At 44.3% G+C, this 288,358-nt stretch overlaps 4 protein-coding genes and 1 long non-coding RNA gene across 21 annotated transcripts in view; 3 read left to right on the plus strand and 2 right to left on the minus strand.

Annotated features, from left to right (window-relative positions):
- Positions 1-15,095, plus strand: part of LOC119176070 (dual specificity calcium/calmodulin-dependent 3',5'-cyclic nucleotide phosphodiesterase 1A) — a 637,362-nt gene extending 622,267 nt beyond the window's left edge. For 5 of the 6 annotated variants that reach the window (XM_075876718.1, XM_075876721.1, XM_075876720.1 and 2 more), the window contains 3 exons: positions 3,231-3,359; positions 6,782-7,150; positions 14,527-15,095. In XM_075876718.1, the coding sequence (XP_075732833.1) occupies positions 3,231-3,359; positions 6,782-7,150; positions 14,527-14,726 (698 nt within the window). In that variant the 3' untranslated portion in view covers positions 14,727-15,095. Of the gene's footprint in view, positions 1-3,230; positions 3,360-6,781; positions 7,151-7,930; positions 8,119-14,526 lie in introns of those variants that run through there. The other variant, XM_075876719.1, reaches the window with a different exon arrangement.
- Positions 15,096-47,109: 32,014 nt separating this feature from the next.
- LOC119176071 (constitutive coactivator of peroxisome proliferator-activated receptor gamma) lies at positions 47,110-132,330 on the minus strand. Of its 8 annotated transcripts, none has more exons than XM_075876759.1 (14): positions 131,996-132,330; positions 127,910-127,964; positions 124,777-124,829; positions 122,197-122,270; positions 95,304-95,359; positions 89,773-89,872; positions 83,448-83,677; positions 80,384-80,620; positions 80,013-80,304; positions 76,593-76,911; positions 69,811-69,974; positions 67,395-67,657; positions 60,658-60,867; positions 47,110-48,847 (listed from the first exon to the last, which is right to left on the minus strand). In XM_075876759.1, the coding sequence occupies exons 7-14, from the start codon at positions 83,667-83,669 to the stop codon at positions 48,794-48,796; spliced, it is 1,761 nt and encodes a 586-aa protein (XP_075732874.1). In that variant the 5' UTR covers positions 83,670-83,677; positions 89,773-89,872; positions 95,304-95,359; positions 122,197-122,270; positions 124,777-124,829; positions 127,910-127,964; positions 131,996-132,330; the 3' UTR covers positions 47,110-48,793. The 8 variants fall into 8 exon arrangements, with proteins under 8 accessions (XP_075732874.1, XP_075732876.1, XP_075732878.1 ...); XM_075876761.1 differs by lacking the exon at positions 131,996-132,330 and adding an exon at positions 131,928-131,946; XM_075876763.1 differs by lacking the exon at positions 131,996-132,330 and adding an exon at positions 130,642-130,727 and having other exon boundaries at positions 95,304-95,356.
- A 1,181-nt stretch (positions 132,331-133,511) lies between these two features.
- Positions 133,512-187,040, plus strand: LOC119185602 (uncharacterized). Of its 5 annotated transcripts, XM_075876767.1 has the most exons (7): positions 133,512-133,586; positions 140,632-140,686; positions 143,762-143,814; positions 145,047-145,120; positions 165,569-165,672; positions 170,658-170,720; positions 170,831-187,040. In XM_075876767.1, exon 7 carries the CDS (start codon positions 170,960-170,962, stop codon positions 174,332-174,334), a length of 3,375 nt encoding a protein of 1,124 aa, XP_075732882.1. In that variant the 5' UTR covers positions 133,512-133,586; positions 140,632-140,686; positions 143,762-143,814; positions 145,047-145,120; positions 165,569-165,672; positions 170,658-170,720; positions 170,831-170,959; the 3' UTR covers positions 174,335-187,040. The 5 variants fall into 5 exon arrangements, with proteins under 5 accessions (XP_075732882.1, XP_037290467.1, XP_075732883.1 ...); XM_037434570.2 differs by lacking the exon at positions 170,658-170,720; XM_075876768.1 differs by lacking the exon at positions 165,569-165,672.
- Elp4 (Elongator complex protein 4) lies at positions 133,519-137,218 on the plus strand. The gene has a single exon (XM_037434571.2). It carries the CDS (start codon positions 133,792-133,794, stop codon positions 134,881-134,883), a length of 1,092 nt encoding a protein of 363 aa, XP_037290468.1. The 5' UTR covers positions 133,519-133,791; the 3' UTR covers positions 134,884-137,218.
- On the minus strand, positions 146,592-191,207 carry LOC142775399 (uncharacterized). The gene is made up of 2 exons (XR_012886768.1): positions 190,899-191,207; positions 146,592-148,359 (listed from the first exon to the last, which is right to left on the minus strand). It is a non-coding gene; the product is annotated as an uncharacterized LOC142775399 (long non-coding RNA).
- Positions 191,208-288,358: the final 97,151 nt, after the last annotated feature.

Consider the following 288,358-nt stretch of genomic DNA (forward strand, 5'->3'; position numbering starts at 1 on the left):
GTTTAGAGCAAATGCTAGTGAGCGAGATGGGACGATAGCTGCTAGGCTGGGATAGAGGGCCCTTTTTAGGGACTGGAACAATCTTACCCACCTTCCAGTCTTCCGGCACCACTCCTGAAGACAGTGATTGTTGAAAAATATGGCATAATATCACACTGACAATGGGTTGTGTGTTTTTTAACATTTTAGCGTTGATGCCATCGGCGCCACAAGAAGATGTAAGCTTTAATGAGTCGATTAATTTAGCAATGCCCTGTTGAGAAAACGTGATGTCCGGCATCATGTCGTAATCACGAGGATGGAATGAAGGTAAGTTGCCGTTAGGTTCGATAGTGAACATGGAAGAGAAAAAATGATTAAGTTGTTCGGCGGCTTCATCGTCGGGGATCGGAAGGTTATGATTATCAAACAGTGCCAGTGGTTGGGAATTTTGAGGGTTGATAACGCTCCAAAATTTCTTCGGGTTATTGGTCAGCATGGCCGGCAAAGTCTGTGAGTAAAAAGAACGTTTTTCTTTCATAGCATGCGTGCTGAATGCTTTTTCCGCAGCGTAGTAGTTGTTCCATGCAGAAATGTTATTAGATCGTTTTGCTGATCTAAAAAGTCTTTTATTTTTATTATTGAGTCGTTTTAGTATGGCTGTGAACTATGGGGACGTCTTTTTTTCGGTGAAGGTAATGGTGGGCATGTATTTTATGAACAGGTCATGGATTTTATTTTTGAAGAGCAACCAATTAGTCTCGACAGAGCGCTGCGAAAAATCGGCTAGCAGGCAAGTAGCGAATTCTGCAAATTCATTGTTTAGGGCGGAATAGTTTCCTTTGTTATACAATGTTATCGTTTTTGTTATTTTAGACGAGCGTGTTAGTTGGCAGAGATTGGTACCATGAATCACTGAACGGTCACTTAAGCCAGGCAAGAAGGTCACCTTGGAAACCTTGTCAGGCTCGGAAGTGAGGATAAGATCTAGAGTGTTGGAGGAGGTAGAATTTTGATGTGTGGGTTCAGTGACGAGTTGCGTTAGTCCAAATGTTAGGCATGAGTTGACGAAATCGCTTTCAGGACCGTGTTTGGCGGCTGTGCTTGCCAGATTATTCTACGAAATTGCTGGAAAATTAAAATCACCGAAGAGAAGTATCAGATAATGACGGAAAGTTTTAGTTACAGAGTGAATAGCCACGTGGAAATTCGGTACAAAAAGGGGGTCAAGACCGGGAGGGCGGTAACAAACTCCAATTATCGTGGGGGGATAAGAAGCATTGCAGAGAATGAATGTGATTTCTAAGCATGAGGACACACGAATTTCTGTACATTGAAGGCTTTTATGACTGCCTATCAGCACTCCACCTCCACGTTTGTTAGTGCGGTCACGTCGAAAAATGCTGAAGTCCGGGAAATATTGTAGCAGCTCTGAGTCTGCTATTGAAGGGTTAAGCCAAGTGTCGGTTATTACAAACAAATCTGACTCTGAAGAGCTAATTAGATTTTGTAAGCCATCAACTTTCGGAATAATGCTTCTAATGTTAGTATAAAGAAAGGAGAATGATTTCCTGGTTGGAATAGTACGGCTGGGGCCTATGTGTTTAACGGGCGCAGAACGACTTTGTTAGTCTTATGATCGTAAATGAAAGTTTTGTTGCCAATGATAAGCTTATCATGACAGAGTTTGTAAGGTTCCTGCTGTGCCCTTCCAAACTCACCGAGAAGTTTTCTGGCTTTAAGTGTGTTAGGTGGATAGTCCTCCGATATGCGATAGTTCGAACCTTTTAGCTTGAGCCCACTCGACAGTACGTTCTCCCTAACCTTAAAGTGTAAAGTGTGCAAATTTAATGATGACTGGTCGGTTTTTGTTAGTATTATATTTACCTAAGCGATGAGCCCTTTCTATATCCATTGCGTCAAGACTGATTTCTAATTCTTTGCTACAAAATTGGAGCACAGAGGCTTCCGATTCGGCCCAAGTTTCACGCTCGTGATCTTTCAAACCAAAAACAAGGTTCGATCGACGTGCTCGGTCTTCAAAGTCATCCAGTTTGGTCATGATTGCAGTGACATCTTGTGCATTTTGGTCTGAAAGCTTACTGATATTGTCCAGTTGCGTTTTTATGCCCAATACTGATTCACAGTCTTTTTCTATTTTAGTTAGTCTATTGTTCATCTCCCTGATCAAATCATCTTTTGAGACAGTTTCTGCTGGATTGCCTTAAATACTTGTAGCATGGAAGCTTGACCAGATTGGATGTTTTTAAGTGCTGTCATTACGTCACTCGACTGTAGCGATTCGCTAGAGTCGAGTACGTTAGAGCGAGTGGTAGGACCAGGGTTTAATTCAATGTCGCTTGACAAAGCTAGTAATTGCTTAATGACATGCGCGCAATCAAGCACGACATTGAAACAACACTGTGGGCTTGGCAACACCAGGAGGGCCGCGTAACGAGTACAACGTGCATACAGAGAGTATCGATTATTTACCTGCAGGACAAAAAGGCGCTGCAGGTAAGAAGCCGTGGCCATAGCTGTGGTGTTGCCAAGCCCATTGAAGGCTGCGTTGGGCGAGTTCGAGTTTATGTAGTCCGGGGGCAAGGAGGATGTTATCCGAAGATTAGCAATTCCTGTAATCACTTGGTCCAGTAGCGGCGGTCGATGCATTGGTACGCACTTCCCGTGCGGGGGCGCAGATGGCGATTGTGGCAGTCATAGTTGCACAGGCCGAAGGGGTGGGTCCAAATAGCGGTCAACGTTCAGCCATTCCGGGGACCATGACGCCTCCGGGAAGACACCAAAGGCACCAAAGCGCGCGCCGTCAGACCGCGGGCTGCAGAGCGACACGAAAGCCTGCAGGACAAAAAGGCGTTGCAGGTAAGAAGAGGCCGTGGCCATAGCTGTGGTGTATAGTTAACTCATCCCCTGACAAAGGGAGGACCCCTCCCGAAACTGTTGGGAAATAAATATATTTATCCTTGTTGACAACGTTCCCGTTGTGCCATATCCCATATATATATATACATATATTCACAAACTTATTCACAAACCCTGACGAAGACCGGTCAAAACTGTGAAAATAAAACTAAGACAACCGCTAAGTTGTGTCTCTTCTCTTCTCAAGTACGTTTGGTCTATTCGAAAAATTTTTTCATATATATATATATATATATATATATATATATATATATTTGAGCAGTGCTTTATACAGTTGTATCTTAGAACACTCTTACTTCTTTCTATTTCAGGCTTTATTGACTTCATTCTCAATCCAACCATGGATGTGTGTGGAGACCTTTTGGAAAAAATACTCCAGGTTGCACAAAGAACTACTGAAGACAGCATTTCAGAAGAAGGTAGCGAGAACAAAGGAACAGGTGAAAATATTTTCAGTCTGCCTTTTTATTTGTTTTATAATAAATGCCAGAAATCACAGGACAAACAATGCTTGCTTTAAAATGTGTTCATTAACAGCTTAATAGCACACTAGTTTTGCAGAAGTGCATCTTGAAAGGTGAGTTGGTACATGATGCCCCGCCGCAGTGGTCTAGTGGCTAACGTACTCGGCTGCTGACTCATAGGTCGCGGGATCGAATCCCGGCTGCAGCGGCTGCATTTCTGATGGAGGCGGAAATGCCGTAGACCTGTATCCTCAGATTTGGGTGCACGTTAAAGAACCCCAGGTGGTCAAAATTTCCGGAGCCCTTCACTATGGCGTCTCTCATAATCATAGCGTGGTTTTGGGACGTTAAACCCCACATATCAAGTTGGTATGTGATACTAATAGGGTGCAATAAACTTGCATGCAGTTGTTTGACAGCGCTTGTGTTGTGTGGTCGTTCTTTCTTTGTCTTGTTTTTTGCTGTTTCCCCCCTCAAAAGACCCTTTTCAAAATTGTAAAGTTTGCTTTCCTACTATGCAGCTTGAACAACTAATAGTGGCTAGTCACTGCGAATAGCCTGTTCAAGCATGGTTTACTTACGCAATGATGTGAAAAATGTACAGCCAACTCTCTTGATATAAACACTCATGGCATGCTCAACACGTTCAACTAGGACTGCGCCTTCACTTGATGCAAGGCACGTGCCGCCTACTTGGGGAAATATGCAGTGCAGAAAAGCACTCTTGTGAATTATGAAATGGGTCCATACTCGTTCTCTTTTTGTTAGTCATGCTGTCATGATGTCAGGCTGAACAAGCCATAAATATAAGGTTCCAGGTTGCTTGATTCTGAAGCTGCCATTAAATATGTGAACCTTTTCAATTAACTTTCAATTTACAGCCATCTCTTAAATGTTCACAGGACTTGCTATCACAGCCTGGGGTCTACATAATGACATTTTTTACTGTCATATCTCTGTCATATTTCTTATAAATAGACACCCAAAGATGGAATTAGCTTTCCAACAAAATGATGCAAGGCATGTTAAAATATCACTCTGATTAGCTTAAAGCCATTTTGGGTGATAATAATCGAATATTAATTTGTCGACAATTAATGGACAGATCAAAGTAACTTAATTTTCTATTCAGAATGTTAGTGGACTGGGCTCTCGTCTAGGTGTCGGTTACAAAGTCTTGCCTACTAAAAGCTTCCTAGGCCTGCTGGATTGACCAAAGCTGATCGATCGATGATTAATGAGTAAATAATTAATATGTAATTTGTTTTGTGTGGGCTGCACGAAAGAGTACGAGGTATAAAGTATAGCTACAGTATGCTCTGCAGATATTTGTACTAATGCTGCACTGCAGAATTTTTTACAATTGCTAAAGATAAATATTTTAAAAAGAAAATATTAGTATTGCAGCAATGTCCCTCTTTCTTCAGTGCTAGAAAGTGGTCAGATGTTTATGTGATTTTCGAAATTCTTTGATGTTCAGCATTGTTATTCATACAAAATAAAAACAAGTGCATAGCGTATTCTGTAAAAGAAAGCTCTTGGAAGTTTGGTACCGAAAAGAATCTATTTGTGCAGTGCCTACAAACATTACAGTACATACAGTGCTTTGTATGTTCATATACATTCATGTACATTCATCTGAAAGAAATTTGCGATTTTCAAAGCGAGACAAAGAGCATGATTTTGTGGTGCTGAACTCATAACAACATAACAAAGCTACAACTGATATTCATAAGCTTTGTTATGTATCAACCATTCAGCTACAGTAGATTGCATCAAGAGACTCAGTCATTGTGATAGTATTTTTAAAAAATGATTATCTAAGTAGTCGCAACCTGTGGCAAAAGGTATTCTTGCTCCAATTTCCTGGAAAAGCCTTTCTAGCACTGAAACACAAAATTAAGTGATGTAACATACATATGATTCAATACATAGATTGTGGACAAATGCCATATTGTATAAGGCATACACTTATGAATTTTCACTGGGTGCTGCCCTCAAGGCAGATAACCCTATAGCTACTCATGCCCATAAAGAAGCTCAGACACCGTACAATAACTATGAAACCATTCGTGGGTAAATTATCAGAACCTGACAATGCCGCTAAAATGTCCTAATTGTTCTAAAAATCTAATTTGGTCGTTTTAAAGACTAACGCCAATTTTACGTTAGACCAGGGCACTGACCACATTTTAAACACTGTTCATCAACATAGGCAAGTTTAGCTTTTACCCGTGAACTTCCGTTGAATGGATCCATCCCGTTTTTATATTTCAGATTACGTCATACAAGAGATCTAGTCTGCTAGTAGTACAACCAATGCACACAAAAGGATTTATTGCCTTATAAAATGGCCCACTCCAAGTTAGTAAAACTAAGTATTGTGGAACAATGCCTGGAGTCAGCTCTGGGGAAGTGAAGGCCAGCTTTGAAATGAAATTAGAGAGGCTACAAGCATCCGGCTGCCCGTGCACAGTTCTTGGTGCAATCTCCTTAAAAAATTTGAAGAAGACGAGAGGCATAAAGTTGCAAAGCACCAGTGATGCATGATTGAGGCAGGCACCTGAAGTGGTACCATACATTCACAGGTTGTCCCACAACCTTAAGGAGGCTGCCAACAAACATGTTGTATCAGTCGTGCTCTCCGCCACTTGAAAGTTGGGTGGCCTTGTTGCATGAATATGCCAAGAAAAAGAAAAGTATAGATGCTAAAAGAAACATGTCAGCCCATACGTAATGTGTGCAATCACTGTCGCGTATGCCATACCACTATCATTTGGGAAGACCTACCCAGGTCAAACTGGGAGATTTATTAATGACCGTGTGAGGAAACATGAGTTGTCCTTTAAAAATAAAGGTAATACGCAATTACTGCTTCAATGCACAGCTTGCAAATGTGCACCGCAGCTACACGAGATTAAGATCTTGGGGTAGAAGTGTTGATACCTTGGGATAAGAGTTGCTGGAAGCGTATCATATTAAGAACAAGGGCACGGATTGTATTTGTGAGATTTATATATATTTGTTCATTAGAGAATGCAGCTTTCTTTATTTGATGCTTGATTAGCGACGTGAAAGTGGCATGCATGTGCTTAGGTGGTCTAGTTTCTGTGGTTGTTTTCCAAAATAAAGTGGACTGATGTTTAGTGCTCACTTGGTGCATTGTGTTCTTCTTCTCTCCCCGGTATTTCTTTCCTTTTAAATTTGGCGCTAAAAAAATGTTGCGTGTAATTGCCCAACAGGAAGTTTTAATAATGGTTGCTTTATTTAAACTGTACTGTTCTACAGAAATATTCCTCTTTGAAACCCCTAGTGGAGAACAATTACTTCATTGTTTGCCAGCAGCTTACAACACTTGTACACATCAACAATTGCAACTACATCTTTTTATCATGCAGAGGCACTGAGTGAAGATGATGCCAAGGCCCAGGATGACAAAACCAAAGATGACTCTAAGCAGCAAAATTACAATAAAGGGGAGGATGCCAAACCACACGAAGAAGGGAAGAAACAGAATGAGGAAAAAATGCAGCAACGCTCACTCTCCATGGTACGGCCAATACGCACTACAAGCACCACAAGCATCACAAGTCTCTCAAGTCTAACAGCAACCAGCACTGATGAGGGCATAAAATGTGGTAAAATGGGAAGCGCACCTTCTTCACCGAGGTCACCGAAAGGACAAGTCGCCCCCAAAGAGCTCAAGAGGCCTTGGCTCAAATACCTGGAAGAGAATCGCAGCATGTGGCAAGAAAGGGCAGCACAAGGTAACTTTATGTGTGCACTTCTCACAACATGCAGACACACATGCACAGATACACCAAGCAGGATGTCTTTCTGCAACCAAAAATCAGCATAAATAACCTGATAACCATATTTCCTCACTTGTTAAAACTGAGAAAACAAGTTTAATGCTGGAGTGAGAAATATGTTCTCAGAAGCCCTCTAAAATAGTGCTTTATTAGGAACACCTTTTATTTCATTTGTTTCTATTGTTATATACAGAATAAAAGCAGAAGCTAAAAATCCTAAGGCCTGATGATGGCATCTGCTTCTAGATCAATTCAATACACAGGGCCTCATGCAGCACATAAATCACACAGGTGCTCATATCAAATTGAGTGTCACGATGCAAAGCTTAATTTTACATTAAAAAGATTTATACGAATGTCTGACAAGTATAGTCAGACACATAAAGTACTTTATGTATCAAAGTATAACTTTAAATAAAGCAAACATGAGGAAAAATTTATTGTGTGCTTCATTTGAATTCAATCTTGTCAGGTATCACATTTAAGTTATTTAATTACAACATTAAAATGATTTGCTCAACTGTGCAGAATTTTCTCAATGTAATCATGTAGATAGTTTACTAATAAAGATGTCTAATAACGGGCTTGCTTTTTTTTTCATCACTCCTACTTTTAAGTGTCGTTTACGCCTGCAACTAGCATCAATCACATGACCAACTTAGTTGCAAAGCAAATGGTCACAAATGGTCACAAATGACTGCTTTGGTCATAAAACGCCACCTCTAAATCAATCAGATGTGCAGGAACGGGACGTCAGCTTATCTTACAAGCAATGGCAATGTGAGCTGTATGCGAGCAGGCATGATTGCTGCATGGCAAAGGGCATAAGTCACATGCAGGTATGAACATCAGTCGCCTTGAGTCACTTTTTGGTCGCAGTCAGAAATGGTCACACGACCAGTGTTAATAACAGCTGTGAATAAGCCTTGAGTGTTTATGTACAGATTTATTGGAAGTTAGAATGTGGATAAAAGCTTATAACCTGGACATACTGTAATCTGCTGTGTTTCTCGTGCTACATACAGCCACTTGTAATAACCAACTTGGTTTTCCTTTAATGTGAGATACTTCAAAAAATTTTACTTGGTTCTAAAATCTTGAATGTGTCCATAATATACCTCAAATTCATACAAGACTTTTTTTGTTATGTTACAAGTCTATGAAAGTTTGTATGCAATGTAGTGTCCTGATCAGATATGTGTACAACAGGTTAAACTAGGAGAGAAAAGTGCTTAGCATAATGAAATTCTCTACCATGGTGCAAAAAAGTAATGCAATCCACTAGCAGGAAACAATTATGCTCAGTTCTATCTAAATGTTGTCAATGTGCTAAATCTTGCAACCAGACCGCACCAAATGTCCAACTTTTTCACCACTCTCGCATCATACATTGAAATAAAGTGCTACTAGTTGAACTGAAATGTCTTTGTTTATATTCTAGGAGCGAATATCATAAATTTTGCTCTGGTGAAATTTTTTTGTAGCTTGATTTTATTACGCTGCAATCAGCAGAAAAGTTGCATCAAATAATTCTTAAATTTCAATTGAAGCTCTGCTGTGTTAGTATTTCGCTGCATGTAACATATTTAAGAAGACCTAGAAATCTTGTTCAGGTATATTAATATAAGTTATAATGCAGCTAGAAGTATTTATTATTGAATTTTTTCATATTAACTATAAGAAACAGTATTTTATGTCATAAAAGTTCGAGTACGACACCTCGTATATCATACTGTTCCAGCAAACAGAGAATCAAATGTTTTTCTTCTATCTACAAATGCCACCGCATATTTATTTTATTTTATTATACAAGCTGCTTTAGAAAGTTCATTATCTGTGTTTAGCATTTTAACCATATCACATCTCACAGGTCATATTACAAACACTGGCTGATTATTGGACATTAAACATTGGATTATCACCTTCTTGGTAAATTGGGTATATTGTGGCTATTTCTGAATGATCTGGAAAGATACCACTTTCAAACATTCTGTTTAAGATGAAAACTGTGTTCTGTGCAATCACCCTATTCTTCATGAAAGTAATATCTAAAACCCATGTGTGAAAGTTTTCGCAGTATGATTGCTAGAACAAAACCTGTAGGTTGAGAAATGCAAGCCAAACTACAAATGCCAAAAGCAGTAGTACCAGCTGAACTGCCAGTATTTTAGAAAAGCTTGTTGCTGGAAGAGTCAGTGTGTATTCACCCAAAGGGAATAAATGCGCTACACATGTATATAAGCCTGACACACACACAGGCACAGACTTACAACTAACCTTATTTCACACAGTACATCTATAAGTACGTTTCATAGAAACGATCACCACGCATGTGCTTTTCAGTAAGGTATCATCACAAAAATCGTAACAACCATAAGACGTCACTTTAACAATGCTCATAGATAAATCTCATCTTTGTGTTATGCAAGAACATAACTATTTCCACATGACAAAGAAATTTTTGATAGGCCATGGATGCCACCATTGCACTGCGTATGTGAATTCGCATGCCTTTTTCTTCATCCTTGTGCCCTGTTTTGGCAGTCCCATATGCACGCACACAGCCCTGCAAGCTTTGCAGGAGCCGAAAACATGACTTCAACACCATGTTGCTTTCCAACCTTCTTTAGGTGGTGTGACGTTTCGTGCAGATAGGGTGCAACTACAGATCTCTTATATACCTTCTTTTGAGAAGGAACGTTTGAGTTTTTTGCCTTGACTTTCTTCAACATCGCCTCCACTACTGCAGTTAGCATATACTGCGAGAAACTAGCCTCTTTCAATCTAACCATGTGTGCTGCAAAGCTATGCTGCACGGAGTGTACGCAAGACTTATTCAATGCTGACATGACACAGTGAGACGCTACGGCCTGCTTCGCTGTTTTTGAATGACTGGAATTATAGGGCAACAACCTCTTTTGGGACGTCGAATTATATTTTCAGCAAACATGGTCGTCAAAGAAGGTTACAGCTAAAAATTGAATTTGGTCATCTGTTGTTAGCTCATGAGTTCATGATAACCCTTTGCCATGGTGCTGAAAAAAGGTGGAGTACATCCGCAATGGCATCATCATGATTGAATGTGTTGCACTTTTTTAAAAAGACAAGAAAATCGTCAACATATCGATACATACACAAAACGTGGTCATGGTCAAGCCCTCTGTTGACCACTCTGTCAAAACCTGATAAAAAAATATTGCATAACAAAAGAAAAATGCAGGACCTAGTGCAGATGCCCTGCTTCTATACATAGTAACTGTCTTCATACTATATAAAAGTCAAGTTAAAAGAAAACTCCAACACTAAAAACTTGTCTATTCACACCAGCTGTGTTCTGGAATGCTACCTTGCTATTGGATTCGATACAGCTATGAACAGCCTGAATAGAATAAAACAAATCTTCTATGTCAATTGAAAAGGTGCTGCCAATATATACGTTACTCGACTGCAACACCCTAATAGCATCTAGAAAATCTTTCACCTCAAACAGGTTGGAACCAAACATTTCTGCAAAATTCTACTTGCTTCGTTTTGCCATGTTCCTTGTTAACTCATGCAAGTGTAAACTCAAACTGGAAGATGTTAAGATATTGTACCGCTACCTCGACAATAGAACAAGGGAAATTTGCAAAGCGTACTAGTACATTAGGAAAAAGGAAAGTGAATGTGTAATTGAGTCATTAGTGTGTTTGCATAACACAGAGATGAGATGAGATGAGTGTGTTTGCATAACACAGAGATATGACTGCGAAATAAAGATTAGCTGCAAGTCTGCACCTGTGTGTGTGCCTGGTTTATAAGTGTGTAGCACAGTTATCTTCTTTGTGTTAATCTGACTGTATCTGCTGAAAATATTGTTCCTGTATAGCAGCCATTATTACATAACTTACCATATTTACTTGCATAATTTGTGCACTTTTTTTCGCGATTTTTGGGCCCTGAGAAGGGGGTGCGCAAATTACGCAGAGATTTCGCGAGTGCATATGAAATATTGTGTCACAGTCTTAATGCACGCAGTATATACATTTAAAAAAAGATGCAATAGTTTGGCCCACAAACGAGGTGTACTTGTTAATTTTGAAAGAATTGGCATGTACTTTAACCAGTCAGATCCGGTCACGCGTGGGCTAGTGGGAATCACTGATCGTCAAGTCCGATTGAGAATGAATTGGTCGTTCGTGCCGTGACGCGAGCGTGCGTTCTCGCCATTGTCACGGTGATAGAGATTTGGAGGTAGGGGGAGGCAAAAGCTCGAGCAGTGCCGGCGGCCCTTCAGCATGCAGATTTGTGTACGGGTGCGGTATTGTAGGAACTCTAGTTTGGGCGAAGTCCTCGGAGAAAAAGAGTTTGCACTCACAGCCTGTTTGACATGCACCCACAGTGCATAGTGCTTCATCGAGGGGTGCACCCTTCCGAAGCATCGAAAGGTACAAAGGTGCGCGCGCCGGCGAGCTGGCTCGGGCGGGTCGGGGAGCGCGAAATGTGCGAGTAAATACTTTTTTCTCGAAAAGCTGGCAAAATAATAGGCATGCACAAATTATGCGAGGGTGCAAATTATGCACGTAAACATTGTATTTCAATATTTATTGGGGTGAAAAAAAAGTGAAGGAAGTGGTCTGCCTTTTTTTTTTTTTTCAGGCATACCTCTTTCAAGCAAATTATCTATAAATTTGTACCCATAGCTATTCCACATCACCTGCAATAGTGACAATCAAGCATACAAGTTCATAGACTATAGTTGAAAAAATACAGCAAATCAAGGAATAGCAAGACATTGACAGTGAAGCAAATGCTTCCTACATTTATGTATAAAAATTTCCTTTGTGGAATAAATAAATATCATATTTTACTGCAAATGCACATGTTAAAGAAAGTGATCGAAAACTACAATTTTCTGGCATTAACAAAACGCAGTAAAAACAACGAGCTGACATGGTGCAACCAGTGCCAAGATGTGAATTTGTGGATTGCCATTATCATAATTAGAACAGATCAAATGAGCACCACATGTCTTAGCAGTTAAAAATTAAGGTGTTTAGTACTTGCAATTGTACCGCGGCTCCTGCTGATGTTAGTACTACGGTCTTGATTGAGAAGCCACATAAAGGTAATTCCATGATCGACATGGGTTCGAAAGTTGATATTTTAGATTTGATTGTTTATTTTACATTTTGTGCACATACCTCCCCGTAGCCCGAAAGTGAACTTCATTTATTTATTGATTGCATAATTGAGAAGGAAAAAATATCAAACCTATTTCATGCAGAAATACCAATTTCATCCCTTCTCATTCTTGAAAGTTAACAACGATGTAAAAACACAAATACTAACCTGACGAAGACAGTCTTTTTTCTAATAAATGTACATGCAATAAAGAATGAAGCAGCATTGTTTGAAGCTTGTGGGATGAAGCAAACTGTTTTTGAAAAATGTCTGAACAGGTGACATTTTTTAAAAGTTGCTATATTTAAGATTTTTTTCCTCCTAAGCTAAATCAACTAGTGTTTCATAACTTGGTGACCTATTATAACATAGTGTTTATAATATCTGTCTGTACAATTGCTGTACTTCAAACTCATATTTTTATAAATGGTCTCAAGCTTTCAATTTCATCGACAGTAAAGCCTATTGAAAAATTAATATTTAAAAAAAATTTATCTTCGATGTGTCTTAATATCTCACAAAATAACCCTTACAGATCATGGAAGAAGAAAAAAATGTTGCATTATTTTGTTCACAGCGACAATATTACACGTAGAAGTTCCAGGTTTTCGAGGATGTGCTCAGGCAATTAACACAGGAGAAATCTGGCTTAAAGAAGTGGGCCTAAGCTTCTGAGTCGTTTGAACGGGATCATACTTACAGAAGAAAAGCATATTTAGCACTTTGAAAAATAAATTTCTGTAAAAGTGCATTTCTGGTGCGCTTTGCTAAGCATTAAAGGGCCTGTAAACTGGGGCACTTACACAGAGGCCTTTTTCATTGAACAAATAAAAATCACTGTGCAAGCGCCCCTTCACTATGATTATTACCAAGCGAATTCCAGTTTATTGCTTTAAGGCAATGACATTGATTAACTGCATGGATTGATAATGTATGCTGTTGGCCTTATATGGTGTTAGTGTGCACATGTGTCAAGTATATATTCAAGCCTTCGAGCTATGAATAAATCAGTTAAAAGTGAGCGCTGTGCATGTTTTATGCCTGGGTGTGTGTGTGTGTGAGTGATTGTGTCATGTGTTCGCGCTCAAATTAACTTTTAGAATTGCAGTAGCTACCCAATGAGTATTTTGAAAAGGCTCTGAAAGGCCGCTCTTCTAGCTTTCGCTGTAGCTGGGCTGCGCCTTTCGTGCAGGCCTGGCATTTTTTTTCAGAAGGGCGTGCTTAAAACGGTCATTCCCGTTTACCAAATCTGCTTTTCCTCTGTAAGTATGGTTCCGTTCAAATTACTCGGAAGCTCAGGCCCACTTTTTTTCGCCCTATTTGCTATGTGTTTATCACTTAAGTGCATTCTTTAAGACCTGGAACTTCTACCCATAATATTGCTGATGCAAATAAAGTAATGCAGCTTGCTCCTAATATTCACTTTCAGGCTACTAGATGGTATATGCACAAAATATGAAATAAATAATCAAATAAAAAATATCAACTTTTGAATCCATGTTGATCTCTCGTGGAATCAGCCAGGTATGTGTTCAGGGATATGAAGATTGCCGCACAATACTCATTGACTGCAATGTTGTCATCTTTACAATAAAGAAGTTCACAACACATATAAAATATGACTGTTAGAATAGGATATATAGAGTTTTTTCCTTATATAGGTCACATTCTAGTTGGGACATGTGGTTGTACTTGTCTATTGATTCAATAAAGCTTCAAAAAAGAGATTTCCAATCGGTTTCTACAAAAAACTAGGATATACCTCTTCCTAATCAAATGTAAAAAACAATTGCTCATGTATAAATATGAGACATATTGGTGACACAATATTGAAGCATCACTTATATGAATAACTGTGTGCTTGCATGAGAATAGCATTGGCAGAGAATAAAAATCGGGCATGGACATTGCTCGAAACTTACATCCACATGGGATGAGTGTAACTGTACAGACATAAAGAGATAAGCTCAGTGCAAGAAATTCATGCAATATTAAAGTTTGGCATGCTTCCAAACTTCACCTTATGAGCACATCCTGCAGTTCGCTAAACTGAGCTGTAGGATAGAGTAACAAAACAACATGAGAATTATGTCTGATTCCTGATGTCCCTTGAAATACCAATGCTACCTTTGGCATTTACAGAAGTTTCTTTTCCCTTTAAACTCTAGACGCAGAGGCGAGAAGAAAACGAGCAAGCCAAGCAAATGAAGCACTGGAGTCTCATAGGGTCGAGACCCTGCCGGTGGAGTCAGGCTTGCTGAAGCCGCAGCTGTCCGCACCTTCAGAATCCAAAGCCTCTCAAGTCAAAGATTCTACTGAGCCGCAACCTACAAGCTCTAGAGCACTTGAGTTTACGCCACTAGACTAGAGTCTCAGCTAACACACAAATTAATGCTAAGGCATTAAATTGTGTGATGGTATTTGAATGCTTTTTACAAGCAGGGCCAATTCTAATGTTCACTCTGATGTTTGTGCACCTGTCAACATTTGCACAGCAAGATGCCCTTGCAGCTACTCTACATTGTGAACAAGTACTATATACGCCATCATGATCTACATATATAAACATTACCTTAGTGTAACTACTCCACCAAGGAAAAATCATTTATTCTTCTTGTTTTTTATTTTCTCAAACTAAATATATTGCTCCTAGTTTTGTCAGTGCAATTAAGTTGAAAGTGTGGCTAGCTTTCTCGAGGCATCTTGTCTTGTGCAGATGCACACACATGCAGGTACACACACATACCTCCACACAACACACCCAGGCACTTGAAGTCATTCCTTCAGTCTGCCCTCATTCTAGCTCACATTGTTCTGTTCGCACTAGCATTATACAGTAGCTAGTATTCAACATGGGCACAAAACTTGGTGAGGCTTTTCAACTAAAGTCAAACTAAATATGCATGCTCCAGGAAAGGATGACAATATAAGCTTACTGTTGGCTACTTTTGTTTTTGCATCTAAGATGCACATTTTGCTATCTATACCTAATCATGTTCATCCTGTATGCTGTGATCATTTAAAACAGTTTTTTAGCTATGACCTATACAGGTTATATGTATACATATTGTGAATGTAAGTTACAAGAATCTTTCGAGACACCCTTGCTCTTTTTTTCTTTTTTTTTAATGCTGTGATTTGTCCTTGCTTGACTTTCATTCCAGTTTTTCGATTGCATCAGGTGTGGTGAAAGTATGCGAGGAAATGTACATGTAAGGTTTCATCCTGCTAACGAAATCTAAGCTTCTCTTCCCTTGGGGTCTTCTGCAGTCTTTGACACATAATTGTGTACTGCTTTTCACTAAACAGTTTTTAAAACAGAACTTTTATTCAGATCAATATAAAGTGAAGGCAAATTTACAACCCATTCTGTATTTAAGGCTTGACTTTTTCAAACAAGCTGTTGTTTATTTGTGTGATGTGAATGAATTGCTAAGACAAAACATTTCTGCACTGAAGTTCTACAGCAAGCAATTCATATATACATTTTAGCAGCATCAATGCATTATTCTACACGGGTGAAGATACAGTTGCAATGATCTTGTTACAGTGGCTTGTTGCATATAGCGATAGTTGTGCAAGTTATTTACAGCAAGGTGTTGCTGTAGCATCATGTGATAAAGATGTTCATTGGGTAATATGCTTGACAGAGAAGACAGATAAGACAGTATAATGTAAAGAACCTCATTGTCAACGTTTTCCTCTATTTTAAGTGCAATACGGTTTCACTCCTTGCCTAAAAAAAGCTTGCTGTAGCATGTATATAACACTGTGAGGTAAAATGTTTCTTTGACACCCTAAAATAAAGCATGACCTTACAGTTTATGCTTGCCCTTAGCATGCTAATAAATGCAGAAACATATTATTTGCTATGACTCAATGTAGTTCTTCACTGCACGCAGCTAACCCCAAGACAGCAGCGCCTTCAGATAGGGATGTAGTTTTGTATAAAAGATGCAGCCATATACTAACTATTTTATCCTGCAGAACTATATGCAGAGCATGAAACAGGTATTTTTGCAAAAAAAAAATAAATAAGGAATAACAATGTCAAAACCAAGATATTAAATTATGATGCCCATGTAATGCAGAACTTGTATTATCTACTTCAAGTAGTGATATCATTATCAATGCAGTAATTTTACTGTCTTATTGTTTTGCAGTAATTCTAAGATTTTTGTGAAGCCTCAATTACTTTCTGTTGCAGCTATGTCAATGCCATGTAACAACGAAAATGTCTAGTGTATTAACGATTTATATAAGTTATGTTACATTCATAGATGGTAAGGATTTATATATACACATATGAAAGCATATATTATATACACCAAAAAAGCTATATTTACATTTCATGTTGACACCGTTATTCCAAAGCAACAAAAAGTGCACTATCCTTACTTAAGGTGGTCTAATATCCAGTGCCACATTGCACATTGATACCCGTCTTACTGCAAAAAGATATTTTCGTAGGCTGGGGATGTCCATAGCAACGAACCATCAGTGTTTTTTGAGAATGCCATCATTTCTCATTTTATTTTTCTCCACGTTCTTCCCAATTAACACCTCCAACAAATGCTTGAGCATAGGCTTGCTTTGCTTGAGGCTGACTATCATATCAATAATAACTTCAGTGCTGTAATTGCCATCTCTGCTTAAAACAGCGGCTACACCTTGACATTTTTGCTTGCCATGTGATGCTGCCTTTTAGCTGAAAGTGGCAAATATCTAGCTCTTCCCCACACTATAAGATTGTAGCAATGGAACCAAAGATAGAGAAGCACTGCAGTGAGTATCTAAAATATATTTTGCTGCTGAAGAAACATTCTTGCAGATGACCAGGTTTCAAAAGTACTGGCTCACTGAAACTTTGAACAGCCTCGAGCAACTTACAATGTACTGCTTTAAAATGTAAATCCCTTGAGATGTATATATGCACAGCACATTTTACCAGTATGTATGGACATCCTGAATGCATGAGATGCACTTGATATTCATGTAATGGTTGTGTACAAGGCTGCAATGCTGCTCGGTGTACAAGTTTTCTTGAGTGACAGTGCCCCTATTGTTCGAAAACTTTGCAAGCTGCCAGCGTGCCAAGCTGTATGTTTGCATGTTTCTCATGGTGTGTGTGTACAGAAACTAGAGACAGCCTCCAGGGGCAAGGGACTATGTGTTACTGGGTGACTTGCACCTGTTTTCGATTTATGAAGTTGCATTTAATGTCAGAGAGCAGTGCCCTGCTGCACTTACACCCTCAAACACCCCATTCTCCGCATTAACCTGACAACAATTTTTTTTCCCTTCAAAACTGCTCCACAATACCTGCAATGTTGCACTCAAAAACTGAGTGCATCAGTGACCACTGTTTCTGATATACAGTCAAACCCCTTTATAAGAGACAGTGATATAAGAGACAGATGGGTGTTAGAGACACCAGTGTGCCTACAATAGAATACGACTTAACAAAAAATGCATATGTGGTACCCTGCTTATAAGAGACATCTCCTATAAGAGACAAGAATTGCTGCTCGAAGCAGGCCTGTTATAAAGGGGTTCAACTGTATCACTGTGTAAAGTATAACCTGTGAATTTTAAGGATCTGGCATGACTAAATTAGGCATCCCAGCTTAAGCTCATGTGATAACATGTAGTAATGTTCTAATGGTAAAACAAATCTGACACACTGTTATTTATTTGATATACGCTTTAGAGATTCTTACTTAAGATGCCTAAATATGAGGAACAAAACAGAAGTGATGTGAAAAAAACAAACAGAAGCATACATGTTAAGGCTTTCACTTGATGACAAGTGTTTGAAGTCATGCCATCAAATTGTGACAGTGGAGCTTGCAAACATAGCTGGTATTCTGTTACTTTTCCATAAACTGCTATTGTGAACTAGTTCTCTACACGACTAAAGTGTATAAAACCAATCTTACACTAAGCTATGGTCTAGTCACCCTTATAGTATTACAGAACAAACATTATTTATACTTTTTTTGTCTTTCACATATATCTGTCCATTAACTGCAAGCATAAAAGTGCTTGTATTTTCTGGCCAACAGTGTAACAACCTATGGACCAGGCACAATGTCTATTCCTTCGCACAAAGCTTCACGCTCAGCACATACTGGACCAGAGGAAACAAAAACTGAAATATTCTAACATGTTTCCTGCATGATAATCCAGCTGCTGTTGTACTGCTAAAAAGCTTTCTGGTGTCTGTAGTGGCTCAGTATCATATGTGCTATACCCCCATTGCCATATAGTACAAAAACCCCCTTTGTGCTAATCTACACTGGAAGTGCATGGTACGTACGTACATATCATGTTAAAAGTGGTAATCTGAACCAGATGGTAGATAGAATTCAAAACGAAACAAAAATGTGAAAGAACACACAAGGGCCAAACAGCATACATGTGAAGTCTTTCACTCCTATCCTCTTGCATTAAGCCAGTATCAACCACTACACTTCTTTTCTTTTTTCTTAACAGGAAAGTTATAAAAGGAAGAACACAGACAGCCTAGAATACTTCAATATAAAAATTTGTCGGCAATGCCATATTAATGCTGAAATTGTTTGCAAGTACCGCTTTGCTAAACCCTAAAGAAAAAGAAAGAGAAAAAAAACACAGGCCATGCGCATTTGATTTCAAAAATGCTCTCGAAATAATTGTTTTAGCATCACTGTTGTGTAGAGTATCAAGTCATTGAAATCAAATTTATTTATAAATAATAATTAACAAAAATATTATTTGTGGGGTTTAACATCTCAAAACCATGACATGATTATAAAGAACTCCATAGTGGAGGGCTCCAAAAATTTTGACCACCTGGAGGTCTTCAATGTGCACTTAAACCTAAGTGCTACACAGGCCTCAAGCATTTGTGCCTCCATGGGAAATGTGGCCGAGGCTGCGACCTGCGGGTCAGCCGTCTAGCACTATAACCACTAGAAAATCATGGCAGATGAATGAAACAAAGGCTCAAAGAAGTGTCATATGTGGAACGATGTGGAAATCAGTTGTTTGAAGATAAGCTTTTCATGATAAAAGCCATACCAACGTTTAAGATGAGTCACATCATCTTAACAAAAATACTACTGTAACACAATGTTCACAATGTCGAATAAATGCAATATATTGGCAGAACTATGAAAAAGGTGGCTATTTTTTCTCAGCTGCACTTTAATAAAGAAAACAAGTCTACAGACATTATTGATGGCCTGTTGTAATCTTGAAAAATTGTTTCTCTAGTCGACGAAATGTACTGAAAATATAAAGTCTATTTCAGTTGAGGAAAAAAAAAACATCAGCACTTTTATATGAAGGGGAAATGTCATCCATCTCATAGCAGCATGCGACTACAAAGAATTTTAGATAAATGAGTTAGATTCACAAAATACTGCCACATCGCGTTGCTATTAGGCCCTTAGCGATAACTTCAATAGAAAACGATTAATCTGTGATGTTATCAACCACTACTAGCCAAGTAATTTCACATCAGAAAAATCATTAACCTATTTACTTATTGACAACAATGGTCTAGTTAAATATAACACTAGGATTTTCATCAGGCCAAATTAATTTGATCAATACACCTGTGACACTTGACTAGAGCTAAAGATTAGACAAAGCCAGAAGCATATGCTTAAGAACACAGCAAGGATTCAATCGAATGATACTTCTTTTCACTATGTGCAAGTTCTCTCGCATGCAAAATATAAAAATATGCAATCGATTAATCAGTTTTTGTTATTATGACATGGATGTTACAGAGCATAAAATATACATAGGAGGGTCCCAAAGTACTGTAACAGGACCCTCGGTGATATTACAAATAAATAAAACAAGAATTAGCAGCTGTTTAACTGTAAAAGGCAAACAAGCAATACACAAAGCAGAATGAAAAACAAACAGGCATGGAACCAAAAATTAATAATAATAAGTACACTATAAAGCAACACAAATCTGGTAAAAATAACAAATACACATCAAATATTTAAACAAATGTTCTTTCAATGAGTTTTTGAATGAAATTAAAGAAACTTTACTTTGTAGTGATGAGAGCAAATTTTTCCATAAGGAGATGGCATAGAAGTGTGAAGATTATTCATCATCTTTCCATTTACCAGCAAGCAAAAGCAAGTAGCAGCAATAACTCAAAACAAGGTTTCTGCTAGATTTAACAAAGTAATCTGAATGCTGCTCTTCACTCATCAGCCCAAGCTACAAAAATAAGTTAATACTTGGGTTTTAATTATGCTATCAATAGTGACCACTTTGTATTGTGGTGTCATAGTTAGCCAGTAAATTCCTTTATGTACTAATTAACATACCGAGCATTATTGGGTTCCATAAAAGTTAATTGCCACTTCATTATAATTTGAATATAAATTGCCACATAAAAATACATGTCTGTATATTAAAACTAAAAAAGCCAGAGAGCTTTATGAGGAAAAGTACATGCAGTTAATACTGGCCCTAATAAAGTTACTGTAGCAGCTTATGTGCGTACTGTCGCACGTTAAAGAACCCCAGGTGGTCGAAATTCCCGGAGCCCTCCACTACAGCGTCTCTCATAATCATATGGTGGTTTTGGGACGTTAAACCCCACATATCAATCAATATGTACGTACTGACTAATATGTACCCAATGCACATTCTCATCAGACTGACAAAAGAAACTAAAAAGCAAGAGTACAAAGCCTAGAATATATGAAATATAGTATTTTGTGACTTACCAAAAGTTTGTATTGTGTTAGGACTGGGTAAAAATTATCCCTTTCATTAAAAATTCTCCCACCTTCCAGATTTCTGCCGAAATTGGCCATTTTTTGCATGCTACTATACTTATATCTACCACTGCAAGAAACACTGCTTTTCCACAAATATGGCATAAATTAGTGTATCTTGAATGAAACTACTACTGTATAAGTTTATACTGCTCGTACCTTGACTACCATGAAGAAAATAAACTGCCAAACGTTTAACGCTAGGCCTTGGTGGCCCCCAATAAACCATTTGTGCAGCCAATTACATTGTAGCCATGTCCAACTGATCAGGAGCACCACAATGTCGAACTTTCAAAGTTCCGTTCAGTAACATTATTTCACATAGACCACCCAGTGTAGTGGAAATGTGCCAATTTTTGTCCACTACATGTACTGTAAAATTAATGCAACATTAAAGTAAAAAAAAAACTAACATTAGCTGAATTTATCATACTTCCTTTTTTTATGGAAGAGTTCACCTCTCCACAGCCCTCAATAGACTTTTACATACCACGTGAAGCTATTCTTGAACGACCCATGAACATAGACCTAAACAATGCTTGAGGATGAGAACTGCAGGGCAAGACAACTGTCAACAGAGCTTCTTTGTAGTTGTACAACAGTTTTGGTTGCATTTATCAGCCATCACACAACATGTGAGAACCTTGCAAAGTACTGGTGCTCCAGTTTAAGTCTTTGAAACCTTTACACAGCCGGAGACAGATGGTACATATTTGCACTCCTGACACATCTGGTCAGCACCTTCCCCTATAATACTGGATGGCTAGAAACATTAGTTTCATTTTTTTTCCCTTGTTGAACCTGTGCAGTGGTTGAGGGTGTCAGCTGCAAAATGATTCTTTATGGCATCACTTTTCTTGATTTCCCTTTTTGTTCTTCATAAGCAGCATAAACACATCAAGAGCTCCTCTAAGAGCTGCATTTGTTAATATATATAGTGATGCAACTCTGGCTCACGAACAAAGAAGCAAAACAAACTACTGCACTCCACAAGGTTTCACTAAAGTGTTTCCTCTAATCACTGACCCAATGTTTGTGATGTTCCAGAGTCTGACCATGTATTGACCACACTCGACATCCGCGTGCCAGCTTCCCAACAACTCACCGATGTTGGCTTCTCTCCAAAACTATAATGTTTAATTGGTGGTTCTGTGATCAACATTCAGTGTAGATGTGTACATTGCACATCGAAAAGTTTAATAGCCCACATGCATTCTTAAAGACAACTATTGTGCAAAGTATCTTACAATAAAAGCCTTGAAAATGCAAACCCTTATTCCATTTTTACCTCTGTGCTTCAAGAGTTGGTCATCTGCATTGTTTTTGAGTGTGTAACCTTCTGTAATGGATTGTCCACAACTTTAAGGACAAACTGCCTCGTTATGTGCAGTCAAGAAATCTTGTCATAATAAATATGTAACATCTGACTATGTAAATATAATGTTTTTGGGCAACTGCCCATGACACTGTTGTCCAGTATGTAAATTTGTCAGTGACCTACTTTCTGTTACCCTTGTACATTCAAATTAGTAGCGACGACAACACTGAATTGGTACTGCTTTTGGTACTAGACCACTGTCCTGTGTCAGTATAGATGTGAAAAAAGGGAGGTTTAATTGGTGACACAAAGCATGCTGTTCATTATGCCACATTTAAGCAGAAAAGGGAGATATTGCTTGTTGACAAGTGTAACCTAATTTAATGTAATAAAGGATGACTTGTCAGTTACTGCCTGGTTTTTCAATGTCATATGCTAGAGTGAAAAGCTTGCAGTACTAGGAATATTCACCATCAAGGATGACAAGGTAGCATGAATTCAAGTTTTGCTTATCTCTGCACAAATAACATTCACAGTTACCCTAAACTTTATTACACATTTACTACACTAGGAATGTACACAGGAGGGTTTACCATATCATGCAATCTCAGCGCTACCATTTAATCAGAGCATACACACCGAAATTTGTAAAAAAAAATCATGAATTGCACATGCAATAGCATATACATTCATTGTTTTTTTTTATGTGTAAAAAGAGGAGGCTGCAGTGTACTATATAAACAATCATAAACATAGCCAAAAATTATATATGTGTTGTGTTACTATATTGCTAACTAGGCAGACTAAGTATTTCATGAAAATAAAATCTCAGACAAGCATGCACAAGAAGTTGATAAGTTTCCAAGATTTTAAACAGTCTGCTAATATAAAAAGGCATTTTTATGTTCATGCATATAATTATATGCACATATAATACATGCATATATAATATAATCATAACGAATGTCTAATGTAGAGACTGAACTTGCATGCTTGCCAGCAAATTTATTCGTTGCAGTATATAGCTCTTTAAAATTGAAGCTAAATTAAACTTTTCTGAAGAATATTGTGATATTTCATAACCCAGAACCTTCACATATTCGAAGGTGTTGATTTTGGTGTTCACTAGCGACAAGCTGTTTTTTTTTGTCCACTTCATTTCACTTCCATTTATGTTGTAACTACTATACTACAATAAAGTAACCACAAATATTTTCTATGTCTTCTTTGACATTGTAATCTGCTTGCTTCAGCAGATTGCGTCTAACCAAGAAACAAACTCCTCGATCAATTCACCTTCTTCAGAATAGGGTAGATGTGATAAAGTAACTTTCTTCAACCATCAGACTCTTGAAGTTAGAAATTATTTTGACAATGCTTTGTAATGTCTGGTTGCTCCAGTGAGCCATCTCAAAGTGTATACCACTACTTAATCTCAAGAAATTCACTCAAAAATTCATGTTAAAGTCGTTTTTACACTTTGAACACATCTTAACCATTTGAATGCAATACAAACAAGCTAAATTTATCAAGCCCATACTATACCTGCAAAAAAATATGCATGACAAGACCAGCTCATCCAGCACTTTACTTTCATACTATTTGAGCTCCTATGATGTCCAGCACCTTAACCACACAGTCTGCCTTTGTTTTTCGAAAGGATATATTGCATGTTGCGGCAGTCTGCAGTGAATGAATACTGCCACCTCAAAGCAAGCATTGCACCTTTTAAGCACATGTCTTTAATGTGATGAGTGTCCAAAGTTTACATATACAATATTCCACTGCATCTCTAGTGACCAAACACATGGTGAAGAGGGCACAACTACTAATCTCTGATTAGTAGCACATGTCAGTCATCTATTTGGCCGAATTTTCAATGATCACAGTTAGCTGTGACGTCCCCATATGCTCATGCATGCAAACAAGTGAAGCGGGCATAGTAGTGTTTTCAGAATTTACAGTACAGATAATGTACAGCAACCTGCAGTAGAACACCACACGGATTAATTCCATCGTCAGATGCAATAATGGAGCACAAGACTAACTCTTTCATAAGGCCCAATAAAGTGATTACTTAATAAAGTACTTAAAATACTACTTATCAGTACCATAGGATACAGCTTCAGCGAAAATGTGAATAACTTGCCTGTGCAGCTACAATAGGAACAATTTCAGTGAATAATAATGCCTACTCAAAGATTATAATATTTGGCTTTGCACAAAAATTCATTCAGCAATGTCCATTATTTCTCCTCGAACCAACCCACAAAAAATTTGTGTAAGCATTACCAAACCATGATATTTTGCGCTGCTGCTGAAGCAAGAGTCAAGTCTCTTGGCTAATTCAGGGACTGTGACTCCCTAGCTCCCACAAAACCAACCTTCTGATCATTTAAAGCGGCTGCATCAGCAGAGATAACTTTCTTTGTTTCACAATGTCTCAAACACTTTTGCACACCTCCACACTGTCAATACTAATACTCCCTTGTACTCGAAAACTTTTTCTAAGTGACTCTGCAACATTTGACCATGGTCAGAAAATTCTGTCGATTAGTAGTCGATCGAGGCTCTTGTGAATATGTGAGCCAAACAGAATAGCACACGACTGGGAATGGACACTTATATTTTAAAGTCCATTTAGAAATAACTCTCTTCTCTCAACAACTGACACCATAAAGTTAAATGACCATGCCATAAGTACAAATATCACAGCCATTAGCTAATTTCAGCATTGTGAGATGCACAGCCACCGCGGCCGCCATGGGATGCTGCGGTGCGCCCGCACTGCACACTATAGAGCTAGAATTACAGTATAAAATTACATTGGCACGTGTACTGAAAGTAAGCCATGCATTCAAAAATTAAGTGCTCAAGGTCATGACGCTCACTGACAAACAAATGTAGCTTCTTGCCCACTTGACATTCCCTTGTGTAGTTTTCAGCACACTCGCTGATATGAAAGGAGAGAGAAATTGCTTGGAATTAGTGATCAATCTCTTTAACTCTGCTCACACTAGAAGAATTCTAAAAATATTTGCTGCAGTTGACTCGTGAGGCAATAAATTTGATACTGAAGTCCTTTGATGATTACATAGGAATGTCATGCAGAGACCCTCTATTATGCTTATACATTTCACCCTTAGTGGACCCTCTCATTCAAAAGCTGAAAAAAGCGCAAATTCAGGTGGAATGAGAAACAATTTTGCACCATCTATATGTGTTACCTTAGTAAAAAGACTGTTACTCATTAGCATCCACTTTAATATGTATCTGGCATAAACAAAAAGTAAGGACTAATGCTTATTTGTGGCACTGTCACTCTCTAAAAAAGAGCACTGTTAGTAATACTAGAGGACTTTTCCATCTATATCATTTGTAGCTAATCAATCATTTTTGCATTAATTAATTCAGTCACTCAATTCATTAATAGAGTACTGTGAACAATGCAGGAAAGGCGAGGTGTATGGATTGCACAGGGCTGCCATGGAGAGGCTACCTCACAAACTTGCTATAGTTTCTGGCACTAGCCAAGAGATGGAGTGATTCGAGCCAGCCTTATATGTAGATTGTGAAAATAGGAAAATAAAAAAATTTCATCCCTTCATATATGATTTTGAAACAACAAGCTTGGTTTAAGGCATCACAATAAGCAAAATATGTTTATATCACTATAGTATTAAAGGGTAGAGGTTTTGCTAGAAGTTGACACTGTTTTACATATAAGAAATTACACACACATGAATATTCAAGCACTTGGAATATTCAAACTCACTTTGACAAGAATTTAGACTAATCAAAATGTCAAAGTATTCTAAATGAACGTATAGGCCTACGTTAAAACCACGACCTCCTCTATACATTTACGACCTGCTCATGCTGCCTCCCTCATGTCGCTAGCTTTGCTTTCGCTTGTTTAGTTGTTTTTTTCAGTTCCCCAAAATGCCACAGCATGCCATTGCACCACAACTTGTGTTAATGGGTTGCTACAGCTGTCAAACTGCTTTTTTTGCAGGTTCGTGCATACATTTGCCCGTTTTTGTGACATTGAAGGTTAGCACTTGTCACTAGTAGACACCAGTGTCAATGAGTATTACACCCCTGCATTGATAATATTTGCAAGTTCTTAAATATCTGAAAGATTTTGTCCGATTCTAGAGCAGTGTTTTGCTTTGAGTAGGGCTGAGTTTCAGTTTCGCCGGTAGTTGCTGCAAATTGGATGGTGATGGATATTTGGTGAAGTGTGTTGTACTAGGTAGTTTGCGCATCTATATATTCTTTCACTTTCTTGGTTGTACTGCTCACATTTTTTTACTAGAGGTATTGCGGATTACACTATTAATGCTTTTGTGCATTAAATTGCCTCTCGCAAGTAACATTTTCGATGCAGATTAGATTTTGTTGCATCAGCATCTCATACTTGGAAAGCAATCTTTAGAGTGGATTAATATTGTCACGTGCAATATCTATATCTGCTACTGAGCATACCGTTGATTATTGGAATAAAACATAAATACATACGAGCTTATTTATTAGTTTCTTGCCATTGTAAAATGTGAATACAACCACCTAAAAATGTTTTTGCACATCTAACTTGTATGGAAACTCCAATTTTTGTTGCTGAGCCAGCAATTTATGCAAATTTGTAGTGGTCATAAGGAACTTGTCCATCTGAGGGTGAATTGTAGCATCAGAATGAAGAAGGCATGCCACCATGTGGTGGTGTAGACAGTGTGTGGCACACCGAGCCCGTGCCTTCCTCACCAACCGAAATTTTTTTTTCACCATGGCATACAGAATGCAATATCACCATTCGCCCACGTGGCCCCCACTTCAAATCAAAAAGTTGCCCCCCCCCCCCCATCCCTCCCAGGAAAAACACTTCTGCCTATGCCCCAGCATGCCCGAGAAGCTTTCGGTGTGCATCGATCAGTACATCACACAATGCATAACATGTATGATGTGAATGAAATCACTGGCAGCTGAAACCATGGGCAACATCAGGAATAGTGCATTATTTATGAGAAGTATTATGTGGCTTAATGCTACAGGCTCCTTGAATTGAACTGGCACCATCCAAATGCATTAAAATGCATGCTTTACAAATGGCACTTGAGTTTCTAGAAAACATTATTCCCATTAGAAAAATTGAGCGCGCAAGAGCTGCTGTTTCGTATGGTTTATATGTCGCTGCTCCAGTAATAAAACCCTGGTCGCATCGCTAGTGTGAGACACACTACAGTGCCAGCGACGCTCGAACAGTGGTCATAACTGCAGTACACTCTAATATTTGTAGGTTCAAGAAATCGCTATTACAACGTAGCAGTATTCTGCAGGTTTTGTTGCGGGCTTCCATCAGCCATCTGATAGACCCAAAAGTGCCTAGATGATTGCAGGACTGCTCCCTTCTATCGTTTTCCATGGACAGTATGACAAAGAAGGACATACTTGAAGGGCCATGGGTGGGTCATAAAAAATTGCCTGGGCCATCGCATGCCTCATCCATACAGTCTTTATTGGTGTCCTAGAAACTCCGTTTCAGAATTCAACTTGTTACAAGATTGCACTGTCTTGCCCACAAGCGAATTATTACTGCAGCTTCTAAACAGTGGTGAGGTGGGGCACCGCTGACCAAAATGAAGCGAGTAAATAAGACCTATGTTCTCTGGCTTATCTGTCACATATTGCTTTTGTTTGCCTGCACTTAGAGTGGGGTGCAAAAGGGCTCGCACAGAGAACGGCACAGAACATCCCTGAACCAACGAACATGGCGCTTCTCACAGGTAGAATGTCGTTTCAAGATGTTTAATCTATGAATCGCTCAATAGACGTGTTAGAATCTAGAAAAACGATGAGAGCAATTCGCACACACGAGTTCACCACGACGGTTGTGCGTCGTCTGCTATGGGGTAAGTTGTGGCGGCACTTGGCAGTATCTCCAACTTCTCAGCACCAATCTTTAGCTCCATACACCTCTGTAGGGGAAACGCCAGTGAGAAGATTGTACGTTTATAGAGGAGGTCGTGATTAAAATTCATGTAAGGGCCCGGATAAGGTGGTTTCACTGCTGTAAAAAGTGCTATGCCAAGAAAACGCATATAAAAATCTGCATTGCCACAAAACACCACCTTAAGATTAAATGAACATATTACCCTCACATCGATTAATAATTATGTACATCACTATGTAATCGATTCATTATGTATTATCATGTATTTAAAAGCTTGTTTGTTATATGCTCCAAGTATAGTCAACTTTAAAATGCACATATTTACCCATTACCACTTGCACTCCGATGAAGTTCAAATCTGCTACTATCCAAGTTGTTTTCGCTTCAAACCCAGACTAACATTTACACTTGTCCAGTTCCAGTTTTAAAAAATATTGTGCAGGTTAGTTGCATCATGAAAAATATGCTCATTTTTCTTTGCAATATACAAAATATACTATTCAAATTTTCCTTTTCACCTAAAGTATACCATTTGCACATTCTGACAAAAAACTCTAGCCATCTTACATAAAGATGCACGTTTCCCACTACAGAAGAGGTTAGACTTTTCAATCAATGAATCGCAATTGTGAAGGACATTTCAGACAAGAAAGTGTGCTTGAGGACGGACGGCACCGCACATTGGCACATAAAGCTTGCGTGCAAGGCTATATTGGCAGATTATATCACAGTCAAATCAAACTTTTCTAGCAACAGGGAAAAATAGCACAATTTTGGCAGAACATAAGCTGAACAAGGGATGCCAACAGTGATGACTGACTTACAACTTTTTATTTTTTAAGAAGTGGGTACACACACATACCACCATGAGAGTAAAGAAATAGAAAACAACAGCCTAAAATTATTGGTGCCTATACCTCGCTTCGTCTTGCCTTCTATTGATTTCATGCTATTTTTTCCTGTTACAAGCATAAGCCAACAAGCCCATGTCTCAACCCTAGCAAACTTTCATGAGATCTTCAGAACTCTGAAGAATACTCAGCAACTTGATTTCTGGTACCTTTGAAAAAAAGCACAGCCACTTTTCACGTCTTGCTTTCAAGTAACAAAGGCAACATTCAACTCACATTGTCAACTGTAATCCTGGTAACTTTGAACAGCAGTGATTTAAAGGGGCCCTGCAACACTTTTTCAAGTACCTAAGAAATGGATTGACTAAAGCAGCTTACTGACCCACGAACATCCCGCACCAAAACTTTTAAAATCCGTTCAGTACGAGCAAAGTTGCAAAGATTTGTCACATGCTGCAATTGCATGCTCTCTTCTCTCATCCAGACGAAAGCACTGGGAAATAAGCAGGAAGGAATGACATGGAGAAGGAAAATTTGTCACGCGTGCCTCGTGAGTTTGACAACTTTTTTTCTTTTTCTTTCTTTCTTTTCAGTGCGATCATGCACGCACGCGTGAACAGGTCATGGCCTCCCGTGGCAGCCCCAGTAATGATCAAGCTTGCCATGCTCAAATCAGCCAATGACTGATACAGTGGCTGTGACGAGTGAGTTTCGAGCTTCTATAGTAATTTGTCTATAAAAGAGAAAGCAATTTTTACCTGGCTTTGAGAATTTATTGTGAACTCTAAGCCACATGCTGCGCTATAATATTTGGCCTACGTGTTCTCGGGAGCCTCAACTACCGATCGGCCGCATTTTCTGACCATGCTCAAAAGTTGTTGCGGGGTCCTATTAAAGGCTGGAATGTATGTAAAATACAAGGTCACTCTGATTCACCAGCTATACAATTGTCTCTGCTGCTCAGGCTTACTCTACAACATTCCTGCTTAATTTCTTCCCTTGTCATTAATAACTGAATTCATCCATTCGTATTCAGTAATGTGAAATGCCTCACTTTTTTTATTTATAAGCAAAGTTAGTGAAAAGGTTTCCATGGGAAGTTGCAATGCCTTGACACTTAAGCACTTAAACATTCTTTGGCGAGTGCTCCAGCAAAATCCATCTGTCCTACAACACCTTAGAAAACTGGGTGCGATTCCATTTCGGCTAAGACATCAGATGGATCAAGATGGATCCCTTTAATGCCATGAGAGGCACATGCTTGCTTTTAGAAGCATGGATGTGCTTGCATTCAGAAGCGAGCACATCCCAGACATGACAAACTTGAAATATGTAAAAATGAATTGTTACAGCTGACAAATGCTAAAGTTCCACAAAATGTATGAAAGAACTTCACAAATTCGCGAACATTACTGCTTCTTAAAAGAAATATTCGCTGACCTCGATCGGTAGGGTCACTACAAACCTGCTGAATATACCTGATTATGAAGTTTATCCGCACAAATGTGCACTGGTAAGTAATAAATATTCCTACTACTGTAACACATTAGTTCTCCATAATGGTGTTGCTGCTTTTCGTTGATTCGAGTAATCAATGATGGAACATCATGGAAGTAACTTGCCAGTTTTTGAAGCAGATTTTGACAGAAAAAGTACCATTAGGAGCAGCTATAAGTGCTTTCAAAGCATAAGAAATGCTAATTATGGGCATCTATTGGGGGTTTCGGAACAGATGGCGAAATATTCAATACAACTTTTAGAGTTCAAGACATCCCTGGTGGGTTGATTGATTTGTGGGGTTTAACGTCCCAAAACCACCATCTGATTATGAGAGACGCCGTAGTGAAGGGCTCCGGAAATTTTGACCACCTGGGGTTCTTTAACGTGCACCCAAATCTGAGTATATATATATATATATATATATATATATGTATATACTGAAGAGGTTTTTCTAATGGGCCAAACGTAATTTTGGGAAGAGAAGAGATAGAACCTAGCAGTTGCCTGAATTTTATTTCCAACGGTTTCGATCGGTCCAGCGGTCGAAATAAAACTAAGGCAACCGCTAAGTTGTGTCTCTCGTATATATATATATATATATATATATATATATATATATATATATATATATATATTATGCTTTAACTCAAACAACATAGCTTGCGATATGCTCGAGCTTACCTATCATTTCCGATTTGAAATTAGAAAACTTCGCCACACAACATTTTCTTTTAGGCTGCACTGCCCTGAGCTGTTTTCTCTAGAGATCAGGCATTGAGGCTCATGCTCTTCTTTATTTTAATTTTATGCAAAAGCATGATTTTTATTATAATTAAAATTGAATTATAAAACAAAATGGCTGAGAATCCGAGATGTGTGTCTGACTTTCTGGCTTCAGACCATTGATATAAGGATTAGGATACAAAGACTTTAACCGGCCACCGGGCTCGAGCATGTAAATAAGATTTTTCTTTTTCTCTTTTTACTTGTATCACACAAACGCACACACACACACTCCTCTTTCGTTCTAACAACGGCTGCTTGGAAACCAACCTCTCACATGTTACTGATCGGTGTAACGTCTGCAGTGCGCACTTGATGCTGCACTTGAAGTTGGCATGGGTGTAGCCAAGGTTTGTGAGGAAGATGACGAAGCTGTTGCTGCTTGGCTAAGTAGCTCTGTCTGCTGTTATCGTTTATTTTTGTCTATATTACGGCTCAGCACTGCTCAAGACGTCGGACGACTCGAAAAGGTACCTGCCGTATCGGCGACCGACGGGTGCTGCGCAGCCCGCCGCGTCGAAAGGTGCTAGAAGAAACGAGACAAGCATCAGGGAGAGCGCCGCCATGACCTCCCAAGGTGTGACACAAGGTCAGAAGCACCAGCTGGTCTGCGCAAGCATACCTGACTGCAAGCGACAACACAGCGCTGAATCAGAGGACGAATCAACTGTCGTCGGGGACCACAACGGGGCGAACCTCACAGATCAAGACATGGACGAGGGTGGTTTCCGCCTTGTACGACATCGCAAAGACAGGACGGTGGGCATTCCTGTCTTAATCGCTCCAACATCCGAAGGAGCTAACTTGAGGCAAGTGAATCCTATTCACCTATACTCGGAAATTGAAACGATTCTCGGTGGAGCCCCAGTTAAGAGCCGTTTCACAGCACAGGGAGCCCTGCTTTTGGATATAGAGACAGAATATCAAGCTAATATGCTTCTAGAGACCAACACTATCTGCGGCCTTGCCATATCTGCCCGTGTACCACACAGCTACATGAAAAATACCTGCATTATAAAAGGGGTCCCAAGATGGTACTCGGACGAAGAGCTGTTAACCTACCTAAGACCTCAGGGAGTATACCACGCAAGAAGGATCATACGACGAGTCCAAACCTCATCCACCGAATGGGAATCAAGGCGCACTGACTCTGTAGTTCTCACATTCGCTCCCAATTCGGAACGTCCAGAGAAAATCAACCTTGGCTTCACCAGACACGAGCTGGTAGACTACGTGGAGACGCCACCACGCTGTTTTAAATGTCAGCGTTTTGGACATGTTGCCAAGCACTGTCGTGGGGAACAAAGGTGTAAGCGCTGTGGGGGGCCTCATGACTTTAAGACGTGTACAAGTAAAGAAAAACTTGTGTGTGCAAACTGTGGCGGCGACCACCCAGCTAGCTACGGCCGATGTCCAGCACGAACAGCTGCGCAGCGAAAAAATAAGACGTTTGTCCTCGGCCCGAAGACTGTGAACGAACCATCGCTCACAAAGAAGACTTCCGGCGCGCCACAACTTGGCGTTTCGGATAACGAGTGCGCAGGAAATTTTCCACGCCTAAATCCGACAAGAGCTGGTACTGAGTCAACGCAAGTGCTCAACGCTGGTGAGAAATGTATCACGAAAGAGTCCGCCAAGCACACCTACACTGATGCACTGAGCCCATCTCAAGTACCATCTGGAAGCCAACAGCAAGAAAACCTCGAGCACGTTATTCGCGCTCTGTTCACAGCACTGCGTTCACACGTCGCTAAGATGCCTGCGAGTTCAACGAAGGATATGTTGGGAGCAGTCCTGGCTTTAGAGTCAGTGTTACTTTGCTCTGCTTCCACAAACACACAGTAGAATAATGGCGCTGTCTCGCCCACCTGGTCTATTTCGTCCTTCAAAAGTGCCCTTAATAATGCAATGGAACTGCGCCGGTCTTCTAAAACGCCTGTGCGAACTCAACCTTTTCCTGCGCGACATTCCAATACCGATTCTAGCCCTCTCCGAAGCCGGTCTACCGAATGCAAGGACGCTCCCAGGGTACATCCGACACGGCAACCCGAGCATAACGTCGTTTGCAAATGGAAGCGCAATGATATACATAAGGCGGGAAATACCTCACGTCACCCTACCAGTGCAAAACCTCTGTTCCAACTCACTGGAAGTCGCTGCTGTGCAAGTGTGTCTGGGAAACCGAAAACTGAGTGTGGTATCGGTGTACATAAGCCCACGAAAAAAGGTCTCTATGGAGACTTTCCTAAAGGACCTCTGCACTCGATGTCCCGCTCCTCGAATAATCTGTGGTGATTTTAACGCGCACCATCCACTCTGGGGAGATAAGAGTGTAGATTTTCGAGGCAGGGAACTTCTAGCAGCTGCAGATGCTGCCGACTTATGTGTGGCGAACGATGGTAAACCTACATTTTTCAGGCCACCTGATTCATGGAGTGCAATAGACCTTGTACTTCACTCCACGGACCTTCTGGTATCATCGACCACGGCCCCAGACAAGATGGGCAGCGACCATTTCCCCATCTTCACCAATATCCTGGGATTTCGAACTGCTGGTCGGCAATTCTGCAATGTAACACGTTGGGACACCTACAGAGAAGTGTTGGACAAATCCACTGGTGAGCTGTTCGCAGATATGTTGTAAAGCAAGCGATCAGCAACTTCATTGCTGAAACTGCCTGACCATTTTCCTGCTCCAGACTTGAAATTGAAGAACCTCTGCGCAGCACGTAGACGAGCGGAGCGGAAAATAATGAGAACAAAAGGAAATCCGTCTGCGAAAACCGAATATAACAGGATAAACGCTGCAATTCGTCGCCATACAAAAAAATTAAGACGAAATCAATGGGCCGCTTTCTGTGAGAGTTTATCAACGTTTACGCCCTTGACAAAGATATGGGCAGTAATAAATAGTCTTTCTGGGAAGATCCGAACAAACAGGCCATTCGAAGCACTCGCTTTGAAACAAGGGATAGATTTGCAAACCCTTGCAGAGGATTTCGCAGACGTGTACATACCTGGTAGACCAGCAGGAGCGGCGATTCCTCTGTCACCCCAGTTTTTCCACACGATGGATACGCCATTCACCTTCCGAGAGCTGGATATGGCACTTAGCAAATTAAGAAGACGCTGTGCCGTGGGTCCCGATTTGATCAGCAATCAAATGCTGACAAATCTACCATATGAGCGAAAAAGGGCTCTTTTGGACATATTTAATCATGTCTGGAGCACGGGAGAGATCCCACTTGTTTGGAAGACAGCATGGGTGGTGCCAGTCCTAAAGTCCGGAAAGGATCCTGCGAGCCTCGCGTCATATCGACCGGTATCTCTAACATCATGCGTATCTAAGTTGATGGAAAGATTAATATGCACAAGATTAACTTGGTACCTTGAACAAGGAAGACGATGGCCACCGTGTATGACCGGATTTCGCACACGACTGAGTGCCCAGGACAGTGTTTTGGACCTATTAAGCCACATCGAACACCACCGCGTCAGCGGACTCTCGACACTCGCCGTCTTCATGGACGTTGCCAAGGCATATGATTGTGTGCTTCAGGCAGGCATCGTGAACGGGCTCCAAGCCATGGGTGTGTCGGGAAATGCTCTTCGGTTCGTACATGAATTTCTCAGAGACCGCTGTGTCCGTGTTAAGCTTGGAAATGTAACGAGCGAAGAGAGACGCGTTTCCCTCGGCGTCCCACAAGGAAGTGTTCTATCTCCCTTGCTTTTTAACGCTGCCATGGCCAGGCTTCCCGACACTCTGCACTCAGCTCTGAAAGCAGTTAAAATATCCATCTACGCCGATGACATCTGCATTTGGATCTCAGGGTACCAGCACAAACGTTTGGCCCGGATAGCACAGAGCGCTATTTCAATCATTGAGCGTCACTTGTTGACACTTGGCCTATCTTTATCAGCGGAAAAGTCGGCCTTCATGCTCTTCCCGGGAGTGCGACGGAAGTCAACACGTCTGTCGCTGAATATTCGAGGCCACTCAATTCGTTGTGCAACAAGTGTTCGCTTCCTGGGCATTACCATCGACAACAAGCTATTATGGCGACGTGCGGTTGATGGTATAGTAACTGCATCAGTGCAAAGGATCAACGCTCTTCGTCGCATGGCAGGGGTCCGTTGGGGCAACAATCCTATGTCCATGCTTAAATTGAATGATGCGCTTATAACAAGCCGCATTCTTTATCAGCTGCCCCTGATATCACCATCACCAAGCCAGTTCGAACGCCTAGAGGCAGTGCACAGAAAGGGTCTTCGCTTGGCGATGGGAGTCGCTCAGGCGGCTTCAAACACGAAGGTCACCAATGAAGCCGAGTCTCTTCCGCTCCGCCTTTTGGCGTCTCAGGCCTTATTGACGCAGCTGTCAAGACTGGGCGAGTCCTTCGCAGGCACGGCGCTTCTCCGGCGGCTAAGAGCAAGAACCGGCTCACATTTCAACGCGGCACTAAACACATTTCAATATTTAGGCTTGAAACTGCCTAAACGGCGCCCTATGGACCCGCCATGGTCTTTTGCGGATGTTGCGTGCAACTTCAGCGTACCCAATCTACCAGCGAAGCGCACCATTCCAGCCGCGGAAGCGAAATTTCTTGCGCTGGACCACTTGAGCACCATGTACCGTTGCCACCTACAAGTGTACACCGACGGATCAGTGTGCACACAGACTGATAGCTGCGCAGCGGCTTTCTGCATACCCAGCCTGGGCGTGTCATGGTCGGGCCGCCTGGATCGCGTGGTTTCGTCCACAACGGTAGAAAGCGCTGCAATTACGGCGGCTTTGCGAAAACTGCGATCCTTTTCTGCACGAGATGTTGTAGTGCTGACGGACTCCAAATCGGCGCTACAAAGACTGCATCGTGGCCTACCTCAAGAAAAGTTCACCAGGCAATCTCTGGCACTAATCAAACACCTAAATGGCAAGAGTTTTAATATAAAGTTCCAGTGGATCCCATCCCACGTTGGCATTGAGGGCAATGAAAAGGCTGATGCCCTTGCATGCGAAGCACGTACATCGTTGCCAAAAGTAAGAACTCCCAAGACGTACCAGAACAACAAAGATGTGATACGCAATCATTTCAAGGCGATCTACAGGTTTCCACACCAAGCATGTGTAATTCATGGACTTTCTCGTGAAGAAGTGACGCTGTTGTACCGCATTAGAACCGGCTCCGCATGCACCCCGGCCTGGTCATTCAAGACTGGGAGATACGCTTCCCCGTTCTGTGCCTTCTGTGGTGACATCGGGGATATTGAACATTTCATTTGGCTTTGCCCACAGTTTGATGCGCAAAGAGCAGCGATGATCCGCACCTTGCGAAAAGGCTGTCATAGGCACCGGACAGTTGATGACATCATCTTTCCTGAAGGACCCGCGGCAACTAGGAAAAACGTGCAACGAACTTTGTTGGTCTTCCTGCGAGACACTGGGCTGTCTGACACGTGGTGACATTTTCCAAATTAAGGAGATGCTCAGGCAGAACAATTGCCGGCCATGCAGGCCAGGCTAACCCCGCCTGCTGCAACACCACCACCACCACCACCACCACCAAGGTGTTGGTTGGGAGGTTCAGTGCCCTCTCTACACGAAATATCTCAATTGCTTATAATGCACACAAATACATGCACACATACAAATGCACGCATGACCCCCTTCCTCTCCCCGAAAAATATTTCTGTCTATGCACCTGAAAGTCTACTAGTATTAATGAACCAAGCATGGGAAGGTGCTTTTCAAATTAGTATGTCTTCTGACCTTCTGTATCGCTTAAAATGACGCATATTTGAGAGCTTAGACTCTACAATGAAAACATATGGAAATCTGTGGACTACTCACCAAGCTTTCTCATTTGCTGTTGGGGTATGTGGGTGCTCAAAGCCGGAAGCCGTTCAGTGCACAATGAGGGAAGTGGGAAATCATAAAGAAAGCCGCTAAATAATGTAGAGTATCTGAGTGTATCAGTTGTGCAAGATTCAAACTCAAGATCACAGCTGCCCCAGCATCGTTGTCCGACACCTCTTGATAGCAACTTGGGCAGAAAAACACCGCACTTTTCCATGGTTAAAGCTATCGTGAAGCCCTCGAGGTGGACTGCACGCGAGGGCATCGACTAGCATACTGTGCACGTTCCATGGAACAGCGTAGTAAACTGCAAACTGCCTACTGTCGCAAAGATCATTCTGCCGTTCACGTCATAGAGGCAGATGCTTGTTGATGCCACCATCAAGGGACATGCAAAAGTGATATTTCTGGCTGAAGTGGCTCAGTTATTTTAGACTTTTTTTGTTTCTTTTTTTTGACTACGCAGGTACATAATGCATGGTTTGACGAATAAACTTTAGTTGTAAGTCAGCACTGTTGTATGTGTCCTTCTTTGCCTGGTCTTTCACGCTGTTTCCCTCCAGTAATAATTGTATATGCACCGATGCAATGCCCTTTTACATTTACAGCAACATCAAAAGTTAGTTAGAAGCCTGTTTGTGGAGAAATTCCATATTGTGGGTTTATTGCAACAGAGCAGTCAAGCTTCATTATCATATATAAATGGACCATAGACACAGGCAGGACTTGGTCTGGGGAGGTGCAAACCTGCGTTGCAAGGTGGCTGGTGGAGAGGGAGTGCGCAGATGCAGCTTGGGTGTGGGCAAGTGCCGATGTTTCTCGAGGGGGGTAAGTGCCCCTTTTGCAGCCCCTTCCCAACGCCCATGGAATGTAAACACACTCTACGTCCTCTTCACCTTCTGCTTCACTCCCAGAACACGTGCAGCAATTTGTGAACACGTACACCAATACCTGAGGAGCGCGAGAGGACGAGTAGAACGAGAAAAATATAATCTGTAGCACCTGGAGCTCCCCTCCAGTGGCCATTTGCCCCGGCTGTCCACAAGCATGTTGCACAACTAGCCAACCTCCACCATCACTGCTACTGCAGTCTATCCACAGTGGACTTTTAGTGGACACTGGTGCAACCCCCATCTGTTTAATGGACCTTACAGTGAGGACCACGTAGTTGAGGACAGGTAGGATTGGCTCGACCATCGTACTACAGAAGAACGAGTTCTACTATCTTCTGGGATGATCCGTTCAAGCTCTGCCATGTCTCTGCTATCTCAAAGGCATACATCTGGTTTCAACACGAGATTGAATTAACATACAGGAGTAACTTCAAGCGACAGCTTTGGCAAATTTCGATACCCTGGCAGATCATTCAGCCTTCACAAAAAAGCACTGAATGCATGCAAGCAACAACTTGGCCAATTTTATAGATGTCTTGGCTCTTAGTCAATTTACAAACATGCCATGACGAAATCAGACGAAGTTCGCAACCTACTAAAAGGCATTGGGATCAAGCCTACGTGTTAGCCAAAAAGAACCAGGCTACCGTCACTGATGCTATAACTCCAGTACCTTGAAGAATTGTAAGCTGTACAGTTGTAGCAGACACCATGCCATAACTCCAGTACCTTGAAGAACTGTAAACTGTACAGTTGTAGCAGACACCACAGAAAACACCACAGATTATCTGCACAAGTATCCAAGATGAGCTGCCCGTCTTTTGGTTTTTCAGCTGCTTAAGTTAATCCCTATGGCTGTGCACCATTTTGCATGATATTGTCAAAGAAGGGGTTGTCATCCATGGCTGGTAATATTTTTATGGACACTCTAGCCCCCCCCCCCCCCCCCCTAAATTATGTGCAAATAGCCATATTTTCGCCTGCCTTTGTTCAATGAATGCTTCCAAAACTGACACAGACTCACATGGCTTTCACGTTTCCCAGCCTGCCTAGCCAACCCTTCTATCTGCGATGGTGTCCACCTCATCTGCTCAGCAACCAAAGTGAATGTCGTCGCCACATTACGAATACTTATTTCTATCTCAAGCATCAGCAAAACGAGCGTTGTGAATGCAACACATATGAACAGGACAGCTTTTCTGCTGAAGCAACTCTTCAATGCCATCCTCATGACTCGCCTCCTGGCTGTTCTGCATCACGAACTGTAATATCCAAGAGAGCTCCTAGCTACTGATCTGTTCAATGTCACTCACCATCACCCCTTCATTGCACTACATGGCTAATTCAAAGTGCCTCTCAGTTTCTTGACCATTGTACAGAAAAACTAAATCATGCAGCTTCTGGAGGAAAACCTGCGTTCATGACAGGAAAGAAATCTCTCCAACATGTTCGCACAATATGGCACCTGTTCTAGTAAAAGGTGTGCACGGGGAGGCATTTATACACACTGGCACTAGTTTGTCTTATTCTGTATTCATCTTTGTTTCTCCAGAAAGCCACCACTACACATGATATACCTACACTACTCGCTGCTAAATCCACTACATACAAGTTGCAGTTCCAAAGTTTGCATGCCCAGCTTCTTATATTAGGAGCAGATATTTATTTTTATGTCATCCCATTCTATGCGCTTCTTATCACTTGCTTTAAGCATGCTGAAACAGAGTATCCTCTCCATGCAGATAACACTCCACTTCATTTGCTTGCTGCAGAAATTATTGAGCTACCCTATGGTCATCAGTGAATAGCTACAATCATTTCCAACCCTCTTCTGCACACTTTTAAAGAAGAGTAAGCCTTTGCATCAGAGCTCAGTAGCTGTATACTCAAGTTAAACAGAGCTAAAAAGCATGGCCATGAAATGCAAACACACGTGACCATTTGCTTTTCGTGGTCACGCTTTTTTGTGCCATTTAGCTTGAGTCATCATCATCAGCCTGACTACGTCCACTGCAGGACAAAGTCCTCTCCCATGTTCCGCCAGTCAACTCGGTACTGTGCTTGCTGCTGCCATTTTACACCCGCAAACTTCGTACTCTCATCTGCCAACCTAACCTTCCATCTCCGCCTAACCCACTTGCCTTCGCTGGAAATCCAGTCAGTTACCCTTAATGACTAGCGGTTATCCTGTCAACACGCTATATGCCCGATTTATTTATTTATTCATTCAGGTTACCCTACAGGCCCCAGAGGAGCATTGAGTAGGGGGGGTTACAGAAAAATCACAATACATAAAGCATAAAAAGAAATATATCGAAGAAAACAAAGAAAATTGTACAATGGAAGGGAGAAGAACAAACACTATAAGCAAATGCAGCAAAATACAAAATGAAAAAAATAAAGCATCTTTATACAAAATCAAGAGAACATATAAATTTGCAGTAGCTCACGAAATATGGCCGGATCTCTCAAAGAAACAATTTCATCCGGAAGGCTATTCCAAACTGCGATGGTGCGTGGCAATGCAGAATTATTGAATGACTGCGTGTTGCCGAAGATGCGTCTGAAACTGAGATGACTATGAAGTTGACTAGATGTACGCGAAGGAATGTCAAGCGATAGACGACTGGTCCACGAGTTGTAGTAGTACTTATGGAGGAGGCATAGACGGGTGACAGAGCGGCGGGAATCCAAGTTAGTAAGGGCAATATCGCGTTTGATTTGGGTGATGCTGGAGTGGCGGTTATACATTGAAGTGATGAAGTGGGCTGCACGATTTTAGATGGATTCCAGTTTATCTATTAGGTATTGTTGATGCGGAGACCAGATCGATGAAGCGTATTCCAGCTGAGGACGTACAAACGCTTGGTAGGCCTGCTGCCGAATGGTAGATGGGAAATGATGCATATTCCGGCGCAAGAATCCCAGAGTTCTGTTTGCTTTCGCGCATATCTTGTCGATGTGAGTACACCAGGCAAGATTAGTACAAAGATGGACACAAAGGTATTTATATGTAGATGAACGGAGAATTACAGCTGAACAGATAGAGTAAGAAAAGTTAAAAACCGATTTCCTACGGGTGAAAGAAAGTACGCAGCACTTAGATGTGTTAAGCGTCATTCGCCGACGGTCACACCACTGATTTATTAAGTCGAGGTCCTTTTGTAAATGTACGTGGTCTTCTTCAGAGTTAATAGTTCTGTACACTACGCAGTCATCCGCGAAAAGACGAATTGAGGAAGAAATGTTACAAGGCAAGTCATTAATATAAGTCAGAAAAAGAAGAGGGCCTAATACACTGCCCTGGGGCACACCTGATGAAACAAATGAAGTAGACGAGCTGAAGTTATTGACAAATGTAAACTGCTGTCGATTGGACAAAAAATTTCTAAGCCAAGATAATGTTGATGAGTCGAGTTTAAGTGCAGACAGCTTAGCTATTAGGCGACAATAGGCAACTCTGTCAAATGCTTTCGCATAGTCTAAAAAGATGCAGTCAACAATTTTATTTACTATTCATGCCGTTATGTAAATCAGACGTAAATTTTAATAGCTGAGTATCACAAGATAACGCTTTCCGAAAACCATGCTGATTTAGAAAGAAGAAGTTATTTGACTCAAGATGGCTGTATATATGAGAGGTGATGATGTGTTCAAGCAGCTTGCAACAGATGCATGTTAGCGAAATGGGGCGGTAGTTAACGGGTGTGTGTTTGTTACCAACCTTGAATATCGGAATAACCTTTGCTACCTTCCAGTCAGTAGGAAGTTGACCAGAAGGTAAAGATTGTTGAAAAATGTGGCATAAAATTTGACTGGAGGAAGCGGATGTGTTTTTAAGTACCTTGGAATTAATATTGTCAACACCACACGATGTAGACAGCTTTAGACCGTGTATAAGTTTAGATATGCCTTCAACAGTAACAGTAATAGGAGACATGAAGCAGTACTCACGATCGGGGACACAGGGAACCGAAGAAAAGTCTTCATTAGTAAAAACCGAGCAAAAAACGAATTGAAGGTTGAAGCACACTCAGATGCAGAGACAGGAACATTATTGGCGTTATGTAATGTACAAATGTCACTGCCACGGTCAGGCGAAATGGCACGCCAAAACTTTTTAGGGTTAATCAAAAAAATATTTCTTTTTCGCTTCGCTAATCGCAAGACAGTAAGATTTTAAACAGTCTTTATACATAGACCATGACTTAAAAGATGATGACCTTTTAGCTGAAGCATATAACCTTTTCTTTTTATTTCTGAGCAATCTAAGCGATTTATTAAACCATGGGTTGAATTTGTCGTTAGAGATTGTTATTAGTGGAACATATTTATCTATGAGGAGCGCTATAATGTTTCTAAAGGTATTCCAGTTATCCCGAACAGACCTGTTGGTGAATGTGGGAAGAAATGTATTGTGTAGAAAGACATCAAGTTCAGAGTTCATTAGATCGTAATTTGCCTTGCTATAATCCCTGATTACCTTGCACTGAACACCCTAAAATTTTAGTGGAATATTAATTGAAAACTGTAGAAGGTTGTGATTGCTAAAACCATCTAATTGCACAATTGTACCTATGGTATGTGGCTCTGTTGTCAGAATAAGATCTAAAATAATAGTATCGCGAGTGGGCTCTGAGACAAGCTGGGTGAAATTAAAGTCAAGACATAGTTCGATGAATTCACTTGACGTACTGTTCGAAGAAGACGTGCGAGACCAATTAATATCAGAAAAATTAAAATCACCGAATGAGTAAATTTTTCTGGTGGGAAACAGGTCAAGAGCCCTGGAAATACTTCTGTGAAGCTAAGACACGAAAAGGCGGTCAGAGGACGGAGGGCGATAGCATACGCCCATCAATAATTTTCAAGCTAAGGTAGGACAGGCGACCCAGACTATATCAAGGGGAGTGTCAGTATCGACAAGGAAAGAAGATATAGTTCGTTTGATGGCTAACAGCACGCCGCCACCCCTTTTATGTGCCCGGTCATGGCGATAAACGGAGTACCGATTTGAAGCATGATATAGCTCAGTGTCGCATATGTCAGCGTGAAGCCAAGTCTCGGTTAGCAATAGAATATCTGATTTACTGTCCTCGAGATATGAATCAAGCAAGACACGTTTCGGTAACAAACTGCGAATATTAGTAAATGATGCTGAAAGTGAAGGAGAACATGAAGTAGACGGTTGCTGAACATTAGCACTGCGTACATCGGCAACTAGCAATCTAGCGGTTACTACGGTGTCAGAACAAATGTCATAGATATATGTAGTATTATCGATACGAAGTTTGTCGACATTCAGTTTGAAAGGACAATTCCGTTCCCTAACAAACTGAAGCAGTTTCCTGCGCGCTTGCCGTGTTGCTTGCGAAAAATTTTCTCTAATAGAGAAGCCAGTATTTTTCAGCCGATGTGCACCAGCGAGGATTGCTTGTTTGTCTTTAAAAAACGTAAACTTGGCAATTATCGGCCTACATTTGTTTGAAGCAAATTTACCCAGCCGGTGCACACGTTCATATTGAGAACTGGTAGTGGTGATCGCTAACTTATCTGAGCATACCGCGATAATTTTATTTTCAGAAGTTTCCCAGCTTTCTTTGTCCTCATCGGGAATTCCAAAAAACAACAAGTTGCACCGTCGCATTCTATTTTGCGCTTCATCACACCTTGATACTACTGCTTGAAGCTTATCAGAAATAGAACCAATAGCACCATCAGCAAAGTTGGATGACGGAGGGGCATTAGAAACCAGCTTTGCTTCCAGAATGACCACTCTCATGGTCAAGCTTTTGATTTCTTTATCAGTAGCATCCTGTTTTTCTTTTAGCCCCTTAATTTCACCAATTATTGTATTCTGACCCGCTTCCAGCCTACGCACTGTGTCAAGAACAATTGCGAGTGTTTCCTCGACGCCAGGGCCGGGATTAGATTCAATGTCATCTGAAAGCAACAACAACAACGATGCAAACTTCCGGCGCAGACATAAAAGAAACAGCAATGTACGGAACATATTATCACGCAGGTCAGGAGGGCACGACACTGCAACAAGGCAGTAATTGCTACTTTTTAAATAGGAAGCATCTTTGAAGTAACCAACCTGGAAATACAGCAGCGGTAAGCGTCCCATCCCTTCAAGGGTGTTGTGCCCGACCTATGTCCATTTCCTCTTCTTGATTTCAACAAACAATATCCTTAACCCCAGTTTGTTCCCTGGTACACTCTGCTCTTTTCTTGTCTCTTAAGGTTACACCTACCATTTTTTCCCATTGCTCGCTGCATCGTCCTCTATTTAAGCTGAACCCTCTTTGCAAGTCTCCAGGTTTCTGCTCCATAGCTAAGTACCGCCAACTACGATATCCTTAACCCCAGTTTGTTCCCTGATCCACTCTGCTCTCTTCTTGTCTCTTAAGGTTACACCTACCATTTTCCTTTCCACTGCTCATTGTGTCGTCCTCAATTCAAGCTGAACCCTCTCTGCAAGTCTCCAGGTTTCTGCTTCGTAGCCAAGTACCAGCAAGATGCAGCTGTTATACACCTTCCTCTTGAGGGATAGTGGCAATCTACCTGTCATGATTTGCATGAGTATGAATAACGAACTAGCCCACTAAGCTACTTTATTCAGTAGCACAGTCGAAACTTTTTTCAAGGGGAGGTGGGGGGGTGGGGCGGATTTAGGGGCTCAACCATACTTACGTATGTTTGTACATGCATATTTATATACATGTGTATACACATATGTGTACATGCATATGTGTACATCTGTATACCTGTATATATACACATGCAAATTTGAAAAATTTGGGGGGGCAGAAGCCCCTCCACAAGGCTATACCAGTGTCAAGGCTTGTTTGGTATGATAACAGATCCACACAGTGCTACAAAACTGACACCCAAAAAACCTCTTCATCACTGAAAGCATAGCATAGTACTCACATTAAAATGTGAAAATTCAGCATTATGTAATACTTTCATTTCCAGCAACAGCTTTTCAGCACACTCAGTAGAACAACACTTTCTCCTCATTTGACATATTGCACAAATGTTAAAATTAGTGAAATATCTTTTACTCAGCTATCTGGTAACATGCCAGACATGTAGCGAGTGTTTAATTTCAGGAGTGGTGCAACACTCCAATGTATGCCTGTAGCCAGGTTGGGGAGGCTAGGGGCCCCTTCCGGAACTGAGAGGGGGGGGGGGGGTACCATAATAAATAGGAGTTTTTAAAAACCTTCGTGCCCCCCTCCCAAAAAAGTTTCTTGGCTATGGGCCTGTCCTAACATGTATGTGCATTTGTGTAGATATACATATGCATGCATAAAGCGCAAGATGCAAGAATGCCACCACCCAAATTTCGTTTCACGGAATAATTTCTTAAAAATACCAAGCCTGTTATCATAAGTAAGGTTATTATGGGCCTGTCCTAACATGTATGTGCATTTGTGTAGATATACATATGCATGCATAAAGCGCAAGATGCAAGAATGCCACCACCCAAATTTCGTTTCACGGAATAATTTCTTAAAAATACCAAGCCTGTTATCATAAGTAAGGTTATTGCAAACACTATTGCAAATGTGTCATTCACTACTATAGCTCATACAAATGTTCCTCTTATAGGTGCACTTTCAAACTTCCCACACCAACACCTTACAACATCACACAGCATGAAAAAATTTCGAAGTGTTGGTAAATCAGAGATTTACAAGAACTAAACCTAAATATTTGTTAAGTTTTTCAGTGCAAAGGTCACCAAAATGAAAAAGCACCATGCGATTTCTGATGTTACACTAATATAAAAGTGCGACAACAAGGGTGAGAAATTTGTGAACAAGAAGCCTGGCCTTAGACTTATTCTCTAGCCATGAATGTTTACATTATACAGTTGAAAAATGTTTTGAAAGAATATTCAGCTCCCTTAACTGATTTAGCATTTTTAAGAAGAATTTCTTTAAGGCTGTCGCAGTAACTATTGGATTGTGCAAGAGGAATTATACATGAACTAGTCTAAAGTTCCATTGCTGCTATGATCTCCCAACGGGTAAGAACAATGTGACTAGACTACTGTCCAACATGACTAACACCGACTTCCCTTTTCCTCTTGTGGTAATCCATGCAACATTGGGGACAGAATGAAGCGATTATGAGTTAAGTATTTACTAGGGGAGTACAAACATCAAACCGAGGAAAAAATTCCATGTATTCAACAATTTTAATAAAATGTGGCACTGCTTACAAATAGAATAAAACTGTCGTGCAACGCATGCTCAGAAGTTTAATCCTACTTGATTCCCAAGCATGTAGCTAACTGTCTGTTGCTTACAGGTATCTGGGAATCAAAGTGTGACATGATTGACTCTTACTATTGTGAACAACAAATTACTATTTACAGTAGTAAAACACGTTCTGGCCGTGTGTTCGACATTCTCGAAATTAAAAAATTGTGCAAAAAAATGGACACGTTCACAAACGAGGGTACACGAAGAAACACGATTTCTTGCGCTTGTCCCTGTACCCTCACTTATAAACGTGTCTTTTTTGTGCGTTTTATTTTATACTATTTACCTACATGCAATTTACTTGCATGCAAGGCCCTGTTTTTGACACCCTTCTTGGTTACTCTGTAAAATAATTTTGCAAGCATGTCAGACGCACGCAGTGCAACCACATATTCCACATAAGCAAGACACATTATAAATAAAACGTGGGCACAAAAAGTAGAAATATTAAACTTACATTTTCCACATGAGAGGTCGTATTTAAAAGAACCAAGCTATTTGCAAACGCCATGACCAAGAAAACAACAATTCTTTCTACAGATTTACATAATTTTATTTTCCTTTTGAGAGCAAACGATTGTATTACAAAGTCAGTTTCATAGAACATACTCCCTGTAAGGCACTGCACCCAATCCAGTGTTCTAAGAATAGGTGTAGCAGAGCTCCTTGAAATTGTATGCTTGGGATTAAGTATGAAGTGACGCGCAGCATTGGACGCATGAATATCAGCTCGTACTCCAGCAAACTTTATGGAAGAGCGGTGCACATTTTTGCCAAGCAAGTGCAGCAAAACTTCTCCAAGCAGCAAAATCAACACCAGGAAACTGTTTACGATAGATTTTTCAGATTTATAAGAAAACACACGCACACAGCACTGTTTCCTTTTCAAGTGTTTCATCTTTTTGCACTGGTAAATCTGTTAAGCATGAACCAGCTTACCCAAGCAGCAGTTTTACTGAGAAACTGGGCAGAATTTTTCAAAACACACTGGGATTATTACCAATCGCATCATTTACCTGGCATCAACATTGACGTCATTCAATGGCCATTGAGCATCTGCATTTCAGTGTGCACAACCACACAATGTTCACAACATTGAGGGCAACACTGCAGAAGCTACGCAAATAGTGAAATTATAAAAGTGTCACATCACACATTTTTATGCAATATCCAAATTTTGGTACTCCTGTTACTTCCTATGGGGTGACTAGTTCTTATGGATGTAATGTTGCATATATCGCATGTAATTTTGAGCAACACGTTTGACAGCCAATCAAAATGCAGCATTGTGGCCAGCTGGTCAAAAAAACATGCCACACTGCTCATTTGACCGAAACTTCAGATCTGCAACACCTTCCATGCAAAAGTACTGTGTGTTGCATTTGGTGGCATAAAACTTACGCTGAATGGAATGACGCATAGCAACATTTTTCTTTCATACCTGTTTCACTTTCAATTGTCAATGTGAGCTATGGGAGAAGTCTCTAGCTTCTGAGGGATAACAGCAAAGGAAGCATTAGCTTAATCCGCCAGCCAATATATTGGCTCCACTTCCTCCTATGTTAATGAGCAATGAGCAGTGATAAATTAAAGTCCGTTTTGACATTCCAGTGCACCTATCACCTTCAAAACACATTTCATATCCTTTAAGTTGTATATGAAGTTTCCTTATGCCTCAAACTGGGAACATGCCAACTCAACTAACATACAAGTGTTTAAAAAGCTTTTGAAGCACTTTATGGAAGATAAGATAGCAAATAATAAAAACTTTTGACACTTGGCAGTTTCAATAAAATTTAGATAGGATTAGCCTAATACTACTAATGATGATAATGTGTGGTGTTTTATGGCCAATAAAGAGAGTCATTGCATGAGACAACAGATGTGGACAATGATTATGGTATGTGGTTGTTAAGAGCTTTAAAATTCCAGGCACTAAATCAGGTAAATCATGAGTGTGACGTGAAATGTGTGTTGTGAGAATGAATGTCGAATGGTCATGATAATGATTATATGTTGGAAATGATCAGAAACTAATATCACCACCAGTTTCTGCACCATGATTTGTCTGAGTGTCAAACATACAAATGAAGTTACAAAATAATTTATGAAAACATGCAGAAAACATTTGCTTTGGTTCAAAATCACAGTTCAGATGTCGTCAACATTCTTGTTTCAGGCTTGCTCAGAAACGAAGTGGATAATGTAGCGGTCATCTAGAAGTAACAATATTCCACAGCTGGCTATACAAATGCAGCCGGTCACCCTGCGTAGAACACCATGTATGTCAGTTTCATATGTAAACATATAATGGATCACAAAGACATTATATTTAAAAGAAACTTATACAACAGGAGTTACAAAACAAGAGTGCATTGAGTACAATCGGATAAAGCTTCCACCAAACATAGTCAGTTAAATGGGCTTTGCAGCCCTTTTCCCGAATGATTATTAAATGATCTCACTTTAAACATTTATATTGCCTTATCATTATCTTCAGCATAACTTTTTCAAATTTTTTCAAGTACATACTATGAGCTAAGTTTCATGGTAGCAAGCAGTGCAAAAAACAAGATGGGCACAAAGGAAGAATAGACAAGAACAAGCATAGACTTTCAACCATCTTTGACTTCTAATTAAAATATTAGTTGAAATTCAGAACTTGTTTTTGTCTTTTCTTCCAGCGTAACCCCCCCTCCCCCTTTTCTTTTCCATGCTGCTTGCTACCGTAGATCCACACATATAGGCCCAGCTATCTGTACTTAAACATAAGCTAAGCTGTCGCAAACTCTGAGAGATTTTTTTTTTTTTTTTCCTTCACAAGAATGACCTTGCTGCAGGCTAATACGGAGGTGTGATGGTGGTACCCCATGGCAGTTGCAGCAACTACATATGCAGCCCAAGAAGGGCTATTGTTGTGCGAAACTGTGGTTAAGCTCCACAAATAACTCATGTGCACACCAGTGCTGTTGTCCTGCATCACGTTGACCATCAGATAGTGGAGAAACCCATCTAGCAGATCTTGAAGCGAATTCAATAAGAAATGGTCTGAACACTTGGTACAGATAGCACGTTTCATTAGGAGGATTATGACACCAGTGACTGTCTATAGCAGAGATTGTTGCCAGCGTCCTATCCCAGGAAAACTAGGAGAAAGAAGTGACCCTTGTAGAGGATACAATAAAAATTTCAGATGAAGAAGCACTGATATGGTACTTAAAAAAAGTGAGGCCATTTGCTACTTAGTACCAGAGAAGCTTAGTGAGAGCTTGGACAACCGTGACTGAATGTATTGACCGCTGCAGTCCTAAGTTCAGAAGTGCATCAAAAGATTACTACATTTTTTTACCGCGAGCACCGTGAATTTTGGTATTTCTATATCTACCTCGAGGATTCGGCGCAAATTCGGTTTGAGAACCACGAGGCTGCCCTGACAAGCTGGCCGGTGTTTTGCACTCACCTGCAGAACACGAATGGTGGCACCGACTGGAAAGCACAAGCAAAATGTCTCCTCAATTCTCGCAATCAAAGACCAAATGAAAGTGTGGCCATGTTCGTTGCCATTCTGTTCCGTCGAGCTGATTCCCCGATGACTTAAGAAGGTACGCTTTCTGATGCAGGGTGTCAAGGAGCAGTTGTTTGCAGGACTTGTGGGAAACCCACCAGCTACCGTGGTGCAATTTCTTTGTGAAGCGATAACGATTGAGCGAATGCTAAGACCGGTTTTTGCAATATGAGCGGCCGAACAACCTTGCATGTCTGTAAGCACCCTTGGCAAGACACGACGTCACAAATGTGAGAGACCTTGCTAAGCTAGTCCCTGGCATTATACGCAACGAGCTGCAAAAGCTCTGCGCAGTGCCTTCACAGCCTCAAGTGGTTGCTCTGACAGACGCCATCCGTGAAGAGGTACGGCAGCTGGTACGACCATTAGTGGCACCTCCTGCCGAAGCTCCTCTGCTAACGTATGCAGAAGCTGTGCGCACTTCTGCACCAGCAGTTAGCTATTTATCGACCAGCCTACCGTCACCGTAATACTTCTCTGGCCCACCGCACTATGAAAACCCACGACCGACCAGCCTGCAGATACCGCAGAACTTCTCGGGCCCGCCACACTATGAGAATCCGCGACCTAATGTGCGGAAATCTAGTGTGTGGCGCCACTTCCGACAATTGGCCACTTTGCTGCCACTGTGGTCAGATAGGTCACTTGTATCGAGAGTGCTCGTACAGATAGATGGGCTTGCCTGGATTTCGGCCAGACGCTCGTCGGCCCTGAGAGAGTGAATGACCACGAGCTATTGCACAGTACTTTGGCAAGCCTATCGTCTTCGACTCTTCGGCGACACCAATCATGCTTCCGTCTCTTCAACGCTCTACATCCCCGTGTCAGTACTCCACTTTCGCTGATGTTGCGAGACGATCGGCTAGGTCCCCAAGCCCATGCCGGGGAAACTGGGAACAGTGGCCTCCAGGAGTGGGACCGCTGTTAAGCTATCGTTAAAACATCCTCCCCGAACCATAAATCAGCCGACGACAACTCCTTTCAGCTGACGCCCCTAATCGCCGACCAACCCGTTTCTGCTGACACTGCCGTTTTTATCGACAAACATGCGGCAACTGCTCTGGTCGACACTGGCGCTGACTCCTCAGTTATCAGCACTGAACTTGTGGCTGAACTCGGAAGGCTATGACTTCTTGGGGGCATGGACCAAACCTTCGGACAGCAGGAGTTCACTTCTTGACTGCTATCGGGAGATGCACCGCAAGGCTGCAAATCTGTGAGTCGACGTTCATTACTTCTTTCATCGCGCTTGTCAAATGCTCCCGTAACGCTATCCTTGGCATGGATTTTTTTTGACGAGAACAGTGCTGTTATTGATCTTCGAGACTGCTTCATAACGTTTGCCAATGACCATGCCCTGAAACCTAGATATACCAATCCGAAGAGGACTGGGCTTCATGTTGTCGACAACATCTTCACACTTCCGCCACGAACCAGCATGTTAGTTACTATACAGAGCAATATAGATCATGGGAGTAGTGGTATGGCTGAAGCAAACCTTTCGGTGCTCTTAGCTCGGCAAATCTGCGTTGCCCACAGCATAATCCAATTTAAACGTTGGATGACTGAGTTGTTGGTCACCAACTTTAGCGGAGCATACCAACATTTGGCCAAGCGAACTGTGGCTCATTTTAAACCCAGTGACGATGAAGCGTGTACGACATTTGCCCCATTTCCGCAGCCATAACAAGTGACACAGCAGTAGCCGATACAGTCAATGTCAATCCAAAACTGTCATGTGCGCAGAAAGAGCTGTATTCTTTACATGTTTAGCGACAGTTTCGTGTCTACATCCAAAATAAAGGAAACATCGACCGTAAAGCACCACATTGTAATAGACCATGCTGAACGAACCATATGCCAGGATGCCTACCGAGTGTCACAAAAGGAACAAGGTGCCATACGTTCGCAAGTGAAGCAGATGCTTGAAGACAGCGTAATCTAACCCTCGAACAGTCCATCGTCGTCCCCCTTGTACTAGTAAAAAAGGACGGCACTCTTCGATTTTGCATTGATTACCGCGATCTCGAAAAAGTGACAATGAAAGACGGTTACCCTCCTCCGCACATGGACGACTCACTAGAACGCCTCTGACGCGCTCGATACTTCTCCTCCATGAATTTACGCAGTGGCTACTGGCAGATCGAAGCTGATTAATGCAACCGAGAAAAAGCAGCACTCATAACTCCTGATGGTCAGTACGAATTTAAGGTGCTACCATTCGGTCTGTGCTCTGCTCCTGTGAAATTTCAGAGGATGATGGATACAGTGCTGTTCAGTCTCAAGTGGGAAGCATGCCTTGTTTACTTAGACGACGTCATTGTCTTTTCACAAACATTTAATCCGCACTTGAAGTGGCTTCGGTCTGTCTTTGTTGCAATTCACACGGCAGGCCTATCACTAGAACCAGAAAAATGTCATTTTGGTTACAACGAACTAAAGTTCCTCGACCACCTTGTTAGCCACGATGGTATTCAAGCGGACCCAGATAAAACATTACCTGTCGCTGATTTTCCACTACCTGCCAACAAACATGATGTGCGTCGGTTTTTAGGCCTCTGTGCATACTGTCGAACACAATTATATCTAACCCGTAGATATATCGAATTTGCGGGTATATGGAACTCGTAAACTATCCCCTTGAAATTCATTTGTAAAAGTATATAAATTCACACGTTTATATCGAAAGGTACTTTTACCCGCCTTTGGATATATGAAACGCTCTACGAGCTAGAAGGTGCGCTGCAGCACTCACCGCGCCCGCTATCTTCACGGCAGCACCGTTCCGCACGAGAGTTAGAAGGCGCGTTTTGGCACTCGCAGCACCCAGCGACCTCCGAACGGCACCACGCCTTCGCCAAAACCCGAAACGCTCGAAAAAAGGTAAGGGCGAGAGGGCTCGGACTGCACAATCTTTAACTTGCGGAATGGCTTTTTTTTTTTGTTTCTCTTTCTCTCTCTCTCATGTTTTCTTCGCGTACCCGTCTGGCTGGGAGAGCAGGAATGAAGGAGCCGAGATCCTCCAACTTTCGCCTTTTATTTTTTGTTGCTGTTTTGTGAGTTTTGATCAGCCAATCACAGCTCGCACCTTTCGCTGTTGCCCTCGCAGGTGGCCATCGCCTCGCGAGCACTTTGTCGCTTCCATTGTCGCGTCGCCACCGCACGCGCAAGCTGCAGCATTTATATTTTGCGTGCGTGGTGTGCAAAGCCGCTGCGAACTTTTTGAATTGTCGACTTCTCGTGTAGCTATGGCTAGCATGAAGAAGCACAAGACCTTGACTTTGCGATGAAGTTGAAGGCTATTCAGCGTGTTGAGGCGGGCGAGAAATGTTCGACTGCCGTGGACGACTTCGGGCTACCATGAAGTAGCAAACGTCTGGACCCTGTTATGTGCACGCTTCTGCCCATGAGAACGTAGAAAAGGCACTCTATGCCTGGTTTTTAAAAGTGTGTGTGAAGAACATTCCGATGGATGGCCCGATGCTGTTTGCTAAGGGCAAACGGTTTGCCGCTGCACTCAGTGAAACAAGTTTCCCGACAATACCGGGTGGCTTCACCAATTTAAGCGGCGCTACAACATCGTTGGAAAAACCTATTCTGGTGAAAGTGAAGCTGTCTGCAGCCAGTACTTCCAGCAGTGGATGACGAAGGAGTGGACAGAAATCTCCGCAAAGTTTTCTCCCGCGGTGATCTTCAATGCCAGATGAGACGTGAAGCTGGACACAGTGGTCAACTTCTTTCGCAACGTAGGCTTCGAGATGGTGGAACAAGCGGGAAGTCGTGAAGACGACGACGAGCACATAGACAACGCATTTTACAAGTAGTCGTCCCGCTTTTCGGCAGCTGTTCCACACAAAGCGTCTGCGGATGACTTTGTGCAATGTGGACTGCAATGTCCAGGCCGTTGTGAGCCTTGCTGATGAGGACAGAGTAGCTGCGGTCGCAGGGACCCCAAGATGCCCAGGCTGACAGCTCATGTGGCGTGGAAGATTGTCCGGACGATGCTATGGCTACATGTGCGTACTCCGCCACTGAAGTGGCGGCAGCGTTTGGCATAATTTGCCGTTATATCGGCCACATAAGGAGACCGAGCTGTCACAACTGGACAGCCTTGATAAGATCGAGACTAGCATCTTCAACATTTCAAAAACGAAGAAGAAGGCCAAGATAAGCTATTTTTTTCATGCAAAAAAATCATTCTCTTGCGATGTGTGTGTGAAATCAGTTGTCATTATTGAATGCGCCTATTATAAGTGATGATCTGCTACAGGTAAGATCTCCCGGTCTCTATTTTTTTTATATCAAATTTTTTATATATCAAAATAATTCGCAATCCCTTTCGACTTCGATAAATCCATACTACAGACGTTTTGTGTGAAATTGCGCAAACATAGCTGAACCTCTCACTCATCTGACAAAAGATGTTCCCTTCGTGTGGGGCCCTCAGCAAAGAGCTTTCTCAGAGCTTCAGCAATGTCTTCAGACTAAGCCCTTACTCGGATACTACAACGAAGATGGCAACACTGAACTACACACAGACGCCAGCAACATCGGCATTGGTGCAGTCCTCATCCAGTCGCAAGGCGTCGTCGTACGTCCCATTGCTTATGCTAGCCGGATTTCATCATCTGCGGAGGCGAATCACACAACCACTGAGAAGGACTGCCTAGCTGTTCAGACCACAAATTCTAGTCTAAATTCAGATCGTACCTGTATGTTTGCCCGTTCAGAGTAGTTACCGATCATTATGCACTTTGCTGGTTGGCGAACCTCGGAAATCCTTCCAGACGTCTGGCCAGGTGGAGCTTACACCTTCAGGAGCTCAATTTTACAGTCGTGTACAAGTCTGGCCTGAGGCATACTGACGCGGACTACCTTTTCCAAGCTCTTCTTACAATGGCATCACGTGATCACGAGCTTGACAGTCGTTTTCTCTGTGCCGTTAGTGTATCCGACTTGGCTGAACAGCAGAAGAATGATTCCGAGTTTCGACAATTTATCGAATATCTTGAAGGCCGTAGTCCGCGTCCGCCACCAGCATTTGCACCCTCGCAATCATCATTCTGCATTCGCAGCAATATATTCTATAAAAGAAACTTCGACGCTTACGCGACTGAGCCCCTGCTCATCGTCCCGCCAGCGTTACGAGCCGATGTCTTGTCTGTCTTTCACGATGAGCGTTCCTCTGACCACTTGGGATTCACACGTACCTTGGCCTGGATTCACCAACACTACTACTGGCCTAAACTCAATAGGGACGTGAAGCATTACGTGAAAACGTGTCACGAGTGCCAGCAAGGTAAATCACCATATCAGTGCTCAGTCAGCTTTTTGAAGCCCGTCGCCCCTCCGACACAAACATTTCAACAAATTGGCATGGACCTGCTCGGACCTTTTCCCAAGTCTCACGACGGCAACTGCTGGATTGTAGTCGTTACTGATTACATGATGCGCTGCTGCAAAATAAAGGCATTCCAACGTGGCACCACGATTGAGACTGCTCACTTTTTTATGAAGAACATCGTCCTTCGTCATGGAGCACCAGCAGTTGTCCTAACTGACCGTGGCGCAGCTTTTACCACCCGGATGACACAAGACTAAGCTTGTGCGAATATTCGAATGCTTCGAATATTCGAACAAATAGTTGAGTATTCAAATTCGCTTCGATTCGAACTTAAATTATCAAATATTTTCAAAGTATTCGCAATGAACGAATAGGTGTATATTAAGGGTGGACGCGACTTTGGGATCGCAAAAAATGGCAAAAAAATCGATTTATTGAAAATCAAGTTTTCAGTTTCTGGAACCCTTTTTCTATGCGACTCCAAAATATCTACACTGAAAACAGCGCAAAAGTGTTTCAGAAAATAGTTTCAGCTACCTAGGTAGCGAAACTTTTTTTGGAAACCGCGAGAAAACAGCGATTTTTAAAAAATTGTAGCTTCGCAATGGCGGGGCCGGGAGCCGGCTTCTTGGGCTAATCGGAAAGAGCATTTCTCCCCGTTTAACTTTCCTGCCTCAGCTGGCTCCTCCCTTTAAGAAAAAGCGCACAAAATGCTAATGTTTGAAGGTCGGTTCGAGGCCCTTGATTCGCTGTGGCCGCCATGTTGTCTCAGCTCGCCTCGCCATTGGCCCGATGCTCCCTCCGGGAGATCATCGTCTGCTGCTTGTGCGTCGCGAGGACATGGCTCTTGAAAATCGCTACTTTGTTACGTGTTCACGGTTCGATGATCACTTAGGATATAATTACACTTTAGTTAGGAACCGTGGGAGGATGCGCGATCAGGTTTCTACAAGCGGGCACGCAGTCTACGAGCGGGCACGCAGTCTACGAGCGAGGTGCGTCATCGGAGTCGTCTTTAGCCCTAACTCCACCGACAGCGAGACTGCGGGCAGGAACGACGCGCTAGCGCACTCGTGGCGACGTGCTTCTTCGCAAGCAATGAAGCTGTAAGCGGTGGCACGATCAGATTACTCCGAGCAGGCGCGCGGTCTATGAGCGCGGCACGTCATCGGAGTTTTCTTTAGCCCTAACTCCACTGACAGTGAGACTGCGGGCAGGAACGACGCGCTAGCCCACTCTTGGCGACGTGCTTCTTTGCAAGAAATGAAGCACATCACTCGCTAGCTCCTCTGAACCACGTACAGGCATTTTACGCATCGGCAGCGAACCACACAATGAAGCTTGTCACCCCCTCCCCCCCCCCCCCCCCGCTTACTGCCAAGAATTGCTCAAAACAGCGGATAGCAGTTTTCCGCGCTGTCACTCGAAAATGTAATGCCAAGCGCAGTGCGCGCCGTTTTTTTTTTTTTTTTTTTTTTTTTTTTTTGTCATCGTAGTTACACATTTCACGCATCGTCACCGAACGCCGCCGGCAAGTGCATTACGTGCCGGCTGCACTGTCCACACGGCCGCGCACTCCACGGTCATATAGAGTGCTGTCAATAACCTTTTGAGATGCGACTAAACGTGCTTAGAGCCGTGCTTGGTATCGCCACGAATGTCTATAAGTGTTCTGAGGCAATGAAAGCCTCGTAGATAAGCGTTTCCGCGACTGGCCATATGATGATGCGTTTCACGGCTAGAGTGGCAAAAGAGCATGTATGAATCAGGGGCATGAATTTTTATATGCCCATTTTGCATAATTAAATATACTGCTAAAAATTCCTGTGCCATCATTCTTCTGCCCATAACTTTGTTATTTGGAAGGAAAGCGTAGGCCGTCATGGTGTGATCCATTTTTCTGATGCAATAAACCTCTCTCCAAATAAAGAAATATTCAGTGATTATTTGTAATCAAATAATTATGCTAATTGCAACTTAAGCACAAGAAATATGTATAATAACTTTGGTATATAGTCTTATTCAATAACAATCTTTTCTGTCATGCCTATCAAACCACTCCTTCATACCTTGGTTTGAAATCCATACTTGTTCTTTGTAAATCATGAAAAGGTGGTTATGGGGAAAAACAAAAGGAAACCAAGGCACACTGGTTAGAGACCAATCGCCTGAGAAGTTCAAATATCATGAGACAAACCTGAGCCAAACTTTTAGGTGTTTTAGAGACGTAAAGAAAAGTTGAAACTTTAAACACAGTATTCTCAATTCTGTTATTTTTGTTTGCATTATGCTCAGCTCGTGGAGCAGATATCTGGGCAACCACTGCACAGATTTTGATTACGTTTATTTTGTAACGCTCCTTGAACTGTGCTTCAGGGGGCTGTAATCTTAGTTTTTCATTTTTCTCCTTAAAAAATTTTTTATAGGGTTTCTTGTTTGTGGTGCAAGTGTGTTCATTGCAGTGTCGCAAATAATTTTGTGAATGTAGCCGCCTTCAACATACATTTTGCTGTGCATACAGTAATAACCAACTATTTTTGTCATTTTATAAATCCTCCAGCCCCTCCAAGAGGTTTAATAAAAAAAAATTGTTTCTCATTAAGTATTTGTGCTATCGCCTTGAAATTTTTATGGATGCACGGTGAGGCCATTCTTAGTGTGTGCCAATTAGCATCATCATCCGACCAGAAACAAGAAATTTCATTGTCAAAAGCACGTCTCCCCTTCATTTGCATGTCATTGCCTGTAAAGGTAGTTTCACTACAATGTAGAAATGCGAAGCCGTGAAAGAACCTATCAAAGGAAAATTCGCTTTGCCGCGAAGCCCCCCTTAACAATACTTGCTGTACGTGGTCGGAAAACACTGCCGATCAATAGTCGAGGCCACCGAGAACACGCGAGGCAAATATTACAGCGCAGCACGCGGCCTGTAATTCACAATGAATTTTCTAAATTGCTTTCTTCCCTCGGCAAATGACACTACAAGCTCAAAAATCACTTGTGCACAGCCAAAAAGGGATACACGGCTCTGGTCACAGCCACTGGCTGATTTGAGCATGGTGCTCTCGTCGTTACCAGGGCTGCCACTTGTCCACGAGTATATGCGTGATCGCACTGAAAATCCACGTAATTGAAGGACAAAAAAAAAAAGAGGTGCTCAAGGTCACGAGGTGTATGTGTCGTACTTTCTTTCGCCATGCCATTCCTCCCAGCTTAACTTCTAACTATTTCGTCGGGACAAGAAGAGAGAATGCAATTGCAGCGTGCGATAAATTTTTGGAACTCCGCTCGAACTGCACTGATTCTAGAAACTTTGCGGCGGTAAATTTGTGAGGCAATAAGCATGTTTACTGGCTCCATGGCTACTTAAAGTGTGACAGGGCCCCTTTAAAAGAACATGCTACCCTCAAATCAATTTTTTATTTTGTTAAGCTTGTTATGACAGCTTATATGCTCCAAGTATAATAAATTTGAAGACATTAAGTATCTTAGAGGTTATCACTCGCATCCTACCAAAACTACTACTCCAGGTTGTTTCGACTTCCTTTGAACAAAAAAAAATTGCACTTGCATAGAGCCCCTATTTCAATTCAAAAGAAATAATGTGCAGGTTAGTTAGGTCATGATAAATATTCCCTTTATTTTATATGTCATACATACCACTCGAGTTCGATTCGAAATTATTCGGTCAAAATCACTATTCATTTCGAACCTAAAATTCACTATTCGCACAAGCCTACACAAGACGCCATGCAGCTTAGTCGAAAAACTACTGCATACCACCCACAGAGCAACAGTGTTACAGAGAGACTAAACAAGACTATCACCGATATGCTATGTATGTACGTTGACTAAGACCACAAAAACTGAGATGACATCCTCCCTTGCGTCACATCTGATTACAACAGTGCTGTGCAAGAAACAACCGGGTTCACATCACTTCAGTTATTTCCCGGCAGGGAGGTCCCTACAATGCTGAATGCCATGCTCCTACTAGATAAGTCCCAGATTAGTGTCAAGACAAATGAATTTATCAGACTCATGGACGCGACTCGCAACCTTGCAGTCAAACGAATCAGTAAGGAACAACACATCGACTCGCTGCACTACAACACTCTCGTCGTCGCAATGTCTGTTACTAACCCGAAGAACGAGTATGGTTGTGGACACCCATTCGACAATGGGGCCAGTCGGAAAAGTTGTTGCAGCGCTATTTTGGTCCCTATAAAGTTCATCATCTCAGCAAAATGAACTACGAGGTTCTTGACAAGGACAAGGCTCGTCAATCCCGCCGTTCACAACAGCCACATGTCATCCATGTTTCGAGAATGAAACCGTTTTACCAACGCTGACTGTTCGTCAAACTCCCTTGTATAGACTTGTTGGGATTGTGAACATCCCCTAGTTAACTGGTTATTGTACGTGTTTTTTTTTCATCTCGTAATTAGCCCTGCCCCGGTGGTCTAGTGGCTAAGGTACTCGGCTGCTGACCCGCAGGTCGCGGGTTTGAATCCCGGCTGCGGCGGCTGCATTTCCAATGGAGGCGAAAATGTTGTAGGCCCGTGTGCTCAGATTTGGGTGCACGTTAAAGAACCCCAGGTGGTCGAAGTTTCCGAAGCCCTCCACTACGGCGTCTCTCATAATCATATGGTGGTTTTCGGACGTTAAACCTGACGACTCAATCAATTCATCTCGTAATTATGTTGTGACATCGGGACAATGTTCTTTGGGAAAGGGGGTAATGCCGATAGTATAAGTTCTGCAAGCATTGGTTTTATAGATGCTGGCAGGCTTGTACGTGCCGCTGTTAAAAGGAGAACGAAGACGAGCTTGCAGAAAAGACGATAAAGTCGTATTGTCAGTGGTCTATGCAGCCTGATGTCCTTGTGTACTCTACAGTTGTAGTTACAGTATAACGTGACAATATGTATTAAAGCTACAAATAATGGTTTAGCAAAATATTTAGTTGGGTGAGTTGGCACAACATATATGAACAAATGGAAGCCTGACAAGAGGACTTAATAATTTGCTTCCTCTGCCTTCTTTCTCAAGTCCCTTTGTTCTTATGCTGAGCTAACATCCATTCCTTACACAAAGTAGCATGAGATAGCTGTACACAATTTCACCTCTCGCATCCAACATAAAATATGGAAATATACGCACTTACATCATGATGTAATAATGAGGGAACTGATGTTTGCAACTCCCTGAGATCCCGATGAATTAGGTGAAACAGCTTTCCATCGAAGCATAGCCAAGGCGCAGCACTTGACACGGGCGACGGTTTTCCACAGACACAGAGGGCCATGGTCACACACTGAATCCCAATCATTACACATGTTGAGACGGAAACCAGGTCAGCATTGATCTCACTGTTCTGCTTGAAAAGAAATAACAATGCCATAATTAGAAGTATGTTTGGAAAGCTCAGGGTAATACACAAAAGTCAAGCTAAAGGGCCTACACATGACCTCTGCAATGAGTGCAATATGTCGACACTTTACCATGAGAAAGAAATTAAATGCATGCTTAGCAATTTTACAAAGTGTTAAAACTTGGAACAAAACCAAGGGCACAGCGGAGCAGGAGAGGGGACTTGTGTATTTTCTTCACTGTCCGTTTCCAAAAAATTTTTTATGCTGTCGTCGACCTTAGACTAAAATTCCCCATGCATGAAATCATCTAGAATTCTGACTAAAATTCCTTCTCACATTTGAGAAGATACTTCAGCGTCAGTATTGTGAACTTATAGGCTGGTTGATATGATGCCCAGACATAACTAGAGATATCTTTCCTTTTTTTTGTGATCAGTAGGTTCTCGATAATTCAAACGCAAGAGAACCCCAAGATATTGTTTGAATTATCAGAAGTTCTCATACAATTACTTTTGGCAACATACCAACTTTTGTTGAACCATTCACCCATAAAAACCTAGAAATTTCGAAATTTGGAGATTGGAAAAGAAGGGAGACAACACATGACAGAACAAAACTATCATGCATTATTATTGATTTTTCATGAAACTGAGTATGCTCCTGAAAGGATTTCAGAAAATATCGGCATTTCATTCCTCATCAAACTCCTCTCACAGCCCAGCTACATCATATACAACTCAGAAAGATAACCAGAATAGTCTTCAGATGTCATCAATCATAATGGTACTGTATATTATGGTAAGTGTGCATGCATGTGTAATAAAGGGACATAATGTGATGTGCCCCACGACAGCTAATAGCCCTTTAAATATCTTGGTATGCTTTTTTTTTTAAGACAGCATCAATGTACACCCGTCTGCAAAATAAGTCAGGACGTGCAAGCAACGACCGCAATCTGATAAAACTGAATCGCCGAACTTTCTGGCGTGATGAGTGCGCATGCGCGTCCTTTCGCTTTCAGAACCATATCTTTTTACTCACTTGCAGCGTACCAAGTGATTACATGTAGCGTTTTGCACTATGCATCACTTTCTTTCTTCGATCCGTGACATGCTAAATTAAACGGGGGCACAGTGGCAGTGAATTGTATGGGACTCGCTCACGCCCTGATTGTCTCAGTAGTGAACCGGTGCCCCACACATCATTACTTCTCATCTTTGCTTGCGCCGTGAGGAAAAGAATGCGTGTGCACATAACATTAAACATCTTGTCACGCAGAATACGTTGGTTCGATCTCCAGGAGAACCGATATTCTTTATTTATTCACATTTACCCTGTGTTCTCACTCGTGGACAATGCTGATTTTTTGTGTTGTACCACCACCGCATATGTAGTAACCGACACCAGAGTTTTCGCGACACTGGAAAAGGAGATATTACCACTAGCGCGTTAAATGCAGCTCTGTGTTGCCCCTGCAGCAAGACACGAACATTTTACCGTCACCGTGCCCCCGCCGAATTGAGTGCATCACTGATCGAAGAAAGAAAGCAATGCCTGGCGCGAAATGCTACATCTAATCATTGATCCGTTGCAAGCGAGTAAAAAGATATGAATGCGAAAGTGAAAGGCATGCACACTGACCACGTCAGATGGCATGGCGATGCAGTTTCATCAGATTGCAGTCATCGCTCGCGCGCCCAGACTTATTTTTCAGACAGGTGTACAACTACATAAATGATTTGAGCATTCTTTTTCTTTATTCCTCCATCAATGCACGATTGTTCACACACATGCTTTGGTGGCTGGTTTGAACACTTGGCAAACAGGTAATCTGCTTGAATGACTCAACAGCTAGAAGTGAAAAAGCTGTCAGATATTTTTTGCCACAAGCAATAAAGAATTTTGATTACTCGAACTTATGAAATACAGCTGTCGGAATGAAGCGGCTTTAAAGTACATTGAGAGCACAGTGACCCAGCCAAAATTTTTTAAATTGACCTACTTTCAAATATTAGAGCTTAAACTGTCATGAGTGTAGTTCATTTTCACATACATTTGGTGTGCATGCATATATTACTATATAAGCTATCTAGCTTATGCAGCCAGCTACCATGATCGTATCAATGCTTAAAGGGGTCATGAACCACGTCTAAGATGTGTTTTCTCACCCATGCCTGGGTGAGAACACACATCCTGCAGATAGCAAACACTGTAATGAGCATCTCCGCCAAATCTTGCAGTCGTGCGAGCCAAAGCGAGCTAACAAGCGGAGCATGAAGTTGCTATTTTCTCAGGCGCCCTCTTTCTATACCAAGGTCCACCCTCGCTCACTTGAAAGCTACAGGCTGCTACTATTTAACGTCAGAGAGCGAGTAGCATGCCATTGGCCAATAGCTAATATAAATAACGTGAGACATTTGAATCAAATGCACTTTTTGCCACAAGGTGCCGCCATGTGCCAGTGTCGTGCTCCATAGTCTGACAACATCACATAGCTACCACACTCAAGTGCAAAAATACTAACAGGAGAGAGCGAGTGTGTTTCATCTAGCATGCTCAAGATCATGATGTTGCACAGTAACCTTTTTTCCTTATATCCTCCCTGCTTAGGTTCCAGCGTGCCGAGAAGAGAGACAGCGCTTGAAGTGTACAACAATCACCACTGACTGAACTCATTCCTGGTGAATTCGAGGAATTTATTGCCATAGAAAATATATGGACACTCCCAGTTAATTTTTACAGTCACCGTCATGCTCCAAATATGTATGTGTGTATATACAAAAAAGGCACAAAGAAAAATAGATTGGAAGAGAAAAATTTCATAGCACCCAAGCGAGGATTCAAACCAGGAACCCCTTGGCTTGCATCACGCCGCATTAGACCACTCAGCCACATGACATGCATGCGCCAGGTTACCAATGCCCAGGTATTTATAGACACCAATTGCCGCTTGCGGTACACAGATCATGCAAGAGTGTTTTCTGTCACGTAATGGCATGCTTTTTTTTTCTGCCATGCACCACTCCTACATTTTCTTACAATTATGAATTGCCCTTGAGATGCGCATGAAAAATGGGCCCCTTTCTGTACCTACTTGCGAAGTGGAACGAAAGAGAAAAAGTACGCCACAAACACCGTATTCAGATGCCACCGTGTGGCAGAAGACACGGAGGGGTCATTCTGCACACCACACTTTCAAAGAAAAATATTTTAGTGTCGGGTCCTGTGTTGTTGACACTTGCAGCATGTTGCTCAAACACAAAGGTATAACAACTGCAACAGTTTGTTAATTCACGCTTGTCCTGCAGGTACCTGCGTGTGAAGCATCCTTTTTTGTGCTTCAGTAGGAAGCTGCAAGTATCGAGCTCCTCGTCAATCTTCGTATAACAATCTTATTTCTTGATATTGCACTCATTGCTTCAACCTTGTGACAGAACTGTAACTTTTTTTTGTGGCAATCAATTTATGATGTTATGAACTCTAATAATAAGTTTTTGACAAGCTTATTGTAGACGACAAGGACTTTATGTGAGACAAAATCAAAGAAAAGATAGTTCTTGCTCAAAAGAAGTGACACCCTACTTGGAAGACTGTCTCATTTTCTCGCAACAGCTGTCGTAAATTGTAGAGGCCTTGTGAATAAAATAGATGAGTTCACTGGCTTAATTGAATCTACGAAGGCGGATATAGTGTTTTGGACAGGATCGTGGCTGATAACATTAATAAGTGATCGTGAGGTGTTTCCTGGCCACTTTAGCATTTACCACAATGATAGGGCAAGAACAGGCGGAGGGGTGTTTCTGTTTGTTCACACTTCTTTACGTTTATCTGAACTTTATCTTGTGCATGATGACGTAGAATCTGTCTGGTGCACGGTGACCCTTACCGACAACATGAAATTTATTGCCAGAACATTTTATCAACCGCCAAATTCTAACCCAGCCGTGTTACAGCAATCGTACGGCATAATTTCGAAGACATCGAATCAGTTTATTCTTGCTGGTTATTTTAATCTACCAAACTTGACATGGTCTAATAGAACACTTATCGCCTTGACTGGTTGTCGCAAAAACATTAACATGAATAAGATCATTGACACATTCGGTCTTACTCAATATGTTAGTGTGGCCACAAAAAACAATAACATTTTGGATTTGCTTTTTTGCAATTCGTGAAATATAGTAGACTCTGTTACATGTATTCCAGGTATTAGCGATCATCTTGCTATTGTAGCAACAATCAAGCATGCGATCAAAAGACCAAAGCCTCGCCGATTCATAAAGGTTTATTTTTATGACAAGGGCGATTACTCTGCTATTTTACAAGAATTATTTGCTCATTTGCCTATTTTCGATTGTCATTGCGAGAATGTCAATGTTTTACAGTTGTGGTTTCTCTTTAAAGAGAAAATCATGGAACTAATGAAGAAGTAAGTGCCAAGTACAAATGCGGAAAAATTCAAAAAATGTAAGAAGCCATGGGTGTCACTAGCAATTTTTAGAATAATAAGAAGACAATGAGTATACAAGGCATATAAAAGAACACAAAGTAAATATCGGCACGATAGGTTAGTGGAGGTAACTCATGAATATAAATCTGAAGTATGTAGTGTAAAGCATCAATACTTCAGTCGATTGAATGAAAGCATGAAAACTAGCCCCAAGCTTTTTTGTAGATAACTAAGCAACTGCAATGCTGATTCAACTGGAGTGGACAAAATTGTTCATGACAGTAAGATCTTGTCCAGTGACATCAATAAGGCAACGTGTCTCAATGATTTCTTTCATTCTGTATTTTCACCTGCGAAGGATACTGTGAAATTATTCACACTGCTTGAGCCCCTTTTAGCAACTAAATCAGTAATGCCACTGGTTGAACTCCGTGTCAATTATATCGAATCCTTGTTAAAAAATATAGATGAAACTAAGGCACCAGGCCCAGATGGCATTTCCCCCCACATATTGAAGTGCTGTGCCTGGTCAATTACATGTTATCTTTATCTAATATAGAAAAAAAACTCTTATTACTGGAAATCAGCCTGAAGACTGGAAAATGGCCTATGTGGTTTCTATTCATAAAGGTAGTTCCAAGAAAGAGGCCAACAATTACAGGCCCATTCCTTTACTATCAATTCTCTGCAAAATATTGGAGCACATACTGTATAAAGGCACAATGAAACACCTACTTCAACACAAATCATTAGTCGATGTTCAGCATGGTTTCCCGCAAGGGCCTGTCTTGCACAATGAAACCGATTGAATTCTACCACGATTTAGTGACTGAGGTGGACGATAATGAAAAAACAGGCTGCATTTCTTTTTTTTAGATTTCAGAAAAGCCTTTGATACCGTGTCCCACCCTTCGTTTCTTCACAAAACTGAAATGGCAAATATTGAAACAAGGTGCTAAAATAGATTTCCAGTTATCCGTCATAGCGTTGACAATGTGTTGTTCTGAATGGTGTCACTTCGTCTAAGATAGAAGTAACATCGGATGTCTCTCAGGGATCCATTTTAGGGCCACTGTTGTTTTTAGTTTACATTAACGACATTCTTGATGGAATATCCGCTGAAGTACATCTATTTGCTGACGACTCTGTCGTATACACAAAAATAAAAAATGAAAAGGACCACATTGCATTGCAGGCTGACCTTACCAAAACTACAATATGATGTGAGAAGTGGAAAATGCAACTTAACGTTAAAAAATGTGTTCATGTGTCTTTTACTAAAAAAAAGAAAATGAATGAAACACATTTTCTGAATGATGATGTCATTCAACGGCAACCAAAGTATAAATACCTGGGTGTAAACTTTGTGAGCGACTGTTCTTGAAATGCGTATGTGCATGCTGTGGTTGCAAAAGTCCCCAAAACACTAAATTTCACTCAGCGTAATCTGAGATCGTCATCTGCTGCTTGAAAAATTACTGCTTATATTTCGTATGCCCGCCGGATTTTGGAATATGCGTGTTGTGTGTGGGATCCACAACAAAAGCCTTTGATTGATCTCATTGAGAGAATGCAGAACAGAGCAGCAAAGTGGTATAAGCGACGCGACAGCGGTACCGAAATGAAAAACGTGCTGGGATGAGAAGCGCTGTATTTTCGCAGGAGAAAATGGCGCTTAAAATGTTATTTCAGATATACAACAAAAAGACTAGCATTAACAAAGACAAGTACTTTAAGCCGCCGTATCATCTGTCCAAAAAATGCAATCATCCCTTAAAATTAAAGAATACCGGACTAGAATGAACTTATCAGCATATTCTTTTTTGTTCACACTGTAGTACAGTGGAATCATTTGTCTTGCGACCAAGTGTGCTGCAATAACGAAGACTTATTTTTTCAAGCTGTAACCCCCTGCTTACATGCTTTTTGGCAAAGCAGGATATTCCTGAATAAATAAATAAATGAGATCGTTCCAACGATTACCAGGAAAAGTGGTTCATGACCCCTTTAACTGCGCTTGCACAATTATGTACATACAAATAATAATTAATTTAACTATTTGCATGCATCTGAACTCACGGGGATTCGCCTTTTTAAAAGCTCAAGTTTTGTCCCAGATGGCAGGATGCATTGCAGGATCAAAGCACAAAGCTCTGGTTCCTCGATGATTCTGGCTCGAAACAGATGATGCAGCACACAACAAAACACCACATAGGTGGGAGGGAGCACGCTGATCTCCTGAATCTGGTCCTCCATTTCCAAGCAACCACAGAAGAGTCGCCAGCGCACAAGATGCAAGGATGGGTCTGGAGACCAGAGGTGACTGAGCTGTGGTACTCCGCCTGAGGGAGGGGAGTGGTGACAAAAAAAGAAAACACTTTACAATGACGGTACTAAAATACTGGACTTCACTAATGACATGGTAAACATCTTTTCGTGGCACAGTTCTATGACAAGTTCATTCAGACTCCTTCACTAGGCTTGATTCTTTGTGTGGTGTCCTTGATGATTGCTCTTGAGTTCTAAGTCAATAATGTAGTCTAATTAAAAAGTGCACTAAATAATAGAGTACTAAAAATTATTGGTCCTTCATCCTTTACACCACGCTCAGGGCCTTTAAGAATATCGTACACAAAGAAAAACTGGAGGTGACCCTAGTCCTTTAGCTCAGCAACACAGTCCCACAGTACTTGTGATTTCATATTGGGATTGTTGAAGCAAGGCCACAATCTTACAAGGCAGAAAGTGAATCTGGAGATAATATATGGCGCTTTTATGACAGAAGGGCCAGTACTGACCAAAGTGCCAGGTCATGACACAGGATGTGATTAATGACAATGTTTAGTGACTGTATAAGGGCCTAAAATTTTTAGCACTAATAATAATAATAATAATAATAATAATAATAATAATAATAATAATAATAATAATAATATCTGTTGTTTAACATCTCAAAACTATGAAATGATTATGAGAGATGCCACAGTGAAGTGCTCCAAAAATTTAGACCATCTAGTGTTCTTCAATATGCACTGACATTGCACAGTACATGGACCTCTACCATTTTGTATCGGAAAAAATACAACCGCCGCAGCCAGTGTCAAACCCGCGAGCTTCGATTCAATACCTGAGCAATGTACCTAAGCACTGATCTACCAAGGCCGATTTACAGCTACAATGTTCTTTTATGATAAGGACAGATACGAAGGAGTAGGTATCTGCCATTTGTAATTCAATGACTTTAAATTGTCAAAGGCTAAAATCTGTGTGTTCGTTCATCCATGTCAGACTTCTCTCTTCTGATCTCCTGCTGGATGCACAGACTTTTGTCGTCATACAGGTATGCTGAGACCAGTGTGTTGTGAGGGCACAAAATGCCTTTAGGGCGTGGTGCGTGTAATGGGTTACAGTGACTCACCCAGAAAAATGCAATGCATGCCATTTACCGTATTTACTTGTGTAATGAACCCACTCACATAATGAACCCACCCCCATCTTGGTCCTTGAAAAAAAGAAAAAAATTGTAATGTATCTGTTCATTTTATTTTGGTGTAATAGCCAGTGTCGTTGATGATTGAAACAACGTTAAATCAAGCCGTTTTATCACAAAATAACGACGCACTAAAAGTCAGAACAAAGTTAGGCAACCACGCGAAACAATTGCAAGAAGCGCGAGCCCGAACGACGTCAATCAAAATTGAAAAGTCGCGCCTTTCGTGGTAGAACACCATCTGTCGAATGCCGAAGAAACTTTTTGCTTGCTGGAGCATCGGAACCAAGCGGCTGGACGACACTTCGGCGTCGATCTGTGTGCATTCGTTACAACAAAAAACAGGAAGAGCCTTGGGCTATAAAAAATATTTGTCGGTCATTTTGCGGGCCAAAACAATCATGCAAAATTTTTGCTGTTATAACTTCTGTGACCTTTTTTTTTCCCACCTATTCAACCCTCCCCTCAAATTGGCATCAACATTACTGAAGGAAGGGTGGGTTTATTACAGGAGTAAATACGGTGTGCCAGTCAGTAATCGTCATAACTGAGTGAGTGGAGGGAAGATCTTTTGAAGGTAGCATGAATAATGGCAACAGTCTTCAGCTACATAATTTATTATATATAGAAAATTCTATAAGGAAGCAATGAAAGAAAATAAAATAACTGTGTGCATGAGGGAACCACTAATGAAATGCCATTCGTTATATTATTATATCTTGCTGCACCTTTTTGTTGTTTTTTTTAGCTAGGTTAGCCAGAGTTGGCTGGAAAACACAGCAAGTGCATGTAAATACTAATTATCGTAGACATAGCATGCAGTTCTTCTGAAGTGAAGTTCTAACCTTGAGGAGTAGAGTGCAGCAATTTTTAGACTATTAGGATGAGCTAGGACAAGTAGAATCAACAATCTTTGCAAGTGGTCAATTATTGCGAGAATTCAGGACAAGTAGGATGCTAATCATTACTGTAAGTATCAAACTAGCCAAGATATAAGAGACCTACCTTGAATATGCATAGAAGCAGTTGGCACAGCCTCATCTACAATTCCAATGTATCCAGGGTATGTAACATGCTCCCTTATAATCACTGAATTGTCGCCTCGGAAAAGGATCCAGTATATTCTTTGCCTGACCGACCGAAAGCAGATATGTGCTGGTATATTTAGACTGAAAAAAGAAAGGTAGAAAAAAAATTAACATGTAAAATGTCGACACATCATATGTGTAGCTTTACGTTACCAGGAAATATAATGGGTGATTTCAGATAAAAACAAACAGGAGTCCTCGTCACCATAACAGATTTTGATGTTTTCAACTATGAACAATCAATCTGAAGTTATTTTTGTGAAAAAATAACTTTTTTTGCAAGTGTATGCAGATAAAAAATACATATACAATTTTCAGCTGTCAAGAACTTTTTTTCACCACATTCGCAATTTGTGCAGTCAGAGTGGACTTAGCACACTTGTTGACTACAATATTTTTTCTCATCAGAGAACACGTGAAAGTGCAACCTTATATGTATTTTTTTTTTTGTGTGGACAAGATTTGGAGAAAAAGTCCCGAACACAGTGAACGGCTAAAAGTGTTCATATATTAGGAGCACTTTTGCACAGGTATACATGACCAGGTATACATGCACAGGTATACATGACCGAAGCAGGACATTATCAATATGATTCCAATCATGTTAGTTGAACCGCCTAAAATTATCACTAGTAATCAATCTAGCTGCACTAAATAAAGAACCTTCCGTGCGTCAAGAGATGCAATAAAATGCTGCTAATTCGTTTCTGTTTGATTCTTGAAAAAAAGATCTGCCGGACGTTACTATGGGGAATGATGCCCGTGGTTCAAAATTTAATTTTCATGTTGTTAAACTTAGAGTAACTGTATATGGTCCCTACAGGACCAGAGTAGCGCATAGGTCTGCCAACTTGCCTGGCTAGCAACCACAGCTATGCGGTAAAGTCGTTTTCTGTTTTTGCAGGTGATACGCCTGCAGTGTTGTATATCGACATACTTGGCTTGCATCATTCACGCAATGTTACAAGTACTTGAAAGCCACTTTTTTGCCCGATTGCGACGAAGTGCAACGTAAGAGCCAACTAAATAACATGGTAAAAAAACGTGACATTCTTGCTCAGAGAGTGGCGAAAAGTGCAGAGCGAAGATTATCAACTTCTTTTGTCTTGCGGCATTCTCATTTTGTGCATTTTCAGAATTTTTGACCAGACAACAAGCAAGAATATTCAGTATTCACATCACGCTGATGAAAAGCGACATCAATTGATTTTGTCATTACATGAAATTACCTGAGTAGTGAATATAAGCAATGAAGAATTATGCCCGATGCTCTTGAAGTGCGTAAGAGTATAGCGACGCACTCTTCGCACAATTCGCATTGTGTGATGCATGATTGTTACTTCACTGTTCAAAAATGCTTTATTACACATGTTAACACAAATCCTTACTCAATATGCAGCCTACATAAAGTCAGTTTAAAGTGCAGTTTGAAATTTCGGCTTAGCTTTGCAGTAGAGTACTGTAATGCCACGCAAAAGATTCGAGTTCGATTCCCAAGTAAGAAAATGTTTTTTTACGTAGGTTTTTTTTTGGTGCAATAGTGGTTACAAACATTGCCGGCTGTGGTGCGCACATAGAGCTGATCCACAGTCACTTGCACACATCCATGAACCAGGTTCAGAAAAGGCGCGAACACTAGACAAATTCGCTTCAAATTTGACTGTTGATGATTTGCGCCAATGCAGCGGCGGTGTTGGAAAACACAAAAGTGGCCTGAGCGTCAGCTTCTCCGCAAAGCATGGTTGCTGGCGGCATTAGAAAACAGTAGCGCTTCTCTGGTGCCGTAGGGACCATATACAGTTACTCTGGTTAAACTGGACAAGTGGTGAACCAAAATGTCTGCCATCCCAGAGCTCAATGCTGCATTTTTCCAATGAAAAATAAAACCAGCTTCCTTCAGAGTTCCATTTTCTTAGCTTTTTAGCTTCCTTTTCTTAGAGCTCTATTTTCACAGCTTTCATTTTTTTCGCAGTTGCCGCCAGTCATCCCTATACCTTTCCACAACAATTAAAATACAGTAGACTCGCAATAATTCACTCTGATAATTCATATGTTCGGTTAATTCAAACAAAATTCAATTTTTTGGTTGGCCCTCCTTTCTTTCAATGTATTTAAAAGCCTCTTAATTCAAACTTCATTACTCAGTTAATTTACACTTTTTGCAGTTCCATGCCACAAAATATCTGCTGCTATCCCATTACTATTTAAAAATTTTCATGCTTACCTATATAATCCTAGCAGTCTAAACATGAAAAATAAGCACCTCAGGCCTTCAAGAAAAAAGGCATTGCTAGTAAACAAATGTTTGAAACAAAGCACACGCATGATAATCCGTGGTGCTTTTCAACTAGTATAGAGAGTTTTGTGCTGAAAGCACATACCTAAAGCAAAGGAGCAGTTGGCAATTCATGATTTCTTCAAAAGGTCTCATCAGCAGTCAAAGGCCAATAAACTTGTGGCCCTTACTCCTCTGCTTTCTGTTCAATGCGTGCAGTTAGGGTTTAAAAACACTTTAAAAAATTTTAAATGTGATGAAATCAATGCCTGATCATAATGTGTGGTGTCACCTCACCCAAATTCAGAGGTTCCTTTCAGTATGAATTAACGAGAGTCAACTGTATAATCATTTCAGAGGCATTGATGAGTGCCATAAAGCTGTTCATATCTGTCTGCATGTCATGCCGACTTTTATAAGTGACTTTTTGTAAATGTTGTTAGATAATAAGATAATATATGGAGCACATTAAAAAAATGTTGTATGCTTACTTAAATATAAAATAAACCAATAGCTTTACGGCACAGAATTGACTCTTGTGAACATGCTTATGCAAAAATCTTGAAATTAGGTCCCATCTGTTAATTTTAGGATGACAATGAGTCTATTAATTGCTGTAACTCATAAGCCGTAACAGAGAGCTAAAAAACCAATTTCAGTTATATCAGCACAACAAATCACATCTACGTGCCAAATTTCATTACTTCATCTTTAAAAAATGACAAAGATAGTTTACATTGTCACATCCCCCCTTAAGAAAGGGTTAGAAGAATACGGGGGTTAAGAATAATATAGTTCAAATGAAGAATTGCACATGGGCCAGACACGTAACAGGTAGGCAGAATAATTGTTGGTCATTAAGGGTAACTGACAGGATGCCCAGAGAAGGCATTTTTATTTATTTTATTTATTTAGGTACCCTAAGGGCCCAAATGGGCATTACATAGGGGAGGAATGGGTTGAAAGCCGACACAACGTACAATATTGTAAAAAGAAAGAATCAACACAACAAAAGTGACATTACAATAACATAAAGGCAGCAAAAGTACACAATTGCAAAGTACAGCGTGAAACATATAAAAAAAGTGTAAAAGTGACAGAAAATCTGGTATTTGGAAGGCAGGAACACAAATTTACAGCCTAAAAAAGATGAGCATGATGAAGACAAGTTACAGTGTATTTTGAATAGCTAGAAAAGCGAGGAGTGCGGTTTGAAAAGAGGAGGTGTCTGTTTGGTCCACTAGGCTACTAGGTAAAGAATTCCATTCATTGATTGCCAGAACAAGGCGTGAGTTCTGATATTTGTTTGTTCGGGCAAAAATTGGGCCAACTTTGTGAGCGTGGTCAGCGCGTGCGGACGTATAGGGTGCCGCGAGTATAAATTTGCGAGCGAATGGTGTTGGATGATGGTACAGGGTGTGAAAAAAAGTTAATCTTGACAACTGCCTGCGTTGGGTGAGAGGGGGGAGATTAAGTTCGTCCTTCAAGGCAGATACACTCTGGTATCTTGAGTACGATGACAGAATGAAGCGTGCGGCCTTGTTCTGTACGGATTCAAGCATGTTAGTCAGACACATCTGATGTGGATGCCAGATGTTTGCGCGTATTCTAGTGAAGAGCGGATAAGAGCATTATACGCGTGAAGTCGTGTCTGTGAATTAGCTAAATAAAGGTGACGCTTGAGCAGGCCGAGCTTTTTACACGCCTTCGATGTGATTTTTTCTATATGGGGGGTCCAGCTTAAATCGGAGGTGAATGTAACTCCCAGATATTTGAAAGATGAAACTGTTTCTATTTTGGCATTATCTATTAAGTAATTATAAGTTTCGGATCTTGTCGTAGAAGAAAATTGCACATGCTTAGTTTTTTCTACGTTTACTTTCATCAGCCATTTTTCGCACCATTCAGTTAGAGTAAATAAATCATGCTGGAGTGTAGAAACATCGTCGGAAGTTACTATTTCTCTATATATCACACAGTCGTCGGCAAAGAGACGAATTGACGAGGAAATGTTACATGCGAGGTCGTTTATATAAATCAGAAATAGTAAAGGGCCAAGTACTGACCCCTGGGGGACTCCTGATGAGACACCCACTGGGTCAGAAACGTGGTCATTTAATTTTACAGATTGCAAACGGTCTGTTAAAAAACTACGAATCCAGTGGGTTGTTTTGTCATCCAGATTAAGGTTACAAATTTTAGCCATTAGACGTTGATGTCGAACCCGATCAAACGCCTTCGACAAATCGACAAAAATGGCATCGGTACAAAGCAACCTGTGCTGCGAAACGTGGAGGTCAGTGACCAGCTCAAAAAGTTGTGTCTGACATGAGAAATGTTTCCTAAATCTGTGTTGATTGCTAATGAAGAAGTTATTCTGATTAAGGTGGGTTACAACATTCCAGCAACTTGCAGCTGATTGAAGTAAGTGAAATAGGCCTATAGCTGAGGGGATCAGACCAGTCGCCAGATTTGAAAAATGGTAGGGTATGGGCAAATTTCCAATCGTCCGGCAAGCAACCTGAATCTAGGGATTGCTGAAATTACATACTCTTCTTTAACTCTTCTTTAACTGCGATCGTTACGCCGCCCCCGCGAGAGCCGCACCTGTCCTTGCGAAAAATTTCGAAGTTTGAAGGAAGGGTAAGATGTTTATTTGATATTCCATCGGAAAGCCATGTTTCTGTGCCGATAATGATATCGGCTGAACATGTGTGCATAATAGCTTTAAGGGTGTCAAGCTTTGGAAATATACTGCGGAAGTTTGCTAGGAGTAAGGAAACTGGGGCTATTGTTTGGAAGCTACGTGAGCGACTAACAGTGTGTCACCTAGAGGAGGGTTGATTTTTTGCAGAAACCTGGACTACTTGGTTTATGGATGAATCATAGCGGTAAATGCCGCGTTCCGTGTGAAGCTTGTTAAAGCGCACATAGTATTTTCCTCCGTCAGTTCTATTTGCCTTTCCGAATTCACGCGCCTCTATTTTTGATTTAAAGTTCAGAAATTTTACAATGAGTGGCCTATGAAAGTTAGGTCGACTGCGACCAACGCGGTGAGCCCGTTCAATGTCGCCAACGTCATGCCGGAGATGCTTAGAAAAAAATTCCCTTACAATACGTTCCGATTCCACGTAGTCCTCATGTTCGACTTCATCAAGACCCTTAATTATAAGATTGTTTCTGCGCATGCGGTTATTCATGTCATCTACGAGCTCTTCATTGGCCTTGTTAATGTGAACTTTCACTTCTTTAACGGAATCAGCGGCGGCATCGATGAGAGGGAGACAAAAATTTAGGTGGGCAGATGATATGAAAAAGTTTGCAGGTATAACGTGGCAGGAGAGAACACAGCACCAGGTTGATTGGCAGAACATGGAACCCCAAGACCGCATATCCTGTATGCCCAAAAACAATGACTTTCCACAAGTCATTTTTCCTTCAGACAGCGCAAGACGGGAACGACCTTCCCACTTACATCACCATTTCATCTCAGTTTGTCCAATTCAAAACTACCATAAAAAGCCATATTTTATCTTTTTAATTACGATATACTGCCGTTTTTCTATTTTCTTATTACTGTTAGCACTCCTTGTTTTGCTTTTTTTTTCTTCATCTATCATGGTTTTTTTTTTTTTGCCCAGCTCTCATGTAATGTCCCTTGAGACCCTTGAGGTACTAATAAACGAACAAATAAAAAGAGGCTTTTCCTTTCCAGTAGGCTTATTTAGGCTGATGTTGATTATGAGAACCAAAGATTCCAAGAAATTTTTAAAGCCTCATAAATCCCTCTTATACACTCTAAATCAGTCTAAATTATAACTTATGCATTCAGGAGTTCTAATTTTATTTTCTGTTTATCTCAAAGTAAATGACCGACAATGACGAATGAATGCAAAAGTAAAATTTGAATTTTGTTCTTCAATTTTCCTTTCCCCATAACCCCACCATGGTCAAAATGTGTTCCAGCCCTTTCACTCGGGTCACTGAGACTTACAAAAAGTTCTAACACTTTGACAAGGTGACTTTAGAAAATTATGTAGCACATCTCTAACGAAATATACCGACCTATGCCCTAGCCTAAGCCACCATAATCTGCAATGTCAGCATGAGCAGATGTGGGTAATCCACGATGACAAAATCATAAATGTCCAGTTTGGAATTTTATGAAAACACAACACAGTATACAGTTATTTCACCATAACATTCTTGTATCAAATATGTCCAATATACATAATGCACCCTTGAGCCAATAGGTGTTCAAGCACATTTCTTTAACTACAACCCATCTTTCCCACACTCTAAGGAGATATACAGCTTTCACTGCACATACCAGTCTCCTCTACATAAACCTTCACGTCTACAGCTTTTTGCAGCAATGTGCCCAGACTACAAGACAGTTTCCATTGCAAAGCAGGGGATCTTACATTGGCTGCTCCATGGTTTCTCCCAGGTAAATTTCTCGGCCATAAAGGACTTGCAAAACAAATGGAGGCATTTGTGCCTCTTTGTACATTTTGAAGGCCAGATGCCAAGTGGCTGGCTCAATTCCAAATGGCACCGCTAATTCAGGGCATTCTTCCTTTGCACTGTACATTCGAACACCCTTGAGCAACAGGTCCAAGTCGACGCCAATACACCTGGCTACAGCAATATCAGGAATGGCCCTCCAGCCCTTCTGACGGATCAGAGCAGCGATCTTCTCAAACAGGTACGCATGACGATTATAGCTGTAAGCAGCAGAACCTGAAAAAACAAACACCACAATCCCCACAAGTTCAAGTGAAAAAGCAAAATGTTATTACTGCAGGCGGAAAGCTGAATCTTTAGGCAAATGCTCCGAGAAAATAAGTGTATGCGTTTCACACGGTATGAACAGCAGTGACGGAATTCCCAAGCATGAATCTTTCATTGACAGGAAATTCACACATCAGAAAAGAAGTGCAGAAAGGGGCAGCTGCTATTTCTTAGAAAAACAAGCATGCTAATGAAAACAATAGTCTCGGCAAGTTTTTCAGGTGGGCTGCCAGTATGATGATAAGAAAAAATACAAGAGAAATGCCATTCATTAAAAAAAAAAGAGTGTGCAGAATGATTGTTGGCTGGTTTGTTTATTGGGTTTAATGTCCCAAAGCGACTCATGCTACGAGAGATGCCGTATTGGAGGGCTGCTTATTTACTTCTTGTAAATCCTTCTAAAGTCTAAATACCAGTAGCTTATAGTTGTCATGAGTTATGCACGTATCATTTCAATTTTTTTGAAAGATTACGAAGCTATAACTTCCATGCTTTAGTTTTTATATTTTTTAAACTTGAACGAAGGAGCACGTGGCTTTCAGCACTACGAACGTAGCCCAGTGGCACCTCAGAAGCACTGCTGGCATGTTTGACGAGAGTAGGCTTTCTGATATGTGGGGTTTAACGTCCCAAAACCAACTTATTATTATGAGAGACGCCGTAGTGTAGGGCTCCGGAAATTTCGACTACCTGGGGTTCTTTAACGTGTACCCGAATCTGAGCACACGGGCCTACATTTCCGCATCCATCGGAAAGCAGCCGCCGGAGCCGGGATTTGATTCCGCGACTTGCGGGTCAGCAGCCGAGTACCTTAGCCACTAGACCACCGCGGCGGAGCCAGAGAGTAGGCTTTCTCTGCACACAATGTGATCAAACTGCTTTGCATGTCCTCCGCAAAGCGTTTGCAGAGTCTCTCTTACCCCTCTGGCCATGTGACCGGCATAATGCCTACTAATACAGTAGACTCTCAGTAAACGAAAATCTGTTAAACAGAACTGCTGCTTAAAGGGCTACTCACCAGGTTTGACAATTTTGAGCTGATAAACGCAATGTGTACATAGGGTATCACGATCACGTCTGATAAAATTTGCAATGCTACGCCATGTGAATCGGTCAAATTTCAAGATGAACGCTGCTCTCCCTTCTTTTCCCGGGCGCGGGCCAAGAGAATGAGGGCATGACATACACGTAGGCATTGACCTCCGTACACGGCAGTGCTGTGACGTCGGTCATCTACGTAGACGACTGTGCTCCGACATTGCCAACAGTAGCACAAGAGATGGCAAAAATGATTTCACATGACATGCGTAGTTTATGTAATTTGTTGCTTGAATAGATGAATAAAACTTGGCATTAATAATGATATGCAAGAAGAAAATGTGCATGTCTTTTCCACTTTTCCGATTAATTGCAACGAGATGCGAGGCTAATGTGCCTGCATTTCGCATGCGTTCGTGTCCCAGCGGTTAGTGCATAAAGCAGACGCCTGTCCTGCAAAATAAATCAATGATCCTGCGCCTTCGAGCACTTAATAAGCTCATCTATTCTACCCTGTACACGCTGACCGCGTCAGAGCCAGCGTTTCCAAGCCATCCCGCAGAAACAGGGAGTAGACCACAAAATAACGCTGGTCAACAAAACAGCGCTGATCGTGTGCTCAAGGATTGGGCTTTTCCAGACACGTCGTGCGCACATGACCTCAAGGTCGGATGCCAAAGAGGGTAGGGAAGAGATTTGGCTTGCAAAGGCTACGCGGAGTGAGCGGCAAGAGCTTCCAGCTCACCTTCTAGCATTTCCCTTTCGCGCTGTTTCAAAAAAAAAAAAAAACTGTTTTTTCAGCTTGTAATGAACCGAATGAAAAAATTTTTGTGGCATAATGCTCTTCATCGGACACACAACAACTTTCATGATCTAACTAAAATTTGTTATGGAGCCTGGCGAGTGGCCCTTTAAATTGAACAACTGCCTTTGATATGAATGGTTTCGTCCGTGTATACTGCACCCTTGTTCATCTCTCTTGTAAACGGAACTACTGTTAAGCCAAACATATTTTCCCCAGTCGTGTCAGGTTCTGTTTTAATGAGAGTGAACTGTACTACTATGACAATAACAGCACAGGGAGTCTCCATAGAGACTCCCGACAACACGCGAGTCAAATACTATAGCGCAGCACGCGGCCTGGAATTCACAATAAATTATCAAAGTCATCTAAAAATTGCTTTTTCTTCTCTCCACAAATAACAAAAGACGCTCAAAAACCCCTCCTACAAAGCCAATCTAACAGCCATTGGCTGATTTGAACATGGCACGGTAGGTTGTTACAGAGATTGCCACAGGAGGCCGCTACTTGTCCACGCGTGCCGGCGCGATTGCACTGAAAAAGCTGCACATTTAAAGAGGGAAAAAAGAACAAAAAGTGCTCAAGGTCACAAGGCACGCCTGACATATTTTCTTTGCACCAGCCATCCCTCCCTGCTGAGCTTCCAGTGCTTTCGTCGACACGAGAGAAGAGAGAATGCAATTGCAGCATGCGACAAAGCTTTGTAACACCTCTCGCACTGAACCGATTCTAAACATTTTTACGGCGTTTAATTCGTGAGGCATTAACCTCTTCCAGTGAATTCATTCCATGGTTACTTGAAAAAAAGAGTTTCAGGGCCTCTTTAAGGTGATGGGGAAATAGCGATGTAGGGTAGGCACGAACATCACACAGGGTGACCTACACTGAAAGGTTCCATTCTGGACTTTGCTCGCAATGTTTAAAATTATTTTCAAAAAAAGAACACATAACTTGCAGTTATATCGTTAGACAGATATCACCAGAGTACTAAAGTGACTGTAAATTGAGAAATTTATCGAGATTGGAGGACATCTAAAAATTGTTAGAGTACCCCTGTGAGCCTGAACTCTAATTATGAGCCGCCTGTATCCACAAGTTTGGAACACCAGATGTTAGACACATTATTTAAACCATGGTGAACAAAGGTTACACATTAAAAATAAATGTAATAAAATAGTCAAATGTCACACTAAGCAGACGAGGTACATACCAAGTGTATGATGGAACGATCTCAGTTGCTCTTTGCTGACAGTGTCGTTGCCAGCAAGGCATGCGAAAAGGGGGAGGAGCTCACGATGAAGACCTAGGTGTCGAGCAAGAGCCTCAGAACTGTAGGCACGAGTCTTAAGTCTGTCAATGTCTAGGTGCAAGCACGAGAGATACAGAACTCTCAAGTTAAATATGGCGAAGTCACTATCCTGACCCAATATGGCAAAGCATTCTGGGTGACACTCGGCATAACGACACACCTCAGTGTCGCATTCTTGGACTGTATAATACACCTGCAAAAGAGTTTGAGTGACCATTGGTAAACAAGCAGTGCTACTTACAAATGTTAATTAAAATATCTGACTAACATACTTTGCATGATGTTAGGTGCCTGACGATGAAGCACAATGTGTGCGCGGTTCCATTGGGACATGTAAAGTTGCCACCACCTGTCCAGCAACCAGCTCGAAGTTGCTCAAATGTCCTCATAATTTCTTTAGTCTGTTGCTCTCGTCGAGTCCTCCATGCTCCCACTTTTGCATGACAAACCCATCCATCGAAAAAAAATACCAAGTCAATGCCTCCCTTTTGAAACGATCTCACGAGTCTCTGTCGGAAGAAAAGATCATATTCGATATTACAGCTTTACAAATCTTTGCAACTTACATTTAGGGGGGATGAATAGCAAACAGAAGTGTGCAACTACTACTGCCCATGGCTCGGATATTTTTAAAGCAGACTTCATAAAATTTTGCTAGTAGCTTGATAGGACATCTTACTTGATATCTTGTGAGTTTGGCAACAAAATACAAAGCCATTTTAAATATAATAAAAAATATATCCCCTTACTATTTTTATTTTGGAAAGAACATTTGTGAAAAAAACTCTTCATGTAAAATAATGAAATCTCTTCTGGTTATTACATGTGCCCAAGGTATCTTTCTGAAACAAAGTAATAATTGTAGGCATGATCATTCTTTTGTTAAAAATTTAGATGCTTGATGACTAGAACTTTAGGGCTTTCTTCTTCGAGAAAAACTTTTGTAAAAACACAATTTTGGTGGCAACACTAATATTTTTTTTTTTCAGAATGAGTGCATGCTATTCAAAAAGAAGTCACAAAAGTTTGTACTTGATAGCTGCAATAGTTGCAGAGAAAATGTTCTTTTTCTGATGAAAAGTAGTGTTTGGCGAAAATGCCACTTAAAGTTCAAGTTGCCGTGGTGCAGAAACAGGATCAAGAGTGTTTAAGGCCGTTTTTAAATGTTTTCCACTGCGCACGAAAACATGTTACTTAGTGGAAGCCCTTCTCAGTAATGCTGGAATACTGTGCTATGAAAACTAAAAAAATTGTGATTTTGCCCTCCCTCCCCCTTAATAGGACACAATAAATGTGACGACAAAAATTAAATGTTACTGAACACCTACTTGTAACAAGTGTCAACCAAGACAACAATGAACTGACATCAATGCCTCTCAAACAAAAGCATGCAACTAGCCCACTTTCATAATGAATCCGACAAAGGCCAATGATGCTACTTTATTAAAGTGGGGTGGCTAAAACTAACAATAACATCATTACGGTATGCCTTCCATTAAACATTTCACAAATATCCTGGTTAATAGAGTGCATGTCGATTTTAAAGGAGATTATGTCATTTATGTCATTTCTGCACATAGAAAAATGCATATGAGAAAACTGTTAAGCACTTCACATCTTCGTTTCTAAGACAAGGGCACAAACTTTTTGCATAGTTGGGCCACAAGCGTCGTAATACATTGACTTTGGCCAATGAAACCCTCAGCGATTGGCTTGACATGTGAAAATTTGTTAACGCTGTGCAGTCCCCCGTGCAGCACCTCTTGTTCAGTAACTTGCATGGTTCTGGAGCATAGTTTAAATGCCACTGGGAATTTCGGCCCCAATATTTTTGGGACCAGAGCACTCATAATGATGAATCAGAACATCATTTTTGATTTCAGATAAGCCGTAGTATGTGACAAAGAAAAAAAAAACGCTAGCTACCAAAAGACCGGGCTTCAGGACACAAATGAAGTTTTGTGAATGAATGAAAACCCCTCTCTCTTAGCGATTAAAGGGCCCGTAAACTACCTCTAATATTTTTGCAAGCATTTCAAGTAAACGCGTGCATCGTGCGCAGAATTCCGTCGTGATCAACGATTCTACACGTGGCAACGCTACGAGCCACCAGGGCACCACAAATTCTAAGAAACAATCCCTCCTTCTTTTTGGGCCTTTCGGGCTTGCGCGTGATGCGCCGTGCCACATCTCTCACACGCTGAGCCAAATATGCCAAATATGCTGCGATTCGTCAAGCAAGAGCCTATGACTTTCGGTCAGTCTCTTTGTTGTTCTTCGTGTTGCTCGCGTGCGTGCAAACGTGTGGGGCATAGCGTGTCCCCGTACGAGTCTATCGCGTTGGCGATCCTTTGCTGCAACACAGGGTTTATACTGACACGATTACGGCAGCCACTATTCGCATACAAACAGGCAGCTACAACGCAACTGACGGAGTCGACGGCCCGAGCCACGACAACCGGATGTAGACGGCGTTTCAAGCACCATGTCAGTGATCATGTATGCCACGCAAGATTGGGAGGGGCACTCGGCAAGAGGGCAATGTGGCGTGGAAGAAGATACCAGCGGGGGGGAGTACAAGAGAGAGTGAAAGGTGGGGTCATCACAGTTCCGATAATCAAACGGGTCTAACTCCGCTATTACTGCACCGTTTCGAAAAATTCTCATGGCTCCGTGTTCGTCATACACTCGTGCAGCATTTCCCCACCACAACTGAATTTCAACCTCTGGGTGGTTTGCGGGCCCTTTAAGAGGTTAGAAGCACCACCGTTGACCAACATGTATGGGCGCACATAAAAGCTGTGAAATAAGAAAACACTCCCGAACAAGTGCATAGTAAAGCGGTCACCATGCTGTAGAGTTCCCGATTTTCCTGTGTCTTGCAATGGCAGTCCTTAATTTTCCATAAAATCTTTCAATTTTCTATTTCACATTCGATATTTTTTTACACTATTTGCCACAATTCAATTTGAATTCGATTCATGATGAAGTTTCACTGTTTGTACACAACTAATATTGAAAGCATTACACATAGATACTCAATGCCATAAGCTAACACGCCATTATCGCATGTATATGGAGTTTGAAGGAGCATGGCAATCTGGGCTTGCTGGTGCCCAGTGAAAAAAAAAAAGAAGAGGGGGAGCGGACGGGAGTCCTCTAAATGACAAGCAAAAAAGAAAATCAAGGCAATTTCCCTTTCACTAAATTGCTTTGTACTTTGCTTCTTAAAATGTGCCACCAAGATTCCATTCTATAAAATGTCTATACATAATCTTACAACATCATATTGGCAGAAGCAATATTCACAATGACTCAAGTTTTTTAATTGCTCACCATGATTTCATGAACGAGGTAATCCCATGGGCCACCAAAAATAAATTCATTTGTTTTGCTGTAAATCCACCTGATTAGACACAGGCCATCTACTACTATTGTGGGCTTGGTACCCGGAGGGCAGCAAGCTGCATGCTTCTTTGCCTCATTCACAATGTCGATGGATCTGCATCCACCTTGTACAAGTGTTTCAAGGTATGTCTGCAGGCCCCGTACACCCATCGCTGACCCTGTGCAAGATACCAACATTTTGAAAAATACAATAGCACACTTTCAAAACAAGTGCATCACAGACATAATGACATTGGGGTATATAAAACAGCACAGGCATCACTCAATAATACTGAAATTTCATAAATTATACTTTAAAAAAATGTTCACTTCACTTACTGGGCAGAAATAGAAATAAAGATTGCCAGAGATTCTGAGCAACTTAACATTTGCAGATAACCTAGTGCTGTTCAGCAGTGATCACAAAGACTGACAGTGCTACGTGTACCACCTCCTCGGAGCTGTCCGAAAATGACAGCTGCGATTCAGACACACAATGTGATGTACTGTCACATACTCCACCATATGTCACTAGTGCTATGACTTGTACTGAAAGACCTTGAAGGCACCCTTGGAGCAACCACTTTATTTGGGCAGAACTGGGGCCCTAAATGGCCAGCCGGCAGTAACATCCGACAGGCACAGTTGCCGTATCATCGTGTCTCACGAAAGAACACTCGCGACTCTGTGGAACACGGTGTTTTTACCTGGCAGTGTGCTGGCTTGCACCCGCTATCAATACGAGAACAGAATTGGACGCGATACCATAAATATCACATGATCATACTAGGGGCCTACTTTGGCCCATGTAAAGACGATTGGCACAAATGATAATCACACACTTCCGTAGTATCAAACCAAAGCACATGTGGCGATATGGAGGCTAACAAAAGTCGCCACTCCTCTTAAATGACAGCTGCGATTCAGACACACAATGTCATGTACTGTCACATACTCCACCATATGTCACCACAAGTAGGACACACCTGCTTAATTTTCTGCTGCCTGATTGCCCATTTCACAGTCAGATGGCACCACCTGTCCGGCAGCTGAAGTTTTTAGGACTGCAATCAGGTAAAGTGCTAACACTGAGAAGTTGAGGACTAAATAAACTTCTTAATATTGCTATAAGAAGAGCACACAAGTTTGGCAATGCCAGCATTTAAAATGCCCAGAACAAGAAATGAGATGAATCCACTGATTGTGAAAGATTGTCAGTCACATTAATTCAAACCAACCGTTTTTTTTTTTTTTTGCAAGAGGTGGATTTATACCTTTATTTCTTCATCGAAAGTCATGAAAAATGACCTGCGACGCTTTGCTTTGGAAGCAAAGACATGAATGATCCGATGCACCTGACCGCACGACCGTTGCTGTAGGCGATCGATGATTTTTTTTAATTAGCACTAAAATATTGTTCGTTTCTTGATATAAAAAAATTACTCCATAAAAATGTACATAAAGACCTGCGTTAGTAGTATGCAGCAAAGTGGTACTGCCCTTGCGTGAAGTAATGATCCTACGCTCATCAGCATGTCTTGAGCAACTTTTCAGCGCACTCGACCCATGACACATGACACAGGCAACCTAGAATGCAGGCGCACACCATAGAGTTTCACCACATTTTAACTAGAGGGAACTTTGGTGCTGTGGTCATTCAACCACCTTGGGAATGATGGGCCACCGCTGCTGTGACCTGGTGAGAATAACCGCAATGCTATTTTCACCCGGTCAGAATAACGAAAACGCTATTTTCTCCCAACTTGTTTGAAACTTTCCTGTTTGACCAATGCACTGAATAAGCAATCTCAGTTATGTGTTTGAACTAGTCTTATTGAAAGACCTTTAAACCATAGCCAAGTTATGCACCACAAAACTTTGTTGACTGTGCAGTAGGCATCGATTACAGCATACCTTGGTTCTGTGGACAGAGTTATGTGGGTCAAAAAGACGGATGCCAAAATACATGGTTGTAGGAACATTGTCAAAAAGCAAAAATCATAGATAGAGATGGCTCTTTGGCTTCTGATTGTTGTTTGAGAATGTGGTTGCCAGCCTCTCAGAAAACACAAGCTCTTACAGCTAGCTCACCTTTATGATAGCATCAGGATTATCATTGAGGCTGCATGAACAGCTAAAGGAAGCTGGTGACATTAAACCTTCGATATTCCTATCTGATAAAGAACTGGCTTACCTGTATTCATCATCCTGAGCTATTTTGCCTTAGTTCTTTTTTTTTTTTTTACAGTTTATTTCAGTGCACTTTTTTCCTACCATGAGCATGTTAATATTTTGGGTGTGGGCTATATATTGTCATGATTATTAGCCATAAGCACAACAGAGGAGGAAGAAGCAGTGGCAGTTTCTGGCTTAAGCATAGTCCGGCCGATCGTATCGCTTGAAATACCATGTGTAGTCTCTTCAAGTGCTCGTGAAATGTCACTGAAAATACAATGACATCGTCCAAATATACCAGGCACGTTTGCCACTTCAGACCTAATAGGACTGTGTCCATGAGCCGCTGAAATGTTGCCGGAGCTGAGCACAAGACGAACAGGAGAACTTTAAACTCATAAAGACCATTGGGAGTCACTAATGATATTTTTTCTTGATCTATTTCGTCAAATTCTATTTGCCAATATCCGCTCCATAAATCCATCGACAAAAAATAACGTGCATGGCGTAGTCGATTGATGGAATCGTCTATACGAGGTAGCGAGTAAACATCCTTTTTCGTAACCCGATTGAACTTGCGGTAATCAACGCAGAAACGCAAGGTGCCATCTTTTTTCTTCACCAATACTACCGGCGATGCCCAAGGACTTTACGGCGGCTGAATAACGTCATCCTGAAGCATCTTTCGCACCTGACTTTCTATGGCCTCACGTTCCCGTGGAGCTACTCGGTAAGGGTTCTGTCGTATGGGTCTGGCCTTTTGATTCGTAATGATGCAATGTTTCATCAATGGCGTTTGACGAACTCTGGACGTCGAAGAAAAACAGTCCTGAAACTCATTAATAAGCTCCAGAAGGCTTTGCTTCTGCGGGGGCAGTAAACTTGGGTCCACGTCGACGAATAGAGGGGCTGACCCGGTCACATCGGCTTCCTCCATAGTCCAGCAGCCTGCAACCTCAGTGAGCTCCTTCACGTTTGCGACTGCCATACCTCTCGCGAGATGTCGTCGCTCAGTACTGAAGTTCGTAACTAGAATGTGTGTGTGTCCACAATTGAAGCTTACGGCAGCTCTTGCAATAGATAAGTCATGGCTGAATAGCAATGCTGGAATTCGTTAGGCGATGTGGTCGAAGTTGCCTGCGTGGTCGCATGTTACAGCTATGAGAGCACTTGACCGGGGTTGAATTATCATGAGATCTTCGAAGACGCGCAGATGTTTACGTCGCTAGTCGTTACATCTCAAATCTGAAACTTGATCTGGGGCCATTGAAAATGTAACTAATTTGTCTGGAATGTCTATGACGGCGCCGTATTCACACAGGAACGCCATCCCCAAGATCAGGCCTTTGCAGCACTCGAACCAAATCCCGAATTTGGCTACGAAAGCTGAATCACTGATACTAATTTTGGCCGTGCACTTTCCAGTCGGCGTCATCAGTTGGCCCCCCGCGGTTCTTATGTTAGGCCCCATCCATGAAGTTTTAACTTTTTAAAGCTTTCTGCTCATGATAAAAAAATCTCCGCAAGTATCTACTAGCCCTGTCACAGAACGTCCATTTATGTAAACAGCTAGGTCGGCGCTTACGTTTTCCTGTGGGGTCGGCGGCGTTGCATCGTTCGTGGAATCGTACTGGTACTGGAAGTATAGCAGCATCTCGACGGGTGGCAACCTTCCCTCCAAAGGTCACAGCTGTTAGTTTCCCAATGAGAGTTTGGGGACCTGCCCCGGACAGCATCGGCGTACGGTTCGGCAAAGAGCTCGGCGAAGGTGACAGAGAGCGGGATCAACAATAGAGCGGATGGATGGCTGTGCTTGCGGGTGCACGCTATTACGTCGGGTGTCGAAATGAGGTCATGAAAAAGGCTCTGCCTAAGCCGGATATCTTTGTTCATAATATGGGCAGATGCGGTAAACATGCCCAGCTTCTCTGCAACAGAAACTCAATAGATGGCGGTTAACGGTGCACCACAGATCCGTCTCGCGAACCAATGGTCTACTGGTGGGCACCCTCGGCGACCAAGTTGCAGGTGTCAGCGGAGGGTAGAATGGAGTTTCAGTATGTGCGTTACATTGCGGAGTCGTCGTCGTTGGTGGCGAAGGCAGCGGCGGGTTGTAGGCTGGTACCGCCAGCGGGTTGTAAGAATGAGCCAGTGCCGAAGAGTTGTGCGACACTGCCGACAGGCGACGGGCGGCTGATAAATAGTTAATAGATCACTAGGCTGGCAATGAATCGGGCAGCGAAAATTCTTGCCTTTCTTGTCGCACAACTTCTTCAACTGAAGCCATAGCAGGTTCTTGCGGAGTCACGGGGAAGTTGCGGATCTCCTCACGAACAACCTCGCGAATAAGCTCACGCATAAAACCGTCAATGCCGGCTGTCAGCAGAGACGCTGATTGAGGCGCCGTTTGGTCAGTCGTAATAGGGACACCGTTGCTGCAGTGCTCGCTCGATTGCTGTAGCCTCTTTGATGAATTCCGCAACGGTAGTCAGTGGATTGCGAAGAAAGCCAGCCAACAGATGTTCTTCGACGCCTCGCATCAAATGAAGGAGTTTCTTGGCTTCAGGCACGTCACAGTCAGCCCGTTGAAATAGGCGGGTCATGTCCTCCGCAAACATGGCGACACTCTCATTCGGTTTCTGGACACGAGACTTGAGTTGCTGAGCAAAATCACGGCGGTCGTTGTTTGCAAAGGTGCTGAGAATCTGCTGCCGAAATTCATCCCAAGAAGAGAGCGTTGCCTCGTGTTTCTCATACCACATACAAGCGCTGTCCGCAAAAGCATAGTAGGCGCGTGAAAGCGTTAGCTCCGTGCTCCAGCGGTTTGCCTTGGCGACTCGCACATACTGGGCTGACCAATCCTCAACATCTTCATATGCCTCACCATGGAATGTCTCCGGAATCTGAGGCTGCTCAAAAGTCAGCTGGGAAGCACCTGCAGTTGCCATTTCTCCAGGTGGAGTGCGTCGATGGGGAACTTCCAGGGGAATCGCCTCGGGACTAAGGCCTTGCTGTCAGCGACTGTAATGGTGGACAGGGGTATCCACTGAAGAAACGGGTAGCGGTGTCGAACTTCAAGTGCCGAGCTGTGGAGGAGTCCCGAGCATCAGTTGTAGAAGTCCAGCACCTCCACCAGTGTCCCAACGTGCAAAAAACAGGACACAAGGCTTCGTTTCAACGAGAACAGCAAGGCTCTATTGGCACACAAGCCCAAAAACGCAAGAGCAGACGCGCAACATTGTCGTCTTCGAAACGCCAGAAACTACCACTGCTTCTTCCTCCTCTGTTGTGCTTACGGCTTATAATCGTGACAATATTGTATATTGTATAACATTTCAGTAGGAAGCCTGTGCTTGTCCTCGTGTGACCAGTGTTGATTTATCTGCTGTTGTGCTGACTATTTTCAAATCTCTGCGCAGATGAATTGTTTGCATGTTGAAATCGACACAGTGAAAAAATGACACAACAAGAACGAATACACACCACCGCGCAATCTCGCAACTAACCTTATAAGAAAGCACGCCATTAGAAGGACACCAAACGTATCAAACTCCCCTCATCTGGTGGACCACAACTACAAAGTTTGGTCCCGCAAAGGCTAGCATGGTGCAGAAATTTGAAGTGGCAGAGGGGGTGAAGAACGTCATGTAATTTAAAAGGCCTTCTTACCGCATCTTATGGGACATTTCTGAGAGAAATTTTTTGTCAAAATTCGAGAGAGATAACAATACAGACATTCAGAATGGCTAAAATATGGATGCCGATTACAAAATATAAAACATTTACACCGTTGTTATGTTCTGGATGCACAAGAAACTTGTGGCACAAAAGCTTGAGACGAATTACATCTGTGTTATTTACCTGAACACGTTATCAAGAGCAAGAGGCAAGAAATAAGTACGAGTGCCATTTAGCTAAGTGACCAAACTTTCTTCTTTGTAAAATACAAAACAACTGCTGAAGTTCTGAACATGCTCGCTTGATGCCTTGCAAACTTTAGCAGCAACAAAAGAACAAATGTCCGTATTAATTCTTCTGCAGAGACGATCCTCAAGATTATCACAGGGCCTCGTCAGTCAGCCTCAACTAGAGAACTCACCTTTTAATTAGGGTAATGTTATCGGCTTCGGCGTGTTCTGTACAGGCTCAGTTGCTCAAGAAAGGTCGGTGGGACACGTGCTTGAAGCCTCTGATTTAATCTGCAACCAGTGCCAAGTGTTGTCATGTGATAACAATGTGACAAAAAATTGAAGCAGATTTGCAATGGTGGTGCCAAACCTCAAAGTGATACTGAACAACCTTCTTTGTTTTTGTGTTATTAGGTTTTTCTTTCTCTTTTTCTTTTTATCTGTTATTTGTCTTTTTTCTTTACAATTTATTTTTTCTCTATTTTAGATTCTAATTTATTTTTTTTTCTTTCTCACCTTTCTCCCTCACTTTCTGATTCTGTTTTTTCATTCTTTCTATGCAACACCTTGCTCTCTCCCCACCTCTTTTTCCTGTTCCTCACTCTCACTTATCTTTCAACCCCCTTTCACATTATACTATGAAAAGCTATGCCAAATTTTGCTAGCATGCCTGAATAGCAGAGTGGTTGTTTTCAGATTGTCAGCACATAGATTTGAATGCCGTCTCGTTTAGATTTTTATTTTTTTTTGCCAACATTTCGTTCCCTTTGCCCTCATTCTCTAGTCCATGAGTCTTAATGCATCCCATGCTGAACGTATCGGCGCATTTGTTCTGGGAGCGAAGCACAGCAAGACAAAGATGAACAAGAGGCTAAAGAGAGCATGTGCCCATTCATGATGACAGTTATTTCTGTTCTCCCATCGCAAACCAATGCTCTGCTTAAACAACTCTACTCTTAAAATATGAAAAAGGTTGTCACATGCACAATCTTTTACTATGTTCCCTATGATCCTCCAATTCGGTCTTGATAAGTGTGTGTGTGCACCACCCGAGTATGAAAGCATTTTTCAGCGAAATAAAGGTATTTTGACCGTTTCGATCAATCCATTTATATAGCTGCCTACGTCTGGGTGCTCACGTCAATCGCCTCCTTTACTAGTACGTACCAAAACTGGCATATAAGAGTATGAGTGTATGACAAACATGACTGGCACGTCATGACTTGAATGACATGAAATACCTGCCATGTAAATTCCCATACACATCTGGTGCAAACCCATAAACAATGAAATGTGGGCATGTCCCGCAGGTTATAAGCCCACACTAAGGCTTTGCCTTCTCAAGTATAGCTAAAAGAGGCGTTGGAAATTTTACCAAGATAACTTTAAAAAGGTTGAGTAAAAAAAAAACACTGCCTGTTTCAGTGACAATGCCGGTGAGTAATATATTTGTAGACCATAAAGAATAAAAATCATAATTGAAGCCAAAAGTGAACCCAGGCATTCTGTGAAGCAGCCAATTTTTCTACCCCAGAGCCACAGGACTGCTTAAAGTTGCAGCCACCACGGGGGATCAGGGGCTAAGGTGCTCACCTGCCAATCCAAAGTTCGGCAGTTTGATCTCGGCCACGGCAATCACATCTCTACAACTTGTTACAATGCAGCGAGCGAGTACGCCTACGAACAGTTATTATTATTGACGAAGCGTTAGCCACAACGAGCTGGTTCAGGCAGTAACCCGACAAGCATGAGCCACACGAACGTTGTCTTCTTTCACGCTGGCACATAGCTGGCACCGCTTTGCTCTGGGTACATACTATTTGCTTTGCAAGAGGGTGCTTAATATATGAAATCAGTGCCTTACAATGTCTCAGTTCTGAAAACATGATTAGCACATGTATTCAACTTTAAAGGAAAAATGTGCCTTATTTTTATCGTGCTTCACCTTGCTGCAGGGAGCAGGACAAGGTGCATTGTCATTTATACTATGGTGTACACGGTAATCTATCACAGATAAACTTATTGTCCTCTTCTCCATGGAGTGGTCTCCAATGCACCTAAAAAACACTCATACATTTAAAGCCTCACATGTTGGGTGCCTTGTCTAGAACTGCATTCTTGCTATGGCAAAGGGGCTAAGACAGCATGTGTTCCTGGAAAACCATAAAGTGGCTTGTAACCAGCCTGTAATCAGTGTGTCTTATTTCATATGATTACAATGTTGCACAAATGACTGGCTCTTGCCTTTTTGCTGAACGAGCTTGTAACAACGAAGAATTTCGTAATTTGTTCACAGTATGTACTAAAAAAGTTAATTTCCTCGATCTCTTACCTGTCAGCATTAAAGTAGAATTACATTCTTGTGTGCCTTAAAATAAACTGATATTTATAGTTCTGTTTTCTGTGTGGTTTTGTTGGTGCCACACACATATGCACAGTCCATGTACAGTTCTAGTCATGTTTTATGCAATGCAGCAAATAAAAACAAACTTATGCTATACAGTAAATGCACGATGAAGCAAGCTCTGTGCGAATTACAACTTGGGTGACAAACTGCTAGTGGAGCTTTTTCCATGTTATACAGAATTATGTGGTTGCATCAACAAAGAAACAGATAAAGACCAGTTCCAAGGTAACACACAATACTCGAGTAACGCCCTGCTGAGTATAATTATTTTCTATTGGGATGACTAATTTCTGCAGTCATTTTTATTACTTTTTTATTATTATTATTTGTTAGGCTGAGCATCTTCTGATACACAATGGGGGAAAACATCCTGCGTCTTCAGCTTGAATCAACCCTTTTTTTTTTTTTTTTTCACAACCCTGCCTGCTCTACAAAAACTAAGTACAGTAGCCTGCTTCAAGATGGAACTCTGCTGCATTTGGTAAGACCGAATTATGCCATGCAGTTTTTTTTATGAGAGAGAAATCAAACAGCACCATAATTAAAAGATAAGGTAAAAATGGCAGACCCATGTTGTGTCTATTGCCTTCTCTCTAATTTATCTACAGTGCTGCGCGATTCTCCCCTAAAATACATGTATTCTGTAGGACACCCTCAGTGTGTGCTACCAGAGTCCTTCAATGCTTTTCTGGTCACGAAACTCCGCCCGAAGGTTGATATAGGGACAAAATCTGTCGCTAGAGGCGCCACCCGTCGTATGGGGGCCACAAGCCGCCGCCACTGCTGGGCTTGTATGCGCACTGCGGCCGACGTTTCGACGCGATTATGTGCGAGCTGTTCTTCCTGTTACCTTTTTTTAAACGTCTCTGAACGCATCAATGCCACCAGATAAATAAGTTGAAACGGGATCCAGTGTCGACGACGAATGAGAGCTGTTTACTTTGGAACGCACGCGTAGTTTACTTGGAAGTGCGGGCCCACCTTATAAACAGCAGCGCATTAAAAGTGTTCTCACACCGCGCGATAACGCATTGTGTCAATAATTGTCTCATAGCCCAATTATATGCATACTTACGATGCCTCGAAGCGGTACTTGCGAGCTATAGCTCGCAAGTGTTGAAAGACGATGCTTATGCTCCATGCTCTTGATGCGAGCAGCTACTGCTTGATCTGCTCGACAACATGTTTGTATTTGCGCCCGGCCAAAGGGCGATTATGTTTATGCGGTAGGTGACCTTTATATTCTGGTAGGGCCGCTAATAGGGGGAGGAAGGTGAACGAAATGAAACACGACTGGGTAGTACAGGAACAATCACATTGGTTTATATCCGGCTCGCCTCTCGCGCACTACTACCTGAGTATTGAAATGAACTGAATGGTTGAGCCAGAAGTTTTATTCCAGACCTTTCAATTGAGTTTATACCCAAGTGCGCAGTTGTTTTGGACACACGTTTGTGAGTGCCGATCGCTTTTTTGACGCGGGGACTTTCGATGTCGAGGGCTTTCGCGACCGCTCTAAACGTGCCCAACATTTGATTGATGACTTCTTTCCACGCAGTTTACACGGGACACCCGCCGCTTGACGTTTCCTTGTGTTTACTGTTTAGGGCACTATTATTTACCGGCCGACAACCCATGATTTCTCCGGGAACGGAAGTACAGCAGTCTAATCTGGAAGTTCCTTTTGATGCCAGTGCTAGCCGCTTGGCCGCCTCTGCCACTACCGAGGTACCGCATCACACATTTGTTTTTATTTTTTGGGTGGGAGGGGGGGGGAAGGGCGGTTATGATTTAAGGCATGCAATAAATCTTAAATTTGGTGCTAATGATACGCCGCCTAGTAGTCAGGTGTGTACTTATGAATGGGAGATTCACATATGGTGCATGTAATGGGGAGAAAGTTGGAAAACATTTATTTACACAAAATACACTGAGAACACCACTTTGGAGAAGAAAAGCACTAGAAACTATAGCAGCTGTTCTGAGCAATGTTACACAATCTGTGACTCTACTGTATAATGTGTATTTCGTTTCATTAACAGCTGCACTCTGCCTTAGCTCACTGCCTAAAATAAACTGTATTTGAATATACACTATTTACACTATATGCATATAAATATTCATAGTACGAAAATATTACAGTGTAATGTATACAAGATGTACAACACTATATACAAATGGGAAGGCGTGCTCACATACACAGCCATTATGCTTAACACTGTGGCTTCTGCCCACCACTTGCAGGGCATGAACTGCGCACAGTTGCCCGCGAGGCTTTATTTTTTTCTCGAGTGAAGAAATGTAATCTACATCTAAAAAAAAGTGTACAACCTCAGCTGTTGTCCCTAAAAAGTGCATCAGACAACCTACACTTGCTGACGCTGTGCGGCTGTCGAGCAAAATGCCCTCAACAATTCTCACGTACACGTCACCGCATGCGTGAACGCGGTTTCTGCTTTGTCAGGTACGCCGGGAGTCCGTCAAAAATTCTTGGAACGGCGTTCGTGCGAAGCCTCGGTCTCTCTCGCTGAAGCGACACGACCACCCCGTTCACAATGTGCTCGTCGGTTCTCACAACGTCGCTAGCATCAAAATGCTTTTCGCACAACCGAACGTTCTTACTTTCGAAGCTGAAACCGCCAGCTTCCAACCGCGGTATAGCTCGCTTCCATTTCTCTCGGGGTTCGGCGCTACTTGGGAAACAGAAGAGCGATGCCTTTTCTTTGCTGCTTCGGTATCCGGAGCTGCAACCCGTCACACAGCATGTCTGAGGCATTGTTCATTCGAATTTTCATGCCGTCCACCTTGAGCACGGTGCACTGGCACATGAAGTTCGCGTTTCGCTGATGCAGAAACCACGAGCTGCCACCACACAACGCCTTCGGGATGCCGCCGCGGCCAGTGCGTTCTGCCGGGCGCAGCGGGGCGATGGCCCCCCTAGGACGGCTTGCGCCGCGTAGCGGCCGCTCTTGGCACCATATCAAGCTCTCCCATAGAGTGACGGAGAAGTTTCGTGACCAGAACGGTATTAAGGGACTGTGGTGCTACTAAGCACATTGCAAAAAAGTGCTCCACACAATAAATGAGGGAGTTATTCATTTCAGAGTTTAGTATAAGAGCAGGAGCTTCACTTTGGTATGCAGGGTTCTGTAACAAAAAAAAACATAAAATGAGTATACCACTCTTGCAGGAAGTTAAAAACATGCTAGCAATTCTAAAGCTGAAGACGAAAGGACAAAGGATTATGAAAACCTAGCACTCATATGTAATAGAATATCACAATTTTGTGTATTTAAAATCAAACAATATTCATACCCTGGTTTCCTCTATGGCTTCGTTGATGCTAGGGGGTATGCATTGCCCCTGTACTGCTGCAGCCATGTATGAAACACAACAAAGAAAAACACTACGGTATAAGTACATTCCAGGAACGAGTATGGATTTGGTGACTGATTGCTAATTGAGTTATGTTGAACAAAGAACAGAGTATATATGGTTGTTTCAACAGGGAAAGAGAGAAAACCAGAGACCAAGGTTACAAGGAATGTTGCACCTATGCTGTCCTCAATGGAGTTATTAATATAGTTATTTCCTTTTGTTATAATTTATATACCAGTCATTCTTTAGCATGTGTCTATGCCAAGCAATCTTGACTTATAACAGAGCCAAAATATGCTGTATCAATTAAGTTATGGCAATGTTTGCTGGGTCACTTTAATCAAGTATCTCAATTATTAGGTTGCATTTGCATAGACTTGATTTAGGCATGCATTTATTGATTGATATGTGGGGTTTAACGTCCCAAAACCACCATATGATTATGAGAAACGCCGTAGTAGAGGACTTCGGAAATTTCTACCACCTGGGGTTCTTTAACGTGCACCCAAATCTGAGCACACGGGCCTACAACATTTCCACCTCCATCGGAAATGTAGCCATCGCAGCCGGGATTTGATTCCGCAACCTGCGGGTCAGCAGCCGAGTACCTTAGAAACTAGACCACCGCTGCGGAGCAGGCATGCATTTATGAGGACGACATTGATCAGCACTAAAAGGCGAGGTCAATATTACATGTGCGTTCATTGCTTTCATCGACAGCGCTGTTATTCCCTCCTAAAAAAATTAGTATTCCTTACTGCACCTGCATGCACTGTGCATGTGCTACCAAGCACATTCCAAACAAGTGCTTCACAAAAACTATGGAAGACATTCCTTTCAGAGCCAATTATATATGGTATGTAATAATTAAGTATGACAGTTTTGCCAAAAAGTTATAAAAGCATATGCCAGCAATTCTAAAGGTGGACAGAAAGGAGATGTCTTTCAAATTCTAGGTATTTAATTGTTAAAAACTTTGAATATACCTTTCTGAAAGAATAAGACTTGCAGGGAATTAGTACTGTTTAGTTGGTACTACAGATGACTTCAAGTATGGTCACATATATCACTTATCATGTACAGTGCACATATATGTGTATCGTCACTACACAGCAAAGTTCATTGCAGTTGATGAATCAAGGAACCAAGTTTTTTGTATTGCAGCTACATAAACTGCTTAGTGCATCTTGGGTTCTCTGGAGAGAACTATGCACTTAAAATTTGCACCCGGACATATACATTGTTGCAAGACGTACATGTACTGCAAATGAAAAAGTTGTGCAAGGAATACGTACAGATGATAATTAACAGCATGATATTGTGAAACCAATGCGACTATCACAACTGTATTAGTTGTAACAGCCAAGTTTATTGTATGACTTATTGTTATGGTTGATTTTTCCAGCAGGTATAGAAAAGTTGTGAGTGAGTCATTTACTGAAAAAACTTCTGGTGTTCGCGCATTTGAGGCTTGACAAATCATGCGAGACAACGAGTAAGACTTGATAATGAATCGACAGAAAGACTGCTGTCCAGAATTGCCGATGGGAACGTGTCGGATACCGGCCTTTCTGACGAGGAGGAAGAGGAAGGGCATCCAAATCAACCGGTAAGTACCGGAAAGACTGCGAATGTGATTCTGCCGTAGTCATAGAATATAAGTTGTTTCGCTGGCGGCTGTCACAGACACAAATGGTGATGCTGGTCCGTCCGGAGCAGCGCAGAGTTTTCCATCTCCACTGGACCATGGTGACCAGCATGAAGTCGTCGGCCAACAAAAGAGGAGACCAATTTTGTGGATCACTTCAAAATTTGAGCCACTTGACACTACATTTCGTCCCACAGCTCGTGATGTCAGTGCTACTACGGAACTTTGTGAGTACTTCAAGTATTTCACAGATGAACTATTTGAAGAAATTGCTCGTTGCACAAACATCTACACGCTTCAGACCTCGGGACACATCCTCAGAACAACACGAAAAGAAATCAAAACATTCTTCGGAATGCTAATGAAAATGGGAACTTTGAAATTTCCACGCATCAAAATGTATTGGAGTTCTGCAACTCAAATTTCAAGTGTTTCGGAAGCAATGGGTGTTAATCGCTTTTTCAGGCTCAGGTCTGCACTACATGTCACAGAGCCAGACCCAGGTCACACTGGAACAAACAAGTTCTGGAAGGTACAGCCTCTACTTGATGCTGTCCGAAAGAGATTCCTGCAACTGCCAGTTGCTGAAAAAAAAAAACAGCATTGATGAACAGATCATTCCCTTTACCAGAAGAGTGGTGGCTAAGCAGTTGGTTCGTAACAAACCCAACCCCGAAGAGGTGAAAGTACTTCTTCGATGCAGCTCTACTGGTGTAGAGCATGATTTTGAAATTTATTAAGGAAAAGGGACCGGGTCATCAGTGAAGCACAAGCATCTAGGGCTTGGTGGTTCAATTGTTATGAGGCTGACTGAGAACCTCCCAAAACTAAGCAACTTCAAATGTTATTTTGATAATTATTTCACGTCAATACCTCTACTTCAACAGCTGAAGCAAATTGGCATTTGGGACGTTGGGACCATTCGCAGCAACAGACTGCAAGGATGTCCACTCAAGTCGGATAAGATGCTCAAAAAAGAAGGACAGGGCAGTATGGACGCCAAGGGCACCAAAGGGGGTCATAACACAGTTGTCAGGTGGCAGGACAGTGGAATTGTGAATGTTGCATCGACAATCATGGGTGTTGGGCAGCCAAAAAATGTGAAACGGTGGAGCAAGTCATCAAAGCAGCACCCCCCCCCCCCCCCTGTAAAGTCTGCGCCGTGTGGCACACGTGTCTCGCCCCAAGGCTTTATTTCGGTGGTGACCACCGCCGGGCGATAGATGGCGTTGTGTTCGCTTTGAGTACCACTGTTGGTAGAGTGGTAGGGCCAGCGGTGGCCCCTGGCGGAAGGCAGGCCTTGGTGGTGGGCGAGGGTTGAGCGAGTCTCTTCTGCACGTGGCGGCTGCCGCGAACGGTTGTCTGTTGCGTGGGTCCCCGGTGCTCGGCGCGGCGGGCTTCGCGCCGGGGTCCCACGTGAAAAGTCAGGCGTTGGCGACGCCGCCTTGGGTATGTGTTAGTGTGTTGGGTGTATTAATGTGTGTTTATCATGTTATTGTGTGTTTAGTGTGTCACTGCGTTATGTTGTTTGTATGGTAGTGTGTTAATTGAAATTGGTGTATCATTCGGCGGACGATATTGTCGTCTAAATTAGTTAATAAATGTATGTTGTGTGCTTTGTATCGACCGCGTCTGCTGTGTCCGTTCACTCCAAGAGCGTGGCGTGGCGATGCACACGTTCGCCTCGCCGAGACCCCACAAGTTAAAAGAGAAGCAATGAAAATTAAACGATGTATCACGATGTACAAATTGAAGACTTGTTGCACTGCTCGTTTCTTCAAATAAATTTAAGAATAAGAGATGAAGAAACACCAATGTGAAAGTTTGTTGCACTAGTTAAGGAAGAATTCCCATAACTAGCGACGTGCACAAGTCCGTCTGGCACCACTGGGCTTTTATTTACCGTATTTGTTTTTCGCTGCTCTCGACTGCTCTCGACACGTTATGGGCGACCGTATGGAAGAAAAAGCGAGGATCGCAAGCCTCACGGCCTGCCTTCTCGCTCTGGAAAGTGAGGCAGACGCTGCAAAAGCCGCCAAGGAGAGGATCAAGCAGCAACTGCTGTTAAGCAATTCCTTGCTGTGCGCACTGAAGCTGTCGGAGAAGGCCTGCGATCGATCGATCTGGGCCTTCAGACATAACGAGAGGTGGTTCGAGGGAACTGTACCTCACCTCGGTGAGCAGAACTTCAAGCAATCTTTTCGAGTGTACCCGTCCACCTTTCGTTTTATTGTGGAGAGCTTGCGCAGTGAGCTCGAAAGACAGTGCACCAGCATGCGTGAAACCATCACTCCTGAGAAGCGAGTCGGCATTGCCCTATACAAGCTTGACCACTTGAATGACGGGCAAACACACGACTGCCATGCTTTCCTCGCTTGTGCTAAATGGCACCGTGCGAGACCGAGCGTCACCACGTGATATTGCCGACGCGTTGTAGCTGCTTACGAGAGTAGAAAAGGAAATAACCATTAAAAGAGTTCATTACACCTTCTGCAGGATATAAAATTTATTTATACAAAGGGCTTTGGTGACAGAAAAATAAGCATTCGCTCTTTTTTTCCCACCACTCGAAAATTGCTGGTGCCCACTGGTTTCGAGGCTACTCATTCGGAGCCGTAAAAAAGATCGACGAACTCCGTTTACGAAAAAGACCGCTTCTGAAAAGGAGTTCGCTCTGTGCCGTGTGTCTGCTGTCAGGAACTCCTTTTCGGAAAAAGACCGCTTATGCCCCTGACACACGGGCACCCTGAAGTCCTTTAGACAAGGGGACATCTTTCGGAAAGGCGTTCGGGCGCAGTGACACACGACAAAAGAGTAACTCCTTTCCGGCAAATATCCTTTTCGCAAAAGCAGATCCCGCATCTACTTTTCTGGCAGGAAGGGAGTACTCTCGCATACAGTGTGCATAATTTATCAATAGAAGAAAACGTGTCGCAACACTGCGGTGCCCTGTCAGTATTTTTTTGCGCTGAGAAAATGTTTTCATTTTCAGCAGCAGTGCGATTTGTTGAAAAGTGAAGGCCTATAGTCTGTCCATACTCTCAAACCCCTGCATTACGTCACTAGTGCGATCATGTTAGGGTTGGCAGCGGCAGTTGCTGTGTCGGCGACGTAGTGTCTTGTAACAATGGAGTCGGCTCAGTCGGTGAAGAAAAAACCGCGCGTCCAGTGGACTGAAAAGGAGACCTTAAAGTGGCCGTCGCCTAATAACGACAATGTGTCTTCGAACCAGCGTTCGTTGCGCACATAGGCCCACTTTTCGCGGTTGGTGGCTCGGGGGGACAGTGCGGAAGCAGTCAAAATGAAGCTGTTCATGGCGAGTCTTTGTTTGAGGCTCATCACTCTTGCCTTCGCAGCGTTTAGCTCATCTTCGATGGAGCCGAGGGCGACAAGAGTCAGGCCCACCTCAGCTGTTGCTTTATCTCTGTTTCTGCGCTGAGACATCGCAGGACCACGATGAAACGCGGCACGCCGTCACTGACCCAGCTGGACGCAGCCATGTAAAAAGCACGACAAAAAACAAAAACAGCAAAACACCGACTGTTCATAGTTGCCAGGCGAACTTAAGTTGCTGCTAAAAACGCAAAAAAGCGAAAGAAAATTACAGGTATGCGCATTATAAGCCACCATACAATAAAAAAAAAACGGTTTTATGCTCCGGCGTCGCTGAATGTGATGTACATGCGCAGATTCTTTTTAATATTTCCAATCTTGCTGCTTCCACAAACAGCGTCATTTTTTCTGCAGCGTTCTTCTGAGGCACCGCCTAAAGCAGTAGTCTGGTGCCGTGTGTCATCAGCGCCACTCCTTTCTGCAAATGGTCCCCTTAGGCGACCAAAGGGGTTTACTTCAAAGTACTTTACTTTTGCCCGTGTGTCACGGGTATTACTTAAAAGACTTTTAAGTGCCCGTGACAGGGGTATCAGTCTAGTTAGGTAATTTCTTACAGGTTATTAAGGCACTTTTTCTCGATATTCTTTGGTTCAGTTTAAGATGCAGATGCAGCTGTAGCCAAAGATCTGCCACGTGGAGCTATGCTATTACTATTGATGCTGATATCTATCATCATATGAAAATTTTCGATTGTATTAATGCTCTATCAAAAAAAAATGCGTTGGTCACGCTAGCCAATGGGAACCTCAGTGCGGCGCACTCAAAATGCGTGCTGAGTGACAGCCAATCAGCATCCCGGGAATCACCTTCAGAAAAACTGCGACAGCGGCCATTCTGATTGGACGACGTCATTCTGAGATGGCGCGAATTACGCACAAAGGAAATAGCTTCAACTCCAGCTCCAGATAGCGACGCTCGGCCTGCTGCAACACTCATGTCGTGCGTGTGAAGTTCGAACAAATTGTGTTCTTTTGAGGGCATTTTACGCTGCCAGGGTGCCGCCCATTTTATTGCATTTCTCGACCGAATTCAGAGTTAGTAATTTGAGAGTAGGTGCTCAGAAGTACAAACACCCTGAAAATAAGTTGAGCAAAAAATCCATTTCATTGTTATTTTTGATTGTTCCAAGACATACTTTTTCTAGAAGGCGTTGACCGAACTCGGCATGCTGTGCTACCATGGTGGGAAATCGTGACACACAGTAAGCGAGCGTTTTTTTCTTTTTTTTGGGGGGGGGGGGGGGGGGGTTACAATAGGAAGCTTTAGAATAACGTTTGCCCCTCCTATGGACTTCAGCTGCCCCACAAACTCAAATGCACGGAAGCTACACATAGCCTCGACACCAGCACTTCGCGGGCCGCGATCGCAACACGCTATTTCGGATTTTCTGCGGGCGGGCCGCGAACGCGCACGACGCATGCGCAGTGGCTGCGACCGCACCGCAAAGACTCGCGGTGCTGTCATTTGCCGCTGCGCATACGTCGTGCGCGAACCACCGTTCGCGGCCCGCCTGCAGAAAATTCAAAATAGCGTGCGGCAATCGCGGCCCGCAAACGCTGGTTTCGGGGCTACAGTGTCGCTGCGATCATGAGTTGCGGTTTGCAGCAGGGCAAACGCTATTCTAATACTTGTATCGCGCCCGCAGCACTTGCATTACGTTAAATACAGCTATGGTTGATAAGTAATGTGCGACTCTGAGACAAAGCGCCGTCGGCGCCGCGTTTCCTTCCTATCTGACAATGGCATGTCTTTTTTTTTTTTTTTGCGAGTGGAAAACATTTGACAAATGCTCGCCGCAACTGACACATGTGAGCACCAGTTGGGCAGACGCCGCCGCCGTCCAACCGTGTCTAGGGCTCTCAAATTTTAGCAACATGATTGGCATTTCTGTTCCTATGCGCGCGTCTAGATACGCAAGCAGTTTTTCGACAAAGCAAAGTAGGCCTAAGCCGGTTGGGCAAGATGACTTGCAGTGTCGCATGTTTACTCGCGAAATGTCTATCTCGCTTGTAGCGTGTAAGCCGGCGCTGTTTTTAATGAGTGACACAGTAGAGCACCAGTTCATTGGAATAGGAATTAGTTTGCGTAATGAAACAATTGTACCCAAGCGATAGCACTGCCATGACCGGTAAATAAAACCAGCATCCTCGACGCGGACGTCGAATCCTGTGAAAAATCCCACCACATGTCGCTCACTTTATGCACTCAAGCATGAGGTGCTTCCTTCAATAAATACTGAATGCCATGAAAAATTATCCTTACCCCGAGCAGCGGCAACCGTCACCTGCGATGAAGGCTCCGTGCTAGGCCTATCCGTGCATTCAAGTGATTTGAGCACCACAATCACAGCGCGTTAATTGTGGTTTTTTGTCGCGCCCTCTATAGTCACTGAAAGTTGCGAATCTCGCACGGCCATCTGATAATTGTGGTTTTTTGTCGCGCCCCCTATAGTCACTGAAAGTTGCGAATCTCGCACGGCCATCTGATGATACAGTGCCTAGAAAGTATATTTTATGCACTATAACGCGGTGGCGACAGCAAGGATTTCGAAACTACTGCAGAGTCCGGGATACGCAGCCCACGAAACGAATATACGCGGCCGTCTGCTATAGATGTGTACCGAGATCTGCTACTTAGCGAAAACGGACCCAGATTTTTTGAGACGCGGTATGGTCGCAGGAGAGCCGATTGCCTATTGGCTAGTTGCATGCAGCACTTCGCCTACTTGGCGTACACACCGTGCCAGCCGCTTGCGCCCACTACGCTTAAGACCGCGCACAGATGCGGCGAAAATGATGCTCTAGTGGTTGTGGCAGCATGCTTGCTACCTCGGTTGCCGCGATCCACAACACTCCATTTCGCATCAGCGAGCTGCTTTCGTTGATGTAAAGCGGTGCACGCTGAACACGGTTCCCTACAACGATCGAGGCTGCAGCGATCGGCGCCCCTGTGCGCTCACGTAGTCACTGGCTAAATGCAGCTGTACAGTAGCAGCAGTACAAGTGTTAGTGACCATCTCGTAATTTCGCTCAGGACTCCACCACCACCTTGTGGCGCAGCAACGGCGCGAATTGGACACACACACAAAAAAAAAAAACCTTTCGAAGCAGCATTGCCCAGTAATTTCAGATTGGCGCAATTGAAGCACGTTTCCCTCCAGAAGAAAGGTCGCTACCACTGGGTGCTTCGGTAGCTTCGGACAGGTTGGCTATTTCTCCCTCAATCGTGACCTGCCGCCTCGAAAACTGAAGTATGCACGTCCCCGTCCCCCCCCCCCCTGAGCCCGTCTAAAAGGGTGCCGCTTAATGTTTGATATGTGGAATTTGACGTCGCAAAACCACCATATGATTATGAGAGACCCCGTAGTGGAGAGCTCTGGAAATTTCGACCACCTGGGGTTCTTTAACGTGCACCCAAATCTGCACCACTTAATGATTGGGACCAATGTAAAGGTACTAAGAATTGCTCTTGTATCCAATTTTTTACTGTATTGCTTTTAATGTTTCCATGTCTGCCGATGGGCAAGGAGTGTGTCAATTTTTGAAAGCTTCATTTTCCTCCTCATCCTAACAGCAGACATTGAGATATCTGTTAGTTTGCCTATATTCAGCAAAACCTAGTGCTCGGTAAGAGGGCTTTTGCACTGAATTTAACAGAAAAGACTGACTAAAAGCCTCTGTTTAAACCTTCAGTTTTCTGCAGTTTACTTGTTGGTATGCACATTAGTGCAAAGTATGTTTTTGTTTCTCTGTTTGTTTTGTGTTATATGCTCAAGCTGAGTTGAACAGGGAGGAAGGCTGACTAAAAGTCTCTGTATGAACCTTCTGTAATTTGCAGTATACATGTTGCATGAGTATCAGTGCAGAGTAAGTTTTTATTTCTCTGTTTGTTTTGACTTATATGTGCAAGTTTGATTTTGAGTTTTACTTCAGTAGTGAGAAGCATTTATGATTAATCACTTCCTTTTGTTTTTGTGTTGCCCGTAGCACCCACGTGCGTTAAAAGCTCTGAATCTCTCTAGGAAATTATACTAAATGTTAGGTTGTTAGGGGATTCGCTTCGCCCGTAGCAGGTCTGCGTTCGTTATGGCTTTATTAGCTGGTCTGTGATTTTCGTGAGTGAAAGCACCAATTTTAAATTTGAGGGAGTTTTGATCAGAAAATGTAGCCTGGCATTTCTCGAGGTTGGTTGAGTGCTCTCTGTTTGTTGTGCCTCGGGCCTTGCATGGTTCGTTTCTGGCATTTGCTAGCCATGGCTCAGGTCCAGATATTGGTGCAGCCTGCATCAACGTTTACAAGGGAGCAGATATACGGTCTCTGCGGAGTGTTTTGGTGCTGCAACCCCTTCGAGACAACCTGTGGTGGACGGGCTGTTATGATCGGCCTCCCTGGCTTGGCTCCGCTTTGACGTGTGAGACATTGCGGCTGAGCCTACCCTGATTTCTTTTGGGTCAGCATTCACAGAGCGGCGACAACACGAAAAATGTTTTTCGAATTATTCAGGGATGTCGGCTCCCCTCATAAAACCCTCAGGACACGCCTGACCGACTGACGGATTAGGAAAAGCTGTTGGCCATCCAGACGGCTTGCTTTGTTGTGAAAGTGCCCCAGGCAAAAGGCCCAGCGTTCGAGAACTGTTGGCGGGCGCATTATCACATTCCCCATGGTGCATTCATGCTGCGGCTGCTGTTTTCACAAACCGTGGTCTGCCCGGCGCGCAAACTGATAACTGCAATGGACTACAGAGTTGATTTCCATGTAGGACTCTACGTCTCCGTGCTGTGTCACGCGTGGTGTGCAGTTTTTTCTCCCTCACCCTGGGACAAACTCGGAGTGCCTCTTTCCTAGCTCGGAAAGGAACCAGTGTTTCACCTTCCTTGTGAGAGAGAGAGAGATCCCTGGTGAGCCCTTCCCTCTGGTTTGCCCGATGCACCGCGTGGTGATGACACAAAAGTCACTTATCAAAGCACAGTTCCAACACTTTACGCACATAGTGAGAACGTTACGTGCGTGTCATTTGGGATGATGTGTTTCTCGTAGTACTTACTAAAAGGATCATCTTGCATCATGCCCTATAAGATATTGTAGCCGCCGTTACAGTTAATTGATCTTGTGTAATGTCCATTTCAGCGCTGCAGTTACTTATTAATAGAGTCAACCTTTCTTTGGTAGGAAGTCGCACTTACATAATACGACACAGTCTTTCGTTTTAGAGGCAGCTTCATTGAGAGGTATGCAGGCACATTCGGAAATATCATCGGAATCGCATCCGTCTGTCAGTATAAGGCAATCACTGAGGACTTCTACTGACTGACCATTGATGAGATGCTTGTAAACGTACGGACGATCAATCTGTCATCTAAATGAACATCGCACATAACGCAGTTGTTCTCCAGTAACTTGCCAGCAAGAAAAATCGCCCTCTTCCAGGCCCTGAGCCATTCATCGTTGAGGGAACAGTGAAGAGGCACGCCTTATTCGCTTGTTTGCTGGCCAAAGGTGGAAAGCAGGGTTCTTGCTATTTTGAAATCAATGTGGAATGACCACGTCAGTATGTACTGATCCCAAACAAGTTTAAACTAGCACACCATTGCAGACATTGTTACGTCTTGTGCCCCTACCTGTTTGTAAGCGATGAAATGCGCAGCGTCGACGATCGGCGCATGCTCAGGGGTGCTTTCAACAGATCTCGGTGACAATGGGAGCACCGCCCCGCAGAGGCATAAAATACCAGCATGCCCCCGAACACAGCGGGGCTGAGGCAATGCTGATACCTCTCCTTCTAGCCATCATAGTAGAGTGTACTGGAATTGTTGAGTTGCAAGACCGTGCCTCGCCGCACGATGCCTCGTGCGTCGCCATCAGCGGCTGCACTGCAGTCGATTAGTACTGAGGGCACAGCGCTTTGCGCGCAAGAACTGTTACGCACTTTGGCTCCCCCGGCGCACTTTTTTGATACAGCTTTCTTTGTGCCTGCCCATCATTGATGTCTAGCACATGCTGTAATAACTCTTGAGGAGGACACGCCAAAGTACTGAATTTCAGCTCAATAAGCTCTTGTGAAAGATCAAAAATTATTTATTTTATTGAGGTTAAGCCGTAAAAATTGTTACTATAGGTATAAAAACTATGACAAAAAAATACCTGATTGGTGCAGCGAGGCTTTATAGTCTCGGCATTATTACACACGTTACCTGAAGATAGATGTGCTTCAAAGTACTTTAATACTGTGAACATCGGCAGAAGTGCGTGGTCTATACAGCTGGTCACATGTTGATTTAAGAGAACTTGGCTTTGAAAAAAACATCCTATGCACCGAATGTTTACCATTGGCAAAGCTGAGTATAGCATGCCTTTTTACAAATTCACTATGTAAATTTGACTTTTTCAATAGTATGAGGTCTCAAAAGTATTACAAGCCTGACCTAGTTGAACGACACGTGCACAGCATACATGACCGTGCATAAATAGCAGCCCTTCTAAGGGGTTATTTCACGAATATAGTTGATAGGCGGGACAGGGATGTGTCACACTTACCTGCATGTACTTGTTCATACATATATCTGCCTAGACTTTTGACACTTGATAAAACTACATTTATAATACACAACATTATCAAAAACAAGCATTTGCTGGCTTGCTATGGCATTGTGCCAATAGAAGATTTGGAAATCAGCACAATATATACTGTTGATAGTAAATAGTATAACGGCTTAAAGTACTCCTTTAAAACTGTACAAACATTGACTGAGCAGCTAGGTGGATCCTTACACATTCTAATTGTATGTTGTTTTTCTTTTATGGGTTGGCAGGCTCCTGAAACAGGAAATTTCTTGACACAATTTTGGCATGCCTCCACGTTCACTTGGACGCCATGTTGCTTTGCAGGTGTGCATACACCGATAAAGGCTCAGCAGTGCATTAAATGTGCTAAAAGCAAACAATTACATGCTTTCGCAGGCTACGACGTGCGCGCTCCAAATCTAGACGTCCTTGCCATCTTCAGTACAAAGTGACTACAGCGCCGCCGCTGCTGTCACCCGCCGGAGAATAAGCTGAGAAGCAGCACGGCCGCCTCGTCCATTCCACTGACCCCTTCTGGTACACAGTAGCGCATGTGTCACATGACATGCCTCAGGGTTGCTTGACAAAGTTGATATGTCACTGGGCTGAGAGATTTCATGCACTTCACGTTCACGGAAATTATCGACGTAGTGGCAGGCGCGGCAAAATAAGAAAAACAAAATCTACGAACTTCAGGCGTGGCAGCGTTGCATGAATTTTGTGAAATGGTCCGGCGGCCCAGTTTTCTTTCCACTCCCAATCAAGGTTTGAAGTATCAGTAATCTGACCCAAAATTACTTCCTAGATAAAGCAAAAAATATACATGGGACATATAAGAAAATGTTCAGTGCGGCGGCAAACTTCGACTTAGCCGATTTTTCGACATGTGTGAGTTCGAGTTAACGAGATACTACTGTACTTTTATTTTTCAAGGGCAACACATGTTCCCGCGCTGGCTGCACATGTGTAACCATGGTGCTCATGCACGGTCTGCACATGTGGCACACAAATTCATACGGTTAAGATTCTGGGTAGAGGAGCTGATTCCTTGGGGAGAGATTTACTGGAAGCCTATGATATCAAGAGTAAAAGCAGGGACTGTATTAGCGACACTTCTGTATGTTTTTTCAAGAGTGAGTATACTAGATTCTTTGATTTGATGCTTGATTAGCGAAGCAGCAGTGGCTTGCATGATCAGGGGTGCACTTTCCGTAGTATATTTTTTCTGAAATGAAGTCAGTTGATGTTTAGTGCTCGCTCTGTGCACTGTGTTGTTTTGTTCTCTTCTCAGTAATTATTTCTTTTCTCTTTTGCTCTAAAAATGTCGTCTGTGATACAACACCAGCTTGCCCAACAATAACTTTCATTGAAGCTCATGTTTCCCTATGATGAACCCAAAGAATGACACACTTGCAAAAATTCTGTTCTAATGCATTGGAATGCCAATGATGCAGCACTCTGTAAATGAAATGCGTAATGATAAACACACAGCATCAACATACAGAAAGCTGTTGAGATTTTGCAAAAGCCTGCTTTTTTTAAAAACACAGTGTATCCACATTAAAAAAACGCTAAAAAAGTCGTATTGAAATGGTCGTGATCATGTTCATGAATAAATTCCAACATAACTGCTGTATAATAGGGTTTTCATCTTTGCTTGTTGTAGATAGACAGTGAAGACCCATTATCACAAAACACTTGCCAGAAATATGTAGACATGCGACTTTCCATTTCTTTTGGCAGGCTTCACAGTGTAAACTAGCTTTCTGCATCTTTAGCACATATTGAACTCTATTTTCCCACCCAACATGCCGTAATAAAAAAAAAATGAAAGCAAACACTCTAGCCATCTTGGAGAGCTTCCTCATCGCAGTCAGTCAGCCCTTTTAGCTCTGGCCAGCTTAGTGAAACCACCTTGCATCATCTGCCATCTCATATATAGCGACAGGCTTTGTGTTCAGCTAGTGTACTTGAGATACAGCTAGCTAATGTAAAGGTGACTTGCTGGCATTAACCTGCTGTGTGCAAGCAGATGACAAAAGCACAACCTGCACTCCCTTCACAAGGTAGATCTGCTGTATCACTTCAATGGACCGTCAAGTGACTATACGTGAATTGACCAGCATGGCAGTTTTGTTGTGTTATGATAGGTAGCATAGTCACTGTGTCTGCTGCCATGCCGTAGCCTAAAGACTCCAATGACCAAATAAACTGTCTTGGTCATTGTCAGCCCCTTGCTGATCAATAAACAAATCCATCAAAGGGTCGACAAAGGCACCTTCAGTGATACTTCTGCACAAGATGAGCTGGCAAGTCTCGCACATTTCATCATCATCATCAGCCTGACTACGTCCACTGCAGGACAAAGGCCTCTCCCATGTTCCACCAGTTAACCGGGCCCTGTGCTTGCTGCTGCTAATTTATACCCGCAAACTTCCTAATCTCATCTGCCCACCTAATCTTCTGTCTCCCCCTAACCCACTTGCCTTCTCTCGCAATCCAGTTAGTTGCCCTTTATGACCAGCAGTTATCCTGTCTACACGCTACATGTTCGGCCCATGTCCATTTCCTCTTCTTGATTTCAACTATGATATCCTTAACCCCCGTTTTATCCCTAATCCACTCTGCTCTCTTCTTGTCTCTTAAGGTTACACCTACCATTTTTCTTTCCATTGCTCGCTGCATCGTCCCCAATTTAACCAGAAGCCTCTTTGTAAGTCTCCAAGTTTCTGCTCCGTAGCCAAGTGCCGGCAAGATGCAGCTGTTATATGCCTTCCTCTTGAGGAATAGCGGCAATCTACCTGTCATAATTTGAGAGTGCTTGCCAAATGTGCTCCACTCCATTCTTATTCGTCTATTCACTTCAATCTCGTGGTTCGGCTCCGCGGTTATTACCTGCCGTAAGTAGACATAGTCTTTTACAAATTGAAGTGCACTATTACCTATCTCGAAGCGCTGCTCTTTTCCGAGGTTGTTGTACATTAGTTTCGTTTTCTGCAGATTAATTTGAAGACCCACCTTTCTGCTGTCTTTGTCTAACTCTATAATCATGAGCTGCAATTCGTACCCTGAGTTACTCAGCAATGCAATGTCATCGGCGAAGCGCAGGTTGCTAAGGTGCTCTCCATTAACTCTTATCTCTAACTGTTCCCATTCTAAGCTTCTGAAAACCTCCTGTAAGCACGTGGTAAATAGCATTGGGGAGATTGTGTCTCCCTGCCTTACACCCTTCTTGATTGGTATTCTGTTGCTTTTTTATGAAGCACTATAATAACAGTTGATCCCCTGTAGATTTCTTCAAGGATGTTTATATATACTTCATGGACACTCTGATTCCGCAGTGTCTGCATGACGGCTGATATTTCTACTGAATGAAACACCTTCTCGTAATCTATGAAGGCTATGTATAGTGGTTGGTTATATTCCGAGCATTTATCTATTACCTGATTGATAGTATGAATCTGGTCGATTGTTGAGTAGCCTGTTCGAAATCCTGCTTTTTCCTTTGGTTGATTGAATTCTAATGTTTTCTTTACTCTGTTAGCAATTATCTTTGTAAATAGCTTGTAGTAAATAGCTTGTATACTACAGAGAGCAAGCTGATCGGCCTGTAAATCTTCAAGTCCTTGTCTTCTCCTTTCTTATGTATTAAGGTGATGTTAGAATTCTTCCAAGACTCTGGTACTCTTCCCGTCAGAAGACACCTTGTAAACAGGGTGGCTAGTTTTTCTAACACAATCTGTCCTCCATCTTTCAGCAGATCAGATGTTACCTGATCCTCACCAGCAGCTTTGCCTCTTTGCATGCTCTCCAAAGCTTTTCTGACTTCTTCTATCATTACTGGTGGGGTGTCATCTGGTTTCCTGCTAGTTCTTACACTACTAAGGTCGTGGTTCTCCCGGCTACTGTAAAGATCTCTATGAAACTCCTCCGCTATTTTAACTATCCCATCCATATTGGTAGTTATTTTGCCTTCTTTGTCCCTTAGTGCATACATCCGATTTTTGCCTATCCCAAGTTTCCTCTTCACTGCTGTACCGCTTGCTCCGTTTTTCAGAGCGTGTTCAATTCTACCAATGTTATACCTTCTTACATCGCATACCTTACGCCTATTAATCAACTTTGAAAGCTATGCCAGTTCTATTTTGTCTGTTGTACTTGAGACTTTCATGCTTTGATGCTTCTTAATGAGATTCTTCGTTTCCTGGGAAAGCTTGCCAGTGTCCTGTCTAACTACCCTGCCTCCAACTTCCACTGCACACTCCGTAATGATACTTGTCAAATTGTCATTCATTGTATCTATGCTAAGGTTGGTTTCCTCACTAAGAGCCGAGTACCTGTTCTGAAGCGAGACTCTGAATTCCTGTACTTTCCCTCTCAGTGCTAGCTCATTGATTGGCTTCTTGCGTATCAGTTTCTGTCGTTCCTTCTTCAAGTCTAGGCGAATTCGAGCCCATACCATTCTATGGTCACTGCATTGTACCTTGCCAACCACTTCCACATCCTGCACGATGCCTGGGTGTGCACTCATTATAAATTCTATTTCGTTCTTATTTTCGCCATTAGGGCTCCTCCATGTCCACTTGCGGTTTCCTCGTTTTCGGTAGAAGGTATTCGAAATCCGTGAATTATTGCGTTCTGCGAATTCTACTACTGGCGTTTCTAGTACCGATGCCATAATCTCCTACTGCCTGGTCTCCAGCCTGCTTCTTCCCTACCTTTGAATTAAAGTCTCCCATCAGTATAGTATACTATGTTTTTACCTTACTCATTGCCGATTCCACGTCTTCATAGAAGCTTTCAACTGAAGCGTCATCATGGCTGGATGTAGGCGCGTAAGCCTGTACCACGTTCATCTTGTATCTTTTATTCAGTTGAATTATGATACCTACCACCCTTTCATTAAGGCTTTAGTATTCCTCTATGTTCCCAGCTATGTTTCTGTGAGTTAGAAACCCCACTCCCAGTTCTCTTCTGTCAGCCAAGCCCCGATAGCAAAGGACGTGCCCATTCTGTAGCACCGTATAGGCCTCATCTGTCCTCATAACCTCATTGAGCCCTATTACATCCTACTTACCACCCTCTAGCTCCTCGAATAGTACAGCTAGACTTCCCTCACTAGATAAAGTTCTAGCATTAAACATTGCCAAGTTCAGGTTCCAATGGCAGCCTGTCCGGATCCAAGGATTCTTAGCACCCTCTGCTGCGTTGCAGATCTGACCGCCGCCGTGGTCAGTTGCTTCGCAGCTGCTGGGGGCTGAGGGCCGTGAATTATCTGACGTATGCTGTGGGAGGTAGTGGCCAGATACTGCACCAGGGTGGCTAATCCTTCTCTGGTGAGGGAGTACGTTCCCGGCTGTGGTTACCGGTGAGGCCGCACCCCAGGCCTCTTAATGCAATTTCATCACCACGCGGATTCATTTTTTTTTAATCCGGTTGGGAACTGGGCGGCACCGGGATTTGAACCATGGATCTTTTGCATGCGAGGCAGATGCTCTAACCACTACACTATCGCTGCAACCATACATTCATCATTTGGCAAATATTTATCATGAATATGAGCAGCAATTCCAGAGCTTCAGTGCCAGATGAGGGAAGTGTTGAAAAGAGAACAAGGACGACCCCTACAAGCTGCGCATGAGAGCACATGAGAAAAGAAAACAAATAAAAAGGGAACCAATCACTGGAAACCACAAAGCTCAGATGTGAACCATACTGATGATGATGATATTTGGTGTTTTGTGGCGCAAGAGCCATTTCATGGCCAAAGAGTACCAGTTCATGGGACTAGAGATGTGGACAATGATTGTGATAAGCAGCTGTATAAAGGCCTTAAAATTCATTGCCCTAAAGCGAATAAAAACATAAAAGTAATAAAATCATGACCATGTCGTGAAATATGTGTAGTGTTGATGGGCAATGACAGTCTGTGATAATAAAAACCAAGGTGGACATGTATGGCATTAGCACAAGTGCCTTGATCGTTCACACCCTTGTGCCCAAGGGCCATGAAGCAAGTGCTTTGTGCAGTGTAGCCACCGCAGCAAAAACCTCTCTGGAGAAACCTCTCTGCTACGAAATGCCCGGGTATGGTCAAGTCTCATTATTTCAAACTTTCTGTTCATCCGAACTCGCACTGTGATCCCGTGAAAGCTATGTGTATTCCTATGGGCGAAAACGCTCTAATTCGAATGCGCAAGCACTTGCCACGGTTAATTTGAACATACCACGCTCCGAAAATGCTCTCAGTACCACGTCCAATACCGTGAGAACACCTCCGACACCTCTACGCTGCGCGCGAAAGGGAAAAGAAGAAAAGGAAAGGCTGTGGAGAAATGTTTGCTTTCCCTCGAATGCCGATATGCGACACGCCTGTGTCATGCTTCTTCCTTTTCTGTCCCAGCCAAGTAGAGACCCTTTTCCTTTCAAAGCCGCGCGCGAGAGAGAGAGAAAAAAAAAAAAGAAAGCTGTCGCGGAGCGGAGTGTTGGCTCTCTCGCTAATGACGATCTGCGATGCTCCGGTGTCACGCTTCCCCTTTCCCGTCCCGGCCACGTAACGTAGAGACCCTTGTCCTTTCAGTGCCGCGCACGAAAAGAAAAAAAAAAAGCTCCCGCAAAGTCTTGGTTTTCTCTCAAATGCCGATCTGCTGCTCCCCTTGCATGGAAACACTCCTCCTTTCTTGTCACGTGCTGGCCACGCTCGGGCTGCGGAGCAGAGGGTAGCGGCAGCGAAGACGCAGTCGTTAACGTCGTCTTTAGAGAGTGTTGTCACTGGACATAGGCGTGCGCTACTTCTCCTGTCAGGAGAATGCTGAAGCCAAAGTTAAAATGCTGTGCAAGCTGTGTGCGAAATTGATTGATTTGCTGCAAGGCAAATGTGTGCAGACACGCATCACTGATTACTTCAAATATTGACGGATGTCATGTGATTTGTAAATAAATGTAAGTCTTTTGAAGCTTCCCTCTCGTGTGTTAGCTCAACGCACATGCGCCACTGTATGGTGACCCCTCCGTTCATTTAGCGTTCATTTTTCGAACTTCTTTTAACTCGAACAAATTTTTGGGCCCCTTCAAGTTTGAATTATCGTGATTCGACTGTATATAACGTGAAAGATACGGACGTCTCGCAAAAAAGCCAACAACAATTTCTGTGAAAAGTGGTTCCCTATTGACAAACATTGCACGATGAAGTGGTATCTGTCCTCGGTAGGGTAATAGAAAGTATTGTCTTCTCAGCGTGTCTAATTACTTTACATTGGATTAAAATGTGAAGTACGGTGAGTGCTTCTCCACATCTGTCACAAAAAGGTGGATCGCCACCAGACAAACGAAATGAACGTGTTCTGTGTGTATGTGCTGTTCTTAGCCTGGTAAGTATTAATTCTGTGTGGTGGGATTTTGATACTGGCGGCCAATGGACCAAATTGCAGCTTGATAACATAATACCTCTGATAACATAGTTAACTCTGATAACATAATACCTTTGATAACATAATATGTGTGTCCCATGTGCTCTGCAAATAACCCCAAAGCTTTCGTTTTAGAAAAGGTTTCAGGTCGAGCGGAGGAATCGGTATTGATGGATTGGTAGTAGTTTTGTTGGTGGATCCAGCTAGCTGGTCCATCAGAATGTTTACTTGTATTTCGCGGTGTCCTGGCACCCAGCAGACTACAACATGCTGTTTGGATGAGTAGACTTTAAATAAAAGTGAGTAAAGTGAGACAAGAACGGGGTTTTTGTGCTTTTTAAGAGCTTTCAGAGCTTTTACTACACTTGGGGAATCTTTGTATGATATGGCTTTCTGTAGTTTTATTTGTTTAATGTGTATAACGTTTGCAAGTATCGCATAAGCTTCGCCAGTAAAAATGCTTAAATCAGAGTGCAGTACGCCGGCTTCCGAAAAGGATGGGCCGACGGCTGCATACGACACGGAAAAGTTAGACTTGGAGGCATCTGTATACAGCTCGGGACATGTGTATTTATGTTGTAGTTCCAGGAAGTATGTCTGAATATGTGCAATAGGCGCTTTCTTTGTAACCTCCAAGACTTGTCGCAGTCGATCGCTTGCCACTGCCACGGTGGCAGGCATGCTGCAAGAGCTATCAAACGTTTTTCAAGTGGCACACCGGTTTCCTTCGCTAGGCCGCTCACACGGAGTGAATAGGGCTGTCTCATAGAAGGCTGGTTTTCTAACGCAGCAGAACTTGAAATGCCATTAATTGTAGAATGTGAAGGGTGTTCTTTGTCTGAGTTCCCTTGAAGATAATATTTAAAAACCATGTATGATGTAACATTTCTGTAGATGGAGTGACCATTCGTTCAATTCCATGTACAGGCTTTCCACAGGGCTAGTGCGAAAAGCACCCGTAGAGAGGCGAATGTCTAGATGATGAACAGGACCAAGCATTTTAAGGGCAGTAGGTGTCGCAGACTAATATGTTATTGCCCCATAGTCTAGGCAAGTACGTAAGAGGCTTTTATACAAGTTCATCAGACACTTCTTGTCACTTCCCCATGTAGTGTGTAACAACACTTTTAGAACATTCATGGATTTTATGCATTTGTTTTTTAAATACTTGATGTGTGGTATGAAGGTTAGCTTAGTGTCCTGTACTTGCCTAAGAATTTATGTTCAGTATTAACAGCAAGACATTGCCCATGCAGTTGAATATCAGGTTCGGAATGAATACCTCTCTTCCTGGAGAACAAAACACACGTGCTTTTTTATGCATTCAGCCAGAACCCGTTTTCTTCTGCCCAACTGGAGACTTTGTTCAAACTAAGCTGGATGTTATCGACATATGTGCAGCAAAACATACTATGAGGAATGGACAAGTGCAAAGAATTCATTTTATTAATAAAGAGTGTGCAATTAAGTACACTACCTTGTGGCACGTTTGTTTATAAGACAAATCTTTGGGAAAAAACGCTGCCCACTCGAACACGAAATGTCTGATCTGACAAGTAAATTTCGATTATGGTAAACATTCTGCCATGCACGCCAAGATGGCACAGGTCTCTTAATATTCCCCAGCGCCGTGTTGTATCATATACCTTTTCCGTATTGAGAAACACAGAAAGCAAGTGTTGCTTGTGGATGAAAGCATCTTTGATCTGTGCCTCGATACGAACAAGGTGGTCTGTGGTGGATCTACCCTCTCAAAACCCGCACTAGAATTGGTCAAGCAAATTGTTTGTTTCAAAGAAATATGCAAGTCGGCAGTTTATCGTTTTCTCGAAAAGTTTGCACAGGCAGCTTAGAAGTGCAATAGGCCTACAACTTGAAACTGAAGAAAGGTCCCTGCCCTGTTTCAAAATGGGAATAACAATAGCCTCTTGCCTCTTTCCAGGAAATAAGGATAGCACCAGACAACCAGATAGCATGGTACAATCAAAGTAAGGTTTTTTGTGTTTCGATTGGTAGGTTTTTTTAACATTTCATACACCACACGGTCAGATCCTGGGGCAGAATTACTGCAGAAGTTTAGTGATGTTTGGAGCTCAGCTAAGCTGAAAGCTTGGTTGTATGCCTCATATCTGGTACGTTTGTATTCAAGTTCCTGCTTTTCGATTCTTGCTCTGCATTTTTGGAAAGCATCAGTATAGTGTGACGAGCTGGACACCCGTTTGAAGTGTGTGCCGAGGAAGTTTGCCTGATCTTCCGAGGTGTCACCCTGTGTTTTTACGAGTGGGAATGTGTATGCTTGTCTTCCTGCTACCCTACCAACCATGTTCCAGACTTTAGCCTCCTGTGTATATGAATTGATCCCTGATAGAAGCTTTTGCCAGCTTTCTCTTCTGGCCTGCCAACGCGTTCTCCTGCCTTGATACTTTATTTTCTTAAAGCTGTCAAAATTTTCGGCTGTCGGTAAGTTCCGAAGCAATCTACATGTGCTGTTATGCTGTTTATGCGCGTTTCGGCATTCAGAGTTCCACTATGGCACACGTCGTTTTCCAGGGTGCCCATTTGTTTGTGGGATGCATTTTGTTACAGCATCAATCAAAAACGCTGCGAAGTAGTTGAAAGGAGCATCAATACTTAAAGTACATATGTCGCGCCAATTTAAACGAGTGATGGTATAAAACTGTTCTCAGTCGGCTTTGCTTATGAGCCATTTGGAAACCTGTGGCGGGCATTCAGTTGACGTAGGTGTGCTCAAAACTACGGGAAAATGGTCACTTCCATGGGGATTAGTGATGACTTCCCAGTGATGGAGAGGCACAAGCAATGGAGATACTATGCTTAGGTCTATGGAGTAATAGGTATTACTAGCGAGGTTATAATAGGTTGGTTCTTTTCAATTCAGGAGACACACGCTGGAAGAGAGAAGAAACTGTTCGATCAGTCGACCGCGGGCGTCACAACGAGAGTCACCCCATAGCCTGCTATGCGCATTCAAGTCTCCAAGGAGAACATAAGGCTCCGGAAGTTCATCTATTAAGGACTGGAAGGCATGTTTTTGTAGGTGATTTTGTAGGTTTTTGTAGGTTTAGTTTTTGTAGGTACGTAAAGAGTACAAATTGTGATCAGTTTGTCGAAAAGCACAGCTCGAACAGCCACTGCCTCAAGGGATGTTTGGAGTAGAAACTTGATTCACTATTATGGCAAAACCTCCGGATGATGTCACGGTATCATCCAGTCCTTTCGGAAAATAGCGTATTTACATAGAAAGTTGGTGTGTTTTGATTTAAGTGTGTTCTTGTGCACACAGCACTTTTCGTGAGTGTTCGTGTAAAAGTTCTTGGACATTGTCAAGGCTTCTGTGAAGGCCCCTGACGTTCCATTGTATATTTGTCAATATGGTTGATTGGGCGAGTTGGTGATACATGACTGTTTCGAAATGAGAGTGCCCTACTTAGACACGGACTTGTCCCTGTTTTTCTGTCAGTGTCTAAGTAGTGCACTCTCATTTCGAAACAGTCCATTGTATAATTTGAGTGTTCATGGTGAATGTAGAGTAGTGCAGTGTGTACGAAAAACGAGTGGCTGTTTATGCGCGGAGTTTGAATTTAAGCAACAGAGCCGTCACCAGGTCCTGTTATCTGCTTTTTTTTGTTTTCTTGGTGCACTCCAAGGAGCCACGCCACTTTTTCGGCACCAAGGGTACCGACGTATTCATTGCCTCCTCGGAGGCACTGGATGCCCGCAGGTGCAAGCTGGTAGTTCGAATTCTGGGCCCCGCCTGGTGAGGCGAGGCCTTGAGACCTGAGGACCCTGGAGTCGCCGGTCTCTGTTCACGAGTAGACGGAATAGTCTGGACTACAGCCACCGTGGGGGCAGGTGCCACAACCACCGGCTCGGTATGCGCGGGCCGAAGGAGTGACGAGGGCTGGTTTGGCGCTACCCCCTGACGCGCCGCATCAGCATATGATGGGCTGTAGAATGGTGAGACTCTTTTTCTAGCTTATTTAAAAGAAATGTTTTCTTTCACCTTCTGCGTTATTATATCCTTTTCTTCCTTCCAGTATGAACAAGAACGCGAATACGTGGCATGGTTTCCATCACAGCTTACACAGTGCAGCTGCTCTTTGCAGTTCTCAGACACGTGGCCCAGGACTCCACATTGTGCACAAGTCTGGCGACCACACCAGCTTTTAGAGCCATAGCCATACCTCTGACATTGGAAGCAACGACAGGGTTTTGGTATGTATGGCCCGAGAGAGGTCTTCGTGTGCCCTGTTTGAATGGTTTCTGGCAGTTTACTGGAATGAAACATGAGTACTATTAAGTGTTTTGTTGGTGTTTTTTTTGTTGTCTTTTTTTGATGATGACTCTCTTTACATTGGTCACATTATGGCTCTTCCACCCCTCCAAAAGTTCAGTCTTGGTCAGGTCAAGTAAGTCTGTGTCAGATACCACACTGCGAGTTGTGTTCATTGATCTGTGTGGTGTTGCGGTGATCGGTATGCCACAGAAAGTTGAGAGACCGTCTAGCTTTTCAAATTGTTCTTTGTCCCGAACTTCGAGGAGGAGGCCTCCGCTAGCCATTTTGGTTACCTTGTATCCAGCCCCGAGAGTTTCAGTAAGACACCTGGCAACTACAAAGGGAGATACAGTCCTGGCTTGCTTTCCAGTTTTCTTAGAATGAATGACATGAAAGTGAGAAAATGTTTCTATTGGCTGGTGGAAAAAATTTATGTCATCGGTGCGTACCCGCTTCAAGCCTGTACAATCGGTAAGTAAGGGAGATGCTCTATGCATGCCAGTCTTATTTTTATTCAGCAGCGTTGGCGACCACCCACCATGCAGCCCAACGAGGGGGCGCTACAAGTTTGTGAATACTAAAAATCAGCAGACACCAGTCCTATAACACCACCATAACCCAATGTGCCTAGACCAAGGTAGGTTATTTATTCAGGGTTAACCCTCTCCACAAGAAAAATTGGAAGTAAAAGGAAGAAACAAGATGACAGAAAAGATAAAAAGTGATGACGAAGATGTAGAGAGAGAGAGGGATTGAAAAAGGCCACAGCCGATTTCGCCTGGGTGGGTCAGTCCAGGGAGTGCCGTCTACGTGAAGCCGGGGCCAGAAGGGTGTGTTGCCTCTGCCAAAGGACTTTAACTCTTTCCTTACCACTAGGCATTGTTCACCGGTGACTGATGAGTTTGCACTACCACTTTTGAACAACTATCGCGCTTTGGGACCCCTAGCGCCATCTAGGCTATTATACACACAACAGAATTGTTTTTTTTTTTTTTTTTGCAGGGTTTGCTTTTTTACCGCGGGGCGGCGAGTTATAAAGGCCGCCCGAGTTCAAAGATTCAAGTGCAAGGGAGCCGCACGACGGCGTCAACGTCCGGAAACAATGCGCGCTCAGAAAACGGCTATTTCGCTCGATGCCAAAACTTGGACGAACAATCTTTTGGACTTCTCGAGCAGTGAAGACTTAGCCAATGATTTGGCGGCATCGGAGTTCAGCTCCGACGAAGAAATTTCACCAGATGGCTGTTAGTTGAGAGTAAGTTCCCCAGTTTCGGCCACCCGCAAGTGTACAGCACAAGCCCGAAAGAAAGGACATACAGCACAATTGTAAAAGTGCTACCAAGTAAACAAAATTCAACACAAGACGAACGTTTTCTGTCGCACATGACAATCCATGAGTGCTTCACAGTGAGAAATGGTTTTGGTGCTTGGCACACTGATCTGCCTGAATGAACAACTCGTAGCTCAAAAAGTTCTTGAGCTAAAGCTTTCGTTTTTTTTTTTTTTCCACTGCTATTCCATTCCGCTGTTTGGATATTTTGCACCCCTCATATTTTCCCATAATTTTTTTGCTCAGAAGATATGTCTATCATTATTACCTTTATTGTGAACTTACTTATTTATTTGTGTTTGTCAATTTTTGTTACACTTAGAGCTGCCATTTTTTTTGTACCTTTCAAACCGCCCATTTATTACTTGCATTTTCGTATCCAGTATTTCGCTGTAAGTTTAAAAAAAAATCTTGGGTACGACCAATCTAGAACTTCACTATTTCGCTATGCATGATGCAATTTTTTGAAACTTGAGGACAAACCTATTGAATTTTTCACAATTCCTCTAAGTAATGTTGCCCAGTGACTATTGAACATTTTGAATATTTCAGAATTTCCCCAAAAGAATGTTTGTTGAAAATGTCGCTTCGTTCTCAAAAAAAGATTTGTAAAATTTTCTTTTTTTATATACGAATTTTCTAGAGGCAACTAAGTTTTTCGATTGTTATGAAATAAAGAGCATTGGAAAGTACATTCATTCGCCTTTATTTCGGTGTATTGCATAACACCGTAAACTCGGCAGAAATCGCACAGAAAATTCCTAGCTAGAGCATGCGAAAATCAGCCACTTTCCTTGTGGTAAGGAAAGAGTTAAAGGTCCAATCACCTGGCGTCAACTCAACCCCCAGAATTCCCTTTTTCCCGGACACGGCAAATCCACTTACGGCTAGGAGTGAGAAGGAGTCGCACCCCCCCCCCCCCCCGTTAGCTCGGGTTGTAGTGTCACTACACACCAAATGCCTACGCCTGCGGATGCCCCTGCCTGGGCTGATGGGCTGAACCATACTGGGGGAAGCCCTGATGATAAAAGGCCACCAGACTAGTACTAAAGATTTGCTGTCCACTTTCAGACCTAAAGCAAGGACTTGTTAGTGCCTTCCTACAAATGAAAGCTTTGGTGCTTTACTTTCACCAAAAAGCCTGTGGTCCCCTAAAAAGTGGCATGTGAGCATAAGTAGGCCATCGAGCTGCAGCTCTGGGTTTGCAGGAGCCTCTACTGGTCAACCTGTCCTTTTGGAACTCCATCTTCAATTTTTACAATGCTGAACCTGCTTGTATGTGCCTAACTTGAAATAACTATACTACAGCTGCCGCCACTTCATGCTCACACCAACTGCCATCATTTTGTTATAATTCATAAGCTCACCTGTTCAACCATGCAGCAGTGACCAAACCATGTTCGACATTGCCCTTGTTGTACACTGTTGCATACATATTGTCTCCCATGAACATACATACAAATGCTTTTCTGCAGACTGTTTTTCATTAAATGGCAACTACTTGCTCCCCACCTTCTCCCTTCCTGTGTGTACTAAATACTGTGTTCTCACTCTCGTGCTATGACGTAAGGCCTCAATGACACATCCCAAACAAAGAACCTGCATTAGACACACAGTTGTTTAACACTCTAGGCCATGACCTTGCAACACTTTTTTCACCCATAGCATTTTTATTCTTTATTCAAGAAATACCCTCAGCACGCGAGGGCGTATAGCACGCGGGGGAGGGGGGGGGGGTTATATCAATCAATGATGTACATAATTGTACGCACACAAAATACATCAATAACTGAAATAACTGAAAAGTGTATTCACTTTTCTTTTCTGTAATAAAAGCCAAATAAGAAAACTTTTGCATTTCTCTTTTTCCAATTTGTATGAATAGCTACTGCATTCAAATAAACTATATAACAAACCCTAATATAATGAAGTAAATGAAGAGTACTTTAGACAATGCTAGGAACATACCTTATAACGAACCTTTGAATATAGCAAACTAATTTTCGTGTAAGACAAAACACTGTTATCATGAAGTTTGAGTGACAGCATGAAGTGCTTCAATTACAATTCTTGCATGTTGAAACCACGGGACTGTTCTTTTCCTCCTTTTTCTTTCTTTTTGTTTTTCTTCTTTCGTTGTAACTTTCACTCAGTTGGCAAAAGATGAAAGAAAAAAATGAAAAAACAAACCTGATGGCACGTCATGGTAGACTCGTCGGCAGCATCCATTGGCAAGGCAGATTATGCTGAATGTCGTATAAGGTCTGAAAAAGAAAGCAGAAAAACCAAATTGTGGCACAAGCTAAGGCAGCTGTAAACTCTTCGGATAATAACCAAATTTAAATCTGAGCACTTTTTCAACAGGTTATAACCTGAATTATTCTCTAAATTATTTCTTTCCCTTTTTTCGCACCAAAATAAAACACACAAAAAACATTGCAAAAGACAAGAGAAGGAGGGGGTCCTAGTCGCAAACATCGGCGTTGCAGTTTCCCAATGAAAGAGTCACACACGAAGCAGCAAGGGTAAGGGTAAGGCCTCGGAGTTTGACTGGAAGACCAGTGGTCATGCCATACGTGCACGCCCTGTCGCGCATCTCAAGAAGGTGGCAAATCAGCATAAAATGCCTTTGGTTTTTCCTGCCCTTATAAGCTGCAAAAACTTAGCCCTCGAGTCTGCGTTGAAAGCAAATGGAGATGCGGCACCAAACATGCAATTCCTTCTGTGGAATGCTCTGTTGGAGTCGTTTACTTCATTTTCATGTTCTGTGGGGAAATGTACATCAGCCAGTCTGATAGATGCGTAAATGACTGAATTAGGGAGCACGCACTAAGTGCGAAAAAAGAAAAAGGACAAGTATGAGCATATGGTGATACACATTTATGCATGTGGGTACAAACCGATTTTTGGAAACACTGGGATATAGAACAAAAGCAAAGACATTTCACTCTGCTTGCTTTAGAAGCGTTTTCAATCGGAAAGAATGTTGCTTCATGTATAAGTGAGGCTTCGATACCTTTGCATGCTTCTGTATTTGATTAGTATCTGCAGGGCTCGTTTTGACATGTGCAGTTGTGATTTACGCCTTGTTATTCTGCATGTGTGATAGCATATTTATTTTCTGCATTATATTTTATTTTTGGCTGCTTCCAATACGATATTAGCCATGCACAGGCCACATGAATATATCTATTTAAACCTAGTAGTTGTGACGAAAATACAATTGTTAGCCCCTGTCCAGTGTCATACTTTTTTTATTTAGTGCTCTTCAGTATTAGTGCTTCGGTCCGAGTTCATGAGTAGGGTGTGTTGGTATAAGATTTCAAAATAATGCAGCAAAATCAAGGGCGAAGCAAGATAAGGATCAGCCCCCATCCTTGTCATCCTGTTTCATCCTTGTGTGTTTATTTTCCTGCAGTATTTTGGTATACTTTCGATTTTCATTGCTATGGCTTGATAGCAGTTGCCGCTTGAGATAATAACACCAAGAAATAATTTGGGGACTATTTCTTTAGCTCTTCATGGGCCTTTATTGGGAATGCCTTATCCGAGCACCAGCCGCATTAAAGCAGCGCTCTTAGCAGAGGTAGAACACATAAACATTGTGATATTAGAAATTATGATCTCGTGCTCATATGTTATGAAACAGTCCCTACTTCCAGCAGTACATAAGTCAGTGGGTTTTATCGTTGTTAGTAGTGTCCTCAGGAAAAATGCAGAAGGACTACTAATTAAAAATTAGCAGTGCACGAAGAGCTGCACATGTGGCACTTAGAATATGAGGCAAGTTCATTTTATTTATAGTATTCGTCCAATATAAAACTAATCACTGCATTTCATTAATTACTCAATTACTTTTGTAAAACAGTAGATAACTTTATTCAATTATACCTCTAATGATGTATTAGTAATTGGGACTGTTTACTTTCTTTCTATAACATATACAGTCATAAGCGAGCTTAAGACACGTGACCTGGACTACTCTGATGCCAGCCGCAAAGTGCTGGGTGCTGTGGCCAAAATATAATTTTGGTATGCTTGGATAATATGCATAAGTAAAGTATCAGCAACAGAAACCAAAGTTTTGCAACGCTAGCAAGAAACCAAAGTTTTGCAACGCTAGCATCAATCAAACTATCTCGGGACACGCTGCAGAGCATTCGTGTCAAGCTTGCTGACGGCTGTACAAATCTGTCAGCATGTCACAGTAATCTCCATGATAACATTGTGGTTAATCATTCCTACTCTGCAGTCACTTAGACATGGTCAACAGGAACATGCCATTAAATGTGAAGCATTTCTTTGCACAATGCAGGCACTTTTAGCGTCTGTCTACGTATCTATCTATCTATATCCATCTAGCTGCTTACATCTGGGTGCTTTCATGATTACCCCGCTAACTTGGGGTGAACCAAAATTAGTATGATATGGAAAGGTAAGATGGTTTGATGAATAGGACTCCCTGCTCATGACATGATGACTGTGACAATTCCATCCAACATCGTCAAACTCTTTCCGCCAGACACGTGTGCCACAAACCCGTATGCCACAGGCGGATACACACACAATTGTGTGGGTATGTGCCACAGGTGATTGACAGTTTGTCTACCCAAGAGAGGTGCCAACAGACAATCGTAATTTTAACGCTAGTATGTTAGGAGAAGAAGCTAATGACCCTAGTTGCAGAGCTTGCATTTACAGTGCAAAAAGACACCACAATACTAGACAATTTTTCATAGTTTTAGGTGGTGGTAAGTTAGAGATACTCACAAGTCATTGGACGCAGTACTGTAGGCCGATCAACATCGATGGATGTGAGCAATCTGCAAATAAAAAGAGATGTGCTGCCTGTAGAAACCACAGAATACATTAATCAAATGTTAGATTTGTGATGCGTCGTATATCCCATGTATACACAACAGAATCCTTTAAATATTGGAAAGTAGCTCCTCTGCAACCTTGACAGTTTCATGGATGGGTCTTGTTGAATCGTTTCAGATTGCCCTATACAATCGCTTCACGTTACACCACTACACAAATTCATTTCAACACTACAACAGCAAGCCAGAATGTGAATCAACACGCAAACACTAAGCTGAGAAAATGGATTCTAATACAGATACAATGTTTGAAAATCAAGAAACAAATCGAGAATAATTGTAGATTTCAACCTGTTGTGTGGCTGTTTACCTAACATAGTTATGATAGGCAGGGCACGGACTTGCCGAAACATCATCTTTCTGGCCCTTGAGTGACCTTGCACTTTTGTATACTATTAACCTTAAATATAGCATGTCTTGCTTACTTTACACCCACTTTTCAGGCCATTACTAAAAGTAATAAATGTTTCAAATTTGGAATGACAGAAATTCTTACACATGAAGAATGCTCCTCTCGTAACATCTAGATTATCGTTCACTGCGGTGGTGTAGTAATGATGCTCAGATGCTGACCTGAAGGTCATGGGTTCGATCGCGGCTGCCACAGCTGCATTTTGATGGAGGCGAAATGCTAAAGGCCTGTGTACTGTGTGATGTCAGTCATATCGTGGTTTTGGCCCTTAAAATTCCATATATCATTATTATTAACATTTATATTACCACCTTACTTGGTAATTCAGATTGCCAAATGGGCTGGTATTACCAACCACACGGTTACAGACCACATGGTGAGGTGCTGCAAGTTATTTACATGTTATGATTTGGGAGCCGTAGCACAAAAGTTTCGCAACGTATTTATATTACATAAGAGCAATCCAGGTGCTTCTGGTAAAATTCACAAATTTTTAGTTCCAGATAGGCACTCAAAGTGCTTTTGGTAGTCTTCATCTTAGAGGAAAACTGAAGCCAAACAATGAAATGGTTAAAATAATTAATTGCATTTTGAAAACTCTAGTGTCATCATTTAATTATTATAAGATCATTCATAGAGAATAAAATCAAGGTCAAAGTTTCATGTTTAAAATTTTCCACCAAGATCTTTGCTAATGATGTCACCGGCTCAAAAGTGTGTTCATATTTTGGAGGCACTGGCTCCACAAAATAAATCAAAACTTTGTATGCAGAATCTATGGCCCCTTCAGAGTCCACCGCAGTGGCGTAGCCGTAATGATGCTCGGCTCACTTGAAGGTTGTGACTTCAATCCTGGCTGCAGCGGTCGTATTTCAAGCGAGTCGAAATGACATAGGCTCATCTTCTGTCTGATGTCAGTGCACGTAAAAGAATGCCACATGGTCAAAATATCCCCAGTCCTTCACTACGTTCTGCGTCATAATCATGCAATAGTTTTAGCATGTAGAACTCTAGTTATTATTATTATATGCTCCCCTCAAAGGACAGTACTTCATTTTTATTGATAAAAAACTACATGTGACCTAATTGATGCCGTCAATATCGACGATGCCATGGCGTTAGCGTGGAAATTTTAAGATGGCATTTCCACACACCCATTTTCTTTTGTTGTGGTGATACATAAATTGCAAGAGTAATTAATCGGCAAAAAAATATCATTTTCCTTTTTGTGTCCATTTCGTATACCTCTGAGCTGGCTCTCTAGCATAAATAAACTCTTAACACCTTTATTGAAAGCTTGCTGCTGAGATTTAGACATTAGGCAGAAACTGGTGAATGTACACTGCAAAAAGAAAAACTGCCAAGCCTGTACACAACGCCGATTTCAAAAATTTAAAGACCACCATATAGCAAGCACTCAAGCAGAGCAGACTAAGATCTTTTGAAGAGAAAGAAAATGCACCACTACTTTTTTGCCAACCCATGGATTATACCTAGACTTCAGGTATGCAAGTGCTTACTTTCAAAATCCTGCGCATTTTGGTATTGAAGAAAATGTAAAAGCAGTGATTATTGGGAGCACGGCAATAAAAAAAAATTGTGTGTGTGTGTGGGGGGGGGGGGGGAGTCTAGCAGGCACTGTAGAGATATAAGGAATGAATAGAAGGTGCCTCATACTGCATTTTGGTTGGAGGGCCTGTCTATGTCAAAGTGGAAATGCCTGGAGATACCACGTTACTAAGTTGCAAATAAAATTTCCTTATAAGTCATTGTTCACATTACAAGGTGATAGATGCAACCCATATAGCTATCAAAGCATAATTTGAATGTATTAAAATAATTCAACTGATAAATACAACGCTCCACTCTTACATATATTGTCAACCTGCGTGTTTATCCATAATCTTTCAATTAGCCCAGGCCAAGCTTTAGCAATGAACTTGGTATTGCAAACTGTTCTCTTGACCAGCGTTATGCACTTTTAAAATGAGTTCAGACAGTTAACAATTAAGAAACTTCTAAACTATTTTTTTAAATGTAAAATCTTCAATGTAGTAAATGTACAGCCTATTAAAATTAGTGTTCAAGTAATTTCTATTTGTGATTAATAACTGCTATTTCAATTTTTCTGGGCTTCCAAGAAAGTGTGCAATTTGAAAAGGTACCATATGTCTAAAGTGTGCGGCACCACCAGTGCTCTCAAACATATCACTCATGAACAGCCACACCTGCATGCAGATGGAAGTTATAAAGAGAAAACGAATTGAATTAATGAACGGTAGCCCGACCCTTTGTTTCTGATACATTACCATGTGCCCATTTAGGTTCTTGGCCCTCTATGCTGTCCAATAATGCTAACAGAAATTCTAGAATAAAATTGCATAAATCATTGCATACCTCCACGGCCAAGTTCAGTTCGCAGCATTAACAGACAATGACTTTGTAATCAAACCATGTGCTGCACAAAGTGATAAGAAAGTGGCATCCTCTATCTCCTTTATTTGTATTGTCCTGACCAACAGATGAGCACGCCAATAACCTAACATTAGAGAAAAAGGAAAGGAACATTATGGGTTCCAAAACACGCACTTCTTAGAATTTGTGGCCTCACCTGATTAGAAATGCTGCACTTCTTCGTTTATTCTAACTGGGTTGTTGAGACTTTCCTAAAGAGAAAAGAAAGACAGTATTCATCAAATTAAAATGTGACCCAAAGCTGCAGCAAATAAGTTACTTCAAGCAAGCATGTGTCCATTACCCTACTAAACCTTGTAGCACTTATTCAAAAGAAAATTGCACAAGAGAAGGCCAATATTTTCTACTGCACATAGCCATTGAAAAAGAAAAATACTATGAGAAAGTGTGATGCAACAATTTCAAAGCCTAGTCATGAAAACCTAATAAAATTTTCCATGCGAGAAAGGTTCTCCTCATGTAATAGACAGGTAACTTATAGCCCTCATGCATGGGGAAAGTAGACAAGAATGCGCTTGGCAAGGGCAAATTGTAATAAAAGATTTGTTAAAACCAGTAACTAACAAAGCTCTTTGTTTCCATGAAGGACATGCTTACCATGAGCCAAGGCCCGACAGACCCTGAAGTAATGGAAGCAGTTGGCTTAAGGCTATATGCCAAATGCCATGCTTAAACTTGAAAATAAATTTGCAGAGACTGCAGTGAGGTTTGAATGCACGAGGTTGTAAAATAAAGCTATCACTCTGTGGATAAGCTACATTATGGAAAATTAAGGACGGGCTTATCTAAACGTACGCATGTAAACCTATTAGCGAAAATATGCAGATCACGGAAATGCATGCCGAACTGCCATCTGCATCGTCTAGCAGTGAGCAGTCTGCTGTTGAGAGCATTGTATGTTCAGGGCATTGCGCTGGCATATGCAGCGTGAAAAACACTCGTAATAGCAGCCAGCTCACCACTGGACGGTGCCGATGGCAATTTGAGCACATACTCCCACGGTTTGTATAGCCTTGCTTACAAGTGCATATGAAAACATATCTATTACCATATTAAATGATTGTTCTATGAATATTACAATGAAGTAATATCCAGCTCATTCATCTGGATTCAACGATTGATTAGATCAGGGGTCTCAAACTCAACTCAGTCAGCAGGTCGCAGTCACAGAATTTAACGCCGCAAGGGCCACACCATGAAGAAATTTGGAGCGGGGGAGGGGGAAGGATGAGCTTGTGCAAACTGTCACCACACGTTGCCATTTGTGGGCCTCATATATAGGTAATTTCTCAACATTTGACACCAAAATACTAGCATGTCAAAACCAATCTTTAATATGACTAAAACCTGGAGGCCGATTCTAAAAAAAAATTGCTATTTCATGATTATGTTTCTTATGTATTATCAATACAGAAGAAAAGAGATGACAAGGACTAAAAGAATTACAGGCCAACCAGCTTGCTCTCCGTCGTATACAAGCTATTTACAAAAGTAATTGCTAACAGAATTAAGACATTAGAATTCAATCAACCAAAGGAACAAGCAGGATTTCAAATAGGCTACACAAGAATCGACCACATTCATACTATCAATCAGGTAAAGGAGAAATGCTCAGAATACAGCCAACCAGTATACATAGCCTCCATAGATTAAAAGAAAGCATTTAATTTAGTAGAAATATCAGCAGTCATGCAGGCACTGCAAAATCAGGGCGTCAGCAAAGCATATATAAACATCCTGGAAGAAATCTATAGAGGATCATGCAACCGCCACCATAGTGCTCCATAAAGAAAGGGACAGGATACCAATCAAAAAGTGTGTAAGACAAGGAGGTACAACTTCCCCAATGCTATTTACCCCGTGCGCACAGGAGGTTTTCAGAGCTGAATTCAGGAACAGCGCAACCTACAAGTAGTTACTTCGTAACTACGGAAGCGAAAAAACAAGGACAGAAAAGAGCGCTGACTTTCAACGAAGATTTAATATCGGAGTGATGTACATATATAGGCGAAAATTGAGAAAAATGGGCATGCGTAGAAGGGTACAGGAACAACAACTGCGATACACTGTCAGCAAAACTCTCGTCTCTTGTTGAAAGGGCTGAGAAAACAGACGCATACGTAACTTAAAAAAGATCGAGATACGCAATCTCCTTTTTCAACAATGCAACCGATGGGTAGCTTACACATTTACCGTCAAACTTGTTTATTTGATAAGCTTCAATTATCTCACGCGTGGCCTGCGAGTTGTACTTGCTTAATACCTCGCAACGCTCCATTCTATGCCTCTGTTTTCAGAGGCATAGAATGGGGAGGGTTAGGAATAAGAGTTAATGGAGATTAGCCAGAGTACCTCAGTAACCTGCGCTTTGCAGATGACATTAAATTGCTGAGTAACTCAGGAGACGAATTGCAACTCATGATCACTGAATTAGACAAGGAGAGCAGGAAGCTAGGTCTTAGAATTAGTCTGCAGAAAACGAAAGTAATGTACAACAACCTCGGAAGAGAACAGTGCTTTGAGATAGGTAATAATGCACTAGAAGTTGTAAAAGACTGTCTACTTAGGACAGGTAATAACCGCAGAGCTGTTATGCGGCGACAACTTTGTACCCGCAATACCACGATGAGCAGGTCTCGTACTCTTTTGGAAGCTGCTGCTCATTTCCGCCGCTACTAAGAACGCCGAAACATCAACAAACCTCTCCGATCCGGCTAGGCTGCCGCGATTCTTTGCGCATGAGAACAGCACGGCGAATTTATCATCGGACGCAAAACTACTCGCAAGCGGTAACAATCACTGCGATATGCCAAAATAGACACTGCAATTTGAATTTATCCCACAAGATCCTTTGAGTTGGTTACTTACAGCAACACGCAGTCTTCTCAAGAAACACCTACAGCGCCACCTAACGTTGGATATGCATTCCGACTGGTTCGCCACACCTTGTTATCGAAAAAAAAAAAGTACCTGTATTGTTAAAATTTTTTAGTGTTAATTTTTAAAAAAATATTGTTTTCAAACTTAAGGCTAAATTTGCTGCTCAATAAGCTTATGCCAGTACATTGTTATACGAAGACCGCGCCTATGTGCAGCCTGTGCAGCCATGGCTGCTCTGAAGGCGCGCTCGCTCATAGAGTTTCCCCACTTCCTCCGTGGAGTTTCCCAAAATTAACTAGAGGGAACTCTGGCGTGCGATCGCCGATCGTTCAGCAACCATGGGAATGTTTGGGTAGTAGCCACGGAGGAAGGAAAAGGTAAGGAGAGGCCCTGACGTCACTCGTTGTGAAGCCGCAATGAAGCCGGAAGTCGGCCATATTGAGTAGGCAAATTCTCCTTTCTTGTTTACGTATGAATGCGAAGCAGAAGGCGCGACTCCCTCTCCGGCTCGGAAAGCACGTGGGCTGCGCAGCGCGTGTGTCGTGACGATCCGAAACTAATGGAACTGGGCTCATCACTCAGATTGATTGATTGATATGTGGGGTTTAACGTCCCAAAACCACTATATGATTATGAGAGACGCCGTAGTGGAGGGCTCCGGAAATTTAGACCACCTGGGGTTCTTTAACGTGCACCCAAATCTGAGCACACGGGCCTACAACATTTCCGCCTCCATCGGAAATGCAGCCGGGGTTCGAACCCGCGCCCTGCGGGTCAGCAGCCGAGTACCTTAGCCACTAGACCACCGCGGCGGGGCGCTCATCACTCAGAGCCAGCGGGACACCTTCAGCGAAATCGCTTCGTCCGAGTAATAACAAAGAGTAACAGCTCGATGACAACGAAGCAACTACGAGAGAACGCGCGCTAGATGCACTGACAACGGCGAGTGCTTTCACGTCATTAATTCAGCAACTGTACAGACAACACGATCGGTCGTGCGCCTTCTACGGTTGCATTCCGCCACGCGACTGACGCAGCGTCCTGCCACTGTGTCCGTGTTCCGCGTGAAACTCGCCTGCGTCAGCATTCTGCGACCGTGGTGACTTTGAGCACGGTGCTAGTGACAGTTGAACGTGGTTGCTGTTACGTTGAGATTGCATGCAATGCTGGTGGAGAGTGTACCAAGCGGAACAGAAAAGGTGTTATAATACGCACATGCAAGTTGTTACTGTACACACACAACACGAAACTACGTATGTGCACATGGTCCTCACGGCGTCTTGCTGAGCTCAACAGCGTCGTTCGTTGTCACAAGCAGGGGCACTGCTCAACCGTCACTGACCTGCAAGGCGTTCGTCGTCATTCAGCTTCGTCATGGTGCCCAACGCCATTTCGCTGAACACTAACTGCTTCATCCGCCGCACGACACATGGATATGCACTTGTTCTACGCACTGTTGAAACCCCGTGATGGACAAAGAGATTTGTAAACGTTGCTAAGAGTAATGTAACAGCCAGACGAACACTGCGTAACCAATAACGTGGCGCAGAGCACAGATATTGTCCGCCACGGCTCAGCACGAGACCTGGGGAGGCACATATTCCGCCGCCAGCCGCGGCCGCTCACTGCTAGACCAGCTTCACTGCGCAACACGTAACCATAACAACGCCGCCATTGTACCTACTGAATATGGCCGCCATAATGTCATTTCCGCCACATTTTTTACGCCCTGCGCCGGCTGGGCATGCCCTCTCCTTACCTTTTTCCTTCCTCCGTGGGTAGTAGCAGAGTCCTTCAATGACTGTGGTAGTAGTACTGTACACGCATTTGCCTGGTCTTCGTACTTGCGGGCGGCGAATCGTACTTACGGCTTTGTTTATTGCTGGTTACGGTTTTGTTTTGAAAGAAAGAACAAACCCTTTTGAACTTAGGGACTTGATTCAAAATAGTAAGCTTGAAAAAATTAGGTTTTGAAGCGCAAACGGTGAACATTTGCTAATTTATGCTTTCGTCAAAAAACAGCTTCAAGCCACACGTACATACACTGAGCCAGAAGCAGGCCAGAAGTACGAAAATTATACAAATGTGTGTACTACCCATAATTCCCATGCTCGCTGAAGCGCCGTGTGTTGAAACCAAGGAGGATTAAAAAAAATTGCTGGAGTGGAAATGGTTGCGCAGAAGTGAAGCCGTTCCTCTGGCAAGATGGCGGCCATCTTACTAGGGGCATGATAAAGCATCACCGTTCAGCGATTACAAACGGGGCGTTACCCTTGCACGCCCAACGAGTTTACTGTGGGAACTTCTTCGGGTCACATAGTGCTCCAGGTGCGTCTTACAGTTACTAGTTTTTCTTAGTGAGCCTATAATTGGAGGCAAAGTTCTTCGAAGATTCAGTCATCCATACTCGTTTCTCTATGTTATTTCGTCGGGAACAACTGTCTTTTAATATAGAACTAACGCAGCATTTACATAACATATCAAAGCCACTTGATCTTCAAGTGGGCACTATCAGAAAAGAGCATGTTTCCGCCATCTTGGCAGTGGCAAAAGCTGGCTTCACTTCTGCTGGCAAGGCATTGCGGGAGCTTCCACTCCAGCAATTTTTCTTTAATCCTCCTTGGTTGCAACTCCCTTAGACACTAGCGCCAGAGTTCCCTCTAGTTAGTATTGTGGGAAACTCTATGGCTGCACAGCCTACAGGCTGCACATAGGCGCGGTCTTCGTATTACAATGTACTGGCAAAAGCTTATTGAGCAGCAAACCTAAGCTTAAGTTTGAAAACAATATTTTTTTTTGAAAAGTAACACTAACAAATTTTAAAAATACAGGTACTTTTTTTTCTTTGATAACAAGGCGTGGCGAACCAGTCGGAATGCATATCCAACGTTAGATGGCGCTGTAGATGTTCTTTGAGAAGACTGCGTGTTGCTGTAAGTAACCAACTCAAAGGATCTTGTGGTATAAATTCAAATTGCAGTGTCTATTTTGGCCATATCGCAGTGATTGTTACCGCTTGCGAGTAGTTTTGCGTCCGATGATAAATTCGCCGTGCTGTTCTCATGCGCAAAGAATCGCGGCAGCCTAGCCGGATCGGAGAGGTTTGTTGATGTTTCGGCGTTCTTAGTAGCGGCGGAAATGAGCAGCAGCTTCCAAAAGAGTACGAGACCTGCTCATCGTGGTATTGCGGGTACAAAGTTGTCGCCGCATACTGCAGAGACAGTGTTGTCGTGTGGTGTTTCTTCCTTAGATTACATTCTCGGTGGCGGCTTGCCTCTTGGAGGTATACTGCTGGTGGAGGAGGACGCTTTCGGTACCTACTGCGGGCAGTTGCTCAAGTACTACGTAGCAGAAGGAATTGAGCAGCAGCACCACATTTACCTTGCTAGCGGAGTCTTTGAGCCGACAAAGTTTCTTCGCGAACTGCCGAGAACATTGCAGGTGGCTGCTGGCAGCACGACGCAGCATGTGCCAGCGTCTGTCGCTAGTGATGGCGACTTGAAGATAGCGTTCCGCTACGAACGCATGGCGAAACAAGACTCTCTTCTAGATTACGAGGAATTGAACCATGTTTTTGACTTCTCTGATCGCATTGAAAGTACAAAGCTCGCCAGTGCTTGTGTAGTGACGTTCGACCCATACGTACGATGGGGAGAAGCGACGAATGGGCACGTAGGTGCTCCTTTAGAACCAAATTACGAGTCTGTGCTTGCCGATGTGAACAGACTCGTTGACGAAGCAAAAGCAGATGAGAACCAGTCGCATTTTGCTGTTAGAATAGCCCTGCAAGGGCTCTGTTCTCCGACATGGGGTTCGGTGGCGGGGTTTTCCACCTTCCTTCACGCGTTAAAAGCGGTAATCAGAGGCGAGCCAGTCAGTGTGTTTGTAACAGTCCCAGCAGTAATCACGAGGGCGCACCCCAGCGTTCTCCGGCGTTGCCGCCGTTTGGCAGACATCGTACTTAAGATCCAGGCGTTTGACGACCATGAGCGAGGCGCCAACCCGTTGTACAAAAGTTATCACGGACTCCTGAAAATCGTCAAGCTGTGTCGCCTGTCGTCACTAGGCACCCGCATGCCTGAATGTGACTTTCTGTTTCACCAGAGAAGCAAGAAGTTTGTGGTTGAAAGACTGCATTTGCCTCCAGAACTTGGCCCTGATGAGAATGCACTCACAGAATCTAAGATACCAGGCTTGGCATGTGCCAGCAATCAAAACTTCAGTTTCTGAATGTACTTGATAAGCAGCGACTCAGTGACTCTCCAAGCTGATAATGTGCCAAAATTTCCACTAATTACCTTGTGTTTCTCTTGGTTTAAAAATATGTAGCTTAAAATTGCCAGGTGTTGAGGTTGCATCCTCATAAATTTAAGTTTTAGTTTATTCCTGTTCACATGTATTGTAGTTATTAATACCTTTGCTTGGTTGGTTTATTTAAAATGTTCATTTGGCACTTTTTAATTACTGTTGCTTGTTCTATTGATATAGATGTAGAAGTTTTATATTATGGCAGCAATATTTTCTTATTGTGGAGCTTTTTAACGTTGAAGCACCATTCTTAATTGAATAATGATAGTTTACGAGGTTCTGAATTTATAACATGTACTAGAGAGTAACGGTTACTATAGTACTCAATGGATGTGTAAGCATGAAGCCAACCAGAAAAGTGTCTTTTAAACTTGCACAGACAACTATGAGCCTTATTTTTTTGCCCACTTGTGATGCGAGAATACTTCCGTATGTATAAAAGGCCTGAAGTATATTCATGTGTATATGTTCTGGCCTATTTAAGTGTTTGTTGCATGACTTTTGTTTTCTGTGAAGTTCTTACGGCAAAGTGCAGATCATTCTGTAAAGTTAAGCTGCCAAACAAAATCATGTCTTTGGTTCTCTTTTCACTAATGCTGTCTATCTACCCTTGCTGTTTACATATTCAATTAAAGTGTCTCTAAAGCTGCTAGATAGTTTAGACTAAGGTGTGTGATGTTATCGCTAATGTCACTTAACATGGCCTAGCACTACAAAAAGTGCTAGGCCATTAACTGTAGTGCTAGGCCATTAACATAGCCTAGCACTACAGAAACATGTTATTCATGCTTTATATGAAGCTTGTTTGTGATTACTTTAGCATTCTGCCAAAATTTACAAATGCGATACTGCGTGCTTATGTGGAGTTGAACATTACACGTTTCTAGTGGGCTTTATTTCCATAGAGTCTTGGAGGCAGTGTGTGATGTGGTTGTCATTTTATACATCAGCCATGTATCATATTGATGAAGTCTTGTCTTGTCAGTAACGTTAAAGGGACTGTCAACCGTCCTCCACTCCTTGTCTGTTTTGTGTCACAATGAAAAGCATACCATCTGAAGCGTCCGACCGTGCAGCAGTTTCTGTGGAAAGCGTGTAGAAATTTTGAAAACAAAATTTTTCAATATGCATTTGGTCTCCTTCCATCAGTGGGATGAATGCCCTCCACACTGGCAGGTGGAGGCTATTACAATTATACTGCTGGTGAAAGTGGGAAAATGAAAACCGCATGCAGTTTTGTAGGTTACATCACGTTTTGATTATTAATAAAACAAATACCTTACTGATTGTTTAAGGCATGCACCCACTTTTTTGTTGCTTTTATGAGCGGTGGTGGACGCTGTGCTCTTGTTTCTGCGCCGTTTGCAGGCAGGCAAGACACCGTCGGCAGGGCCGGCGGGTGCCTATTTGCCAAATATTTGAACACTTGAGAAAAAAAGAAACACAAATTAGTCTCTGGCACAATGTGAAGCTGTCTCTAAGTACATAAAATACAATTTCAAGTTATAAGTGTTTGTTTTTAAGCAATACAAATCTACCTGTAAGGATTTCTTGTCTTACCAGTAGATTGGCCGTATCACTGTTGGGTGAGGCTAGCGATCATTTTTTGTCAACTTTCAACATCTAGTTAAATTATAATTCATTTTTTATGGGACAAAAGCATGCTCGTTACCGCTGATGTGATGAATGATCTTCTCATTTGTGCCACGATCAGAAAAAATTTTCCAAGCGGTAGACAGTCCCTTTAAATGCTTAAGTAAGCAATTTAAAGAACGGCACACCTTTTTTGTTTGCTTTTGTACAGGTTAGTCGAGGCATTGAAGTAAGAAATGCAAGTGTCCTGGTGGGTTAGTCTCATCAGGCTGAGCATTACGATGAGTTCATTGCCACCTCTCTCTTTCTAATGCATAGAACTGTCCAGTGTGTTGGTCATATTTACTTTATTTTCCTGTGCTTATTTCTTGCTTACTTCTGTAGTATGTGTTCATGCACTTTGTTAAACTGTTAAGGGAATTGTGCCCTCAATTGTTTATCTCTTTTTGTTTTGTAGTTTACACCAAACATGAAATTTGCACAATTTTCATTACACTTATGTGCGGGGCTCGCACTTTCCTAGCAACAGTCATGAGCACATTCACCATTTAATGTCGGAGTGTGGAACTGTACGAAGAGTCATCTGTGTAGGTCATTAGTATGACATACAAAGTAATGCGTGTTCTTTTATTGTGTTTGCCTGAATAAACATCTTTATGCATCATGTGGTATCTGTTAATTGTGACCACAAAAGCAGTGCTTCCTGTGGGGAAAGCCACTGTGCAATTCCTGCTTGCGTGAGCTACTACATAAGTGGTGTTGTTTGTTACTATTATTTCTGTCGATTTTGTTTGCAAGGTACTTTGTTTAAATGATCTTACGCTTTGTCACTGCACATTGGAACAAATTAACCATCTAAACCGGGGGTCTCAAACATGCAGCCTGCGAGCCGCATGTGGCCCACAGCCCGCATATGACTCCTTTCGTTCCACTTAGTCTCTTTTATTTTAAGTATGTTTGTGAGCTACACAAGCAGAACAGATGTAAGGAGTTGTTTTCGTGAGGCACCCTCTGCAGTCACCATGTGTTGAAACATAATCATCATCAGCCTGATTACGTCCACTGCTGGACAAAGGCCTCTCCCATGTGCCGCCAGGCAACTCGGTGCTGTGCTTGCTGCTGCCATTTCATACCCACAAACTTCTTAATCTCATCTGCCCATCTACCCCCTTACCGGCTTGGCTTCACTGGGAATCCAATTAGTTACCCTTAAAGAAGCCCTGAAACACTTTTTTGAGTAACCATGGAATTAATTTACTGGAAAAGCATATTACCTCACATATTGAGCGCCGCAAAAATTTTAAGAATCCGTCCAGTATGAGCGGAGTTACAAAGATTTGTCACACGCTGCAATTAAATTCTCTCTTCTCCCGTCCCGACGAAAGCACTGGAAGCTGAGTAGAGAGAGATGGGAGGGGCAAAAAAAAGTCACTTGTGACCTTGAGCATTTTTTTTCTTCGAATACACATATTTTTTGTGCGATTATGCGTGGACAAGTGACAGCCTCTGTGACAACCGAGCACGCCATGTTCATGTCAGCCAATGGCTGATAGATGGGCTTACTAGGCTTAATTCCATGATTTGTCAAGAGAAGAGAAAGCTATTTTTAAAGTACTTTAATAATTTATTTTGAATTGCAGGCCGCACGCTGCGCTATAATATTTGGCTCGCGTGTTGTCAGGGGCCTCTACTACCGATTGGAAGAGTTTTCTGACCATGCTAAAAAGCTGTTGCAGGGCCCCTTTTATTACCAGCGGTTATCCTGCCTACGTACTACATGCCCAGGCCATGTCTCTTTCATTTCATCTTGATTTCAACTATTATATCCTTCCACCATTTTCCACACCTACCATCCTTCCACACCTACCATTTTCCTTTCCATTGCTCGCTGCGTCGCCCTCAATTTAAGCTGAACCCTCTTTGTAAGTCTCTAGGTCTCTGCTCCGTAGCTAAGTACCGGTAAGGTGCAGCTGTTATTTACCTTTCTCTTGAGAGATAGTGGCAATCTACCTGTCAAGATTTCAGAGCGCTTGTCAAATGTGCTCCACCTTATTCTTATAGTTACTTCAATCTCGGGGGTTTCACTTAGTGGTTATTACCTGTCCTAAGTAGACAGTCTTTTACAACTTCTAGTGCATTATTACCTATCTCGAAGCACTGTTCTCTTCCGAGGTTGTTGTACATTACTTTCGTTTTCTGCAGATTAATTCTAAGACCTAGCTTCCTGCTCTCCTTGTCTAATTCAGTAATCATGAGTTGCAATTCGTCTCCTGAGTTACTCAGCAATTCAATGTCATCTGCAAAGCGCAGGTTACTGAGGTACTCTGGCTAATCTCCATTAACTCTTATTCCTAACCCTTCCCATTCTATGCCTCTGAAAACCTCCTGTGCGCACGGGGTAAATAGCATTGGGGAAGTTGTATCCCCTTGTCTTACACACTTTTTGATTGGTATCCTGTCCCTTTCTTTATGGAGCACTATGGTGGCGGTTGCATGATCCTCTATAGATTTCTTCCAGGATGTTTATATATGCTTTGCTGACGCCCTGATTTTGCAGTGCCTGCATGACTGCTGATATTTCTACTAAATCAAATGCTTTCTTTTAATCTATGGAGGCTATGTATACTGGTTGGCTGTATTCTGAGCATTTCTCCTTTACCTGATTGATAGTATGAATGTGGTCGATTCTTGAGTAGCCTATTTGAAATCCTGCTTGTTCCTTTGGTTGATTGAATTCTAATGTCTTAATTCTGTTAGCAATTACTTTTGTAAATAGCTTGTATCAACGGAGAGCAAGCTGGTTGGCCTGTAATTCTTCTAGTCCTTGTCATCTCTTTTCTTCTGTATTGATAATACATAAGAAACATAATCATGAAATAGCAATTTTTTTTTAAGAATCGGCCTCCAGGTTTTAGTCATATTAGAGATTGGTTTCGACATGCTAGTATTTTGGTGTCAAATGTTCAGACATGACCTATATATGAGGCCCACAAATGGCAACGTGTGGTGACAGTTTGCACAAGCTCATCCTCCCTCCCTCCCCCGCTCCAAATTTCTTCATGGTGTGGCCCTTGCGGCATTAAATTGTGTGACTGCGACCTGCTGACTGAGTTGAGTTTGAGACCCTTGATCTAATCAATCGTTCAATCCAGATGAATGAGCTGGATATTACTTCATTGTAATATTCATGAAGAATCATTTAATATGGTAATAGATATTTTTTCATATACACTTGTGAGCAAGGCTATACAAACCGTGGGAGTATGCGCTCAAATTGCCATCGGCACCGTCCAGTGGTGAGCTGGCTGCTATTACGAGTGTTGTTCACGCTGCATATGCCAGCGCAATGCCCTGAACATACCAAGCTCTCAACAGCGGACTGCTCACTGCTAGACGATGCAGATGGCAGTTCGGCATGCATTTCCGTGATCTGCATACTTTTGCTAATAGGTGTACATGCGTACGTTTAGAGAAGCCCGTCCTCCATTTTCCATAATGTAGCTTATCTACAGAGTGATAGCTTTATTTTACAACCTCGTGCATTCAAACCTCACTGCAGTCTCTGCAAATTTATTTTCTAGTTTAAGCATGGCATTTGGCATTTAGCCTTAAGCCAACTGCTTCCATTCCTTCAGGGTCTGTCGGGCCTTGGCTCATGGTAAGCATGTCCTTTATGGTTGTTAGACATCTAAACAAAGAGCTTTGTTAGTTACAGGTTTTAACAAATCTTTTATTACAATTTGCCCTTGCCAAGCACATTCCGGTCTACTTTCCCCATGCTTGAGGGCTATAACTTACCTGTCTATTACATGAGGAGAACCTTTTTCGCATGGAAATTTTTATTAGGTTTTCATGACTAGGCTTTGAAATTGTTGCATCACACTTTCTCATAGTATTTTTCTTTTTCAATGGCTATGTGCAGTAGAAAATATTGGCCTTTTCTTGTGCAATTTTCTTTTGAATAAGTGCTACAAGGTTTAGTAGGGTAATGGACACAAGCTTGCTTGAAGTAACTTATTTGCTGCAGCTTTGGGTCACACTTTCATTTGATGAATACTGTCTTTCTTTTCTCTTTAGGAAAGTCTCAACAACGCAGTTAGAATAAACGAAGAAGTGCAGCATTTCTAATCAGGTGAGGCCACAAATTCTAAGAAGTGCGTGTTTTGGAACCCATAATGTTCCTTTCCTTTTTCTCTAATGTTAGGTTATTGGCGTGCTCATCTGTTGGTCAGGACAATACAAATAAAGGAGATAGAGGGTGCCACTTTCTTATCACTTTGTGCAGCACATGGTTTGATTACAAAGTCATTGTCTGTTAATGCTGTGAACTGAACTTGGCCGTGGAGGTATGCAATGATTTATGCAATTTTATTTTAGAATTTGTTAGCATTATTGGACAGCATAGAGGGCCAAGAACTTTAATGGGCACATGGTAATGTATCAGAAACAAAGGGTCGGACTACCGTTCATTAATTCAATTTGTTTTCTCTTCATAACTTCCATCTGCGTGCAGGTGTGGCTGTTCATTGGCGATATGTTTGAGAGCACTGGTGATGCCGCACACTTAGACATATGGTACCTTTTCAAATTGCACACTTTCTTGAAAGCCCAGAAAAATTGAAACAGCAGTTATTAATCACAAATAGAAATTACTTGAACACTAATTTTAATAGGCCATACACTTACTACATTGAAGATTTTATATTTAAAAAAATAGTTTAGAAGTTTGTTAATTGTTAACTGTCTGAACTCATTTTAAAAGTGCATTACGCTGCTCAAGAAAACAGTTTGCAATACCAAGTTCATTGCTAAAGCTTGGCCTGGGCTAATTGAAAGACCATGGATAAACACGCAGGATGACAATATATGTAAGAGCATTGTATTCATCAGTTTAATTATTCTAAAGCATTCAAATTATGCAGTGATAGCCATATTGGTTGCATCTATCACCTTATCCTGTGAACAATGACTTCTAAGGAAATTTTATTTGCAACTTTGTAACGTGGTATCTCCAGACATTTCCACTTTGACATAGACAGGCCCTCCAACCAAAATGCAGTATGAGGCACCTTCTGTTCATTCCTTATATCTGCACTTCTTTCTCTACAGTGCCTGCTAGACTCCCCCCCCCCCCCCCAATATTTTTTTTTATTGCCGCGCTCCCAATAATCACTGCTTTTACATTTTCTTCAATACCAAAATGCACAGGATTTTGAAAATAAGCACTTCCATACCTGAAGTCTAGGTATAATTCATGGGTTGGCAAAAAAGTAGTGGTGCCTTTTCTTTCTCTTCAAAAGATCTTAGTCTGCTCTGCTTGAGTGCTTGCAATATGGCGGTCTTTAAATTTTTGAAATCGGCGTTGTGTACAGGCTTGGCAGTTTTTCTTTTTGCAGTGTACATTCACCAGTTTCTGCCTAATGTCTAAACTTCAGCAGCAAGCATTCAATAAAGGTGTTAAGAGTTTATTTATGCTAGAGAGCCAGCTCAGAGGTATACGAAATGGACACTAAAAAGGAAAATGGTTTTTTTTGCCGATTAATTACTCTTGCAATTTATGTATCACCACAACAAAAGAAAATGGGTGTGTGTAAATGCCAGCTTAAAATTTCCACGCTAACGCCATGGCATCGTCGATATTGACGGCGTCAATTAGGTCACATGTAGTTTTTTATCAATAAAAATGAAGTACTGTCCTTTGAGGGGAGCATATAATAATAATAACTGGAGTTCTACAGGCTAAAACTATGGCATGATTATGACACAGAACGTAGTGAAGGACTGTGGATATTTTGACCATGTGGCATTCTTTTACGTGCACTGACATCGGACAGAAGATGAGCCTACGTCATTTCGACTCGCTTGAAATACGACCGCTGCAGCCAGGATTGAAGTCACAACCTTCAAGTGAGCCGAGCATCATTACGGCTACGCCACTGCGGTGGACTCTGAAGGGGCCATAGATTCTGCATACAAAGTTTTGATTTATTTTGTGGAGCCAGTGCCTCCAAAATATGAACACACTTTTGAGCCGGTGACATCATGTGCAAAGTTCTTGGTGGAAAATTTTAAATATGAAACTTTGACCTTGTTTTTATTCTCTATGATTGATCCTATAATAATTAAATGATGACACTAGAGTTTTCAAAATGCAATTAATTATTTTAACCATTTCATTGTTTGGCTTCAGTTTTCTTCTAAGATAAAGACTACCAAAAGCACTTCGAGTGCCTATCTGGAACTAAAAATTTGTGAATTTTACCAGAAGCACCTGGATTGCTCTTATGTAATATAAATACGTTGTGAAACTTTTGTGCTACGGCTCCCAAATCATAACATGTAAATAACTTGCAGCACCTCACCCTGTAGTCTGTAACCGTGTGGTTAGTAATACCAGCCCACTTGGCAATCTGGATTACCAAGTAAGCTGGTAATATAAATGTTAATAATAATGATATATGGGATTTTACGGGCCAAAACCACGATATGACTGACATCGCACAATACACAGGCCTTTAGCATGTCGCCTCCATCAAAATGCAGCTGCGACAGCCGGGATCGAACCCATAAGCTTCAGGTCAGCATCTGAGCATCATTACTACACCACCGCAGTGAACGATAATCTAGATGTTAGGAGAGGAGCATTCTTCATGTGTAAGAATTTCTGTCATTCCAAATTTGAAACATTTATTACCTTTAGTAATGGCCTGAAAAGTGGGTGTAAAGTAAGCAAGACATGCTATATTTAAGGTTAATAGTATACAATAGTGCAAGGTCACTCAAGGGCCAGAAAGATGATGTTTCGGCAAGTCCGTGCCCTGCCTATCATAACTATGTTAGGTAAACAGCCACACAACAGGTTGAAATCTACAATTATTCTCGATTTGTTTCTTGATTTTCAAACGTTGTATCTGTATTAGAATCCATTTTCTCAGCTTAGTGTTTGCGTGTTGATTCACATTCTGGCTTGCTGTTGTTGTGTTGAAATGAATTTGTGTAGTGGTGTAACGTGAAGCGATTCTATAGGGCAATCTGAAACGATTCAACAAGACCCATCCATGAAACTGTCAAGGTTGCAGAGGGGCTACTTTCCAATATTTAAAGGATTCTGTTGTGTATACATGGGATATACGACGCATCACAAATCTAACATTTGATTAATGTATTCTGTGGTTTCTACAGGCAGCACATCTCTTTTTATTTGCAGATTGCTCACATCCATCGATGTTGATCGGCCTACAGTACTGCGTCCAATGACTTGTGAGTATCTCTAACTTACCACCACCTAAAACTATGAAAAATTGTCTAGTATTGTGGTGTCTTTTTGCACTGTAAATGTAAGCTCTGCAACTAGGGTCATTAGCTTCTTCTGGTAACATACTAGCGTTAAAATTACGATTGTCTGTTGGCACCTCTCTTGGGTAGACAAACTGTCAATCACCTGTGGCACACACCCACACAATTGTGTGCGTACCCACACAAGTGTGTGCGTATCCTACTCATGAACTCGGACCGAAGCATTAATACTGAAGAGCACTAAAAAAAAGTATGACACTGGACAGGGGCTAACAATTGTATTTTCGTCACAACTACTAGGTTTAAATAGATATATTCATGTGGCCTGTGCATGGCTAATATCGTATCGGAAGCAGCAAAAAATGAAATATAATGCAGAAAATAAGTATGCTATAACACATGCAGAATAACAAGGCGCAAACCACAACTGCGCATGTCAAAACGAGCCCTGCAGATACTATTCAAATACAGAAGCATGCAAAGGTATCGAAGCCTCACCTATACATAAAGCAACATTCTTTCCGATTAAAAACGCTCTAAAGCAAGCAGAGTGAAATGTGTTTGCTTTTGTTCTATATCCTAGTGCTTCCAAAAATCGGTTTGTACCCACATGCATAAACGTGCGTCACCATATGCTCATACTTGTCCTTTTTCTTTTTTTACGCTTGGTGCGTGCTCCCTAAGTCAGTCATTTATGCATCTATCAGACTGGCTGATGTACATTTTCCCACAGAGCTTGAAAATGAAGTAAACAACTCCAACAGAGCATTCCAGAGAAGGGTTTGCATGTCTGGTGCTGCATCTTCATTTGCTTTCAACGCAGACTCGAGGGCTAAGTTTTTGCAGCTTATAAGGGCAGGAAAAACCAAAGGCATTTTATGCTCATTTGCCACCTTCTTGAGATGCGCGACAGGGTGTGCCCGTATGGCATGACCACTGGTCTTCCAGTCAAACTTCGAGCCCTTACCCTTACCCTTTCTGCTTCGTGTTTGACTCTTTCATTAGTAAACGGCAACGCCGATGTTTGCGACTGGGACCCTCTCCTTCTTTTGTATTTTGCAATGTTTTTTGTGTGTTTAATTTTGATGTGAAAAAAGGGGAAGAAATAATTTAGAGAACAAATTTGGTTATTATCCAAAGAGTTTGCACCTGCCTTAGCTTGTGCCACAATTTGGTTTTTCTGCTTACTTTTTCAGACCTTATACGCCATTCAGCATAATCTGCCTTGCCAATGGATGCTGCTGACGAGTCTAACATGACGTGCCATCAGGTTTGTTTTTTCATTTTTTTCTTTCATCTTTTGCCAACTAAGTGAAAGTTACAACGAAAGAAGAAAAACAAAAAAAGGAGGAAAAAGCAGTCCCGTGGTTTCAACATGCAACAATTGTAATTGAAGCACTTCATGCTGTCACTCAAACTTCATGATAACAGTGTTTTGTGTTACATGAAAATTAGTTCGTTATATCCAAAGGTTCGTTATAAGGTATATTCCTAGCACTGTCTAGAGTACTCTTCATTTACTTCGTTATATTTTGGTTTGTTATATAGTTTATTTGAATGCAGTAGCTATTCCTACAAATTGGAAAAAGAGAAATGTATAAGTTTTCTTATTTGGCTTTTATTAAAGAAAAGAAAAGTGAATACAACTTTTACTTATTTCAGTTATTGATGTATTTTGTGTGCGTACAATTATGTACATCATTGATTGATATAACCCCCCCCCCCCCCCCAACACGCCTCGAGTGCTAAGAGTATTTCTTGAATAAAGAATAAAAATGCTATGGGTGAAAAAATGTGTTGCAAGGTCATGGCCTAGAGCATTAAACAACTGTGTGTCTAATGCAGGTTCTTTGTTTGGAATGTGTCATTGAGGCCTTACGTCATAGTACCAGAGTGAGAACACAGCATTTAGTACACACAGGAAGGGAGAAGGTGGGGAGCAAGTAGTTGCCATTTAATGAAAAACAGTCTGCAGAAAAGCATTTGTATGTATGTTCATGGGAGACAATATGTATGCAACAGTATACAACAAGGGCAATGTGGAACATGGTTTAGTCACTGCTGCATGGTTGAACAGGTGAGCTTATGAGTAAAACAAAACGATGGCAGTTGGTGTGAGCATGAAGTGGCGGCAGCTGTAGTATAGTTATTTCAAGTTAGGCACATACAAGCAGGTTCAGCATTGTAAGAATTAAAGATGGAGTTCTAGAAGGACAGGTTGACCAGTAGAGACTCCTGCAAACGCAGAGCTGCAGCTCGATGGCCAACTTATGCTCACATGCCACTTTTTAGGGGACCACAGGCTTTTTGGTGAAAGTAAAGCACCAAAGCTTTCATTTGTAGGAAGGCACTAACAAGTCCTTGCTTTAGGTCTGAAAGTGGACAGCAAATATTTAGTACTAGTCTGGTGGCCTTTTATCATCAGGCCTTCCCCTAGTATGGTTCAGCCCAGGCAGGGGCATCCGCAGACGTAGGCATTTGGTGTGTAGCGACACCACAACCCGAGCTAACGGGGGGGGGGGGGGGTGCGACTCCTTCTCACTCCTAGCCGTAAGTGGATTTGCCGTGTCCGGGAAAAAGGGAATTCTGGGGGTTGAGTTGACGCCGGGTGATTGGACCTTTAACTCTTTCCTTACCACACGGAAAGTGGCTGATTTTCGCATGTTTTAGCTAGGAATTTTCTGTACCATTTCTGCCGAGCTTACGGTGTTATGCAATACACTGAAATAAAGGCGAATGAATGTACTTTCCAATGCTCTTTATTTCATAGCAATCAAAAAACTTACTTGCCTCAAGAAAATTCCTATATAAAAATACAAAATTTTACAAAACTTTTTTTGAGGACGAAGCAACACTTCTAACAAACATTTTTTTAGGGAAATTCTGAAATATTCAAAATGTTCAATAGTCACTGGGCAGCATTACTTAGAGGAATTGTTAAATTCAATAGAGTTGTCCTCAAGTTTCAAAAAATTGCATCATGCATAGCGAAATAGTGAAGTTCTAGGTTGGTCGTACCCAAGATTTTTTTTTGAAAAAAAAAAAACACTTACAGCAAAATACTGGATACCAAAATGCAAATATTAAATGGGCGGTTTGAAAGGTACATTAAAAAAAATGGCAGTTCTAAATATGTAACAAAAATTGACAAACACAAATAATTAACTAAGTTCACAACAAAGGTAATATTGATAGACATATCTTCTGAGTAAAAAAATTGTGGGAAAGTATCAGGGGTGCAAAATATGCCAAACAGTGGAATGGAATAACAGTGAAAAAAAAAACGAAAGCTTAAGCTAAAGAACTTTTTGAGCTACGAATTGTTCATTCAGACAGATCAGTGTGCCAAGCACCAAAACCATTTCTCACTGTGAAGCACTCATGGATGTTGCATGTGCGAAAGAAAACGTTCGTCTTGTGTTGAATTTTGTTCTCTTGGTAGCACTTTTACAATTGCGCTGTATGTCCAATCTTTCGGGCTTGTGCTGTACACTTGCGGGTGGCCGAAACTGGGGAACTTACTCTCAACTAACAGCCATCTCGTGAAATTTCTTCGTCGGAGCTGAACTTCGATGCCGCCACATCATTGCCCAAGTCTTCACTGCTCAAGAAGTCCAAAAGATTGTTCGTCCAAGTGTTGGCATCGAGCGAAATAGCCGCTACCAGCTCGCACCTCCGGGCATCCAGTGCCTCCGAGGAGGCAATGAATACGTCGGTACCTTTGGTGCCGAAAAAGTGGCGTGGCTCCTTGGAGCGCACCAAGAAAACAAAAAGTAGATAACAGGGCCAGGTGACGGCTCTGTTGCTCAAACTCATACTCCCCGCATAAACAGCGACTCGCTTTTCGTACACACTGCACTACTTTACATTCACCATGAACACTCAAATTACACAATGAACTGTTTCGAAATGAGAGCGCACTACTTAGACACGGACAGAAAGACAGGGACAAGTGCGTGTCTAAGTAGTGCGCTCTCATTTCCAAACAATCATGCATCACCAACTCGCCCAATCAACCACACTGACAAATATACAATGAAACGTCAGGGGCCTTCACAGAAGCCTTGACAATGTCCAAGAACTTTTACACGAACACTCACCAAAAGTGCTGTGTGTACAAGAACACACTTAAATCCAAAACACACAACTTTCTATGTAAGTACGCTATTTTCCGAAAGGACTGGATGATACCGTGACATCATCCGGAGGTTTTGCCATAATAGTGAATCAAGTTTCAACTCCAAACATCCTTTGAGGCAGTGGCTGTTCGAGCTGTGCTTTTTGACAAACTGATCACAATTTGTACTCTTTACCTACAAAAACTACACCTACAAAAACCTACAAAATCGCCTACAAAAACATGCCTTCCAGTCCTTAATGGATGAACTTCCGGAGCCTTATGTTCTCCTTGGAGACTTGAATGCGCATAGCAGGCTACGGGATGACTCTCGTTGTGACGCCCGCGGTCGACTGATCGAACAGTTTCTTCTCTCTTCCAGCGTGTGTCTCCTGAATCGAAAAGAACCAACCTATTATAACCTCGCTAGTAATACCTATTTCTCCATAGACCTAAGCATAGTATCTCCATTGCTTGTGCCTCTCCATCACTGGGAAGTCATCACTAATCGCCATGGAAGTGACCATTTTCCCGTAGTTTTGAGCACATCTACATCAACTGAATGCCCGCCACAGGCTTCCAAATGGCTCATAAGCAAAGCCGACTGAGAACAGTTTTATACCATCACTCGTTTAAGTTGGCGCGACATATGTACTTTAAGTATTGATGCTCCTTTCAACTACTTCGCAGCGTTTTTGATTGATGCTGTAACAAAATGCATCCCACAAACAAATGGGCACCCTGGAAAACGACGTGTGCTATAGTGGAACTCTGAATGCCGAAACGCGCGTAAACAGCATAACAGCACATGGAGATTGCTTCGGAACTCACCGACAGCCGAAAATTTTGACAGCTTTAAGAAAATAAAGTCTCAAGGCAGGAGAACGCGTCGGCAGGCCAGAAGAGAAAGCTGGCCAAAGCTTCTATCAGGGATCAATTCATATACACAGGAGGCTAAAGTCTGAAACATGGTTGGTAGGGTAGCAGTAAGACAAGTAAACACATTCCCACTCGTGAAAACACAGGGTGACACCTCGGAAGATCAGGCAAACTTCCTCGGCACACACTTCCAGCTCGTCACACTATACTGATGCTTTCCAAAAATACAGAGCAAGAATCGAAAAGCAGAAACTTGAATACAAATGTACCGTATATGAGGGATACAACCAAGCTTTCAGCTTAGCTGAGCTCCAAAGATCATTAAACTTCTGCAGTAATTCTGCCCTAGGATCTGACCGTGTGGTGTATGAAATGTTGAAAAAACCTACCAATCGAAACGCAAAAAACCTTACTTTGATTGTACCATGCTATCTGGTTGTCTGGTGCTATCCTTATTTCCTGGAAAGAGGCAATAGGCTATTGTTATTCCCATTTTGAAACAGGGCAGGGACCTTTCTTGAGTTTCAAGTTGTAGGCCTATTGCCATTACAAGCTGCCTGTGCAAACTTTTCGAGAAAACGATAAACTGCCGACTTGCATATTTCTTTGAAACAAACAATTTGCTTGACCAATTCTAGTGCGGGTTTTGAGAGGGTAGATCCACCACAGACCACCTTGTTCGTATCGAGGCACAGATCAAAGATGCTTTCATCCACAAGCAACACTTGCTTTCTGTGTTTCTCAATACGGAAAAGGTATATGATACAACACGGCGCTGGGGAATATTAAGAGACCTGTGCCATCTTGGCGTGCATGGCAGAATGTTTACCATAATCGAAATTTACTTGTCAGATCGGACATTTCGTGTTCAAGCGGGCAGCGTTTTTTCCCAAACATTTGTCTTATAAACAAACATGCCGCAAGGTAGTGTACTTAATTGCACACTCTTTATTACTAAAGTGAATTCTTTGCACTTGTCCATTCCTCATAGTATGTTTTGCTGCACATATGTCGATGACATCCAGCTTAGTTTGAACAAAGTCTCCAGTTGGGCAGAAGAAAACGTGTTCTGGCTGAATGCATAAAAAAGCACGTGTGTTTTGTTCTCCAGGAAGAGAGGTATTTATTCCGAACCTGATATTCAACTGCATGGGCAACGTCTTGCTGTTAATACTGAACATAAATTCTTAGGCGAGTACAGGACACTAAGCTAACCTTCACACCACGCATCAAGTATTTAAAAAAGAAGTGCATAAAATCCATGAATGTTCTAAAAGTGTTGTTACGCACTACATGGGGAAGTGACAAGAAGTGTCTGATGAACTTGTATAAAAGCCTCATACGTACTTGCCTAGACTATGGGGCAATAACATATCAGTCTGCGACACCTACTGCCCTTAAAATGCTTGGTCCTGTTTATCATCTAGACATTCGCCTCTCTACAAGTGCTTTTCGCACTAGCCCTGTGGAAAGCCTGTACGTGGAATCGAACGAATGGTCACTCCATCTACAGAAATGTTACATCATACATGTTTTTTAAATATTATCTTAAAGTGAACTCAGACAAAGAACACCCTTCACATTCTACAATTAATGGCATTTCAAGTTCAGCTGCGTTTGAAAACCAGCCTTCTATGAGACAGCCCTATTCACTCCGTGTGAGCGGCCTAGCGAAGGAAACCGGTGTGCCACTTGAAAAATGTTTGATGGCTCTTGCAGTATGCCTGCCACCGTGGCAGTGGCAAGCGATCGACTGCGACAAGTCTTGGAGGTTACAAAGAAAGCGCCTATTGCACATATTCAGACACACTTCCTGGAACTACAACATAAATACACATGTCCCGAGCCCTATACCTCCATACCTAGATGCCTCCAAGTCTAACTTTTCCGTGTCGTATGGAGCAGTCGGCCCATCCTTTTCGGAAGCCGACGTACTGCACTCTGATTTAAGCACTTTTACTGGCGAAGCTTATGCGATACTTGCAAACGTTAAACACATTAAACAAATAAAACTACAGAAAGCCATATCATACAAAGATTCCCCAAGTGTAGTAAAAGCTCTGAAAGCTCTTAAAAAGCACAAAAACCCTGTTCTTGTCTCACTTTACTCACTTTTATTTAAAATCTACTCATCCAAACAGCATGTTGTAGTCTGCTGGGTGCCAGGACACCGCGAAATACAAGTAAACATTCTGATGGACCAGCTAGCTGGATCCACCAACAAAACTACTACCAATCTATCAATACCGATTCCTCCGCTCGTACTGAAACCTTTTCTAAAACGAAAGCTCTGGGGTTATTGGCAGAGCACATGGGACACACACGCAGGTAATGTGTTATCAAAGGTATTATGTTATCAGAGTTAGCTATGTTATCAGAGGTATTATGTTATCAAGCTGCAATTTGGTCCATTGGCCGCCAGTATCAAAATCCCGCCACACAGAATTAGGGGTAATACTTACCAGGTTAAGAACAGGACATACACACAGAACACATTCATTTCGTTTGTCTGGTGGCAATCCACCTTTTTGTGACAGATGTGGAGAAGCACTCACCGTACTTCACATTTTAATCCAATGTAAATTAATTAGACACGCTGAGAAGACAATACTTTCTATTACCCTACCGACGACAAGTACACTTCATCGTGCAATGTTAGTCGATAGGGAACCACTTTTCACATAAATTGTTGTTGGCTTTTTTGGGAGACGTCCGTACCTTTCACATTATATACAGTCGTGTCACGATAATTCAAACTCGAAGGGGCCCCAAAATTTGTTCGAGTTAAAAGAACTTGGAAAAATGAACGCTAAATGAACGGAGGGGTCACCATGCAGTGGCGCATGTGCGTTGAGCTAACACACGAGAGGGAAGCTTCAGAAGACTTACATTTATTTACAAATCACATGACATCCGTCATTATTTGAAGTAATCGGTGATGCGTGTCTGCACACATTTGCCTTGCAGCGAATCAATCAATTTCGCACACAGCTTGCAAAGCATTTTAACTTTGGCTTCAGCATTCTGCTGACAGGAGAAGTAGCGCACGCCTACGTCCAGTGACAACACTCTCTAAAGACGACGTTAACGACTGCGTCTTCGCTGTCGCTACCCTCTGCTCCACAGCCCGAGCATGGCCAGCACGTGACAAGAAAGGAGGAGTGTTTCCACGCAAGGGGAGGAGCAGATCGGCATTTGAGAGAAAACCAACACTTCACGGGAGCTTTTTTTTTTTTTCTTTTCGTGCGCGGCACTGAAAGGACAAGGGTCTTTACGTTACGTGGCAGGGACGGGAAAGGGGAAGCGTGGCACCAGAGCATCGCAGATCGTCATTAGCGAGAGAGCCAACACTCCGCTCCGCGACAGCTTTCTTTTTTTTTTTTCTCCTCTCTCTCTTTGCGCGCGGCTTTGAAAGGAGAAGGGTCTCTACTTGGCTGGGACAGAAAAGGAAGAAGCATGACACAGGCATGTCGCATATCGGCATTTGAGGGAAAGCAAACATTTCGCTACAGCCTTTCCTTTTCTTCTTTTCGCTTTCGTGCGCAGTGTAGAGGTGTCAAAGGTGTTGTCACGATATTGGACGTGGCACTGAGAGCATTTTCGGAGCGTGGTATGTTCGAATTAACCGTGGCAAGTGCTTGTGCGTTCGAATTAGAGCGTTTTCGCCCATTGGAATACACATAGCTTTCACGGGATCACAGTGCGAGTTCGGATTTACAGGAAGTTTGAATTAATGAGATTTGACCATACCCAGGCATTTCGTAGCAGAGAGGTTTCTGCTGCGGTGGCTACACTGCACAAAGCACTTGCTTCATGGCCCTTGGGCACAAGGGTGTGAACGATCAAGGCACTTGTGCTAATGCCATACATGTCCACCACGGTTTTTATTATCACAAACTGTCATCGCCCATCAACACTACACATATTTCACGACATGGTCATGATTTTATTACTTTTATGTTTTTATACGCTTTAGGGCGATGAATTTTAAGGCCCTTATACAGCTGCTTATCACAATCATTGTCCACATCTCTAGTCCCATGAACTGGCACTCTTTGGCCATGAAATGGCCCTTGCGCCACAAAACACCAAATATCATCATCATCAGTATGGTTCACTCTGAGCTGTGTGGTTTCCAGTGATTGGTTCCCTTTTTATTTGTTTTCTTTTCTCATGTGCTCTCATGCCCAGCTTGTAGGGGTCGTTCTTGTCCTCTTTTCAACACTTCCCTCATCTGGCACTGAAGCTCTGGAATTGCTGCTCATATTCATGATAAATATTTGCCGAATGTGAAATGTATGGTTGCGGCGATGGTGTAGTGGTTAAAGCATCCGCCTCGCATGCAAAAGATCCGTGGTTCAAATCCCGGTGGCGCGCAGTTTCCAACCGGATTAAAAAAAAAAATAGATCCGCGAGGTGATGAAACTGCATTAAGAGGCCTGGGGTGCAGCCTCTCCGGTAACCACCGCCGAAAAAGCACTCTCTCACCAGAGAAGGATTGGCCACCCTGGTGCAGTATCTGGCCACTAACTCCCACGTGCATACGTCAAATAACTCACGGCCCTCAGCACCCAGCAGCTGCGAAGCAACTGACCACGGCGGCGGTCAGATCTGCATCGCAGCAGAGGGTCGTAAGAATCTCTGGATCCGGACAGGCCGCCATTGGAACCTGAACTTGGCAACGTTTAGCGCTAGAACTTTACCTAGTGAGGGAAGTCTAGCTGTACTATTCAAGGAGCTAGAGGGTGTTAAATGGGATGTAATTGGGCTCAGTGAGGTTAGGAGGACAGATGAGGCCTATACGGTGCTACAGAATGGGCACGTCCTTTGCTATCGGGGCTTGGCTGACAGAAGAGAACTGGGAGAGGGGTTTCTAATTCACAGAAACATAGCTGGCAACATAGAGAAATACTAGAGCATTAATGAAAGGGTGGTAGGTACCGTAATTCAACTGAATAAAAGATACAAGATGAAGGTGGTACAGGCTTACGCGCTTACATCCAGCCATGATGACGCTTCAGTTGAAAGCTTCTATAAAGACGTGGAATCGGCAATGAGTAAGGTAAAAACACAGTATACTATACTGATGGGAGACTTTAATGCAAAGGTAGGGAAGAAGCAGGCTGGAGACCAGGCAGTAGGAGATTATGGCATCGGTACAAGAAACACCAGAGGAGAGCTACTAGTAGAATTCGCACAACGCAGTAATTCACGGATTTAGACTACCTTCTACCGAAAACGAGAAAACCGCAAGTGGACATGGAGGAGCTCTAATGGCGAAAATAAGAACGAAATAGACTTTATAATGAGTGCACACCCAGGCATCGTGCAGGATGTGGAAGTGGTTGGCAAGGTACGATGCAGTGACTATAGAATGGTACGGTCTCGAATTTGCCTAGACTTGAAGAAGGAACGACAGAAACTGATACGCAAGAAGCCAATCAATGAGCTAGCACTGAGAGGGAAAGTACAGGAATTCAGAGTCTCGCTTCAGAACAGGTACTCGGCTCTTAGTGAGGAAACCAACCTTAGTGTAGATACAGTGAATAATAATCTGACGAGTATCATTACGGAGTGTGCAGTAAAAGTTGTAGGCAGGGTAGTTAGACAGGACACTGGCAAGCTTTCCCAGGAAACGAAGAATCTCATTAAGAAGCGTCAAATCATGAAAGTCTCAAGTACAACAGACAAAATAGAGCTGGCAGAGCTTTCGAAGTTGATTAATAGGCATAAGGTATCCGACGTAAGAAGGTATAACATGAAGAGAATTGAACACGCTCTGAAAAACAGAGCAAGTGGTACAGCAGTGAAGAGGAAACTTGGCTTAGGCAAAAATCGGATGTATGCACTCAGGGACAAAGAGGGCAAAGTAACTACCAATATGGATAGGATAGTTAAAATAGCGGAGGAGTTTTACAGAGATCTGTACAGTAGCTGGGACAACCACGACTTTAATACTATAAGAACTAGCAGTAGCCCAGATGACACCCCACCAGTAATGATAGAAGAAGTCAGAAAAGCTTTGGAGAGCATGCAAAGAGGAAAGCTGCTGGTGAGGATCAAGTAACATCAGATCTGCTGAAAGATGGAGGACAGATTGTGTTAGAAAAACTAGCCACCCTGTTTACGAGGTGTCTGCTGACAGGAGGAGTACCAGAGTCTTGGAAGAACGCTAACATCATCTTAATACATAAGAAAGGAGATGACAAGGACTTGAAGAATTACAGGCCGATTAGCTTGCTCTCTGTAGTTTACAATCTATTTACAAAGGTAATTGTTAACAGAGTAAAGAAAACATTAGAATTCAATCAACCAAAGGAAAAAGCAGGATTTCGAACAGGCTGCTCAACAATTGACCACATTCATACTATCAATCAGGTAATAGAGAAATGCTCAGAATATAATTAACCACTATACATAGCCTTCATAGATAACGAGGCTATGTATAGCCTCGTTATGTGTTTGATTCAGTAGAAATATCAGCCGTCATGCAGACACTGCGGAATTAGGGCGTCGATGAAGTATACATAAACATCCTTGAAGAAATCTACAGGGGATCAACTGCTACCATATTGCTTCATAAAGAAAGCAACAGAATACCAATCAAGAAGGGTGTAAGGCAGGGGGACACAATCTCCCCAATGCTATTTACCGCGTGCTTACAGGAGGTTTTCAGAAGCCTAGAATGGGAACAGTTAGGGATAAGAGTTAATGGGGAGTACCTTAGTAACCTGCGCATCGCCGATGACATTGCATTGCTGAGTAACTCAGGAGACGAATTGGAACTCATGATTACGGAGTTAGACAAAGAGAGCAGAAAGGTGGGTCTTAAGATTAATCTGCAGAAAATTGAAGTAATGTACAACAACCTCGGAAAAGAGCAGCGCTTCAAGATAGGTAATCGTGCACTTCAAGTTGTAAAAGACTATGTCTACTTAGGGCAGGTAATAACCGCGGAGCCGAACCATGAGATTGAAGTGACTAGAAGAATAAGAATGGGGTGGAGCACATTTGGCAAGCACTCTCAAATTATGACAGGTAGATTGCCACTATTCCTCAAGAGGAAGGTATATAACAGCTGTATCTTGCTGGCACTTGGCTACGGAGCAGAAACTTGGAGACTTACAAAGAGGGTTCAGCTTAAATTGAGGACGACGCAGCGAGCAATAGAAACAAAAATGGTAGGTGTAACCTTAAGAGACAAGAAGAGAGCAGAGTGGATTATGGAACAAACGGGAGTTAAGGATATCATAGTTGAAATCAAGAAGAGGAAATGGACATGGGCTGGGCATGTAGCGCGTAGACAGGATAACCGCTGGTCATTAAGGGTAACTAACTGGATTGCCAGAGAAGGCAAGCGGGTTAGGGAAAGACAGAAGATTAGGTGGGCAGATGAGATTAGGAAGTTTGCGGGTATAAATTGGCAGCAGCAAGCACAGGACCGGGTTAAGTGGCGGAACATGAGAGAGAGCAAGAGAGAGATAAAGATACAAGGAAAGGCAGGGAGGTTAACCAGACGCACATCCGGTTTGCTACCCTGCACTGGGGAAGGGATAAAGGGGGAAAAGAGGTTGCAGAAAAATGAGAAGGTACACACAATCACGAGCACACTCGGGGAGCACACACAGTTTACAGGCGGTCGCGTCTCTTCATCTCCGCAGTAGTCGCATGTAGGAGTGTCTGCCATACCAATGCGAAAGGAGTACACCTTTGTGAATGCAACACCCAACCAAAGGCGGCATAACAGTGTCGCATCGGAGCGGGAAAGTTGTGATGGTAGCTTTAGCTTGAGCGAAGGATCCAGTTCATAAAATTGACACCTTTGGAAGCTGGTAGACGACCAGAACGTGCGTGTGAGATCTCGAGCCAGCAGGTAAAGTTGTCTTGCTGCATCATTCCTTGATAGAGGAATCGGGACTACACGGGTTTCTTCATGGGCTGAGCGGGCTGCATCATCGGCTAATTGATTTCCGGTAATATCGATATGTCCAGGCAGCCATTGATATATAATATCATGCCCTCGTGCTAGAGCATGGGAGAGGCCTTTGTCCTGCAGTGGACGTAGTCAGGCTGATGATGATGATGAAATGTATGAGACATGCAAGCTCATCTTGTGCAGAAGTATCACTGAAGGTGCTTTTGTTGACCCTTTGATGGATTTGTTTATTGATCAGCAAGGGGCTGACAATGACCGAGACAATTTATTTGGACATTGGAGTCTTTAGGCTACGGCATTGCAGCAGACACAGTGACAATGCTACCTATCATAACACGACAAAACTGCCATGCTGGTCAATTCACGTATAGTCACTTTACGGTCCATTGAAGTGATACAGCAGATCTACCCTGTGAAGGAAGTGCAGGTTGTGCTTTTGTCATCTGCTTGCACACAGCACGCTAATGCCAGCAAGTCACCTTTACACTAGCTAGCCGTATCTCAAGTACACTAGCTGAACACAAAGCCTGTCGGTATATATGAGATGGCAGATGATGCAAGGTGGTCTCATTAAGCTGGCCAGAGCTCTACTAAAAAGAGGCTGACTGACTGCGATCAGAAAGCTCTCCAGGATGGCTAGAGTGTTTGCTTTCATTTTTTTATTACGGCATGTTGGGTGGGAGAATCTATTTCAATATGGGCTAAAGCTGCAGAAAGCAAGTTTACACTGTGAAGCCTGCCAGAAGAAATGGAAAGTCGCATGTCTACATATTTCTGGCAAGTGTTTTGTGATAATGGGTCTGCACTGTCTATCTACAACAAGCATACATGAAAACCCTATAATACAGCAGTTATATTGGAATTTATTCATTAACATGATGACAACCATGTCTATACGACCTTTTTAGCATTTTTTTTTTAATGTGGATACACCGTGTTTTTGAAAAAAGCTAGCTTTTGCAAAATTTAAACAGCTTTCTGTATGTTGATGCTGTGTGTTTCTCATTACGCATTTCATTTACACAGTGTTGCATTATTGGCATTCCAATGCATTAGAACAGATTTCTTGCAAGTCTGTCATTCTTTGGGTTCATCATAGGGAAACATGAGCTTCAATGAAAGTTATTGTTGGGCAAGCTGGTGTTGTATCACAGACGACATTTTTAGAGCAAAAGAGAAAAGAAATAATTACTGAGAAGAGAACAAAACAACACAGTGCACAGAGCGAGCACTAAACATCAACTGACTTCATTTCAGAAAAAATATACTACGGAAAGTGCACCCCTGATCATGCAAGCCACTGCTGCTTCGCTAATCAAGCATCAAATCAAAGAATCTAGTATACTCACTCTTGAAAAAACATACAGAAGTGTCGCTAATACAGTCCATGCTTTTACTCTTGATATCATAGGCTTCTAGTAAATCTCTCCCCAAGGAATCAGCTCCTCTACCCAGAATCTTAACCGTATGAATTTGTGTGCCACATGTGCAGACCGTGCATGAGCACCATGGTTACACATGTGCAGCCAGCGCGGGAACATGTGTTGCCCTTGAAAAATAAAAGTATAGTAATATCTCGTTAACTCGAACTCACACATCTCGAAAAATCGGCTAAATCGAAATTCGCCGCCACACTAAACATATTCTTATATGTCCCATGTATATTTTTCGCTTTATCTCGAAGTATTTTTGAGTCGGATTACCGATACTCGAAACCTTGATTGGGAGTGGAAAGAAAACTGTGCCGCCGGACCATTTCACAAAATTCATGCAACGCTGCCACGCCTCAAGTTTGTAGATTTTTTTTTCTTATTTTGCCGCTCCTGCCACTACGTCAATGGTTTCCGTGAACGTGAAGTGCATGAAGTCTCAGCCCAGTGACATATCAACTTTGTCAAGCAACCCTGAGGCATGTCATGTGACACATGCGCTACAGTGTACCAGAAGGGGGCAGTGGAATGAACGAGGCGACCGTGCTGCTTCTTGGCTCATTCTCCTGCGGGTGACAGCAGGGACGGCGCTGTAGTCACTTTGTACTGAAGGTTCAAGGACGTCTGGATTTGGAGCGAGCACGTCGTAGCCTGCGAAAGCATGTAATTGTTTGTTTTTAGCACATTTAATGCACTGCTGAGCCTTTATCGGTGTATGCACACCTGCAAAGCACCATGGTGTCCAAGTGAACGTGGAGACATGCCAAAATTGTGTCAAGAAATTTCCTGTTTCAGGAGCCTGCCAACCCGTAAAAGAAAAACAACATACAATTTGAATGTGCAAGGATCCACCTAGCTGCTCACTCAATGTTTGTGCAGTTTTAAAGCAGCACTTTTTAAGCCGTTATACTATTTACTATCAACAGTGTATATTGTGCTGATTTCCGAATCTTCTATTGGCACAATGCCATAGCAAGCCAGCAAATGCTTGTTTTTGATAATGTTGTGTATTATAAACGTAGTTTTATCAAGTGTCAAAAGTCTAGGCAGATGTATGTATGAATAAGTACACGCAGGTAAGTGTGACACATCCCTGTCCCACCTATCAACTATATTCGTGAAATGCCCCCTTAGAACGGCTGCCATTTATGCACGGTCATGTATGCCGTGCATGTGTCGTCCGACTAGGTTAGGCTTGTAATACTTTTGACACCTCATACTATCAAAAAAGTCAAATTTACATAGTGCATTTATAAAAAGCACGCTACACTCAGCTTTGCCAATGGTAAACATTCAGTGCATAGAATGTTTTTGGGAGCGGGGGGGGGGGGGGGGGGAATGAAGAAAAGCTTTTGACAAGCATGAGAAGTGTCAGGGTGAAGGGGGTTTAGATTCCTTCCTTCTCCCTCCTGTACTTACAGCCTCCGGGTTCGGTGCGCTTTTGACAGGGTATTTTAGCTCCCAAATATTATGATTGTTAAAATCTTCGAAGCCAAGTTCTCTTAAATTAACGTGTGACCAGCTGTATAGACAACGCGCTTCTGCCGATGTTCACAGTATTAAAGTACTTTGAAGCACATCTATCTTCAGGTAACGTGTGTAATAATGCCGAGACTATAGAGCCTTGCTGCACCAATCAGGTATTTTTTTGTCATAGTTTTCATACCTATAGTAACAATTTTTACGGCTTAACCTCAATAAAATAAATAATTTTTGATCTTTCACAAGAGCTTATTCAGCTGAAATTCAGTACTTTGGCGTGTCCTCCTCAACAGTTATTACAGCATGTGCTAGACATCAATGATGGACAGGCACAAAGAAAGCTGTATCAAAAAAGTGCGCCGAGGGAGCCGAAGTGCGTAACAGTTCTTGCGCGCAGAGCGCTGTGCCCTCAGTACTAATCGACCGCACTGCCGCCGCTGGTGGCGACGCACAAGGCATCATGCGGCGAGGCACGGTCTTGCCACTCAACAATTCCAGTACACTCTACTATGATGGCTAGAAGGAGAGGTATCAGAATCGCCTCAGCCCCGCTGTGTTCGGGGGCGTGCTGGTATTTTATGCCTCTGCGGGGCGGTGCTCCCGTTGCCACCGAGATCTGTCGAAAGCAACCCCGAGCATGCGCCGATCGCCGACGCCGCGCATTTCGTCGCTTATAAACAGGTAGGGGCACAAGACGTAACAATGTCTGCAATGGTGTGCTAGTTTAAACTTGTTTGGGATCAGTACATACTGACGTGGTCATTCCACATTGATTTCAAAATAGCAAGAACCCTGCTTTTCACCTTTGGCCAGCAAACAAGCGAATAAGGTGTGCCTCTTCGCTGTTCCCTCGACGATGAATGGCTCAGGGCCTGGAAGAGCGCGATTTCTCTTGCTGGCAAGTTACTGGAGAACAACTGCATTATGTGCGATGTTCATTTAGATGAAAGATTCATCGTCCGTACGTTTACAAGCATCTCATCAATGGTCAGTCTGTAGAAGCCCTCAGTGATTGCCTTATACTGACAGACGGATGCGATTCCCACGATATTTCCGAATGTGCCTGCATACCTCTCAACAAAGCTGCCTCTAAAATGAAAGACTGTGTCGTATTATGTAAGTGTGACTTCCTACCAAAGAAAGGTTGACTCTATTAATGAGTAACTGCAGCGCTGAAATGGATGTTACACAAGATCAATTAACTGTAACGGCGGCTACAATATCTCGTAGGGCGTGATGCAAGATGACTCTTTTAGTAAGTACTACGAGAAACACATCATCCCAAATGACACGCACGTAACGTTCTCACTATGTGCTTAAAGTGTTGGTACTGTGCTTTGATAAGTGATCTTTGTGTCATCACCACGCGGTGCATCTGGCAAACCAGAGGGAAGGGCTCACCAGGGATCTCTGTCTCCCTCACAAGGAAGGTGAAACACTGGTTCCTTTCCGAGCTAGGAAAGAGGCACTCCGAGTTTGTCCCAGGGTGAGGGAGAAAAAACTGCACACCACGCATGACACAGCACGAAGACGTAGAGTCCTACATGGAATTCAACTCTGTAGTCCATTGCAGTTATCAGTTCGCGCGCCGGGCAGACCACGGTTTGCGAAAACAGCAGCCGCAGCATGAATCCACCATGGAGAATGTGATAATGCGCCCGCCAACAGTTCTCACACGCTGGGCCTATTGCCTGGGGCACTTTCACAACAAAGCTAGCCGCTTGGACGGCCAACAGCTCTTCCTAATTCGTCAGTCGGTCAGGCGTGTACAGAGGGTTTTATGAGGGGAGCCGACGTCCCTGAATAATTCGAAAAACATTTTTCGTATTATCGCCGCTCTTGGTGCATCTCTGTGAGTGCTGACCCAAAAGAAATCAGGGTAGGCTCAGCGGCAATGCCTCACACGTCATAGCGGAGCCAAGCCAGGGAGGCCGATCATAACAGCCCATCCACCCCAAGGTGTCTCGAAGGGGTTGCAGCACCAAAACACTCCGCAGAGACCGTATGTCTGCTCCCTTGTAAACGTTGATGCAGGCTGCACCAATCTCTGGACCTGAGCCATGGCTAGCAAATGCCAGGAACAAACCATGCAAGGCCCGAGGCACAACAAACAGTGAGCACTCAACCAACCTCGAGAAATGCCAGGCTACATTTTCTGATCAAGACTCCCTCTAATTTAAAATTGGTGCTATCACTCACGAAAATCACAGACCAGCTAATAAAGCCGTAACAAACGCAGACCTACTATGGGCGAAGCAAATCCCCCAACAACCTAAAATTTAGTATAATTTCCTAGAGAGATTCACAGCTTTTAACGCACGTGGGTGCTACGGGCGACACAAAACCAAAAGGAAGTGATTAATCAAAAATGCTTCTCACTACATAAGTAAAACTCAAAATCAAACTTGCACATATAATTCAAAACAAACAGAGAAATAAAAACTTACTCTGCACTGATACTCATGCAACATGTATACTGCAAATTACAGAAGGTTCATACAGAGACATTTAGTCAGCCTTCTTCCCTGTTCAACTCAGCTTGAGCATATAACATAAAACAAACAGAGAAACAGAAACATACTTTGCACTAATGTGCATACCAACAAGTAAACTGCAGAAAACGGAATGTTTAAACAGAGGCTTTTAGTCAGTCTTTTCTGTTAAATTCAGTGCAAAAGCCCTCTTATCGAGCACTAGGTTTTGCTGAATATAAGCAAACTAACAGATATCTCAATGTCTGCTGTCAGGATGAGGAGGAAAATGAAGCTTTCAAAAATTGACACACTGCTTGCCCATCGGCAGACATGGAAACATTAAAAGCAAAACAGTAAAAAATTGGATACAAGAGCAATTCTTAGTACCTTTACATTGGTCCCAAACATTAAGTGGTGCAGATTTGGGTGCACGTAAAAGAACCCCAGGTGGTCGAAATTTCCAGAGCTCTCCACTACGGGGTCTCTCATAATCATATGGTGGTTTTGCGACGTCAAACCCCACATATCAAACATTAAGCGGCACCCTATTAGACGGGCTCGGGGGGGGGGAGACGCGCATACCTCAGTTTTTGAGGCGCCAGGTCACGATTGAGGGACAAATAGCCAACCTGTCCGAAGCTACCGAAGCACCCAGTGGTAGCGACCTTTCTTCTGGAGGGAAACGTGCTTCAATTGCGCCAATCTGAAATTACTGCGCAATGCTGCTTCGAAAGGTTTTTTTTTTTGTGTGTGTGTGTGTCCAATTCGCGCCGTTGCTGCGCCACAAGGTGGTGGTGGAGTCGTGAGCGAAATTACGAGATGGTCGCCAACACTTGTACTGCTGCTACTGTACAGCTGCATTTAGCCAGTGACTACGTGAGCGCACAGGGGCGCCGATCGCTGCAGCCTCGATCGTTGTAGGGAACCGTGTTCAGCGTGCACTGCTTTACATCAACGAAAGCAGCTCGCTGATGCAAAATGGAGCGTTGTGGATCGCGGGCACCGAGGTAGCAAGCATGCTGCCATAACTGCTAGAGCATCATTTTTGCCGCATCTGTGCGTGGTCTGAAGCGTAGTGGGCGCAAGCAGCTGGCACGGTGTGTACGCCAAGTAGGCGAAGTGCTGCATGCAACTAGCCAATAGGCAATCGGCTCTCCTGCAACCATACCGTGTCTCAATAAATCTGGGTCCATTTGCACTAAGTAGCAGATCTCGGTACACATGTATCGTAGACAGCCGCATATATTCGTTTTGTCAGCTGTGTATCCCGGCTGCGTAAAATTTCTTAAAATTAAAAATCTTGAAAATTAATTTTTGAAAAGTTAAAAACTTCAACTTAGCATGCTGCTTTGAGTCCTTGAAAAACTTGCAACAGGTCCTGAAAAGTCCTTGACTATACTTGAATTTTCGCTTTTGAAACTTGTATAAACCCTGCTAAGAGTTTCAATGACAACAATTGCAGCTCTTTAACTGTATTTTTAGTGCACTGATGCGCAAGCAAGGTATCTGTGCGAGAGCCACAGTGAGCGCAGCACAGGGCAACATCGAGTGAGCTAACATTACTTTTAACTTCAAAAAAAAATTACAATAGTAATTTCCTCATGGTAAACTCTGTTGACATCGCTATATTTTCGGAGTAAAATATAAGCTTTTTTACAGTTTGTCCATCGATACTGAATGCTTGTTTTACTTGGCATTATGCAGCTTGTTTTTAACTGTGAGGAATTGTATTAAAGTAATCAGAAATGATTGTTTTTAGAATGCTAGTAAAATGAGCATAGAAAACTTTTAGGTTTTATGGAAAACTAGAATGCTTTTATTTCATTTGATGATTGGCCATTTCTGTAAAAGATGATCTTATGTATATAGGGTTTTGTACTGCTTTGGTACCAGTGCTTTCAGGGTATGCTTGCTTGTGTAGCATTGCGATATGTAAGAACGTTTGAATTGGCGACATGTATATTTCCTTTTGGTTAATGGAGGAAGCTACAGCCAAAGACAGAAGGGCTTTCCGAAAGACTTGGCACCCCTGTACAGTTTGCCAGCATACAATAGATAACTGAAGAGATAAGAGTTCTTAGCCTAAAACCTCGTGTGCTCTTGTATCATACTTTTTGAAGGAGGGCTCTGCGTGTGGTAAGGAACGAAACAATGTGGCTGCTCCGGTATAGGCCAAGATACAGCCCGTCAACAGCACACCCGGGCTCGTGCCCCTCCATAATTTTCTGTCTACCATAGTACACCTAGCGTAAAACCCCACCTTGTCCTCACAGTTCCCATTTAAAGAAAATTTCATTAATTACGCCACTGGTATTGAAGCCTCTGGAAAAATTGGCTAAGCAGTCAGAGCCTGAGAACAGCTTGTCAAAGATCAGGGAAAGAGAGAGATGAGAGCCTCCATCATGCACCAATTCAGATAGTGTTGTGGGCTCCCTGTAAACTTGCCTGCCTGTGATGTTGAGGATACTCATAGAATGGAAGTAGTGCCAATGAGCACCTGAGTAGCCATATCATGCTGATAATATACTATTAATAGTATTGCACATGTTGGTAATATTACGATATAGTACTTCCAAAGGAGAGGAGTACTCGCACTTACCGTAAGACCATAAAAAGTATATATTTCAGACTTCTGTCACTAATATTTCATTAGAGGTACTATGTATACAGGAAAAAAAAACAATATACTAACATTTCAATATTTCAACCGCGACGTCATAGGTCCTTCAAGGAGACGTTGTTCTGGATATGGCAAAAGAGTGGGCAAAAATGGCTTTTTTGTTGTTGTTGTTGTTTCGCGTCCAACTTTTTAATTCAACATAAACATGACAGAGGGGTCACGAAAAATGGAAGTTGAATTTATTAGCACTTGATGACTGGAGAAAATTCCTCGGTCTGGAGCCAACATGTTGACATGAAAACTTGTCTTTGCCAAAAGAACTGTTTTTACTTGCCCGCTAAAAATAGCAGTCAGAACAACGAAACTGCGTACTACCTCTGTTCTTGCAGGCTAAAGTGTTGTGATGCGTCTTTCTACAATAATATATAATAATATCCTATGTTTTGTTTGCTTAGAAAGTATAAATTGTAATACCATAAGCAAAGATCATAATTTGTTGAAGCTGGGATTGCGCCATTGTTTTACCTTTGTACAGCCTAGCCGCTAGTGTTGAGTGTTCTTGCGCTTTCTTGCATAGATGTTTCTGCTTAGTTTGAGTGATACCTTGGCTGTATTGAGATAACATTTACAGATTAGGAAGAAAAAGCAACCAACGAGGTATGTGTACATTTATTTAGCAGGACTGCGGTGAAAAGGTTTTTAGTGTGCATTATTTTTAATGCAGCTTTGTAATGAATACTCATGTTTTTGTGATTTTATTTTTTCTTTTCTTCATTTAAGGATGTGAATCCCATAACTGCACATTCTTTTGGGCCTGGGTGCTTTTTCCTGGAGCTGTAGTACCAGGCAGTCTTAAAGGACCTTGAGGACAGGTTCAATTCAGTGTAAGTCAATGCATTATCATGACAGGCACATTGCTTCTGGAGTGGCAGGTATGTTATTCTTGTGTACACTGGAGCTTAGAAAAGTTCTAAAGGGACCAATTTCAGTAAGTGTTTACAAGTCATCATAAACAATGACTTCAGAATATGTCATTCTTATGTTCTGGGAAACTTGTACTCGACACTTGGATGTAATCACTATATCATTATTGTTGAAGCACTCAACTCTGGGAGAACAAAGGGAAACCACGTAAATATTACAGTCAATCCTGGATATATCGAACTCGAGTGGGATCACAAAATAGTTCAATAAATCGAGAATTCTAAATGCAAAATATGCATATTTAAGGCCTAAATTGAAGCATTCTAAGCCTCAGAAATCGTTACAAGAGCTAACATAACAATTCGCTCACAGTATAATGAAAAACAACTTGCGAACTACAAATTACCGCACTTTATTTCGCATAAAGATAGTCCATAAACTTGTCTTGGTTTTTGCACGCCGTCAAGTTTCAGTCATCCTCAATATCGTTGAAGCTTTTCAAATAAGCGAATTTAGCTCCTTCGGCCACAACAATGTTGATTGACGCAGAACGCCGATGCAAGCTTTGTAGCACGGCAAAAAATTAGTTAGCGGCTAACCGACTGCTAACCAACTGGCAACCGCAGCCACGATCTTATCATTGGTCACGATGGCATCAATGCAGTCAAAAACAGCTATGTCATCATTTTGTATCGATGATTGATTGATATGTGGAGTTTCACCTCCCAAAACCACCATATGAATATGAGAGACGCCGTAGTGGAGGGCTCCGGAAATTTTGACCACTTGGGGTTCTTTAACGTGCACCCATATCTGACCACACGGGCCTACAACATTCCCGCCTCTATCAGAAATGCGGCCGCCACAGCCGGGATTTGATCCCGCGACCTGCGTGTCAGCACTTGTATCGAAGTCACTTACTTTCCGAGATGGTGCCCAGAAACGCTGATAAAACGCAGAATTCCCTGAGGCCGTTTTCAGCGGTCATGACGCACCCAAAGTCGTCACCTGGCTCACAAGGAACGCTCACGATGGTGTTTTATTTGACATCGCTCCAAGCGCCAGTCATATTTTTTATCACTACGCGAGGGTTAATGTTCAGTTCAACTCCCGAAAGAAGATATCAAGAACGAGACAAGAAGTACACAAGACCACAAGCCGCAGAAGACAACTCCGAGTTCGTCCAAGTTCCCATCGTCGACATGTTGGCGATATCATTGTCGCTTGTGGCTTTGTAGCTGGCAATCGCTGCTTTCAGTGGCTTTGATGCGAGAAGATATAAAAAGCGTTGCCTCCGAGACACACGTTTTAAAACCGAAAACACTAAAAATACATCACAAGGTTGCACATCTCGAAGGCCATGCTTTTCAGGCTTGCCTGCCATTGTGCGCAAACAAAAAAGAAAGAGAATGCGAACATTGCAATGAGAGCACCGAGTCACTTTGCATTATGATTTCCAAGCCCTCGGCAATCGGTCTTCAGAAAACATTATGTCCATGCGATAAGACCTGCACATAAAACGTACTTGCAAGTGCCACACGATAAACCAGATAAGTGCAATCGAAGAACTTTTTTTTTGTTGTTGTTGTTGTTGTCACCTGCACGTGAAAAAGGATCGGAATTTGTTAAAACGCGGTCAAAAATAGCGCGTTTTGAGTTCAGTGTACTGACCTCTCAATATTACACACTGATCTCAGTAAAAGTTTAATTTCTTTTTTCCTTCATAAGCTCAAGCTGCAACAGAGGATACAATAGCACATAGTAAAAGTTGCTGGCAGTGACTGCAAAGAAACCGTTGCTCAAAATGCATTCTCTCTCTTTTTTTCTTGTTCTTTTGAAAAAAAGGTAGTGTTGCAAAAGAAAAGAAATAAATGCGTGCAGGCAAGCACACGATGTGATTTAGATGATTATTGTTAGAGAAAGATAAACACTCTAAAAATTTTCACATTTTGGGCCTATCTTCTCCCGAAATAATGGTCATTTGTCTTGCATGCCTTCCTTTTTATTAATGCTATGCATTGTGCATGTTTTACATAAAGATTAGTGGGGACAGACTTTTCAAGAGGGAAACCCCAAGACAGGTGAGAGTTACTGCTTAGGAACAAGATAACCTACAAACCAAAGCATAGGCATTTTTTTAATATGCACACTTTTGGGGTGTATTTCCACACAATAATAATTGGCTTCTGGCTGGCTTTCATTTCTTTTCTCAAATTGCGCGCTATCTATTTCCCAGTCAAGAATGCTCTGTCACGCCTTTAGAGAGCACATCAATAATTACTGAAATGTATCAGGCATATAGAGATAATTAAAAGAGAGCATGTGAGATATGATTATTGACGAGTGGTAGAATGAAGCCCTAAGTACACCGTTTATTTTTAATGTGTATATATGAGCTCTTACAAAGTGCAAATTAAAGTATCTTAGGTACGTTTTAGCTAGCGCCACTCATAGCCAGCCTTCACCTCATGCATGGACTATGTGCCCTCTGGCAAAAAGAGTTTTCTACACTTGCCACCTCAATCACGAGCAGTGCTGCCTAACTTTCAGGGATTACACTTACAAAAAGACTCAACAAAGCGGGTGGTGAGGCGCCTTCAGTCATACTTAAATTGGTTGAATATCGGATGCATAATCGAAGGTTGTGGGATCGAATCCCGCCAATAAAAAGGCGATTTTTTATCCACTTAACATTGTTTTTACTGAGCAAACAAACAGATACTCATGACAAAAAAAAAAGCCCAAATGAAGCAGAAACATCATGAATTTTCACATTCTGGAAAATATCTTTAATTATATGGTTAAAAACAGTCTCACTCAAACACAAAGAGTGTAAAGGATCACCTAATTGTTTTGTACAGCAAAAATATATGCAGCTATAAATGAAAGCACATAGCTACTTTTTAACATTCTCTCCAGAATTCAACCTCCAATTGAATCTGTGCCCTTTGGGTCAGCAGCCAAGCACCATAGCCACTGTTTCACCATGGTGGACTCTTTGTGACCTTATAATCTGTTGAATTCATTTAATTTATGAACTATACACTTGCACATTGGTGGTATTGAGTGGGTGACTGTTGCAATTGAATGACTGTTGCAGTTGACTGTTGCAGTTGACTGTTGCAAAGTGGGTGACTGTTGCAGTTGAATCTTCAAGAATAGGTTCCGTAGAGTCATTGAATGGCATCAATCATAGCTACCACCAGTTTTGAGTATGCATACAATTTTCTCTACGTAGGGGCCCACAAGAAGTTTAACCTACTTCTGCTGCTTCAAATTTTTCAGTGGTGCTTGTGATGTGTTTGGCACCATTGACTGCAGCAAAACTTTTTTCCATTCCTTTGACTGAAGAGTCAGTAATGTGTATTCAATGCAGAGATTTTATACTTGACTTCATGGGTATGGTAGGATAAACACATTGTCTTGGTTTTTCAGCTTTATCAAGAATGGCTTTATATTTTATTGCAAAATTTTGCTTGTTCTATGAAAGCTTGCATTATTCACTTGGCTTTGACGCTGTAGCTTCTATTCTTTTTTGTAGATGGGTACTAAACCTTAGACTGGGATGTAAAATTAAGTGTAACTTTTCTCAAAAACGAAACACGGTACGATCATCAACTGTATCTTGCTAATTCATCATACTAGTGGCATTAATCCCTAATTATAAGAATAGGTCTCTGCTTTTATGTAACAAGAAAAAAATTTTCACTTTTCAACGTTCAGAAAGAGAGACCTTTAATCTTTTTTCTAGTATTATCATTTGCACACTTTCTCAGGGTATTAGGTTCAGGCTATTCAAAAAAGGTCCAAATATAATCTGAGAAAATTTACAGTAGATCAGATAGCTTTTCATTAAAAGTACATCGAGTATGGAATATTTTCAAAAAATTGATTATGAGGGGAAAAAATGCACACGTTCAAAAGTGGGTGCAAAAGGTGCTCTCAACATAAACCAATGACTATGCTACAAAAACTCTCTGGTGGGAAAATGTATGATCAAAGCTAATGGAAATGGTAGGAAATGAATATGTTTAATTGATCCATATTGATTATGAAAAGTACATGTATGCCAATAAAACCTTTCATCCTTAAAGAGGTGCAGTTTTTGGCACAATTTTTGAATACTTTTTAATACTCCTATTTAGTCGCTTATGCATGGTTTCACTTCTCAGAGTATGGTTTTTTTTAGTAATCAAATCATAATATTTTTTTATTGTTGTTGATCTACCCCACCATATTCTTTAAAATAAAGATTTATGTGATTAGAAGATATTACAGATACTTATGTGCATTTTTTATTTTGTTTAATTTTTGTTTGTAGTAGTAATGGGCATTGAGAACAATTTACATTTCTTTTGATAATGAATAAAATTATTTACTTGAAGTTTGGCACTGTGTCAAAGTATTGTGGTATGGCCTCATGGGCCTTTGCGTGGTGTGCATTTGTATATTGCAAACAATAAAGATTACCTTAGAATATTGAGTTCAAAGCAAAATTGAATTTAGAATATCCAGAAGCACAAAAGATGTAATGCCAACATGAATGGTAAGCATTGCACTATTGGCATGTCATTTTGATGACATTGCATTGTGCTGCCCATTTGGGCTTCAAGGGATGTGGTGATTTTTTTTTTATTTGCTTTAGGTTGGACAGTTTATACATTGCTTTTATTACAGTTATTTTGTCTTATAAGTTTTTTATTAATAATGGCCAGAAATATCCCTTGGAGTACCTTTGAAGCAGCATTCTTTTAAGGCATATTGAGGTTAAAAAATGCTGTGTCAATTGTAGTGGGTGTAGATGGCAGTCACAGTAATTTTTAGTCGTCGCCTTCCAGCTGTTTTATTACAGAAACAATGCCTTTGATTGTGCTTTTTTTATTGTTTTAATTAAAAAGCTTGCAGATTAGCATTGACTTTCCTTTTTACTCCTTATTTGTTACAGTGGTCATAAGACAAGTATTTGTTTTGACCTTTCCTGCACCTAATTTAGTGCAGTGCTCATAAGGCAAGTATTTTTTTGTTGCATGTAAGTAATGACAGTTGCTGATAATGTGAAGCGGAGCTACCTACTTTTACTGTCTTGAGCATAATCTAAGTGAAGTGTGTTTTCTTTAGACTGCAGGATCAGAGGCAAGTGTCCACGAGGAAGTGATTGGCTACATTGACCTGAACAGCTCTGGCTTGCAGCTTGTCGGCGGCGACACTTTCTACCTCCAAACAGAAGCACTTGGGGAGCACATCCTAATGTCTGAGCACGGAAAGGAAGGGCAACCTATAATTGTTGTTGTAGAAGAAAACTCCGAAAATGTTGTTGTTCAGGCATTTTCTAGAGATTCTGAGGCAGTAGGGGATGAAACAGCCTGCACAGTGAATCATTTCGATAATGCGATGTCAGCTGCCCTTCCAGAGCAGCTCACTGGTGTAGCGACAACGACAACTTCTGAAATACAAGAACTAATATTGTCTCAGGATGCTAATGGGAAGCTTGTAAGCATGAAAGGGGCTCAGGTTGAGCCCTCTGCTGCTGTTCTAGACGCTGGGCCTTCATGCCGTGAGGTTTCAAAAGGTAATGCAGCTGAGCAGTGTGCTGCATCACCTGAAAGCAGCCAGATGGAGTTACAGCAAGAATGTGAAACATTCTCTGGGGCAAATGGCAATAGTGATGTAAATGCAATTCTTGATAATCTACATGTTCCTGGAGAAAGGGAAGAATGTGAATATGATGGTGGAAGTAAACCTCACGCAGCTGGACCAGTGGGTGTAAGCAAATCTAGTAAGACAAGCAGCTCTGATATGCCAGTCACCTTGGGGCAGGGCGACGGTTCAGAATGTCGGGAAAAGCCAGCTTCGCCGAATGGGAAACCAGTACAAGTCATCGAGGAAAATAAGAATGGAATCATGGACATGAACGTTGGTGATAATCATTTTAGAGACATTTCTGTGGTATCGGTGCAGTCTGTAAAGCCTGGTACTGAGGTTAACCTTAACTCATCCAAAATGTCATCAGCACCACTCATTGTTGGTGTGAAGTTGGACACTGCTGAAGTGCTTGATGCAGACAAATGTACCAATAAAAATATCTCAAGTGCTTTACTGGACTCTAAGAGTAGCGAGTCCGCAGGCAACATTCCTGAAGTTTCCGATAGCCCAAGTGAAAGTGCAAGACTAAAAAGTACGGATGATGTGTGTGCATCTCGAAATCCAAGTAAAAATTTTATTGCTGATACTACAACAAATCCATTGCTTGGAAAGAAAAGTGACAAACCTCTTCCAATAGTTCCTGAGCACAGTGAAGTCCCACCAAAAGAATCTCTTAAGGTAGGCCAAAACACTAAAGTGTGCAGCAAAAAAGCTAGTCAAAGTGCCAATACTGAACAGCAAAATGAACCTTTGAGCCAAACCATTAGAAGTAGCAGTGCTCGCACTACTGTGAGACCACTGGATAGAAGCCTGGAGCAAGACGCCAGCAAGCATTCTGGTATAGTGAAGGCTGATGCAGCAGGTCTTGCCAAAAGCAGGGTGGGACATCGACCTCAAGGTCCTACTAACGAAAATTCCTCATTAAAAAATGTGTCGATATTAAAGCCACAGGCCTACTCTACATTTGCATCTTCTGACTCAGAGGCTAGCAGCACAGCCCTTCACCAAGAACAAGAAAGCTTGGAAGAGAAGGAAGGGACACAGTGTGCAATAGAGGATGAGAAAAGTGAATCTAGTCCAGTCAGTACAAGTGTAAAAAAAGGCCTAGAGTCCAGAGACGAGCATGCGAATTTTAGTAGTGATTATTTGCCTGCTGGTCGACAGGAATTGTCTCGAACCAGTTGCAGTGCTGTTGCACACAATATTGATCAATCTGGAGGAGAAATTACCTCAACTAAACTCTATAATACTCATAAAAAAACAAATGAACCAGGACAAATGTCGCTCAAAGGTGAAACATTGAAAGTTCAACCAGCAGCTAGCGTTTCAAGTAGTAACGTGACTACTGACAATGATAAAGCAAAAGCCCATTTGATTGAGAAAGATAACCCATTAACAGGACTTTGTGATGTTTTCAGAGAAAATTCTCAATCAACATCGGATCCTCAGACAAAATCTATTCAGAAAGCGGAGGCATTCAAGTTAAGTGACGCTAAGGCGTTGCATGAAATGCGAAAGAAACAAAGTCACAAAATGACAATGATTCCTGTAACAAGCAATTGTGCAAAAAGCAAGTTGCAGGGCTCTTCACATAATGAAAGTCATAAAGCCTCCCAGAAAAGAGAGTCTGAAAGTGTTAAAGTACCATCAGATGCAACTTCAATGGCTCGTCAAGGCCGCCAACCTATTATAGCCAAGGAACAATGTGAAATTCAACCGCAATCACCACACACTGAAGAAAACAAGTTACAGAAAGAAACCACTGATAGCATTAATATACTTCCTGGCAAGTCTGATGATAACACAGAAATGGGCATTTCCAAGTGTCGTGATAGTAAGGACACTTTTGAGCATACTGCTCGACGTGATGGCATTGGAGTGCTTCAAGACCTACAAGAAAATGAGCATCAAGGCAAGGATGTATGTGAAAGAGCTGAAATAAGAGCGAAATCCTGCAACCAGAACATCCAGGAACAAGTAGGAGAAGGCCTTACTAATGTCATGAATACAAACAGTACAAATGTGCCAGATATTAATACTTCACTTGAAAAGGATGAAGAAACCAGCGGAACTAAAGGCCCTCCTACTGATATACTTCTTGCTGCACTTGACCTGGTACCCCGTCCACCTGATGACTCAACAAAAGAGCAAGATGGGACTGCTGAAGAGCCATGTTGGACGTTTGCTACATCTGAATGGGAGAACAGAGAAATCAAACCACAAAGTGAATGCCTCCATGAGCAAGGAGATGATACTCCCAGTAAAAAGCGTTGGAGCCTTCGTACACCAATAAAACCAAGAAAGAGAGTCGTCATCCCAGATAGCGACGATGAAGATTTTGAGGCCTACGTTAGTGAAGATGTTCAGCCTGTAACACAAAAGAGCAAGTCAGAAGAGGCATTCGATGAGCTTTTAGATGTCTTCAAAAAAGAGCAAGTTCAGAAAGCTGCTGAAGAAACTGCAGTAGTGAGAAAAAGAAGTACAAGAAAACTAGGATGTCCAACAGGATTCCTGTCACCAAAAAGCTCATCTGTACATTCGAGATCATCCGAAGCCAATAATAAGCCATGCGAAAAAGAGTCAACTGTCAAGACAGCAAAAGTGAAAGATGTAAAGACTACAGCAAGAAAACACCAATCGGTGCACACACCTTGCACAACCAGCCAAGCGACTGCTGTAAAGCAAGTTCGAAAGCGACGCTCGGAGCCGGTGAAGGTTGTGCCTCATAAGAAGAGCGTAGGTGATGGTGCAGGTAGCCAAACTCCCTCTGTGAGTGATACACTTGCTGGTGTCATCAGAATTCGTTGCCAGAAGCCGAATTCCTCAAAGGATAAGATGACATCACAGTATCACTGTTCCAAATGTGGCTTCCGCTCAGCTCGCATGGACAATATTGTGAGGCACCATAAGAAGGACTGCCCGTTCTCTAAACCACGACCTACTTGGGATCCCAAGGCCAGAAAAATTGTACTTGCGTGAACCTATTACCACTGTCACCTGCACTACCGGCTGCTGGACTATGGTGATTCACAATGGTTTTCATCACCAATATCTCTTATCCTAACTGGGCAAAAAAAAGAATGGTATCTGAACTGCTGGACTATGTCAATCCACTATATTTTATATCACCAGTATGACTGTTCCTGATTGAAAAAAAATGTAATATTGAAAACAGAAAAGTTTTTTTGTTTATATAATCATCATCATCATCAGCCTGACTACGTCCACTGCAGGACAAAAGCCTCTCCCATGCTTCGCCAGTTAACCCGGTCCTGTGCTTGCTGCTGCCAATTTATACCCGCAAACTTCTTAATCTCATCTGCCCACCTAACCTTCTGTCTCCCCCTAACCCGCTTGCCTTCTCTGGGAATCCAGTTAGTTACCCTTAATGACCAGTGGTTATTCTGTCTACTGGCTACATGCCCGGCCCATGTCCATTTCTTCTTAATTTCAGCTATGATATCCTTAACCCCAGTTTGTTCCCTAATCCACTCTGCTCTTTTCTTGTCTCTTAAGGTTACACCTACCATTTTTCTTTCCATTGCTCGCTGCGTCGTCCTCAATTTAAGCTGAACCCTTTTTGTAAGTCTCCAGGTTTCTGCTCCGTAGCTAAGTACCGGCAAGATACAGCTATTATATACCTTCCTCTTGAGGGACAGCGGCAATTTACCTGTTATGATTTAGAGTGCTTGCCAAATATGCTCCACCCCATTCTTATTCTTCTAGTTACTTCAATTTCGTGGTTCGACTCCGTGGTTATTACCTGCCCTAAGTAGACAGTCTTTTACAACTTGAAGTGGACTATTACCTATCTCGAAGGGCTGCTTTCTTCCGAGGTTGTTGTACATTACTTTTGTTTTCTGCAGATTAATTTTAAGACCCACCTTTCTGCTCTCATTGTCTGATTCTGTAATCATGAGTTGCGATTCGTCCCCTGAGTTACTCAGCAATGTCATCGGCAAAGCGCAGGTTACTAAGGTACTCTCCATTATTTCTTATCCCTAACTGTTCCCATTCTAGGCCTCTGAAAACCTCCTGTAAGCATGCGGTAAATAGCATTGGGGAGATTGTGTCCCCCTGCCTTACACCCTTTTTGATTGGTATTCTGTTGCTTTCGTTATAAAGCACTATGGTAGCAGTTGATCCCCTGTAGATTTCTTCCAGGATGTTTATATATACTTCATCGACGCCCTGATTCCGCAGTGTCTGCATGATGGCTGATGTTTCTACTGAATCAAACGCCTTCTCGTAATCTATGAAGGCTATGTATAGTGGTTGGTTATATTCTGAGCATTTCCCTATTACCTGATAGTATGAATGTGGTAAATTGTTGAGTAGCCTGTTCGAAATCCTGCTTGTTCCTTTGGTTGATTGAATTCTAACGTTTTCTTAACTCTGTTAGCAATTACCTTTGTAAATAGCTTGTAAACTACAGAGAGCAAGCTAATCGGCCTGTAATTCTTCAAGTACTTGTCATCTCCTTTCTTATGTATCAAGATGATGTTAGCGTTCTTCCAAGACTCTGGTACTCTTCCCGTCAGGAGACACCTCGTAAACAGGGTGGCTAGTTTTTCTAACACAATCTGTCCTCCATCTTTCAGCAGATCTGATGTTACCTGATCCTCACCAGCAGCTTTGCCTCTTTGCATGCTCTCCAAAGCTTTTCTGACTTCTTCTATCATTACTGGTGGGGTGTCATCTGGGCTACTGCTAGTTCTTACAGTATTAAAGTCGTGGTTGTCCCGGCTACTGTACAGATCTCTGTAAAACTCCTCCGCTATTTTAACTATCCTATCCATATTGGTAGTTATTTTGCCTTCTTTGTCCCTTAGTGCATACATCCGATTTTTGCCTATTCCAAGTTTCCTCTTCACTGCTTTGACGCTTCCTCCAATTTTCAGAGCGTGTTCAATTCTCTTCATGTTATACCTTCTTACGTCGGATACCTTATGCCTATTAATCAACTTCTAAAGCTCTGCCAGCTCTATTTTGTCTGTTGTACTTGAGACTTTCATGATTTGACGCTTCTTAATGAGATTCTTCATTTCCTGGGAAAGCTTGCCAGTGTCCTGTCTAACTACCCTGCCTCCAACTTCCACTGCACACTCCGTAATGATACTCGTCAGATTATCATTCATTGTATCTATGCTAAGGTTGGTTTCCTCACTAAGAGCCGAGTACCTGTTCTGAAGTGAGACTCTGAATTCCTGTACTTTCCCTCTAAGTGCTAGCTCATTGATTGGCTTCTTGCGTATCAGTTTCTGTCGTTCCTTTCTCAAGTCTATACGAATTCGAGACCGTACCATTCTATGGTCACTGCATCGTACCTTGCCAACCACTTCCACATCCTGCACGATGCCTGGGTGTGCACTCATTATAAAGTCTATTTCGTTCTTATTTTCGCCATTAGGGCTCCTCCATGTCCACTTGCGGTTTCCTCGTTTTCGGTAGAAGGTATTCAAAATCCGTAAATTATTGCGTTCTGCGAATTCTACTAGTAGCTCTCCTCTGGTGTTTCTAGTACCGATGCCATAATGTCCTACTGCCTGGTCTCCAGCTTCTTCCCTACCTTTGCATTAAAGTCTCCCATCAGTATTGTATACTGTGTTTTTACCTTACTCATATCCGATTCCACGTCTTCATAGAAGCTTTCAACTGAAGCGTCATCATGGCTGGATGTAGGCGCGTAAGCCTGTATCACCTTCATCTTGTATCTCTTATTCAGTTTAATTACGATACCTACCACCCTTTCATTAATGCTATAGTATTCCTCTATGTTGCCAGCTATGTTTCTGTGAATTAGAAACCCCACTCCCAGTTCTCTTCTGTCTGCCAAGCTCCGATGGCAAAGGACGTTCCCATTCTGTAGCACCGTATAGGCCTCATCTGTCCTCCTAACCTCACTGAGCCCTATTCTATTATATCCCATTTAACACACTCTAGCTCCTCGAATAGTACAGCTAGATTTCCCTCACTAGATAAGGTTCTAGCGTTAAACGTTGCCAAGTTCAGGTTTAAATGGCGGCCTGTCCGTATCCAGAGATCCTTAGCACCCTCTGCTGCATTGCAGATCTGTTCGTTTATATAGCATAGTTTTGTTGTAAATTTTGACCACCTGGATCTAAATAAAGTTCAGCTTTCACTTGGTTATGCTGAATTTTTAATAATATAGCCCATAGTAGTGTTGTGTTTATTTTAGTTTTTGTATGTATTTAGGAACAAAAGTACGGGAATTGCATTATCTACATGCTTAATGTAAATGTATTATTTGTGTGCTTGTGTTTAATTTACAGTTTAAACTGTATGCCAGTGCCACTCCAAAAAACACTTGTATGTTGTTGCAGGGCACATGTTCTTTGATCTACCAGTGGCATTAACGTGCAGCTGAAAAATTTTTATCAAATTGTTTGATCATAAAATCAGGTGATGTGATTGTATCACTGCGCCAATCATGGAACCTACTGCTGCAGCTAGTGCACTTAAAATGACCAAACATGCCACGCGTTGCCATGGTTTTAGTGTAGATAATTATGCATATCATTTTTCCTGGTACATTTCTGGTCCTATGTGGTAGCTTAATGAACTAGCATGTATTGTAGTCTATAGGACTTTGTTTTTGTTTTTTTTGTCAGAATAAACATGTTCATCCTAAGGGCACCTTTGCAATCTTTGTGAAATCCTCCTTTATTGCACAGCCACTAAAAGGTGCCTGCAATCAGTCACCAGCAAAAAGGGCATTGTTCAGAGCATATTCCTACTGTTGATGGCAGTGGGGCAGTGTCATAGGAATAGTGTTTATCTCCTCCTACTGCCTATCTTTAAAACAATTTGCGATGCTGGCATTTTTACCAGACAGTGCAATAGATGGTTTCAGTGTTTGTAAACAAACTGGCTCGCGCCGAATGGCCTACCCCAGAAAACTTCCAGTGCGCCACTGGAAAAGGTAATGCCAAAAGGTAATGCTTTTCCAATGGTCCCGGCGTGGTTTTGGCGGTGTTTTCGTGATGTGTGCGAGTGATGTGTGCGGTGGTGTTTTCGGGATTTCTGGCGCATTCCCTAGGATGTGCTCAAAGCAACGTCTAGCAGCTACATGAAGGGGCTCGATGTAGTGCACGGGAGGTACAGGCGCGGCGCGGCCACTGCTACAGGTAACACTGTTTGCGTGGCCGACGGGCGCCACGCAAAATATCCATCGAGGCGTTGCAATGAGTGTGGCCCCCAGCTGCATGTTACCTCTAACAGTGGCCAACAAAAAATGCACTAGCTGAGAAGGTTATCAGCTAGTGCACTGCAGGAAAAAGTTGGTCCTGAATGCCGACGATGTCATATGCAGTTTGCGGACGCGAACGGAATCGACAGCGCACACCTGGTTTTTTTTTTTTTTTCGTTTTTTTTTCTGTGCGCGTCTTTAAAGCGCACTCAAATCATCTATATGCTGGAGAAGAGTAGCGCGATATATAGTGAAGTTGTACAATTCACTTTTTCGACTGGAACTGAAAACCTGCCTCCTATCGAACCACCAACATATGTGTTTTCGTTTAAGCACGCAACCTCAAAATAAAATGCTTATTTCTGCGCCTGTCTCACAGCGGGCACTCTTTATAGAGGTAAATTTAAAACAACGACCGGAATCACTCGCAATCCAAAGTGTTCATGTGACTGAGAAATTATGTAAAGTACTGATTATGCGATGACATCGATCGCGGCTGAGTCACGCAAACTAGTATGGCTTACTCACGAGTAAACTATTCATGAATCAAACTTTACACAGTCCATTTTCACACTGAAAGATAAACGAGTTAAAATTCGGCAATGTTCATTAGGGGCAGAAAAACAGGCGATGAGTCATTTGCCTGGACAGATGAGAGCCCACTCGCTGGCGTCACTTTAAAAAAAATGCAGCAACAACAAAACGTGGACACCGCGACGTACATACACTGTGCGGCGATTCATGTTGATTGAATATTATGTGGGGTTTAATGTCCCAAAACTACCATATGAATATGAGAGATGTCGTAGTGGAGGGCTCGAAAATTTTGACTTCTTGGGGTTCTTTAACGTGCACCCAAATCTAAGCACACGGGCCTACAGCATTTCCGCCTCCATCAGAAATGCAGCCGCCGCAGCCGGGATTCGATCCTACAATTTGCGGGTCAGCGGCCGAGTACGTTGGCCACTAGACCACCGCGGCAGGGCGGCGATTCATGTTAAGCGCGGCTACTTAGTGTCCCATGTTTCGAACAGTGCACATCAATTATGTTGCTCAACCATTTTTACGATGGATTTTCAGTGTTAGGTTTTACGTTGTGCTACCCATTTCAGGCGTCAGTACGCACATATCTGCCACGGGAGGAAGACGACAGCGACCGATGTATTCCCAGTAACTGGGGGCCTTCGTCTAGTGCAACGTCTAAGTATCATCTCTGTGCCATTAGTCAGCGCTGAGCTTTACATTGTCTTTAATGATGTGGACAGAACAAACCTGCGCGCTCTATTAGGGGGAATCCAGTTTTGGCGTGTGATCGTTGCAATGCAGGTGCTCTTTCTATTGTCTTCAGTTGGAAAAACAAAACGTTGCATATAAAATTAGTTCAGGCTTGCGTCTAGACTGCATCCTGGCTTGACACAGCTGTGCTGGAGTTGCGAGCGCTTCATCGGAATAATTTTATCCGCATAGAACATAGGAATACAAGCAACCACGGACAACAATGAAGGCTAAAACAACGCAAAAACAAGCTAAACCGGAAGTCTCCAAGGGTGTTTTCAGGATAGCGCTCAATGTTGCCAGAGACCTGCAGGCGCTGGCGAAACCGTCTATAGCAGGCGAGGTAACCATTAAAACTCACCAAAGACAAGGAGCAATATAAAAAAAAGAAGATTCTTGCGGTTCGTTCGCATCTAAAGCAGTCCACGCTTGTCTCGTTTCTGCGACATGGTGCCGTGACCAAGATAGAGACTTCTCTTCCCACTGGCCACGGAATACCGAGACAAAGGACAGGTCACAGAGGACGGATGAAGAGGAGGCCCAGTGCGAACCGACGGCAGCGAGACGGGACATCGCCGTCTGAGAGAGCGGCACAGACACGGAAGATGACACAGTCACGGATGAAGATTCGCTGCTGAAATTTGTAAACGACCAGCCGTTTTCTTAATTATTCAAAATGAACAGGGAAGTAATTTCGAAGAAAAAAAAAACACTGAGGACGCAAATAACCCACCTAGTGAGCGAAGCAGAAAATAAGCCTCATGACAATGAAGACCCTACGGCAATATTTCTGATAGCCAGCCAGATTAGAGACATCGCTGACATGTTAAAGAAAGTGGACAAACAGATGGAAAAGTTCATAACGACTGAAACAGCCGAAGCCGAGTTTGCAAGGACCACTGAGTACGGGCTAAAGACGATTAGCATTCTGCATAACATCAATGCCTACCTTTGTCGACAGCCTCGCCGCAGTGGTCTAGTGGCTAAGGTACTCGGCTGCTGACCCGCAGGTCGCGGGTTCGAATCTCGGCTGCGGCGGCTGCATTTTCGATGGAGGCGGAAATGTTGTAAGCCCGTGTGCTCAGATTTGGGTGCACGTTAAAGAACTCCAGGTGGTCGAAATTTGCGGAGCCCTCCACTACGGCATCTCTCATAATCATTTGGTGGTTTTGGGACGTTACACCCCACATATCAATCAATCAATCAATCAATCAATCATCATTTGTCGACAAGAGGGGCATGAGCCAGTGAGGGAACAGGTCACTTGGAATGGCAATGACAGGCAAGCGCTGCAAGCAAATGCAGTAAAGCTACCAAAGGTAAAATTAACCTAGTTTGATGGCAACAAGCGGAAGTGGCAGAGATTCTGGCATCAGTTTGAATTGTCTGTTCATGTGAGAACAGAATTAAGCGAGAATCAAAAGTTCATGTACCTCCTGTCATCGCTAACCGGAAGAGCGGCAGCTGCCATGGAGGGACTTCAATATTCATACAGTAATTATGTGAAAGCTATCGACATGCTGAAGCACCGATACGGGAAATACGAAGCGCTTATAGAAATGCACATGAAAGAGCTAACTAACTTGAGTACAGTAGCTAGCTGCAGTGACTATGAAGGATTGAGAAGACTGTCAGACAAGGTACAAGTGCATACATGTGGGCTGGAATCCTTAGGCGTGAAAATCGAGTCCTATGCATCGATGCTACTACCAGTATTGAAAAGATCTTTACCTGCGGAGATGCGAATGGGGTTCCAACTGAAACAAAGAGAATCGGCCGGTAGGTTTTCAGATCAAGATCAGAATGCAACTAAACATCATGAAGAAACTCTGAAGCGCTTGATGAGGTATATAGAAGACCAAGCTGAGTGCAGAGAGGAATCTGTATAGCGCAAGGAAAGCCACACAAACAAATTTTACAGTAGGTAACAGAAAAGAATGGTTATTTTCAAAGCACTGCGGCAAAGTTTTGCATATTCTGTGAGACTAATACCTACTATTCTGATGATTAAAGAAAGAATATGCCATATGAAGAGAAGAAAATGAAGCTGAAAGGGTCTCATAGATGCTTCCATTGCACAAGGCCTCGACATACCGCCAAAATATGCAAGGCAAGCATAAGATGCAAGATATGCAGGAAAAGGCACGCAACGTCTATGTGCCGGGGAAAAGAACTCGCAGCACAGGGCACAGCAGCCATTCAAGGTAAAAATGAAAATCGGGAAGAGCAAAGGTCAACCTGCCAATATACAAATATATCATCAAGCATTTTTCTGCAGACTGCAATGGCAATAGCGCTAGGTGGAAACAAGTCCTGCTATTGTCGAATTCTGTTGGACACTGGTAGCCAAAGAACATTCATCCTTAAGAGCTTGTCAAAAAAGTTTGGTTGCACGGTCAAAGGAAAAGAAAGACGTGACTGTAGGCTCTTTCGGAGGAGGACAAGAGGAAAAGACTATGCATTCAGTTGAAGTCACACTTAAAAGCGCATATAGTGGTGAAGAAGTTTTGTTGGAAGCACTCAAGGTTGACATTATATCAAAAGAAAAAATACCCCTGCTGCCAGTTTCACTGAAAAAGTATGAAGATGACGGATTAAAGTTAGCTAACGGTTTATCTATAAGCACAGACTGCAGAGAAATCGGAATCCTCGTTTGATCAGACCAGTACTGGCAAGTAATGACCGGAGACATCCAAATACTGGAAGAGCAGCTGCCAGCAACAGAGACCATATTTGGTTGGACAGTACAGGGCAAAACTAAGTTAGCCACAATGTTAATGAAAGAGTGAACCGTTATGGTACTTCACGTTGAAGTGAACAAGTCTGTCATAGAAACAGAGCTAAGGCATTTCTGGGACATAGAAACCATCAGCATAAAGGGCACCGAGCAAAACGCAAAGAAAGAAGAGAGTGTGATGGAGTATTTTAGCAAGAAGTGCGAAGAGAAAAGATACTCAGTACAACTTCCATGGAAAGATACCATGGAGCTTGATGAAAACAAGGGTGTCACAATGACCAGATTGAAGCAATTCACTCGAAGGTTACGGAAGGACCAAAGTGTGTTGCGATGTTACGACAATGCCATCAGAAAGTACTTGAATAGTGGAGTGGCAGAAGTGACCGAGGAACAAAGGGCACTAATGACACACTGCTACTACATGCTGCATCAAACGTCATCAAGGGAGATCATCAAACAACAAAGATAAGAAATAGTACTTGATGCGTCATCATCGTCCACAAAAAGGTCATCTCTAAATGACAACCTCGAAACTGTACCAAATCTCAATTGTGATCTCGTGCACATGCTGATGAACTTCCGACACCATCGCATTGCAATGACAGCTGATATTAAGAAGGCATTCTGACCAGAGGTGTAAGCGCAAATGCTTTTGCGCTTGGTGTAAGTGGTGTAAGTGTAAGTGGTGTAAGAGGTGTAAGTGCAAATGATACAGTTGGACCTATGTTGGCATGGTCGAAAGTGGCTTGTCACGGAAAACAAGACCACAGGGCAGACAGAAAGGGAAGAAGACACCGAGAATAGTGAATGTTATGCTACTAACACATACACGTCAATTTCAGTCATGATCGACGCAGAGAAGTATGGAAATTACATAAGATTGCTCAGAGTAATAGCTTGGGTTCTGAGATACATACAGATTGTAAGAAAGAAGCAGATAATCAGCGATCTGAGTTTTGAGGAACTAAAGAATGCAGAGACGGCGATCATCAAATTGGAGCAACAAAAGATACGGGAACATATCATACTCAACAAGAGCAATAAGACTAAGACAACAAGTATGTTTCTTTGTGGTATGGAAGTCTGAAGATGAACAAGGACTAATAAGGCACAAGGGTCGTATGTCTCAAGTGGAGAACATCCAATTGTGCTACCAAAGTGGACGGCTGCTACTAAGCTGCTAGTACGACGTGCATCAACTCGCGCTGCATGGAGGAGTCAGTGCAACACTGTCGCAGCTTAAAATGAAATATTGGATAATTCAAGGAAGGCAGCTGGTGAAGAAGGTTATTCTTGGATGTTTAAAGTGTCAACGATTTGACGCGAAACCAATTAGGCAAGACACAGCACCCCTGCCTGCTGACAGAGTAAACCACCGACAACCATTTGAAGTGACTGGTGTAGACTTTACAGGTCTGATGCTTATAAAAGAATCCGTGAGAGGCATAACAAAACTGAACATCGCAGTATTCGTGTGTGCAACAACAAGAGCTATTTATCTCGAAGTTGTTGACAACTGTAAAACAGAAGGATGCTCACATGCATTCAGAAGATTTACAGCGAGAAAAGACTTATGTCGAACAATATATAGTGACAACGCAAGGACGTTTAAGAGAGCCAACAAAAAAATCAATCATACGCTGAAGGAGTTATAAGAAGAAGTCTCTAGAAGAGCTAACCAAGGAGATGAAATAAAGTGGAAGTTTTATCGCCAAACAAGCGCCTTGGTGGGGAGGCTTCTATGAAAGAATAATACGAAGCATGAAATCATCAATGAGGAGAGTCATCGGAAAGAGACTGCAAACCAGAAAAGAGATGGAAACAATAGCCACTGAAGATGAAGCGGTGCTTAACAACAGGCCGTTAACCTAGGTATACAGCGAACCGGATGAGCCGCTACCTATTGTGCCAGCTGACATAATAGATGGGAAATTCCAGGCAATGACAATAATCAACACGAAGTCAACATTAAAAAAATCTAAAGAAAACGGCAAAACGTCATGAAAGATTGGTGAAAAAGATGGAACAAGGAATATCTGAAGGAATTGAGAGGGCAAGCTTACGCAAGTAAAAAAGAAACGAGAGTGAACCGAGGAGGTATCGTATTGCTTGGTTCACGCACTCCTAGATCACTTTGGAACCTGGCTAAAGTCATGGAAATTTATTCGGAAGTCGATGAGAAGATACGTTCCTGCCTTTTGAAAACCAATGAAAAACTCATTCGAAGACCTGTACAGCATATCTACCAACTTGAAGGTTGTTTCCAGTGAGGACAGCAAAACTTCATGTGGGCCCGAAGCTATTAAAACTCGCCGAAGACAAGGAGAAGCAGAATACAAGGGGCACGGAAGAGCGCGCGCGTTAATAAAGCAAAATAAAAAAAAGAAGATTCTTGCAGTTCGTTCGCATCGAACGCAGTCCACCTTGTCTCGTCTCGTTTCTGCGACAGTCACCATTTTCTTATTGTTGGTGCCTGTATTCGTGTGCCCCTTGTCACCTTGAAAGTAATTACCGATTCGTGTGCCCCCCTTGGCTATGGGCCTGGATAGTCGCGTGAAACTAACAGGCTACTGATATGCGAAGATAGGCAGAAAGAATGCAGCGATTATGTGAGTAGACAGAGAAAAAAAGTTCCGTAGAGATCATTAGTGTTGTTTATCTTATAACCATGAAACAACAAAAACAGCCGCCCTAGTACCAGCCAGTATGGACTGCCGAGTCAGTTCTGTACATGGGCATGTCATGCAGCCTCGTCAAAATAAAGCTAGTGCCGCCCGCAACTAGGACAGCTAGATGGTTTAACTCGGAGGCATTGGAGTGCATGTTCAAAAAAAAAAGTTTTAATCACAATCATGAGGAAATCGCTTTTTTTTTTACTCGGTTATTTCAGTAAATACTGAAAATACTGGTTATTTCAGAAAATCAGGTTTGGTGGCCAAGTTAGTTGATTAGAGTTGATGACAACACTATGCTCTATTGGTATTTGCTGGAAAACTAAAGTTTCTTGGTTAGATTGGGAACTTGATAAGATTGTGCTTTAACTATCTTTTTCCTGCTGTTATTGTTTTACTTTATATGAGCTTTAAGCTGCATATACGTAATTATTCCAAAAGGGTCATTTACATTGTAGGATTTCTTGTATGTTGTAGTGAACTGTATTTTACTATCTTCTGGCAGGGCGCTGTATTCCTTCCTGCATGAGGTGTACGTGTTGCGTGTTACAAAGGCTCTACAATGTATGTGTCAACTTTAGTGTATTTGCTTTTTCTATGATTCAAATGCACAAAAAATAAATGCAGATGACGTATCGCATGAATCTGTTCTCATTTACTCGTGAGGAAATTTCTCATTTTTCTTTTCTATGCTTTTTTGCACCGAGTCCAGAACTTAGTTAATCTTTTCACTGTGTTTTGTCATGCAGGCCACTGCTTTTATATTTCATTGCCATTGTTCTTACTGCATGTTAAACAACCTTCTCTGCTATCACTGGCTAGGAAAAGGAGCATTAGTATTTGATACTAAAATTTCCCTCAAGTTGTAAATTGATATCTTTTATTATCTATGTTTTTTTGTGTGTGTGCATCTTTTTTCTTGCCACAAATGACGGAAAAATAAGCATAAATGTTGGTCTCATTGAAGGGTTTCTTCATTGTCCAGCGCATGTTAAAATGGCACCACTGCTTAATGGACAACACTATGTGCCAATAAGTGAACGTGTTGCCTTGTCAGAGCCTTAAGGATGGAGTGTGTGAATGTTTGAGTGGGTTTAGGTGACTTGAAGTTGCTTCTTTGGTTATTTATTTTTTTCCTGTACTTCGAAATCTCCCGTGATGGATGTTTATTATGCTTGACACACAATTTCACTGCTCTGAACACATTACAAATGGCCAGTAAAAAAAATGCCTTGGTTTTTCTTTTTTTTCTGTGTTATTGCTATGTCCATTCTCTCCAGCTTGTATAATAGATAAAGCTTGTATTTGTGTCGTATTGATCTTTGCTATCTTCCTTCCTTCAGCCCGATTCACCTGAGCAAGTCCTTCTAAAAAAAATGTTTGAAGGTTCACTTTTTTATACAGTGGTAAAAACAGAAATACATGGGTTTTTGAAAGATTGCTTGTATATCTCCCCTTTTTTGTTATTGGAACTGTCTGCTGGACAATAAACGTTGGCTCACCATTGCAAGCAATGATGGTTCTACTGTTTCTGTCCCAATCGCATGTTTGCCTTGTATATATGCAGTCTATGTTTTATGATCAACAAGGAGTTCGAGTTGCATTTGCACACTATAAGAATTTCAGACTTCATTTCGTGCAAATGGAAATAAACTCATTCATGTCAAAACTGTTGATGTGCGCACACTCCTCTTCCCCTCCCCCATCCCCAAATATTTACAGATACAAGACATCCATGTTGCCAGTCTTTTTGAGTGATGGGCACTGAAATAAAGATGTTATTTTTACCTTGCTTTGCTACTAAATGAAACTGTCACATCCAGCTAGAATCTGAGAGCCCTAGGTTGTAATAAGCCTGGGCACTTTTTGTTTTTTTATTTCAGCACTGTCTTGAAAAGACGATATCCTATAGTGAGACCCCAGTGCACTGACATAAGGCAATGATATTTCTACCAGATTTTAAATACATATTAAATCACTTGCCTCCTGAGAAAACCTGCCTGGTTACCAGAATGTCACACCTTCAGACAGCACTGCAAATCTAACCCCCACCAGAAAAAGTCCTGTTTGGAAGGTTAAAAAAAACACTATTCCTTAAAGGGCTCCTAAGCCAATCAGTGGTCAAAACTTAGTTGTGTCCTGGTTGTGCTTAAGTGTGCAATGAACACATGGCCATAAGAATTTTTCGGAATGGTACCGTAATAAAAATAGAGTTACTGGTTGCATCAACCCCCCCTCAAAAAAAGATCCAAATGCACTTGTTCTTAGTCTTGTTCTTGTTGCCCTTCATTTGTGGCTCATACCTACTGTGGGGAATCGGCCCCACAGTAGGTATGGTCTTAGAAATGTGTGGTCTTAGAAAGTATTATTCAATTTTAGAGTAAAGAAACTTACAAATCGAAAACGTTACTAATTTTAGATTTAAATTTTGATGATCACTGATCTGAACCAACCTAAGTGAATGTCAAGTTCCATGCTTAAGTATGCATCAACTCAGCTACATGTGTATTTCTGCAGATCTACCATGGTACTAATTCGATTAGTTTATAAGGAATGCAGTACAAATCACCACAGCATATACTTATTTTATCTTATTGCACAAAAGCACAACGCCACTGAGCATACATGACGGAATGCACGTTGAGAAGGTATTCAGTGCAGGTAACTTGTAAAATTAAGTAGTGTGTAGTTGCGGGTTAAAATTCAAATGATACTAGTGTCCTTGAACTGGCTCACGTTGACACGATTATATGATGGAAGAATTGGCTATTGGGTCATTCCACGTCAGACACGTCCCAGCCATTTTGGTGACCATCTCAAATGTATCCGGAAAAAAATCGCTGATTTATTGCATTAAAAAAGTTAACTGCTAGAATATTTCGCAGACAAATAATTTTTTGGTCATATGGCTGCCACCTGAACTTCCTGGAATCTCGTCTGGGTGTTTGAAAAAAAAAATTATTTTATAAGTACTTCTTCTTCGGTGACAAATTTGGTCTACAAGTTAAGTAAAGGGCCTGCGTAAAGTGTTTGAAGCTCAATAATATCATTACCATTTTTCGGCCACATACACCTCAAATCATTTAGCCAAAATATGATATATCTGCATTTTTCTATATCAATACTGCACTTTGAATGAATATCTGAGGAGTGGTGCTTAATCCACATAAGGTATATTTAGAGAAAAAAATATTTTAGACCTCTCAAGCTGTCAAACTTTAAGAGTAAAAATTGCGAAATATACAAAATAGTTGTTTTGTCCCTAATGAGACACAGCTTGCACCTTGTGGTGGTTCAATTAAAATAACCTTTGAACCTAAATCGAAAGCAAATAAACAGTTTTTTTCACGTACCAAATTTTGCCATAGTAATTTGTGTTTTGAGAAAAAGATCACAGCATATTCACGGAGTGAACGATGATGAGTGGGGCTAAGCGTCCGTCCGTCCAGACGCACAAACGGATTGACAGACAGTCTGACGCAAGTATGGACGGACTCACGGACAGACCAACAGATGGAAGCCCTGACGGGCGGATGCACGAACGGACGCACGAATGTACGGACGAACGATTCGCCCCACTAATCATCATTTTGTGCGTGTATATGCAGTGAAAACTACTAACGCCATTTATTGTGCAACTCATAGAATGGCTACATACTACTATAGTACGACTACAGAGGAGGGAACGACCCACGGCCTTAAGAGCTTTGCCCCTAAATGATTTTTGAAGTTCCACATTCGCCATTTGGTCATACGGCAGCCGACGCCTCGAAGTTCCCCATTGCCATTGATGGAAAATTCAAAAATATTTTATTCTTTAAAACAGAAATTGTAATGATGAAACTTGTCACACACAAAGAACTGTTTATTTGCTTTCAATTTAAGTAAAAGGTGATTTTAATTTGGGCTACCACATGGTGAAAATTGCGTCACAATATGGACAAAAATGACAATTCTGTAAAATGAGTGATCTTTTCTCGTAGAGGTTAAGAGTTTGAGATGTCTAAAAATAATTTTTCACCAAAATATCTTTTCTGTGAAGTAAGTAGTCACAGCTCAGATATTCATGCAAAGTGCAGTATCGCAATGAGAAAATGCAAGCGTAACACATTTTGGCTGAATTCTCTGAGACGTATGTGGCCGAAAAATTGTATTATTATTACTGAGCTTCAAACACCCTACATAAGCCCCTTTACTTAACATGTACCAAACTTGGTATAGAAAGAAGGAGTGGTACTTGTAAAATACTTTTTTTTTTCAAAAACAACACTCAGACAACAATCTGGGAAGCTTAAAAGGCAACCACGTGACCGAAAATATTTTTTCTCTCTGAAATATTCCAGCAGTACACTGTTTTCAGTGCATTAAATCAGCACGATTTTTTTTTTCAAACACATTTGCCATAGCCGCCAAATTGGCTGGAAAATTTGGAATAAAGTGACCCTGTTACTTTCCCTCAATGACCATTGCATACTGCTAAATTAGGGCCATTTGTTTCAATCATGTTGGCAGGCTGAGAAAGCATAACTGTTCAGTGGCTGTGGCTGTTCAGTGGCTGTGCGTGTTGTGTTCCCAGATAAATATGCTGCCCAATCTTACATTTTGGCTGCAACACATGCTTAGATACCGTGCAGTATGTATAACATTAGAGTGTTTTGTGTGCAACAAAAACAAACTAATAATGTCCTTCACATGGCGAAAATACCTTTGACATCTGAAGTACTTAGCGAAGTTAAACCCCAAAGCAAGGCGAGGGCAATATAACTCTGAATAACAAGAATATTATGAAAGTTACGCATGATGGAAACAAGCGCAATAAAATAAAATGTGCTCGAACGTTAGCAGTCATGCTCAAAGAAGCGTTTGGACTGTTCAAGTAGGCAATTCGGCCACACAGAGATGAAAGGTCCGTTCAAACACAAGTCCAGCTGCAGTGCTCGATCCGCGCACAGACACGGCTGCCGGGAGTGTTACGCTACGTTGCGGGTGAGCGAAAATACCGGTGAAGATTAATTTAACGAAATTGAATGAATTACAAATAGGCAAACTTCGCGAGGCGCAAGTAACGCGAACCAATATGCTGTGTTGTCACCCGATGCATCTACCCGAGTTATCACGGTAGTATTAGCGCACAAAACGAAAAAGGATCGAAAAGAACGATATGGACACCACGCGGTTGTTTTCCGTTCTCGGTGTTTTTCTGCAATAAAAAAGAGAGAGAGAGCAAATGAACTACCGGCATGCGCAAGCATATGCGGCTTAGATACGGTTGATGCTTAGAGCTGACAGGCACCGTCCCCAAACATGTATTAAATAGTAAACTAAAATTTATGTTCATCACGAGAGGGTCCCGTTAAACACGGCTGCCAACAAAGGGCACCGCAAAAATCTGTTCAAATTCTTCGCTGAACCACAGCGGCGCATGCTCGCTCTGCTTTGTACACCAAACAATTCTAACAAACAAAAAAACTTGCCCACAATCACACTTCTCCATCATCCCCGTGAAACAGGTCGGACAAATATTCTCGCTAAGTAAACAAATGCTGATTGGTAATCAACTAGTTGAAAACAAAATTGTTTGAAGGCGTTATTCTCGTGCTCACGCAGTTAACAAAGCGCTGAACGGAACAACGTGAGAGCGGTACTCACTGTTTCACTTCGAGTGCTCCGCAATATGAATCCGCAGGTCCGGTCTTCAGGATGGTGCACCTTCGCAATGATCAGCACTGACAGAACACGATCATGCCATTAAGAACACACAGGTCGAGCACAGAGCGCAGACACATTTCAAACTAAACACCGACTAATAAACTCTACCGAATAAACTCTATCGTGAAGCCACGCGCACCACACGCACACACACGGGAGGGTTCATCACCAGCGCACGCAGTGACATGTAAGACGATGTCGCCCCTTTCCCGCGCTGTGTGCCCGGCGCGCAGCAATACGGGGCAGCCACGAAAGAAGGCGGGCAGCCAAGGTTGTCTAGACGACGAGACTTGATGGCGCCGGTGGCGCTCTCAGACCGGCTAGATGCGGTTTAACGCTAGCTCCGGCTCTCAGCTGACTGCGCGTGGGGCGCTGCTTTTTTTTTTTTTTTTGCGTCAGAGATTTGTTGCGTTATAGTCGTTCTTTAACAGTGCATCTGAATCGCAGTGAACATTGTGATGGTGCAGTGCGGCCAGCACGAGCTGCTAGTCACAGCGCGCATTTGTAATATTCAGGAGCAATATTTAGCGCACTTTCACCGACCTAATGTAGTCAATACTGGCAAAAAGGCTAGGCTGATGGCTTTTGCTTAGCTCCATGGGTCTTTAGGGACTGCGCATTCAGGGTCACGCAGGCGATATTTTATCAGCACTTTCATTTCGGTAAAGACATTGCTAATGTAGTGAATACTGGTAAAAAGGCTAGGCTGATGGCTTTTGCTTAGCTCTAAGGGTCTTTAGGGACTGCGCATTCAGGGTCACGCAGGCGATATTTTGTCAGCACTTTCATTTCGGTAAAGACATTGCTCCTCGCAACATCGCATGCATCGGCCGTCACACTATTCGATGAGAACATGTTGCCACGTGCGTGCTGCGAGGAAGACGAAGCAGACAGCGCATACGCTACAGGGTCTAGAAATATTTCTAGACACTGTACATATGCTCATCTGCATGCTCTTATGCAGAAAGCAATAACGAGAAAGAAAAGGAACGCTCTGGCGCACGGTAAATAAAAATACTGACCTGCTGCTACTTTTTCAACCTGAAAATACTACTTCTGTATTCAGGTCGCGAAAATATATTTGTACTTAGTTTGCAGTCCTTGGAACAAGACCGCGGCTGACAATATTTCATCAATGTTCATTTCTCACGACCTACAAAGTCAAGGCTTTGACCGAAGCACGTCTGTTGGGGAAGTAACATAAAATAAAAGAAGGGGAGCCACAAAAAAAAAATAAACAGAGAGACAGAGAGAACTGGAGAATGCGTTTTGGCTCCCCTGAGGAGAGCTTTATTCGCAATTTAGTCAACAAGGCTCCCGTCATTGTGAGCAAGGCTGCATCAAGGTCACCGAAATGTATTTATTCTGGATTTTTTTTAATGGTCGGTGTCCTCTTCCTAATTTCCATGACACACTTTTAAGGACACATGAAGAGGAACATTCGCTACAGTAATTAAATAAAACTTGCCTGCTAACAATACATCGCGTCAATGTTCATTTTTAAGGGACCTGATGGCCCGTTGACGTGGTGGCTATGGCTAAACAACTGTGCAGATTTTTTAATTTTTTTTTTTGCATGTGGCGGATGATTTACTTCCAGCTTCGAAAGTTTCGATCTTATGGGGGACGGGGGAGGGGGCATTGTTCCATGCATGGGTATACTCCAGTGTGCTCAACATTACCTTGTTCAGGCAAGTTAGTGCACTTTGTGAGTGTTCACTAATCAAGCAAATGACACAGATGAAAGGAACAGATACAAGAGGATTGGCGCTTACTCTATTGGTCAAACGGCACTCCAGTTGTATCTTCCGTCTTATAGTAGTTTGCGTGCTTTATCGATGAAAACTGCGTTTTGGTCACATTACTTCCTGCTTCGATTCATTACTAGACCCGCAAGCACCTAGTAGTAGGAGCCTTGCTGGTGTCAAGATGGTTAATGTATACTAACAATATAAGCAAGACTGTCCGGAAATGTCGTGCATTTGTAGCCTTGTAGGCCCGTGTGCTCAGATTTGGGTTCACGTTAAACAACCCCAGGTTTTGATGTTGTCATTTCATAAAAAACGTAAAAATCTAGCGGCACGGCGTTGACCAAGGTTTGGAAGAATGAATCGCGAGCCTGTGCTACTTTCCGCGTACAATTAATGTTGTGGGATTTATGGAGTGCACTAAGCACTGAAGAATGTTATACGCACGTAAAACGATGCAAGTTTCAATTGCAAAGGTCAGACGATTGCATTTAACTAGCCATTGTGGCTGCAGAAAATCTTGTGATGCTGATATGTGTACTCTGCGGGCTATAATGGAACGCGCGAGTTACCACGTGCTTTCCCGAAAATTTCGCCTCTTGCAAGAACGAATCCGCTTTATCGCAACACGAACAGTCCGGTATATTCACTGATGCACGAAACATACAAAGTCGTTTGTGTTCGTTTATTGCTAACGCGTTAACACTGAGGCTAGCTAGCCCAGTCGAGCAAGGGAGCGTCTGCCTATTGTTCATCCTCGAGAGGAAGCTCTTGAATTCCGCTAGGTGGCACGACAGTCTATGAACACTGCGAATAACGGTGCGTGCTGCGGAGCGAGGGCTCGTGGCTCGATTCCTGGCGAAGGGCTATTTTTTTTCTTCTATAGTTTTTTTTTTCTTTTGTCATCTGTTAGCGTACATTTTACAGCGTCATATCCGTGATGTAAATACGTCAGTGAAGTTTTGGTGGACACCGGCATGAAACACTTTCATTTTAAAGGAAGAAAAAGTTGTCAAGGTCATGAAGAGCGTGTGACGTAACATCTTTCACCCGCGCCTTTCCTCCCTGCTTAACATCCAGCGCGGTGCCAGGGTGAGAGAAAAAGGGAAGTAATTACAGCATGCGGCGAATCTCTAACTCCTCTCGTACTTGGCGGGTTATAATTTTTTGGGGGGAGGGTAGATTTGTGACGCAATAAACTCTTTTAATGAAGTCATTAGATGGATACTTGGAAAATAGTTGCACGATCAAGTGGCGCGAAGCAGGTATTCGCGGTTGTGTATTTTGGTGCAAAACTAGACAATTCAGCTCACGGCTGAAGCCTTTCAAGTGAAATGAAATTATCAGGTTAGGCTTTAGAGTGGACACAAAATTACTTTAAGTTCCGCTCGCATTCAGTTGGGTTCTCACTTGGCTCAAATAAATTTTGGACGCGCATGCGCGAACACGCATACCTACAATTGTTATCTATTATCCTCCACTCTATAGGAGTGGAAGGATAATAGGTTTATCCCATCGCCCGACCATTGGTCGGGTTGGTCGAGCCCGATAGAGAAGAAGCTTCGCAGTGCATGTAAGAAACAATAAAAATAAAGCGATGACACGCTTTTCATAAAGGCACGGGCGTCGCTGGCCGCCATTATCTTCAGATGCCAGATTTTCCTGCTCTTTTCATGTTCGTGTGTTTGTATGTGCGCGTATATATGTTGAAAGGGGGCTTATTAACGACGTCTTAGCAGGCAGACATCCGGAGGAACAGTCAGACTCGGCGTCCACAGCTCGCGCACAGCGCTCGCGCTTCACACCAGGACATGGTCCCACTGGTGATTGCCTTGCTCTTTCACCACTAGAATACCGCGGCGATGAAGACGAGCAATGCTGGCGACTCAAGGTGACGAAACTATAGCCCCGCCGCGGTGGTCTAGTGGCTAAGGTACTCGGCTGCTGACCCGCAGGTCGCGGGTTCAAATCCCGGCTGCGGCGGCTGCATTTCCGATGGAGGTGGAAATGTTGTAGGGCCGTGTGCTCAGATTTGGGCGCACTTTAAAGAACCCCAGGTGGTCGAAATTTCCGGAGCCCTGCACTACGGCGTCTCTCATCATATATTGGGGACGTTAAACCCTACATATTGTTACAGGAAGGAGACTGACTCAGAGGGGTGGTCACCGATGTATTTTCAGCCGGTAAGGCGAGCAGCGCCAGCCACACGGATTAGCTCGCGCCAGTCTATCTGCTTTGTCTTCTTCAGCTCCATGTACTGGCACGTAGCATGACCCCCGGCGGCGGACCCGGTGCTTTAAACGTCGATATCTGACGCATTATTGTAGGGCATGATCCGCGAGACGTGTACGGTATCACTGGGCCGCATAGTAGATGATGATGGACAGATGGGGCTGATCTCGTAGGTGACAGGTGTTACTTGACGCAATATACGGTAGGGTCCCGTGTAATGAGACAGAAGTTTTTCGGATAGGCCCAGCCGACGAGGAGGGGACCAGAGTAAAAGTAGGGTACCAGGAGCGAAATGTACGTCTCTATGTTCCGCATCGTACCGACGGCATTGGTTGGTTTGTGACGCCATCAGCCGAGCGCGAGCGAGCTGACGGGCATGATCGGCTCGCCCAATCGCGTCGCAGGCATACTCGCTGGTGGACGAGGTGTGAGCTGAGATGACTGTGTCCAGTGGGAAAGTCGGCTCTCTTCCGTACAAGAAGTAGAACGACGAAACGCCCGCTGTGTCGTGACGGGATGAATTATACGCGAAAGTTGCGTAGGGTAAGGCAAGGTCCCAGTCTCGGTGGTCGGGCGACACGTACATAGCAAGCATATTTGTTAAAGTGTGGTTAAATCGTTCCGTGAGGCCGTTTGTTTGAGGGTGGTAAGCGGTTGTCAGTGTGTGTTGCGTGGAATAAGAACGCAGAATGTCGGCGACGACTTGGGATAGAAATGTACGGCCACGGTCTGTGAGAAGCTGTCTCGGAGCACCGTGAATCAATATAACGTCCCGTAACAAGAAGTCAGCGACGTCGGTTGCACAGCTGGTCAGTAGAGCTCGCGTAATAGCGTAGCGGGTAGCGTAGTCTGTAATAACGGTTATCCATTTGTTTCCCAATGTTGATGTGGGAAAAGGACCAAGCAGGTCTAAACCCAACACGGTAAAATGGTTCCGCGGGTATGTCAATTGGTTGAAGATGGCCAGCGGGTAGCAGCGACGGTGTTTTACTACGTTGGCATAGGTCACACGTGGCAACGTATCGTCGTACCGAACGAGCAAGGCCTGGCCAGAAAAAACGGCGCCGGACGTGCTCGTACGTGCGGGATACGCCAAGGTGTCCAGCCGTGGGAGCGTCGTGAAGTTCGGTGAGAACACAGCGGCGCAAATGCTTAGGCACAACAATGAGAAGTTCAGGCCCGTCTGGTCGGAAATTGCGATGGTATAGCACACCCTTTTGAATGACAAAGTAGCGGACGGAAGCATCATTTGTGGAGGATTCCATACGGCTGATGATGTCAAGCAGCTCTGGATCACGCTTCTGTTCTTCCCCAATATTAAGGAAGTCGGACACTGACAAGATAGAGTTCTCCGTGGGCTCGTCAGTGTCTTCAGGATCGTCGACAGGGTACCGGGAGAGGCAATCGGCATCACGGTGTAGGTGGCCAGATTTGTAGACCACCGAATAGGAAAACTCTTGCAGGCTCAAAGCCCAGCGACGAAGGCGGCCTGATGGATCTTTCAGAGAGTTGAGCCAGCAGAGTGCATGGTGGTCGGTAACTACCGAAAATGGGTGTCCGTATAGATAAAGTCGAAATTTCGCCACCGCCCATGCATACAAGAGCCAAGCACTCACGCTCTGTTATAGAATAGTTACGTTCAGGGGCGGATAGGAGGCGGCTGGCATATGCAATAACGCAATCATGGCCATGTTGTTTCTGAGCCAGCACTGCACCAATGCCATGTCCACTTGCATCTGTATGGATTTCCGTAGGGGCAGCAGGGTTGAAGTGTGCCAGAATCGGAGGGGTAGTGAGAAGAGCGACGAGAGTCGAGAACGCAGAAGCCTCTTCGGAGCCCCATGAAAACGGGACTTCTTTCTTGAGGAGCTGCGTAAGCGGCCTCGCTATGTGCGTAAAATTTTTCAAGAAGCGTCGGAAGTAGGAGCATAGTCCGATAAAGCTGCGTACATCTTTCGCAGATCGTGGTACAGGAAAGTTTTTGACGGCGCTGATTTTTGCCGGGTCTGGTTGTACACCGTTAGCGTCTACTAAATAGCCAAGCACTGTGATTTGATGGCGTCCAAAGTGACATTTGGACGAGTTGAGCTGCAGGCCAGCGCGACGGAAGATTCCCAGGATGGCTGAGAGGCGCTCTATGTGAGTTTCAAATGTTGGTGAAAAGACGATGACGTCGTCCAAGTAGCACAAACAGGTGGACCATTTGAATCCTCTGAGCAGGGAGTTCATCATTCGTTCGAAGGTGGCTGCAGCGTTACAAAGGCCGAAGGGCATGACCTTGAACTCATATAGGCCATCGGGGGTGATGAATGCCGTCTTTTCAGGGTCCATTTCATCTGCCTCTATCTGCCAGTAGCCGGAACGAAGGTCGGAGGAAAAATAGTGGGACCCATAGAGGCAATCAAGTGCATCATCTATTCGTGGCAGAGGGTAGACGCCTTTTTTTGGTAATTTTGTTTAGGTGTCGATAATCCACGCAAAAACGCCATGCACCGTCTTTCTTGCGGAGTAGCACTACAGGAGAAGCCCAAGGACTGCAGGATGGCTCAATGATGTCCTTGGCGAGCATTTTGTCGACCTCACTTTGGATGATGTGACGCTCGGCCGCCGACACCCGATATGGACGCCTATGAATAGGATGCTCATGACCAGTGTTTATGCGGTGGCTCATACCGGTAGCTTTCCCCAACGGACGGCCGCTGATGTCAAAAACGTCGATGTAGGACAGCAGAACCCGGTGGAGCTCATCAGTCTGCTGCGGCGTTAAGTTGGAAGTGATCATCGAAGTAATAGCGCTGTCGGAGAAAGTGGCCGATTGATGTTGAGCGTGGGGGTCAGAAGGGGCGGCCATCGCGAAAACCTCTACCGCATTGTCTTCTAAGGTGCAGAGCAACGCCAAAGAGATCCCTTGTGGCAAAACTTGAGGTGTCAAGCTAAAGTTGACAGCTGGGAGGCACGTAGAATTTCCTGCGACGGACAGAATGGTGTGCGGTAATGTAATGCCACGGCTTATGAGGACATCGGTGATAGGGGTCAGAACATAGTCACCGTCGGGAACTGGCGGTATTGAGAAGAGCTCTATATAGGTCAGTGTCTGTGGAGGGAGGCGCGTGTGTCCCGTTGTGCAGATGCGACTCAGCCGTTTAAGAGGTTCTGTTGCGGGCAAGTGTAGACGGAGCGTACTGGTCGAACAGTCTATGAGGGCAGAATGCGCGGACAGGAAGTCGAGGCCTAAGATTACGTCGTGGGGGCATTTATCAATGGTGGTGAAGAGAACAACTGTGTGTCGATCCGCAATGCTCACACGAGCGGAGCACATTCCAACGATAGATGCTATTCCACCATCCGCAACACGGACGAACTGAGTGGTCGCAGGTGTGAGAACCTTCTTGAGCTTGCCGCGAAAATCACTCGTCATCACGGAAAGTTGGGCGCCGGTGTCGACAAGAGCAGTGACATGTACGCCGTCTACTTGTACGTCTATGAAGTTCCGTTTTGTCGGTATCGTCAAAAGAGGATTTTCGGTCAGTCCGAGCGATGCAGCGCCACCTCCGGGGGCTGCAACGCTTAGTTTTCCGTCGGGGAACCTCGTGGGAAGGCGGGGGAAGATGGTCGGCGGGGCTGTGGAGAACGAGACTGGCGACGTTGGGGGGAAGGAGAGCGGGAGTAGCGGTGTTCAGAAGCAGGTTCCTGGGCAAAATGGTCGCGGCTGGTCTCATGGTGATAGGCAGGACGTGCATAGAAGGGACGAGAGGACGGTTGTGCAGGAGAACCCCAGCGACTTCTGCAATGGCGAGAAATGTGCCCGATTCTGTGACACGAGAAGCATATCGGCTTGTCATCGTGTGTTCGCCATGCGGACGGATTACGGAACGTTGAGGGAGCGCCGGTCGGGAAGGGACGTGCAGGCGTGTATCGGGGCTGGTATTCGGTGCGGGGAGGCGGTGAGATAGAGTGAATTCCCAAGCTGGCGATTTCTTGCCGGACGACTGCTTGAATGAGAGGCAACGTAATTGGCGGAGAGGGGTCGGGGGACGTTGGTCCCACCTTAGCTGGAGCAGCCGCTTCAAGCTCCCGCCTGACGATTCGCGTCAAGTTGTCACAGGTGTCTGGTGGATGATATGTGTCCAGACACGAGGACGTCGCAGTGGTGTTCGGGAGGCGCTGGAACTAATGGGAGATGCGTCTGCTTTTAGCTTGTTGGAACCGGCGGCATTCTTGAATGATCGCATCAACAGATGACACATTGTTGAATACCAACAAGTTTAACGCATCGTCGGCGATACCCTCCCTTTAGGATATGCGCATTTTTTTCAGGTTCAGACATATTTTCGTCAGCTTGGCGGCATAGTGAAAGGACATCCTGAATATAACCGATGTAGGGCTCCGTGGAAGATTGCGCGCGAGTCGACAACTCATTTTTCGCAGCTTCACGACGACTAGAGATGCTGCCAAAAAGCTCACGGATCTTTGCCTTGAAGCTGTCCCAGCTTGTTATGCCATGCTCGTGGTTGTCAAACCAAACACGAGGGGTTCCGTCGAGATAAAAGAGGACGTTTGCGAGCATAAGAGTGGGATCCCACCTGTAAGTGGCGCTGACGCGTTCGTAGAGGCGTAGCCACTGGCCGACGTCGGAACCCTCGCTGCCCGAGAACACGCCGGGGTCTTTGAGTGCGGGAAGCGTCGCGAAAGTTGTTGCGGGCGCTGGGTTGACAGGTCGGGCAGAAGGGGGAGCAACCGGAGAGGATGTAGCCGAGTCTTGAGTGGTCATGTTGTAAGCCGCGAGGGAGCGTCCGCTTCGGAGTTCCGTGGCGAGGACGGGGATCGCACAACTCCACCAAATATGTTACGGGAAGGAGACTGACTCAGAGGGGTAGTCACCGATGTATTTTCAGCCGGTTAGGCGAGCAGCGCCAGCCACACAGATTAGCTCGCGCCAGTATATCTGCTTTGTCTTCTTCAGCTCCGTGCACTGGCACGTAGCAATATCAATGAATCATCTATGACGAGACTATAGGAGGGTAGTAGCAGGGCTTGAGATGACTGACGTGGACCGTCTCACGAATAAACCGAGGAGAGGCCGTCACGTCATACTTTGTGAAGCGAGAAGTAGGGAAGAGTAGATGACTCTTCGCAATGGCGGGCATGCTACCGCGGCTCGCGCATGCTCCACGGGCGCAAGCGAGAGGGAGCTATAGGAGATCGGTGCGAGACAATTGTGGACGCGCCCCCGCCATCTGATAGACGAGCTGAAAAGGCGAAACATTTTATGAGCAAATCTGCTGCGATAATCGCTTGTATAGCACGTGTGTGCCATTTAATGCAACCTCATTTCGGTTCATATTGTGAGTCTATAATACAGTTGCAGCTTTGCACTTCGTGTTTAATCCACCGAATGCAAGAGATCAACGCTGCGAATCGGCTGGCTAATCGCCCCGACAGGGGGCTTTTTCTGCGCATATGGTAAGTTCGGGGTACGGAACATAACTTATCAGTGAAATGTTATTTATGTGTCTTGCTATTTAGCTTGATGAAGCTCCCCCGAATCATTCTTTGCCACATGTGTCGCGATACGTGCGCACGAGTATGATTCGCAGCAGCGCAAGTCGGCTGACTGCGACCATACCGAAAAAAAAAAAACGTTTGCTAAAGATGAGGTTACCGCACACGGAACGTGAACAGGAAGCAATAATTCAAACAATAAATCATCTTACTGTGCCAGGCACATCTAATTCTTGACTCGGCAAGCTCCGGTGAGAACAGTGGGCCACGTATACTGCGTTCCAATAGTTGTGATCGTCGTACATGAGAACGGCTCACCATCACCCCTCGCATTAAAAGCCGTAGATGCTGCCGTTCTCGTCTAGAAATTCTAGGTTTTCTTCGCTGAGGCACGCAACAGAACAGAGCCAAAGGAAAACAACTATGAGCTGCGGCGCCAACCATTTTCGGAGAAGTGGTCGCGAGCTTCGAAAATGACCGCTTTCGACCTCAAGCGATACAAACTAAACTCGCAAGCGTGAAGACCAATGCTTACTGCAGGCTTCTAACACATTGCATTGTCTTTGAAGTGCGACAGCTGCATAAAAATGCACATTTAGAGCTCCAGCCGGCTATCAACAACGCGGTCATATACGAGTGGTGATGCAGACGACACGAGACGCCGGCGTGCCCACCTGTTCCCACAACACTCTGCAAATGCACGTGACTTCCGCCACATTTCTCGCTCTGCAGATTGCATTGCGAGGGAAGAGTGTACTAGAAGTAGCGAGGGCCTCTCCGTAGCTTTCTTTCCTCCATGGAACTTGATGAGATGGTAAGGGCCGGTATAATTCGATGAAAACTTGGGAGTCAGGCCAGGAGAGTGCAAAGGCAGTCGGAGCCACACTCCTCTCCTGATTGACTTGTTCCTTCACCATTACAATAAGCGCTTATATATATAAAAAACACAGCATATCTACGAGGTGAATTATCACGAGTGGGGCGAAGTGGACGGAGGGATGGACGCGCGGACGGACGCATGGACGGACATATGGATGCTTCGCCCAACTCATCATCATTCACTCAGTGGATATGCTGTGACGCCGTTTTTTGTTGACATGCAATGCAATGCAATTGGCTACTACAACTACGACGACACGGGACACACAACCCATGGTGGAAGAGACTTCGCCCCTAAGAATCTCGGGAGAGGGAGTGGAGGAGGGAGGGGTTTGAACACTAAAATCACCCACCTGACCGGCGACACGGGACACACAACCCATGGTGGAAGAGACTTCGCCCCTAAGAATCTCGGGAGAGGGAGTGGAGGAGGGAGGGGTTTGAACACTAAAATCACCCACCTGACCGCTTTTGCAAACACTATACAGAGATTGGATACTGCGGACACAGCTACCGTGAGTGAAGGAAACAGAGTTATCATTCAGTGACCCGGAGCAGGGAGTATATGAACGTGGCAGACAGTCCATTAATTACAATTTACTAATGAAGGTCTGTCCTCGCGAAAACAGAATAAATGGCACACTCCCGGGCTCCACCGTTTCGTTGATGCCATCGTCTTTGTTGGTTGCGCTGGTTCGTATAATGAGGTAGGCGTCAGAGTAAAATAAAATTTATTGCTTTCATCTAAACGAACGTAATAAAATTAAGTATTTGGGAGTCGTGCCTGAAAAACGTGCATCTTCTGAGTATGTCTCATGCACTTGGTAATATGACAGCATCCGTTTCATTGGAACGGCACACAATATACAGGATGTCGGCGCCTTTATAGTTGGCGTGGTGTTTTATGAGCAGAACGTACATAAAACGCTATCTCTGACAGTGAGGCGGCAGAGAGAAAGGAAAAAAAGGGCTCTAGTCAGCGTCGTGGTTTGAGTATCTTATCTGTTCAATACAACCGCCTTCAATTTCCTCGATATGGTGAAAACAGCTCTCCAGCTCCTTGACTAGCCTGTGTAACGCTGTCCGTCCGTGACTCCGTGTCTACGCGCCGCACCGCGCCTCCTCGCAGCAGGTGTTGGGAAGGTGACAAGTAGGCTACGCCTTCTCTCGCAGTGCGCGGTGACGTCACTCTCTCTTTCTCTCGCCTGCCACGTGCTCGCCGCGTATCACCTCTCCCTCGCTTCACAGTTTTCACCGCTCGCAACGTTCAAGCGCACATCGAGTGCACACTCTTTCGCCTTGTTTATCTGCGAAGGAGAGGACGCCGGAAAGCGAAGCTCCGGCGGCCGCCGAAACATGCGCCGAAGCGATTTGGCCTAACACGGCTGTCGCCGGCGTTGCGAGGATTAGCAGAGCCGATCGCATTCGAGAACGGTGACGTCGCGCCTGCAACACCGACGAGGCGCGTGCCAGAGAAGCCCAACGCAAGCATCGGCAGCGGAAGACCAATTACACCAACGAGGTGCGAGTGAAGCACGCCGATCGCGTTCGAGAATGGCAACGGCGCGTGGGTAACACCGACGAGACGCGAGCCAAGGAAGCCGAGCGGAAGCGCCGACAGCGGAAGGCCAACGCCGGTGGACTCGCTCGCTGGATTATGTGCCGAACGGTTGTGCCCCCGTGATATCCGACGACAGTGAAGCACTCGCTGAGTGGTACCCCGTCCTTGGACTCTTTCGACCGTGTCCCCTTCTTTCTCTATCTTATATTTACTTCTGTATGTGTGTTCTCATCTCTATCCCTATACCTTTTGATTCCTCCTTATCCGCTTCCCTCGTGAGCCACTGTTGAGGTGTCGCACTTTGAGGTGTCACGAAGCCGTTTGTTTCGGAACAGTTCCGTCTTTGGTGGCAGTTTCGAGAATGATTTGCGTGTTAGTGGCGGCATAGTTAGCATCTGGTAGTCTCATTGGGTACGATGGCTCACACATTGTTGTTGCATGCTTCCTCTGGCATTTCGCGCATCGCACATTCATACGGCATGCACTCAATAAGTGCCCTCGTTTCACACACTTAAAGCATCGTCCGAACGAACGCAGCAGTTGCCTCTTCTCCTCGAGGGATTTTGCGGCATCGCAGTTTGACGTTTCATGCTTGCTCGTCCCACAAAAGAAGCAGTCCTGTAGTGTCACGTTCTAATTCAACATTGTCGATGATTACGCATTGCTGCCACGCATTTTTGAGTTGGGCTTAGGTCTTGGGCTAGGAATCTCATTCGAGGGGTACGTTTTGTCTAAACCCTGCAGTGCTGGAAGGTTTCCACGGCTCTCGACTTCGACTTTCAGGAAGGACAAACGTTTGTTGAAGGTGGCCACAGTACCTTTTTCTCCTTCGGGTGTTGTTTGCTCTGGTCCCTCGGATGATAAACTCTGCCGATCGTTGAAAGTAGAGCTAGAGTCCGTGGCCCACTCCCTTCCAAAGTCGAGAAGAAGGTCTCGCGGCAAGGCCCTCTGCACCATGGGTATTCTAGCATTGCGCCTTAGGTGTGTAGTTTCCTTTCCAGTGATTCAAGTCCGCAAATGTGTGCTGTCAGGGTATCGTAGAGCAGGCGCAGACCCCGTACGTCGTCACAAGAGCGCACCGGTTTGATATCCAGCAGGCTTCTCATGTGCTCCTGCATCAGGAGCTCGTGATTCCCGAACCGCCCTTTCAAAAGTTCGATGACGTCGCGATAACATCGAGACGTAGGTGGCAGGCCCGCAAGAGCAGCAGCAGCGTCACCCGAGACTGGCAACCTCAGGTAGTGATATTTGTCGATAAACGACAATTCTTCGTTCTTCCCAAAATGGTTGCCAGTCTGAGCACCGCCCGCTGAACTTCACAAGCTCGAATTTCGGGAGCTTCGCCCTTGTCCTGAGCTCCGACGTCGTCTGCCTTTACCCGCTGATGCGGCGTTCATTGGGCGACACGTAACAGTCATTTGCCGCTGCAGGCGAGTGAAGTAGGTTACGATGCGGTCTTGATACTCGCACGTCGGTTGGAACCCGTTCTCCACATCTTCATCTGTTACCAATGGTTCAATTTCGTTGTTGACAATGTTGAAATCGTTCCACCAACTCGAAAGCCTGGAGTGCAGGATGGACGCTTCGATCTCATCGAGAGGTCCTGACCGATTGTCGTATTCATTGATGAGTCGCGTTATTTGAGCACGCATCACTTCACGAGACGTTCCATCGTTAAAGCAAGTTCGTTAAATAGTTCGCTCACCTAAGTAGAATCACGTCCATCGTTGCCGAGGCGTTCAAGCCGTCAAATCGCAGATGTGTCATTAACACAGTCCATGGCGAGATAGTCCCGGGTTTTGGCACCAAGAGTGTAGCGTCTCTACGACTAGATTTCTCCAGTCGTGAAACACCAGTGAGAGAGACGACGCCGGTGACTGAAACTGAACGAACTTATTTTTAAACACAGAAAAATAGGAACCGTCCACGCAGCTCCAGTGTTCGCTGGCGAGTGACCGCTTCCGCCGTCCAAGGCTTTCTTCCTTTCACCGAAAAAAAAAAAACACAACCGCACACACACAAAGCAGCCACCCACACCGGTGCACCTGTCCCTTCCTCGGAGAGTAGAACCACGCTTGTTTTCATTCAGGCATCGGCATCTTTCGCGGTTTAAAGGGGCCCTGAAGCACTTTTTTAAGTAACCATGGTATTAAATCACTGGAAAAGCGTATTACCGCACCAATTGAACGCCACAAATTTTTTTAAGAATCCTTACAGTATGAGCGGAGTTACAAACATTTTTCCCACGCTGCTATGACATTCTCTCTTCTCTCGTACCGACGAAGGCGCTGGAAGCTGATCAGGGACAGATTGATTGAATGAAATGTGGGGTTTAACGTCCCAAAACCACCATATGATTATGATAGACGCCGTAGTTGAGGGCTCCGGAAATTTCGACCACCTGGTGTTCTTTAACGTGCGCTCAAATCTGAGCACACGGGTGTACATTTCCGCCTCCATCGGAAATGCAGCCGCCGCAGCCGGGATTCGAACCCGCTGCCTGCGATACAGCAGCCGAGTACCTTAGCCACTAGACCACCGCGGCGGGGATGATCAGGGAGGGATGGGAGGGGCAAACAAAAAACGTCTCTCGTGCCTCCTGACCTTGAACATTTTCTTCCTTTTTTTTAATCGAATACGCGGCTTTTTCAGTGCGATCGCACGCGCATGGATGGAAGGATGGATTGATATGGCTGTACCCTTTAGATCAGGTGGTGGCTAACGCCACCAAGCCGTAATAATTAGTGAACCAAAAACTAGATTTATTTTTTTCCTTTAAATAGTGAGGTTGAGGACTCGTACTTTGCAATGAAAGGCTTATTTTCACTCGTGCCTTGACTTTAGCCACCAATCAGATAACCTCCTTTTAGTTATTCTACCCGCTAAATGTCTATTTTTCCCTCACTGTCTCTAAACCTCAGTGCTTTGAAAAACTCTGCGCCACCATCGTGATCTATAGGGTGAAGCCCTTGACAGAACATTATCAAGTGTTTGGCATTTTCCTCCTCCTCTCCACACGCACTGCATACCGTGTATATCACTTCATATTTGGCCCGATATGTCTTGGTTCGCAATACTACCGTCCTGGCCTGCCCCGCCGCGGTGGTCTAGTGGCTAAGGTACTCGGCTGCTGACCCGCAGGTCGCGGGATCAAATCCCGGCTGCGGCGGCTGCATTTCTGATGGAGGCGGAAATGTTGTGGGCCCATGTACTCAGATAGAGGACTGAGCCGGTCTCTATGCCAGGACTCCGTTGGACTGAGATGCAACCCGTGCCCACTCCACGAGGCCCCGCTCATCCCCGACAGCTGGGCTGGACACAGCCTCCTCCCACCCCTCCCACGTGTGCTGCGTACTTTGTGCGATGACCAGCAGGACCGATTCATGTGAAGCAGGTCAGCGTGGTTACCACAGACTCGCACAGGTTGAACCGCACGTTCTGAAGGGGGAATTTCAGCATGTACACAGTGGCCATGTGTATCGCTTTGCGGCGATCGAGGATACTTTGAGAAGAGAGAGAAAGCGGAAATAATTTTACCCTCACAAAAACTCCCTGAGTGTGAGATAGACCAATAAACATAGTTTTCGCAATATATTGTCTCATGCATGCGCTGCGCCTCAGGCAACGGCTCACACTCATAGTGAATGAAATATTGGCCATGAATGGGGTTGTTATGCAAACTTCTGTAGAAGAAACTGGTAATCACAGATTAGAAATCGAGATTTAAGAATTAAATTTATTTGCCTTTTTCTACTTTGTACATCGCAACTTTACACAACACTTCCAATTGAGAAACAAAAAATTACGTAATATACAGTCATGTACAAAAAGACAGGAGAAACCTGCGAACCTTGGTAAACGTTAGTTTTATAAAATTTCGGAAATTTGAGATAGCTGGCGAGGATTCATGATTAAAGAAGGTAGGCACGCGTGCACAGGCGCCACAGAGAGGTGAATACAACACACATGCTGTAATTTGTGGTCTCTTTTCTTGCACGTGTACATTCTTTTATCATAAACAGTTCTATGTGATTTTACACTGTCAAGCAAAAAGTATGGTAGAACCCAAAAATGGAGACTTCAAAAGACGGCATCCAAGGCACGGACAAAGTTACTTAAAGAGCTCGTTGCGCACTTTGTAAAGACGTTTTTTTTTTCCTGCAGTAAACTGTACAAAATAAATTCTCTATCGTTTTTATTGGGCAACAATTTCATTGAGCAACGGTCCTTTATATAGCCAGACTCCCAAATTAAATGGACAATTGTTAAGTGTACAGTCGGAATTAGGATAGTTGGCGGAGCGCCCGTTAAGGGCAATGTTGCACAGAATGTGTACGCTGCTTTTCGGGTCCTGTACGCGTGGTCCACGCCCACTGAAGTAATGCACGTAAGGGCTGCTGGGAATCGGACTAAAAGCCCCCGCAAAGGTCACGACTTTACGCCCCCGGCCGAGATAACTGGGCCGTGCAACAAAGGCCCCCGCCAGGCTGATTACATTCGGCGGCCATCCGTCGGAAGCGCGCACTTCGCTTAACGTCGCCAATGTGCAAAAAGCTTTCTGTTGTGGCTCCGTTTATCGGCGTGGCCGGGAGAGTCGCGGCCAGCTAATTTACGAGCCGCCGTGGGGGCCCCTGCGCGTGCGTGTGTGACCGCGATTTATGTCCCGTGCGCCGTTCGTTTCCGAAAGCCGCCAGATGCGGTGCACGTGGGGGGAACCCGGGGCGGCTCCACGGAATTTTCGCCTCCGCGCCGCGGGACGATTGGCGCGTTGCCCCTGGCAACCTTTCGTCCGCTTTGTGTTTCCGCTCTCCGTAGGTTTCGCTGTTAGTTAGGGGACTTGTTTTGTTTGCCGGCAGTGGCGCGCCGGCACAACACCGTGCAGGACGCCGCCATAACTCAGCAGCCCGTAGAAAAAAAGATTTGCCCGCCGCCCGCGTAGCCACTGTGTGGTGGCCATAAATTGGCCCTCGCCGCACGCAGCGCCACATCCAGCAACGAGTTGCCATCCGCGGCCACTCGCCATCAGCGTTCCTTTCGCTTGCAGCGGTCAGGCCCCGCCAGGAAGCGCGCGCCACAGGGCGCGTCGAAAGTGCGGGCCTTGCGCGCGCCGCGAACCAGTGTAGCGCTCCCAGCCTTTCGACGCGGTCACGTTCTTTTGTGCGCCCTACAGACGCATCGCTTTACGAGTCCTTCCCAAACCAGTGCACACGTGCCCCGCACTTTGATAAAACGCACCAGCATGTCTCGCTCATTCGCGTAACTTAACGGAAACGCAAAAAAAAAAAAAAATGGCACCGCGTTCCGACCGGCGCGTTAGAACGATCTCTCGCTTTGTCTCATCCACCTCTTAGTGGCACTCACCACCATCTCCACAAATGAAAATTCTGCATGCAGTCCCTGCACCAGGGGCGGTGCCAGGGGGGGCAAGGGTGGGCTGGAGCCCCCCCCCCCCCCCCCCCCCCCAAAAAAAAAATTCTCGCCTGCCCCCTGTCGCGACAGAGCAAATTCATAACACCCCCCTATGCCCACTTAAGTGCCCGTAAGCATATATTGAAAACCTAGTAGGAGCAGAGCTAGCTTGCCCCCCCGGAGAAACTCACTTTTCGTGGTTGCCCCCCCCCCCCCCCCCCCCCCCCCAGTAAAAACATCCTGGCACCGCCCCTGCCCTGCACATACACCGAGCGCGATGTGTACTCCATTTTACACCCAAGTCTTCCATAATGAACCACGATACCGGACGAGACGCGTTCGCCATTCGGCAACGGGTGCATACACCTGTGCGAAAGGAGTGTCGCGTGCACCTTCTCATCGCGCCTGATGCACCTCGGGGCGTCAGGGCGCGATAGCGGAGGCATCGTGCCGTACCACAGTGCAATCAATACGTACTAAGGTGCTCAACGCCGCGACTCAGTATATGATTACCCTTACGCGTGCGAGGACTGAGCTTTCGTGCCGCTTGAGGCCCACTTTCAAAATCACGCTTCCGCAAAAAGCAACAACGACAACTCACGTAAACTCCGCAATTACCGAGGAATCGGACGGTTGGCAAATGCGTGCCCGGATGGGCACGCCAAGAGAGTATTACAGATCATTGCGGGCACCGTCTGGAGAATATGTCTTTCATACTGCAACAACAACAACAAAAAAATTTCAAGAATATTTCTACGGCCATTGTTGAGTGTGCTGCTGTCGATTTGTCAGAAACGATTGCTTTGTTTGAGTCGTGTTTTTTTTTCCTATTTATACTGTGCTTTTCTTTCATTGAAGGAGCGAGTAGGAGGAGGAATTAATTTATCAACTTTTGAAATCTGTGCGCGAGGGTGAAACGCAAGTTGCAGTTTGCCATTCAAAAATCTGAGTTCTTGCTGCAAGACGGATTATTGATTTCTGCGCTAGCAACGGCACTGAATGATTAATTGCGCAGGAGCCTGGAGGTGACTGACCTCGAAGACAATCATTTGCTCCTGTTTTGGCCAAAAAAAAAAAACGAAGCAAAGATGCGCGCTTACTGCAAAAGAATTTAATGCATACGTATGAAGCAACTACCACGCGCCCCGTTACTGTTAAGAAACAGGGTTTAATGGGCTGTCGGTACAATAAAGCACCGCGTAGTGGAAGAACTAAATTATCCTATCTAACCTACTGGCGACGTGAGATTTTTCCATGAAGTCCGCAGCATTTGTGTAAAGTAAAACGTATACTTGTCGAGATTAGGATGAAGGTTGGTTCGTTCGCACGAGGGGAAAAAAAGGAGCAACTCATTACAATCAGCTGTAAGCGAATTCGGTGGCCTAATGTGCGCCGAAACGCATGGGACTGCGTTTGTAGTGCACATTTGTGATTTTGTGACATTGTGACATTTGTGACATTGTGAGAGAGCTCGTTTCCCGAAAATTCAGGTGTTGGCGTCATTCGTTGGGAGCGCCGGAAAGTCAGCGTTGTCCGAGAGCGAAATACGGAATAGATGCAAATAACGAAAAATTCTGGGTTTGAGCTGGAGTCGAACGCACGGCTTGTGCGAGGCAAGCAGGTGTACAAGCACAGAGCCACACCAATGCTTGAAACTGTTTCGGAAAGGAACCGTTTCTTGACCCGCAGGTCGCGGGTTCGAATCCCGGCTGCGGCGGCTGCATTTCCGATGGAGGCGGAAATGCTGTAGGCCCGTGTGCTCAGATTTGGGTGCACGTTAAGAGAACCCCAGGTGGTCGAAATTTCCGGAGCCCTCCAGTACGGCGTCTCTCATAATCATATGGTGGTTTTGGGACGTTAAACCCCACATATCAATCAATCAATCAACAAATCAATCAATCAACCGTTTCTTGACGCGTACGGCCTACGCTCGTGTCACAAAGTGGGAGAAGTCACGTTCGAAGGATTCACGTGCGAGAATTCACGTGCGGGAAGTCAGTGCGAGAAGTCACGTGCCGTGAGCAAACGAACTCTGTGTGCGTAGCCTGGATCGTTTCTTATTGCAATCACAGTCAAGTGCTCACTACGCCATCATTATTCCTCTTGCGTATCAGCTAAGGGCGCACACGCGATCCTATAACGCAGCTGTTCATTTTGTTGATGGTCCTGCTGGTGGCGATGATTAAATATGTCTGAGCGCTTGGTAATGGGTGAACCTTTTGAAATTCCCACTCGTTGCTCAATTCACATCTTTTGACGCATGGAGCGATTCTACGCTTCGGACACCCAATAAATAATAATAATAATAATAATAATAATAATAATAATAATAATAATAATAATAATAATAATAATAATAATAATAATCTTTACTGATTATTTCACAAGATAGTGTACACATATCAGGCCATGCCAAAGCCACATAGGTATTAGTAGCGTGTGAGAAACAGCAATCTTTCACGCCATACAGTTGCTTATATCGCAAAACACAACAAAATAAAAACGTTACGGGGATGAGAACAACCACTTCGCTTAAGAGGACAAACGAATTATTCGCCTGAAAACCATTTTTAACCGATGTTTAGTCCGGGAGCGCGGTACACTTGGAAGCAGCTTACTGAAGTGCAGAGCAACGTAGCAGTCCCGTATTCTTTGTCGGTATACCGTGTGCGGCGGCTGGGTACTAGAACTGAATCTTTGGGACGCAAACGACGTCCAGGAAGATGCTTGGTTTTGAAGCTATTGTTCCAAAGGTGCCCGTACAGTCACTACACTTTCCACGCGAGTACGATTATGCACGATTGCGAAAGATGTGCTCGCTGAAGAACGGCTTTGGACGTGACGACCGTCCGCTGGGCACCGAAGGGGGCCCGAACCCGCTTCTTCGCCGCACACCCTTCGGAGACGGATCGAGAACGTGAAACGGGGGGGAGGCGATAAAGGGACGGCATGCCGCGCTGCCGGCGCGTTGTCAATTTTTCTCGGCGCAAAGGCGTGCTCCTCGGCCGGAGACACGGCACACGCTTCATCATGGGCCATTCTGTTTAACGAGTGACCGGGGTTCCTTCTCTCCGGTGTTTCCCCCTCGAACCGTTATCTCAGGCTGATGGTTGCCGTGGCACTGCATGCCTGCTGCGTGGGTCGAAATGGCCCACGCGCGCCGATGATCTTGCCAGCACGTGCGCCACTGCCCACTGCTGCACCTTTCCCCCACCCCTCAACCTGACAAGAGAGGGCCACCGGTGAGCTCACTTGGCAACGCAGGGAGCAGCACCCCGCGTGTACAGGAAATGGGGATCAGAACCGAATCAGCTGGAAAGGTGCGCTCCTCGTATCCAAATATCGCTCGGCGGCCGTACTATAACCGCCGAACTGGCGGCCGCAGAAATCACTTTGGTCACGACCGCGCCTCCGAGAACGAAGCGCGCCCAGCGCGTTGCATGAATTTCCCGAAGCGCCGGGGAAACGTGCGCAGAATTTAGAAACACGCCATTTGGAATTCCTCGAAGAGTGCCCGCTTCTCCCGCTCGTCATGCCCCCGGTGCTTGGTTCTCAATAATGAACTCATTGATAAAGCATACGAGTATCGTTTCAAAGCGCACTTTACTTACGCTCTCGTCGCTGAAACGCCACGGCCCGAAATAATCATCACACGTCCGGATTTCTCGAGCTATTCGACGTTTAGCTTTTCGCTCGAAATTCACCTGCTCCAACAGCGCGTGGCTCCAGCAAAAAAAAAAAAAAAAAAAAACACGCATGCGAAAACGACCGAACCCTTCGTTCTCCCCCCACTATATCAGAGCGAAGAAACGGACGCGGATATTGCACTCCATGTACCGCGCAGTAACGCATACGGGTTGGGCTCGATTACGCCTATCATTACGTGGCACCGAATGGAAGTCAGACATCAGCTATACACACTACGTTGCACGTGCAAGACCGTCAAAAAGCAAAAAAGAAAGCTGTGCATTGGCGTGGTGAGAGAATGCAATAAAAATGTTGTATGAGAAAATTTAAAAAAAAAACAACGTTCGCGTTCGGTATCTCAATTTTCGTTTTGAACTCATCTCCTTTACTGAAGTATTGCTGCCTCAGCTTGCTTCACTTTTGCCTTTCAGCTCTACGTAAGATATGCGAGCCCGTAATGCTCATTTACATGCGCCGAAGCGAGTGTACGTTGCATGTATTAAAAAAGAGACAGGGAGAGCAAACACGAGGCTATAGTATCCTGATATATGCACGACGCATGTCCTTACCGAATGTTTCGATTTGTTTGTTTGCCATGAAGACGATTCGTTTCTACGATTTGTCGTGTGTCTGTTATGTATAGCGTACGCTGACAGTATACTTCAGGTCGTCAGCACCTTTCGCCACTCAACGCGCTATGAGCGCACATGCACTCTCACACATTGAATGATATGTGGAGTTTAACGTCCGAAAACCACCATATGATTATGAGAGACGCCGAAGGGGAGGGCTCCGGGAATTTTGAGCATCTGGGGTTATTTAACGCGCACCCAAATCGGAGCACACGGGTCTACAAATTTTTCGCTTCCATCGAAAATGCAGCCGCCGCTGCTGGGATTCGATCCCGCAAACTGCGGTTTAGCAGCCGAGTGCTTTAGCCACTAAGCCACTGCGATTGGGCGCAAGTTTTTTCTAATAACGGTTATACACGTGCTAAGATACCAGCCCATCAAGCGAATTTAAAGGCCACCAATTTTCGCTAATACTGCTCCGCTATTATACTAAACTGCCCCCGAGTCAAGCAACTACATGCAGTTTATAGCAATTTCTGCTTCGATACACAGTAACGTCAACTAAACAAAATAAAAACAAAACACATGACCCAACTTACGTACACCCAAGTGAATAGCTTATAAGCAAAAAAAAAAACCGACAACCATACTCATAACGAAGGTGGACGAGTTCGACACAGCGAGCGGGTACACGATTGTATGACGCTGCTAACTGTTGACCCTGTAACTATTTTGATGAACTTGCAGTCTGCAATCGTGCACAAAGAATTATATGTGTGGTTTAACGTCCCAAAACCGCCATATGATTATGAGAGACGCCGTACTGAAGGGCTCCGGAAAGTTTGAGCATCTGGGGATCTTTAACTCGCACCCAAGTCTGAGCACACGGGACTACAGCATTTTCACCTCCATGAAAAATGCAGCCGCCGCCACCGGGATTCGATCCCGCGACCTGCGGGTCAGCTGCCATGTACCGTAGCCACTACACCACCACGACGGGGCCGTACACGAATAAAACTGAACATAGCTCGGTAAATGGTCGCAATACAAAGCCTCGTCTTAGGCACGCACACAGACTAAACGCCGATATGCGCTGTTAAATCAACAGTAGCAACATTAGATCATAGAAAGCGAGTGACACAAGCTCGCATAGCACAGCTCCTTTCGAACGCTAGGCTTCTCGCAGCCCATTACACAGAAATCACTGGAGTCGGCGGTGTACTTGTGCAGCACATTTCGCTCGTGGAACCGCGAAAAGTGACTTGCCATTTCCGCTGTGGTTGTGATAGTTCGGTGCACCAACACCCTGTCATACAGCAAAATAGCTCTCGATGCGTCAAATCACATGCACGTAGTACAGTCCAACACAGAATGCACTTGCTACCAGATTTTCCGCGACCAACAACATGGCTACGCTACCGAAGAAGCGCGGCTACATTCCTTCCTCCATGCGCGGCGAGGATAACAACATAACAAATAGTGTAGCGCAGGCAAATGATATGGACAAAAGAAATGCACATTCAAGGCAACACAGTGCTGTGTTGTCTTGAATGTACCTTCCCATGTCCTTCCTGCGCTACCATATATTATCATGCTGCCACACCAACAAACCCAAACCGCCACACTCATCGAGATTAACAACAGCCGATGTAAACCGTGCTTGAGCTGCCCTGAATCCGCTGAGCATCGGCGTCGTCTGCGTAGTGTTGGCTTCTCCGCAGGGCCTATGAACCACCTATGACCACGGTATGACGCTCGACCAATGACGTTGCTGAAATCGTCAAAGGCTGAGTGAGCAGCGCCCGGAAAACAGTGGCGCAACTCTGCTACCCAAGTGTGTGGAACGTTTTTATGCGGAAGCCACGATTAATGTAAAAAAAAAAAAAAACGCTTCTACAGTGTTTCGTATTCTTTCTACGTCGTTTTATGCAACGACGGCATACGATCGAGTCTTGCGAAAAGGAGTTTGTGATAAGCAGGCGCACATTTGTGGTGCGCCGATGGCGGTGCAAAGAGTATACGTGCGTGGCAGCTATTTGAAGAGGAAGGAAAAAACCGGAGGCATGTGTATACACCCGCGAATTATACAACAGTGATGATTTGTGACGGCATTTGCTCCTGACGTAATGGCCTTAGATGACACGTCGAAAGCGGAGTACAAACAGTTACCGGTCTCTTTTCTTACCCTCCCCCTTTACCTATTTCTAGGGGTAGCACCCCATAGCCGAAGCTATTGGCCATCTCGCTTCTTGGCCACTTCGATCGCCCCGGCTGTCGTGTCTTCCCCCAAGGGACGAAAGAGAGAGAGAGAGAGAGAGAGAGAGAGAGCCGTGTGTTCCACGTCCATGCGTGCGCGGACGCGCGTAACGCGATGGAACTCAATTACGCGCCTCAGAGCGATCACGTAATGACAGGATATCGACGCGCCCAGGCAGGCCTCTCAGTGCTGTAGCTGCACATCGCCTCGTCGCACTCAAGAGCGCGCCGTCTCGTAAACACCGCGAGCATGTACGCTGCTCGCTCTGGCGTACACGATGGCTCGATCGCATGCGACCGGGAAGAAGAAAAAAAGGAATAGTAGAAACACAATGCTCTGCACTTGGAAAGCAGAAAATGGGCGCTGGGTGGGGTGCGCGAGATAAGCGGAGGCGACAGGCGGAGAGCCGCCTGCGCCTTCTCTTCTCCGGCACACCTCTTTCCAGTCACGATCGGCCAAAAAAGCGCGCGCGGCTCTCTTTCGCGGGAAAGCCGGTGCCGACGACAGGGTGCCGAGCTTTCGTGCCACGTTCCTCACTTACGGCTCAGCGGGCTCTCGCGGGACGCAGTAGTTTGCATAGAGAAGCCACGCGCTCCCTCTTCGCCTTCGCGTATGTATGATGAAATACGCGCACCCACCGCCAAGTGTGTGAGCGTGCACACACACACACGCGCGCGCGTGCGAACATTTATTTTTTTTAGCTTTTTATCCAAGATTTTATGTTTCCATTTTTTTCCTTCAGTATTTGCGCTCTCGAAAGCCGGAACTGTTCGAGCGAAGCGACAAATACGGCTCTTAAAACTCTCAATGCAAATATGCTCTGTTCTGTTCAAATATGCACATAAGGGATGGTATGCGGCGCAATAATAGGACTGCCGTATTTGTCCGACGTCGCAATTGCACTATGTTGTTCATAACGGGTATGGGGGCGATTGAATTGCTTTACCACGTAAGCCTCGATTTGAAAAAAAAAACTGTTTGGGGTTTGGCAGGCGATGAAGTGCTTATTGATTGATCGATTGATTGATGTGTGGGGTATAACGTCTTAAAATCACCATATTATCTTGAGAGACACCGTAGTGGAGGGCTCCGGAAATTTCGACCTCCTGGGGTTCTTCAACGTGCACCCAAATCTGAGCACACGGGTCTACAGCATTTTCGGAAAATGCAGTTGCCGCAGCCGGGATTAAATCCCGTGACCTGCGGGTCAGCAGCCGAGTACCTTAGCCACAAGACTACTGGCGAGGCGAAGAAGTGCTTATTCTGGCAATTTTAGATGTCAAGCAGCTCTTTGACTAGCGTGTAACGCTGCCCCTACGTCCGCACCGCACTTCCTTGGCTGCAGGTGTTGGGGCGGTGCCAAATAGGTCACGTCTTCCCTTGCAGTGCACGCGCGTTGACGTCACTATCTCCCTAGCCTGTCGCCGCTCGCCGCGTGTCGTCTCTCTCACTTTACCCTCTCCACCGCTCGCAACGTTCGAGCGCACATCGAGTGAACAGTCGTTCTCCTTTAGAAATCCTCTACGGAGCCGCGCGCATGACAGGGGCATGGTGTGACAGCTGCATACTCCACTGGGGGCGCCACGGTAGTTCCGCGGTATTCGCAACTCAAATGAACATGAGATGGCTTTGCGGAGCTACAGCATGGCGGATTCACAGTCACCGCGTCCGCTTTCGCTATTGAGTTTTCTGCAGTGTGATTGCATTCCACGCTGCTTTGTAAAAGGGGAACGGGTTGTGGACGCGGAGCATCTTATTTTAGTACGCACTAGTGGTCCCGCAAGCGCGAGCGGCGTTCTTAAAGTGGTCGCATTGTGTGTGTAATGCACATGGCGCACCGCGTCTTTGCTAAATTTCTTTACATACTTCGGGTGCCGCAGCAACATGTAGTCACTGGATACAATGGTCATTTAATAGGCTCGAGTTAACAAGTTAACACTGGTGCCTCACCCGGAAAGAAGAAATCTGCTTGGCCGTTCGTTTTTTCTTCACGGCCGGCACTATCCTACCGTGTACGACTAGTGCTTGGACTGTTTGGACTTCAGTATGCAGCTTCCCCATATTGCCGCTCGGTGCCGCATGAATTACTGGAGTCGCGAATCACGGAGCGCGCGCGCGCCTCATCCTCCTGCGCGACGCCGCGATGAGTGCCAGCATCAATGCCGCCTCCAATGTCAGCGGTCGCGCCAGGACAAGCTCTCAATATAGCGTACTATCTCCCGCTCAGACGAAACATCTTCCCGCTGCTTCGCAGCCACACATGGTTCCCTTTAGCGGGAGATGGTTTAACTTTTATTGTTATTAGCGCACAGAATCGAATTAAGAGCTCGTTTCGCCGAAATCCCAGTGTCGCTTTCGTTGGTTATGAACGGGAAATTCTGATGGACGCAAATAAATAACTTGAGAATAAAAACATTCGTCTCCAGTGGAATTCGAACCCACGACGTCTGCAAGGTGTTTTACCACAGCCATACGAGTGACTGGAGCTGAGCATACGTAAAAAAAGAACGTTATGTATATGCAGGCGACATGTCCGAGTTGTCCCGTTCACAGATATATAATATTGCGTGGCAGAAGGGTAGAACTGCATCAGGTGTCACACCATGTAGATTGCGCAACAAGAGGGTCTTTTAAAGGGCCCCTAAACCACTGAGAGGTCGAAATTCAGTTATTGTGGGCAAGTTGTGCTCCATTGTGCAGCCGCGAGAATTTTTTGAAATGGTGCCACAATAGCGGAGTTAGACGAGTTTGGTTGTCCAAACGCGACCATCACTCCTGTCGCTCTTTCCTTCGCTACACTCCGTGTGAATCCTCTACTACAGTTATAACCTCTACCAAAGCCACTTTCCCCTCTCGCCGAGCGCCTCGCGGCATACGTCATTGCCGTCACGCTGCTCGAAACGCCGTCTACTTCCGGTTTCACACACACACACACACACACACACACACATATATATATATATATATATATATATATATATATATATATATATATATATATATATATATATATATATATATATATATATATAGACGCTGGACTGCTCGAGCATTTCTGTCCGTACCGGCTGGCTGCCTGCCTACTACCTGGCGTCGCTATTAAACTCCTTTGTAATATATATATATATATATATATATATATATATATATATATATATATATATATATATATATATATATATATATATATATATATATATAGTAGTGTGTGTGTGAGAGAGTGTAAATCCCCGTCTATGAATTGACACGCCACAGATCTTTCATTATTCTTTATTACTGTATGTACCACACAGACATAGGATCCGGCAATCCGATTTCATGTTACGGCGAAAATGCGTGGCCCCAGTCTGCACTCGATTTTGCTACGTCTGTGGCATACCACTTACATATATCCGTGTGTTTAGTATATATGATTGGAAATCAACCAGTACGCATCCTCCCGCTCGTGTGAAAACCACAAATTTGACACTTCTATTTTATGCATGTTTACAAACTACGAAGCGAGGACCCATCAAATTGGAAAGACTCTACGAAACAGAGTGCATTTCTTGAATGCGGCTTTATTTCGTTTTCAAGATATTGTTACGAGTGATTATGCGTATTTACAGATGAGGTGAAATGGCGTTGGGAAAGAGCAGCGTACTTCTGAGACAGGCCTAGCCAGGTTCACCCAACCACACAGTCCAAGCGCCGCTCCACTATATTCTTCTTCCGCGCCCCGTAGGCTCGCGCATCTTCGTTGCATTTCCCCCAGCGGCAGACGAAGCTCGCCGAGCGAGTTAAATAGGCCTATGATGGTACTGTTTGAGGCGGGCTACGTCAACAATTTGCGTAGTGGGCGAACGCCGGTTATTGGCTGTGACCCGGGCGACAACGTAATTCACGTCACTGAGACGAGTGCCTATTACGAATGGGCCGGAATAGTTTGCTAGAAACTTCCGGTACAATCCTATTCTATGAACAGGAGTCCACAGCCAAACGTAGTCACCAGGAGAAAACTCTACGGGGATATGCTTGGCGTCGTAGCGTCTCTTCCTGTGTTATTGAGAAGACAATGTTCGAAGGCGCGCTAGTTGACGTGCTTCTTCAGCACGACACAACGTCTGAGCGATGGACAGATCTTCCTGATGCGGGAAAGGTTATAGAGTGTCCAGAAAACTGCGTGGATTTCGTGCGTAAAGCAGAAAGAAGAGCGAATGTCCAGTAACTTCATGCTTGGCGGTGTTATACGCGTAAGTAACAAACGGTAAGACGGCGTCCCGGTTCCTGTGGTCAGCACCAACGTACATCGATAGCATATTCGTGAGAGTTCGATTTGTTCTCTCAGTGAGACCGTTAGTTTGTGGATGGTAAGGGGTGGAGTGGCGATAAAAGGAACCACAGAGGCGCAAACTTTTTCAACCACATCTGCGATAAATTGCCGTCCACGGCCACTGGTGACAACCCGTGGAGCACCGTGACGCAGTATGACCCGTTGTAACAGAAAAGAAGAAACAGCGGCTGCAGTGGCTGCAGTGCGTCCGTTCCCGTATAACGAGTTAAATAATCCACGCACACTATAACATATCGGTGGCCGGATGGGGTCTTAGGAAGGGGCCCGAGCAAGTCGACGCTGTTGGGGCTCCGGGTCCTGCCGGTCTCGTTTTCGGTAGCTGGACCCGTCGCAGGATCCATCGTCCAACAATTCAGCGAGAAGAAGCGCCCGAACGAACGACAGAGATTTATTTATATGCGGAGAAGTGGTCAACTGATCCAAAGAGAGAAAAGTGAGAGTGATACAAAACGTCTTCGGCATTTTATAGCGCCACGTTGTTGACACTGGGCGCCTTGTCCGCATCGTCAGCCAATACGGTGTCCCCGGCACCTCGGCCACGAGGGAGGGGGAAACACCTCTCACAACACATGGAGTGGCACAACCTAACACGATGTCCATATATGGTCACGGCGCCCTAAATTGTTACCAAACATGGTCACGAACGCACAGCAGAGTCCGGAGTTCTCCCGGTGAGAGGAGGAGCCTGAATGGGGAGGTGGGGGTGGACGACCCCGTCGGTCGAGAACCGGTTCTCCCCCAAACTCTCCTTGCTTGGTTCCCTAGGGCCGGTCGTAACAGTCTCTCGAGCGGGGGGGGGGGGGGGGGTGAAGATCTCGATGGGCTGAGGTTTGCAGCCACTGTCTGGAGAGATCAGCGCCGGCAGTCGGTTTGGTGACGACCATCTTTGATGAAGTAGAGGGCAACACCTGCTTCATTGTGGGCTCAACAGACATCACATACGCACATGAAAACACAACTACTCAGCCGGTGAGCGCCGGACAATTCCGCCAAACTCTACCAGGCAATTTTCCCCTTTAACTGATATTAAAGGAAATACACAATTTATTCAAAATGTTACTCACACTTTAAGGTGACACAAAACAACAACACTGGAAGCACACCGAACCCGAAACCCTGGATAGCCGTGTCTTCAACGTTTTCAAACAAGTACACCTAAAAGAGTAAAAAAAATATCACTAGCTCTTGTCTAGGTCAGGAAAAAAAAATGCCAGAGTTCTCGAGACATCCTTTCGAGTCAGGGGCATCGACTTAAACCATCAGCGTTGCCATGGAGTACACCCTTTTTGTAGCGTATTTCAAACGTATATTGTTGCAAAACGAGGCTCCAACGCAGCAGGCGGCCGTTCTTAGAGGACATGGTCTGTAGCCAGGTGAGAGGACAGTGGTCCACTTCCACAATGAACTTGCTTCCGGCAATATAACAAGCCAGTTTCTGGACTGCCCAAACCAAGCACGCACATTCCTTTTCGCTAGCGCTGTAAACCTGCTCGCGAAGGGTGAGTTTCCGGCTAACATATAGGACGGGATGCTCTTGATCCCCCTCATCCCTTTGACTAAGAACCGCCCCCATGCCTCTATCACTAGCGTCGCATTGGACTATGAAAGGCCTCGAGTAGTCCGATGAACTAAGCAAAGGTTGGCTCGACAAGACCGCTTTCAAAACGCGGAAAGCCTTTTCTTTCTCCTCATCCCAGTCGACCATTTGGGGCTCGGTCTTGCGCAACGCGTCAGTAAGAGTGCTGGCAATGTCGAATATCTAGGGATGTACTTACGATAGTAACCAGCTATTCCAAGAAAAGTCCGAATATCGGTTTTCGTTCGGGGCTGGGGAAAGTCTCGGATAGCTGCCACTTTCATTTCAGAGGGACAGCGATGCCCTCGACCGATAACATGCCCGAGATAGAGTACCTCTGCTTGTGCTAGCTGACACTTGGGTGCCTTTACCGTTAAACCTGCTTCGCGTAGGCGTGTCAGTACTGCTCTCAAATGCGTCAAGTGTTCTGGCCAGGACGAGGAAAACACGGCGACGTCGTCCAAGTAAGGTAATGCGAAGTCCTCTTGACCACGCAAAACCTTATCCATTAAGTTTTAAAAACAGTAAGGCGCGTTCTTTAGGCCGAAACTCAACACTTTAGGGCGGAATGTCCCCAATGGTGAAATAAATGCAGCATACCGGCTCGCCCTCTCGGTGAGCAGCACCTGCCAGTAACCTCTCACTAGGTCTAGCGTTCAGATAAATTGCGCGCTGCTTACCCTCTCGACGCGTTCCTCAATGTGGGGAATCGGGTATGTCTGATCCTTGGTGATGAGGTTTAACTTACGATAGTCTACGCAAGGACGCGGATCTTTGCCGGGTACCTCCACAAGAATTAACGGGGAAGTGTAATCACTTTCACACGGCTCAATCACACCCAATTCCAGCATCCTGTTAACCTCTGCTTTTATTAGCTCAAGCCGGCGAGGTGACACCCGATACGTCTTAGATCTTACCGGTTCCGACGAGGTAAGCTCTATGTCATGAGTGAGGACGGATGTCCGGCCTGGCTCGCTTACAAATCTGTCCTGAAACTCGGTCAAAAGACCACGCAATTCCTGCTTCTGCTTCGTTGTTAGTTGTGACTTTGATACCAAATCCTCAACTCTTTTCTCGATCGGGACTTCGTCCGATTCGGGAGCTAATTCAGGGATTTCTGCCGGAACCTCTTCCGGAACATTTAAAGTGATGTTCACGATGGCTTCCCTCTCTTTGTAGGGTTTGAGTAAGTTGCTATGATACACCTGGTGTGCCTTACGACTTCCTGGTAATTTTACCACATAGTTGGTGTCAGACAATTTTCGAGTAATTTCGGCCGGGCCGACCCATTGCACTTCAAGCTTATTCTTTTGGGAGGGCCTCAACAACATGACCCTGTCTCCTACAGCAAAGTGTCGTGCTTTAGCGGTCCGATCGTAGTAAAGCTTAGCCTTCTGCTGTGCTTTGGTCATCGCACTCTCGGTCAGTTCTTGGGCTTTTGTTAGACGATCCAATAAGGTGAGGACATATTCCACTACTACAGGATCATCACCCTGACCTTCCCACGACTCTCTCAGCATACGAAGAGGAGACCGCAGTCTGCGGCCGTAAACAAGTTCCGCTGGCGTAAACCCTGTTGTCTCATGTGGTGCAGTTCTTAGTGCAAACATCGTTGCAGGTAAGCACATTTCCCAGTCAGTTTTCCGTTCAAAACATAAGGCTCTTAACACTCGCTTCATCACGGAGTGAAGCTTTTCTATCGAGTTCGACTGCGGATGGTAGACTGAACTATGCAATAATTTTACGCCACACCGCTCTAGAAAGGTTGTCGTTAAGGCACTCGTGAAAATGGTGCCCTGGTCTGATTGTATCTCGGCAGGAAAAACTACCCGGGCAAACACGGACAGAAGTGCGTTCACTACTTCCACGGAACTTAGCTCTTTTAGCGGGACCGCCTCTGGAAATTTAGTAGCTGGGCAGATTAAGGTCAGGATGTGACGGTAGCCTGAAGTTGTCTTGGGCAAAGGACCTACTGTGTCAATTACCAACCGACGAAAGGGCTCCGTGATTACGGGTACCAGCTTCATTGGAAATTTCGCCTTATCTCCCGGCTTACCCACTCGCTGACACACATCGCAAGATTTTACAAACCTCTCTACATCTTTAAAGCATCCAGGCCAGTAGTATTCCTGTAAAAGACGATTTTTCGTCTTCTTTACGCCTAAGTGGCCTGACCATGATTCTCCATGCACCAAACTAAGCAAATCCTGACGATACGCCTGAGGTACGACTACCTGGTCAAACTCTACTCCTCGCCTATCTAGATATTTTCGATAGAGTATGCCGCTCCTCTCTTGGAATCTCACATTTCGTTTGGCGATTCCCTCTTTCGAACTGTCCTGGAATTGCTTAAGCGTCGGGTCCCCCTTTTGTTCGGTTATTAATGAAGCGGGGCTCACCTGCAGCAGCCGACTGAAATTATCCGAAGTTGGCATGACACACAACTCTTTTGTAGTTCCTAGTACCTGGAATGTGTCACCCTCTGTGCTATCCTCTGTACTACCAGGAAGCGGCTGGGGAGCAACGGCATTTTCTTTTTGCTCGGTCAACGAGGCGTAATTGACCCTTTCCAATTCGGGAGGAGGTTCAACGTCGCCTTTAGGAATGGTTGCCTCCGCGACTACGGCTTCTGCAGCCTGTTCTCGCACAAGTCGATTTGTTACCGTGGTGTCCAACTCGCAACCAGGCCCGTTGTCGATTTGAGGCTTGTTTGCCTCAGTGACTGTTGCTCTCGCAGCCAGCGCACGCGCCTTCGATCTAGTCAGTGCCTGCACTATGCCTTCTCCCAACGTTAGACCTTTCTCCTTCAGCATTTGATCTGACTTATTTGAAAATAAGTAAGGATACTGAGGGGGTAGATATGGCGATACCGCGGCTTCCGTTTCCAACGTTCCAAATGCGCCTTTAAGGACAACTTTAGCTACGGGAAGGCACTGACTGTTTGCTTCTACGGCTTGTCTAATCCAGGCACAGTCTCCTGAATACTGTCCGGACTGAACAAAGGACGGATGAACTACGTCCATAGTGGCTGCGGAGTCTCTAAGAACCCGACACTGCTTGCCGTTCAAGGTAAGGTCGTACATATAGGGCTCTAACAACTTCATGTTCTCGTCGGCTTCACTTATAGATAAAAAGGCCACCTTTTCTTTCGGGCAATGTTTCGCGAAGTGCCCTGTTTCGTGGCAATTGAAACAAGCCGCCGGTTTTTTTGCCTGAAATTTCCTTTTGCTTGCCTCTGCCGACGCCTCATGGTTAGATGCCTTGTTTTCCTCACCCTTTTGTGCGAGACTTGTCGGTTGTTTTCTAAACGGCGCCTTATTCGGTCGTAGGAATTTTTCCCCTTTTGGCTCGCTGCTTGCCCCGAGGGCGCGGCGCGTAACGAATTCTTCAGCGAGCTCTGCGGCTTTTGTTACGGTGTTCACGTCTGGTCTATCCTGCACCCAAAACCTCACCTTTTCTGGTAACTTTTGATAGAATTGTTCCAGACCGATACACTCGAGCACCTTGTCATGATTCCCATACGCCTTTGCCTCTTTCAGCCACTCCCCCATGTTGGCCATTAACTTGTAAGCAAACTCCGGGTATGAATCATTGCTCTCTTTTACGGCGTTGCGAAATTTTTGTCTGAAACCTTCCGCTGACAACCTGTATTTCTTGAGAAGGCTCGACTTTACCTCACTGTACTCGTCAGCCTCCTCTTTCGTGAGGCGCGCGATTACTTCTGAGGCCTCCCCCGGAAGTAGGGACAACAAGCGTTGAGACCATGTATCCTGGCTGAAACCTTGCCTTTCACAAGTTCTCTCAAAGTTGACGAGGAACAGCCCAATGTCCTCCCCTAGCTTGTACGATCTCATTAGGTCCGTCATTTTGAACTTGACCCGCTCTGCTGTACCGGATGCCTCGCTGCCTCCTGCTCTACTATTATGGCTAATCTCTAGCTCGAGGCGCTTCATTTCAAGCTCGTGCTTTCGCATCTTATCTGCCTCGGCTTCTGCCGCTTTCCTTTCGGCCTCCGCCGCCTTTCTTTCGGCCTCTGCCGCTTGCCTTTCGGCCTCCGCCGCCTTTCCTTCGGCCTCGGCCGCTTGTCTCTCCTGAATCTCCTCGACACATTCTGCAGCTCGTCATTCTCCGCCCCCAATGCGAGAATCGCCTCTATCAGCTCTGGCTTTCTTTGAGAGTCCGACACCTCCAGATTCAACTCCCTTGCAAGTAGCAACAACATCGACTTTCGCAGGGATTTCAGATTCATGGCTGCCTCCAGTACCGCTGTCTCTGTTCCACAAAGATTCCTGTCCTGCAACTAATTAACCTTGACGGCAACGACAGCTCCAGGTTCCTGCCTTGCCTCAAGTTTTCCGTTAACTTAGTCTACAAATAAAGCTTTAAAAAGCTCTTATACGGAATCCTGCCCTGCCACTGTTAACCTTGACGCCACTGACAGAAAGAGCTTAACCAAGCTATCACACAATTTCTGCCTGACGCAAGTTACCTGTTAACCCAAAGACCAAGACAGCCCCTCTCTACCAGCTTTTACTTAACACATAGAGTAAATGCCTGGTAAAACTTAACAGAGAAAGCCGGCACTCACCCAGTTCGCAGTCATGTCTCCGGCGTCGTGCCTCTCAGAAGTGCCGTTCGATTCCCTTTGGAAGTCGATGAGCTCGTGTCATCCTTCTCCTGTCGTCCCGTTGTTGAACTTCGGGCTCACTCCGTCCAGTGGTCGCTTTCGGGGTTATCAGCATCCCGCCGCTGCCATCCAGTTGTTGGGACTCCGGGTCCTGCCGGTCTCGTTTTCGGTAGCTGGCCCCGTCGCAGGATCCATCGTCCAACAATTCAGCGAGAAGAAGCGCCCGAACGAACAACAGAGATTTATTTACATGTGGAGAAGTGGTCAACTGACCCAAAGAGAGAAGAGTGAGTGTGATACAAAACGTCTTCGGCATTTTATAGCGCCGCGCCGTTGACACTGGGCGCCCCGTCCGCATCGTCAGCCAATACGGTGTCTCCGGCACCTCGGCCACGAGAGAGGGGGAAACACACCTCACAACTCATGGAGTGGCACAACCTAACACGGAGTCCATATATGGTCACGGCGCCCTAAAATGTTACCAAACATAGTCACGAACGCACAGCAGAGTCCGGAGTTCTCCCGGTGAGAGGAGGAGCCTGAATGGGGAGGTGGGGGTGGACGACCCCGTCGGTCGAGAACCGGTTCTCCCCCAAACTCTCCTTGCTTGGTTCCCTAGGGCCGGTCGTAACAATGCCGACTTTTTCAAAAGGGGATGTCGGTGGAGGGATGGGCTGCAAATAACCTGCCGGGCCAGTGGTGGATCGCTTGTGGCGCTGACATATAGCGCAGCTGGCAACGTACTGATTTGTGGTCTTCCCCATTTTCGGCCAGTAGAACCTCTCACGTAGTCGATGTGGCGTACGTGTGAAACCGAGATGACCGGATGTTATGTCATCATGCATAGAACGAAGGACGACCTGGCGCAGGCTTTCCCGCACCACTAGAAGCAACGGGAGGCTGTCAGCTGAATAGTTTCTCTTATATAGCAAGCCAATTGAAATTGTAAAGTGCTTGTCGGTGGAGTTATGTGCAGCTTCGAGCAAGGGTTTCAGGATAGGGTCGCGCTGTTGCTCACGTTTGAAGCTGCGGGTATCTGGGAAGTCGGACGAGACAAACTAAATAGTCATCAATGTTATCGTCGTAAGCATTGCTGTGTACTGAAGGAAGGCGGGATAAGCAATCGGCACCTGTGTGACATCGTCCGCTCTTATAGGTCACAGAAAAGCTGTACTCTTAGAGGTGCAACGCCCAAAGAGCCAGCCGGCCAGACGGGTCGCGAAGACCCACAAGCCAGCATAGTGAGTGATGATCGGTCACTATTGTGAACTCGCGGTCATGTAGATACGGTCGGAACTTTTGAATGGCGAAGACGACTGCTAAGCACTCAAGCTCGGTGACGGTGTAGTTTTTCTCTGCTGTGGTCAGTGTCCGACTGGCATATGCTACGACGTGCTGACGGCTGTTGCAGAGTTGGACCAGCACAGCACCAAGACGTAGCTCACTAGCATCAGTATGAAGTTCAGTCAAAGCGTACGTCAGGATCAAAATGCTTCAGGATGGGCCCTGAAGTCAAAAAAAACTTCAGCTGTTGAAATGCAGCTTCACATTTATCATCCCACAAGTACGGCGTGTCTTTATGAAGAAGGGACGTCAGTGGGGAGGCAAGTTTTGCGAAGTTCTTAATAAAACGGCGGAAATATGAGCACAGACCAAGAAAACTTCGCAGGTCCTTCACTGTTCGTAGTTGTTCAAAGTTGCGAACCACTGCGGTCTTCTGTGAGTCTGGTCGTACACCTTATTTATCCACGAGAAAGCCTAACACAAAGGGCTTGACGTTCTCCAAAATAGCACTTCATTGAGTTTAAAACAAGGCCAGCTTCGCGTAAGGATTCAAACACAAGCGACAAGCGGTGGTTATGCTCTTGAAAAGTCTTGCCGTAGATAATCACGCCTTCTAAATAGCACATGCAAATTTTCCATTTTAGTTCACGGAGTACTGTATCAATAAATCTCTCTAATGTCACTGGAGCATTGCATAAACCAAAGGGCATAACGTTAAACTCAAAAAGACCATCTGGTGTTACGAAGCTCGTCTTCTCTTTACCAGATGGATGCATAGGAATATGCCAATACCCAGAACGCAAGTCAACAGAAGAAAAATAGGAGGCAGAATGCTGGCAGTCCACTGTGTCATCTATACGTGGCAAAGGGTAGACGTCTTTTTTTTTTCTGATGGCAATTAGGCGACGATAGTCTACGCAGAATCTCCGTGAATGATCCTTCTTCTCGACTAGAATGACAAGGGCTGCCCAAGGACTACACGATTCTTGTATGGCGCCCTTCTTTAGCATGTCTTCAACTTGCTCAGCGATGACTTTCCTTTCGGAAGGCGATAAACGATAGGGCTTCTGGCGCGTTGGTGGTGCTTGGCCTGTATAGATGCGGTGTTGCGTACATGAAGACGGTGGCACAACGGTCGACGTCTCGTCTTGGGCAAAGTCAAATACTGAGGCGTAGCCTGCGATCATCTGCAGCAGCGACCGTTCAGCTGAAGGAAGTGACTTGTTGATCATACCGTCAATGCTGGCAGAATAGTCGGGGTACGAGTTGCCGTGGTGTTCCTTTACATCCACCGACAGTTGAAGTGACCGTATGGTAAGAGTACTTTGCTCTTGAAAGCTTGCTAATTTAAGTCCTGCAGGCAGAGATATGGGCTGCGCGGAAACGTTCACAGTCCGCAAATCGGCACAACCATGGACGGTGATAACGAGGCAACGAGGCATTGATTGATTGATTGATTGAGATGTGGTGTTTAACGTCCCAAAACCACCATATGATTATGAGAGACGCCGTAGTGGAGGGCTCCGGAAATTTAGACCACCTGGGGTTCTTTAAGGTGTGCCCAAATCTGAGCACACGGGCCTACAGCGTTTCCGCCTCCACAGGAAATGCAGCCGCCGCAGCTGGGATTCGATCCCGCGACCTGCGGGTCAGCAGCAGAGTACCTTAGCCACTAGACCACCGCGGCGGGGCGAGGCAACGAGGCACAATAACGTTTTTTTGACGTGCGTTACTGAAGTTCGGCTCGGCTAAACCATTGTAAGAACCCGCACAAGAACGCGAAAAGTTTACGCGCACAAACATTGCGGTATGCGGGGCCAAGCAGACGTCTTTAGACACGGAAAACACTTCCGAGCTGTTATCAATGGTATCTTTCGTCAATGGAGAGGGCAACACGGGACGGAAAATAATCCCACCACTACCACAATCCACAGTGGCACCACATACCGCAATGTTTGTGAGCGTAAACTCTTCGCGTTCTTGTGAGTCCCAAAGAGTGAGTCGCAGCAACCGATGGAGCACTGCTAAGCAGCTCGAGAACGTGGTGTTTTTTTCTCGTCGGCACCGCGTCTCTTTGGTTCGACAACCACGAGAGTGCATTGACCACATGGTACTTTTTTGTGGACGAGCTGAAGAGGTGTTTTGGTGACTCAACAGCCAAGGTCAAGCAGGCGGAGCAAACGCTTTCACGCAGAGCTCAGTTACGTGGCGAAACCTGCACCACCTACATCGATGCCATCTTGAAGCTTTGTGGAATCGTGAGTGCGACCATGTCTGACGAAGATAAGGTAGGTCATCTGCTCAGGGGAATCGCGGAAGACGTGTACAATTTTCTTATCACTAAGGAAGACCTACCTAGCACCTCCACCAAGCTGCTACGAGTGATTATGTTTATTAACAGATGAAGTGAAATGACGTTGGAAAAGAGCAGCGTACTTCTGAGACAGGCCTAGTCAGGTTCACCCAACCACAGTCGAAGCGCCGCTCCACTACTCTTCTTCTGCTTCCGCGCCCCGTAGGCTCGCACATCTTCGTTGCAATATGTTCACATGCGTAAGCAACACCTTGTACTTTAATTCTGCTCACCCCACTTTTGTGAAAACGCTTAATAACGAATAAAAGAAATTAGCATGTACGTAACTTATCAAACTGCTCTCGATATGTGAGCAGGTAATATTTCTTTGTAGTAGACAATTTACGCTACGGATGCATCTGTTTCGCCTGCGTGGAGAACACATGCGCAATCTAAAAAAAAAAAAGAAAGATACGCTAAAGTATACATATTCGGGCTCTCGGAAGCCCTCGGTCGTCGCGTGAGAGTTGTCGAAAGAAGCGGTGAAAAGACCGTCGGTACCTTTTGCATTCTAGTCACGCCTGATAAGCTATCGGTGCCTTCAAGCTCTCCTTAGGTAAACTCAACGCGGCGACGGGCGACCTCTGTATATGCCATTCGGAGCAGGCGTATTCGAAGGAGCCCCTGAGTCGTGGACGCATTTAGCTTATACTTCGCACTTTGACATTTACGCACTATATCAACTCTCGCTGCTTCGAAATAAACGCCGGTGAGCGTGTCGTCTGGACAGCGAACCCAGAATGACAAGTTCCTATGAGATAGTCGCATATTTATTTTTTATTGTCGCACGCGAAAGTGACATGCGGAATGAAGTATGTGATTAACATGGTCGAACGCAGACGTGTGTAGCAACGGCGACATAATTTATTCTGCAGGCAAGCAGCTTCGAAGGCCGGAACTAACTTGTAAGTCAACAAAAGTTTGAAAAGCGGGTCAGGGATAGATTTTTTTTTTCGTTGGCTGCCTTCATAACCGGACTGTACACTGTCACTTTTCAATATTGTGGTGTCCTAAATCAGAACATTTTCGTGCATAAAGTTATTGTGCTGCATATACTGCCTATTTCTAAATATATTCTTACTGCAATCGTAAAATCATAAAGCCAATGATGTTCATATATATTTTCCTATTATTGCTACGGGGTACCATCGGTAGCGCATGAAATGGCCGACACAGTCAGGCAATGTGCGAGCGGTATCATCGCACTGTTTCGACCACCTACAGCATATTCAGTTACGTTGACTATTATAGGTAGAGATACGAAAACACCCTTACAATTCCCAAAGAATGCTAAAGGCATCGAAACGGTCGTATACCATGCACTTCGCTGGATTTCGTGCCGACCGGCGGGGCTCCCACGACCTCCGACGACAGCGCAGCTCTGGCCGACTGGCTCGCCCTACGCCATCTCCTTACGCCGACATGAGCTCTCGCTGAGTGGTACCCCGTCCTCGGACTCCTGCGACCGTGTCCATCTTTCCTATCTTCTTTTTATTTCCGTGTGTGGTCTCTCTATCCCTGCGCCTCTCTACCTCTATACCTTTAATTCCTCGCTATCCTTTTAATCCCTCCCTACCCCCATCCCTAGTGAGCAACTGTTCAGGTGTCCTCCCCTTGAGAGGCAGTTACGGGGCTCAAGTTTATGTTCTCTTTTTTTAAAAATCACCCCCCCCCCCCTCTATACGTAAAAGAACAACAGGTAGCCGAAATAGGCTGCTTGTCAATGCACACGTTTCTATGGGGGTGAAATGAAAAAAAGAAAACCCTCCCAAGCACTTGCGTTGGGTATGCACGTTACAGGATTGTTATTCATTGATAAGTGGAGTTTAAAGACCCAAAATCACCATATGATTATGAGAGACGCCGTAGTGGAGGTCTTTAGAAATTCCGACCATCTGCGGGGTTTTTTAACGTGCACCCAAATCTGAGCAAACGGACCTACAGCCTCTCCGCCTCCATCGGAAATCCAGCCGCCGCAGCCGGGATTCGATCCCGCGACCTGCGGGTCAGCAGCCGAGTACCTTAGCCACTAGACCACCACGGTGACAGGGCAAGGACCATGCATGATGGTCACGATTGACACCCGATGTAGCTGAGCAGCTGACTAGCTGCATGTTAGAGTAGGCGGCTTCGATCCCAGGCCACCGCGACCGCAATTAATGTAGAATGCTCATGCACTTAGATTCAAGGACACGTTAAAAAAAAAGCTAATCAAAATTGATCCGGAGCCCCAAACCTTGAATGGTAACTTCACGCCAAACCACGGAGTTTAACTTCATTTAACCTTGCCTAACCTAACCTAAACTGTCGCTCCCCTCCCTCTCTCTCGCCTCCACAGCAATATACCATAGGCTCGCGATTGTAACACGTAAAACCCAAGCAATAATATTTAATCGGAGCGTTGCTGTTTGAAATGTCATTTGACGCGTGCTTATAGAGCAGATGGCACTCGATTTTCGTTCTAGTTTATACCATATAGCAAACCGCTACCTAACGGCCTGATAACCGACTGCCACGTTAGTCCTCCAAGTAAGAATATACGTCGTAATGTCACCGAAGGACCACATTATCAGACCACTCTACGACTTCATACGTATGCTTGTCGCTTTGACAAGATGCAGCCGTTGAAGATTGGCACAATCTAGAAGAATAGAAAGTTTTTGCTATACAATATGAGATATCTTCACTCCATACTGTAATTGGAAACGCTCATAATCGATAATTCGTGATTTGCTACTCATCACTATAGTTTCATGCCAATACATTCTCGCAGCAGCCTCACGGTGCAATCTCCCAACGAATGCGAAATCGATCCGCGCACAGAAATGTGCTCACATCGAAAAATTATGCTTCGCAACTTTAGTCTTATTTCTGAATAGACCAGGCGCAGTTCAGGCTTGGTGGAGAACGAGGCGAAAGGAAATTCTGTGAACAGTGAAGGCGTAAATTACGTAGTAAATCATATTTACGCAGTGCGCACGCATCCCAAAAAACGTCTGGACCTCACGAAGTGCGTGCAAGTGACGTGTTCATTATAGGCCGATTGACCGTTTAAGGAACGAGAAGGAAGAGGGGGAGAGGGCAAGGAGAATTGAGGCTTCTAACGCTTGCATCGGCTTCGCGGGTCAGCAGCGTAGCCGAAGCCTGGCGCTAGAGTCGCGGTTGTGCCCTCCCCCACGAACGCGGGCTTCACGAAAGCTAATTAGCATCCCCATTCAATATTCGAGAGGCGGGCGCTATTATCTTCGAGAGCGGACAATCGTGCACCGGTCGGTTTTTTTTTTTTTTTTTTTTTTTGCAGGGCGACCAACAGTACTTCCCACTGTTCCGTCCATTTCTTTTTTTTTTTCCCCTTTTAGATGCGAAGCAGCTCTTTGACTACCCCCACCGCGCATGCTCGCGTCTCGTGCCGGCCCAGGAAGACAACCGCAAAGCTGACCCCCCCCCCCTCTCTCGCCTCGCAAGCCCGACGCAGGCAGTGTCTGCTAGTAAAAAAAAAAAAAAGCGACTTCTCGCGCTGCGCAACCGTTCACTGGTCACCCCGTATATGTAATTGATTGATTGATTGATTGATTGATTGATTTGTGAAGTTTAACGTCCCAAAACCACCATTTGATTATGAGAGATGCCGTAGTGAAGGGCTCCGGATTTTTCGACCACCTGGGGTTCTTTAACGTGCACCCAAATCTGAGCACACGGGCCTATAGCATTTCCGCCTCCATCGGAAATGCAGCCGCTGCAGCCGAAATTCGATCCCGCGACCTGCGGGTCAGCAGCCGAGTACCTTAGCCACTAGACCACCGCGGCGGGGTTATAATACAGGATGTCGTGTTGGAAACACAAAGGTCTATAGTGGTCGTGCCACCGCCAATAATAATTCAATTCAATTCGATTTTTTATGAAAAAAAAAATGAATTTTTCAAAAGTTCCTTTCATTTAATGCTCACGAGTCCGGTTCTCATACAACAACTCAAGGCTGTCCAGAAGACCCACGATGTGGCGGCGAGGCTGGGCCTCCCCGTCCCTACGTGGGAGCGGCCCGCGATCCTACCCCTATAAAACGGGGGTGGAATCCTTCAGGACCCCAATAAAAGTTTTTCATCCATCCCGATCCGTCCATCCAATTCAATTTTATTTCTCCGTCTTACAACGTCAGCACAACCACCAAATAATAATAATAATAATAATAATAATAATAATAATAATAATAATAATAATAATAATAATAATAATAATAATAATAATAATAATAAATTATTATTATTATTATTATTATTATTATTATTATTATTATTATTATTATTATTATTATTATTATTATTATTATTATTATTATTATTATTATTATTATTATTATTATTATTATTATTTAACGTTCCCAGGGAAAAATAAAACGATATAAGGTCTGCGCTGACGCGCGGAAAAATAAACACTACGATAAGGACAGTCTGAAGAAAAAATACAAACAAAACAGCGGAAACGTAAAAACAAGAAATCGGGACAACAGGGCAAAATCTAGGTAGGTGTGTGTCCGAGCTATAGTTGATGCTGCATGACCACCTACTTCTGGCGAAACATTTCTTGGACATTGAGAGGCGTGTCTGCCCATGTCTGTTTCGTCCTTTGTCTAAGAAATTTGGCGCAAGTATATGTGGTCATAATAACACACCACGAGAAATATAGAAGGACAATCATAAATACAGTCGCGCAGTTACGAGGAACAACGTATAGGCTGAAAGGCAATGGCGAAAAGTATTTGTACAATGTGCGACATCGAAACAGCGCGAAGTTCGGAGGGAAACGGTGACTGTGAGCTATTAAAAGCGTTGAGATAAAGAAATTAAGCATTCTAAAGAGTTTGCATCCTGTGGATGGCTAGGTGTGTTGAGGCAGCCAGTACACATGAAGTCGCCTGTGCTCTCCAGATATATTACGGGGAATCTGAATATTAATCCTACTAAGCAGTTGTATTAATAATGTTCTAGGCAGTAAATAAATAACAATAGAGTTCGAAAACAACAACTTAATCGGTTTAAACTTATTTAACCTTTCACTTTAGCCTATCTTTAAACCTCGGAGAACAGTCAGAGAGCTTCGCTTTAAAAACCGGTTGTGTTTTCCCAGGTGTTTTGCGTAGTGCACGCACATGTGGCCTACCAAGAACTCGCACGTGGTGCGTGTTATCGTCCATGTTCGGTAATTTTCGCTCGCTTCTACGCAAAGCCAAGGGAAACGCACGAGGAGCGAGGATTGCGGGGGGGGGGGGGTAGTTATTATAAGCGTTGCCTTGGAGGCAACCACGTGCGCGGGAGCGAAAGTAATGTGGCACTGAGCATTTTCAACTTTCCCGACATCTTGGGTTCCGCGTGTATATGCGTATATATGCGGACGAGCGCGATTGTCCATCTGCGGAGCACCCAGTTGTGGGCGTCTTTCTAATGACAGGGTCGCCGCGTCGGCTCGCTTGATCTTTTGACGTCCCCCAAAAACATGGGGCAGCTATTGCGTACGCCCGGGTATCCGCTCGTCGCTGTGTCATGGCTGCGAGCGCGTGGTTGCCCTCATCACTAGTGCCTGCCAACAGCCCTCAAAACCGCTGTCAAAGCAGCGAGAGCAGTCAGTCCGGATAATTAAGTGCAGCATCGCGACATCCTTCAGCTCCAAATTAGGCACCACCGTACGGCGGCAGTCTTGGATGTCGTTTCGGATGCAAGAGGGTGGTGTTCCAATGCACCCGCTTGACGAGCGCACGCGAGTTTGGATGTCGGACGTGTAGTAGAGCAGGAGCGACGACGCGAAAGACGACCATGCACACGATTCATCGGGTGTCGCTCTCGTTTGGTTGTTTATTTCATAATGATTCCTTCTCACAGACGCCGCTTCTGCTGCGTTCGCAGAGCGATACTCTAACGGGTATGCTCCGTGTATAGCTCGTTTGTGGGTTCTTCACATAAGCTACTTTATTGCACGAGTGCTGCGAATATATATTATATCCGACAAGATACTGATCAACCCATCAGTAGGCTTATCTAGTCCAAAATAGTATAAAGCTTCGCATTTACACATCGATGCTCCCAAAGTATATCATATATAGTTCCTAAAATCCCAGGAAATCATGTAGTGTCGATATATTACTGCGTTGGCTTCCTTCGTGATCCCTAGCAAATAGAACATCACATTCTTTTTTTTTTTCGATGATTTATCAGCTGCTCAGTCCTCTTCGTTTCCTTAATATAGCGGGTGTTCTCGTATATACAAAGAAGGCAAACGAAGGTCTCGCCACTGAACGTATTAAAACGCGCAAACGAACTTGATTAAAGTGGCAAGTCAGGCTTGTTGGTATGTAGTTCTGGCACACTGTAGCGCAAATAAACACAGTGAACGGAACACAAATGACGCCGATGAGCACCGTACTTTGAACTATACCTTTACTAGAAAAATTGCACGTATACACACCATTCATTTCACAAACGTTGATTGATATGTGGGGTTTAACGTCCCAAAACCACCATATGATTATGAGAGACGCCGTAGTGGAGGGCTCCGGAAATTTTGACCACCTGGGGTTCTTTAACGTGCATCCAAATCTATTCATTTCACAAGCGTATACGTCAACTCTGTCAGCAAAAAGTAGGAATCTGATGCTTACACAACCCTCCCCCAGATATGAAAACGCGTTCTGCGTCAATGATTTCACGGGAGATTCGCGTTTTGCTCTTCTTAATGATGGGAGTGTAATCTAGGCCGGGATAACAATCCTGACAGGTTATGCGATGTCTATATCTTGGAAACCTTCGATATCCTTTCTGTCACGTGCGTTTTTTTTTACATTGTTCGCATACTCTCTTCGCCTATACAGTTGACGAATCTAGCGGTATGGCCAACGTACACTTTTACGCACTTTATAAGAAATTTTGTGCACAATCTCTCCCACGCAAACAACAAAATGTCGCCTGTGCTTTGTGCCACAGACCCGTCGCGTCTAATTTCCTCCGGGTGAGTCTTCTTGCAGAACTCGGAAAGCCTGTTTGGTGTTGAGAATGCGACTTTTACTTTGTACTGCAGCGCCAACTTTTTTAATTTGTGCAAAAGCTTGTGCACTTAAAATATTACAGCCACTTTCTCCCTGCGCGTTGCAATGGCTTCGCAGCTTTGAACGTGATAGCGCGTATCCTTGAGCAGGCTCTCTGCGATCGAAATGAGGAGGGGCTGGTGATACCCAGCGCTTGTCAGCGTTCCAGCTTTACGCTCAAACGCTTCGGAGCTACAGTACAGACAAGATTTGCCCAGAGCGTTCTTGAGGCACGGCATGGCACTATCTCGTTGAACGAGCTTAAGAGTGGGTGGACTTGAAGGGCAGAAGTGGTTTGTTAGCGCGTGGTTCATAGCGCCAGCAGACGCCACCTTCGACCTGAAGCCAGATATCTTGTAATCGAATTTGGCCATGTACCGGGAGTTCACGCGTTAGGCCAAGTGGGCTCATCTCGTCTAGAAACAAATCAAGCAGCACTGTGCCTCCTAGTTTAACGCCCTGCGGGTCACAATTTAAAGCAATCATCAACGTACCCAAACACGCAAAGAACATTTTTACCTATTGATATGATGACCTAAATAAGAAAGAAAGAAAGCTAGATAAAAAGAAATGAATCCTTTATTCTTTAACATTACAGAAAGGGGGCAAGAGCAAAAGTAACCAAGTTTCAACTGAGGCCCCTGCTCTGTTCAGAGATTCAAACAAGTAAAAACTATGTTGCTATATGAATCGGGGCGATGCGTGAACAAATTCATATGCCTCGCTTCTGCAGGTGTGAAATAATTTAAACATCATGCACCTAGATAGCAAATAAAATCTTCAAGGCTCTAAAGAATCGCTGGTAGAAATCTCCGCGGTTTAGGAAAGCTACGGAATATATTTGTTAATGCACGGAATGCTGCACGTATTCAAAAATTAGGTTGATATTTTTTATTTAATTTTTTTATTCATTACATACTGCAGACCCTATAGGTCCAAGCAGGTGGGTAGTTTCAAGAGGACATAGTTGAAACAATAAGTGGCATAAAAATTGTTTCGGATGACTGTTTCATACACTCATAGTGAACACAAGGAGCGTCATAGAAAAGTATTTCATAATAATGCATGTACCGGGCAAGAGACAACAAAAAGAACACCACAAATTCATACTTCATATATTGTGCGATTAAAGTAAAAATAAATACATATTAAATGCAAAAAAATAAACGCAATAACTTTCACTGTTCAAGCCAAGAATGTACTGAATAGATATGTATACAGTAGATACAGCACATATATGAAGAAAAAGAAAAGAGAGAAAAACGCCATAATAAAGGATCGGAAACCTGGATTTGCAAGACAGTGCTATTTAGAGCGAAGAAATAGATTCTATGAGGATGTCTGAGTTGTTTCGTTCCAATCTGAGACCGTGCGTGGAAAATATGAGTACACATAAGCGTCTGTTCTGCAGAAATAAGGTGTTAGAGATTTGGCGTGATGATCCCTTGTGGGTCTGGTTGATGACGATGTCAGGTACGGCGATGGGTCAATCGCAAGTTTGTGGTTCAGAAGAAGAGAAAGAAGGTCAATCCTTATCTGTTTTCGACGTGTGCTAAGAAGGGAAATGCCATTGGCCTTCATTATTTCAGAAGCAGAGTCGACTCATGAAAACTTGATAAAAATGAACCGGACGGCTTTCCTCTGTATTCTTTCCAGGCACTTAATGTTAGTTTGAGTGTATGGGTCCCATACTGCACTCACTTTAACAGTCGATAAAACCTGACATCACTTGTCGGTGATAGGGTGGAAAAGTTCTAAAACATGGTTAAGCTTAGTCACGACAAAAGGGCCGCCTATCACTAAATCTCCAAGGCTATGCTGTAAAAAAAAAAAAAGATTGCAATGGAGTGCTGCCATGTTCCAGATTCGGAGACGATGGTCCATAAAGGTAGGTCAGCCTGTTGTGTTTTTGTACAAAAAAGACGTTTAAAAAGTGTCGTTACTCTTATCGATCACCCTATCGAATTCAGAAAAACTAAAGCCTTGACGTTTTTGTTTTTTGTTTTTTTTGTACAAGAGTTCATTTATTCAAAGAAACATCAGGGCAGGAATTGAAGACTGCGGGAATCACTTCTGTCGACGTAGCTTTGAATATTTCGCTAGGCGGAACAGTCTTCCTTTCTCCGCCACAAGAATGCGGTGGGGGTGTTTGCGTAGTAAAGAAGCCACTCGTTTAAAAGCCAGACCACACGTTTCAGTTGCAGCGCGGGTCTTTTTGACGTGGCGCCGAGCCCTCTCCTATACATGTAGAGACAGGGCGCCGAGCTTTGCGTAGCCACGAACCCAGAAAGACACGCGCTGCAATGGATACGTGTGGTCACGGGTACGCGGGACGGAAACCTACGTGCCGCTGAAGGTTTGTAACGATTGCATCACTACACTCAATAATCTGTATATGCTATCGTGGCATACAAAGCTTGTGTCACGCAGGGAAGTAGATCGAGGGTCGATATTTTAAACGTCTCCGAAGAATATGGCAGCGGCGCTCTTCACCGTATAGATTTCTCCGAAGACGTTTGTCAGATTCATCGCTCTGCTAAAATTACGAGTGGCCGCTTTTTGGAAAGTTCAAAGCAGAGGAAGGCCTTTCTTTCTCCCATTTTACCCGAACACTTGCCGCCACTAATTAAAAAGTTCAAACTTAATATAATTTCAACAGTTACTGCAGTATTTGATGATCAATTACATTAAGCCATTTGCTACTATAGAGGTTATGCTATCATAGAGGAAGGTAATGTGAACAAATATCATTTTCTTATTCTGAAAGCTCTAATTTTCGTTAGTTTTTATTCATTATTTTTTTGTTTTTGGCAATATTAATATTATGAGTATCGGGTTTCCGGCTTTACCGTAGCCTACCTTCTCTTGTTTCTTTTGTTTTTATGTGTAAATGAAACTGGAAAGATTCTTGGGCGCATATATATAATGAAACACGTAGTACAGCTGATGGCCCTGGCCTGCAGACACCCCCATGCATGATGCGTGTGTCTATATGTATGAGTTTAGGTTCCGGTCTTTTCCGAAATTCCTAAGTAACAGAGGAGCGTGTAATAACAGGTTTTCGCAAAGCACTGGATCCCAAGCTTTGCACACACACAATTATATATATATATAGTGTTGACAGTGGTTCTTCCTCTTTTTTACTTTCTTTCTTTTCTTTCTTTTTCTTTTTTTCGTCTTTTTTCTTCCCGCTTTTTTGTTTTTTTTCTTTCCTTCTTTTAGTTCCCTCTCACTCTCGCAAACGTCTTTCAAGGCGAGAGGGACGCGGCAGCAACGAAGTTTGGAAATTCATGTCAGTGTAACTCATCCCCTGATGAAGGGAGGACCCCTCCCGAAACTGTTGGGAAATAAATATATTTATCCTTGTTGACAACGCTCCCGTTGTGCCATATCCTATATATATATATATATATATATATATATATATAATTTTTTCATCCACTTTTCTTTCTTCTTTCTTCTTATTTACATTCCATTGGTTCTAATAACTTCCCCTGTACATTCCTTCGCATTACTGTCTGTTACATCTCATGTATATATATATATATATATATATATATATATATATATATATATATATATATATATATATATATATATATATATAAGAAGTGTATACTTAAGGGCTCGTTTTTCCGTGTTTTGACACATTATAATGAAACCGACAATAATGCCAAGGAAAGTATAGGGGAAGTTATTAGAACCAACGGAATGTAAATAAGAAAGAAAAGTGGGTGTATACACTTCTTTCCCTTATTCATTAACGAGGATCTCGTACTGGCAGACTTGGTGTCATTAGGTTGTATACGAGGGACTATTAATCAGCTGCCCGCTCGTAATAAGTTGACGTGCTACGTGACGCCACATATGCGCATAAAAGAGTGTTTCACACTTGTTGCTTGGCTTATAGATGGCGCTGACTGACACTCCTAGTTCTAAATTCACATATAAACCCAACAAAAGTGGATGGACGGAAGGCCGCTGTGGTATCTCAGTGGTTAGAGCATCAAACGCATTATTCGAAGGTCGTAGGTTCGTTTCCTGCTCACGGCTGGTTATTTTTTCACCCACTTTTCTTTCTTATTTACATTCCATTGGTTCTAATAACTTTCCCTGTACATTCCTTGGCATTACTGTCTGTTAGATCTCATTAATATTGTGTCAAAAACACAGAAAAACGAACCCTTAGGTATACAATTCTTTCCCTTATATATATATATATATATATATATATATATATATATATATATATATATATATATATATATATATATATATATATATATATATATATATATATATATGAGATGTAACAGACAGTAATGCGAAGGAATGTACAGGGGAAGTTATTAGAACCAATGGAATGTAAATAAGAAGAAAGAAGAAAGAAAAGTGGATGAAAAAATTGCCAGCTGTCCGGCCCATGTCCAATTCCACTTCTTGATTTCAACTATGATATCCATAACCCCCATTTGTTTCCTGATCCACTTTGTTCTCTCCTTGTCTCTTAAGGTTACACCTATCAGTTTCCTTTCCATCACTCGCTGCATTGTCCTCAATTTAAGCTGAACCCTCTTTGTGAGTCTCCACGTCTCACAGCTGGCAATTTTTTCATCCACTTTTCTTTCTTCTTTCTTCTTATTTACATTCCATTGGTTCTAATAACTTCCCCTGTACATTCCTTCGCATTACTGTCTGTTACATCTCATTAATATTGTGTCAAAACACGGAAATACGAGCCCTTAGGTATACACTTCTCTCCCTTATATATATATATATATATATATATATATATATATATATATATATATATATATATATATATATATATATATATATATATATATATATATATATATATATATATATATATATATAGAAGAGGAAATGGACATGGGCCGGGCATGTAGCGCGTAGACAGGATAACCGCTGGTCATTAAGGGTAACTAACTGGATTCCCAGAGAAGGGAAGCGGCTTAGGGGGAGACAGAAGGTTAGGTGGGCAGATGAGATTAAGAAGTTTGCGGGTATAAATTGGCAGCAGCAAGCACAGGACCGGGTTAACTGACCAAACATGGGAGAGGCCTTTGTCCTGCAGTGGACGTAGTCAGGCTGATGATATATATATATATATATATATATATATATATATATATATATATATATATATATATATATATATATATATATATATATATATATATATATATATATATATATATACGTCGCAAAGTGCATTTTCGGCGTTATAGTTAGAGAGTCGGAGATTTGGTTCGCGTGAGTTAAAACCACGTAAGCGCCATGCACCACTATTAAGTAGTTTTCGTGACCGATTGGGGATTTTCGCGACAAACTTCTGCAGCTAATCTTGCGGCGCTGTTGAGCCATCATCACCATCAGCCTGACTACGTCCACTGCAGGACAAAGACCTCTCCCATGTTCCGCCAGTCAAATCGGTCCTGTGCTCGCTGCTGTCACTTCGCACTCACAAAGAGAGACAACAGAGAGAGAATAAAATGAGGGAAAAGCAGGGAAGTTACCCAGAAAATGGAGCATCCGGTTTGCTACCCTGCACTAGGGGAAGGGGGAATGGGGAAGAAAGATTGGAAAGAAAGCGAAGAGGGAAATAGACGCGCGCAAAAAAAAAAGGAGGGCCAGCTGGGGTGCTACAGTCTATACAATAGGCCGCTGCCACGCAAAAAGTTCAGTAACGCACTCACAAAATCCTTAATCTCATATGCCACCTAACTTTCTGTCTCCCCCTAACCCGCTTGCTTTTTTTGGAAATCCAGTCAGTTACCCTTAATGACCAGCGGTTATCCTGCCTACGCGCTACATGTCCGGCCCATGTCCAATTCCACTTCTTGATTTCAACTATGATATCCATAACCCCCATTTGTTTCCTGATCCACTTTGTTCTCTCCTTGTCTCTTAAGGTTACACCTATCAGTTTCCTTTCCATCACTCGCTGCATTGTCCTCAATTTAAGCTGAACCCTCTTTGTGAGTCTCCACGTCTCTTCTGCTCCGTTGCTAAGTACCGGCAAGATGCAGCTGTTATATACCTTCCTCTTGAGGAATAGTGACAAGCTACTTGTCATCATAATGTGAGAGTGCTTGCCAAATGTGCTCCACCCCAATCTTATTCTTCTAGTTACTTCAATCTCGTGGTTCGGCTCCGCGGTTATTATCTGTCCTAAGTAGACGTAGTCTTTTACAACTTCAAGTGCACTATTACCTATCTCGAAGCGCTGCTCTCTTCCGAGGTTGTTGTACATTACTTTCATTTTCTGCAGATTAATTTTAAAGCCAACCTTTCTGCTCTCATTATCTAATTCAGTAATCATGAGTTGGAATTCGTCCCCTGAGTTACTCAGCAATGCGATGTCATCGGTGAAGCGCAGGTTACTAAAGTACTCTCTCTTATTCTTAACTATTCCCATTCTAGGCCTCTGAAAAACTGCTGTAAGCACGCGGTAAATAGCATTTGGGAGATTGTATCCCCACGTCTTACGTCCTTCTTGATTGATATTCTGTCACTTTATTTATGAAGCACTATGGTGGCAGTTGATCATCTGTAGATTTCTTCCAGGGTGTTTATATATGCTTTGTCGACGCCCTGATTCCGTAGTATCTGTATGACTAGTCGAAATCCTGCTTATTATTTTGGTTGATTGAATTCTAATGTTGCCTTAATTCTGTTAGCAATTATCTTTGTAAATGGCTTGTATACGACGGAGAGCAAGCTGATCGGCCTGTAATTTTTCAAGTCCTTGTCATCTCCTTTCTTATGTATTAAGATGATGTTAGCATTCTTCCAAGATTCTGGTACCCTCCCCGTCAGGAGACACTTCGTGAGTATGCAGGGGTTTTTCTAATACAACCTGTGCTCCGTCCTTCGGCAGATCTGATGTTATCCGATCCTCATCAGCAGCTTTGCCTCTTTGCATTCCCTCCATGGCTTTTCTGACTTCGTCAATCATTACTGGTGGGATGTCCTCTGGATTACTGCTTGTTCTTACATTATGGTCGTGGTTGTCCCGGCTACTGTACAGATCTCTGTAAAACTCCTCCGCTATTATTTTTAACTATAATATCCATATTGGTAGTTAGTTTGCCTTCTTTGTCCCTTAGTGCATGCATCTGGTTTTCGCCTATCCCAAGTTTCCTATTCACCATATGACGCTTCCTCAGTTCTTTATAGCGTGTTCGATTCTCTCGATATTGTATACCTTCTTAAGTCGGATACCTTACGCTCAATAATAAACTTCAAAGGCACTGTGAGTTCTAATTTGTTTGTTGTATTTGAGGCTTTCATGCTCTGGCATTTATTAATGGCGTTCTTTGTCTCCAAGGAGAGCTTGCCTGTGTCCTGTCTAAGTACCGTACCTCCAACTTCCACTGCACACTCCGTATTGATACTCGTCAGATTATCATTCATTTCGTCAACGCTAAGGCTGGTTTCCTCGACAAGAGCCGAATATCTGTTTTGAAGCGAGACTCTGAATTCATGCACTTTCCCTCTCAGTGCTAGCTCATTGATTGGATTCTTGCGTATCAGTTTCTGTCGTTCCTTTTTCAACTCTAGCCAAATTTGAGACCATACCGTTCTGTTGTATAGCGGCGGAGTGGCTAAGGTACTCGGCTGCCGACCCGTAGGTCGCGGGATCGAATCCCGGCTGCAGCGGCTGCATTTCCAATGGAGGCGGAAATGTTGTAGGCCCGTGTGCTCAGATTTGGGTGCATGGTAAAGAGCCCCAGGTGGTCAAAGTTTTCAGAGCCCTCCACTACAACATCTCTCATAATCATATCGTGGTTTTGGGACGTTAAACCCCACAAATCAATCAATCAATACTCGCCAACAACATCCCGGCGAGTCGTACACATCGTACATCGAGGATGTCCTTGCGCTCTGCTGGCGCGTCAATTCTTCGATGTGCGAGTCAGACAAACTGCGTCACATCCTGAAGGGCATCGGAAGCATAGCCTACAATGCCCTTGTTGCCCAGAATCATTCTACTGTCACTGACGTCGTCTCTACGCGTACGCGTCTCGACAAACTTGATTCTCTTCGCCTTCAGTCGGGCAATAGCAAACACCGTCCAGCAGACCGGTACCTGCGTGAAACGATACGGGAGATCATACGCGAAAAACTCCAATCAATGGGCTCACCCCCTTCGCCATCTATCACACATCCTTCAAGTATGGCCTTGCGTGACATCACAAGGTAAGAACTAACATCATTCATAGGGCCAGCCTACGTACAGTCACCTCCGTCCAGCCCGCCAGCGTACGCGCAAGTTGCGGCCGCGCCTCATCGCAACGTAAACTCTACGTTGCCGCTGCGATTGTTCGCGTCGGTCGCTGCTGCACCACCGGTCCAGTTCCGGCCAATGCCACCCGCCCGACCCTCCGCCTGCTTACTTGAGTGCGCTATCTCCCGGTTCGCCGAACGCCCTCTACTGCCCGTCTTGGCACCCATCTCGCCAAACATGTTTTTACTGTAGATATGGTGGCCATATATCGCGCTTCTGCCGCAAGCACCAGCAAGACGAGCGTCGCGGGTACGACATGCGCGAACGGGACTTTTCCATTGGATACTCTTACGCCTGGCGTTATCCATCTGGACCGAAGCGGTCTCCATTTCCGCCCGCATCGACTGAGATGGGGAACACTTACCGTTCAAGCCGATGCAGATCACCTTCGCCCTTTCGTCGCTCCTCCTCTCCTCTTCGGCCAGCCTCGTTCACCACTGACAACCGGTCGGAAAACTAAGTGATGCAGTTTTCAGAGTAGAAACTGCATGTAACAGTAGGACTGATATTCCTCCAGCACACACGTTCAACATGGTTTCTGTTATAGTGGAAGGAGTTCTCGTGGACGCTTTGGTGGACACCGGTGCTAACGTTTCTGTGATTAGGTATGGTTTGTGCAAACGCCTAAAAAAAGTAATGACACCTTATAATAGACGCACTTTAGTCGAAGCCCAGGGGAACACTATCCACCCTTTTGCTCTTTGTACTGCTCGTGTTTTTATCGATGACATTTTGCATTACATCCAGTTCACTGTGCTTACCTGGTGCTCTCACCAGCTAATTCTAGGGTGGGACTTCCTATCTTCCTCTTCAGCCGCTATATGTTGTGGTGAACGGATTCTGCACCTTACTAATACGGACTCCATGTTCGACGACGTCGTCTACAAGCCACTACTGTTCGCTCGCGAAGATCTGGAACTACCACCACGTCAAGAGCGAATTGTGGCCCTGACCTCTAAGGACATCGACCACGGTTACGTCTTGGTGTCCCCTTCGTCGACTTGCGTCGCTAAAGGAATAGCCCTTGCGTCAGGTGTCGTACGCTTTCACCATGGCTCCGCGCTCATCATTGCTACGAATGAAACACCGGAGAGAGTTCTCCTGCCACATTTATTTAACCAATTTCGAACGACGATATCGTCCGCTGAATCAATACATCAATCGTTATCAACACGCTAGGACATCCGTACACAATATTATCATACACTCTATGACAAACACAATAACACGATAAACGCACAATAACATGACAAACACAATCACACACCCAAGGTGGCGTCGCCAACACTTGATTTACCACGAGGGCACCCGACGCGCAGCCCGCGGTGCCACGCACCGGGGACCCACGCTAGAGACAACCGTTCGCGGCAACGGCCAAGCGCAGAAGAGACCAGCTTATTTCTCACTCGCCGCTACCAAGACTTGTCACCGCTGGCGCTATACCATGATCATGATGATAGTGATGATCAACGCGAACACGGCGCCACCTACCACCCGGTAGTTGTAACCCAAAATGCGGCTTTTGGGCGAGACACGTGCGCTACGCAGCGCAAACAACTTTACAGAAAGTGCCCCCCCCCCCCCCCCCGCCTCACTGCTATCCAAAAGCACGCATGCATGGTGCCTCGCGCGCTCACCTATAATGACGCAGAGGCTTAAGCCTACTTCTTTTGAGTCTTTGTTGGCGTTCATCGCCGCACCCTCGAAAGATTGACGTATTATCATTCGCGTCTGCCCTAAATGCTGATGACATGTTAATTAACTCAGTTCAAGATTTATTCAAATAATTAGTTTCCCTAAAGGATGTCGCGTCGATTGTTCATCTTTCACTGATCGATGACAAGCGAAAAGTGAAAATTACGCCTGATAAGAAGATAGTATTTCGCCCTTCTACCCCACCTTGCCCAGAAAATTCCACAATTACCCTACAAGCATGGTAATTACCCTGCTGTTGGCAGCCCTTGTGTTCACGGATAACGCATGGACCCAAAACTTTCATGGAGGATGTCACTGATGCCTAAGGCGACGTAAATAATACGTAATAAATTCTCCGGTAGTAACAAAAAACATTAAATTTCTGTTTCATTAAGGTTGAAGAATTATATAAAACACTTTTTAATTGAACAATTATTTTAACCCACCATACACATTGTCGTATTCAGTCATTGATACCAATTTTCTGGAAATAGCGCTATGCCAAAGCTTCGATAAGAAGGATCATATTGTAAGAATAAAGAAATCGCAGCATATCCATGGGATGAATTATGAATAATTCTGGGCGAATCTCATGAAGCAATCATGGTTACAGCTTGAAATCTTCAGGGGTTTCGGCCAGCAGTAAACAAAGCGATACTGTGTGTGAAATTGTATTTAAACTGCGACAACCGGTTGTCTTTTCATCTTCATTATTACCGCCATGGTCGGTGAAATGCAGCGATACGAGTTCATGCAGGGGCATGACTTCAAAGTTTCCAAAGACAACGTCGATGCACGTTCCCCTGTCCGTGGTAGGGTTCAGCCGACGAGCACGAGCCACAGCGGCCTTCCACCCCCAGCGCTTGCGCGTCGTCTATGGTCCACCAAGCAGCACGATCCGGGGAATGAGAGCTCGCCGCCCGGCGCAACTCTGCGCAGCCCGCGCCGCAGCCAATTCGAGAGCAGCTGCACAGCCAACGCCATCTGGAGTACCTTCACCCAGCCGCCATATTGTACGCATGTCTATGGGGCAGCGCCCTCCCGCACACGAGACGAGAGATAGAGATGACGACGATTATAGGGTGGCTAGAATGGCCCCTTTGCAACGAATGGATGGATGGATGTATCCGGCTGTGCCCTTTAGATCGGGTGGTGGCTCACGCCACCTAGCAATAAAGTTAAGTACTATCACTGTGTGTTTAGTGATTGAATTTCACTCGCGCCTCGATTGTAGCCACCAATCGGTTAGCTTCCTCCTGGTTATTTCTACCCATTTATAGCCTATTTTGCCTTCACTGGCCCTAAACCCCATTGTTTTGAAAAATTTGGTGCCATTATCTTCGACTATAAAGTGGAGCCCTTTACAGAACGTTATCAAATGTTCAGCCATTTCCTCCACTATTCCACACGCACTACATACATTGTCTGTGCCTTCGTATTTTGCTCGGCACGTCTTGGTCCGAACACTGCTGTTCTAGCCTCAAAGAGCAGAGAACTACCCCGAGAATTATCGTAGATCTTTTCCCTTGCAATTTCCTGCTTAAAAGTTCGGTAGGTCTCCAGTGATGATTCCGTAAGCAATCCCATCTTCCACATGTCCCTCTCTGTTTCCTTCACCTTCTTCTTAACCGATGTTTCATTTTGGCTTGGTATTCTGCTGTTGTTTAAATACTTGCTTGCCAATTTTCGAGTTCGTTTGTTTCATTTAGTATCGACATTCTTCATGTACAATAACTTAAAACTTTCCTATCCCAACGCTCCTCTCCCATTTTTCTCAATCGCTTCTCAAATTCCATCTTACTGCTAGCTTCCCTGCACTCAACTAATGTCCATCCCATGTCACCCTGTACCCCCTGATTTGGGGTATTCCCATGTGCTCCCAAAGCAAGTCTACTTATGCCACGTTGTTCAATTGCCAATCTTACTTGAACTTCCGATTTCATGCACAAGACCGCATTGCCGAATATCAAACACGGGACCATGACACCTTTCCAAGTCCCTCTCACAACGTCATACCTATTGTAGTTCCACAGTGCCCTATTTTTCATTACAGCTGCATTCCTGGTGCCCTTAGTCATTACGTTTATTTCGTGCTGCCTTAGATACTCTGCCCCGTTATTTATCCGTACGCCCAAACATTTGCATTTATCCACTGTTTCTAGCGCGACTTCCTGTATCTTATGCTGACTGCCTTTGTTATCAATAAAAATCGTGATTGCCGATTTTTTCCTGCTGAACTTCAAATTTAACCTATCTCCCTCATTACCACATATGTTTATCAATCGCTGCACATCTTTCTTGTTGTCGGCTATTAATACTATAATTATCTGCATACTTCAATGCTGGTAATGACTGTTCAATGTGTTTTAGTTGCTTGACAAAAGAGAGGCTGAATCCGAGTCAACTCTCCTCTAATTCGGCTTCTAGTTCCCGGAGATACAGCATAACAAAGGTGACAAGGGACATCTCTGTCGATACCCGCGTTGTATCTATATAGGTTCGGATACCTGTTCTTCCCATTTGATTACTACCTTGTTAATTTTATAAATATCCTTTAGAAAATTAGTTATTACATCTTCCACATCTAGTGTGTCCAGTATTTCCCACAAGTATTCTTGAATAACACTATCGTAAGCTCCCTAGATATCTAGAAATGCCAACCACAGGGGCCTGTGTTCTTTTTCCGCACTGAATTAATGAAAATAGATTGTCCTCCAACCTCCTTCGTTTACGGAACCCATTTTGTAGTTCTCCCAGCACCCCCTCATTCTCCACCCATGTCTGTAGTCTTTCTTTTACTATCTGCATCACCAGCTTGAGCTTGTAAACTACCGATGTCACTGTTGTAGGATGGTAGTTGTTTATATCGGCTTTGTCTCCCTTTACTTTATAGATCATGCTCATCCTGCTTAGTTTCCACCCATTGGGAGCTTCACCATTTGTTATTGCTTTGTTCGCTGCTTCTCTTAATGTTTGCTTAGATTTTGGTCCTACTTTCTTTATTAGCATGATTGGGATGCCATCAGGGCCTGTTGATGTGCTATTGGGAACCCTTATCTCTGCTTTTTTCCACTCTCGTTGTCCCAGTGGAGCCACTGAGCTAATTGGTCCATCCTCATCTGCAGGGTACCGTGCATGCAGCGTTTTCTTGGTGTTTAAACTTTTCTGTCATCATTGTTTCTACATATTCCGTTGCCTCATCCCCTTCTAGTCTGACCCCTTGAACTGTAGTTATAAACCTCTGTTTCATGCTTGTCTTATTACTCAGAGAATTGAGATGGTTCCAAAACTTTGCAGCTGCCTTTCTATCCTTTTTGTTTACTTCCGCCATTCATTGGACCCCCTTTCTTCTAATCTTGTCACTGATCAAATCGGACGCTTCCGTTCTGCAGCTCAAAAAGTTACCCATTTTATTTTGACATCATTTTCCACTTAACCCCTCTGTTTAGCGTACCTGTGTTCTCTGGAGGCTTCCTGACGTCTTACTATGACTCTCTTCCTCATTCCACCAGCTCTTGGGTTTGTATCTGCTTTTCCCGGTTGATTTGACTCATACCTTTGCAAGCTGTAACTCAAACAATCGAGTTAGATTTGTGTACTTCCACTTTGTTTTAGTATCTTCGGTGATTATTTTCTCAATCTCTTTAGTTAATATTTCTATTTGCCTTTCTGAATGAATATTACGTTGCTCGTAATGCCACCTTTCCAATTTCATTTCTCTTCCAAAACTCAGCTTGATACGTTTGTGATCCCTATCTGAGCTTCTGGACCCATATTCATCTATATTCATCACCCTTAACCGATCATACATCCTGTGTGCATTATTGCGTAATCTATCGTCGACTGCAGCCTTCCCACCTCTTATGTTATCTGCCCTTCGCATTTCTCGGTGCTGTTGCAAATGAATAAATCATGCTTTTCATACATATTCATTAGCATTCTGCCTGTTGGGTCAGTATATCCATCCATATCTACTATGTGCGCATTCATATCTCCTAATATAATTACCTCGCCCTCTTCTTCTAGTTCGTCAATGTTATTTTCTATGCACTGCACCTTTGCACTGCACCATATGTTGGTTTTCCTCTATGGCATTAGCCCCTGTCCACAAGTATACAAAACCCAGGAGCGTCATTTACCCTGCCACTTTACCTTTTAGCCATAAATGTTCCTGGTGCTCCTGCTTGACCCTTTGCCAGTCTGCACTTTTATTAATGAATGTCCCGATACCACTCTCCTTTCTGGTGCCTTCTGGGTGCACGTTAAAGAACCCCAGGTGGTCAAAATTTCCGGAGCCCTCCACTACGGCGTCTCTCATAATCAAATGGTGGTTTTGGGACGTTAAACTCCACAAATCAATCAATCAATCTGGTGCCTTCTTTTCTATTACGGGAATGCGTACAGCACCATCTAGTATATCCTCACCCAACTGCAGTTTGCATGCATATCTATGGGACAGCGTCTTCTATTGTACGATAAGGGAAAACTATGGGGTACGCCGGATGAATCAACGATCGACAACCGACCAGGTCTCGCTGTAAGGAGCTTCCTCGCTCCTAAAGCAACTCTAATCCTTTACGAAGTAAATAAACCAGACGAGTGTTTTGCATAACAATGTGAAAGTATAGGGGATTCATTCACGCTACATCCGGACGAAGCCGGATTTCGGCGAACAGTTAGAGCCGCTGTCCAATGTTGTTCAGGCCGCCGACTGAGTGCACAAGTAGTGCGCTTGATAACACCGAAGGCACATGACTTAGAAAGCTACCTCGATCCCGTGCATGCTTGCATCCATAGCGAGCGTGCGTGCTCCCCGATGGCGATATGATGTGCGCACTGCGATGCTGCAGCAAATGAGCGCCCCGGCAGCTCGTGCACCCGGCCTGGTCTGTACCGATAAGCGAGCGTGCCAACGTTGCGACGCTTCAGCAGCCGTTCCAACGACGAGGATTAACGTTTTGACGACGGAGCACGGCAGCTGCCCGGTCCCGCGTGCCTCCATCGATGAAGCTGTTCGCGACAGAGAGTTAATTGTGTTGGCCCATCGACTAATCCGTTCCAACCCCCGAAGAGCGGGCGCGCTGCAGCCCTCTCCATCATCGCGGCCATGCACATACACGTCGGTGCCTAGCTGGCGGACCCGTCAATTGAGGCACGTATTGTCTCGGGACAGGGTGGCCGGGGGCAGTCTGGCTCCGGGGCTGAGCAGGCTTCGTGGCCTGTCGCCTCGAAATTATGCGTGCACAGCACCAAGGGAGTTGGATGAAGGGGCACGTCACCCGCAAGGCCCGTCTCGCTTCTCATTAATTCCTTTCAACGATGCATTACGGTTTGTAGGGTTCATAATGGGCTCGACAAGGACATATATCTTGCGCTTCTGGTGGCTTGATGGTACGAACGTACAAGAGGATTATTGTCTCTCAAGTATAGTATCTTCGACGCCATTCCTTAAATTTTTGTTGTTGTTATATTGCACCCACATAATTGAACAGAAAATAGTTGCACGTTGGGTCATACCGCTATTTTTTTATACTTTCGTATTTGCCCTCCCCCACAAGCCCACTTTTTGTGTGGCACTGCTTAACAGTGCTCCACTGATGCACTGAACTGGTCTCCCGAGACTCGCGAACATTTGGAAAGTCGAGTGAATTATTATTTTTTACTTTTCGTACTTCGCATATTTTTTTTTTCACTGCCCTTTTTCTTTTGCCTTCTGCAAGGTACATTGAGCAAAACACGAAGCGAGATCAATTATGAAAGCAATAGCAAAAAGTTTGGCTGATGACACTTTAGGCCAACACAGACTCGGTAACGATATGTGCTGCGCTGTGTTACTTTGGTTCCTTTGATATAATGGAGCACGTACTCGAAAGAGTAGCCTATCAGAACAGTATCATTAACTTAATAAATAGATTCAAGAGGGCCCTGCTTCCCGAAAGCACTCATCTACAACACGTTCTTATAAATTTATTTTGAGACCCGCTGCCAGTCATGAACGACGCACCGAGACCAGGCTCGAGCAACAATCTCGTGCCTGCAGCGCTAATAATGTTTTTTTTTTCAGCGCTACTCTTCAACACAGCTTATTAAAGCAAAGCTTGCAATTGCTAGCCTCCCTGGTTCTCTCGAACGTAAAGGATGCTGCTCTCTTGACGAATGCGATCGATCAGGGAAGGATTGATAGAGGAATCAAGCTTCTGATATCTCTGTCCTCGAATACAGCATGCAGCCTACCACCAGGGCCGGATCCAGCCACTAATTTTAGGGGGAGGGGGGGGGGGCGTTCACTTATAATAACACTGAAAAGGGGAGCATGGTCATCGCTTTTTTGTTTTTACTAGCATTTCAAAAACGACTTCATATCACAAATACTGTTAATGTGTGCTCACAGGGGTTTCACTGAAGTGTCCTGATTGGTGATAGGAGTAGGATTACGAGCACTGAGTTGAGGGGGATGGGCGCTGACCGAAATTTGGGGGAGGAGGCGCGATGGCCCGTACAACCCACCCCTTCCTCCCCTCTGGATCCGCCAATGCCTGGCGCGCTTGCCACCAGGCCACCACCGGACTCGTGTTCCTTGCGCGCCTTTGCCATCGGTCCCCTGCTGCCGTTGTGCAGTGCTTTGCCTGCAGCAGTGGAAGGTAGTACGGGGAAGCCAGACTGCGTGGGCGTCACGTCGGCCACTGGTGGACAGGGCGAGAAAGTTGGCGATTCTTGTTAGCAAGATTAAATTGAGCACTTTGACCGCGGAACCAAAAATGTGCAGGAGCGTCATGGTACATGGGAGCTTGGAGACGAACGATGGCATTCGGTTGAGCGGTGTAGGAAACATGATTGGCGGGTACGGTTAGATATAGAGTTTCCCACAATACTTACTAGAGGGAACTCTGGCGCTAGTGTCTATGGGAGCTGCAACGCACGGCGCTTCAGCGAGCATGGGAATGATGGGTAGTACACACATTTGTCTAATATTCATACTTATGACCTGCCTTTGGCTCCGTGTGTGTTCGTGTGGCTTGGAGCTGTTTTCTTACGAAACAAGTATTAGCAAATGTTCACCGTTTGCGCTTCAAAACCTTATTTTTTAAGCTTACTATTTTGAATCAAGTCCCTAAGTTCAAAAGGGTTCAATCTTTCTTTCAAAACAAAACCAAAACACAGCAATAAACGAAGCCGCAAGTACGATTCGCCGCCCGCAAGTATGAAGACTAGGCAAATGTGTGTATACAATATACCCATCATTCCCGTGGTCACTGAATGATCGCAGCTCCAGAGTGCCCTTTAGTTGATTTTGAGAAACTCTATGCGGTTAGATTGTTTCTAAGTGGCAGCGAATAGAAAAACAAGTACGCAATTTCTGCTAGGTCACGCAAGATTAAGGAATAGTGCAGCTGGTCCATCTCAAGATAGCCTATAGTATATATCGATTCAGGGTTATAATGTCGCTGTCACGGCCTCGAAGTCACTCGTGATCAGCTTCGTGGATAACTGGTTCCTTGCGCCGCATCCGTTAGTTCATACGCAGTATCCCGTTCTCGTATATGGATCGCATATTCGGGAATCACCACGTCGTCGACGCCTCTTGTTCTTGAAAGCGCTGATTATGTAATGCAGCATCTGCTTGTCGTTGCCATTGTCTATACCTTCTTATGGCGAATACCTTCTCATGGCGACCCATGGCAGCAATCGTCTCGACACGGAGCGAATTTAATTTTGTTTTTTATTCAGCTTGGGCATGGTTGCTGCTGAGTTGTTCACCGGTGCACATGCGGCTCGACATGACGTCACACCAGCAGCACGAGCCTTGTCGTTGCTAAATAACAGCGCATCGAGGTGTTTTTTTTTTTTTTTGACGTAGGGTCAGACACATTACGGCTACAGCTTTAACAGCTTCGCTGTAATAATAAAAAAAACGTTTGATAGAGGTTTCGTCGATGTATTCTATAACGAACGCCCGATGTAAAAGATTGAATTGCGACTTTAGCCCAGTGATAGCAAAAGTGGTACAAATATTGAGCTATCAGATAAAGACAATACAGGTTTTAATAAAATTATGACATCCAAGCATCTGTAGTATTTGCGCACGAACTCTAAAACAGAAATACTTTGCCGCTCCTAAGGTAACCCCCCCCAAAAAAAAGGGGGGGGGGGGACACGTAATTAGATATATTCTCGGTCGAAACTGACGGTGTCCCCATCGAGGTGACATCGAAAGGAAGCATGCAGGTCGCGAAGGAAACGCTACCGCTCTGTTATTCTACATAGTGTCACAGTGCACTGCTAATCGCGGTCAAGCCCGAGCGGGACCAATTTACTGAACAGTGGTTGTCTCCCTTTTGCATATTACGTAAATTTGTTCCGCGTAACGACAGATCATGGTCAAAAGTGGCCGTTTGATACCAGTATTACATCAGTCCGGAACTTCACGTGACGAACTTAAAGAAAAAAAAGAAAAGACGACTAGCAGCGGAATCTGGTCAGGAAAAAACGGTAAGTCATCTAAAATAAACTCGTGAAGCGCTTATTCTTTGCATTTGGTGAGCAGTGATGTTATTGTTTCTTTCTTAAACTATAAACCAGCGCAAAGAACACTTTCGCTTCGAGAAGTGCCACAGCAGCTGCCCCTATAGGTCCCCGCTTTACAGTGAATGTAAAATATGATCAACAAGAGAGAGAGAGAGAGAGCAGAAATTGCGGTTTTCTCGAGTACAGCAATCAGTTGAGCACGAAACATCATCATCGGCAATGAATAAGCAGTCCGCTTGTCTGTATCACGCTCCATACCACGAAGGCTTTACGCGCGCCATGCGAGTTGTTTACGCGTAACTTTGCATGTGACATTTCTTACTCATTGTTTTTTTGAAACGCTTGCGATTGGACTCCACAAGGTAAAAGCATGCTCACGCGCAACTTCCTTAACTTGACGTGCGAGGGGGCAGCGAAGAGACCACTAGCGAGTAGCTATCTACATTTAGATCAATTAAACAGTGTACTTCTGCGTTATGATGTGAGGCATTAACAAAGAAGGTGTGAAGGATAGATGACAGTCAGGCTGTCTTACTTTCAACACAGATGTAAAGGCTGACAGCCAGTAAGTCTTTTCAAATTTCCTGGAACTGTGTGACACCTTGTGTGTGTATATATTGTATGCTGCGTTGCTTCAACACGTTTATTGAATAACGTGAAATCAATGTGGACACTGGAGTGAAGACGGGACAGTTCTCCATGTTCGGTCAAGAAAAATGTAGTGAAACATTGCCCGCTTCAGATAAAAGATAGCATGTTCTGAATATGGCGGATAATGGTAAAGTTGAAAAGTGAGAGGCAGGATAACGCGCTGCATGGAGCGCAGAAGTTCCCGGAGAACTGCACGCCATATGTAAGAAGTGATAAGTTAACCTCCTCGCTGAACGAGCGTTCTCCAGATGACCAACTGGCGTTTTGCGGCTGAGCCCCCGCGAGAGGACCCACGCAAGCGGGCGCGCCAGCGAGAGTACCAGGAGTGCGTGATGAATGACTGCTGGCCTACGACTCGGGCGGCGTCTCCAAAGAGCGGTCGCTGACGGCTGGCGCTCGCATCGCTCATAGGGCTCGCCCTCGCAATGGAGCTAACTCGAAGGCGCCCACGGCATCCGCTTTTAGTTCGGCCTTAGCACAGCGTACAGCGCGCCCTATATGACGAAAAGCATCGCGCCATTGATCTCACTGCACTGTTCATCGGTACTCTCCAATGGCACTTATTTTTCTTCCCAGCTGTCTTAATAACTAGTACACTGGACAACATTGAAAGGCGAGAATTCATCGGGCAATCGACCAGAGAAAGTACCGGCGTTGTTTTTATGAACTCACTTTACGTTGACAAAAGGCACGACGCATTAGCTGTTGATAGCTTCTCCGCGTGTTGCGAAGCGTGATGAGCCCGCAGTACCAGGCTCAAGAAATATTCATGCCTCCATGGGCAGTCGCTGACAACGGCCTGCCATACGGGCGTGCCCAACTGGTTTTGCTCGGAAAACGACCGACAAGCGACGCCCACCGACAAGGGAATATAGCCAGACCCTGAAGCTTCATTAGTGATAAGCCCGTCTCATATTTCTCCGTCAAGCGGACGCTCTTTTTTTTTTTTAAATTTCAGTAAGGCATTCGACCGAGTAGTTCATTAAAACTTATTCAGAAACTTTGAGATTAAAATCTTCCAAACATAATTTCTTGTATAGTAGCCTATCTTTCAGATTTGGCGCAGTTTGTTGCGATTGAAGGTATCATCTCGAGCTGTCTGCTCAGTAGCATCCGCTATACTTCAGGGCTAGCGTCCTGGGTCCACTTTTGCTTTTACTTTATATAAATGACATTGTCACCGTCGTTACTCCAGGTACATTGATAAGATTGTTTGCAGACAATTGTGTTTTATTTCGGAAAATATATACAGTGCATGACCAAATAGACCTCGAAATAAGCTTGCAGGACGTACAATCTTGGTGTGACAGGTCAGGCATGACTTTAAACAAAAACTTCGTATATTGCAAGAAAGACTTCGTATAACATGCAAAAAAATTCCACTAAAATATGCGTACACACTGGTCGCACCGCCCATCAGGAGTTGAAAATTTCAAATACTTAAGTATTTCTAATACCTAGAAGGTCCCGATTAAGTAATTGACTATGGGACCTCCTTCTGTATACAAACAATTTGTAATGCTCCTAATGACGAAATAAAACCATCCCTGATTCTGACTGATTAATTTATACGTGGGGTTTAAACGTCTCAAAACCACCATATGATTATGAGAGACGCCGTGGTGGAGGCCTCCGGAAACTTCGACCACCTGGGGTTCTTTAACGTACACCCAAATCTGAGCACACGGGCCTACAACATTTTCGCCTCCATCGGAAATGCAGCCGCCGCAGCCGGGATTCAATCCCACGACCTGCAGGTCAGCAGCCGAGTACTTTAGCCACTAGACCACCACGGCGGAGCTTCTGATTCCGTAACATTCACGAACAACTTATCGTGGAACACACATATTGGCAATGTCTGTTCCTCCGCCTTCCTTAAACTTTGCTTCCTAAAACACTCACTTCAAATTTCACCTGCCAGCATTAAATTACTTGGTAATATATGAAATTCATTCGACCTAAGTTAGAGTATGCTTGCATTACATGGGACCCACACACTAGACAACATTAAAATATTTGAGGACTCGCTCGCTGGATACCCCCCCGCGGTGGTCTAGTGGCTAAGGTACTCGGCTGCTGACCCGCAGGTCGCGGGATTGAATCCCGGCTGCGGCGGCTGCATTTCCGATGGAGGCAGAAATGTTGTAGGCCCGTGTGCTCAAATTTGGGTGCACGTTAGAGAACCCCAGGTGGTCTAAATTTCCGGAGCCCTCCACTACGGCGTCTCTCATAATCATATAGTGGTTTTGGGACGTTAAACCCCACATATAAATCAATCGCTCGCTGGATTTCATGCCAACCGGTTGTGCCCCCGCGATCTCCGACGACAGCGCAGCTCTGGTCGACTGGCTCACCCTACGCCATATCTCCTGACGCCGACAAGAGCTCTCGCTGAGTGTTGCCCCGTCCTCGAACTCCAGCGACCGTGTCCATCTTTCCTATCTTCTCCTTATTTCCGTATGTGGTCTCCTGTCCTTGCGCCTCTCTCCCTTCCTGCTCCTCTCTCTATATTTATACCTTTAATTCCTCCCTATATCGTTTTTTAAATCCCTCCTTACCCCCATCCCCTGCGCAGAACTGTGGAGGTGCCCTCCAATGGGAGATAGGCAGTAACAGAACTGCGCTTATTTCTTCCTTTTCCCCTTTTAAAAGTCACATATATAAATATTGGAGAGAATCCAGAGAAAAGCTGTTCGATTTATTTACTCCAAGTTTAAGTGTAACAATTTTCCCACGCAGCTGATGATAGAAAAAGACATCCCGCTGCTCGAAACACGCCGCAAGATGCTTCGCCTCAACTTTATACAAGCTATAATTAATCATGAATTATCCATAGACCCCGAGTTATATGTGTCTCTCCTGTCCAAGAGGGGTAAACGTTGTACCTGCGTTGTAATATAGCAGATAATACCGTATGAATGACCCCGCGTAGTAACCCTCATAAAAAGATGCAAAAACATTCGATGAGCAAAAGACGCCTTTATATTTATCAAATAAAGTAATAATTGACAACTGCTATGAAGGAAAAATTCACGCCCGCTTTATTTGTTGTCACCTCCCCTCAGTTTTCCTTCAGCACTTCTCAGGCTGTGAGGGCATAAGCGGCGTTTTCTGTAGTTACCGGAAGACACCCTAGCCATACGTATATCTTCTCTCATTCTCGATTCTCGTGAAAAAAGTATGGCCACACGATAGAGTGCGCCCGTCAGAAAAGTCGGCAGCCAATCGGAAGTCGTGGCAAGCTCGACGTTGCGGTGGTTCTGGCGCCCAAGCTCTGTCGCCATCGTGCGTGCACGCATTCAGCCAGGAGAGTGGCAAGCCATCCTTTCATTTCGGGGAGCCTCTGTGCTCCCCGCTGCCGATCTTTGGACAGGAACACGGCTGCGAAACACTCATGAAACGGCGGAATTGAAGGGGAAGCTTTCCTCCCGTCGTTCGGGTGGTTCGAAAACGTAGCACTAGATTGAATCATGATGCCCCCATTGAACCTTTCAGCGCTCGCACTGACATCTTTCGGTAGTCATTTTTCCCGGATGCTATGGAAGAATGGAGTTCTTTACCCCAACATGTTATTAATAGTACCGATGTGCAAACTTTTGACAGAGAAATTGATGCTTATTTTGGTAATGGTTGAAGTACTGCCCATTCTGTTTTCCTGTGTTTATTGCTTAGTGGTTTTTTAGGTGTTCTGTTTGTACTCATATTGTACTCCCTCCCTGTTATGACCCTAAAGCGAGGGTTGACAGTATTATTAAATAAATAAATAAAATAAATAAATGGGGGGCTGACACAGCGAAGCTGTGCGATACGAAGAGCACCGAAGGTGCGCGGACTGCCAGTCGCAGCACTTCTGAAGGGAGTCGAGCGAACTGTCGCCGACAGGCGGCACAGAGCAGCCGGTGCTCTCCGTGTTCGCTGGTTAAATGTCAGCACACACTACCGAGGCATAGTGGGAAACGAAACGCAGCGTGCACGAAAGCGAACTTCGCAGGAAATAGAGTACCATCGCCGCTCCGTGCGACTTCGATCGAATTCGACCGCACGTCTTGTCTCATTCAGCGCGTTTTTTTTTCTCAACCAACATTGCAGGCGATGTCTTCCGGCGTCCGAAAGAGGTTGTTAGCAGCCATTGTTTGCCTTGTACATCAAAACTTGTGCTTTTCGCTTACCCAGTGTTGTAAACGTCTTATAATCATTTTGTAATACATTGTTAGCCGTTTAGCATTGTGTGCAATGTTTCATGATTGACCGTACGCTGTTTTCTTGATTTAATTGTTGTTTTTCTCTCTTTGTGGTTTGTTTATTTTATGTAAACCTGAAACTGGTGCAATTTTGATGCCTTTTCTTTTTATTTCCTAATTTCTTGAAGTTTTGAAAATCGACGTCAAATTGTTGCTTCATGTTTGTGCTCTGAGGATTTGTATTGCCAAGTGCAAAGGGGTCGGAGCCTCGTCAAGCTGCTAACACAGCAGCTTTTTGCTCTTTGCGTTTTCTTTCCGCAACTTTGTGAAGAAAATGCTCAATAAAACTGAAATGAAATGAAAATTTTTGTCGATATTGGAAGATGTGTGCAGCCACTGACGTGCGTACGGGAAGGGGGGGGGGCACCCCACACACTGACATAATAGGGGGGGGGGCCGCTGCGGTGAACCATCATCCCTCCCTGAAGGGAAACCCTGCACACGCCTATGGGTGTACCTATCATTAGTAAGGCATCATTGCCGATCTGCTAAACCGGCCAACAAGACATCTGCATTGCTGCAGTCAGTTAGTTATAGGCTGCCTCAAGTGCAGTTCTTACACGACTATGTCGGACAGCCCCATCGTTGCGACACATCGACGTACACATGGCAAGCAAAAGTTCGCTCGATAAACACCACGCTTGTTGGACGCATATGAAGTGGTGCCGGGCTACCTTTGTGCGCGTGTTCAACGCTCATCGCTGCAGGCGCACAGAAGCATATGCGCATAGAAAGCATCCTGCAAAATTCTAAGCGTAGCGTTGTTTCCAATGCAAACAACAACCGAGAGTGAAGCATATGTATTCACAAGGCGTTCAACCTTCATCACGGGCCACATTTTTCCTCTTCGGCATCTGGTAATCATACTTGGTTCAGTTCGGCTTCCGTGTGTACTTTCAAGTGGATGGCTCGTCGTGTTCTTACAAGTAGGCCAGCCTTATCTCTTGCAAGTTCATGCCCCTGCAGAAATCGCTAAAACCGGCTAAGGAAACATTTGCTGTGGAGCCTTCTCTTTTTTATGCTTTCCTGTTTCTTTGCAGTAGCCCTGATCGTGGCCATAGCACTTGCTGCATGCCGAGTCGACAGCACTCTCCTGAGACGTGAGTGCCGGCGTATCTAGTATAACGGGTGCAGAAGCCGCTGCTGCCTGCGTGGTATTTGCTCCGCACAAACGACCACGCACGAAATGAGCGTTGCCCCTCTAACCTTTCCACGTCGCCGCCATCTACAGTTACGCAGGCCCTCGGAGGCGTCGGTAATTTTATATCCTCACTTCGCCGTGTGAACGGCCAACTGCGAAAAGACGAGGCCGATAGCTCCGATAGCCAAATGCGACCGCAGGTCAAACGAGCCGTAATTGGGGCTCGTGCACCGACCGGCCCAGATACACTGCGGACTCGATCGCATCGCCGGGGACCCGAACGGTGCAGCCTGCCACCCGAGTGGCGTGACCCAATAGCTGAGCCCGAGCCGCCGCCATCCGTGGGCGTGCCGAATACGAAAGCGTATACAGGCAGGCGCGCGGTAGCAGAGGGTTCTTTTTCACTCTGGACCGCTTAACGACGACAGCAGATTCGAATGCGGTTGCACGGATTCGGATCCTACAGCGTAACGCGTCTCAGCGCAGCGCTCTTTAATTGTAGCCTCACTGCGCGCCCTCCAACGTAGCGCAGCTACCGAATGAAGAAGCGCTTGTCAGATTTATTTATCGAAGAGGAAAACACGTCCGTCGAGTAGCGAGGTCGAAGAGCTCCCTATGTTGCCGCTTATATATAAACACTCACATGCGTGACGCGCTAGGCATATGATTGTTTATATCGCAAAGGACGGGTATAGGCACGAGGGGAGCGGACTAGTTTATACGGACGCCATTTATAACCTCAAAAATAAATCTATGTTGTTGCTGGTTTTCGTTTGCTTTTTCGTATAGACACTCGCTCAACTATAAGTAGAAAGAGGGCTCAGGTTAGTTGTACATGGTGATTTAAAATTCGCAGTCCGATCGGCTCGTGCTAAATAGAGTTATCTCACGAAGCACTCGTCATATTACTTTGACATGCATTACATTGTGACTTTCAATTTTTGTTCTCTTTCGATTGTCACCACTGGTTCTTCATGCTGAGACTTGGCATCTGTTAGTTATTTCGACGCTAAGGCATTTCATTCACTTCAGTTTACATTTCATTCACCTTTAGGTCATAATTAGTTCACCTTCACTCGAACATTTGATTCGCTTTTTACTTTTAACATTTCGTTCATTCTAACTGGCTTTAATATTCGGTTTACTTAATTACTACTTTAATCAACTTTATTAACTTGAATTCGTGTCGTTCGCCTTTGATTTCTTCTAATCATGGTTTATTCAAATGTGACTCACCATGTGCACTAATTATCATTCGTCATACACTTACTATATTAAAGACACCACTCCTCCCACTAACCCATTTCCAACCTCTGTCACTGTCGTAACCGTTTTTTTTTTCTTTTTCATTACCGTTATTCTAACGGTTTCTTACTTATATCATCCACTGACCAGTTAATACTATCCTTCTAGCCACACTCGAATTCCAAGCATGGGAAAGATTCACGACTTCCACGGGCATTTGTTGGTTGGATATCCGACACATTAGGATACGCGCTGATGATTCCCAGACTGTTCGCGGACACATGAACCAAACGTGCTGCCTCGTGGTAAGCAGTATAGGATGACCCACGGTGGCGTGTTTCCGGTGTGTGTGTGTGTGTGTGTGTGTGTGTGTGTGTGTGTGTGTGTGTGTGTGTGTGTGTGTGTGTGTGTGTGTGTGTGTGTGTGTGTGTGTGTGTGTGTGTGTGTGTGGGCGCGTGTGTTCGTGTGTGTTGTTTTTCCTCCCTGTTGCCTGATCGGGTTGTTCTTGGCGCGCAGGGCGAGAGAATGCATGCGCATCCGGAGCATCTTTCTGCTCTTGCACGCCAGCCGCACGGCGCGGTCGATGTACGATGGCGTCACGGCGCACAAACGGCGTGTACGGTTGCATCCTCGGACCTGCGTGTCTGCTGCTTACGCGAACGTGGTCGGTCGCAGCGGTATCGGGTCTCCGAGGACAGACGAACTATCGCCTTACCGGCGAGAACGGTCGCGGGAGCCCGTTCCCACGACGGGCTCCCACCTTCTCGGCCGAGCGTCCTGGTTGTAGTACGTATGTGCGTACTGCACAACGAGGCAACTAAGGTGTGCGTGAAGGCAGCGCGAAAATGAGGCAATAGAAGGTTTCGGCTTACCGCAATACCCTCCGTCTGGGTGACGTCAGATGCGACGCGTCGTCGAAGCGGGGACCACAGAAAACGAATCGTGTGACTGGCACGCGGTTCGCAAACACGAATTCACAGACACGCAGGAAGGGCGAAAGAAGGAAAGAGAGGAGAGCGGCTAAACCTTATCCTGAAATATATGCGGACTGGTGGACGTGTCACATGTACGACGCATGTGCAACTAGCATAGCTCAACTCAAAAGAAAAAAAAACAATAGCGAGGAGGCCAGGTTGGTCTAGCTGCGCATGAATCGTCGCCGTTCGTAATCACGTGCTGGCAAACCAAGCACTGAGCACATGTTGCGTGATTTGTATTGTGCGCACAGCAGCACGCTGGTTCCTCGGCTCGGCAGTTTCCCGACGCCGTATACATGCGCGGCTGTCTGGTGCTGGGGCCCACAACAGGATTTTCCTGGTCACATTCATCGGCACAATTGGCAACTAGATCAGCGAAGAAGGATAGTGATGCATCCTGAAAAAAAAATTACGGCATATTCACGGGGTGAATGATGATGAATGGGCGAAGCTCCGGAGGGATTCATCGGTAAACTGTGAATCTTCCGTGTAATTCGCCCACTCGATCATCATGTAAAGACGTGAGAAACGCTGTGTGTGTATATACACAAATCAACTTTTATTTTTTCTTATACGATGGATGGCTTGCGATGTCCCTTGCCTCGCGCGCTCGCACATCGGGATTCTGTCTGCAAGCGCGCGCTGCTGCCGCCTTGCGCTCTCTCCGCTGTGTAGCCTTATCCATCCGGCGACTCCGAGCGCGCGCCAACAGCGAACGAATTTTATTACAACGCTCCCCCTAGCGTACGTCGCCGCACTAAATCGAACGATTGCCTTCAACCAATGACACGCGCCATATGTGACATCATTCCTATTTTATAAGATCTCGCGTCTTTCATCAACTACAAGTACCGCTTTCTAGTTTATAACATCTTGCATCTTTTCATCATCAGCTACAAGTACCACCATCTAGTAAACACTACAAGAACTAAACGAGAGGTGGCTACATACAGGAGACGGTACCGCCATCTAGTGAACACTGCAAGAACTAAACTAGAGGTGGCTACATACAGGGGACGGTACCGCCATCTAACGAACACTGCAAGAACTAAACTAGAGGTGGCTACATACAGGCTACAGGGGACGCACAGCCCACGCCCTAGGGAGCTTCGCCCCTAAAACTCCCAAGCATTTCCCCGAGGGTGAACATGGTTAAGTGCGAATACACGAGATGATGCTATGAGGGGTATTTATTAATTTGCCCTGTTATATTTATTAATCACACTATGGTGCCTTTATGGTGAAATGGTTCCTGGGAATCGCAATGTGATCACACGGGGGAGTTTACGTTAACTCACTGGCGAATGCCAACGGATTTTAACTTTACTCCCCCTCACGACCCGCTCTCGACGGGAGACTGAGAGAGAAGGCGGGCGCGCGCGAGAGAGGGGTGCGCGCGCAGCTGCAGCGAGCGAGGAGAGCGGAGGAGCGAGCGAAGGGGGAGGGGGACTATCAGCGTCGCGTCCGTGGCTTATTCGGTAGAGCGTCGCGCTGCGGCCCGCCAAGTCCTCTTTCTTTTAAAGATAGAGAGAAGACTGCGGACGCCGCCGACGGCGGTGGATGGTTTGGGGTCGCTTATAAAGTGTATTCACACTTAAAAAAAAAAAGAAGCGAAGCAGCACTTTGACAGCACTTTTCAGATTTACCTTTGGCGTTAACTGGACGTAAGATGTGGTATCTTTCATTCGTCGACCTGCAGAGCCGTGGAAGCCCTGCAGTGGTATCGCATCAATCCGAATTCACCAGTGGAGAACAAAAATGCTCCGATCCTAATGAACGCTGCACGCGAATACGTTGCACAAACCGGTTCCAAAGACACTCAGCTGAAGCCGTCTACGTTCCCGTTAAAGAACAGAGAGAAGGTTGTCGGGGCAGACTTGTATTTCACGGTGGATGTTCAGAGAGCGATCCAAACAATCTTTCATGTGTTGTTGTAGCTCTCAGGTACAACTTTAAGCACCTCAGCGATGCTAAAAAGCGTTCTGCTTCAGCTGTGCTCACCGTCAGAGTTGCCGGAATTTTTAAAAGATGGTGCACGTTTGGGCAGAATACCTCTGGGCGATTTGCAACCGCTTGCATTGCAGACTTGCTCAGCATTTCTCGCTTCTCTCGCTTCCATTTCACAGCTCATGCTGCTAACTTTCCTTGCAATGTCGAACTTGAGATAATGTTCGAGTACACGTCAGCTAACTTCTCGGCAGTGGGAAGGGTGGCAGATTCGAAAATATTCTGTGGCAGAAGTGAAGAAAGCATCTTCAAGGTGTGCCGATGCCTTTTAAAGCGCTCATTTAACTGGTCTACTAAATAGTTCAGAAAAGGCCAGCAATACTGAAAGCCTAAAGTGATCTTCAACGCTCGCCACTGGCACGTATACTTCGATAAAGCTGCCTGCCTGTGACAAGCAGCATCCTCATTTTCATCAGTTCTCAGATGTGCACTGGGAGCATGCTCACCTTTCGGGAAATAATCATCAAGCGTTATACCATATGGTGGTTTGGCGCGACCATCGAGTCTCATAGAAGGGCGCTGATCGACACAGGACACGAACTATACCCAGCAATACGTGTATGCAGCGAATTTCAATGGGGTGACTTCGCATTGCTAGGAAGCAACGTGCTCAGCAAAGTTCGGGTAGTGACCCTGAATACAAGAACTTTAGCGACGATACTTGTCGGCTGGTAAAGTTCCGCCTTAAACACTAGCGCACGTATCTCGCCTGGGGAAAAGATATGCAGGTATACATTTCCTCCGCTTCCCTTTAGGTGCTGAAGGTCGCGCTCGCCCAGTATCTTACTCTGCGCGCGAGATGTCTCACGTTTTTCATTACACCCATACGAAAGGCTGGTAGTTTCCGTCGCGTTGTAATGAAATACCACAAATGTGAATGAACGCGAAGGAGTTGACGGCAGCAGTGAAATTCCAGCGACTCGCATCAGAATGCCCGAAACAGACAACCAACAGGTACGGTTGGTGCACAGTACAGCGTATACGTAAACTCGTGCTGCATGCGTTGGCAGTTCTCGTCGGAGTTAACGCGTTCTGAGAAATGGATTATGGTGCACTATGCTCTGAACAACTGCGGAGTTCGTTTCTTCATCACTGGAGAACCGTTCACTGAAAATTTTGTGTGGTTTGAGGATGCTCCTGTTCACGCCGGTAAGTGCTGGAAACATGAAACCACGTACGTTGCGCGGTGAAATATTCTGTAAAAATTCTGAGTCTGTTGACGTAAAGGGAAAAGTCGGCTACACGCTCGCAAACAACGGAATACACCTTGCTACAACGCTATCGTTTCAGGGAGCCGAGTGAAGAAAGATACGAAAAAAAAGAGAGAAGATTCCGCGTTTTTTGCGCGTATTCCAAGTGTTTTACCACATATACGCAGCGACCAGGCTATAGTTTCATGTGAATAGGTATAGTCCGTTCACGCGGGGACTTTCGATTGAGAGAAAGTGAAGATTTCTCTTCAATAATTTCCTTGCCCTCACAGATTGCACAATAAAACCTCTACGATTGGAGTACTTCATTGCTATAAAAATTCACAGTGCAACTGAAAGTCTGCCCGAAGAATAACGTGTGCAAAATCGTGTTACCAACGTGCAGCATATCGTACAAAAAGTTGCTTATTGCGTATCGCAAGCACGCTTGGATGTGAGCAGTAAAGTAAAAAAAAAAAATGCTGACTGAAAGCTGCCACTGCGTCAGGGCTGCCTGATATACAGAGATTAACATAAAAATCATTTCTATAGACATGAAGTCACCGACAGCGGCAGTAGGAAATTCGCTCAGCAAAGTAAGCAACACCAAAATGTAATTATGAATGTACAAAAACATGATGCGTATACCTCTCATTCCTTGTTGTAAGCGGAACCCTCCTTCACCTGCAAAACACACTTCGCCACGACGACTACGCCATCTGCGCTTAACAGAGAATTGTGGATAACGATGTCTTCTCCAAAGGGGCGCATCGTCGCAATAATGTGTTTTCTAATACTGGTCCATTAAATGGTGCGACGAGAGGCCGTTGCTCCAAACGGTAACTGTACCTGTATTTACTGTATTTAGAGTACTTCTTACAGTACTGCCCCACCTCCGTGGTCCAGTGGCGAAGGTACTCGGCTGCTGACTCGCAGGTCTCGGGATCGAATCCCGGCTGCAGCAGCTGCATTCTCGATGGAGGCGAAAATGCTGTAGGCCCCTGTGCTCTAAGTGTGTGCACGTTGAAGAACTCTAGGTGGTCTGCATTTCCGGAGCCCTCCACTACGGCGTCTCTCATAATCATATGGCGGTACGTACCTGTGGTACGTACGCCATCTGTTACCATTCATAGTGACGTCACAAAAAGCTCATGACTGTGCCCCCCCCCCTCTTTTTGTGTCAGTGTGGACCCCGACTACGCCCCTGCTGCCGTCGTCCACACTGCTGCTGCCGACGTTCAACTATAACTATAAATTGATTTAGCCTGACTTTAAGTAAAATTAAAATAATACCTATAACGTATGGTTCTCATCCTCGGAGCAAGTGAGAGAGAAGTAATTCGGCGTGGGGCGATTTAATCCCAGTTGAAAGCGCGGAAGTGCAGATTATCGACCAATGAAATCAGACCCATTATTTGAGGACTTGCTCTGGTTTACATCCGCGCACGCTAGTGCAACAAGAAATTAGGCACTATTCTTGCCGATGGAAGATTTTTACCCCAATTATAGTGCATGTTAAACGCACGCTTGCTTCATTTCTTATGCTCCTACCGAAGTACCCATAGACTCTATGAAACACTGCCCTCCTGTTCGCAGTACCAAGTACGTATTGCTACACCGACGAAAATGTTAAATTCCTAGGAAATTTCTCAATCGCGCACAGATTGCTGGTTCGTGTGCCCGCTGAGTTGACCCGTCTTCTCTGTATGACGCGGCAGCTTTGTCTTCTGGGTAACGTAGATAACAACAAAAAAGAAAAAAAAACTGTGGCGACGCCTGGTGGGCGCCGGTTGCACACCGTCGCTCCTGCAGCACGCAAGCTACGTGAAGCCGCGCCCGAGTGGTGACGTGCGCTCCCCGCGGGCGGCCGGGAGGGTGGCGGTCGGTTTCTGGCGTTTCCGTTCAGCTCGGGGACCCGACCTCCGCGGCAAACGGGAGGGAGACGGCACCTTCAAGAAAAAAAGTTTCGATCCTCGCAAGGGTCGGCAGGAAGAAAGGGGAGAGGTAGACCGCGAATACCACCGCTCCCCGGGCGGCTTCGTCTTCGGAGAAAACGCCTGCACGGAGAGGGTAAAGAAGAAAAAGAACGAAAATAGCAATAAAGGCTGCGGACGCAACAGAGAGAGCCATGCCATCCAGCGAGCGGAGCCGCTTCTCAGTGGAGGGGCCCGGGGCCGTTACTCATCTTTCTCGTTATTTTTCCCCTTCGCCGCCGCAACGCGACCCTCTCTCCCGCGCGGTCCGTTTCGCTAAGAGCCTTTTCTGAAGGGTCACTGCCAGAACGCGCGGCCGAGCCCGTCCGTCATACGCACCGCGGCCGTCGCTGAAGATGGGGCCCACCTCTGTGTGCATGCCGCCGCAGGATTTCGACGCCAGCAGCCCACTTCGAGCTCCTCGAGAAAATTTCGCCAGGAGGGGAAAAAATGACAGAAATCTCCGAGACGAGAACAACGACGTTGCAAGCAAGCGCTCGAGAAGCGACGTGAGAATAATTAATGAATCCGCCCACTGACACTACAGGTATACGAATACGTATTTCCGAAAACGGGGAGAGAGGGAAAGACGGAGTGCTTGCTCGCGAAGAGCAGAACCGCGAGCGCTTTATGCTCGCACGGGCTTCGCCATTAGCGAGCAGCCGAGGAAAGTGGTGGCGAAGAATCGAGCTCGCGTGAGATTTACAAAAGTGCGCTTACGAGTGCCGCAGCGCAGCTCGTTTCGCACCGCGTAGAACAACGTTGCAAAGTGGACAGGCGCTTCATGCCCGTCTCCCGAGTGGTGCTGATGGTCCGTCCGTTTCTCACTGCGAGCACGTTGTTCTGAGGTTTGCTCTTTATAAGCGAGTTTTTTCTGTGTGTGTGTGTGTATGTGTGTACAACAATTAATCAAGGGTCCCGGTGCAGACTGTGGGACCGTTCTGTGCGTTTTATTTTTTTCGTAACTTATTCTATGAATGAGCAGCAAGAAATCGAAAGCGAAACGAGAGAACATTAGCAGGGAACACCGTGCACAATGAACTTTTCATACTTTATCAACAACAACCACGAAAAAAAAAAAAAGATCCGAGAGAAGCACAAAAGAGAAAACCAGTTCTTAACGCTGTTACCTTGTGTTTACTGCTTTCAAGCAAGACACGCAGGCTTGATTTTACCTAGAAAAAGACTGTACAGCAGCGTACATGCATGTCTTTTTTATATATTGCTTAATATATCAATCTTGTGATAACAACTAATCTATCACAGACAAAGAGCAAAATAACGTTCTGCACACATTTCAATGCGCAATGATTGACAACGTACGGGTTTGCTTTTCTCTTCTTGATTACTTTTCCTAGCCGTGCTTTTCTTGTTCATCTTACTTTAAATAAGAAAAGGTGTCAAGGTAACACGGTGCAGTTAACAAAGAGCGAGCCCAGTTAATTCGCATGCTGCTAGAGGGAAAAGAATGGGATAGCTACAAAGGATCGATTGATATGATTGATATGTGGGGTTTAACGTCCCGAAACCACCATATGATTATAAGAGACGCCGTAGTGGATGGCTCCGGAAATGTCAGCCATCCGCGGTTCTTTATCGTGCGCCCAAATCTGAGCACACGGGCCTACAACATTTCCGCCTCCATCGGAAATGCAGCCGCCCGCCACCGATCATATGGTGGTTTTGGGCGGCGTTAAACCCCACACTATCTATCTATCTATCTATCTATCTATCTATCTATCTATCTATCTATCTATCTATCTACCTACCTACCTACCTACCTACCTACCTACCTACCTACCTACCTACCTACCTACCTACCTACCTACCTACCTACCTACCTACCTACCTACCTATCTATCTATCTATCTATCTATCTATCTATCTATCTATCTATCTATCTATCTATCTATCTATCTATCTATCTATCTATCTATCTATCTATCATCTCCTTTCCTGGTGATAAATGAAACTTTTCAACATTACCTTGCATCTAATTATAACAGAGATGAATGGACAGCGACCATCACAAATAGTCGCACGGATAGTCCTGACTACAAATAGTATTTCTTCATGGTGCAAGAGGACCGCGCGAGCTGAGGGTTGACTTGCATCATGCATGTGACACCATATAGAGCTTACCGGGCAGTAAGCCGATGGGCCGCAGCCAGACCCTGCACCATGCCGCAGCTGAAGGACTGGGACAATCGCTGACGTTTGAGCCCGCGTCCTAGCAGCGGGTCCTGAAAAACAAAGATCTTGGATTTCTTCAAACATTATTTCCTTTTCCTCTGTTTTTTCCCCCAGTTCATTTTGGTCGCCCCTGGATCAGGTGCATCATTTTTTTTTCTTTGCGTCTGTTCGCTTTTCGCACTGGCGATTTAGCGAACTGGAGGCTCCCGCAGGAAACAAGAAACGGGGATGCGACGAGTGTCTGACTAGCTTCTGCCGCGTCGTCATGACTAAGAAAACATAAAACAGCAGTGAGTGGAAACCGGACGCTCTGTTTCGTGTCTCCCGTAAGCTGTTAAGTACTGAACAAAAACTGCAAGCAAGAGAGTCAAGGAAAACTGGAGTCGGTCGTTCACTCTTCTTTGCCTCGCTGCCTTTCTTACACCGCCAGTCTCGCTTCTTTCTTTCTTTTTTTTCCCACAAAAAAAAAAAAAACTGTTCATACGTCTTGATAAGTTCTGGCAGTAAATGTGCGAAGGTTTGGGCAATTGAAGCAAACGTCTTTGTTCTATTGCGCTGGTACAGCGGTCCGTGACCACATACGCAATATATATATATATATATATATATATATATATATATATATATATATATATATATATATATATATATATATATATATATATATATATATATATATATATATATATATATATATATATTCCGAACTCGCACAGCAGATTTGACAGGAGAATTCAATCCCCACGCTGGCAGCGTAAAAAAAAAAAAAACTGCTGTAAGCTTTACTTAGCAGCCGTGAAAACGTGCACAGTTCTTGATTTGATTATCATGCGGGGTTTAACGTTCCCAAACCACCATATGATTATGAGAGGCACCGTAGTGGAGGGCTCGGGAAATTCCGATCACCTGGGGTTCTTTAAAGTGCACCCAAATCGGAGCACACAGGCCTGCAGCATGTTCGCTTCCATCGAAAATGCAGCCGCCGCAACCGGGATTCGCTCCCGCGACCTGCGGGTCAGCAGCCGAGTACCTCAGCCACTAGAATACTGCGGCGGCGCAACGTGCATTCTTCTTGCAAGACGATAGTGTCACATATATTTCGGTTTGTGAAAGAGATGCAGCCCTAGTCGATAATTAAGAAACGTTTTTTTTTTTTTTTGAGGCTGCTAGGCGGCGAGTATAGATAACAGCGATGTTGCCAAATGGCAGTAATTTTGTCCATTATTGTGCGCAATACCAGCTGTCTGAAGAGAAAAGGGGGGTTTGTTTGTTGGCAATAGAAAACGGAACATTTATGTTGTTGTTGTTGTTGTTGTTGTTCCAACATCGAGAAGGTTCGTTTGTCCTTTATTTTTTGCTTCGGAGTACCAGCAGTGGCAATAATAGCTGTTGTTAAGAGTGCTAAATTGAATTCTAATCGGCGCGATATGCTTGAACATTCACGCAGACTTTTGCATAGTTCTTCAATTTGAGCATCCTGAGCATAGCGCTAAACTGGGTGGCACTTGTGGCAGCTAGCGAGGTCTATTGAAAAGAAGTGAGCCTTCCACCAGGCTCACGAAGACGACTTTATGACGGTCACAGCAGAGCTTAAAACACACACATGGCTGTGCACTCGCTCTCTCATGCATTCGGAGAATGCGCCTGTGCATTAAGAAACACGTATATATTTTCATTACGTAAAATAAGTACAGTTTTGTTTATTGTTTTTGCGCCACAGGTAGCACACCTGTATACTACAGAAGTATCAACTACACATTACATATCGCACGTTAAAGAACCCCAGGTGGTCAAATTTTCCGGAGCCCTCCACTACGGCGTCTCTCATAATCATATGATGGTTTTGGGACGTTAAACCCCACAAATCAATCAAATAAATCAACTACACATTACATAGATATTTCCATCTTTAGGGCACTAGGCATGTTATGTGAACATACGCTGAATCATTGTCTCGAGGCTATACCGAATTAAGCTGTAAGCGTATATAAGGGCTTTGCTGGGCTTACAGGTTAGGCAGATGTAACCAGTTTTAGGCAAAAAAAAAAAGGGCACCGCAGCGTTCCATACTACAATCGCCGCTGCATTAACCATGACACGACGAATACGCTGGTTTTCGTCGGATCGACTTACGTATAGGAAAGTAATACAAAACCCAGGCTCTCAGGGCCGAATGCTGGCTGCTTCTTTTCTGCAGCGAAGTAGTGCAGGTGTTTACCTTGAGAGAGGGACAATTGCTGTACGTGTTCCCTGTCCGATATGTCCCTTTTATTCCCACTCTCAACAAGCAGTGTAAAATTCCGAACAGGGCATAAAAAAAAACAGATTTTTTTTTTTTTCAAAAAAGCTTCTTTGCCGAACGATGTTCGGACAGATACGGACGTGATAAAGATGGCAGGTTGCCGTGTCGTACGAGCAAGCAAGTATAAACGGCAGACACGTGAGTCGCGTTGCAGAGGAACGTGCAGGAAGTCGCGACTCGCAGTCGAGCCCGGCGCAGAAGAGACCAGCCCCGTGCACCTGCAGGCCCGTCCATCCAGCTGGCTGCTGTCTCCCGCAGCCGATATATGGTGCGTGGTGAGCCAGTGACAAGACATTACCGCATCTGACGGCGAGATCGCGGGCTACCCTGATGGATGGCGCATTTATTCCGGTGACGATGCGGCGGCCACTCGATCCGATAAGTGCGCTCTTCGCGAAGACACGGAAAAGTCCTTTTCCGGGCCCCGCCCGGCCTTGTAAGTTGTGGGAAGGAGAGGGAGCATCGACCGTGGTCGCGTATGTGTGACGCCCCGAGATTGGACAGCGCGCGCGCGTCCAAGACGCGGTCGCTTTCGATCCGCCGCCACCGTAAAAGAAGCGCCTTGGCGATGGTGACAACGACACCAAACAGCCAAAATCTATATGCTACCGTAATACAGCGGCAGAGCCGGGCAGGGATGCGTGTGTGTGTGCGTGTGCCTGCAACAAAAAGAAGGTAGGTGGGGGGAAGGGGGGGGGTTGACTTAAAGATATAGCACAATTTTATGTCGTTGCCATAGAGCAGCGGAGATCGATACAGAGCAGCAAAATTCGATCTGTGAGCCTCAGCACGTGTTTTTTTTTTTTTTTGTCTTTTCGTACATTACCTCTTCGCTTTTGCTGTATACGCCTGGTAGTCTCGATTCTCGTCTTACGTTTATTATTATTGTTACATTATTTGACTTTTAGTTACAACGGGGTGTCTCTGCTCTGAGCCTGGCTTCCGTATGTCAACGCTGTCAGCAGCGCAGGCTGCTCGAAGCGTCCGGGTTGCGGCCTCATCTCGAATGCGCTCTTATCGCCACGGCTTCCTAGCATCACGCGGAGCTGGCAGCGCGGCAAAATAAAGCAGCAGCTCGAAGACGACACCACGCGCCAACGGCTGCAACTTTTCGTCGGCCCGCTTTAAAAGGTAGATGCATGAGAATAGTGGCGTTCAGAAAAGAGGCGAGTGACCGCACAAGGAAAGAAAGAAAAAAGTCACCGTATTGGGCTCTTGGCGAATTGGTATATAGGGCACCCGGACCACCTTTGTGCTCGATCCACTCTTTGAAGAAATGTGATGCACCGACTATAGCACTGGCCGTTATCGTTGATCTGCCGATTCCTCTGCCCTGCGCAAAACGCCTGTCAATTCTATGGATCAAAAGAAGTGCAATCACCGAAAACTTGCATCGTTCGAATCACCATAACAGCGCATTATAGCTGCTTAGCCTGCGCTTTCCTTGACCAGTTGTACTGAAAAGAAAAAAACAAATCTGTGCTTTGACGAGTGCATTCGTTGCATGCATGTTGATTGATATGTGGGGTTTAACGTCCCAAAACCACCATATGATTATGAGAGACGCCGTAGTGGAGGGCTCCGGAAATTTTGACCACCTGGGGTTCTTTGACGTGCGCCCAAATCTGAGCACACGGGCCTACAACGTTTCCGCCTCCATCGGAAACGCAGCCGCCGCAGCCGGGATTTGATCCCGCGATCTGCGGGTCAGCAGCCGAGTACCTTAGCCACTAGACCACCGCGGCGGGGCCGTTGCATGCATGTCCCCCATGCAGTGCAAAATTTACAAGCTCCATTACAAGCGAAGAGCGCCAGAAAGCATTCTTCAATTGTCCATGTGCGACGGCCGGGTCCCATAATGTAAAACAAGACAGCTAAAACTTAAAGATAAGGTGCCCATAGGTCCTGGACATAAGTTCCACCCGCGAATGACCCGGGAAAGACAAGCACGTTCGAAAGCATGCGTTTAAAATACGAAATGCTTCTTTCTTATGTGATTCTTAAAAGAAGAGAAAAGTGAGCCCCGTAACTGTCTGCATCAGAGTGCGAAACCTCAACCCTAGCTCACAAGAGATGGGAATAAGGAGCGATGAAAAGGATAGGATTAAAAGATATATATAGAGAGAGAGGAAGGAGAAAACGAGGCGCAGGGACAGCGAGCGACTGAAGAGGAGATAGAAAAGATTGAGCAGCAGTCCGAGGACGCGGCATCACCGACGAGAGCTCTTGTCGGCGTCAGGAGATGGCGTAGAGCGAGCCCAGTCGGCCAGAGCTGCAGTGTAGGCGGAGATCGCGGGGGCACAACCGGTCGGCACGAAATCCAGCGAGCGAGTCCCGGAATGCTTTCGGTCATGATATGGCCTATTCGTGTTGAAGGTGTAAGCATGTGATATTGATGATTGATATGTGGGATTTAACGTCCCGAAACCACCATATGATTATGACAGACGCCGTAGTAGAGGGCCCCGTAAATTTCGACCACCTGGGGTTCTTTAACGTGCACCCAAATCTGAACACACGGGCCTACAACATTTCCGCTTCCATCGGAAATGCAGCCGCCGCAGCCGGGATTCGATCCCGAGACCTACGGGTCAGCAGCCGAGTACCTTAGCCACTATAGACCAGCACGGCGGGGCATGTGATATTGGAAGCACGCATTCTTGATTTATTTCATTAGTGTTAATCTGCATACTAAACGTATTTTTTCCCTTCTGTATAACTATGGGAGTTCCTTCGCAATCAATATACAAACATTTTTCGTGAAGTCCCAGGTGAATGCCCGCACCGAATCGAGCCTACTATTTCCGAGATGTTCTCCATTACGTTCGCACATTATTTCGTAGCCGGATTCCAAAGCATGCACATGTTCACACGAGGATTTAGCACACGTTGAATGATTTCTTTCTGAATTCGATGTGGACATGGTCATGAAAGTTTGGTCGAAAAAAATCTGCGCATGGACTTGCTTCCACACGCTGCACGTGGGCGTCGCAGAACAAGTTTTCTTATATATATATATATATATATATATATATATATATATATATATATATATATATATATATATATATATATATATATATATATATATATATATATATATATATATATATATATATTCCGACACAAGTGGCACCACCTATCAGATAACTGACAGCAAGACAGCGTTTCTTCTGGCGAGTTAATTGAGTTACCAAGTTGATGTGCCGCGCATTGCATGATATCTGACTTGAGAGCAGCGTCAATTCATTTTTGTAGATGTGCTGCATCATTCCGCTAACTGACATCACGATCAGGAGCGTAGCCAGAAATTTCTTACGGGTGTTCAACCATATTTTATGTATGTTCATGCATGCGTTTGTGTATGTGCGTTTCATCACGCAAGCAAAATTAAAAGATTTCAGAGAAGTTCGACCCCTCCCCCCCCACATCCTTGGCTACGCCCTTGGTATCGACAAATACAACCATCCCCATCACACATGTACATTATGACCAGACTATATATATATATATATATATATATATATATATATATATATATATATATATTGTAACGACGAGAAATAAGACACAACGCCTTTGCTGCAGGCCGGCTGTTCTTATTCTGCTTCGTCTTCGTCCTCTTCCTCCTAGCATGCGAGTCTGTGCCAGAGAGAGTTCCAGTTTCGGTTTTCGTCATTACACTCGGCCATGACTGCTAGCGCGCAAAGGGCAATTTTCTCTGGAGGGCGGCACTGGGAGTGCCGTGGTAGTCTGTCATGTGCACGCCTCGAGCTGTCCTGTGGAACTGTCCTGTACTCTGGTGGACGACCCTGGCTGTGTCGAGGTGGTCGTTGCAGGTCGCGTCCGCGCGGCAAGTTAATGTAGTCACCTGGAGAATGTAAACCCAGCAGGTGATACTGGCTGGTGCGGAGTGATCGCATTGGTGGCGGACCATCGCGATGACTACCCCTTCGCTGCTTGGATGACATTGCAGGGACACCAGTATGCAGTACTGCGGCCCACACTGAGCGGGGACGCCTGCGTTGTTCAGAGCGAGGGAAGGTACGATGGGCTATATCGATAGATATCAGCGACATCGCTGTGTAGACTTTGCGCGTAGACTTGCGACGCAAGTCGTGCTCTAGCGTCTTCGCTGATGCACTGCTGGTCGAAGTGGAGGTTTTTGCCAATCCGTCACGTGCGTTCATGTCGACATGGCCAGTTGCCTCGCCATCCGGAGCAACCGTGAACTGCACCGGAATGACTTCGATGGCATCCTCCTCAGGTGGAGTAGGCACTTGTGGCTCGTTAGGGGAGACGGCATTTGGCAAGTTACGAGCGTCCACGCACTCGGCCAATGACGGCAAAGGTGGCAGGGGATGGTGCGGCTCCTTACTATGGGTCAAACTGGCCGTTGTGACGTGTGCTTGGTCTCCGGCTGGTTGTGAAAGAGCCGCCGTCGTCACGCAGCAGGTCAATGGATCCAGGCCATTTGGGGCTGACCAGCTTGGAGGCTGGCTCACTGGCTTCTGTGCTTTATAGGCGGTCCTAAGTTGGGTCAAGGGTAATTGTGTGTCAGGTGTCGACGCGGAGTCAGAGATCTGCCCGGAGGAGTACACCGTCCAGCTTGTCTCGATGATTGCCGCAGGGTACTCTGGGAAGCTGTCCGGGGAGGGGGCACGCGGCACAGCTGTAGGGGGGCGCGGCGCCTCGTGAGGTTGATCTCCGAGGTAGGGCAGGTTGGCAGAGGGTGCAGCTGCCTCGTCGTTGTGCTTCTCAATAGCCCCTTGCTCGGTAGTGGCGAGGGTAGAATGAGAGGTAGCAGTGAGGTCAGACTCAATTCTTCCAAACGCAGCAATGAGCTTGGCGCTCCAGTCCGCCCAGGACTGCTGCCGCACGCCTTCGTACCTGTGCCACGCAGCAGCAGGATTTTGAAGGCGGTCTAAGGCCACGCACCACTTCTGATTGTCGCTCCATCCCTTGCGAGCTCCGAGAGCATTGATGGTAGCCACCCAATCGACGGCATCGTCCTGGAAGCCGCGAAACTCGGGTAGCTCGGAGGCAGCCGGTGGTGGTGTCACGGCAGGCGAAGCTCCAGAAAATAGCGACGCCACACAGCCAAGTTGGTGTGAAAGAGCCGCGAGAGTATACTGGAGCTTGCTGCGGCTCTCGGGGGAAGTTGTTGAATGGTCTTGCGAGGCGGCCGCGGCCAACGCCTCATCGATAATGTGAAGTCCCGGCAAGGCAGCAGGGAATATCGCAGAACTCGACGCTGTCAGGGCGCCGACCTCGAGGCGGAGTCGCGCAATGGTGCGCGAAAGCTCGGTGGCACTCTCGGGCGGCCCACATGCGGAGCCAGTGGGGACGTGTTCCCCGATCAGCGTACTCACTGCTGTGGTACCCTCGGCCGAGGGAGCTTGAACAGCACCCCTGAGCGGCTGAGGTGCCGATGAAGCACTGAGCAGGACGTTGTCGCAGTGGGAAGCGTGAACGGCATTCCCGGTCAACGACAGGCCATGTACTGTCGTGGTGGGGCCGGGGCAAGCCTGCCCAGGAGCCATCGAGAAGGCCTGGACGCCGTCCCCGAATGGCGGCACAGGTGCTCCCGGCTGCAGGAGGGCTGTCGGCTCCATGATCGAGGAAGCGTGAACAGCGTTTTTACGATGAGAGAACCACGCTGCCGATGATCCACGAGGGTACGGACAGGTGGCTTGTGCCGCAGGGTTCACTTGTCGACCTGTGCTCACGGCACAATCCGTGGCGAAGGACGCGTAGACGGTGTCCCTTTTCATGAAGAAATACCGGTGATGGGTATACTAGAGCCGCCGAGGAGGCCTTGGCGCCATCCCCGAACGGTGGTGGCAGTGGCGGCAGGTGAACAGCTGCTGAGGAGGCCTTGACGCCGTCCCCAAGCGACGCTTACCGCATCTGCACGTCGGCGGGCGTCCTGGATGACGAAGCCGGGACGTATGACGTCTTCTTCATCGGCTGCGCCATTGTAACGACGAGAGAAATAAGACACAACGCCTTTGCTGCAGGCCGGCTGTTCTTATTCTGCTTCGTCTTCGTCCTCTTCCTCCTAGCATGCGAGTCTGTGCCAGAGAGAGTTCCAGTTTCGGTTTTCGTCATTACAATATATATATATATATATATATATATATATATACCTGGCGAAATCAATAATAGATTGAAAAACAAACACAGAAGCGGCCCCAGAATAGATTTCTTGCGATATCCAAGTAGAGAGAGCAACTGAAGATGATGTCAGGTCGTTCAGATGAACTCGCGAATGTCTGCCAAATGAATAATGAAATAAGTGCTCAGTCAAAAGGGGAAGTTTCGTGGTCAGTGTTTATTCCACCGTCTATTCATCATGCACAAAAAAAAAATACGCGTAGTTTAGACGTTCACTTCATTGTAGTCATACACAATGGTAGTACAAACTGGTAGGTGTTCTGTGGTCATACCTGCCTCCTTAATTTTATAAAACTGTATGCCATAGTTTACCCCCAGCCGCGCTAAACCACCCCTAACAAAACTTGGAATATAATGGTTACATTACACCAGGTCTCCGAGCATTTACATATGAATGCGATCGGCGACTTCAATTAGGACTGATAGCTCCGAACTATACGCGCACACTCCACAGTCACAAGGTCGAAAACAGTATGATCAGACCCCTGTCATTACTAGCCTCAAGTTGTATCCTCAAGTTGTATCTATCATCGCGGACGGGAGCATGTACGGTCGGCTGCTTTGATCGAAACGTCATGACAGCTGTTCCAACCCGCCCGCACGTCCGATCTCCAGATGGTAAGCAGAGAAAACGTCTCAACGTTGAATGCGCTGCAATTGGACGCTTGTCGCTTCAAATTCTTCGGCTCGCGTTTTCTTATTTCTTTTTTTTTTCTTCAAAAAGAAGAGAACGAATGTCGAACTGCCAAATACGGCACCGACTGAACGGCGAGCGTGCCTTCTGGCATGCATCCAAGGCTTCGTTGCAGGGCCGCTGCGCTTCCCCCTTTACCTATCGACATCAAAGTTCGTCGGGGACAGAAAGAAGTGCGGAAATACAGGGGTTCTTCTCAATGGGAGGAGACAGGCAGCAGCAGCAGCAGCGTTTATGTCTGCCGTCCTTCGAAGCTGATGATGCGTCGACGAAGAGTTTTCCTCGGGGAACAAAATATCGGCGCGCGGACAACAGTAGTCGACGCAGCAGCGCAAAGAGAAACTTGCACGACCGCGGCGAAAAAGAGATGGCCTGCGTGCAACACAACACCGTGCCTGCACCCCAGAGGCCTACTTGCCTCCATTAGCCGCGGGAGCTCGTAAAACCGGCACCCAGCGCCGGGGGAACAGCGACCGGCCTCGCCTGTATCGAAGACGCGCCACACGGCGGGATGGGCCACGCCGTAAAACGGCATTCCCTTCCGGGCAGCTCGCCGTCTTAGCAGGGAGCAACGAAACAGCGCCCCACGCCATCGCCGCCCCACCGGACAAACGAGGGCCAAAACTTGCGCGGCGGCGTCTCTGAAAGCGACGCGCATTTCGGCCCTTTGCTCCGTCGTCTCTCTCTTGCTCTTGTAATGTTTCTCGCGCTTTTCCGAGATTGTAGCTACAGGGGATGTCCGTGTTAAGCACTCCTCTAGGCGAGACGACAGTCGCATATATATACACGGTCAGTCCTCGGACGCGCAGGTGCTGTGCTGCCTTTGATCTCTCTTTGAGCCTTTCTGCACGAGGTGTTTTTTTTTTCCCTCCATGATGCGAGTCGAAAAAACGAGGACGGAGTTTTCTTTGACTTGGCTGTTCGCACGCCTAGCTGAAGAGAGCCAAGTTTTGGATATGCTGAATTCTTCGGGGGAGAAGAAAAAAATGATGTTTCCCTTCTCCATGAAGACGTCACATCGTTCATTTTGTTATCCAGGTAGCCCTCTTGCCTTACAACGGATTTCGTGGGCTGCAGGAAAGAGCGCTCATTTTGCCCACATGTACTTGTTTCGTAATTGTGAAAGTCAAACTTAATTTGCTACATCAGACAAAGGGAAAAATTGTTCATAAATGGTATACCCCCCCCCCCCCCCCCTGACCACTTTTTGTCCCGGAGCTTTCGGAATTCAGCATATCCAAGCACTATGAACGCCACATCACCTTACCTTGACCGAAAAAACGTGAACCAACTCCTCGAAGGCAACCCTGATGGGATGCGAAGCAGCAGCGTTGCGCTCAGGTGGAGTCACGGATTGAACGGAGCGAGAGCTGTTCCGAAGATTCGTTTGAAGCGATGGCTCGCGTAGGTCTTGTAGGTTATACGTACAGATATCTTTCAATACGTACTTTACGTACTTTAGGCGCGCATCTGGTTTGTAGCGGGTAAACCGACGAGTCGGCGGTGTGGCGAGCGGCGGCCGCGGCAGGTGTTGAGGTCGAACGGACGAGGCGGCATCTGCGGGTGCATCGGTGGAAGAGCGGCAAGCGAGGGAAAGTGTGACTTTAACGCGCAGCAGTGGTGTGACCTACTTGGCACCGCACCAACACCTGCGGCACGCAGCGCGTTCATACGGAGGGACAGCGGTACACAGGCTAGTCAAAGAGCTGCTGCGCATCTAAAACAAGGTTAACCTGCTGCGTCGCGTCGACATCAATGGGCGAGCGCGTTTCGGCGGAGCTGCAGACGCCGGTTCGTACCAGAACGTAGTTTCTTCTTCTATGATTTCCCGTTTGCTTTTTTCGTGTGGTCTTACGCGTTTTAACCCGTGTGAGTGCATCCTAATTGCTTTTCCAGAGCTTGTCTAGGATTGTTTAGTACATGTATGTGCGAAAGCGTGCATTGCTTGCGGTGCAATGCCACGAAGCTTTTGTGTCGCTCTACGATTCAATGACGCGACTGTCGAATATGACGAATTACCCTGCAACCTACTAATGGATTGACAGGCGTCGCTGAGAAATCCATCTCCAAGAGTTGTCGAGAAAATGAAGTGAATGGCAAATTAAGCAAAAAAATTGGCATGTTGGTTGTGTGGACTTCTCTCAATGAGGGTTCTCCGTTGTAAATGACACATATTTTAATGAGATTGGAATAAATGTGTTATTCCGCGTGGGCGAATCATACCACACGTTTGTCGCTGGAACTTGCGCATAGATCTATACGTTTGTATACTGCAAAACAACTTCTCGTATATTTATACTTTGTTTCCCAATCATTACAGCACGTCCAAGCATGTAGCCAGATTTCGTTCAATTTAGATGGGTAAGTTCAGCAAATTGATTTCTACGTCAAGAGCGGGAGCGAGGGGAGAAATATGCCTATTAGGAACACTGGCAGGGAAGCGGAGAGGTGGAGATTTCGAGCGAAACGGCCCCCGGACATTTCGACCGCCCCCCTCCAATAGGTGTCTGCGTCAACCGCTGCTTCGACTATATAAAAGAAACGTAATTACACCGATGACAGTTCGCAATAATCAGGAGTTCTCCTGATTTTGTGTGAGTTCTTGCATTGCTTGGAAAACGGGATTGAAGTCATTTATCTAGTAGTTTTCTATTAACGAGCGCATGCGATCCTGTGAAGTAACTAAACATAGCGATAGAAGTTCCAAAGCAGAACCTCTCGACGGAAGTGCTGACGCATACTGTTCACGCATATATCGCGACAGGATCACGCGGGAAACCACCACGGAGAGTAATGACGCCCACTAGATTTCCACACCTGTGGCAACCTGTTCAAGTCTGCGGTGTAATCGACACTTCTAATTATGACTTGAATATTCCACCTGCAATGTGCATCTTTTACGGCCTTAGAGTCAGTGCCACGATTCACGCGTACCATCGCAACTGTGGAAGTGCTTCTCCTGCCCAAGCTGTACCTGAGCAGTGGCGCAACAACGAACGCGCGGAGTTCGTTGTTGCGAGTGATCTATGCCCGATACGACGTTTTGGCACCGCGCAGCAGGCCGCACTACTTTGTTTTTATGCAGCGGTCGTGTCTAGACTCAAAGATCACTCGCAGTTACAATATGTGGTAACTCAGGGCGACAGAAGAAAATGACATGGATCATCAAAAAATATGACTACGGTATTCTCATATTTCATCACGCGACACTGACTGCCTTATGCTGAATAGGCTATCACTTCCTACCTTTAAAATCACTTCCAACACGCATCACTGTAGTCATAGTCACTCGCAGGTTGTAGAAGACAGCAAATGAATCAGCATGCTTGGCTTGCGCATTCCATTTTGATCATGTGGAAGCGTGGTGTGGAAGCCATCCGAAAGATAGCAGCTCGCAAAACGTTCTGAAGTTATTCTAAGAGAGGGAAAAGAGAAAAGTGACCCCCGTAACTGTCTGCATCGGAGTGCGACACCTCAACAGTAGCTCACAGGGGATGGGGGTGAGGAGGGATTAAAAGGATAGGAATAAAGGTGTAGAGAAAGAGAGATGCGCTAAGCCAGCGAGCGAGGACATATCGAGGGGATAGGAGAGATAGGAAAGATGGAAACACGGTCACAGGAGTCCGAGGACGGGGCACCACTTGCGAGAGCTCTTGTCAGCGTCAGGAGATGGCGTAGAGCAAGTCCAGTAGGTCAGAGCTACGCTGTCGTCGGAGATAGGTGTCAGGAGATGACGTAGGGCCAGCCCAGTCGGCCAGAGCTACGCTGACGTCGGAGATCGCGAGGGCACAACTGGTCGGCACGGAATCCAGCGAGCGAGTCTCTGCAAAACGTTCTCTTTCCCTGTCATTTAACCGTTACACGCTGTCACACACTTCGGGTAAGGCCCCACTGATCTAATAGCGGCGCGCGGCAGACTCGCCAGCTTCCACTTCACACTTCGGCCTGCGACACTTGAAAGCCCTCGAAGGAGTACATTTGAAACTTTTGTAGGCCAGTCGACCTGTGCGGGGTTGCACGCGTAAGGATGTTTAGGTCTGCACTGACGTACTCGAACGGACACTGACATTGTGATTAAGAACAAACAAGCATTCAATTAAAACAAGGGTAATGGCAGGAGTTAAAAATTAACAGGAAAACACAAATGCACGCGATGAAAAGAACAGCTACAAAAAGCAAACTGTGCTATAAAAGAACACTGCAACAGGTACAAGTAAATACAACGCAGAATATTAATAAAGTATTGGCATGATGAAAACTAAAAGAAACACAAAGAATTACAAAAAGGTCGTGCTTAATTCTGAGTTTCAACGTGCGACGCAGCGCACACTAAGACAACAGTTAAAGCTGGCTATATTAAAATAATGGGTACAAAAAAAAAGGAATTACAAAAAAATGTTCCGGCCATGCCAGCCCGTGGTGCACGTAGGGGGGTTGAAGAGGTGCCGCTGAAGGTCTCGCTAGCTTCAGTAAACGACGAGGGTGCCCGGCGATGGAGCCGACTCAACACGTTGCGCGGAATACACCGTACTCGCCGCCTACACGAGACTCGCGGCACCGACGACAACCTTCTTCGCTGGTTCATTGTGCCCTGCTGAAGCCTTCATATTCTTTTAGGGGCGTACGCATCCCCTTTGAGGTCACTTTCTCCGTCCCCGGACACGTACGTGCTCCCTTCACTGCAGGTGTATGGGGGGGGGGGGGGAGTGATTTTTAAGAGAACCGAAGAGAAAAGTCTCTCAGGGGGAGGACACCTCAACAGTAGCTCACAAGGGATGGTTCTAGAGAAAGGAATAAAAAGATATGATTAAAAGGTAGAGAGATAGAGAGAAAGGAAGGAGAGAGCGAGGCGCAGGGACAGGGAGCGACGGAACTAAGGAGAAGACAGGAAAGAAGGACACGATTGCAGGAGTCCGAGGACGGGGCACCACTGGCGAGAGCGCTTGTTGGCGACAGGAGATGGCGTAGGGCTAATCCAGTCGGCCAGAGCTACGCTGTCGTCGTCGTGGGGGACCGGCGGCAGGAGGTGGCGTAGGACCAACCCAGCCTGCCAGAGCTGCGCTGTCGTCGGAGATCGTGAGGGCACAACCGGCCGGCACGGAATCCAGCGAGCGAGGGAAGAGCCGGCGGCGCCGTTCGCAAGTAGTTTATAGCCGAAAGTATGTTTCCAGTACAAAGGCGCCCTCCTTTGGACGAAGGGGTGCGCAGAAGAGAAGACCAGACGTTTGTGACACGCACCTTATGCCTTTCTCCTCTTCTAACCCCTACCATCCACCGCCACCACATATTCTAAACTGTCCGATGGATCAAGCCTACGGAGAGTCTAACCTCCCGCATCATTCATCCACCGCGTCAATCGACCGTCCAAGGGGCATGCCATGCAGCGGACCGGTCGAGCGCGGTAAGTGCCAGAATTACCAGAGAGACAGGCTTGTTTCCTGACTGATATTCTGAAACCAAGGCACGCGCACGCACGCGAGCAAACGGAGCGTTTAATTGGGAACGATTTCACTCATATCATTACAGCTGCATAGTTTAATGAGAGTAGCCACCTGCGCTACGCAGAGTGTGATCTTATTACGACTTCGCGAGGACGCCTTGCGCCAGCGTTTGTCTGTCGCGTTGTGGAATTCGCATGCCTCCCGCACGCACGCTTCCGACTATGCTTTCCCAATCTCTGATCTCCCGAAAAGGAAATGAAGCGAACTGAGGCGCGTTCTACGCTCAGAACTTAGTCGGCCCATTCGTACTCCTTCTTGCTGGCATGCCAACAGTGAAAGCATTGTCTGTTAAAAAAAAGGGAGAAGAAATAAACTCTCGTTTTGCGAGGTTAAACAACAAACACGAAAAAAAAAGTAAATGCTGGAGGAGGATGAAAGGCAGGGACCGAGTTGAACGATGGCGACGGCACATTCCTGGTTCCGTTTTCATTCGCCTGTTTTTGCTTCGAAAGTTGGAGTCGGATATGAAACCACTCGCCGCGCCGTCAAAGGCAGCCGGCGGCCGTCTCGCGACACTCGCAATTCCACTCCCCACCCATCTTCGGCGTTTGAGTTCGCGGCGGTGAGGTTGATGAGCCACGGCCAGGAAATGCCCTCCGGAGGAAATTGCGCACGCAACGCGAGGCCATTACCCCTCAGCACCCCTTCGGGCACGCCGGCGCCCGTTTGTGCGTCCGACGCGCCGACAACAGCGGGCCCGAATGGTCCCCGACCAGGAGATGTGCGCGCGTTCGAATCCGCCACGATAGCGCGCGTGCAGCAAGCGTCATTCATACACTCCCCAAGGGGCAACTGAGCCCCGGGAAAGCGTATCCGCCTTGTTACGGAAGGCTCCCCCTTGTTTTCCCGGTATTTTCTCCGCCCTCCCTCTATTTTAAAGAGGAGGTAACAACGAAGCTCCAATGTAATAAGTAAACGGAGAAAACCGGGCGACCGGGGCAGGGAACAAAAGCGCGAGACGGTGCACCGGGCAGCATCCCCTCTGGCGCTGGGGCCGCGTCTTTTCTCGAAGAGGGTCAGAAGAGAGGCGGCTCGTGGAAGAAACAGGAGAGGGCCAGCAGCGGGCGAAACGGTTCTTGCAGCGGCCCTCTTGATCGAGCTATAAAACAGAAGCCGACTAAATCAAACGCTCCCCTCGCGCCATCCCGGCTTACGCTTCTCTATCGCTCTTTTATCTGAGCCCAGGCTCGGGTTCGGTGGGCCCCGCGGCTCAGGAGAGGGGAGAGTTTACGACCCGAGAGAGCTAAAATAGCTGAGCCTGCCGTCGATGGTCTTCGTCGGTTCGCTTGCAAACATGTTTTCTCAAAGGGATGTAGCAAATATAGGCATAGCACTTGAAAAAACAAAAAAAGCAGTGATGAAAAAAAAACAAGCAAGTAAAACTTGCACAAAGGCGAGGGGGGCTTCTGTCGGCAGGGCGCTCGATAGAGTGCCACGGAAACGGTCCAGGACACGCGCACTGCGCGATATAACAACGATTCCGCACGGCTGGTTTTGTGAACTCAGGCGGCACTAAACATGTGGGGCTGCATAGGCAAAAAAGTGCACTTTACATTTTTTTCTTTTTTTATATCCTCTACGTGGTCCATGTTTTCGAGTGTGCGTCTTACAAAGTAAACCAGATCGTATTTTAAAAGTTGCTTCGTGGTTAATTTTACGCTAAACGATGGTAATCGGCTTAAGAAAAGAGCTCTAGCATGACCTGTACTAACCTTAAACAATTAGCCACCTTGTTTACGCTGCACTACCGAAAAATGTAATTGCTTAACGATGTGTCATGTATGAAAGCCCACTGAATAGCGAATAAAGAACCTTAATTTGTAGCAGTTTTTATTATATTATGTAGCTCTGAAAGCATTGCGGAAGCTGAGCTGCGCCTACTGCACCAACGGTTTACGAGAACATCTAATTGGCATCATTCAACATAACTACTCACCGCGATAGTCTGACAAATCTTGTTGCTGGGCTAGTTGGTGCATAGTTATAATAGAGGAAGATCAATAGGTTTCCGCGTCCTAGAGGAATGCAAGAGGCGCCTGTGTGCGCTGCAGGAAACGCGCATCGGCGTCGCTGGGACGTACAGCCCGCGTTTGAGACGATGCGCGTGCCAATGGTATAAAAAGCGCGTCGCATGTTTGCTCAGTGCTCTCTCTCTCTCTGGGCTTCGTTTCGGCCTGACACGTGTCTCGTAAAGGAGCGTCTCGAGACCTAGTCTATTTAACACCTATAAATATGTAATTAAATCGTGTGTTCTTTTCGTCAAGAAGCCTCGCAAGACTGTCTCCTTCTCCGGCCACCTGGGTTGCCACCTGTAGCATCAGTCACATCAACTGGTTGGCAGCGGCGGTATTCGGTTGGATTCGGTGGTGTTCTTTCCTGGTACCGATGCTGGTGAGGGCTCACTTTCTGTGGAGATTCCACCAGGTGTTTTGGATAGATGGTGTTTATCCAAAAGGGTAGATTGGTCGCTGCTTCGAGAAGGCTAGTGTTTAATAGAGGTAACTTCACAGCAGCTTGAGCAACAGAAATCTGCGCGTGGTGACCATAGATTTGAAGAAGTTAAGAAAACGGGATTCAGTGCTTTTGTGCGAGGAGCTGGGTATGGACGTGGCGATGATACATAGGAAGCCACATTTGGTACAGGCTATCAAAGATTCTGCTGAGGATGAGGAGAGGCTTTATGATTGTTGGGATCTCATACAGGTCAGGCGTAAGGAAGCCGAAGAGTGGGAGGGGCTTGCGCTTGAGAGAGAGAGAGACCACCAGGCGTAAAGAAAAGCTGCAGCTCATGAAAGGGAAATGGAGCGATTGAGGCTTGAGCTTCGCAGTGTCCTGGCAAAACGTGCCGATGGTCAGGGTACCGTAAATGTAGAAATTGTGAATAGACCAGGCACGAGAAACATAGAACTCGCGGCTGCGCTAGATTGGGAGAACAGCGTCTGTCGCCAGTCGGAGATAATGGGTTTCACAAGCACGGCCGAAAACTAGGATGACTCACTCGTGGAGAAAGGTTTTTTTTCCTGCTTATAGGGTAGATGCGGTATCTTCGACTGAGCAGGAAGAGAGTACAGATGCACTCGCCAAACGAGAAAGCATAAAGCCGGGGGTGCTATCGTCAGTAGATAGCGACGTGTTTGGGCAGGATATAGCTAAACTGGAACTGTCGATTGGGTGGCATACAATGCTAAATCGGAAAGTTTTGAGTCGAAGGTGCTCTCGCCTGTATTATGGATGGGCAGGATGGTGAAAATGGAGAGGTCATTTGTGGGAACAGCAATAACAATGCCGGAGAAAGTGACAAAGAGAATGACGGACTGTAAATGCACGGTCATATAACTGGCGTGGACGCCGATCCATTTTCGGCGGTGTCTCAGGTTGCAGCGCGCACTTCCTCAAAGGTCATTAGAATGTTGGGTTTTGAGCCAAAGGAAAGTGGGTGCGTGCAGTTCAGGGTAGTTCGGACGCTCCTGCCTTCGTGCGA

This window comes from Rhipicephalus microplus, chromosome X, assembly GCF_043290135.1.
Source record: "Rhipicephalus microplus isolate Deutch F79 chromosome X, USDA_Rmic, whole genome shotgun sequence".
Taxonomy (NCBI): Eukaryota; Metazoa; Arthropoda; class Arachnida; order Ixodida; family Ixodidae; genus Rhipicephalus; species Rhipicephalus microplus.

What these genes read in the sequence shown, in the direction of transcription:
- Elp4 (XM_037434571.2), top strand. Translation starts at nt 133,792, where the DNA reads ATGAGCAGCAGCTTCCAAAAGAGTACGAGACCTGCTCATCGTGGTATT.
- LOC119176071 (XM_075876759.1), bottom strand. Translation starts at nt 83,669, where the DNA reads ATGGGTGTACGGGGCCTGCAGACATACCTTGAAACACTTGTACAAGGT. An exon ending in ACCTCGTTCATGAAATCATG is followed by an intron (nt 80,621 to 83,447) that starts GTGAGCAATTAA and finishes TTCTTCCGACAG; the next exon opens with AGACTCGTGAGATCGTTTCA. An exon ending in CCTCATTATTACATCATGAT is followed by an intron (nt 48,848 to 60,657) that starts GTAAGTGCGTAT and finishes TGTTCTACGCAG; the next exon opens with GGTGACCGGCTGCATTTGTA.
- LOC119185602 (XM_037434567.2), top strand. Translation starts at nt 145,082, where the DNA reads ATGGATGCTGCTGACGAGTCTAACATGACGTGCCATCAG. An exon ending in CTAACATGACGTGCCATCAG is followed by an intron (nt 145,121 to 170,830) that starts GTTTGTTTTTTC and finishes TGTTTTCTTTAG; the next exon opens with ACTGCAGGATCAGAGGCAAG.